Here is a 234334-nt window from a genome sequence, read left to right as displayed (position 1 = left end):
GACAGTAGCCTTGAACGAGAACTCAGAGGTATGAATCTAATGATCAGCTAGTAGGACTGTCTATCTCATGTTTTACCAAAGGAAGCATGGGTCTTTCTGGTTTTCAAGAAATTAAATTACTTGATTGACTTCGGGGAGAGGGAACTGGACTGAGCATGCTGTGACCTAGTCATAACCACAACATAGTCCTTCCTCCATTTAACTCAAAAAGTGCTGTTGCTTTAAAATAAACCCACAGACTACACTGTAAAACAGTTCTGACTGCTCCCTGCAGTTGCAGGAAGGCTCACGTGTTGCACGTAGCACACACAAAAATACCCAACTCCTTTGATCATGGTTCAACAATTTCCAATGACCTTCCTGCCTTGTATGCACAGGCTGCTCCCTTCTGCCCTCTCACCTAGTCTGACTCCATTTCGCATTGAAAATAGTAAAAAGGTCCTAGCCAATTATCAATTTGGGGGATAAATATTGGCCCATACATCTCTGTACAACAATTAATGTATTATTTAGGTTAACTCATGAAAAAGATCAAGAGCCTTCAGGATTTGTTTTTCTCTGGCTAACAGCAAGTATAATGAGCAATTCTTAACAGCTGTTTATGCTATTTTAATGGTTCTCTGAGAATTACCCAAATATGTAACATGACGTAAGCTTGATTCCAGGTTTCATTTTCTGTTACACTCTTAGAGATCCTATACTTTTTATTTTATACATAATGAAACTATGTTTACACTTTTTAAAGAGCTCATCCTTTTCACTTGTTGAATAGGACTCTCTGCAATCCTCCTTAAAAATTCACACTTACTCTTCCAAGCTGTGAGGGTCCGGTGCACACAGTGGCATGTCAACTTTAAAATCAAATAATTTTTTTTTCATAAGCAAATGTTTCTCCCCATACACATTAACTTCTATCTATAAACAGAGCTGCGCCTGGAGTCCACTCCCCCTTTCAATTATATCACAATAAAAATTTTGCAAAGCACATGAGAGCCTCAATAACCTTTTCTGAACTCTGCTGTTATGTTCTGTACCCTGGTTGTTCTGCCTTTGGGGTATCTGTGCTGCTTGGTCTATGTGTGTTTACACAAATACAGACTGCTAATCAAAAACTTTGGTGAAGCATAAAAGTAAACAGGATGGGACTTTGTCTCCACACTGTAGATATTGCAGCAGCACAGGGAATAAAAAGCAATATGAATAATCTCTGTTCCTAATGTGAGCTAGTAAAAGCCTCTGAACACACGGATTACATCCACTGACTAATGTACAGGTTTTATAAAGACACTGCTGAGCAGAACGTTTCGCATTGTAGGATGATGTATATGACTTCATCAATAATAACTTGTCTTTTCTGTAACTCCTGAAAGCATTCCTCTAAGAATTAACCAATGCTGCCATAAGTCTTGGAAGATGCTCATCTGATGACTCCCTCCCATTGCTTTTCTTGTACTTAGGAAATCTCCCAGTACAAGCTTCATTAGTCCGGTCCTTTGCATCCTAGCAATATAAGTGCACTCTTGTTGTATAGCAGACCTATGGTAAGCAGCCCTGCTACCACTTCCCAAAATAAGGCAAAACTGCTTGTTGTCTATTTTGCAGCTCCCAAAAGCTGTAAGGTGGCAGCTTAATGGAAAAGACAATGTCTCAGTTATGTTAAACTTTTGGTTTCAGTGGTCTTTCTCTTTGGGAAAGACTGCATAAGGGATTCCTTCTGTAGTGGATTTTTCAGTTGTTAAAATAAAAATAGCTACTGGTTTATTCTTTCACAGTTAATGGAAACAGGTATTTGTATGTTAAAATTCAGATACCCAAGGATCTTCATTTCAACAGAATTAGGACACAATCATTTGAAACAGCTACAAGCCTGCACACTTTTGTTATTTCCTGCATTGGCAATCAGGATCTTAACCTATCTAAAAATTTCAACAGCAGTCCAGGTACAGAAATAATCCTGAGGAAAGGATGACTGACACAAAAATACTTTGATTAAAACACAGAGAATAAATTGGTTGGCTGCTGCTAACACTACCTGTGTCCAACATCAATCTGTCTGCTAAACAAAAACATCAGTTCAGATAATCACTACTTCAATCTTAAAACATGCATTTATGGTCTCAGATACAGCTTCTGCAGAAGATATATTCAAAATGTAAAATAGTAATCTATCATGAATGCTGTCCATGTGATATTGTCAAACTATCTACACCACTACAATAGGGCACTTTTTCATAATTTTTCCTCTGGTTTTACCATTCTTCTTCTTCAAATAAAAAATTTGTTTCTTCAAGAATGCTAAGGTTTAGCCTACATAAATACCATTGTCATTTTGAATATGGGACGGTTCTTGTTATTTAATTTTTTGCTACAATACAGCAGAAATCTCTGCCTAAGCACCTGTAAGGTAAAAGCAGACAGAGGGGCTGAGGATGGAGGGGCTGTTGGTTGCTGTTTATCCTTCCTCTTGCCAAAACAGAACCCGCTGATCCTTCCCTGCACCTGGGGCAGGGTTTTATCGCTGTGCAGCTCCCTTTCCAAAACCATTCCCTTCCCAAAGACAACTGCTTGGGTTACTTTTTGCATTTACCTGTATGCAAAATTGTTCAAGCTTGTGCAAACACTGTAGACAATAAGGTGCATAACCAATTCCCTTCTGAAAATGTTTTTGTGTTCACGCAAAGATGGGTGTTCAGGCAGTTCTTCATCTCACATGCTACCCAACTTGAAGTAAGCATTCATGGATAAAGGGCTGTGAAAATGAGTCTCTCCTGTCCTTCTCCATTCTAGCAGAGATTTTGGTGACTTCAGTTACTGGTGTGCCCTCATGCGCCCTGTTGAGCAGCAAAGCCCACACAACTGAAGGCTGAACACTCCCAAGCTGTGAGAGCAAAAGGCAGCTGAAGCACTCAGAGTGCTTGTGAGGAAAGCAAGGTAAAGGCTATGGGTGAAAGTCTAGGCTTAAAACCCAACCTCTGTCATAGGTATTTTGATACTGGAACTAGCATACTTCATAAATAACGTCCATTGTGCCGCTTGTCAGAGACTGCAGAGCCCATTAGTACTTTCCGTGCTGCCTGAACACCAGCCCTTGCTGCAGACTGCTCAAACCCTTCCGTTGAGGTTCTTTTTTCTCCTCATTTGAAATAGAAACTTTCACTTCTGCTATTTGGCCAGTAGCTTGGGTTACTTATGAAACTCTGGGACCTTTGTTTGAAAACATACAGATATCTTATTTGTTTCCTCTATAGTCCATTCTCCTCAACTGTGCCTGCAGAACTGCTGTGCCTTCATCCAAACACCTATCAGCTGTGGGGTTGGTGTGTTTGCTCCACATTATTGCTAATTTAAAAACAAAAATCCTGCTGTGTGCTTTAAGAGAATCACCACATGCCAGGACCTTCATTCCTCCCTCTCATATACATGTACTGCTGGCTCCTGTAGCAGGGGTGGAAATAGTAAATCCATTTTTTAGCTGCAAACATTTCTAATATAAATCCAAGTATAAGCATGCATCATAAAATGAGAAACTTTGTGTGTTTGTGTTTGCTTTTAACTAAGCAGGTGGGAATAGGTATGATGCACCTCCAGCCTAGGAATTTCCCTTTGTGCAAGAGAAGCTTTGTGTCCCCTAAATTATCTAAACTTTGCGTTCTAAGCAATCAGAGGCTCACTACATTATGGAAGAGCGTATTAGTCAATTAACAGCAAGAACATCCCCTGCAATCATCACCACGGAATTTTATTTTAAACGTTTGTCTCTAGAGCTTGCTTCTTTATTTTTTTTTTTTAACTAGATTTTATTCCCCCCTCCCATTTTCATACGGGAAATTGTTTATTTTTATGAAAGGCTCTACTTTCCACAGCGGATGACAATTAAGAGCCCCAATGGCGCCGCTGGCCCAGCCCTGCTGAGCCCGGGGACGCGGCTCGCCGGCGGGGCGGGGGGGTGCGGGCCTGCCAGCGCTCACCCAGCGGCAGAAGCTCCTTTCAACAGCACCTTCGCTCCCGCCGCCCGCCGCCCTGGGCCTGCAACCCGCGGCCCCGCGGCAGCCGCCTCGGCCGGCGCGGCCCTGGCAGGTCCCCGGCGGGGCCGCTAGGTGGCGCGCGCGGCCGCCGCGCGCAGCTGGGCCTGCTCGGCCGGGAGGCGCCGTCAGTGCCGCCGCCCCACCGTGGGGTGGCTGCGGCCAGAGGGGGATCGCTGCGGCCGGAGGGGGGTCGCTGCGGCTCCAGCGCTCGCGGGGCAGGAGCTGCGGGCCTGACCCTGCCGGCAGCGTGGCGGTAGGGCTTTGGCTGTGAGCTCAGGGCAAGGCGCGTTGGCCGTTTCGGGAACGCTACACGCTGTGTCGCTGCTGGTACAACAGCGTGTTCGCTCCAGGCCTAGACCGCCTCCTCCTCCGTGCGGTTACACAACTCTGAGGCGAGTAAAATTCCAGTAGTAGCATCAAAATGATGCAACAGAATAACACATCTGACTCCACTCTGTTTCAGTTCAACCGAAAGTGGCATGCTGTTAGGCCTAAACAAAGTCTTTAACAAATAAAGTTTAGCTACAGCTGGAGAAGGCAAGAATTAAAATACTTTTTTATTAAAAATATCAAATGGAAGTAACAGTTGTAAGAAAGCCACTCTGACAGTATCGCAATCTTAATCCCAATATTTACTCAAACATTTAACAGAAGAAATTTCTTTGTGTTGTGAGCCAAAGAAATAGAAACCACCATCAATCTGGCAATCCATATGAGATGAAAATATTGGCCATGAATTTAAATGAAGTGTCAAATTGCTGAACATAATCAGGAAAAGGTATGAGGAAGAAACAATATCAGGGAAGAATTTGTAGATTACAGAGGGAGAAGTATGAAAAAAGTATAGGTACAGTAGCTTTATGCGGAAGAATTCAGGAAGAAGAGGGTAATTAAAAATGCTCCTGTGACAAAGTAACAGAAAGGATTGAATGCTATAGCAGTGGTGAAATGAAGAAGAAATAAATGAACAAAAAACTACTGGATTTCTGCCAAAGGACACAATGCACTGCACAATACATTTGTTGGATAACATTTAAACTGTGGACCTGGGGGTGTTGCTTGACAGCCGGCTGAACATGAGCCAGCAGAGTGCCCACGTGGCCAAGAAGGCCAATGGCATCCTGGCTTGTATCAGAAATAGTGTGGCCAGCAGGGACAGGGAAGTGATCTTACCCCTGTACTCGGCACTGGTGAGGCCACACGTTGATTACTGTGTTCAGTTTTGGGCCCCTCACTACAAAAAGGACATTGAATTACTCGAGTGTGTCCAGAGAAGGGCAACGAAGCTGGTGAAGGGTCTGGAGCACATGTCGTACGAGGAACGGCTGAGGGAACTGGGGTTGTTTAGTCTGGAGAAGAGGAGGCTGAGGGGAGACCTCATTGCTCTCTACAACTACTTGAAAGGAGGTTGCAGAGAGCTGGGGATGAGTATCTTTAACCAAGTAATAAGTGATAAGACAAGAGGGAATGGCCTCAAGTTGCACCAGGGAAGGTTTAGACTGGATATTAGGAAGCATTTCTTTACAGAATGGGTTGTTAGGCGTTGGAATGGGCTGCCCAGGGAGGTGGTGGAGTCCCCATCCCTGGAGGTGTTCAAGAGTCGAGTTGACATAGCACTGAGGGATATGGTGTAGCTGGGAACTGTCAGTGTTAGGTTAATGGTTGGACTAGATGATATTCAAGGTCCTTTCCAACCTTGATGATTCTGTGATACTGTGTTTGTGTAAGTAATAAATAGTGGCTTGAAAAATGGTGGGATATGTTGTGATCACAAATGGAAACTTAGTAAGTGGAGGGAGTTTACAGAGATTTGGGTCATACTCTGAAAATATTTCCAAAGCTTTTCATTTGTGATGCCAAAATTGGTTTTGTGGTTTGTTTGTTTGGGGGCGTTCGTTGATTTGTTTGTTTGGGTTTCTTTACTAATCAGTTGCTTGCTGAATAAGCAACAGGTGAGGCAGATCACAGATCAGAAACAGCTTATTTAATCAGTGCAGCTTGCTTTAACATAGTTTTCCTGAGCAAAGCACTTATTTACTAACTTGTGTACAATATTGATAACTCTTCCATGTTTTTGTTTTGGAGGAATCAGGCTGAATTTGAGTAGTCTTACAGTGACTGAACAGCAAGAGTAGTGAGAACATGTAAGTAACAAGCCACCTATGTCAAAATGAATGGGTTTTCTTAGGTCAAGAAAGCTCTAATTCTCATGTCTTGTTCTTAATAATTTCACCACATACTGTTAGTCATGTGGGTATGTGGAAATGTAAAAAAATATTTTATGTCTCTACATACAGTAGATACAGCTCTAACCATAACATGGGGCAAATGGACAAGACTTGATAATCACTTTCCAGACAAAGCATTCAAAACTGCTATGTTAAAATAGTGATTTCTCTGCATGACTTTTGCATGCTTTTGTTTTTTCCCCAGTCAAGCTGCTTAACTTATTAACTCATCTTTGACTACTTGTATTTGACTTCAGCAAACTTACCTTCTTGCTGAGCCAAGTAACAGGTTGATACCCTAGCACCAATGATGGAATTTATACATTTAGGAGGTCTCTGAAACATCTCCCCTAAAAGCAATTTCAGAAAAAAATCTCATCGTTCTGAAATCATGTGGGGCTCTTCTGAACTTTATCAAATTCAGTGCAATCTAATTTGAACCATTTTCTTTATTTTTTGCTTTAGAGAGGTGAAATTCACCACGCATGATGTTTACTGTGCTTGCTTACAAGAGCAGTCCATTTCAACAGACCTGAACATATATAATCATTGCTGAGTTTTAGTTTGACTTTCTGCAAGTTGACTGTATTGGCTTCATGTGTTTTCTTTTGGCAGATACAATATTTTGAAGACTATAGTTGCTCTTACAGCTCTGTGAGATACCAGTAACACATGGCCTTGTCTCAGCCACAGAACAAAGTGGAAGTGAGTAAAGTAACTTTGCAAAACCAGCTTGAACGTACACATTGTCTTACAAAAGATAATATACCAAAAATGCCAATTAAGTTCTCATAACCAACATAGATAATGACAGGTACTACTGTGAAATTGTAGATGAGCAGATAAATAGCTTTCTTGAGAATGAAGATGTTTTACCAAAGTGTTCCAAGGTAATTGAATGTAAACATCCAGTGCATCCCTCATCATTTCTGCATTAACAAGCTTCAAGCTTATGGGTAACAGCATCTGGCTAGGTATTCTCCTGGCCTCTGGGTTAGATTGCTCTCAGGGACACAGATGCAGGATTTTTTCATGGTGTTTAAGCCTCAAAAGTTTGTGAAATTCTTTCATGGGACTATAAAGTGCTTTTCCTTTGACACCCCCCTCCAGAGAAGAAGTCCAGGAGCCTATTGCCTGTTTACAGATTAATTTTCCTCGGGTTTCCTTTGTTGCTTAACTGCCTCATCAAGCATAGGTATATTGTAAGCTATAGTTTATTTTCCATGTGAGTCAGTGTAAGTGATCAGACACATCTAGACACAGATAAGCATTTCATGTTCTTCCTGAACATCCTACACACAACTGCAAGAGGACATTAGAAACCAACAAACTTTCTGAATCCTGAACTACATTTTTAGATAACCAAAGTTAGACATGCATTTTCAGATGGAGTCAGCAAAGAAAATTTAACAGAGGTTGAGCACTGGTCCCTGCCTTATGCATTATATCATCCATTTACATGTTAAGCAACGAGCAGTATGCGAAGAGTACTTCTTCCTGTAGGCATAACTCCAGTTTCCATATAAAACTTGGCTTGTTGTCAATAACCAAGAAGCATTGAGTAAGTACTTTTCCAGTAATTGAATATAAGGGGATTACCTAAGAAGTGCTAGTCTCTCCACCCATTGTTGTAATTACTGTGTTAGTAAGGTATTTAGATTTTTCCATGCTGTTGAAAACTAGGTGCACAGCTGACTGGAAATCACACTGAGATTATACCTGTAGATTTCCAGACAGATTTCATCCTGAAGCATCTGCCAACGTTCTTGCTCACCCTCTGTATTCTTATTTCTGTCTACTCTTGGAGAAGTCACTTTTTTGTAATATTCTACTGAGAGGTTATTTAGAGAGGTGTTGATGCTACATTTTCAATCAATAGTGATGCTTTGAAGCTCACCTGGCACTTCCTGTTGTAAGGCAGTGTTGTCTTTCAGTTATCACCATACCCTAATAACTTCCATCCTAGCTCTCTGACTCTTTCTAGAAAAAAAAAAAAAAAGTTACTTTTAGTATTTCCAGAAAAAAAAAAAAAATGGAGAAATGTATTTGCTTACAATAAATTCTTCAGGGCTTTTCTTCAGAATACTCCAGCATTCTAGGCTTTGCAACAAGCACTTGCAGTTTACCAGTAAAGTAGCCTTCACATCAAGTACAAAGATATGTTTGTGATCCCCTGAAAATCTGTCCAAATTGGCTCAGTTGTATGTCTTTGAAAAATATGTTTGCATGTGGTTACTGCTAGATCTTAAAAGCTAAATTATCTGAAGCCTGCTCTTATTGAGAGAGTTAAGCCTCTTGCAGCTCCTGTGTGGGGCCAGCCTGTGTATGTGTAATTGTCATAGGTAAATGAGTATGGTGAAAGCCACAGGTCAGCAGGGCAACTCCTGTAATGGTTGCTCCAACTGCTTTTCACTGGTTGAGCTGTTGCCCAGATTAAAAAGCAGGAACTGTCTCTCCTGTACACTTGGTTGACTACTGTGGTGGCACATAAATGAATAGAAACATCTGATTTGAGTGAAAACAGAACGAAAATCAAGGGGCAAAGCAGTTCATGATTATGTAATGGATGGTATGGAAATGTTCAAGAGGCTCAAATTAAGATTTTGGGGACAACTTTCAGTTTTATGTTTATTTAGTAGCTATTGGAAAGCTTGGCTTTGCAACACCAGTAATGGTGTGTTTTCTGTGATCTACAGTTAAGCTGCTAAAGTTGAATTGCCAGGGGTGGAGGATAGCTGTGATCAAGAGCTGATGGACTGTATAAATCTGTTGTCTCAGTAGTTTCTAGACAAAAAACTTGCCTCTCCTGTACATTAGTTATGCTATTATAGCTCTGGTCATTGCTAGTCCAAATGGGTTTTTTTATTAATGCAGAGAGGCTTTTTAATATTTCTATGGGTTTGGTGAAAGTCCGTGAGAATTGGTGTCCATGACTGTCACCCTTAGTTTACAAAGATCTGAAAAGGAAAGTAAACTGTTGTAAACCCAGGGTGCTGGAAAACAAAGAGGCTCCACCCAAAACAAAGGTATGTTCAAGGCCAGAGAAGAACATGTAGCTCAAAGAAAAATTCTACAGAGCTTTGATTAAGTATTGGGAGAAAAAGGAGGAGGTGTCAAACACTAAGAAGATACTGTCCTTTGCTGTTCTGGGAAGCAGGACTTTGTAGAGTCTTTGGGAACATGCAGGAGTATCCTGTATATTCAGTACTGCTTTAGAAAGAATTCTTGACTCCAACGTTAAGTCGTTATTATTGCTAATTATCCAGGTCAAAAGATTCTAACAGTGTTCCTAACAGTTCTCAACCAAGTGGAGAACTGATCCTGTAATCCAGTTTTAGTTACTTGTGGTGCTGTTCTGGTGGTACAGACTGGTTAATAAAGATTTCATGTTTTTTTAATAGGGTATGGGGTCAAACCCTAGTGCTCTTCTCTGTTCATCCCAGAAATGGCTGTATGTCAATGACAGATAGTTGCTAGGTTGCTTATAACATGTTTAAAAAATTAAAATCTTCAAGAGGAAACATGCTACATTAAATTCTAATAAAATAGTGAATATAATTTTCCCTTATTTTTTTCTTAGCCAGCAGCTATAATTCATACAACTTTCTTTAAATAATTAATCTAGCTGGAATTTTTTAAAATTTTTTCTATTTTTAATCTCATCATGTGCCTTTGGTACTACAATTTCATACTTTTGAGTATTTCCATTCCTTGGTGTTCCTGAAAAGAGAAAACAAGACTTAGGTCAAGCACACTTTCTAGGAATATGTACATGCTACAGCTGAGGTGGAAATACAGCCCACTTTCCTGTAACTGCTCATCCCCCGGAAAACCGTGCTGTTGGTTGGTGGATATGAATAGCAATCAATGAGCAGCCTATCCAGTCAAATTTATGCTCTTGTAAAACAACACACTGAAGGATGATCGTATTTTAAATACTTTATTAAATGTTGAATCACTAGTGATCTTTTTAAGAGGAAGAGATAAGTTCAAGAGAAGGGAAGGCATAAATTCTTTCCGAGATTTCTTAGTAGTCTGGTATGCCTTCCTTGCTACTTCCCAGAGCATGTCCTTCTAAGGCATGTCATTTCCTTAGGGAAGAGTGCCAGGCAGAAAGCCAAAAAATCTGAAAGATCCAATTATACTGTATTTCCAAGAACTAATCCAAATCAGTTTCAAAGTGGCTTTTGTCAGGTGCCAAACAGAGAAACTTTCACGTTGAATAAATTAACAAAAGAGTCTACTTTTTTTTTTAGTGTTCACATCAAAAAAAGTCTCACCCTAACATTACGGCAGGCAAGTGTTACCCAACAGGCTGTACCACCCTTCAGCAATAAACGTGCATTTGTTGGCACAGCTTTGGTATAACCCCTCACCGATCTTTCGATTGGGCTGTGTTGGTCCAACGTAGGGACAGGATGTGGACAGGAATGAGAGGCAGAGAGGAGGCAGGCAGGCACTTGCTTCTGCATCAGCATTGCTGCTAAATGTCAGTTGGGGTCTGTATTAAGTATATACATTTTTAATGCAGCAACACAAAAATTAACTCATTAAGCATCAGTAGTTTTAAAATAAAAGCAAACATACAATACCAACAATATAGTACCTTCTAAAAGTTTTCAATGCTCATTTTTATCCCAAGTTTTTATCTATCTGCATGCTTTATGGGGTTTTCTTTACCCTTTCCTGGCCTCTCATGTAATTCCCTTAAGTGATATTTATGTTATTACTACTGATATTGCTCTTCTTAATCTATAGTATCTCACTTGTTTTTGGTGAGGTTCCTGTAAGTATTTTGACAGTAGACCTTATAAACTGAACCAACTATGGCTGAATTTATTAGATCATATCTAAGACAATGCTCTGTAAATTGACAATCTCATATATCTTTTTTGGTTGAGATAGTTCTCCCTTCCCCTCTGTTTTGGTCTCCTCTGGATGTTACACTAAAGGGGAAGAGGAACAGTTCTTTTCTGGCTTGAAGTTCCTAGTTTGGAGGGGTAAACTACGAAGCCTGCAGACTCTGGGTGGCATCACGTCTGCCAGGAAAGCTCACTTACTCCAGTTAGGACAGCTATTGCTCTGTGTCTGCAACTCTTAATAAGATAAGCTGGTTTGGGTCAAATAAACTATGGAAGAAAATATACAATAGAACTTCATGCTTGCTCTCTTTGCAGCAGCAGTATCTGGCTTAGTTCCTAGAAAATGGGCAGTTCAAACAGCTGTCTCCTCAACTGCGCTAAAAACGGGAAGCCACGAGAAAGCTGGATCCTCATTTTCAGCCAGAAAATCTTCGGCTATCACCAGCTTTTAGTTTTTACTGGGGAAATAATTGACTGTCTGTCCAGCCTTGGGGAACCGAGGTCATGCGGAAAACATGGCATTTTGTTTCAGGTTTTCTTTCTAAGCACTCTAACTGCTAAAAAAGTTGACAGGAGTATAGAAAGTTCAGGGATCAGGGCTGCCGCACCGGGCAGGGAGGCTGGAAGCCAGCCCCACTATCGGCCCACACCGAGCTGAGGGTGGCAGCCCTGGCTCGGGCAGATAAATGTCGCTGAGCCCCGCACTGGCCTCTGCTGAAGTCGGGGGCTGTGTTTTGGCCCACACGTGCGAGTAGAGGCTCTGCCCGCAGCCTCCTCACCCCCGCGGAGAGGCAGCGTCTCGCCGCCAGATCGGTGCCTGGGCCCGGCTGAGGGCAGGCGGCGGCAGGGAGCTCGGTCTGCCCCGGGGAGAAGCCGGAGGCGCAGGAGTTTGTTCCGCTCCCGCCAGGAAAGGCGGCTCCCGAGAGCGGGTGAAGCCCTCGGGATAAAGGACGCGGCGGGGGCAGGCCGCACCCGCGCCACCCGCCCGCCCGCCGCCGCCGCCGCCGCCGAGGGCTTCGCCCGGCGGCTGAAGGGCCCGGCCGCGCGCCGCCGCCATCTTGCGGCTGATCCCTCCCCGCCGCCGGCATCCGCCGCGCAGCCCTGCGCCTCTGCCCGCCCGCTGCCCGCCCGCGGGCCCTGCACGGCGTGGCTGGCCGCCGGCCCGGGCCTGGCCTCCGGCGCACGGGGCGAGCGGCGGCGGGGGGCGGTGCTCGGCAGCGACGCTCCCCCCGGGCGGGGGCCCCGGGGCCGGCCCCGCCGGGTGCTGGACCGGCTGCGAGCGCCGGGCTGCCGCTGGCGGGGCGGGCCGGGGCGGGTCAGGCCAGGCCGGGCGAGCCCTCCCCTCCTGGGCCTTGGTACCGGCGGCCTCGGCCTTGGGGAGTTTTTCACCTTGGCAGAGTACAAATCCTCTATAGGTACCCTTGTGCGGAGGCGCCTACCAAAAGCTAAGTAGGTAAGCTGCCCGCTTCTTCCCCCGACTTCTGGCTTTATTTTCTAATGAGACAGCTGTCACACAGGACAGGCTGTTATTTTTGTATCTCTCGGGGGTTTCTTAGTGAAAATGCTGTGTGCTCGTAGCTGGGGTGACCATGGAAAGGAGAGCAGTGATGGGCAAGAAAGGGGCATGTGAGAGGTGTTTGTTTTTGTTGTGGCTTTCTCACTGTAAGTCAAAGGATGTTTCATCCCTATTTGGCAAGTGGGGTAAGCGAGGTGCTGCTGACAGTAAAATGTAATCTGTATTTTGAAAAATGATTTGTTGTTTGCTTCAAAAGCATGTATCTATCTGTTGACAAGCCCTAAGATGAGTCTAATTGAAAATTAAAGGGAGGTAGGTTTTCCATGTGTTTTGCTGGCTTGATATTTTGTTGGCACGTGTTGCTTCATTTGGTCTTGTCTGAACACCCGCCCTGACAAATGCTGATGTAGCTGCAAGTGTTGCCGTTTTGAGCTCTGCCAGTGGCGCACTCAGGGCAGGCCTTGGCTTCATGGGGCTTCCTGTGCACCCGGCTTCCCCTGCTTCTCTGCTGCCCAGGTGCTTTCTTGTAATGACAGTGTAGGGGAAAAAAATGAAAAAAGAAATGCAATCTTGAAAAATAACTGCTCGGAGACGCTAAGGTCTGATATTTCTTGTGGCGTTGTCTGGATTTCAAGCTAGGGGTGGCCCACTTCTTGGGTTAATTGCTGTTACAATGTTGTCCTCTATGTGCTTTCTTAGCCCAGTAAAGAGAAAAGTAAACATTGCGGTTAACTCACAGGAATAGGAACTGCAGTAATCACTTCTTCCCACTTAATCATTGTAACTCTCTAAAGTTGCTTCCTTTTTGCCTTGCTGTACAAACTTCTATATGAAAATGCATATGGTACATTCTTATCTGGGCTGAGGATGAGATGCTAGAGCTGCCATGAATGGTAACTATTCCTGCCCGGATTCCACTTTCAGTCTCCTGAATAAAATAATGTGTCATCCTTGGGATGTTTCTACATTGCATTAAAGTAGGAAATGAGGTCATGTTGTGGGATATAATTTGTGAACAATGTGCACAGCCTTGCCAGTGTCACCAGAGTTATCCTGAGAGTGATTATAAGCTGAAAGCTTGAGAATGAGAGACCAGAGAGAAGACGTACATTGAGGTATCTCTTTTATTCTCTCATACAGTCTTTGACTTTCATTAGAAAATAAGATGAAAGGGATTTTCCTGCTGGAAAGGGAGACAACTCTATTTTGGTACTCAGAGGGGAACCTGATGTTGCTTAACTCACAGCTGCTGGAGAATTGAGTTTCTGGTCTGGTGAATTTTAACACTTTACAAATATTGACAGCCTATGAGAGAAGTAGGCAAATAGCGCTGCTCCAGTTTGTTTCAAGGGAATTGTAAACTACACTTGTTCCTTGCTCTCTGTCTCTTGTTGGTCTTCATACCAGGCTTCGTCTCGTGCTGGCTCTACTGTCTTTCCTTACAAACGCAAGCTGACAGTCTGGCTGCAAGCAGTTATGCTTGATAAAGTCGACAGCAGATAAAGCAGCATTGTTCCTAAAAGCTTTGTTTTTATTGGCCTGCAGTTCCCAACAATGCAGCTGTGTCTGAGTTTTCAAGTATTCAAATCTCAATCCTCAGTCCACAAATCATATGTCCTATGGAGTCAAAGTTAAGTGCTTTCCTTTGGAACTGTGTTATATTTTCTTATTTTAGTGTCATTTGATTAGTTAATTTGTTATGTCTACTGTAAGAACAGATGAGTTTCTGTGTAGAACATTTAAGGTTTTGGTTTTACGTCAGATCGATATCTTTCATTTCCTTAAGAACTATGAATTGATTAATTTCACTCATGTGAGATGCTAGTTTGAGTTAAGCCCCAGGTGTGATAAGGCTGTATGTTAAATCTGCGATTAGTCATTACATAATCTCACAACAGTTATGTAAATGCATGTAAAGGGGCTGAGAGATGTGTTCACTGTGTTAAGCAGTATGCTGTGCAAGAGCTTGCATTTCTGGAAAATACCCACTACTCTGCAGTAGGTACCTGCGTTAAATGTGAATGTTTTGGGTTGTGCGTATCTCTGGAGCTGAAGAGATCATTCACGCTCAAAGCCCTCTGAGGAGTGCCAGTAGCGGCTTTTAGTGTGATGCAGTTTCTCTCTTTGAAACTCATGTTGTTCACCAAAAATTGGGCCTGCCTGACTTTACAGGGTCCGTTGTAATGAAGTTCAAGGTGAAGATAGCCTGAAGGAAGGCTGCAGGACTATTTGTGGCACTTTACAAAAGATGGATGGAGGATGTGTGGGTGTATATCCATGTCGGTTTTGATCTAGTGAGGAAGATACAGGATTTAGCACATACTTCTGACTGATACAACTAGAGAGTCAGTCTTCTGCATATTTAAGTCCTGAATTATAAAACTGGGTACAAGGGCACTTCTATATTTTGTAGCAATTCTATGAGGAGAAATAATAATACAGAGGGAAGAGAGGTGTTTAATTTGGGCACAATTTTGGTTTAAAAGTACGGGCTTGTGTAGCTGTATTGATAGGCTCACTTGTGAAGGCTTAGTCTGTGCAAGCAAAAAGCCTGGATAGCTCAAACCAGTTTTCAGGAGAGAGGGGAAGGAGATGTTATAGTGGCAAAAGTCTTTCCCACTATATAACTGTATGTGGACGGTGGCTTTTGTGAGTAGGAATGTCAGAAAATAAATTTTGTCATTAGTATTGACACGACGGTAAAAGATACAGCCTTGGATAGGAAGGCACGGGGAATGAGAAGGAATGGTAGAATTTAGGGATAGATACAACCAAAATACACTTCCACTACAGATCAAACATTGCATTTGGTTAAAAAAGCTTCATGTTTATCTTATTGCTGAAAAAAATACCTCAACAGAGCAGGGAGTATGTTGAACATATTGCATTGCCAGGACCCTTACCTCTATGCAGTGCTGCAAGCTTGAAGAATTTGAGGTGGGGCCATGCCAAAAACCTACTTTTCACCTGGCAGCTAGTGTAGAATGTAGCTGGCTTCTTTCAAGAATTTGGTGTTGGAAATCTGTCTTTCATCCTTTTGTGGACATTTCGCAAATCCCAACAACTTCCTTAAGTTTTGTTAGTAGAAGAAATGGTTTGTTGTCTGCTTAATTCATTGCAAGTTTTTCCATCGTTCTATAGTAGATAATGCTTTGAGCTCCTGATCTGAATACATCTTGGCAAATGTATCATCTATAATGTAAGAAAAATACAACCTTTAAAATAAGCCCTACTTGAAGTGACACTCATTTTCCTCGGGAGAAGACATAGCCAAGGCTACTGGACAGATTTGGATGATGCAGCTGCTCAGTCCTGATAAATTACAACAGCGTTGTAGGAGTGCTTACTAAAAGCCTCAGGCATAAATAAAAGTCATGAGTCAAAGAGTTCATGCTACATGTGAATATGTGTATGCTGGATGCCAGGGTGTGAAATAGAGCATACAAGATCTCACCTTTGCTCTGACTTGATTTACTTGCTTATTTACCTGGCTGTTATGAGTTCTCAGTTCCCTGCGGATAGGCTACAAAGAGGCTGGGAAGACTCTTAAACCAGTTGTCAGTTTGCACAGATATAGCCATTGTGCTGTACAAAGCACTGGTTTGGGAGCTGGAAATCTCAGTTTTGCCTCTGATATGTTACATAGCTTGTGGCAGACCAGTTCACCTTTGCCTTAGTTTCTATGTCTACAAAGCGGGGTAAATTATCTTGACTTCCTTTACAGAATACTTCAGGATTTAGTTATCTCAAAATTCTATATGTTGAGTTAGCTGATGGACTGCTCATGTTTCAGAGCTGTTTCAGCAAAGCCATATCTGTTTCTGGCAAGACCTTGCTATTGACCAATGAATATTTGTGTTTAATGTCCTCTCTTCATCTGATTTGCAGACTTTACATGTCTACTTGCATATAGAACCTACTGTGTTATAGTCAGCCCTTTCAAAAGGGGTCATGAAGATCAGGAGTCATGAGACGTATCTGTTGTACATAATACTTAATTTAATGCATACTTAAATTTCACTGTTACAGGCCTAAAGAATTGTATGTAGGAATGTGGGTAAGCAATAGCATGATGAATTAAATCTTTGGCCACTGCGTCATATATGTATCCCTTTCTAACTGGAAACTGTATCGTTAGCACGTGTTACTGAAATGTTGGGAGAGGTCGAAGTTGCATAAAGCAAGGTACAAGCTTGAAGGGCGATACGATGATTTGATCTCTAAATCTTTCTTGAAGGTAGAGGGCCTTGCCAAACGTCTTTTGTGCCAGAGCGCAGAAGCTGTGATTCTTGGTCAAATTTATCCTCCTTGCCTGGCAATCAGTTCTTGTAAGGACTATTCCTCTTGTTACTCTATAATAGATTAAGAGGGCATAAGCTTATACTGTAAAAGAATATGAAAGCAAGGGGGTTTTCATGTGCAGAGAACGAGTCTGTAGAAGGATGTACAAAAGAAGAACTGATACTAATAGACTATGAAGATTTTTCTTGCAACAGAGTTATAGATGAATATGAGTTCAGTAGGGTTGCATTTCCTCCAAATTAGTGAATTTTGTAACCTAGTAAAATAGATACACGGCACAGAGTAACTGCTTTTTGGGAGAATAGGAGGAGGACAGTTTCAGGCTCATTGGACTTGATTTGATAGCAGGATGCTCACAGAAGAGATCTTGGAGACAGGCTGAAATGATAGTTTTAACAGAAGAAGATAGGTCTGGATTAGAAAGAAAGATCTAGGAGTCATCTATTTATAATGGAATAGTGCTTATGAAAATACACAGGCAGAGGATGTGGGGAGACAAAAGAGGAACAAGGAAAGAGCCCTATCGGCACCCACAGAAATTTAGAGGGATCCTCCCATGTAAATGTTATAGGACCAAGTAGAGATGGGAGGACAATTAGGAGGCACTGCAATTACAAAAGATATGGGAAAGGTGAAATCTCAAGAAGAGGATGATTATGATAAAGGGTATGATGGTCACAAAGAATGAAGATGGAACCCCAATTCTAAGAGTTTGAGATGATTTTGGCCTCTCAGGGTTTTGGTAAGAGTTGTTTCAGGGGCAGAACCTCGGTTAAATAAGATCTAAAGTTGGAGGTGAAGGAGGACTCCTGACCATGCATAAAGTTGAGCATGTGGAAGCAGAGGTGAACAGCAGTAGTTAGAGAGGTCAAGGGTGGGATTTTAATATTGGGAGTTTAAGGTGTATTTTTATTGTGAAGGAAAAAGAACCAAGTAGGACATGGTTTAGGGAGGACCTGAAGTAAAGTTTTGTGGGACGCACAAAAGGAGTTAGAAAAGATAACTAAAAATTTGACTCTTTCAGAGCAGAATATGTGAGAATGGTAGGGAATTGCCAGTGAGCTCAGGAGATAAGGAAGGTTACAAGCTGCTAACAAGTATGTGAAAAGTGTTATGCTTTTCTGTTAGAGTTAACTAGGTTTGTAATGGTAGTCCAGCAAGCAAGGAATATACACTGAGAATTTAGAAATTACTGTTTTCTGAAACGATGACTGGAAAGTGCTGAAGAGTTGTAATTTATTCTAAATGATGTTTAGATCCTAGAATAATAACAAAAACCATCCTTGTTATATCTCCTTTTCTTGCAATGGATTTTTTTCTTTTTGAATGTCCAGTCCACATTTAGTTTTAATATTTTGGTGTTGCCCTCAAATTTATTTGGGGATTTTTTAGCCTCTGTCAGTTGTCTTCTTGAATTGTGTGGAGTTGTGAGAAGATGATGTGTGTATGGAATGATATTTCAGCATTCTTCTTTCTCAGAGTTGTTTCTCTTTAGCTACTTATTAGTTATCTCATTATTTATTTGTAATGCAGTTGTAAGTGTAAACTTTTCTGTCAGCAAGCCTACTACTATAAATATTCACAGCTTTGGAAGTTAATAAATAAATTTGTTTCTTTTACAGATGAAATCATTTCATGCTCTTTTTTTGGAAGAAGTGGTCAAAGGAAATGGATAACTATTCAGACTTCAATGCAAAGAACCTCTCATCTTCAGCTAATATGTCTATTTCTTTGCCTGGACAAGTTGGACTCAATAGCACTGGTGGTACTCCTTCTATGTCAATAAGCAGGCTTTTCCCAGCCCTGTTAGAATGCTTTGGAATAATTCTTTGTGGCTATGTAGCTGGAAGAGCCAACATTATCACATCAACTCAGGCCAAAGGACTGGGAAATTTTGTGTCCCGTTTTGCACTCCCAGCTCTACTGTTCAAAAACATGGTGGTACTTAACTTTTCTAATGTGAATTGGTCCTTCCTTTACAGTATTTTAGTTGCCAAAGCTGCTGTATTTTTCTTTGTCTGCGTTTTAACATTGTTGGTAGCCAGTCCTGAGAATCGATTTAGCAAAGCAGGTTTGTTTCCTATTTTTGCTACACAAAGCAATGACTTTGCACTGGGATATCCAATAGGTAAGTGTGCTTTCTTCTTTAAAATTATTTTTTCAGTGTTCTAGATGTGTTTGCTTTCATTTTTCCATAATTTGAAATTGACTTCTGAAATGAAGTTATATGCTATTGGAGCCATTTCTCAAGTCACATTTCTTGACCTCAGACCATGTACTTTTTAGTAAGGGAAGAAAACTGCAAGCTGGTATGAATGAGACAGAATTTAAAACAATCCAACTACCGTTGCTGTGTGATCTTGTCTTGTTAAAATAAATCAGATTTAAAAAAAAAAATGTTATCTCAAAATTGGTATAAATTACCTTACACTTACTGCAGGCAATTTTCCTTCTGGGAAATTGATAGAGTTTCACTTGGGACCAAAATTCCTTGCTTTGCAAAGTATGACCTGTGGCCCCTGAAATAGCTGTAGTGGGTTTTTTACTGATTTGGCATTATGTCTTGGTTTAGCTCAAAGAAAACATCTAGCCATAATGTTGGTGCCTACTGGTTGTGGAGTGTGTGTGACAAACTTTAAATCTGTTCAGAAGAAACTTCTAATTTTTGTGCTACTTAACATAATTTATGTAGCCAATCGTGTTTTATCCCATAATCTTTAGTCGTGGAAGAAGTCAGTCTTTTAAAAGCAAGATTGCTGCGTGATTTGTGGTTACTTGCATTTGTGTATCAAATCAGAATTTTATGCGGCTGTGGTGCCATTCTCAGGATGTATAACTAACCACCAGTCCAGCGGAGCTAACAAACAAACAAACAAACCACAAAGAGGCATTCAGAGTATAACTTGTATAGCTGCGTACTCTTGTTCTTGTAAGCCTATATTCTGAATTCCAAGCAACATCAGTTATTAAACTTAATTTATCCCAGTCTGCAAGACTATCATTTTCTTCCCTTTTGATAAGCAAGATTTTTTTTCTTTTTTTATAGGTTTTCTTAATGGTATGTTAATATGCTTCTAGCCATGCGTACTGTGCGCTTAGGAAGTGGTGTGGAGTTGTAGCAGCCTTCTCCCACCTGCTGCTGCCTGAATTGCAGTGCTTTTTACCTGTCTTGGGAGGCTCTTTTGTGCCAACGCAGCTTTCAGTGCTGCCTGCCAGGCTGACCCGTGTGGCTGGTGTGGGAAAGCATGCTGCAGGCATCGGGATCTTCAAAATACACCTCGAGCGGAAGGCATTTGGAGAGGGTGCCTGGACTATGTTTCATTTGTTTACTGCTTCCTGAAGAGAAAATGCTCTGTGCCTCTCAAATTCTCTTGAGATCACTCTTATCATCTAGACAAGGTTAAGAACAAAAAGAGAAAGCAAGTTTGTTCTAGCAAAGCAAGAAGCAAGATATTTGATTACAGAATTGAAAATACAGTTACAAAAGAGAAGCTTAAACATGTAATTCCAGATTATATGTAACAAGTAGCTCTGTATTCTCCCTGTTCCAGAGCAACATGCTCAGGAGAATCTTTAATCTTTTTTACTCTCTTCAAATTTGCTGTATATGTCTAAAATATAGACAAATGCAATTGCAAACTTTTTCTTCCTTAGATGAAAATACCCTGTTTCCCTCAGTTGCATCTCCTAAGTTTTATTCCTCTTGAGATAAACCAGAATTATATCACAAATAGGGGCTGTGAGGATTACATCTTTGTTTCTTGGTACCGGATTAAAATGCCAATTAGTGTTTCTCCTTTTTTTTCTGTTTTGAGGTTGTCTGAACATATTTCTGTTGTATCCTTCTAGTTAAAATGTTCTTTCTACTTTAAATGACTTTCTTTTCAGATTACATTTTTCTTCATGTATTTCATGATTTATAAGATATGATTAATATTTCTTCTATTTACAATCTGGCCAAATTCACAACATTTAGTTCATTAAGAGCTTTACTGGAATACTTAACACAACAGTAACACGGTAGGTACTTAAGGGTTGCTTATTTCTTAGAGCTGTTTATTTCCTTTCCCTTCTCCCGACTTTCACCAGTGTGTGGTTCATGCTGTCACATGTGAAAACTTTTTACTGTTAGTGGCTTCTCTGAAGTGTTTGTGGAACTGGGCAACAAAGAATGCCTTGTTTATTCCTTTTATGTATGGTGATAGGTAGTGTTTTGAGCAAAGCCTGATCTTTTAAAGGAAATATAATTTTAAAGGTTGCTTCAGTTGAAATTTATAAAGGCAAAAAGTCAGTATTGACAAATACTGTGTATCAAAATAAAACTATTTTAAAAGGCAGTTTGAACTCCTAAATAAATAAAGTCCTGAGGTTTCATCCCATGTAATTTCTTTAATGCCCACTATGCCATTTTTTGCTGTTTAACAAAGATTTGCAAATAGGAAAATTAAAACGCAGGTTAAATTTTCAAAGATTGCCACTCTGTTTTTCTCTAAATGGCAGTTCTACACTACAAGTAATGGTGTGAAAAACAACTGATACAGGGGTTTGCTAGCGCCCCCCTGACATACATAGAATTACTACGGTAGAAAGCTTTGGTTTTTATTACTGCGTGAGATGATACAACTCTGACACAACAGCTTCATGTACTCTCTGGTGCTGTATTGTTACATTGTTACATAGCAGGAGTGTTGTGTGGTCAGCGGCTCAGTTACCATGACTTTTAATGGTGCTAACTGTATTGAGCATGAACAGCTAGTGTGTGATTTATATGTAATTTTGAGCAGCTGGGATGTGGAGAATTGATTTTTTTTTTTAAAGTATTAAAATATCTTTGATTTCAATTTTTTGTTATGATCAGCAAGCAGGCACCTTGATTTAAATAAAAAGATTTTTTTTCCATCAGAGATAGTTGCAGATTATTTTCACTGTCTTAAAAAATCACTCTTAAGGAAACATTTTTTTATTTTTTTTTTCCACCCACTGACTCATTAATCTACATTGGTTCCACTTTTTGATACTCAGGAAAATGCGTTGTGACTTCATACACCAGTTAATACAATATATTATGGTCTATAAGTACTTTAAGTATACAGTTTCACTTTGCCAAAAAATAATGATTTATTGCATTTTTCATTCAGGCATTATTTACATGTGACTTGTGTTGAGTTGCATGTGATTGAAATGGGCGTTTTGTATAAAGCAGCATAAAAATATCACTCTAAGGTTTGAGGTTTTAGAAAAAAAATCACTTACATGAAAAGTGTCCAGCATGTTTAAAGTGGTTTCATTTATCAGAATATATTTAGTGTTTAAAACTGGCTTGATAAATGCAGTAACTAACCACAAACTTGGTAGTTCTGTTCAGCAGTTTATTTAGGATTTTGAGACAGGTAGCTCTTGTATATGTACTTTAATCATGGTCTGTAAGAGAAAAAGCACCTTTAGTGCCTTTTTTTATATACTGGAAATCAACTAATTGAGAATGTCAGTTTATTCAATCTAAAGAGGAGACTGTTTATTGTAAATGCTGATTTAGCACTTAGTAGATCCTGTCATTCCAGATGCTTGAATAATATGAAGGTAAAAATCTGGATTTTGAAAACCAAATTTTTTTCTTTTTCAGAAAAAGAACAGGTTTAGTATATGGGGAAATTGAAATACCTGCAACAGTTGGCTGCTTAGTGATCTTAAACATTATTTAGTACTTTGAGTGCTAAGTTATCCCTCAGAAAGGTCTAGTAGATGTATTTATGCAATAGTAATTCCTGTTTTTTTATTGGTCTTTGTAGTACAAGTAGAATTGCACTGTATATTAAGATACTTCTGTCTGGGGAACAATGTGTTTCTCTCTAAGGTAGGAAAAACTGTAATGGAAAGCATCACTTAGCATATTTCTGAAAATTATTGAAAATAATAACATTATAAGGCAGGTAAAAGATAACATCCTACTTTTAAAAACTTTGGGGTTTTTTAATTCACCCTAGAATAGAATCTTGTATATCTTTCCATGGTCTTTTAATGATTTTTGAAGTGCTGTTATCACAAATTAGAAGAAGCAATTCTACCTTGACTCAGAAGTATGTAGTAGCAATGAAGACAAATGCTCATGATTTAAAGTTCCTTGAGGGAGGAGAACTACAGAGATAACTCTTGTCCTGAGTAGTCCCAGAGAATGTACTAGTAATTATGTGATAATGTATTTTGTATTTGGTTGTTGCTTTGCTGTATTGTATTGAATCAGTGTAGAAAGGTCACACCTGATTTGCCCATGGAAGACTGGTTAAATTTCAGAGATGTGAGACTCCCCTAAGATGAGAGGCAACTTGTGTTCTGCAGAGGTACATTTAATTCTCCACAACTCTCATGTTTCAGGGGAGGAAAAGCAATTAAGAACAAAACCAAAAATTTTTCAGCATTTGGGATGAGCACATGGGAGTGTTATATCGTTTTGTTTTGGTTTTTTTTCTGTAAATGTTGAATATTCATAGAATCATTAAATAGTGTTGGGTAGTTAATCTTTGGTCTTTAATGTGTTCATTAGTCAACTGTGGCCTAATGGTGATTGAGTACTTCTCTTACTACATCATCTTATATTGATCGTAAATGCAGTTACTTCTGAAGGATAATGAAATAATTTTTCTCTAGTTTTCAGACAACAAAATTTTATTTCAATATTAATGTATTTTTGTACTGAAATGTCATCACTCATCACTTTTCATTTCCTGTCTTCTAGTTGAAGCTTTATATCAAACCACTTACCCAGAATATCTCCAGTACATTTACCTAGTGGCTCCAATATCTCTTATGATGCTAAACCCTCTGGGGTTTATCTTCTGTGAAATCCAGAAGTGGAGGGATAATCGCACTGTGTCACTCAGCAAAATCAAAATAGTGGGCCTAGCACTCCTTCGAGTTTTGCAGAATCCAATTGTATTCATGGTCTTCATAGGAATTGCCTCAAACTTTATTCTTGGCCAGAAAATTCCCGAATACCTTGAAAACTTCCTTGACGGACTGGGCAGTTCATTTTCTGGCTCCGCACTTTTTTACCTTGGACTAACTATGGTGGGACAAACAAAAAAACTGACAAAGGGTATGTTTGTTGCACTGATCCTTCTCATCACAGCTAAACTGTAAGTTTGATTTATGTACTTTTATAATTTTTGTTCTCTAGATGTTTTAAGCTCTGAATATGCTGGTCAGATGGCTTTTCTCTCAAAATCTTTAAAATGATAGTATGTTTCACTTCCAGTATTTTGGGTGAGTGCTTCCCAAATTCTTTGATAGTGTACAACTGTTAACTTTTAAAGGAAGTGTAGAAGACTACAAACCTGTTGTCAGGCTCTGCAGAGAAAAAAATTCAGGGGTGCTGTGGCTTCATGGTCTGCCCGCAGGCCATCTGTCACGAATTGAGTGTTTGGGGAATTATTAGCTTAAATGAAAATTTAGTAGTTAAATAGTTAGACAAGAGTGAGTTTAAATATTATTTAATTAGTATTTGTATTTTCTTTGGATTACACAGTACTTCTCTAAATTAGTTGATTTTCCTTGCTTTGTCTATAAATCTTTGAAACTGCTATATTGGAAGAGCTTAAAAATGGTCGCTTTACACTCTTAAACTCTCTGACTTTTAAGCATGAATAAATGACAATTTGAATTTAGAACTTATGTCATCATTATCTTCCCTTGAATATATCTGTTACTGGTGAACTAAATATTTTATTTGCTACAGAGCTACAATTACCATAATAGAAGGATTGTTTGGTGGTTACGTTTATACTGTAAAATTTGCAGGTGCATTTGGATATCAGTACAACTAACTAGCAAACTTAAAAGACCTAGCTTGTAAACCAGCTGAATGGCAAATTTTGTAAGAACATGAGAAAAAAAAGTTTTTTAACATTGCCGCTTTGCTTTGCTAGTGTTTATGTAATTAGCCGTGTAAGGCTTGCATAGTGAGTCTGTGTGAGATCTGGGGTATTGCTGAAGGCAAACAAAATAGTGTTGTTGCAGGGATGGCTTTTTTTACTGGCCAAAACTTTCAGAAGGGATACTTAAGCTTGAGCCCATACTGTATTTCAGACAGCTTGCTGAAAAGTGGTCTAAATTGCAAAACTTCTGACTGCTTATAGCTACTATTACTTTAACAGTTGAAAAATTAGGAGTTTTTTTATATTTTACCTTTCTAAATCTGAGGTTTATACAAAGAACATGTCTGCACAATCAGAGAATGTGCTTATATCCTAGAGTTGGTTGTCGTTTTTACTTTTTTTGTGTATGGGTTTTTCTGGTTTAACTTTAAATTTTGCAGCAACTGGAAAATGTCATGGTAACAGTAAAGGCAATCATTCAAAGTGATGTCAGGATTTTGCTTTTCGTAAATAGTATTCAAACAAGCCTTAAATTGCCTTTTGGTTCATTTTCTGGTAAGAGTCTATTGCTATAGCTTGAGTAATTTTTTTTAATTACTTTTTTCCCTCTCTTTTCAGACTTATGATGCCATTTCTCTGTAGAGAAATGGTGGAACTCTTGGACAAGAGTGACAGCGTAGTCAACCACACCAGTTTATCAAACTATGCATTTCTTTATGGAGTTTTTCCAGCAGCACCTGGTGTCGCAATATTTGCAAGTCAATTTAATATGGAAGTAGGAATTGTATGTGGTTAGCTTTTCCCAAACATGTACCATCTTTGAGCTTAACTTTGTTGATGAAATACTTAAATAAGTAGGCTTGATAAATTTGGTTTTTAGTAGTATAGACTCCTTAGATTTACTTGTACTCCCTAGATCTCAAATATAAATTATATTTTAGATTATTAAGCAAAGTACTCTCTCCTGATGTCTCAAGTGTCTTGATAGTACACGTTCATAAATAAGTCCTCATACTTTTCTTATTTATGACTCTATCAGGAAGAACTAGGATACCTTTATATTTAAAGAACTTATATCTTTGTTGTGGGTTTGTTTCTGGTTTTGAGTTGTGGTTGTTTTTTTTTTTCCAAAGACCTCATCTTTGAGCCACTGTTTTTGTAGAAAAAAACAGAAATTATGTTACTGACTTCAGTAAGAACAGTGTTAGCTTAATGCTGAAAATTTATGAAAGAACTTATGCTTTAACTGATTCTGTTGCGTTGCCCTTCAGTTAAATCTTGCAATACAAATGCATTTTTTTATAGTAGGAGGGTATCAGTTATCTTTTCAGCTTAAAATACAAATGTTGTAACTGTTTCTTTTCTTCCACTTGAAGTGACATTAAAACATTCCTGTTGACTTCTATTGTTTTTAATGTTATCTATGTTGAGTTTTTTTTAAAGAAAATTTTTAAAAAAAAGGTACAAAAAGTAAACCATACAGGATAGAATTTTGTGCCCAACAAACTCAGGAAATCTCTTTAAAACAGAGATCTGTAGTATCTGTAGTATGAATAACAATTCACACTTCCATCACTGTGCAAATTCTAGAAAGCAGAAAGACAATGAGAAGTCAAAATAGAAATCACTTAAATGAAATATATATGACTTCTTCACATGAATTGGTGCATATTTGTATTTGCATAACTATGTTTTCTTATTTATGGTGTGAATATTTGCATCCAAAAGTAAATTGTGACATTGTAAATTCACCCGTAGGCTGTAGTCATTAGTATATTTGACACCCATAAAAAGTTCTGTAAAAATTTGCAGTAGGGAATCTCTGTTCCTACTATTTCAGAAGCCTGTTAAAAATTTCAGTTTAAATGTGTGTATAAAATGGATACTTTCTGACTCAAATTCTAAATAATTTGTTGTAGAAACAAGTCAGTGATTTGTTAAAAGTCTATGTACATTTAATTCAAAGGTACAATTTTGCCAGTGGTTGTATTCCTGAAAGCAGATTATTTAGTTTGAGATCTGATTAACTCTGGTTTTGTTTGTTTGACCCTTTTTGCAGATTACCTCAGGCATGGTGATAAGCACTTTTGTATCTGCACCTATTATGTATGTTTCTGCGTGGCTCTTGACCATTCCATCTATGGACCCCAACCCACTGGCATCTGCACTCCAAAATGTTAGCTTTGATATAAGTATTGTCAGCCTCATTTCTCTGGTAGGTATTGATGAAGTGAAATACAAAAGCACACAGTCATGTCAGGGTAACATTAGTACATAAGCAGCAAATGAAGTCATGATGAGACATTTCCTTGTCATATCCTGTTGCAGAAGGATGAGGAAGGAGTTAACAATCTTCTTGATTTAGCAGTGGGTCAGCTGGAAAGCTACACTGTAGAAAAAGATGGTTAAGTGAATTAGAGCACTAGTGCAGGGCTTAAGAGTTTGTCCTTTTTGTGTCTTGTTTGTTTTTTTTAAATAACGGGATGTGAGGGAATAACAGTACTAGCTTACACCACAGGGACTAATTATGTCAAGCCATGTGAGGTGCTTGGATATCACAGTAATGGAGGCTGTGTAAAAAATTCAGCTCCGGAAATGTCAGTGAATATTTATTTAATAAAGTATTAATGAAAATGTTTAATTTGGAAGTTTTAATTTAGCTTTATCAAATTCCTTTTCTATAAATTATTTTCTTAAAAAGTGGGTTGATGATCTGGAAGTCCAATGTGAATTGTGTTTTGGCTTTATAGGCACTACAGACAGTGTGTTTGTTTTTTTAAAATAAAACCATCCACACTGGAGGGAGTTGGAATTCTTTTAAATTGTCTCACTGAAGTCCTCTTGACTTGAAACAGTGCCTCAAGGGAAGCCACAAGTAAACACTTCCTCTTGATATCACAGGTCATTTTGGGAGATTCAGGGGAGTCGGGGGCAATTTTAAATTCTAAATTGCTGGGCTAGTCTGTAGTCGTTTGTGTTCTGAGGAAAAACTAGGCTTCTGCGCACCCGCACCAAAGGCAAGTTCTTGGTGCTTCCTGGAAATATTTCACCATCATGAGAACACAAAGATGCATTGCTTTTTCTGGCTGTAGTTGCTGAGGTATAGGGGCTGGCAGCAGATGGTGTGGAACTGACTACAGTAGTCATGTTGCTAAGAAACTTTTCAAGAAGATTTGTTGTATATTTACTTTCACTATAGTCTGCCAGAATATCCCTCTGGTTCTTTTGGGTTTTATTCTACTCTTAAGTTCAATTTTTCTCTTGTATGTTACAGATCTGGTCTCTTATTGTTGTTCTTCTGAGTAAGAAATACAAACAGCTTCCTCATATGATTACAACAAATCTACTAGTTGCTCAGGTCAGTAGTAAGAAGAATGCTGTTGTGTGAATTTGGGGTTTTTTTAAGACTTTTAACATTTTTAGAAGTTTGGTTTCTACAGTGATATCTTTGTAGCCATCTGTGGAGGGCAGGCGAATCTAATGTGCAGCCTGTCTAAACAATTTCTGTGCCATAAAATACATCCTTGAAGAAAATGATAGTTGATGATGGTGGTATGGTTCTCAAACAGCAGAATGGACAAAGCAGCAATCGGAATGGAGAATGGCTTCTGAAATATATTTTTGGTTACTGCGTAGTACTGTTGGGTGCACTTCTGTATCAATTTATGCCAATCTGAAGTCGGCAATGCCAAGATCAACAGCAATGTGGTGACCTGATTCAAGGTGCTAAATGGAAAACTAATCCCCATGCTGGTTTAGCTCCCTGAAGTGGCTTGCTGAGGGATCAGACAGGTGCCAGTGCTGATGCAAGGAAGGGCTGTGGGAATGCATGGCTGGTGGCTAGGGAAGGGCAAAGCCAAATAGCTCTGGATTAATTTTAATTGTTATTTAAACTGAGAGAAAACTACAGAGTACTGCTGTTCCTTCTTCCCTTGACATCAACTGCACAACTGCTGTTAAATTCAGTGAGAGCAGCCTGTGCTTGTAATATATCTGTGTGGTAGTGCTTTCTGGTGTGTTCTGTAGGTTGTGGGTTTTTTTTAAAATAGATATATATAGTAAACTTTCTGAGTTCTGATCATGATACATTTGAAAAAAGTCACATATGAGAGTTGCAGATGCTTCTTGTCTATAACAGCAAAGTTAGCTTTCATCTGAAAAAAAATTTCAACTATTGCATTACTGTTTCCATAATACTTCAGCCTATCTTTTCAGATTCCTTCAGTACTAAAACTGTCATGTATGCAGTACCACTGGTGAAAACTTGTAAAATTCTTGGTTGAACAAACATCTGTTGACCTCAGCTTCATGTCCAAATCATTTCGGATAAATGGTTTATACTTAATAAAAGCTTTACATTTTATTTATTATATATAAAGATTACATATTTATTTGCCTTACTCCCAGTTTATCTGAGCTATATAATTGCTGTCCAAAAAACCCTTCTGAAAATAGGGTACTGTAGTGAGTGACTTAACTGTAATACTGAATTTACTGCTGCACTGCTTTACTGCTGTGAGAACTATCCAATTCATAAAGTCAGATTCCAGTGAATCTGGGGGTGGAGTTTCAAAGCTTATTGTAGCTATATTACACTGTGTTCAGTTTTTCTTCTCATCCTGCTTTCCCCATTTAAATGATGGCATCTTACCTTTCTTTCCAGTTTATTGCTTGTATTGGAATGGTGGTATGGAATTTCGTTGTTAAAGAGAAAGACATCACCATGCAGATCCTAGTATTTATATTCCTCTACAGCTCACTTTATAGCACCTACCTGTGGACAGGTATGATTTTTCTAGGCAGAACCTAGGTACTGTAATAAAAGATTAATGTACTGAAATAATTTCATTATATTACTCAGAGTAATTGTTCCTTTCACTTGTATGTAGTTCTACAAATATGCATACTTGTGAGCTGTGCCACACTGCAGCACTAGCAACACAGGGCTTGGTGTCAGGCACTGCTGCTGCTAGTGGAAGCTTATACCTAGGGCAGGTCTTGTTTGTCTTTGCTAAATAGAGCAGCCTTACTAGCTTGTAACAACAGACAAGAACCTGCTCTTGAGGCAAAAGCCATTACAAATACAGTGAATGTGGTGGGTTGTCCTTCAGCTAGTCAAAATCTTACCAGTGATTTTTAATTAATGCAGAGTTTAAGATTTTAGTTATTCAGCATTAAGTAGATTTAAAAAAATTGTGCCTCAAAGAAGTAGGAAATACAGAATAAAGGGAAATACCAAAGTAGCTTTAACACTGCTTTCCCTGGCAATTGTAATTTCTAAAAACAATGTGTGTGTTATGCAGGTGTAAATGATTAATGAAGGGATTACTTGAAATAGGCAGAATTGAAAGATGCATCAGGAATCTTGGAGAACCTTAGAAGTATGATTAAAAGAAAAAAAAAAAAGAGAGACTTTGGGTATTCAGGAGACTTTTTATACCGTTCTTGAGTCCAGAAGTCTAAGGGTTTAATTCCTGTGGTATTTGTGTTTAGCTGAAACAGGTAGCTTATGATTAGTATAGCCTAACATGAATACTAGCTTTGCTTCAGCATGGGGAATGCTGCTGAGCTTCTGAGTTGTGAATAGAATAGGCAGTTCCAGAAGCTACTTCCGTATATAGTTCTATATGTAAAAATGTGTAAAACTTTTTTGTTAAATTTATCATTGACTTTATGAGGACCAGTCAGTTTTTAAAGAAATGTTGTATAACAGAATACAACATTATTTGTTGGTTACTTAAGAGTGTCAGTCTAGAGCAACTGCTGTTGATACCTTCAGAAATTAGTTACTTGTGTCTTCAATGTTCTTATGACATATTTTCTACACTTGTGAATCTTTCTAAGCATTTAGAAGTGGATGTTTAATATAAAAGGTCATGGAATTTCTTCCATGTTTCATGATTAAAATGATTTTTTTAAGGTAGTAGATGTTTCTATTTTACTTTCTCAGAATACAACTAGAAAACCAGTTTTGAACTATTTGAAGGGCTGAGAAGAATGTCGTGGTTATTGAGCAGGTCACATCATAGAGTTTCTAGATTGTATTTATCAGTTCCCTATTTAATAATAAACAAGGCTTCTTTTTTTTTTTTTTTTTTTGTAGGTTTTCTATCTTTCTCTTTGTTTCTGTTGAGGAAGAGAGAAACAGTAAAGATTCCCATTGGGTTTATTATCATAGCTGGATGGGGGTAAGTTAATTCAGATATTTCCCTGTAGGATTAGTGGGAGCATGCTAAATATGTTACTTTGTTCCTATTTTGCTCTTTCAGAATCCCAACACTTCTGGTGGGAATCTTACTAATTGTTGGTGAACGTAACAACACTAGTATTGACTCTGCCTTTTTCTATGGAAAATACCAGGTATGAACATATTCTGTCCTCATCACGTCAGACTTCTGCCGTGTCTAATACATTATTGAGAAATAGTGTTCTCTGCTTCTGATGTAAGTAGCTTTCAGTCGAAATATAGGCTACCATAATAACAGTATCATTATAGAATGCTTATAGATTGATACAAAAATGTATTTCTGTAATGAACCATTAGGAAAACTTGTTTGAACAAGGACCTTCACATTTAGGCAACTGTGACTAAGAAGAAGAGGGAGTAGGCTTCCCAGAGAAAAGGCTTAGGAGTGGTAATGAATTGCAGAGCCCTTTTCCTGGTGACTAATTTGTAGTCTCACTTGATAATTATCTAAAATTGTTACTATCCAATAGCTAATTAATGGCTTTTGGTCTGTAATAGATAGGATCTACATTACCTGTGTAGCAGTAACTGCTTGCACTGTGGGAGCCTTCTCTGCACAATCATGGGTTGAAAGTCCCTGAGCCTGAACTACTGTTTTTACCAATAAAGAGTTTCTCTTGTCAGAGGTTGCAAAGTGCACTAGCATAGATAATTGTCATGTTTTCCCTCTGTCTTATGGATAGAGAGGCTATGAGTGTCTCAGGATTATTCATGTGGTGCTTTCACAAGTATTAAATAGCCTCAGAGTGGACTCTAGGTATCGGTGGCAGATGATTAGAAGGAAAGGTTAATTAATAGGATGCTCCCCATTGGCAAAAGCATGGAAATTAGAGCTGTGTCAGAGGGTGACAAGAGCACATTCCTCTTTGGAATTAAAAGGTACCTGAACAGAACTTAAATTGGAGCACTAATGATCCTGGGGGGAGGGATGATGGTGATGAGGGGTTGTTTTTGGATTACTGGAAATATTGCGAAAAAAAAAAAATTTGGAAATAGGGGTCCCCAATTTAAAAAAAAGGAAAAAAAAAAAAGTCTGAGTTACTCGGTCAAGGAAGGTCTCATATACTGATTGTTCTTTCAGTGCCACAAGATGCAAGAGCAGTAAATACAGAAAGCTCTGTCTTACTCAGATGCATTTGTTAGTATATTTAGAAAAGTACAGAAATTAGAAAGACAGATATATGCAAGTATTTTTCTTTATTTTGTATTTAAGTGTATTTCCTTTGCTCTCTTAACAGATAATTACTACAGCAGTGATCCTGTTCATCAGTATATTGATGTCAGGTATCTCACTTATGTGCATGAACAGAAGTAGGCAAGAGTCAAGCTATGAGGTACTGAACCCATATTCACCACGTAGCCAAGTGGAGGATGTTGAAGTGGAAGGTAGTGAGGGCAATCGAGTTTCAGCTGCTGTGCCTCAGCCTTCTCCAGGATCTTCTGCACAGCCATCTGCAGAAAGAGGTAGAGAAAGTAGATTTGTGAAAGAACAAATGTCTCAGGATACAATAAAATAAAATAATGTTCAAAATGTAATTCTGACCTGGGAAGGACAGTTGTTTACACCTTCAAGTGTTACACTAGGACAGGAGAAAATCTAGATATAACTGCCCAAGGATTTAGGTTTATGTTTCTAAGGAAAGTTTGATGTTTATCACTGTAAGGGTGGGGGAAGTGGACAGGAAAAAAAGCATGCCTATGGTTTCTATGTAAGTAGTGGTATCGTGATAAGGATGTGATAAATGCAGTCCACTGGGCGTCTTAGATTGTTTACCCACTAAACTGTGTCTCTGAGAATAGATTATATGCCAGCAGTGTTGCTACTCCATGTGTTTCTAATCCTCCTTGTTTGTATGTAGTCTTTTTGATCACTTCCCATACGTTTTCCCTCTAGCTAGAAGTACTTGCATTGCTTCCATGGTGGAATTGCTATGTTAAATATTTCTACATATTAGTAGTGTAACCCATCTACCCTCTCAGCAAATGGGAAAAATTGTCTGCTTTCTTCTTTTGGGTAATTTTTGAGTATAATAGTTAAAGGTGTATAGAATATATTGTTATACTTGTAAAATAAATTATGGTAGTGAAGGAAGATAACTATCCTGTTACTGTACACGCTTAGGTTGCTGTTCTTGTCAAACAACAAATGGTGAATTATCCTGTGCTAGAGAGAGCAAAGCAGTGTCAAATGCTGTTGAAAGCAAGGTTCCTCCAATTGAGACAGGTAAAGCAGTAGTGTCTCCTTGTTTTAGTACTATAAACTCTTCCACACTTGTGTGTTGTTTTCACAAAGAAGCTGTTTGGGCTGTTGTTCTCTCAACTCTACCCGGATAATTTATATTTCATATTAAAATCAAGTATTAGGCAGTGTTTAGGTGTTTGCTCTCTTCTGCGTGATAGTTGTTAGTAATCTTTCAGTACTCAAGATGAACGGTTGTTTTTGGTTGGTTTTTTTTACCACTAAGCTACTTTAACACATCATTCTGAGCGTTCAGACTTTACCGCTCCATCATTGCCTTGTTTGGATGCTGGGAAGTTGAATGCTTTGCCTCAAGTTTTCAACCTAAACACACTTTTTTACATTCTCATGTTCACATCTTGTGTCTTCTAAAAAAGCCTTTGTTGTAATAATGCACAAGTTTTGAATGAGAAACCTGAATGAGATCTAGAGGAGCAGGCACTTACTGCAGTTTAGATCAAATGTCCATGCTGCTATACTGTTCATGTCTAGGGGAGAGAGATGGAGAAAACTGATTAAGGGGGCCTTAGGAATCACTGAAATAGAAAAAATGGATTGCTGTGTCTGTTCAGCACCTGATGGAAAGCTGCATACTCAGCCCATTCTCATTGTACATTGCTTTCAGTAATCAAAGCTAGCTGCAGTGCAACCTTTCCCTTTTTCCTATTTTCTTTTTCTTGGTTTTTTTGCATCCTTAACAAGGAAATTCATACCTTCGTGCTTTGTTTGGATGCAGCATAACTTTGAAGCAGTCTAAATATTTCATACTGAGACATAGTTATGTCTCCTCTCACAAAATACTAGCTTTCCACCTATTGCCAACTCTTTTATCTATTAAGTAGTTCAGACAAGCATCATAAGAATGTCTTCCAATGACAAAGAAAGGCCAGTTTAATTTTCTTATCCTAAAAGATAAGGTAGAAAATATCTTAACATTGAGTGGAAATTTTTTAGACCTGCTGAGTGAACACTTCAAAACTATACATCAGTAAAAGCGAATTGTAATGGATACACTTGTGTGCCTTTGGCTGCAATAATTACTAATCCTTGTACTATCCCACTGAACTACAATGACAGGTATCTGATGCAAATTCTTAGTTATGTCTTTGGCCAGGAAGTTTTTCACTGCCATCTAGAGGAAGATACTCTGACTTCCTTAGAGCTTTGTGGCTGGAAGACAAGCATCCATTCTCTGTGTGTTTGGCTCTTTTGATTGATAGAATTATGACAGTGTTCTGATATACCATGTTCAAAATACAGTCACAGAACTGAAATTAGATATGGTTGATTGTCTGCTCTAGAGCTCAACAACGCTGAGATACAGAGTAAAAACATTAGATTTGACATTATATTTGAAATATTTATTCCAGAAATTAATTCTAATTTTAAAAACTGTTCTGAGAAATGCCTATTTTTTCGTTATTTCTAGTAGTTTTTCTAAATGTTAACCACAACTTAAGTTTGCATTAAACCTTTGAAAGAAGAGTTCTGTTACAAAAAGTTTCTTCACTTTACGAGCACATGTAAACTACTGTTTCATGTGAGAATAGATGTCTGAACAGGCTGTTGTCAAAGCCAGTATTAAATTTTTTGTGTGTGACTTCGGTACAGATACTTACAAGGTAATTTAACTCAGGAAGTTACATTAAGGAGTTTGCTCATAGAGTTCGTAAGTTAGAAGCCTAATAAAAAATTCTGGTTTGTTTTTCAGCTGATCAGTGTGTGAGTCATTGCAGTACTCAAACCTGTGTATTGGCTCAGGAAGAACAGCTTCTACAGACTGGAGACAAACAGCTGGCCAGACATGTGCTGCTGTGCTTACTTCTTATTGTTGGCCTGTTTGCCGTAAATATTTTTCTCCCCATGTTGTTTAACTCATTGAGGTGGAATGATTTTTAGGAAAGCTATGTAGACAGTCCAGTAAAAATCTTCCAATTACTCATGTAACAATTCATTAAATAAATTAGAGGGTTTATTTTGATCCCTTACTGGAAGAGGGATATAATAAAATTAATTTTTCTGTGCCACATCATAAATTAAAGGCAAGTTAAGATTGATGATGTTAGTGAGCAAGCCACACTGGAGAACTGTAAAAAGAAAAAAAATTGGAATTATATCATTTGGTAATTAATTAATCACTACTGCCCCTCTTCCCATTTTTCTCAAGAGCTAGTCTTCTTCCCTAGACAATAATCAATTGAAAATATAAAGTGAATTCTACTTCTGAAGGAGACTGTACAAAAATTGTTCCATCTGATCATGCTTATATTTGGAGCTTGGAATTTTCTGAGGTGCTTTAGTAATGAAGAATAATGTAAGACTTTATCTGAAATGAGAAAATGCAATTTTGTTAATTTTGTTGCTTTTAGTGGTGGTTTGGAGGCAAGGCAGCTGAGTTGGTGTTGCCAACCATCATTACTGACTAGATCCTAGCTGTGAAGGTGGCTGCTCCTGTGTAAAAGTGTACAATACCAGAACATAATGCATTAGGGATATAATTTGAATTTTTAACTGTGACAAAGATGAGAATCAACTCTCTGTTTGAATGTAATGCTGAAAGTTGAGCTTCTTGTGGATGACAATTAGGGGGGAAGTATTTTTATTTTCAATGGAAAATACTATGGCATAAATATGTAATGCTGCAAAGCAGGACAGTGTGGCACAACTATGTAGTGTAATAGCTACTAGTGTTGCTTTTCAGGTTCTGTTAAATAACAAAATGGAAGTTTTCCCTTTCTCAAATTTCCTGTATCGAATATTCCATGCTGATACATTTTTTTACATCTCATATATTTGAGGTGTCCCAAATGTTAGCCTCTACTTTAGTTGTATCTGAATGATTACATAGATACTATGAAATGAGACCAGTTACATCGAAGAATTAGCCTTTACACCCAAAGGGGTTAACTTTGGAGGTTTTATCCTGCTGTCAGGCATCTAAAATCGCTGAAGTGGTATGTGCTTCAGCTTAACACAATCTTAACTATGCAGAAAATATGTAGAAAGCACTGGTCTCAGCCAAACAGGCCTAAAGACAAATACTGCAGATCTGTCTGGGCTAATATTGTCTGTGTTAGGTTGAATATGTAAGTATGCTTAAGGCAAGTTCCTTACATAAACATCTAAAGGGGTAGGACCTCTACACTGGTATGTTTTGCATTATTTTGTTTAAAAACAAACAAGTTCTTCCCTCCACCCCCAGCTATTAAGCCTAACTAAAATGATGTTTTGAGGTGTTTGTTCCTTCTTATTTGTCTTTATCTGAATCATTTGTTAAATAACAATGGTGAAAATTGTGCAAGAATCTATTAGCATGTGAAGAGTAAGAAAGTGCTTTTGATTTTTAACAGTCAGCTGAGGTTTGTGGTTTTTGTTGTGTTTTTTTGTTTTTTTTTTTTTTCCTTAATAGAATCTTTCCAGTTGTTTGTGGTGGCTGTTCAACCAAGAGCCTGGAAGGCTCTATGTGGAATTGCAGTTCTTCTGTGCTGTGTTTAATTTTGGTCAGGTACTCATCAATGTTTGTTCTGAAAATTACTTTGTTAGTGGGTGTTGCAGCAGATGCTGTTACAAGCACTGTAAGTTGAAGTCCTCAAACAATGCTGAAGTCACCAGCTTCTTACGTTGTTTTGCCTTTTTTTCTCAAGCTTTTTCTTTTGCTTTAATAGCTTTCTTACCATAATGCATGTCTTTTATGTTCATGAACATTATCAAAGGTACAAATGACAACTGAATGCCAAATGCCTGTGGAAATTGAGTAGGATTTTAGCCTTATTTGTACCAGAAAGCTTTACTGGTGTAGCTTCTGTGGAGTTAACACCAGTATAACTAAATAGGTACAAGATGGCTACATGGATACTTTCACTGTAAGGCTTTAAGTTGTTACCTCTTCAGTTTCAGTTACAACACCATCAGCTAATAGCTGACAGTTAGATGTGTAATTGTTCCAGCTGCACATAGCCTATTTCAGTGCAAACTGACACAAGGTAGCTTGGTGATCTATGAAGGGGAAAGCAAGGCAGTATTTACACACATACTAGAGGAATGTTTTACAGATCCATGGACAGGTGTGCCTGCAAGATGCACTGCAGTATCAAATAATGATAGTAGTTTTGATACAAAAATGGCACAGAAAAATGAATTAACTGGAGAGCATTCTAGCATTCCAATGTAAGTCAGTTCTTTTCTTAACATTAACAAAGATAGATTTAAATAACTGGCTATGTAAGGATAGCCAGTTACCCTTAAGTGTCAGGTGGCATGTCACAACATTAGGTTTACCAAACTGTTTCTTGAAGAGTTTCTTTGGCCTGTTACGTTTTAATCTGTCTTTTTAAGGCCCAAATGAAAAAATAAAAGCAGAAACAAAATGCATTTTAAATGATACCTAGAGAAGAGAGATACTTTTCATGGGTGTTTTGGCAATGAGTTTTTAACATTTTGTTTCTGTTCTTTAGAAACCAAAGTTTTTGCTTAATGTTGCTTTTTCTGTATTTTTTTTCCTCCAGGGCTTCATTTGCTTTGGTATTTTTGGCTTAGATAAGCATCTAATCATTCTACCATTCAAGCGAAGGTAAATAGAATCTTTATACATACACCTATAAACTTCATTATTAACAATAATAATTTTTAAAGGGTACTTAATGTTCAGTGCCATTGCATGCCATTTCCTGTTTATTCAATCTTCCAGATTTCTTTCCTCTCCCAGTTGTGGAGAGCTAATTGCAGTTCACTGTGCATAAGGTTTTTTTACACTGTCCTAATGAAATTCCCAAAGACACAAATCTCACAGGCTCCTTAGAGACAAAATCTTTGGCAAATGATGATGAAGTATGTGATTGGATCAGTGAGATGATGTATCTTCAGAAATAATTGAATAATAATTAAAACTTAGATGTGAATGCTGAACCTGTATTCATAACCTCATGCAAGTACTTTGTATGGATGGACATTTCACTGTGGAGGCAGAAGTTGTACAAAGCCATCTTTAACTTAGAGCTAGCTGGCTGCGGTGTGAATCCAGCAGCTAAAGCTGGCTCCCAACTACCCTCTGTCTTTCCTTCTGCCTGAGCCTAGAATAAAACCTCTCAGTGTTCAAAGGCCACACGAGTATGTTGTGAAGATTATATATAAAGTACTGGGCACAAAACCAGTAAAACAGTTGTGATAAACTTCCTAGGAGTTCCATTCTGTTATTTGCAGTTTCCTTAAAAATGCCTCTGGTTGATTTACTGCTTTTTATTTATTTTCTTTTTTCTTTTTAAGACTTGAATTTTTCTGGGGAGGAAGAGAAGCAGCAGGGCATACAGATCCCTCTGTACCTGAGGAAATCAGGATGACCTGTCAACAGTTTGTTCGTTATCATAGAGATCACTGTGTCAAAAGTATTGTCAGAGGCAGAAGGTAAGGTTCCTCCCTGTATGTATAACCCAATACAAAGGTCATAGCTCATCGTTTGAAAATAATGAAATGTGGTTTAATCTGTCTGTGGGCGATTCCTGTCGTGGCATATTTATTCAAACTCGAGGGTTAAGAATTTAGCAGTAACAGAGAAGTGTTTCTGGTCTCACACTGAAACATTGAGGTGTAAGTTACCACATTATCCCATCTGGGTTTTATATAAATTCTAAAAAGTTTTATGTTGTTAAGGCATTGTCCCAGTTTTTTGCATTTAGCTGGAGTTCAGGAGAGAAAATATTTCTGAAAAAATGTATTCGATAATACCCATAATAGAGTGCATGTGTCTGAGTTTTGTCAAACTTGAGACCCTTCATTTGTTTTGTTTTGAGATTAAGGTGTCAGTATTTAAGTGACTGTTTACTAATAAATAGCTTTTACAGGAGGCAAAACTATTGCAACTGATGTCAGTGTGTACTCAGAGGCCACTCAGTATGTGAGATTGTAGTGGTTTTAGGACCTTTAGACCTTTTGAGTTCATACAATTTTTTTTGCTTATTCCTCTTGTGAGGCCTAAACCTCAGTTTGTGAGATCAGCAAAACTTTCAGAAGCAAATTAAGATACCCAAATCAAGGATTATGTATTCAGGTATGTGTAGGTGGATGAGAATAGAAAGGCAGACAGAAGCAGCAGGAACAAGAAAAAGATTCTGTCTTTATATAAATATTCACAGTATGAAACGGAGACATGACGAATTGTTCTAACAGGACACTTATACTTTTTTTGTCATGTGAGCTTTTAAGTAGAACTAGTTTGGTGGGATGGGGTGGTCTTTTAATGGTCGGATTGTCCAAAACCACATTCCAGAACTGTTTTTGACAGCATCATGATTTTGTTCAGTCTCCTCAGAAGTCAGTAATGTTCCATAAGAAATAAAGTAATAAAGTTATCTATTTAGGAAAAATGAACTGTGGCAGTTCAAAGACTTGCTTCTTTCATGCCAGACAGAAAGGATGTATCAGAAAACGTTTGGTTTGAAATAGGACAGGTTTTACAGCTGTGTTTCCTGTGCCTCTGCTGCTACTGTGGTTTCTTGGGCTTAGGGCTGTTCATTTGGCTGGGTTTTGTGGTTATTAATCATATATCCACCTGAGAATACATCAGACTGACATTTGTTGCTTCATTGTTCTAATATTATGTTTGTGTGGAGGGAGTTTCATATCTTATTTCTCCTTGTGAGTTAAAGCATTTATCTTCTCGTTTTAAATATTCATCTAACTTAATCCTATTCTCTTTGGTTTAAACATACTGTAACTGAGACCTTGTAATCATGGATTTTTATTTATTTTAATTTTTGCCTCTCTGCTAATAGATGTTAACACTTGCTCTGTGTTACTGCTGCTTTTAGCTTAAAAAAAAAAAAAAAAGTAGTTTGTTTTTTGCTGTCTTGTGTAATTGTTAATCATCTTCAGAAACCCTGCACTTGGGTTCCACAAAGCAGATTTTAGATAATCAGAAACATTCATTGCTGCAGGTAAATTTCTGAATGGTATTTTTACTGCAGTTAGGTAGATGTTAGTGGCATTGCCTTATAAATATGTAAAAGAAAATTAGTTTAGTCTTGTTGTAAAGGCTTTGTTTATTCTTAGTACTGCCTGTGTGGTAAATATTTAACTGGATATGCAAGTTAAATGGTTTTTGTTTACAATATATGTAAGCAGTTAGTGTCTGTTTAAAGCTGTAGAGAAATGATAAAATTGAATTAAAGTGCAGATTGAGTCCCTGTTGCTGCGGGCATGCCGCACTCAAATCAGATATTTTGTTGCAGAAATGGTCATGCTAATGAGTACATGGGAAGTAAGTATCCAAGAAATAGAATTACATTGTGCGTGTTTTTAGGAAAATTGCTACTTATGTTCACTGAAGTTTATTTGCACAAGCCTAAAATAACTTTGTACCTACATTTTGCTTCTCCTTGAAGTGTCTGTAGGAAAAGGTAGTGAACATTGGCATGTCCCTAATATACAAAATTTGCAAATTCTCTTCTAACATGCTCTTAACTATCATGATGTCTTTCCTTGTTTCCTGCTGTTTTTCCTTGCCTTTCCCCATCGTGCAGTGGTGATACCAGATTTACAGAACATGTGGGTGAATCATTCCTTTGACATACAGGTGTGGTGCAAAGATCTCCACTGGCATCTTCTTTGGCTGTGACCTGGTGAACTGGCTCATACAAGTTGGCCTTGCCTCTGACCGTGGTGAAGCTGTGATGTATGGAGACAGACTGATGAAAGGAGGCGTTGTCCAGCATATTACAAATGAATTTGAATTTCGGGATGAATATTTGTACTACCGCTTTATTCCTAAGAGATCAGTCGCAGTTGAGAGCCATTGACCTGAGCAGGTAGGCAGAGGACAGGCAGTTAGGTCAGAGTGTGACCACCTCCTCTGCCTTCACCACTGAAACTGGAAGTACTTCTTTCTCAGGGCTCTCAGAGAATTTTGTTATTCTCTCTTGTAAAGTTGAGATGTGGTTCTACTTGTGTCTATTCTGAAGGAAATGGTACCAAGTGATATTTAGTGAGTGTTCCAGCCAGAGTGCAACTAGAACAAAACAAGATGCTCTGGATTTAGAGCATTTTTTCAATTCTGAGCAAAACAAATAGTAAAATGATACGTGTCACTGTCATATTATAGAGGCATTATAACAGCAGCCTTAGTGACTGGTGCCACAATGGAAAAAAAAAAAAAAAAAACCAAACCCCAAAACATGAATGAGAGGTATTTTTCATGTTGCTGTATGTTTTCCATATTTTAGTGTGATGAAATATTGATTCATTTATGGTCAGGCTTCCCCCCTGACTTCATAGAAGTAGGATTTCTTCTGTCATACCCCGTTTTTACTACTCTACTCTTGTCTAACACCAGGAACTTTTTCTAGCAGTTTACACCTCAGATCAGGTGGTTTGTTCCTTCCTTAAAGATAAAATCCTCTGTTTGTAAAAGTAGAATTGTTATGAAGATGATTCTGATGTCAGAGGATTAAAGCTGAGGAAATATTGAGTAGAATAAATAATGGTTTTGTACAAATTTACCAAATCTTAAAAACATGTAAAAATACCCACCGCTCCCCCAAATTGGGAAATGATATAATGGAATTTCATTTAAACAATTGGTTCTGAAGTTTTGCCTTACGGTATAGTAACAGCTTTGCCAAGAGTAGATTTTTTTACTTTCTGCAATTAGCCTTTCCAGTTTAATTCAGAAGTGCCAGCCTCAAATAAAGATGTTACAGAAGCCTTGGATACCTGTGCAAGTCAAGATGAAAAATTTTATCAAATCATAAAACCTTTTAAATGAAATACAATGACTTTAAATCCATTATATAAAGGATCCTAACTGAAGATCCAAGTTAGGGTTTAGTGTAGCTGAAATTTTAGTATTGGTTGCCTAACACAGGTTTCTAATAAGCCTCAGGTATCCTCCTGCGATGTTTAAATAATTACTCTAGTGTCATTCAGATTCCAGTGCACTGAAGGCAGAATCTGAGAATCTGTGTGTCTTCTGCAGTATTTTGAAAAGGTTAAAGACAAACTGTAGTATCCAATAGCCATTACGTTGCCCTTTTAAAACTGTAAGAACAGCATTTATATGTCTAAATAAAACTTTTATACAGTGAGGGAAAGGAACCCAGGTATTAAAACAAAAAAGTATTTGCTCAAGCATATTAATAACTCTTCTCATCTTTTTTTAAACAGTATTTCCCTTTTTTCTTTTTTTTTAGTACACAGATTTTTATTATAGCTACTTATGCGTCTATTTTGTACTAAGAATTAAAAGTGATTTTAGCAGCATTAAACTACTGTTCAAGAAACAGTTGTTTTATGGTAGCTATAAATCCATGCAAGACTTATACTGGAAACCCTTTTACTGTCAGTCTTACTGCACTTCTGCAGTGTGCACAACAACATAACTGCATCCTACTGCATATGTATGCTATACAAACTGACATATTTTAACGTTTTCCAGCAACAAAATAATTGCCATTTGTATCAGGCTGTGGCCACAAAGGAGAACAGTAGTGTATTTCCATTACAACTGCTGAAGACAGCTAGATCAAATATTTTGGAAAAATTACATATATGTGACTTAAGAGCAGAAGCCATGAGTATGTCTGGCTTCTAAATACTGTAACTTGTCAATAAATCTGTTACTTGATTTCAGAGTTCTGAGCTTTGATGTTATGTGGGGTGTGGGAGGGTTATGTGTGCATGTCTAGATTTACAACAAATGTGTTTTCCTGAGAGATTTGATAAAGTGGCTCTTGGGTTTCAAATTTGGCATTTCTTAAATCTACCCTTGATGCTTTTTAAGTAGGCAGAGGACTTGTTAATGGATGCTCACACAAAGATACCAGTTTTCATCTAAGCCTAAACAGATCTTTAGGAATGTTTCACGTTACCATCTACTTACCAAATAATTTTTTTTTTTTTTAAATTGAAAATTCTTCAAATGTTCAAGAAGTTGATCTTAGGTCAGTTTTATGGTCCTATGCATAGTCATTCTTCTTGCACTCTTGTCTTTCTCATTGTCATCATAAAGTCCTGCCCTTGCCTCCCTTTTTATAATGGCTCTGCTCTTCCCTAGATTTAACACAATATATCTGTTCTAATTAAGAAATTGCTCAAAATTTCTGCTTAGAGAAGGCTCCCTGTTACAAATCTAATGAAGAGAATACCTTTAATTAACAACTGACACCAAATTCTGTTAAACAAACTGTTACAACATTGTGACTGCTGATATCATACTCATTAATCTGATGAGAGATTATCATGGTTAATAAATAAAGAAACTAGGAATTAAATACAGGATATGATAATCTGTTTATAAATCACTGGGTACTTCTGGAAGCTAAGAATAGACTTCAGATAGCTTTAGAAAGTTAAGTAACTCTTGTATCTGGTAAATACTTGCTTCCACCAAGGAGCACTGGCAAGTTTTAAAATAGTTGACAATTTGATATATGTCAATAGTTGATCTACTGATGTGTGAATTTTTGGTGGTTAGAAATAGCTTTGCTTTAAAGATGTGGTCAGTGGTGCAAGGTAGGTTCGTTTGGGGTAAATCTCAGTTAACTTGGAAGTTACAAATCCATGAAAACATCCACTGAACAAGTCCAAAGGAGTCTCCAGTGAAACACTGGATCTTTTTTCTAGCACTAATCTTAAAATAATTGTGATAATGAACAGGGGTGGATATAAAACTTTTAGTTTTCTAGATAGCAATTTTAGTACTTTTTTTTTTAAAATAATGATCCTTCATAAAGCTCTAGACCTTTTAAAATAAACTGTAAAATGTGTTCCTAGATGAAATACATGGAAAGATTGCCCTCTAGAGGACGTTCTGAATTTTTTTTTTAATGTATGGTTATTTATTCCTCCTGATTTCATGTTCATTTTTTTGTTTTACACTGCATGTGTTCTAGGAGAATGAAATCCCAGTGAAAAAGGTACCAAAATATCCTGTACCCTGTTGGCCATCACTTGATCTATCTCCACACATCACATTTGTTTTTACTTTGTATCCTGTAAACCAGTAAATAAAAAACACAGAAACTAGAGGAGCAGTTAGACTCTATCTACCTATATTACAAGCAGACCAATATGCTTAACCTGGTTAATTGTCACACTATGATTAAGTGGCCAAGAAGTTCACTTAAAGGCCTGCCCCACCACCTTCACTACTTTCATTCCTGTGTAACTTCACTATATTTGCATTGTAGCATAAAACTGTTTCTCTTGTTTTGCTATGCTACCTGTAAACTTGACTCACACCTTGGTTTCCAGCACAGTTTTACCTGGCATTTATTGATGCTTTGAAGTTTTCAAAGAGCTAGTGTGGAACAGCTGATGATCAAAAATAGGACAAAGATACACAATTGTCAGATATAGACATCCATGAGGAAAACAGGTAAATACAGCAAAATTTTATTAAATATCCCTTCCAGTTCATGAACATCCACCGTACTATTGAACTTTTAAGAAATTTTGTTGGCAACACAGGCACATTTTTATCCTGCTTGATCATGTAGTAAAGCCAGAATCTTCTTTCTTTGTTGTTTGCTCAGTTTTTCCCTTGCCACAGATAATAAAAGTAGCATCACATATTGATCATTACTTTTAAACAGGATCAGGGAGGAAGAGGGCAAAATGCTTGATTAAACTAACTCCATAGTCTAGTAATTCTGGCAAGACAAGTCATGGTTAAAAGGCCTTATACGAAGTGAAAAAATTTTAAAAGTCCTTTTAAGTGTCCCACTGAGTATATGTATATACATGTGTACCCCAACCTCTTCCTTTCTAGTTGCCCAATTTAAAAAAGTAACAATTCAAGAAACATTAAAAAAACTCCCACATGATGTTATAAAGTATATTGCAGAATTAATTTGACAATAATTATATTGCATGTAAATAAGTTTGTTTATTTTTGGTATCAGGGTGGGGGATATAGACAGGGAAGTGAAAACTGTATGGCAACTTGCCACATGCTTGCATTGTGGAATTCCATTTAATCAGATTTCACTACAAATCTATGGTAACGTTGTAACTGTGATTTGGTTTTAATATACCTTGAATTCAGCCTCATTTTATGTCAAGAGTAGAAGGTTTGTACATGAAACACGTCTTAGAATGGTTTTGTCAAATAGCTGAATATCAATGTTACTTGACTTGCACATTACTTTCCTTTTTATTCAGTGCAAGTAATAGGTTCTACATTTTAGAACGTCCTTCAGCATGGCCATTTTAATTCAGGCAATGTGAAATTCTGCTATTATTATCTTGACTATAAAAGCTGTGTGTGTGTACACTAGAACTGAGTTCTCCAAATCTGAACTGGTGTTCTTCATCCAGAGACGGGGTTGTTCTGCAATTTAGTCAAGCTATTACATTCTAATTGCATCTGTTTGTTGACAAAATCAATCTCTGCTGACAGCTTTATGCCACAGACAGACAAAGCTACTGTCTAGCTCTTAAGAGCCTTTTCAGTGTTGCTTCATACAACCAAAAGCTGTTTGGCCTGAATATGAATCCGCATCTTTAAAACTGTCCATACTAACTGCTATATTGAAAATAAGATGTAATCTATATAGCCACTTCATTAGAAAAGTTAATCATAAAACTGAATTTTACCACACTCAAATAGTAGCTTTAGCTATATATTTTGAGTTCTTCATCTACACACTGTGAAAAAAGGTTAACCATTTGGTTAATGTCAAGACATCCGTTTTGCAGGATTGATTCCATTTCACTTATCTTCTGTTTCTCCAACTGCTGTATCTCTTTCAGCATCTCTTTACCTTGTCCCTGCAAAAAGAAACATCAGTATTTCACTAAAAACTATACAGAGTATGTACTGTTCACCCTAACAAAATTCTGTTCTACTGTCCTTATTTTAACCTTCTAATAGTTTCTAGGGTGCAAATTTGTGTTGGTAGAAGTTAGTACTACGATAGGTTTTATTAAACATCTTTCCTAATATCTAGCACTCACTTCATTGCCCTGCATCCTTGTCTGAACAAAATGAAAGCTGCTTTAGGTATTTATGCTATCAAAACTTAAGGGAGCATGTCTTATTTTTTAGAACATTTAGGAGAGATGGTTTAGCATCTCTGTAGGAGAGATGCTACTGTTAAAAGTAAGCAACTGCCTCCCTGCTTCACCTTTGTGTCCAGCTGTCTTTGTGATCTTGTTTCCCTTCCTTTCCATTCCAAGCAATGATAAAAGGCATGCACTCCTTACTGCCCGAGACCAGTGTCCTGAAGAGGTTTAAGTACTCTTGTCAGGAGCTGTATATCTGCCTGTGGCTGCTCAAGCATTTCCCCATTATCTGACTGGGGCAGGAGTATGTGCGGCCCACTGCTCTGCAAGACGAGCATACAGATACTTGTCTGGGGCTGCGCCTGCGAGTACAGCCAAGTGCTAGTTGCAGTTTCTAGTGTTTGAAACATATGCCTGCCAGATGCCAAGACGATGGGCTTTGGTGCACTACTATGTTCTTTGCAATCCATCAAAGGGCATTAACTGGTATCGCATTAACAAAATGCAAGCAAGGAGCTTATATAAGCCACCTGCTTGCATTGAAATCTAATTTAATCAACATACCTCGATAGTTTCCATAACTACAGCAGCACTTTCATGTTTTTTATAGAGCTCATGTCTTCGATCTGGCTTATTCTGAAAACGTGGCTGCTTCTTAACTGGATCATCATGTCCAAATGTAGGGGAGCTAGTTTTTAATAACTGAGTAATATTGGGCACAAAAATGAAAGGCTTGAATACAGACCTAGAAAGAGAAAATACAACAGATACTTTACTGATACAGTTTTGTTAAAATTGTTGAGGCAGTGGATTGCTGTATTTTTCCCCGTTCTTCTAATTCCCTCTTTTAATAAAGAAGTCTTAAAAAAAAAAAAAAATCTCCTAACTGATGTTTAAGTCAGTGTCATAGCAGTGTTTCGCTAAGGTTGGTAGACAGCATTAATATACATAATGTACATTATGTTCCTTCTGCTTTTTGATTGTGCTTTTTCAGGGAAAAGAAAAAAAACAAAGCAAAAAAGTATAATTAAACAAATTACAATACTTTTTCATTTAGATATTTGCAACTTTTTATCCTAATTACTTGCTGCTACATCACCTCGCAGGATCTGGAGTTCCAGTAAAGAAGTGAATACACGGCAGATTAGGCTGCTGAGGCAGTACAGACACCATGCTTCCAGTTGTCATAAATCCACCTTCCATATTAATGCCACTCTCTTTGTCACGAAGAATTTCCATCATTATTTCAGAAGTGATAGATCCTATTTAAGATACAATTATTTACACACAGCACTACTTATAATACCAACTAAATGGCATGTTCTCTACAACTGGCTGCTTTTTCCTTTAATAGGCAATGCTAATTCTAGTTTGTCCGTGTTGGCAAAAACAACCCAACATCATCCTAAGAGCATACCTTAATATGTAATACACTTAATATTATTGTTTATTTCAAAGAGTAGGTGATAATGAGCTATAACATTTATGACTTAGAAAAGGTGGAGGACAACAACACACGATGTTTCCCAGAGAGGTAACATACATATGGCTAGCAAATGGTCAATCACACAGTAACTTCTCAGGTGGAAATTAGTAGCTTGGATTACAGGCTGAACTTTCTGAACACTGTGTGGAAGTTAAGATAAATTACTATAATAGTTACTGGTACTTGTACACAGTTAATACCACTATGTTGCTTTGGAAATATAAAAATAATAACAACTATGTGTGGATTTTGTGTGTAACTTTGAAAATGAAACACCAAGACTGTCATGTTTTGGGGTTTGAGGTTTTTTTTAATCATCTGACTTTCCAATGCACTTAAGCTTCAAGTGGACAATTGAAAGGATGCTCTGGAGTAACAGCAGGTTCTATACTCAGAATCAACAGAAACTACAATAGTACACCCATTTGTCAACTACCTCTGTGAGGTATAGTGCCAAATGTCTATGAAAACAATTATTTCTTCTCAAGTTAGGTGAAACAAAACCCTTTCCACGTAGACCTCTGCATCTAGTGTTCAAATGATACTGCTGTTCATGTATAGCATACACTGAAGCTTAAATACTGGCATGGTATCACCAAGCAATCCAATATTCTAACAGGCAGTTGTTTTCTTTTCAGATTTGGTATACCATTTGAGTATATGCTTATGGTAGAAAATCATTTGTTCATTCACTATTTTTTTTACTTGAAGGTATTGTCCACCATTTAATCTTTTAGTGTTTCCCTCAGTGAAGTTCTAGCTGCATAAAGATTTTTTTTTTTTAAACTGCCTTGCTGTTTCCTCTGAAAATAATCACTCTGCTGTTAAGTCAGAAGTCTCCAATATTATTTTTTTTATACACAATTCAAATTGCCTGCAGACAGGCATGCAGCACTACATTTCAGTAAGGAAACACTCTTAAGTATTTCCAAAGGTGCCTGGGAAAGTCAGAGAATTCAAGAAATCAGCAAGCTAGATGAATCAAAGAAATTAAAAGAAGCAACAGTCAGTTTGTCAACTGCAAGCTGGCAGCTTGCCTAGCTGGAAAGAAGGTACTGCATATTTTCCACTAGACTTTTTTATTATTTTGTATTCCTGAAATACATTCCCTATTTTTTGAAATATAAATAATGTATATCCAAAAATGGTCTTCACGTGGTAGGCAGCCTGGAAGAAAACTGTAGTGCCACTGAGTGAAAATGCTGCAAAGGGTGGATTAAGAAACCAGTGATTTTACTGAAGCTGTAAACCAAATAGCTTTTAGTTAGGGCACCTATTTAAAATAAACAAACTGAAGCCATGAGGCTGATAACCTGAACACCTAGTGTGATTTTTAAAATGGCTCAGGTAAATGCCTGAAAATGGGGATTTAGAATGAAAAACACTGATAGAATCTCAGCATTGTTATAATACAAGTAAATACAGGTATTATGAAAATGCTGTCAGTATTCAGAACCTGCAATTCCCAAAATGAATGCAGGATTTACATGATCACTAGAGCAGGATAGCTAAAGGTAATTCTGATGCTAAACCTGGTCTGGCAGAGCTCAGCCAAATAAATAAAAAACACAGGGGTGCAATGTAATTTTGGTTCAGATTAATTACTTCAAATGAGCAAGTGAATACAGATGCAGCAAAAACCTGCCAGGTGGATGCAGTTAGAAGAGAAGTAATAGCTTCTTTCTAGAGAGGTCTGAAAAATAAGTGAATAAGCTTAGAGTACAGAAAATGATTTTGTTCTGCCTCTCTGTGTTTTATTAGACTACACAAGGTTAGAGTAGCAGTTATAGTGAAACTACAAAGATTTAAAAAACAATCTCAAAAAACAAATGCAAGATATGTATCTCAATGCTGGTGTCTTAGGCCTATATGAATGATACCAGACTGAAGTTGTTCATAAGGTTCTGTTTGTGGCTGCAAACCACCAGGAGTCTGTTTTAGCCTTTGTTTTTTTTTCCTTAAAGGTACAGTAATAATATATAGCCTACCAAAATGTTTCAAAGCAGCTCTTACAGAGTAGTTAATGGTGTGGTCATTATGTGGCCTCTCAGTCTTGTTACTGGAGCTGTGTGTGTTTGATATTTGACCCTTGTTTTAATTTTTCCTCATCAACAAATTGGCAAAAATAGAAGACTTCAAGTTCAGTGTTCCTCCTTTAGGCAAAAAGTTATTCTAGTAAGTTCTGGTTCACCAAATCATGTGAATGATGGCCCGCAACAGAGGTCTAATCCTTTATGGTTTAAATTAATGTAGCTCACTAAATGCTTTGCGTATCTTTAAAAAAATATAAAAAATTATACCTTTGTGTTTGTTCAGAAGTTTATAGCCTTCACAATATCGGCCTCTGGATGTGGTCATTCTCGCAGTATTTACATAAGAATATGTGGCAGCAAAATCAAATTCCTTTTCCCCATCCCACCAGCCCTTGCTTTTGGCATATTCCTTCAATTCTGGGTGTTCTCTGTCAATCTTGGTTGTGATAGAGAGCTGGTTGGAAATATTCCGTACACCTCCTGTTTGTAAGGTGAGGAAAGAATCATTTTAATACATTTAATGCTTTTTCTTGGTATTTTGTTTACCATTAGCTTACTAAAGCAAATTATGCCCTGAAGAGTTTCCTACAAGATCTGTGAGTCCTGTGGTTTATTTTTGGCTCTCTCTCCTGTCTATGTGTACCCTTCTGATTGAAACTCCACTTCCACTCAGTTCTGACTCATTTACTTCTATTGCCACCATCATATTTCAGGTTCTGTCCTGATTATTCCCATCTTTACATTCTTCCTCTTAGACCTCCAAAGACATAGCTTGTCCTTCTAAGTCCACTGGACAAATCAGCCACTTCAGGGCCCAATGCACCGATCCTGTCAGTGTTACCCTGTCACCAAATGAAATTGTCATTCATTGCCACCATCCTTAAGAGCATACGTCCTGCTGTCATTCTGATGCTGACCTTCTTGCTGTCCTCTGTTTTCTAAGTGCAGAGGTGGTCATCTCTGACCCTGGAAAGGCCCCCTGTGACTCAGCTCCTCTGTGAAGCTGCTAACCGCTCTACACTGATGCCCTAGGAAGCAACTCCTGTGGTTTGCATGCACGTATGTGGAGGCTAGTTTGATGCCTTCAGGAAATGGTAAATGAAAAGTGGAGAACTGTTAATTGTCGTTGCATTTGAAATGTTTAAAATGAAGAGCATCATCCATACCTTCTACTTTTTCTGCTGCCCAGTATTTTCCTGATGTCTCCAGCACCCATGCTTCCTTTCTGTCGGCTATCAGAAAACTGTTATGGTATGTAAAAACCATGTGGCTCTCCATACAGTTTCCTCCCTGTCCATATTTTTCTAGCAAATCAACTATAACAGTAAGGGCTTTTTCAGCTGTGTCCGCTCTCTCGAGTCCAAGCCTAAAACAAAAGGAAGATGTTACCTTTGGAACTATAAACTTTACATACAACTATTCAGCCTGTGTATTCAAATTGACCTGGAATGCTATTTCTATGTGTACCTGATGCTTGTATGAACTGGTAAGAGAAAGGAGCAAGTCACTTAAAGGGCTTGTTTGACATGGGTCCTCTATGTCCTTGACATGGGGAAGAACAACAAAATGGAAATAGAGAAAGGCAGGAAGAGGGCTCCTAGAAAATGCCTGCAAGTCCTGTGGGGAAACCACCAAGAAGAACTGACTGACTGCTGTAGGTTAATGAGTTACGCTGGCAGCCAGCAAGGCAGGCACAAGAAGTCATCATTATTTACATGGAGATGCCTGGCTAAGGCTGAAACTTAAAAATATATGTGTGAAAGATGGGGGAAGTAGGAAGAGAGTACAGACCCTAGAAGAAGGCACAAACACTACTTCCTGACGTCCAGCTATGCTCTTGTTAAGAGTCTTGTTTCAGTTTAGTATAAAGTTTGTAGAGAGAAAAACGTTTGATGATTTCCTTGACAGATTCTGTCCTACCACCTGATACCTCTCATGGGCTCCCAGCCCAGAAATACTTATTTTTAACCATGGCTAGAACAGCAGAAGAGACAGCCGTGTCTTCTGAAAGTGAAAGAATGTATTTCCCCATATAACTCAAGACAAATGTTTCAAATTTCAAATAAATTCCGAATTCGGTACCATTTACCAAAGGAGCCTGTGCGAACCTTACGAGGTCCATGCCGAGGAGAGCTTCGTCGTCGCAGATCTCCTCTCTGCCCCACACCGCTTCGTTCCCGATGCACACGCCGTGTTCGTTGGCCCCCATCTCTGCCCCCCAGAGCCAGGAGGGGCGGCTCAGCACCACGGCGTGGGTCTTCTCGACTTGCTCAATTTTGATGTAGGTGCACTGCAAGGAGTCAGAGCACGCAACACGTTATCTTTCGCGCTAATCGCCTTAGCGAGCATCTCCCTTTAATTAATCGGCCAAATCGCGGGCTAAAAATGCACAGAAAATAGGACGAAAGGGTTTGGTTTTCCGCCGGCCCCGTCTCCCGCGGGACTGGCCGTGCCCTCACCTCCAGCGCGGCGCCGGGCGGGTGCGCGGCGGCCGGGACGTGGACGATCTCCTGCACCTCGTCCGCCGGCCGGTCCGAGTTCTTCCCGAAGACGACGCGACCCCCCGCCGCGGCGGGCGGCAGCGCCACGAAGGTGTCACAGGAGCGGGGCGACGGCCGGGGGAACATGCTGGCGGCTCCGTGGGGCCCGGTGGCGGCTCCTCAGGCCCGGCGGCCGCGCGGCGGGGCGGGGCTGAGCGGCGGCGTGGCCGCGCCCCGCAGGAAGGCCCGCCCGCCGACCCGGAAGGCCCGGCGGAGGCAGCCGGCTGAGGGCCCGTGTCAGTGAGGGTGCCGCCGGTTCCCTCCCCGCCGCCGCCATGGGGAAGTCATTCGCCAACTTCATGTGCAAGAAAGATTTTCACCCCGCCTCCAAGTCCAACATCAAAAAGGTGAGGGGGGCCGGGCCGGCGGCGGGAGCCGTTGCGGCCCTTACCGGGCGGCTGGTCTGGGGGGAGGTGCCGCGGCCCCTCAGCCCGGCCGGTCGGTCGGACAGGCCACGTCCGCCGCGCTCTGGGCGAGTCCGGGGGGCTGGGACGGGTCCGGGCGGTGCCTTGGGGGGGCGACGGGCTCCCGGTACCGCAGCGGCGTGAGTAAGGCATGTTGGCCTTCCTGGGCTGGGAGCGGGGCTGGGGCGAGGGGCGGGAAGAGGCAGGAGAAAACGTTAAGAAATACTTGAAGCTTCAGGTTTCCTTGCTTGCAGGCGTGTGCAGCTGTCGCCTTTTCCTGGGTCCGGCTTCTCAACATCTGACTCTCGGGATAAACAGGCACTGTGCCCTGTCCAGGAAAACCCCCACCTGTCCCGATGTGCCCGTGTTTTCCCAATATTTTGCACCTGCCCTGCCCTGGTTCCAGGTCTCTCTTCCCCAGCACTATGCCGTTCCAGGAGCTCCTGAGAGCACCTGGGATCTGGGGCCTGGTGAGACAGAGGTGCTTTCTGAGCCTACTTTTCTCTTTAAATTACTAAACTTTCTCATGTCTTTTCAGTTCTTAGATGTTGGAGTCGTAGCTTATCAAAATTAATGCTGTGTGAAGTTCATTTGTTGAAATGCTGTATGAGAGTAATATATTTTATGTGGTTGAAATGGGAGCTTTCCCTTGTTAAGTATTTTCAATAGATTAAGCCAGTTAAGTATGTATATGTGAATATATTTTGTGGTATTTTTGTATTTGCTTAAAATAGAAACTTACTTGTTTTAATTAGGTATGGATGGCAGAACAGAAAATATCATATGATAAGAAGAAACAAGAAGAATTAATGCAACAGTATCTGAAAGAACAGGAATCCTATGATAATAGGTGAGAATTGGCATAAGACCACACACTTCTTCCTACTGTCTCCCATTGACTTTAGTAGTAGGAGAGGACAGTGACTCAGAAATTGGTGTCTGATTAAGTGAAGGTCACAAGAACTTCTTTCAAGTGGCTTGTGTGTGTTCTCTAGTTATTTTCAAAGTATGTTATGCTGCTCAGAACAGCAGGTAACCTTGCATAACAGTGTATTTGGATCACACAGAAATCTGTCTCATAATTCTGTAGCCACAGAGTTATGTTTCAGTTGTGATTGAAATGTGTGATTTTTGGTATACAGTAGAGCATGCAAAAGTATTGACTGGTCTTTCAGGTTTTTTTGATACTCAACTTGTTACTCAAATTAACAAATTAAGAAATTGCCAGTTATTATAACAATTTCCTGCTGCATGTATTTTTTTTTTTAATAAGTAATAGTAATGTGATTGTTTTGTGTGTAACACTCCAAACTCTACCCTTTTTATTTAGGTTGCTTATGGGTGATGAGCGTGTGAAGAATGGTCTTAATTTCATGTATGAGGCCCCACCGGGAGCAAAGAAAGGTACTGCGATTTCCTGAACGTGAGCAGACAGTACTGTAAAGCTAAAAACCTTCTTCAGAGATAAGCATAGCGTCCATTATTTTAAAATAATGTGTTCATAACGAGACAATGCTAGAACATATGATTTTTAGTTCTTCCTGTGGGAATATGCAGACATTCATAGTATGTAATAATTTTGATCTACGATACTTTAATTTCTTTCAAACTAAGAATGGTTGGGGGTTTTTTTAAGCAACAGTTCAATGTGAAGGGAAAAAAACAGGTAAAATACCTTTCCTGGCAACAGCAGAGATTCTGTCCTTGACCAAAGGTGATAGCCAGTGATAAAGCCACGGAGTGAGGAGGACTAGACCTTACCAAGGCCATGACTCAGACAGCGCAAACCTACTCTCCTTTTTAGAAATAGCAGGATTGGTTTTGCCTAAAAGTTCTGCCCATAATTCGGCTTGATGCATGTCAAACATAGGAAATACCAAAGCAAGAAGTTAAATTAGTGGAAGTTTATAAATAATAAATACTGAGATTCTGTAGCCAACAGCGCTGGCTGACCTAACTCTGGTGGGTCTGACTATGACTGTATTTATAGATTCATAAATGGAAGTTACTAGGTACCTGGTGGATACTCATATCAGTCATTTAATTTTAGCAAAATCTGAATGTAAGTGCAGAACTTAAAAAACCTATTCCCTCTAAAAGAAAACATGTTCCCTTTAAAATACATCTTTCCCACTTGCATGAAAACCCTTTGAAATACTTGGATGGGCTCATTCCTGTAGAGCAGATTTTACAGTTATTTAACTTTAAAAGTTCTTAAAGTAATCCCTTAAGTTTAGAGCAAATGCAATTTTAAACTAGTGATTCTTTCTAAAAAAAATGGGGTTTTTAAGATTTTAAAATCAAGTATTGTTGCTACTTTTGGGAAAAAAAAAGTTTTCTGTGTTTGTTTATCAAATCAATGTAGTTTTAAAAGCTGATTCTGGTTTTACAGGGTTTGTAACCATATCCTAGAGACTGATTATTTAAAACTATATTTAAATAAAGTTATTTTTCTGAGTATTTGCACTATTGTATTAGTGTAAACCATAAAATGTTTTGTCTCAAGCTTAGACACCAACTGCATTTTACATGTATAATTAATGTATCATTTCTTTTCTTTCCATGATTTCTGAAAATTCAAAGAGGAGACTAAAGAGGTATTTTGTTACATCATTTCTTTATGTTTTCTTTCTACTTACTGAAAATTTATTTAAAAAAAAGTTTTCAAACTTACCGTCGTTTCTGTTTTATAGCAAGAAGGAGAGACTGAATACAAATTTGAATGGCAAAAAGTCGCCCCTCGAGAAAAGTAAGATGTCTGGATTTTATCTGAATGATTTTTTTTTTCCTTATTTACTTTTCGTATCCTTTTCTTCTTCCTTTTTCTACTTTTTCCCATTTTATTTTTGAGAAGGTCACTTGTGTAATCCTATCATGTCCTGGCGGTTAATTAGTAAAACCTGTAAACCTGGAACTTCTTTCTTGACCAGCTTAGTTTTTGTTTGAATTTTACATCCATATGTGAGAACACATTAAAACTAATGTTTAACAGAAGTATATATAATCTCTGAAATTGATGTGCACTTAACAACAAAAAAGTTGCTTTGTATATGATGGTTTTAAAAACAAATGATCAATTCACTTTTTTTTTCTTTTGTGTTTGTGTAACAGATATGCTAAGGATGATATGAATATCAGAGATCAGCCATTTGGTATCCAGGCAAGTTACATAAATTTCACTCTCTGGATGTCTTGGGTATATTTCAAATATTATCTAACTGCAGAACATTCACATGGACTCTCTTAATTTTATCACCTGTTTCTCAGTGAGTTTAAAAACTTCTCTTATGCCTAATAACATAGACATTTCTGTAAAGGTTACGTTTCTGTATTGTTAACTAAATTATGTAATTATTTTTTTTTCCTTTTAGGTGCGGAATGTGAGATGTATTAAATGCCACAAGTGGGGTCATGTAAACACCGATCGAGAATGTCCCTTATTTGGCCTTTCTGGAATTAACGCGAGTTCAGTCTCCAGTGATGGTTCAGGTAGGCAGTGAGTGTCTTTTAAAAGTGCTGGTTAGAAATTTTGAGGGAACTCATCACATTTAATTTTAGAAGGCTTAAGTTTATCATCTTTCAAAGAGTTGATGAAATGGGGAAAACGCTTTTTTATTCCAAATGTAGGATCCACAATTTTGAGTTAATTATTTCAAATTACAGAGACCTAATTTTGTAATTAGTAACACATTTAAAAAAGATTCTGTAATGACTGTTGCTTTGATTCTAGCTGTAGCAAAAATTGAGATGCTGCAATTAGATTGTTTATATCAGAATGACAATATTTGTGTCACCAAAAAAAAATATTAATGTAATGGATTGCCAAAGACTGTCCCAGTTCAGATTCAGGCAAACTGCTTGGAAAAGCTGGAATATATCAGTATATCTTTGTTAATCACTTGGAAGAAAGGAGAGGTTTGCGTTTTTTAGTATAGGTAATTGGGCTTCTATAAGTGGACAAGCAGTTGAAACCTAGATTTCCAAATGCCTGGTTTCCTTTCAGCTGGCTTCATATTGCTTCCTGAACTACATTTTTTTTTTCCTGTTATCTTTCCTGTTACTTGAAGTCACACAGCATTTAGTGTTAGATGAGGTTTAAAGAAGTGGATGTAAACATTGAAATTGAATAATTTTTTGCCTGCAATACTTTGTTTTCTCTAAGTTGACTCAAGTTTGTAACGCTTTTAAGATTCTTAAAATTGTGTTGTGTTAAAGAAACACCTGATAACATGGGTGAATCTTCAGCTTTGCTGTACTGTGCTTTAAGATCACGTGTCATGTGTATTTGATTTCGCAGGGATACCATTACAATTGCACACTTGATAACATCTGGTTTTCTTCTGTCTTTCCTCAGATTATCTATTTTATGTAGTAGCTCTTAGTTTTATTATGTGTTTAGCCTACTGACAATCTTGCTTTTCAGAATTAGATCACTGAGATATGTCATTTCTTTGAGATGAGGCCTGGAAGACTTAAGGGAAATAATGCCTCTTACACTCCTCTGCTTTTGGGCACTGTCTGATGATTTATACCGTTGTATTAGCCATCCTGTAGTTGACGTTCTCAGCCTCTCTATTCAGTAGGTTATAACATTAAGTCATTTTCTTGCCTCATTCTTACCTTAGAAGAAACTGTGCTTGGAGCATTTGGTGGTGGTAGAATTATATTGTGCAGCTCTTGCATGACAGATACGCTTTTGTGCTGCAGAACTCACTTCCTCTCTTCCCCCCTGCTCCCCAGTTCAAAGGATGTGGGTAAATTTTAGGAATGTTTGACTGGGAAAGCAGAAAGTAATTGTACATGCTTGCACAAACTTGAAAATGGACTCCTCATTATTCATAATACTTTGCAGTGTCAATATAAGACTAACTGCTTGTTTCAAACCTAACTGAAGTAACTATCTAGGTGTGGGTAACGTTTGACTGCTGTGGGTGTTTCCTGTCAGAGAGATATTCTGCGAGTAGCCTTCCAAACCATCTTTCTAAGCTTAGAGAAAGGGATTTAGCACATATGATGAATTTTGCATGAAGGAAAGTGCTGTAAAACTACTTAGATGTTCTCAGACTGCACCAATGCCCTCCCATTTTCAACTCTGGAACTTAGAAGACAGTGTGCTATGCTGAGCATAGACTTTTTTTATAGGCTGAGGAAGGATTTCAGCAAGTAGGGGTGGGCGACAGATCAGGGTTTGTATATATAATTTGTAAGACACTGTTCTTGGTTTTGAATAGTCAGCTGTAATGATACTGCTACTTTCTTTCAGGGAAACTATGTAAAAACACTGTAGGTAAAGCTTAGAATTGTTTTAAATTCTTGATTTAATAGTAGATACAAGGCTTATAGGAAATGGTAATATCGTTAATTAGATCATCAGATGAAAGGTTGTCTGCTTTTTCCAACCTCAGGAATACAATCCTTTCATCAACTTTTCTAAAACTTCATCTGATTTAATAACAAGCTAAATTACGCTCCTTTTGACAACTTCTGGAAATTCCATGTATGTAAATGAAGCGCTACAGTTAAGTGAGAACACAAGTTATTGAATTCACTGATTCTTGTAAGGCTCATAATTCATCCACGTGGCATGTTAAAGCAAACAACACACATTTTAAAAAAACTTTTTTTTTTTTTAGCTAAACCCTGACACCAGTCCTGTGTTGTCTGGGATGGGAGTAAGTTATTACCTTTGCATTGCTCAGAATTCTACCCAGTTGTTAAAGTGCTGCAGATCTGCAGTTAGCTCTGTAAAATTAACCTACACTGAGGGTAAAACAGTGTTTTGTTTCCTAACAGGACACTGCAACATGAAAAAGAAGTTCTATCATATTCTGACAAACACCCCCCAACAGTATAATCTTGTCTTGACCGTTTCCCTTTATTCTCTTTGTTTCTTCTCATTACTTCTACGTAATGCTTTTTTACTAGCCCTAATGCTGAATTGGTATCCACCTCTAAGAACCTTCCGTTCTGTACAACCCATCTCTTCAACCTCTGCTTCTTCCTGCTTCTCTTTATCAGTAATTGCATGCACTCCTAAGGTGCTTTTATGTCTCTAGATTAAATTCCTAATTCTGATTATTTTATAGTACTGCAAAAATGTCTGTTGCCACTGTTCTTATTTAGGTTGTCTAGAACTGCAGAAAACGCTGCTTTGTAAGGGACAGAGACTTTTTGTGATATCATCTCTTTATGAAACCTTTCTGTGTTTCATGAACTGATGATTAGGTTAAAAAAAAAAAAAACAACAAACCCAGAAGCATTTGAATTGCTTCCCACCCACCCACATAACATGTCCTAAATAAGTGTCATGCTTAGAAGACTGGTAAAAACATGTAAATAGTCCAGAGTTTTCATTTATTGTGATTGTCAACACCCGAAGAAAAGTACAAAACCACTTGGCTTTTAAGGTCTGAACTCCAAAGAGCAACTTTCAGAAGCTGTCTGTTCGTTTCTAGAATGGAGAAGAAAATACGCACCTCTGAAGGGAACAATGATTAGGGATTTCAAGGGTAGGGAGTGACTGCTTATAGTATACAGCAAGCCTGGAATGTGTATTTAATTTGTTTGACTGGGGGTTTTAATAGCTAAATGTGTAAAAAATATGTTTGCAACTAGCTCAAGGAAGAGTTGAAAAATGTTGGGCTAAATTATTAGGGCAAATAATACTTTCAAAGGTCAGGCAGTAATTCCATATGTAGAAAGTCATCTCTGAAAGCTTGTTCCTAGCTTGTGTGTCAGGAAATTGAAATATAAATATTGCCTCATAAATGAAAGGGTACGTCTGGGAAATACAGATATAATAAGGAATAAAGGTGAAACGAGAATAAAATTTTAGTACAATAGTCAATATACTGGGACTTCAATTCATTTATGAAATTAATTGTATTAGACCAAATTTAGGCTACAAATCATTGAAACAATTAACCAACCTGTAAAGGATTTAGCCCAGATAGGCAGCTCAGTCCAACACAGCCGATCCCTCACTCCCCCACAGGAGGACTGGGGAGAGAATCAGTGAAAGGGTGAAAGTGAGAAAACTCATGGGCTGAGATAAAGATGGTTTAATAAGTAAAGCAAAAGCTGTGCATACCAGCAAAGCAAAACAAGGAATTAATTCACCACTCCCCATCAGCAGGCAGGTGCTCAGCCATCCCCAGGACAGCAGGGCTCCATCACTCGTGATGGTTACTTGGGAAGACAAATGCCTTCACTCCAAACATCCTCCCTTCCTCCTTTTTCCCCCAGCTTTTATTGCTGAGCACCATGTCATGGTGTGGGATATCCCTCTGGTGAGTTGGGGTCAGCTGTCCCGGCTGTATCCCCTCCCAGCTTCCTGCACACCCCCAGCCCACCCCCTGGTGGGGTGGTGAGAGAAGCAGAAAGGTCTTGATGCTGTGCAAGTGCTGCTCAGCAATAACTAAAACATCTCTGTGTTACCAACACTGTTTGGTCACAAACCCAAAACATAGCCCAGTACAAGCTATTATGAAGAAAATTAACTCTATCCCAGCCAAAACCAGTACAAAGAGTGGTAGCCACAGTATTGCTAACAAATCTGTATGCATGTATAAAGGATTGGCACTTACTTAATTGGAGGGACATTTTCATCTTTCTCCTTAGTCAAAAGCAAAAGCTTTTGACAGAAGAGTAAAAAATTTATTTTATTAGGATAACCAAGTTATTGAGTTAAAAACGGCAAGAGCAGCCTTTCCCCATCCTTCCCTTTCTTCCTTCCCCTTCCCAAAAACTGGGCTTTCAAAGGTCTTAGATGAATGGTGACTTCAATTTAATAAAAGCCCGGGGGTAATGTGTTTTGAGGGTTTTTTTAAATACCCAAATCAGTGTGTTTCAGTAGGATACGGACCTCTTATTTGAATGAAAAAAGTTTAAGTAATGCAGAAGCCAAATTCAAGAGCACTTGATACAAGTTCAGTTTGTGTTTTGTTTAATTTTTTTCCTGCTTCAGGGAGTAAACCAAAATGTCTTATTTGAACTCAGACCATTTTTTCAGCCTCAAAGGAAATGTTTGAGTTCGCATGAATGAAAATGAAACAGCTATGTCTGATTTAGTTGCATTATCTAAAGTTCCTGCTCTGTTTCTCTGTGAGGATTATTGATCACCTTATGTACATTTTTTTTCACATCATAAAATAACCACCAATGCAGGCTTTTTCTTTCCCATAAATTCTATAAGCTGTGATTCTCTTATTTCAGCAGGATACTTGTCTTTGAATCTTATGTGAGGACTGCATTGTAATCTTCCTCTTTGCCCATAAACTGACTGGCAATTGCTGGTTTGGATTCAGTGTTGAATATCTTGTATGCAAAGACCAGTCACGGACTTCAGTTTAGGAACCGCTGCAGGGCAAAAGCACGTCTGTGGCACAGAACTCTGTTCTGTGAGAAGAGACTGCTGTCTTTCAAGATCTGACATACACTGCAGCACTCCAGCAAACAAAAATAATTACAATCAGTACCTTAACTTAGGCATGGTGGCTTGGTTATTTTGCTTCTGGGACCATTTTACTAATGTATCTGGCAATTCATACAAAAAAAAATAATAATCTTACCATTAAAAAAAGTGCCTATTGAATAATATCTCACCAGTGAATAGAGATTATTTTTGCAATAAGGCAATTTCAGTGGATGTGGTTATCATGGGATAATCACACCCCTGGGGTACAGTCTTGTCTGTAATCTCCCAGGAGTGTAATTATTTCATGATAACTGCACCCCCTGGTGTTGCATTATTTCCATTATGAAAATCTTAGTTTTAGATATAAAGTAACTTACTTTGATCACTGGAAACTGCAAAGTAGTGTTAGAATGTTCCAGCTGTGAGGCTTACAGAGACCAACTTATAAGATTTACTTCTCCTTTACAAAGCTAAATTAGGCAATCAAAATCCTTCTTTGGGCTAAACTGATTTACAGGGTTTTTTACTGATAAAATCTGAACTTTCAAAGTTCAGACAAGATGAAGATGTCAGTTGTGGTTCTGACTTTGTGCCACTGTGTATATATGCATGTAATATATACCAGCAAAAGAACCCAGGTCACTAGCATCTAAAGGTTTGCCTGTTTTTACAATCCTTTTTTATCATTAACCAGCAGCATCTGGTGATTTTTGTGAGTCTGAAAAGCCTTTATTAGGACAGAGACTAGTGAGTGGGTCTTCTGTGCAAAATGTTTTGAAGTAATACTGTTATTTCACTTCAAAATTGACTGCAATTTTCTTGGTCAGGTAAAGTTGGGACAAACTAAATACCTCTTCTTTTCTTTTTTTTTTTTTTCTTCCCTGCAAGCAGTCTATCTTGTTCAGTGAGCATTGGGTGGGGATTGCTAAAAAGCTATGAAAACTTAAATGCTTACAATTCTTATCATATATCTTTTAGAACAAATAACCTGCTAGGAATCTATTACTCTCTTATGAAGAAGGGTATTACTATCTTATGAAGTAAGGCTAGTATCTCAAATGAGGATGTAATTTTATGAATGGCATAGTTAGAAGAAGTGGAATGGTGAGATTAAAAAAGGTTCTTATGCTCTTGGCCTATGAAACCTAAGCCTGGAGAGTGCTGGGCATCCTACTCTGCTGTGGACTACTTCGAATGTTTTACAGCTGACTGGCTCCATATGTGATCTGTCCAGTGAAATTACTGAGAAGAAGGAGTACTGTAAAGTGATTAGCATGTTGTGGAAAAATCAGGCAAATAGTGCTAAAAATGTAATGCAGCAAAATGTGTTTGTATCTAGTGTCTTATGATTTACGACGATAAAGAAGCTCTAGATAAGTCTATGCAAATGCAGCCTTCTAAAGACTCATTATCATCTCCTAGAGTTTGTGCCCTCTCTTTTCATCGCCTGAGTGCCCCTATACTAATTGTGGTTGTGGTTTCCATCAGTCTGTCACTTAGTGTGTTCCACTGATCTTTAGCTTTTGGGTGAGAATCCTTTCCATAGTAATCATTGAAATTATCAGTCATATGGAGACAGCAACAAAGGAAATCTATGTCTATGTTATATTATGTCTATATCTCACTGCATTTTTTCAGTGACAAATACGATACTTTTTTGTTTCCCAACAGGTAAAAATCTGCATTGTATCAGGAATGCAGGAATTGACTTAAGTGTTCTCTTGAATCTATAATAACAAAGAAAAGGCATTTGAATATGTTAACTGTGAATATTTGTATAAACGGTCATCTGTAGAAACATAAAGGAAGGTTTCATACACTGTATGATCTACAGCTGAGACCTTTGATTGTGAACAGTAGGAACCTTAACTAAATCTTCACATAGTTTAAGAACCGTCACATTTTAGAATAATCCTCCATTTATGTTTCAGAAGCCTCTGTATTCGGTGTGAATGTATAAAATACAGATTTCTAATAGAAGTCTTGTGCTTGGCATTTAGGCAATAAATACGGATTCCTGTAGCAGTTTGATAACGCAAAATGGGTTTTTACTACTCAAGAAAAGCAAAAAGGAAACTCGGCATTCTCTGAAATACCCTATGACAAAAGCATGGCAAATCATACAGAAATTCTGTGTTAAAGTGTTAAATTCAGTTGAACTACAGACCCTCTGAAGAAGAGCTAATTAAAAGCCAGAGATTTTTTTTTTATTCATTGATTTCTCCCAATGCCAACTACAGTTGTTGCTTTGAAGTGTAAATATGGCCTGAATACAGTCATCTCTGAAATAGATGGAAAAAATATCAGTAAAAAATGATCAATTCTGAATTAGTGGAGGCAGCATAAATTTGCTATGTTCTTCATGACCAGGGTCATGATCACATAATTTTGATAATGGCTCTTTGTCCTTTAGATAAATAAGTGTCTACTCTTATCTCTGTCACAACCACAATAAAAGTTCACAGACGATACAGTGTGATTAGGCTCAGTCTGTAATTTTTTTCCATTTATGTTCAATTTCAGTTTAAGCCATATGAGAGAAAAAAACCCGTATGAAACTGTGAAGAGCACGAAAAAAGTATATTGACAAAACTGTCTATGCTAATTTTAAAGTTAGTTTCCCTTTTAAAGCAAAACCTCAAAAGCCTTGTATCATATGTTTTGCCTTTGCTACCACCCAGAGAGGGCAGCATTCTGAATTCAGAGTATTGATGTGATTGTGGGCTAAACTGAAACCCACCAGCAGAATGGTTTTCTAAAACCTAGTTGATGTGTGTGTTTATTTTTCCACTGCAGAACATGGCTTTAGTATCACTGTTACACAGAAAATCAAATTTCAATTTGGAAGAGTTATATCATCATGTTGTCCAAGATTCATATAATAAAGAATGAAGACAGCATGCTTTAGGCCTACCTTGTTAACACAAATTATATAGTAATAAAGGATAAACCTTGAACATACCTTATCCTTGATTCATAAACTTTTAAATATGGTAGAGTGGAGTATACAGAGTGTGACATATACTGGCAAATTGATAGCAGATATGCAAGTGTGCTTTGTTCACATTTATGTTCATGTAAATTATCTCTCTGTTACTAAGTCAGAAGAAGTCTGATAGTATGATGACGGTGATATTTTTAGATTAAAATGATCACATCCATAAACTAGAAGTGTCCCACACCAGAACCATTTTCAGGAATGGGAAGCTCTAGATGAGTCCTATTCTAAATACTCTGTTTTGATGATACACAAAATGAGCATTAGTTACGCTAAAGGTTAAAAAGTCATAATTAAAATGACACCGTGAAGGATCTACTGCCTTTTTCAGTAACTTTTATATTGAGTAGCCTGTTTAATTTCATAACAACACACAACTGCAGCCACTACCTGAGTACAGCTGGTTACTGTAGTTTCCCCTCCCACAGGTGGGAATAGTGGTTACACTATTGCTGCTGCTTATCTCCTTGCTTTCCATATATATTCCACAATAAAAATCCATTTAAAACTTAATTGATTGCAAAGAATAATTCAGTTTGCTCATCTGCAGTGGTGATAGAAGTGAAAGCTTTTATCAATAAATTGAGCAGATACTGTCAAGACTATGCATCATGAGTAGATAGAAGTAAAACTGCTATTTTTGGTGATACTGGCAATCATAATATTATGGTCTGTCCTTACTGCCACTGAAACTGTTGCAGAAAAAGTGGTATTTAATCACAGTCGTTATGAAAAGAGGTTTTAGCATACTGTTCTCTAATATTGGATAATTTGAAAAATGTGCTTTAGACATTTTAATGGAGGCCTGCTAGATGGTGTGTTACAGTGAGCATTGTTCTCCGAAGAGGAGTCCTGTGCCCATGCCTCTTAGAGGAGACATTCTGGCAACAACAGAGTGTTACATATGCTCTGCATTTGTACCTTCAAGAGAAGTACAGACAGAATTGGAAATTAATTGCAGCTATAGGTTTCTCTTGTTTCTGGGACAGGAGTGGGGGTAGTAATGTGAGGTGGGAGAGCTTGCTATAAGCTAGGCATTTAAGTAATTGAAATCCAGAATTATATCCCCCCCCCCGCCCCAGTTGTTTAATAGAAGCAGAACTGAATTTGTTAAAATTGATCTCAGTTAAGTGTGATAAGAAATCGGAGTGCTCTTTGTTATAAAAAAGCAAATTTACTGTAAGTTGTAGAAATCCTAGTATGATATCCTTCTGCAATCCAGTATAATTGATGCTCATACAGGCTTCAGAAAAATTTGATCTACAGCTCTTCTGTTTATTTAATTGTATGAATATTATAAAGATGCACCAACAGCTATTAAGCTAAGGTTGCATTCAGGTTGTACTTTGTGAAGACTAAAATCCTTCTTTTCATGCTTCATTGAGGGGTTTCAGGTTTTGTGCCCCAACTCTGAATCAACTGATCTATTTGGACTTTTTTTCCTAAATAGTATCTTAAACAGAAGATAGCAGAATTAATGTAGCAAGAACTTCTGTAGGAAATAAGAAGCAGGAAGAAACTGTAGCCTATTTGCTTGACAACACTATTTCTTGAGAATTATAAAGGCCAGTGAAAAGATTTTAAAAATCCTTTGGTGGGTCTTTAAGTATGGAGCCTCTTTTGTGCAAGCCCTTAATATAATTTTAAGTACCTGTAGAAAACTTAACAAGTTGTCAGTTGTCTTAATGCATAAAAATAAGTATGATATCAGCATGCAATTAATTCCACTATGTAGTAAAAAGCTTTTCCAAGACTATGAATTAATTTTAAAGCAGATAAATGTTTTAGTTTTTAAAAAGTGTCATCTGGAAAAGTTTTAAAGTTTTTTTTTTTCTTTTCTTTTTTTCCCTATCAAAATGTAAATTCCAGAAAATAAGCTTGACAGTCATGTTCAAAAATAGCAAGGTACTGTATTTGACTTGTTTCAGAAAGAATAAGAAACAGATGATGAAACATTGTAACTTTGAACTTATTTTTAGTTTGCTGATGGAAGAATGCTGAGAGACTAGTTGTCAGAAGTTGTAGCGATCAGCTATTTTTACAGGATTCCTATATCTTAATGTTCTGTCAACTCATGGCATAGTGTCATCTCTAGATGTTTTCACCTGCATGAGATCACACAGGTAGCTTCTTCACAGACTGTCTCACAAGTCCATAAGGAATGCATGTATGAGGACGTCAGTTTTCATAGTACACAGTGCTTTTCTATGCCTGATGTAGGAGTGGTTTTTTGCAAGTTGATGGTTGCTGTTCAAGAATACTTAGCTAACAGCAGTTCCCAAGGTTTTAGCCAACTGAGAGCCTTTCGGCTCAATCTTACCATCTGTTTTACAGTTTATGACTGAATTGGAACTTAACGAGATAAAGATATATGGCTATCAGGTATACTTAGTACTGTTTTGTCTGAAGATCTTGGAAGGGTGATGACATAAGTGTAGTCATAAGCCAAAGACAGGCTGAAAAGATTTACCTCCTTAAGGGCTTACCAGGCAAACCAAGTTTGATCATGCTGGGCGTAGTTGTGTCTCCCAACAAGCAGGACTCCACAAGTCAATTCACACCAAACAAAGAAAGAGGCCCTTCTTCCCAAAAGGAGGAAGTTGACATTTTTTTGAGAAAGTGCTATTTTACTTTCCATATATTTTTCATAGTAAATATCTCCCTTTCCATACTTTTCTGTGTGGAAAATTTATGAGTTTTGTCCGTCTCCACCGCTAAGAAACTCCTAAAATCACAAAGCAGGATCGGTATGTTTCATAAAACTAGTTAATCTTAGAATTTACAGTTAGTTACTGAAGCAATAGTAATCGTGTGCTCCATGCTCTATTTTACATTCCTTCTAATTTAGATTACCTTCTACAGTAGTGTTAATTCATTGGCAGGAAGGTTAGTGAATGACCTGGTAAGGAAATGTACTGGAAGTGACCTAACAAAAGAGTGTATGTTTAGGGTGAAGAAAAAGTACCTAATCAGACAGTACATGAGGTGTTGCTGATCACAGGTATTCAATTAAAACGAAAGAGTGAGTTACAGGGTTTATAAATTATGCAGTCAAGTCTGAATCATCCAAAATATATCCCATTATTTCGCTCCTTGTTAGATGTTTGCAAAGAAAGACAGTGTGCCTAATCCCAAATACCTACTCTAATGCAATATCTAGTGGCTTTTTTAAGCTGATAAAACAGAAATCTCTGAGGAGATAATAGCCTAGAGACCTGGTGTATACTAGAATAATAAGGACATAGATATTTTTTTTCATTTATTTTCCATATGTATACTGAGTTTCTAATAATGGTTACATTCAACATTTAAGTTCAAAAATTTGTGTCATTATGAAAAATGCCGTATTAGTGACATAGTAGAAGTGCGTTTTCCCATTGTTTTAGGAGAGAAGAGGCACCTAAAAGTCTTGTTTAATGTGCTTTCTTTAGGTTTCCTGTGCTTTTTTACTATAATAAAATTATATTACTAGACTTACCTAAATATATTTTCAACATGACAAAGTTACATAAGAGAATACCCTTGTACTTAAAGAAAAATGCAATTATTTTCTATTCTGAATCTCCAGACCGCTGTTTTAGAAAATCATATCTGATTATTTGCTCAGCAGAAGATTATTGAGTTGATTTAGCTGTGATTTTACTTAACAAAGCTTCAACTGAATTCCTACTGTGGAGTCCAAAAAAGGTAGAGAGATATAAATGATACATTCAAACTGTGATTTTTGTGAACAGGGCCATCAATGCACCCCTCGGAGCTAATAGCGGAGATGAGAAACAGTGGGTTTGCACTGAAACAAAATGTACTGGGGAGAAACTTGACCGCAAATGATCCATCACAGGTAATGATCTTTTTACCAGTAAGCTGAAAATGTCTATAAATCTAAATGTGATTGCTTGTGAATTGCTACTTAATGTTTTCAAATATGCATATCCATAGGAAAGCTGAATAGCTATACCAGTAGAAAAATGTCCACAAACTTACTGTTTTCCAGCTTTGTTTTAGTCAGAATGGTGAATCATAGATTACTTATTTTAAAACCCCATATAATAAATTAAATCCCTCCTCTAGGTGACTAGAAATTGAATTTTTCATAAATGGGATGGTTAGGGGTTTTGCCACATACTTCTGATGCAGTGCTAGCCTTTGGATGCAGTTTGAGGAAATATGCCCAAATATGCACTGCCAGGAAGGCTATATTTGAAGATTTTTTTACTGCATTGACTATTGTTACATTTATTATTTCTGGGAGTGAAAATGTTTAATTGTCAGGGTACATTTCTAATTGAGGTGCTTTAATGTAAAGTGAAAAATTCATGTACACTCCTTGAGTGAGCCACCATGAAATAAGCTTTGTTCATATGGCAGGATAGTCAAACCACTGGTAAAGAGGGGACAGCAGCCCTCAGCTGGTCTTGAAATCTTGAGTAAATCAACAATTCATTGCGTCTCCACAGATGGATATACCTTTGCATTTAAAAAAGCTGTGTGCCCCAGAAAAAATGAGCATATGGGCGCTGTTAAAAGAATCACAGTGATATCAGTATGTTTGGTTTATGTTAGGTGTGGTGGGGGTTTTTTGGAAGAGCTTTTTAATCTTTATTTCTTCTTTCCCCTCCTGAGTGTGGCTAAAATTAAAAACATCACGGTGGGGAACTGTAGTGTACCAGATGCACATAATTTGAAGAATTCAGGGTCTTCAAAGTAGCTATGCTTTGCTGATTGCGTTATTGTATGTAGATTATATGATTACAGTATTTTGCATTGCTAGAACACTTTATGAACATTTAAAGACTAATAACACAACAGTGAGGTAGATGTGTTAATACCCATTTTCCTAATGACTAAACCGAGACAGAAAAGTAATTTGCTTAAATTACTCTGGGTTCGAGCAGGACTAGCATCTTACCTATTCATCCAGGCATGATAACAATGGAGTGACTTATCCTGGGGAATCATGTGGGCTCCAAAATTGGCTCATTTTTATTAACTGTTTCAGAAATGTTTCTTTCCCTAGCAGTGATTTTTTCATATGTTACTAATAACTCCTGTTGTATAACCCCCACATTATAACACCTACTCAGCTTTGAGACAGAATGTGGGGGGTTTTTTTTTGCTTTGTAGCGAGTTTGCTGCTCTTTCCAAAGAGTCTTAAGCTAACTTAGTAATACAAATATATTTGTGCCTGTGCAAAAATAAGGTACATAGAGGCATCACTTTGAATACAGAAATCTGAATGAAGAGATTATTTTTTTATATAAGAGCTTAATGTCTTACCATGTTTTCCTAGGAATTTGTTGCAAGTGAAGGAGATGATGATCCAGAAGTCGAATTTTTAAAATCACTGTCAACCAAACAAAAACAGAAACTTCTAAGGTAAGTGTGGTACCTAGTGGAGGGGATCTGTATTGGCAGTAGTTCTGACTCCATGATTGTCGCTGTAACACTTCTATGCCATTGGAGAATTTAGCACCATCAGTACAGAAGAAAATCAGCTTAGTTTAACATATAGTTGACCACAAATGGCATTACGCAGCATGTTTTTTTAATCCAGTTGTTTTGTTTTAACCTGACTGTTCTAATCTAGTTGTGATACCTTTGCACTGGGGCTCATTTCCAATTCACTGCGATACTGAAATAATAATAATCGACTCACTGAAGATGCTGTAAATTGCTATTTTAAAATAGTATTTTGCACTCCATTGTTTACAGTATCTTCTTCCAGGCTTAAAAATTCTATGTTTTTGTTTACTGGTTTACAACTTGGCAAAGTGTGTTGTGTTCTCCTGTGTGGCTGAACTGAACCTGACGCGGCACCCCAGGGCCAAGGCTGTCCTGAGCTCGGCGCTGCTCTGGGAGCAGGGTCTGCAGCTGGCTGCTCCAGCAGAGGGAGCTCCCCTGCCTTTGTAGTTCTAATCAAAAGTTAATGAGATTTTCATTCTTTGCTTCCGTCCTACTGATTTCGTATGTCAGGTGACTTACTTTTTTTTTCCCCTCTGCTAATTTGCAACATTATCTTGAAATAACCTGAAGATGTTTAAAATGAAAAATATCAACTACTGCCTGGTAGATCCCATACAGGTATCACTAGTTAAAACAGCCTTTTAGGTTAAAAGACGTTCTGTATATGGGGAGCGGGAGGAGGGGAGAAAGGTGAATGGCTAAGCAGGTACCTGAGCAGTTAGGTACATATAGTATTTGCATATATAATAAATAATTCTCTGAAAATAGTTGGCATATTTTAGGTTCTTTAAGGAATGTGTATGTAGTTTGAGTAACTTAAAACGGTATTTTGTTTGAACTTCTTTGTTTGAACACAATGAAATTATGATACTTTATATTTTGAAAGTTGAAGTTCAATAAATATTTGGGTCCTTTGGATTTTACTAGTGTGAAGGGATTTTTTTTTTTAATACACTGAAAGTAGTTTCACTATTCAGTCAGTGATTTTTTGAGAAGACTAAACACAGAAAGCAAACTAAAAACTAGGTAAAAGTCAAATAGCAGCAAATACATGTGCATGACGTAATATCATACTTATGGCTAGAAAATGTAAATTTCTAGTCATGATAGAAGAGGTTATTGAAAATATCTGTATTATTTGCCTGGAGAATTCTGAGTTGTAGGCTTTAGAGACTCAGTTTCCATCATTAATAGAAAGTGAATGCTAATTGCATTTTTTCATTTTTAAAATCAAATAAAAATGCACAAACAAAAGCAGCAATGATTTTCCAAAGTCTCCAGAGCAGGCTGACGAGGAAAAAAATAAAGCACCACTGAATGTATTTATTCCTAGTTACAAGGCCAGAATTGACATATGTGACTTACCTTTTTTTAAAATTAAAGAATTATAAAATCATATTCTTCCTCTTTTGAGGGAGCAGCTGTGAATTACAGGAGGATTCTTGCTATGGTTAACATCGGGTTAGAAGTTTAAAAGTAATACTTTGCTGAAAGAGGAGAGCAATTCAACATGTTTTTATGGAAAATAGTGTATTTACTGTGTAGGTCATCAGAAGTAGTGAAAAGACAATGACTTTGCAGTTTAGAATATCTTAACACGTCTGATTACGCTACTCTTCTATTTTGAAAATAAAAGGAAGTTGGATCGTCTGGAGAAGAAAAAGAAAAAGAAAGACAGAAAGAAGAAGAAGCAGCAAAAGAAAAAAAGCAAAAGCAAACACAAGAAACACAAGACGAGATCCTCTTCCTCATCTTCCAGTGAGACTTCAGTAAGCAGCAGTGATAGCGAGACTGACAGCAGAGATAAAGCAGCACAAAAGAAGATGTATTCTAAGAAAAGAAAAAAAGACAAGTTTTCAGAGGCTAGCAGCAGCAGTGATTCAGAAGGAAAGGCAAAGACTAGGAAGGAAAAACTTTATGAAGATCTCTCCAGTAGTCACGGTAACAAGGACAAAGACAGGGACAAGTACAGACTTTTAAAGCAAAATAGTTCTGTGGAGAACAACAAATGGAGCTCCTGTGAGGTGGCAAGAAAGTCCAAAAGCAGATACCATAGCACCAACAAGAGAGAGACTGAAGGAAAGGAGAGGGATAGTAGAAGCCAAAGCATGGATGAGGGGAGCCGGAGAAGCCCTTGCACAAGTCACAGCAGTTCCAGGCAAAGGCAAATAAGAAGAAGTCCAAGTCAAAGCCCCGGTGGAGAGCAGCACAGGAAAAGTGAAACCAGAAGCCCCAGCACAGATGTGCACAGAGAGAAAAAAAGATGTAGAGAGCGCTATGGGGACAAGTGCAATAAAGTGGAACACAGAGAAAGGAGCAGACAAAGTAGAAGCAGAAGCAGAGAGAGGAAGAAGAACAGATAGTATAGGGGACAGGTGCAAACAGGAATGCCTCTGTTTTTTGACGAATACCTTTAACAAGGGCTCAATTACGTGTCGCTGTTCATTTTCCAACCTCTGTAACTAGCATTGCCTATGTAAAGCCAACAGCATCATTTCTATAACATTGGAATATTTGTAAATTAGGTATAAATGTTACGGTATTTTTCTTACTGTATAAATATACTTGTTGGCAAATACCTCTTGTATACATGCAGTAATTCATAGACCTAATTTTAGGGTTTTAAAATATTTCAGAGCAGCAGTATTGATATTCTTGGTTTTGTCAATGATGTTTTCTGTTTAGATGCAACTGTGAGGGGAAGCAGAAGGTAATTTGGGAAGAGTCCTGGGATATGCTAAATGCTAACAAACATTTGAGATCATTCTGGATAAAATCACTGCTTCAGATACCAAAACATTGTCTTGTAGAGGGTTTTTTTTTTTTAATACTAAAGCATTTTTTCTAAAGTTCCCTGTAAGAGATCAATTTCATGAGTTTAAACAACAGAGAGACATAGTTCACATAAGTGTGTAGCAAACATTTTTTGACCTCCTGCAGTGTACAACTTGGTCAGGGCTATATAAACATCTTGAACCCCCGTTGGTATGTGTCAGTACAATGTCAAGTTATTGTTCAATAATCTCTCAAGACATGAAAAGAATATTTACTGCCTCAACCGTTTCAGGTATTTCAATGTTTGTGGTAGGAAGTTAATGTAAATAGTCATCCTTTTGTTTTCATGAAACAAACTGGTTTTTTTAATGATTGTCAGTAATTTTCTGCACACATTGTTAAGAAGATGAACTTCCATAATAAAATATCTTATTCTTTAAAAACAGTAAGAATTGCCTTCTCCAGAGTTCTGAATCAGTACAAGTGCACAGGGCAACACTTGACAAGGTTTTTATTGCAAAGGAGATGTTTCTCTGCCATTTCAGGGTGGCAGATGGAAGTACATTAGTGGACAGGTGAAAAGGTGTCACTATATTTGGTATTCTGGCAAGCAGCTTTCTTCCCCTGCTCACTCACAGGACAAATGGGACTATCTTTTATTACCAGTCCACTTCTGCTTCTTAAAACGGTTACTCAGAAGTTTTTCAGTATCACACAAAATATAATATATGGTGGAAGTGACCTGGCTTATCTTTCAAGTGCATGTGAATGGGTTTGAAAGGGTGAGCCATTAAGGGATGTGCCGCCTTCTTTTAAATGGCTTTGCCTTAAGTTGCTCCAGGCGTTCTTGCTGAAGTAGCTAGAAGTTAAAGGGCATGCACAATTCAGTGGAGTCAGGCCCTATATTAGTGTGCACGTGGAAGCTCTGACTTAGAAGGAACAGGAGGAGACTGGCAAAATGCCCATACGAACGATCTAAACAAAACCTCTTGTGAAGAATTTATTATCCTTCTGTGTAAGAGGACAGAGTAATGTGATAGGGGAACAGGCTTACTGTGGTAGAACATTTTCATGTTAAGTGCAGCATGAAAGATAGGAGGAATAACTGGAAGGTGCCTGTACTCCAAAGAAAGGTCTCTTGCTTACCGGTCTGTCTGATGGTTGTGTGTGGCACAGGAACCTGCCAGCTGCAATGCAATTGACTCCTACCTGAAGAAGGAAGGACAGCTTGATGCACACAGTTCTAAGTGGTTTTAGGGGCTCTGCATTTCATTCATTTGCATGTGGTTAAACGGTAGGCTGTGTCCATCCTGCCTTTCTGCATAGGAAGAGACTGGCGAAAGGCACGGGTCTGTTGTGACGGATGGCCATTGCGAACGAAAATCAAACCGGGAGAATAATGACCTTTTGGATGTATCTGTCTCAAAGACTGCCAGTTGAAGAGCTCTGACACAAACCACGCATCCTTGCAACACCTTTCCTGCTTTCCGTGCAGCCCTGCCGGCCTCGGGGGAGGTCGGGGCAGCTTTGGAAGAGGCTCGGCTCGCTGCTCTCGGTACTTAGGCCCGTTTGTGCCTCCTTACCGGCCCGGGGAGCGGCCCGTCGCGCCCGGCATGGCGGCTGCGGGGCTGATGGGCCGCCCCCTTCGCTACCCGTGGGCCCGACAGCGTTGCGCCGGGAAAAGACGGTGGGTTCAAAACCCGATTGAAAGAAGAGGGGGAAGGGCCGCGGGGGGGATGTTCCCGCGGGTGGCCCGCGCAGGCGGCGGGACGCCGGTGGGAGCCCTCACGGCGTCGCCCCGGCCCTTGGCTGCCCCGGGCCCGTTAGCGCGGCCGCTCGGCAGAGCGCGCCGGGGCCCTGTAGGAGGTGCTGTCGGTTCACAGATGACGGTAAGAGCAGCTTCCTTTTTTTTTTTCCCTCCTTTAAAAGACGCAGAATAGGGCTCACCCTCTGCCGCGCGGCGGGGCTGGGCGGCCGGGGACCGCGGCGCCGTGAGGGGGGTCCCTCAGCCTGGCGGGGCGGGACGGTGCCCTGCGGCGCGGCCCTGCGCCGGGGACGGGGCTCCCCGGGGCCGGAGCGGGAGGAGTCGGGGCCGCGGAAGGGCCGGTGGCTCTAACGGCCGTTCTCCCGCCGCGCGGCCCCGGCGGGCCGGGCAGGGGCTCGGCCCCGCGCTGAGGGCGGCGGGGCAGGGCGGGCTGCCGCCCCCCCCGGCTCCGTCGAGGGGCCCTCGGGGCGGCCGGGGCTTCGCCCGGGGGTGGGCGGTGGAGAGCCGTCGTCCTGGGGCGAGGGGGCTCCCGGACCGCCCTTTAGCTCTGCCGCCCCGCGGAACAGATCGTTTAAAATTAATGCTGAACCGTAAATTATTGCTGTTCCGAAAGTAAATAAACAGGTGACTTCCAGATCAGGTTCGCGCTTGGATCGTTACAATAAATATCCCTGAAGGAAGCTCTCTATTTATGTTGTCATTGATTAATTCTCGCTACCTCATTTGATTTCGATTTAGAACGATTTGATTCTAATTTAATTAGCATGTAATTTGGATGTACATAATTACTGTAATTATGACATTCAGGTAAGGCAGCTTTAGGCTGAAAGGCAATTTCAAATTTTCTAGCAACCTACTTTGTACTAGGAAACGGACAAGGACTTCGCGCCCTGCCATCCAAGTAGCAATTAGCACATCTCGGAAATAGGCACTGCCGCGGGTTTGTGTTAAAACAGCGGCGCGAAGGCGGCGGCGGGGCCTCGCCCGGTGCCCGCCGGCGGGTGCCCGCCGGGAGCCGCGCCCGGGCGGCCGCAGGTGCGGGGCCGGCCCGCGGAGCCGCGCGGTGGGCGGGGAGCGGTGACCCCCCTCCCCCGGCCCCGCGGCGGGGTGCCGGCGGTGAGTTGTTAAGGGCCCACCCGCCCCGTCGGGCGCCGGCCCCGGAGGAGCTGCAGAGACTCGCCTGGCGCCCCCCGCGCCGTCGTTTCCCCTCAGGTGGGTGCGCGCGCGCTGCCGCCGCGGGCCCGTCCCGTCCCGCCCTCTCCCACAGAAGTTCGCCCCCGCCCGCCGCCGGGGGCCCAGCCCCGCCGCTCCCCCCCCCCTCCTATCGCCGCGGCCTCCCCGCGCTCCCGCCGCCGCCGGCCTCTCGCCGCGGCCCGGCCCGGCCCGGCCCGCTCAGCGCCTTCGCCCCGGCCGCGGCCTCCGGCCGCGCCCACGAGCCGCCGCCTGCCGCGGGAGGGCGGCGCGTGCCTCTAGGTGGCGCCCAGCAGCCGCCGTGCGGCCCCGCGCCGGGGCAGCGCCGGTCCCGGCCCCCCCCGCGCTCCGCTCCTGCTGCCGCCTTTTTTTTTTTTTTTTTTTTTTATAATGTGTTAAGAATGTTATTCCTTGAGGAAATTTGTAGCTAAATTATTCTCACTTAAAATAAACACTTAGTGCAGCAATTACCCAAAGGGGCGGGCTTTCTGTTAGATTCCCTTCATCTGCCTTTTGGAAGGGTGGGAGAGGATCTTGGCGAAGAGATAATGGCTGCAAATAAATTACAGCTCCCGCAGATAAAGTTTCCATTTGAATTGAAAGACGCAATTAAGAAAGTGTCCGGGCACGGGATCGGGTGTTTATATATTATCTCATTAGGACAAACCCATGAACGTTACCTTTTAAGTGTAAAACGAGCCGTTAGGGCTGTAACTCGCCGCGGGGGGCAGGGGACACGCTTCCTGCGGACCGGGGACTCGGCGATCGAACGACATTTACTAAATAATTTCTGCTGGCATTGTACCTTTTCCCGTCGGTTGGTGGTTGCGGTCGCGGGCTGGTCGTGAGCCGCCTTTTAGCGGGCTCGAGGAGCCGGCGTGAGGCTGCTGCCCGCGAGGTGCGGGAGCGGGAAGCGGTTGCTCGGTGTGGGAGCGAGCGGGAAGCGGTTGCTCGGGCGAGCTGTCGAGGGGAGCTGGGCTCAGCCACTGGCCAGCCCGGGGCGAGGGGGGTCAAGGCGGCGGCGAGCCTGCTCTGCCCTCCGCCTCCCTCCCCACCGGAGCCCGGGAGGGCCGCGCGCTCTCTCCCGGTGCTTCCCTGCTCTCGGGTGAGCGTCTTCCCCCTACAGAGGTGCTGCCGGACTACGGATTCAGTGAAATCAGATTTATTTTTCGGTTCTCACACCGTCTGTTCTTTAGTTTTTCTTTGTGTAAAAGTTCCCCAGACCATATAATTATCGCTAACATGTACGAAAGAATGGTGTCGTTTATTTTTGAAAAGGTGACATGCTTTCTATTTTCCTGATTAAACGAACCGGCTCTGCGGCCCAGAGCTGCTCCCTTCTTCGTTTCTGGGGAGCCTGTAAGTGATGGACGTTTTCTGACCCGAAGGGGCAAAGGCAATGCAAAGAGGTCCTTGATCACTGAGCTGAGAATTGTAACCCCGGCCTGGCAGAAACTGGACCTGGATGGTTTCCTTTGATGTGTTTTATTATAAATCGAAAACAAAGCTGACTTCTGCCCAGCACCCCGCGCGGGTGCATTCCTCCGCAGCCCCACGCCACCCGCCAGGGCGGAGAGCCCTGTCCCGCCGCCCGGCGAGCCAGCCCCGCGTTCATTTTGCCCCTTGCCCGAGCACGTCCCCTTGGCCGCCCCCCCCGCCGACCTGCCCTCCCCTGCCCTCCCCTGCCCTGCCCGCCGGGACCCCACCGGGACCCTCCCCGCCGGCACCCGGCCGCCGGCGGGGCGGGGGCAGAGGGAGCTGGCCGGGATGCTTTCGGCCAGAAAAAAATTGCGGGGCGGCCCTCGGGGAGGGTGCTGCGGGCAGCCGGAGCAGAGGTGTGTCTCCTGGGAGGGTTCCTTGTCCCGGGCCGCGGAACGGCCCGCCGGGCTCCCGCCGCCACCCCGGGGCAGAGGCGGTGTCGGCGCTGCCCGGTCGCTTTTGTGCAACGGTGGCGCGGAGGAGGTGGGACGCGGTTATTAGTATTCACGGCAGATGTATTTTCTTTAACGCAACGTCTTTATTCCAGTTGGTGGCCGACAGCAGAATCCGTTTCCCGATGTTATTTGCATTCCCTGTTTTATGGAGGATTAAAATATTTGTGTTCCTCCAATCTGTACCGGGCAGATTAAATTAACTTTTTCTTCCTCCCTCGCCCCCCCCCTTTTTTTTAATAACACAATTATCTCATTTAACAATTTGCCTTTAAAAAAATACTGTGGCTGTTAGGTTGGTGGCCAGGAGACAAAGGGAGTGAAAATAATTTTCATTTCAATAATTGCCTTCTGGTCAATTTAACTGTGCCTTATTTTGAAAGAGCCTGTCTAAATGAGATTCCTGTCCCAAATGTGTTCCCAGGCCTTAGCCCAGCCTTTAATTATTCCTGAGTTTTTTTTCTTCAGAATAAGACGCTGCACTGAGTAATCACAAAGAAGTCAGAGAGCATCCTTGAACCTTTTCAATAGCAGAGCCACTGATATTCAAATAACATGCAAGGACCATTTGACTGCATGGGGACATAAGCATTTCCAATTCACTATTTGCATAGATCAACTGTCTTTGAAAAGGAAAGGAGCAGTTGTCTTCCATAACATTAAAAAGCCTAGTTATCAAATCAAGTGCTTAGTTTGGGGCTTTTAAAACGTTTACATTTTATCTCAGGTTGCCCTTTACCGTTTGACATGCAAATTTGGTGCAGTTAATTTGGACAATTAAAAGGATCTTCAAGGGAGCTTTGTCACCGAGAATATTCGGCGTTTTCCCCGTGGACCAGCTGAGATAAAGTTGGCCAGAACAAATGATGTCTAGGAGATTAATTAGATATTTGATAAGACATGAATCCCTAATAAGGGAATACAAGGCACAGGGGGCTGCTGTGTGCTCTAAGTCAAAATTAATAACATTTAACAAGATTTTCATTTAGGCATGAAATGTCTTTTCCGGAGTATTGACTCTAGCGATTTATTCCCCCGAGATCACCTCCCAACCCAGGCAGCCTTGTGGCGCTAAAGGCTTTTTAAATTAAATAAATAGTTCCTCAGCGCAGTTCGGTTCCACTCGATTTTGGGGCTGGTTTCGCCGAAGGCGCTTGAGGCTCGGCATGGTTCCCGGCCGATGTAGCGGGGCTCGGACTGGGTTTAAAATTTGTTTTTTTAAAAAAATAAACCAAAACTAAGGCGCGCTTTGAGAAGAGCGCCCGGAGCGCTCCAGTGCGCCCGGCTCGGGGGCAGGTCCCTTCCCCTCCCAGCTCCCAGTGCCGGCCGTATTTTTAATCCCAGCCACTCTAAGGAGGACAGGGAGGGGTGCGAGGGCTCCCACTAAAAACCTGACCCCTGCGAGGGCTGGGCGGGGGGGGAAGGAGGGACACGAAGAACAACCGACCCGTGAGTATATTGTTCAGAGTCCTTTAATAATACCAAAATGAAAATATGTCAAGATTTTTTCCATACAGATAAACGCATTTAATTTCTTTAAGAGACCTTAACTTACGTGTGTTTGAGTGAAATGTTAACTCAACATTTTAAATATCTTTTACATATATACTGACTTCCACAAAGTGCATCAGAAATTTAAAATAATTAAAAAAAAGAGAACCAAACCCCCAAAACCTCCCTGAATTTCAGGAATTCGGCAATTAAAAAAAAAAAGAAACCCCCAAACCCCTATCAGATCAACATTTACAAGAAAAATAAACGAACACGATCTGGTTTTCTTTTTTTTTTTTTCTCTTTTTTTGAACCCTATTTATACAGATGTTTATGAGATACAGAGGAACCGTCTCGGACTTGCAGTTTGATTTCTCACCTTAGGATGCTTTCCTTCCAACAGAAAGAGAAAAAGGAAACGGAAGAAAGTGTCACTTGGTACCTACTGGCCGGGCCGGGCTTGGGGCCGGGGGGGGGCCGCGCCTTTCCGGCCCCGCCGGGCACCGCCCGCGGCGAGGCGGCCCCGGGTCCCTCCGGCCGGCGCCGGGCCGAGTCCGGGCGGCCCGGCGGGGGCTCCCGGCGGCGCGGGGCCGGGCGGCGCTGGCCCTAGGAGTCGCCGGGCCCCGCGGTAGGTTCCTTGCCCGGTCCGCGGGCGGCGGCGCCCACCCCCTCGTGCAGGATGAGGTCGGGGGACTCGGAGCGTGGCGTCTCCAGGTTGCTGGCGTCCGTGTCGCTGTCGCTGCCCTTTTTGCCGCCGCCGCCCCCGTTGTGCGTTTTGATGTGTTTGCTCAGGTGGTCGCTGCGCATGAAGCGCTTGTTGCAGACGGGGCAGGCGAAGCGCTTCTCGCCCGTGTGAGTCCGCAGGTGCCGCTGCAGCTCGTCGGAGCGGGTGAAGCGCTTCCCGCAGAAGAGCCAGTTGCAGACGAAGGGCCGCTCGCCCGTGTGCCAGCGCAGGTGCGCCTTCAGGTGCGAGGTCTTGCCGTAGACCTTCCCGCAGCCGGGGATGTGGCAGCTGTGCAGCCCCTTGCGCCGCAGGCTGGCCCCCGCCGGCCCCAGCCGCTCGGCCTCCTGGCAGTTGGGGCAGTCGCAGGTGGCGCGGCCCGAGTAGCGGCGGGCGGAGCGGGCCGAGCCGCCCCCGGCGGCGGCGGCGGCGGCACCCGAGATCATGGCGCTGGCCGCCGCAACCGCCGCGCTGGAGTCCGTGTAGGAGGGCAGCACGGGCTTGAAGCCCTCCTGGGTGAGCAGGTGCTGGCTGGTGGAGAGCAGGTGCGAGGCGGCCGTGGAGCCCAGGCCGGTGGAGCTGAAGGCGGAGTGGGTGAGGGAGCTGAAGTCGGGGTTGTAGGTGCCCAGCTGGGAGTGCAGCGAGGCCTGGGGGGCGCCCGAGTGCAGCGAGCTCTGCAGCCCCCCCGCCGGGTTCTGCACCTCCAGCCAGGAGCCCGGGTTGGTGTGCACGTCCCACCAGGAGGAGGCCGCCCCGTTGGCCACCTCGCCCGCCGAGAGCGTGGAGTGGAAGCCCGACTTGTACCAGGACTCGTAGGGGTGCGCCATGCCCACCCGCGGGTAGAGGCTCTCGGCCGCCGAGCTGTGCACTTTGGAGATGAAGGCCGACTGCCCGCCGGGCTCCTGCGGGGACACGCCCGCCGCCGCCGCCGAGTTGGAGAAGAGGCCGCCGTAGTCGCTGCTGAAGGCCGAGGAGGTGGGCGAGGTGGAGGCCAGGCAGAAGGCGCTGTTGGCCGTGCCCGTGCCGCTGGCCAGTCCGCTGGAGCCCCTGCTCGTGGCCACCGTGAAGCCCGAGAGGCTGGAGCCCAGGTTGCAGCTGGAGGTGGAGCGTTTCCAGGGGTGGAAGCCCCCTTTGGCGAAGGCGCTGGACTCGGGCAGGGTGGTCAGGGGGCTGGTGTTGCCGATCTTGTTGCAGGTGGCGGCCAGCATGGCCAGGGGAGTCGTTCCAAATCTCGGCTCTTCCTGCGGGAGAGACAAAGCCGGCCCGTCAGCCTCACCCCTGCCGCCTCGCCGGGCTCCCGCGGGGACGCAGCGGCGCGGGTGGAACGGCGGCGCGACGAGCGGCACCGCGGAAAAGTTTTCTCCTATTTCGGAGGAAGGCTCCGGCCCTGCCCCGCTCGGCACGACTCGTTTCCCGCCGGGGACCGGCCTCGGCGCCCGAGGGGCTTACATCGGAAGCGGATCCCGGCGGGGACGAGGGACACGCGTGTTCCGAGGGGGCGGCTCAGGACTCCCCGCGCAGCTCGAGCCTACCGCCGTGAAACCGAAAATCCCGTGAGAACGAAAGACGGCGTCTCCTCGAGCCACCGTGCAGGAGCGGCGGAAAAGCGAGATGGCAGAAAAGCGAACGGGGTGCGGAACCTCCGGCCGGCGCCGCGCCGCTCGCCGCGCCGAGCTAGCAAAAATCTTTGGAAATTTACCGTAGCACTTCGAGGGTTTTTAAAAAAAAAAAAAAAAAATTAGAAAACAAAAGGCAGCACAAGCAGCCCGACTTCTCTCCAGCCGAGCGAGTTTTCACACCAAACTCCCTGCGAACGACCCGACGAGAAACCCGCGGCGAAATCCCCCGGGGCGGGTGGGGATGGCCTCTGGCCCGCGGGCCGGCGCGATTTGCGCGAGGGGCGGCCGCTGCGCGGCGGCGGCAGCAGCAACAGTTTTCCCCGAGGGCAGCGGGGCCGCGCGCGGGGCCGACTTACCCCGAGGATAGACGTAGCCATAGCACGTCCCTGGGCTGGGCGGTGGGGCGGAGGGGGACGGCGCTCGGTGTGCGCCCCGCGCTGCCCGGCGGCGCTAAGGACACTCCGGCTCGGCGGGGCTAAACTCTGCCTAAGTGCGGGCAGCGCCCGCTTTGAAGTACCGCTGGCGGCGGCGCTCGCCCAATGAGGGCGCGGGCGGAGCGGGCCGGAGCGGCCCGGCAGCCAATCAGGCTGCGCGGAGGTGCCGGCGCCGGGGCGCGGGGCGCGTGCCAGTCAGCCGGCGCGCGGGGAGGAAACTCCCCGCTCCGGGCCGCGGCGGTTGCGCCGCAATTAACTCCAAACGGCGGCCGCCCGCCGGGCCGTGACCCCCGCCGGCAGGAGCCGGCCGCGGGGACGCTGCCCCGGCACCCGCGGCCTCTGCGGGAGAAGCGGGGAGGGGAGCCGCAGAGGGCGGAGAGCGGGGGGTCGGCGGCGGCGGGCCGGTGTCACGCCTGAGGCCGCTCCGCCGCCGGCCGTGGACTGCGCGGGAGGTGTCGGATCCCCCGCTTGCTTATCCCGGCACCTGCCGTCCTCACCTCCCGTAAACCGTCCCTGCGGTGCTTTTATTCAGCAGGCCCTCCGGCGCCTTCGCAGGCCGCCGGGCAGCTCTCCGTGTGGGGTGCGAGCCGCCTCGCAGCGCCCAGTGACGTTTTGCGAACACACGTTCGTTTTTTGGTTTTGCTTTGCTAAATACTGGAAGCGATTTCGGGCGCGACGTCTTTCTTACTTTCTTTGCAAAGGGGACCGAGGAGGCGTTTTAGCGACATAAAGCGCCAAAAAATCCAAAGGCAGGGAACCGACAGGCATCCCTTCGCTCTGGTAGCGGGGCGGGAGGGGGGACGAGGGGCACTAGGGCATCCTGTCGCTTAAGAGAGAGGATTTTGTTTCACAGAGTCATCCCCGGCAAAAATACTTTGAAACTCAAATTCGCAGCCTGCAGCACGTTTCCCAAGCCTCACCTACCCCCCGTGGAAACAGTGCTGCTGATGGCAGAAGGCTTGCTCCCTCCTGGCAATGCTAGGACGCTGCTGGAATAAGCCTCCCCAGCACTTGCCTGTGGCCTCTGCACTGTGCACACTCCACACGCCCAGTGAGCGACAGAGACTTTACCTGCTCTCTGCATGTGCGAAATGTAAGTCCAAACCTCGGCTCCTCAGTGTCTTGCGAGCTAGTCCCTTTGATTTGTAATTAGTGGAGGCTTCTGAAGCAATTGGCCAGAACTTGCCCGTCCTGTGTCCGCGGCAGCTCGATAGGCGCGCAACTTTTCATCATCGCGACCGGCTCTGCGAGGCTGGGAATCGGAGCTTCTCCCCCTGCTCCCGCCGCCCCCGGTGCAGCCGGGGACAGCTCTCAACCAGAAAGACGAGTGCGTTCAAGCAACGCCGGGTGCCTGCTCTGCATCTGAGGCAGCATTTCCTTCTCCTCGGTGCCGCCTCAGCCATCCAGTGTAAAACCTCCTAGCAGATGCAAAATAGGCATCGCTAAGGAGCAAGATGGAGAAACCGCGAATTTGAGAGGATTTTGCTTTTCTTTACTTGTCCTGATACTTTTTTTTTTTTTTTTTCCGTGCTTAAATAAGGCGGACAGTGCGTTTTGTTGGACATTGTGTTATGCAATCTGCAGGACGCCTGCCACGCTAGGGAAGGATGTCCCCGGCGATGAGCTTTTATTTAAACGTCTAAGGCTATTTTCAAAGGGCGCTCGCCTTTTTGTCGCCGCGTATTAGACAGAGTCGGGGCAGCGGGAGGAAATACTGTTGTGCGCTTAATGCTTTCCACATTGGCTGGCAGCCGGCGCGGGGGTCCGGGGAGAGCCTGGCTCGGAAGGGGCTGCCTGGAGCAGATCAGACGCGGCGGCTTTACCCAGGGGGGCTGTAGCGCTCGGCGGGTGGAGGCGATTGAAAGGCGGTGGCGGGGGGAGCGGCAAAGCCCCCGCGGGCGAGGCGAGGAGTCCGACAGGGGCACCCGGGAGCAATCGCCCAACAGGTGACTCCTTCCCTCCTTCCCTCCCCCCCTCCCTCCTTCCCCTCCTCCCTCCTTCCCTCCCTCCTTCCCTCCTTCCTTCCTCCGGGGGGAACCCGCTCCTTCCCAGGAGCCCGCCGAGGTGGCCGTCAAGTGGCAGCGAGGCGCTTCTGGCCAGCCCTGGTGCGGCGGGGGGAGAGGGTCTTTCCCCTCTCCTTGGGGAAAGTCATAAATAAAATAAGGCTGGAAGGCAGATCGAGAGCGTGACGTTTGAGAATGTTGCCTCTACATCAGCGAGTAAAGGCATCCGCTGCCCGCTTGCGCTCCCCCAGCAGCGCGGGGTCTCTGCTGGGCCGGGAGGCGGGCGATGGCTCTGCCTGCCTCGCATCTATCTCCTCGCCCCCTTTGTAGACGGAAAAGTAACTAAAACCCGCAGGAAGGAGGCAGGCGGTGGGAAGGCTGAGCGAATGGCGGCGAAAGGGGGAACGCCGCTAAAATCTTTAGGGGGTCAAGTATTTTCAGACGTATTTTTTCGTACTCCAAAAATCGAGTTTTTAAACAAAGATCAATGTGTTATGCTAAAGTGTTGAGCTGACTGTTAAAACATTTGGGGGGATAATGACAATGTAACAAAGGCCTGGTTTGGAGTGAATCATCACCCTTTTAAAAGTTAAAGCAATTTTCAGGAGAATAGCTTTCAGCAAATGCTTTACATTATTCAAAACGGCCAAATAATGCTCTATTATAGCGCCTGAATGCTGCCAGTCAGCCCATAAGTGCAATTTGTGCAAAGGCTCGGTGCCTTATCTCCACTTCTTTATAAAGAGGTGAATATAAAACAATTTCTTCCAAACCCAGACAGAGAGCACGAAAATTGCTTCCCTTTCTGCAATCAGGGCAATTTAACTGGAGTGCAATTAGCACTATTAAATGTCGATTCTGCATAAACAAATCTGACTAAGAAGCGAAAGTGGGGTGAGAACCTCATATAAACTGAAACTGATTTTTTAAAATTATGTATCCGGGTCCTTTACAATTGATCCGTGACGTTTTCATCTCGGAATATATTTACATCATAAATACATTACGGTTAAATCAACATAAATCTTAAAAAAAAAAAAATCTCAATATGAATACTAATAAAGAAGAATAGCCTAATTAAATGCAACAGTTCACTTCCTTTGAACAATATTGTTTCCCATCTTCCCTTTACGCGTGTCTTTTGATCTGTGCAACTACTAAAGTTGCTGTCTTCAGGAGGTAAAGCTGGGAAACAATTCGTTCATTAAAGCTGATTGGGAGGCTCCTGGCTTCATATTCAAGAGCGTCAGATGAAATGGCTCTTCTGTTCAAACAGAGCTCTGGGAAAAAGCTGCCAAATACTTTCCAAATAAATCGATTTAACAGCAGTTAAATGGAAGGTTGCTGTACAATTTCCCCTGAATCCTAGGAGGGGCACAGAGTTTTACACATGGATCTTACGGGTGGGAAAGGGGCAAACTCTTCCAAGTTCAAGAGAAGCAGCCTCATTTTCTGCCAAACAGAAGAGACGTGGGCAGGAAACAGGCAAACTGCTCATCGCCGAGATAAATAATTGCGTCCTGCCAGATTTTTTTTTTTTTCCCCAGCAACAGGACTTCCGTGCGACCCCCCTCCCCCCTCTCTCTCAATTACACTTTTCACTTACGTGATCTAGAAACCACCATTGATTATCAGAGCAACGCGGAGGGGGACCTGGTGATAAATTAATAACTTCAGTTAAGAAAAGGCTTCCCCACTATTCTGCCCAAGAGTAGGGGAAGGATTATATAGAGATAGTGTTAAAATACAGACCTTGGTGCCTGTTGAGTCCACTGAATTCTTTCCGCTATAGAGTTTTTCATTTGTGGGTAAAGATGAAGTGCAGCTTTTGATTAGAAGGAAATCTTTTATAGTTAATAAAAAGGGAATGAGCGCTGGGATCAAACAGATCATGGAAATTAAATGAAAATTATGGCACTCTCCAACAATTTCTGCCTGAGCTTTCCTATGATGTTTGTTACATAATGCACTCCCCGCTCCTCCTGCCCCCTGCGCACAGAGCCCCGAGGTGGAGCATCAGACTGGGCTTTCATCTTTTCCCCGATCTTTAAGGTGACACACTATTTAGGAGTAACACGGCGACCCGTATTGCCCTGCGTTTAAAAAAAATCTGCACGATAGTTTTAGAAATCCTCTCGTCTGCCGAGCGCAGTCAGAAACGTGTCTGAGGAACTAATTCTCTTCCGCTAAATTTATTTGGACCATGTATTTTAAACCTTCACTTGTTCTGTTTATCTCAGCCGAGGACACGTTAACAGTTCAAGGGAGGGCTAGTGTCAAAGGAAGGAAGGTGACTGCAGACTGTATGATGATTTTAATTACTACAATTATTGGAAGATTATTCAACAGCATCAGAGGTTTGTTTTCTGCCTTGCTAGGAAAGTCTGAGGAACGCTGTACGAGGAACATTGTACGAGGATTTTATCTCTCGGTTCACGTGCTTTCCAGCGCTGTTTTGATATCTAGGTTAGACACGAGAAGCTCAGACTGCAGCAGGTTTGAAATTCAGCCCGTGCCAGCGTTCATGAAGCTTTCTTAACGCGAAGGTGTTTCTAAATAGAAGGAGTTTAATTAGCAAACGGCTGGACCCACGTTTATAGAGCGTAAAACCACCTTTTCACGCAAGTCTATTAAAGAAGCTCTGATGACTCGGTAATTAGGTCTGTGTTTTAAGCGGCGGAGCGGTGGCCACCAGGGCTCGGCTGGCAGCCCCCCGGCAGCGGGCCCGCCCCGGCGGGTCCTTGCCCGCCCGGCCCCTCGCCCCCCGCCGCTTCTCCCGGGGGCGGGGGGAGCAGCGGCGCCGGGCGGGGGGCAGGAGGGCGGGCGGGAGCCTCACCGGAGCGTCCTCACAGCAGGAGAGCCCTGTCCCCACACCTCTCCTCGTACCCCGCTTCTGAGACCCTCCTAGCGTTTGATACCGCATTTTTAGCCAGGCATGACTCGGAATGTTGGTTGTGATTAAGCAAGCTGTCCCTCTGCAGATAGAGAGATGTGGGAGCGTAATGGACAGGGTGATTGACATGACAAAGTTCTCTTCGGTCCACAATGACCAATAAATCCTCCCGCAGGTTTCGCCCGTTAATGAATTGCTGGTTTGGAAGAGGAAAATATGCTGGACCCCCGTTCATATGCTCCCCTCTCCCCCCTCCTCCTGTCCTGGGCTTAGGGCGAGGAAAGACGGGGAACCGTTCATTGTGCTCCTTCTGTGTTCTGTAATTACTGGAGCTCAGGCTTAAGGTGAATTTCAGCTCAGATCATGAACCATTTCACGTTCAAATGCAAGCTTGCAGTACTTTCCTAGTGGCAATTAGGAGCCTATTACAAGCCATTAGATTGATCAATGTACCTTAAACAATGTGAATGATTTATATGGCAAAGAAAAAAACCTTCTTACATCCATTGTACTGTTCCAGCGACCAACCTGGCCCTGTGTCTCCATTCATCACTGCTTTAAACAACAAAAGCGATTTATTTAGAAAACTTACATGCAAAGAAACAGGCTCGATTCCTTCATCTGAAAGGGTATCCGAGCTTTATCTGTCTTTATTGTCAAGAGATGTAGGCTGGAAGAATTCAGGCATATGGGGGAAGGAGGGGAGGGGTGGATTTGCTGGTTTCCAAACGGATTAATTCACCTTGTACCTGAAAGAAGGAAACAAAGAGATTCCTCACTGCTTCCTAAACAAACCCCTAATCTGCTGTGCATATGCAACGCAAAGAGGAAAGCAGTGGCTTACACATGTGTTTAACAAAGTGTTTGGGCAGCTTTTTGTAGCTTTTTAATGACATCGGGGACTCAGAACCACCAGCCCTGGAAGTTCCAAGGCAGCTGTGGAGTGGAGAGCAGGCTGGGATGTGCTAGGTGTTGGAGGAAGGGGGTACGTGCAGCCTTCTTCACCATGGATAATTATTCTGACCATTGTACAACGAAGAAATGACAAAATATCAGCTGCTATCAAAGCCAGAGCAGCCACCCCGCAGGCCTTGGGTCTGTCTGTATTTGTCTCCTTTCAGAAGACCCAGGGAACCTCTCACGCCTGGGAAATTCCTCCCAGCTCCTGGCAGCCCCAGAGTGAGGGGCTGGGAGAGGCTGGTGGCTTTGTGCTTGCCAACGATTTGTTAGGGGTACAGAGATTCAGATCGGAAGGAACAGGACCATGCTTTGCCATTCATTCAATGGACGGCCTCCGTTTCTCCCATTTTCCTTACCTTTTTGCTAACCTTAATTCACCTTGCTACTTAGCACTGCAAAATTACTGTCTTCTCTATAGCTACAAAGTGACTGAATGAATCTTTGGCTTGGTGTTAAACTGTTCTGACATGTTCCGAATTAAAACTACTGAGAAAAAAGCCCACACATGTGAACTAAGCCATTCTTTAAAATGGGACTTTGATGGGACCAGTGAAACTGGTGACAGTGTTTGTTATAAGAAAACCCAAAACATTTGTAAATCTTAGTTCAGCTGGAAATTTATTTTGAGATTTCACACAAGGGAGAATGTTATTCATTTAAGATCCCAATTATCATTTGTGTTTCAGTAACAATCTGGTCTACTATTTTCTACATTCTGGTCTCTGGAAATCGCCGCAATGCTTGTCAAAAGTCACCATTTTATCATGTCATTTTCTGTGAGGAGGTAAGCACATGCACGCATCAATATCGGTACGAGAAAAGAAGCAAGGGATGGGTGTCAAGCCCTATCAAGGGATATGAGCGTTTTGTTACAAAGTGCAGATACAGCCACTTCAGAATCTGATTTTCCAAGTTGTCCATATGGATTGAGACTATTCACTTACTTCTCTAGTTACTAGCTTCTTGCTTTCTTGATAAAAAGGGATTAGTAAAATGCAATATCTACCATCAAACAATAGATGCAATAGGAATAAGGGCTGTCCTCCCCCTTCCCTATAGGAGATCCCATAACAAGAGGAGGAGTGTTTCTATTGAGTCTGTCACGTACTAAACCCAGTTCTTATAGACCCTTTCTTATAGACCCTATGGCATCAAGAGCTTAACCCATAGAATCAGCAGTGTGTCCTCCTTAGCTTAAACTTGTTCCTTCCCATAGAGGAGCCATGAAAGAAGAATAAAAGATGTGGAGGCCTCTTTCAAAGGTTATGTAGAGAATGTCAGTTTAGTCACATTGTGCTTTAAAGTCATCTTCCTTTTCCTGAGCTTTGTATTTATCACTTTGCCCAGGAGAATTGCTGGGTCAGTCTTCTCAGGACAGGTTCTGGCCTTCCTCTACAAAACTGTCTACTTGAAGGGCTTTCTGCAAGCCTTAACCTACACATGTATAACCTCTTGTACAAAAGCAGCCTATGCTTCCTAACATGCTGCTTCAGGCACTTACATTCCATCTGAGTTGCAATGCCCTTTAATTATCAGTCTTCTTATTGTGATCAAGTGAACTTTTACTAATCTCCACATTTATTGTTAAGGTAAATAGATGCTGCTTTTAATCAATATGGAGGGCCACACCAATGCAGTTCATAGTAACTTAAGTCAACTGTAAAGAGTTCAATGTGTGTATAATTACAGAGGATGTCAACTATTCACTCCAGTCTAATTCATTGTCTCTTTAGAAACAGACCTCTTCCTTTTCCCTGGTCCCACCCTCACCTCCTTTGCTCCCCCTGGCCCCAGCAGAGGCCAAGCAAGCAGCAGCCCTGCTGAACTTCAGTCCGCTTAGCGGATTGAAAGTGCTAGGTGAATATAAGCATACGGGTACAATATAACACCTTCTTCCAACAAAAAAGATTGATTGCATCTTGGCCTTGCTATTAAATATGCTATTATCAGAAGAAGCTGAAATAATGCATACAGTCACTTCAAAAGAAAGCAGGTTTCCTTTGAGAACATACCTATTATTTCAATAGTACTTGAGAACTATTTCAATAGAGGCCAGGTTGTTGCTTACTAAAATACATTTGAATTGAATACGTATATATCAAGGTTTCTTCTTAATTTTAGTTTGAATTATTCCTGAAGTTCTCATTAAATTTACCATTTGTAAAGGACAGATTAAATGAAAATGGCTTTAAGAAAAATAGAGCTGGAAATTATTTTGGCCTTTCTGACCTGGAAGAGGTGATAATTTGCAGCAGCACTAGATACTGGACATGTCTGACATTTTAGGTACTCCCTCACAGTTTCAGACCTTTGTACAGATGAACTCCATCTGGGACAACCCGGCAGTGAACTTTTTGTTACCTTAATGTAAATGAGAAGACTACAGCTGTCTTAAGCAATCTAGGCAGGCACCACCAATGGAAAATGAAACTTGGGCAAGGGCAACGCTAAGAAAAGAATGTCTATTATCCACAATAATGCTCCTAACATTTTCTAAACAGCTATTACCTGTGTCTGTCCATAATTGTCCTTGTTACAGTAACGGTGCAATCTTCCCTTCAGAACACTTACAGAAATCTCTCTCCACTGACTTTTCCAAATGTAAACAACCTATACAGCATTTTCTAATGTAAAACAAATGCGGGAAGTAGGTCCCACATTAAAGAATCACTTTGACTGGAATGTCTGAAATGCTCAAGGGATTTTTGGGTGGATTAGAAAATACCACCGTTTGCATTCAGTTTCCAAATGTGGTCCCACATATACATACGAGTGTCAGTAGGACCTATATAGCGCATTGTTGCTGAATTTGGATGGTTGCAGAGAACTGGTAGCTCACTTTCTCTTTTGCAAAGTGATGGAAAACAAGCTGTTGTGGATTTTTGCTATCTAATATTTCTCATGGCTTTTACTGCACACGAACATGACTAATTTTCAGTGTTGACACCAACAAATATTTGTCTATTTAGAAAACAACATGACTACAAAATTCCCAGTTACAGCAAGACAACTAGAAGCCAATATCTATATCTCCCCACCTCCCCTGTTCGTTGTTGGATAAACCATGTTAGTTACTCTCATTAAAAGGGGACTCTGTAAATGCAGACCATTAAACACCCCAGAGGGATTGAAAGCGGTGAAAGAAAATGCAAGTTTCTCACTTCTAGAATCTCATCTCCGTATTAAGAAATAGGATGTTCAGAATTCCTATGCAGTACTTCTACAGTGTAACTTGATCCGCCATCATGCAGTTTGGAGGAAATTTAGCAAAGTTCCTAGGTTTGTTCAGCCTGAGACAAAAATGTGTTCTGTTTGCCTGGTTTTTTGTAAATATGATGGCTGAAAGCAGAGGTCTAAGAGGAAGGGCTGGCAATGTCCTCCAGGTCTTTCATAGTATCACTGTACATAGATCAGTATGTAAAATCAGCTAGTCAGACCTTTCAGTCATTACCCAAGTCGTTATGCACTAACTTCAACGGAGCTTTATCTGAATGAGGACTATGTGCTCCTATTCAAAGTACGATGTTGAAGTCGGTGCATGTAGGAACTTGTGCCCGTTCAGAGAAAATTTTCTGAAAAATTGTAAAGTGCAAAATACAGGTTTTGGAACAGTATGTTGCTGCATTCTTCTTTGACTCCTGAGACTGTTTTGGAACCCTGTTTTCCCAGCAGCTGGGAAGGTGCCAATTCCCAGACTGCAGATGCGATACTGCACTTTTCCAGGGACTAGCTGTAGTACCCTCAAAGAGACTAGCCTTATCCTGCAAAGCAACAGGAGTGCAGGAACACCTCTTTGTGCCAAAAGTGCAGACTGGAAATGCTACAAAATGTGGTTTTATTGCCATGTGAGGTAGGGACTCAGCCCATCTAACACTGGATGTTCTAGTGATGTGTAAAAATCTGCAGTATCTGGAGTTTTGCATCTCCAAGACGGAAATTCTACAAACACAAACTATTTGCAGATTGTGTCTTACCTGAGCGTGCACACTCACACTTGTGGCTGCATAAGGAAGAGGGAGGGGATCTCTGTAAATAAACTGCTTGAAAAGAAAACCAAGTAGTCAAACTAGCAGCTTGGTAGTTTGATATTCGATTGCCTTTTGTTACAGTATTTTTCAAATAGCTGTTACCATAACAACATAACATATTTTTCTTTTAATTTTTTTTAGCTGTTTGGAGAAAAAAATATTCTTGCCAGAATTCTTCCATAATAGCTTCCATTAACTGCAGTGACTTCTATTGGGGAGGCCAGTGCTGATGTCTCCTGCTGTCACAAGTCACTCACAAATCTAGCAGATGTTTTGTTTGATAAGGCCAATTTGAGCTTTATAAAACGTGTTGTGGTTTTTTTCCCATCGCTGAAGAGCAAATATCAGTTAGGATGGGATTCAGAACTGATCATTTGCCAGGAGACAAGGTGCTTGATACCTGTCAACAGAATATGTCCCACACTTGAAAAAGTAGATCAGACCGAACCATAATGATTTTCCTTTAACATAGCGATAGTGTACCAAATACCAAGAGATAGACCTTAGAGACATATATATAACAACAACAACCACCATCAGAAAAAAAAAAAAAAAACAACCAAAAAAAAGGATAATGAGAAGGAGGAAGAAAGGAGGTACAAATCCTTTAGGAGGCCAGTATTTTTTTCCCTATTCTATAGTACATATTTAGCTAAACTCTTAAGGTAAATGCTGTAGATGGGAGTCGTTTATCACAATTAAACAAAACTTACTATAAAAACAATTGGAAAAAGCAAAAGAAAAGGAATCCCCTTTAAACATTGATGCTGCCCCAGAAACACTGGCAATTGTATTTTGGATTCATGTAGTTTACATGACTAAGAAATAATAATTTTTGCGGGCCCTCCACACACTTGACAGTGGCAAACATGTCCGGATTTAATATTTAATAGTTTGTCTGCTAATACCATCTTGTTTCTGGAAACAGGGACAAAACTATTTATTTTTGCAAGGTTTATTTTATAATCATCTTTTTATAATTTTATAATCAGCTAGAACCATGTTTTAGTGCAAGTTGTTTGATTTTTTTAAGCAGTTAACACAGAATAAGAAAAGGTTCCATGAATTACTTCAATGTTGTTATCTAAAATTTCTCAGAGGAGAAGAAAATTTAACTATATGTTATTTCTGTGTTGATTACCTGGATCAAAATGACTAGCAGCGAGCCAGCCAATACTGGCATGTTACTTTTCTAGGGGAGGTGTGCAAGTGTGGACATCCCTATGTGTGCATGTGTGCCCATGTTTTCCTTGTACTAGCTAAAAAGAATATTTTAAAATCTTTTAAAGTAAAAAGTGTTGCTAAACAATGTGCTTTAATTTTCATACTCCTTTCCATAAATCTGCATTCACAAGAGTAGTTTAAATTCATTCCAGAGAGGATATTCCAGATTTGCACAAGTGTAAATGACTTTGTAAAATGAATGGTCGTAAGGTTTCGGTGAGATTACTGCCATAAGATCGAATCTTCTATTTAGTTTGTGAAAGTATCAAACATTTCAGTGAACCTGAAAACAGCAGTGTTGAAAACAGCATCACTAATCCTGTTGCTCTATTTGAAATTCAGAATAGATAGCATTTTTTTCCTGTGTAGTTCAGATTTTTTTCCTAATGTGTAGCTGAAAATATTTCTGTAAGTAAATTAATTTTTTCCCACATTTCAGTCATTTATTTTAAACAAAGCAAACATGCATTGATAGATTTCCACTTTTAAGAATGCTAATTCCACTTTTAAGAATGCAGCGGGTCCAGCATTAGACTGTCTGCTAGAGTATCTCTTTCTGATTTAGCAACAGAGCTATGTCGGGGTTGATGAAACACTCCTTGATCACACATCACTCAATATAAAAAGGTGAGAGTGGTACTGCAGATGCCTGTAATTTGATTGATAATGTTAAGAATGTTCATCCACACAACTCTCCGCTAGATTTTATTTGTTGCAGTGAGATTACTCAGTCTGAGATAATTTCATGTAGGCAACAAATCTGCAGTTTTGAAATCAAGTGACAAGTACTACCTGCTCCTTTTTTACACTCCATGTTGTTTGTACGTGCATGTAAAAAGTGTTAATGAGATGTATTAAATTTATTAACGACTAAAATCTCTTGCATTCACACCAGTCTGCTGTAACTAGGATTGAGAAGACAGGCTTTAAACAACAAGAGCTTTCATACCCTGCCGTAGTGTGACCAGTCATTGTAGGTTGCTCTAGGACTCGTAACTACTGAGGGGATTTTTGAAACAGGCCCTATTTGAACTTCTGAGCATGGTCTATAATCTTGCTTGATAATTACATCAACTGTGACAGTTTAATTCAGTGTAGGTATCCAAAACTATTTCTGAAATTAATAATAGGCATGCTTTATAGCTTATGCATGTCAAAAGTTATAAGACAAGTCTCATCATAGAATTTAACTATTTTAACATGAGTTTTTAAATAGTCCAACAATTTAAAACAATTACATAACATTTTTTCTTTCTAACTTTTAAAACAAAAAATGTTTCATTGCATTTATAGGGTTGAATATAGTTAAGTGACCTCTACAAAAGGCTTCCTCTTTGAAGTATTCTCTGAAGAGAGCTTCAAGGCAGCTGAGTGTCTCAGATTGTGATTTTGTAAGGTTTTGATGCTAGAAAATTGTTTAACAAACAACTCCAAAATATTTAGATTTTGATTAATAACACACAGTGCCATGGTATTTAAATAATATAAAGTATGATATCTAACATGTGGCAGAAGAGTATGTGTTCCACATGGTTAGGAGAATAGAAATGGGGGCATACCAATATCTGAGCAGGAGGGAAATAGTTACACAAAGCCAATCAAACTAGAAATACATTAAACTCTTGTCTCTACTTGCGCCAAAACTTTTCCTCTAACTTTGTGCTTGGAGAGGATGCTCCTTCAGCAGTGTAGGGAGTTCTGGTTACCATTGCTTTGTTCTTCAAATGTCCACATTGTGTATGAGTCCGCAGAACCCTGGATTTGGTTAACATTGACTTCCCAGCAGGGAACAGGGGATATTAGCCAAATTTCTTAATACAGTAATATATAAATAATACTAAGTAAATGCAGGAAATATATAGTTGTGTATAACCGTATTGAAGAGCAATGCTCACACTGGAATCAGTCACAGGGCCTCAGAACTGTTGACTGTAATTAAATTCCTATATAGTTTCACAATCTTCTCAAATGTTGAAACTTTACTGATAAAAGAAGCTTTTCTCTGCCAAAAGAAGTTCTACTCTGTCTAAGGAAGTAAAATACTACTGGATTTGGAGTCTTTTCCATGAGAGCACCTGAACTGATGTTAAGAGGTACTGAACTGGCCTATGTTGAAGGGTTCATTTAAAAATCCCACCTCATTTATACCCTAATTATTACGAGATTAGGATCACATCTAATCTCATAGTAATTATATATTATCTGTATGTATCTGATGTTTGCATACAAGTACTTATTTTATCAAATGAAAAGGAGAAAAGATCTACCCAACTCTGGCATCATATGTCTATAGCTCATTTGCCTTTAAAAAAGCTCATAACCTTTTAAATTCCAAAACAGAAAAAACCTGTAACTTTAATTTCTATTTTGGGACAAGCCAAAGGGGAAAAATAAAAGCCAAAAGCATTGATTTTTTAAAAATCAATTTTTCTATGACTGAAGCAAAATGCAAACTAATTATCTATTTGCTGTGAATACATTAACACTGTGAATACGCAAGTTGCCATTTAACATGCCAATGCAATGCTGCGACTGCCCAGACGTAGCACTGTCAGAAGACGAGGTGTACCTGTAATTCTTATTGATTTTAACTTTTTTTTTTTTTTTATAATGGCTAGAAGTAATATGTAGCCACAGAGATATGTTCAACGGAAAAGACTCATAACCTGCATTTGTGAGCAGTTTCAGTTTCACATTTGATCTATCAGTTGAAAAAAATCCTTCCAACCGCAGTTCTCTATTAGTGATGGGTAGTGGTTACAATATGACTGTGCTTTCAGCAGTGCACTACTATCTAAAATGGACATTGACACAAAAGTGATTCTGTCTTCAGATGGATCAACATAGCCATGACTGTTAAAAATGTGAAGAAAAGAGGTCATTCAACAAGCCATACTAATTGTACCTAGCCCACATGTGCAAATTGTTTTAATTGTAAGCATTCCTGGATTGGTATTACTAAATCTCAAGGATTATTTTGCAGTTGTTGAAAATAGTCTCTATTTGATCTCTCTCAGAGGAATTGAAGCTAGATGTGAAAAAAAAAGTAAATAATAAATAAAAGCTTTGTAATCAAATGTCTTGATACCTAACCAAATTATTATCTGATGACTGGAATCTAACTTCAGAATCAATTAGAGAACTTCTTTTTTAGTGTTCATTCACCCTATCACAGAGATAATATAATAGAGATTTTAAGAGGACATTTTTATAAGTGGGAATGTGACAAATTTTTGTGATTCAGGGTTTTGAGAGTTTAGATTACCATCTTTAATCTCAGCTAAACAAAAGAGAGTTTCTCAAGCTTCTTAAGCACAAATACATTTTAGTGAGTATCCACAAGAAATGGTATTTAGGGCTTTTTAAATCAGGAGATTATTTTTTTTTCCCAGGTGCTTTCCCTGGGTGAATTCCCAGTCTGAAGATGCACAATCTATTGCATAATCTATTGCAATTTCCCATTTCAAAATTAAGTAGGTTGGTATTTCTCCAGTCAATAATGCTGAAGGGTACATACTGAAAAAGGGAGAAAGACCTTAAAGCCTTAAGATATCAAGTATTTTGAAAATATTTAATTCTTGCAGTCCCCAGGAATTACAGCAGTATAAAACTGGAGTACTGAAGTTGCTGACATAATGCTTTTTACTAGTGGGGTCTTTTCAGGTACAGGAAGACTAATCAAAGCCTGAGGTGGCCTTGTTGTTATAATTTCTTCTTTCCAAGAAGGCTGGTCTCTGAGATACTGGAGCATCAGTTTTTCACCTGATGGATTGTTGACTTACTGATGAGGCTTCACAACCAAATCCTTCTTATGATGTGTGATTTACAGAGCTGGCTCTAGGCAAATTCAAGTTAAGCTATTTGTATCCATGTCACTTTGGACGTGTCTTGTTTTGTGAGCAATTAAAAAAATAGGTCATGTTTTGTACTCTGGAGATATTGTTGTTTGTGGTTCTCCCAAAATTTAAACATTTTGCATGCCTCAGACCACTTCAGGAAACTTGCAGGGTAAATGGAGTCCCCCACTGAGCAGCTAATAGGGGAACTCACACTTTCAGAAAAAGTGTGTCTAATAGCAGGGGGTTACTACAAATCTGGTTTGAAGTACGTCCTCGCTTAAATGTTATGGGAGTGGCTGCAGTATCCTGCAGCTTCTGCATCCCACTTGTAGCTGCAGCCAGGCATATTTATAAATGCTGAAGGCTGAAATTTTTAAAGAGGAGTTATCAGCTCTCCTCAGAGATGCAAAAATAAAAAAGTCATTGGTTTAACCTTCTTCCCTCCTTCAAAATGCTACACATTCTTATTATTTTCAAGTCAAAGTCACAACTTTGGGAGACTTTTGATTTCCGTGATGGTTGTACATTGAGCGCATACGTATTTATTTGAGCTTAAACAGAGAAAATGAAAGAAGTAAAACTACTTTTGAAACTACTTTATAAACGATCCCAGTGCTAATACTATGTTGTGTACTAGATAATATTGATATGAAATTGACCTCTGAATAAGAAAAAAACCCAAACCAGGAAATATTTATTTTGTAAATGTAATGATTACATTTGTTCATAGCAGACTCTTAGACATAGTATCTCCCAGACAATGTTTGTGATTCACAGACTGCTGGGACATTCGGATTATTTCTAAAGAAATCTGTGAAAAATGGCTGAAAACCTAAGTTCATTCACACAACATCACCTGTAATTGTGCAATTAATGGATTTAACTCATCTTGCAGTTTCCTGAAAGACTGGAGAAGCTTTCTAGATTTTCTTTTCTAAACCTTGAGGGTGCTAAAGAATCCTTGAGCTTTGGCTGTTTCCCAAAAGCCCTTGCTTGGGTGTTTCTAAAACAGCTTGATGTTTCTCAGCTGTGCAGAAGGCATTCAAGCAAGTTCTAAGTGTAACAAGGGTAGATAAGAGGCCAGTTCAAGCTTTTAATTGCTTTCTCTCCTAGTTTTGTGGATAATGCGTCATGGCTGCTCTGTCACTCGTACTTCCAGGTACAGACTGGGGAGGTGGCTGGGATTTGTATATGATCTATATGAACAATTTTTATTTTTTTTTTTTACCAAGTGCTTTACCAAATCTGGCTGTTAGATATTTCTGTGGCTAGCACAGCTGATGATCTGACAGCAGATATAACTTCAGCTTCAATGCTGTGGAGGTCATCTAGCCCTTCATATTACCACAGCATCAAGATGAATATTGGCACTAGTGACCATCATCTCTTTCCTGACTGAATGCTGTTCTTGGGCGTTTTGTGCTTGATAGTATACCTCTCCAGAGAAGTGGAAATCTTAAGCTCAAAAGAATCCTGAGGCAAATGGTATTTCAGTCTCATCTAATTCCAGTGATACAGCAAGTGCGGAACAAAAAAACCTCAGAAATGACAGAAGAAATAACAGGAGAAGCTCAAGATCACCTTTGGCCTGAATCAAGAGGAGTTCTTACTCTGCCTTGCAGATAGATGAGTTTGCAGATGTTGCTGTTGCTAATTCCCTTGAATATATGACCCATGAGATTGAAAGTAAGCTGATAGGAGATCTCCTGTGTTGCCACATGCTAACTGCTCAAAAATATGCAGAAGATATAGGCAGAATATCATCACTGGTTTCCTACAAGAAAAAGTTGTGAGTTGGTAAGTGCATTGAGGTTTGCACTGGGGGGGACTTTCAGTGACTCAGTCTTTCCTGATTGTTGAATGACTTTAAAAGTAGCCTGTGTTTCTGTGGGGATCATGGCGAAAGCATTAGCCAACATGAAAAGTATCATGGATAATTGCTGTGAAAATGGTTAACTTTATCTAAGATGCACCTGTGAAGTCATCTGGATTTCCAGTTTTATCCACTGAAATAAGTGATGAACGTGTGAGCTCATGTTTTTGTTCTGAAGTATAGTGGCTATTGAGGCAAAACTCTTAATCATTTATTTTCATTTTTAACTGCAGGTTTTTTATACTTTGAGCCTTTTTCTCTTCTGGGTGTTTTAATTATCATTTTGTTTTGAAAACAAGACATGGCTTTGCTTGGCTCTTTGCATAACAAAATCAAGACCTTCATCATGAAGTTTCATCCTTGAGTCTGCTGAGTTAGAGGAAAAAACTTAAATACGTATGAAACCTTTTATAAATTTTTGGCTGAAATATGTGTTGAGATTGATAGGGATAGTGGTCAAATACTAGTGGTCAAATACTTCTCTGAAACAAAGCATGATTAGGCTTGAAACTTGCAGATTCAGACTGTGCAAGTATGTTTCCAATCTAAGGGTTAAGAAAAGAGGGGCAATCATTCAAGCTATTATTCAATGATGGACTGAAACTTGCATTTGAGAACTGACTTCATAACTTATCCCAGCTAAAATGGAAAAAGAAATAACCTTACTTGGAAGATAAAAAATCATAATATTGTTCTCAACCATCTACTTAGGAAAATTGGGTACAAATTGATATAAATTGGGTATTGAAGTAGAGGTATCACTAAAACTGTGACTGATTTTATTAAGTCTTCTCCCACTTCGTGCTGCAAAACAATCTCTGTCTTCTCGTTAGAATGGTTGGACGCAGCTCTGTAAGTGACTGTGTGGATTTCTTTTCCAGAGGCTGTAAATGTTTCAGATGTGTCTGTCAGGTCATACACCAGTTACACTTTAGTGTTAGCCAAAAATAATGACACTTCATCGTTACTGAACTAACATAACACAGCTATTCAGATCTGGCCACCTACCTAAGCATTCCAACCTATGCAATGCTGCGAGGGAAGAAAATTGGAGTGGGATCATCACTTGGCAGATACATATCATAAATTAGCGATCTTCTCGAGGCTTTTTGCTGAACCAGCAGCTCAACTAAATAGCTGTCATTGAGGCACTGAGCTTGCATTGTAAGGGAAGGTAGTAAGAAGAAATCACTAATACAAACGTTTTTAAACAGTCACTGATTCTTTGGAAGATAAACTGAATGGGATATGTAAACATTTTCAGCTGTATGTTTCAGGCTAAATCAAGGCACCAAGGTAAGGATCATCAATTATTGAAAGCTGCTTGTGACAGGGCCCCAAGTGAAGTGTAAAGGCACTGCAGCCTCTTCCTGCCCGTCCAGGGGCTTGGCTGCCTGCGCTCAGGGCACCTCTGATGCGGTGCAGGAGTGTGACCTGGCATCGGGGTGCTGTGAGTAGAGTAGAGAGAGATTCTCACTGGGGGCTTGTTGTCTGCGCTCTGGAGCTATGTTTACACTCAGGTGTGAGGTTGTGTGAGGCCTGCCCCTAGTTCTGTGACCTTTTGTGAAGGTCTTGTGATCCAGTCTCCAACGTATTTTCACTTGGCTACCTGGCTCAACCACAGACCTACTTTGTCACTGTGTTTTTTTCTGGCAATTACTGGACTTTTGGCTGATCCTGGTTACCGTTACCAAACCTGCTTTGCTCTTCTTGCTCAGGTGTTGGGTGGGTGCCGCTGCTGCGCTGCGTGCCTGGCTGGAGTTCTGCGGGTGGCTCGCCTGTTCCAGGCCACCAGCTGCCCTGGTGGGAAGGGGACAGTCTCCAGCCCCTGGGCTGTGAGCTACAGCCACCAACTGGCACATTTCACTTCCTTAGAGAACTTCAAGGAATGTGGAGACTTGTAATTCAAATGGAAGAGAAAAGGGCACATAGGAACCAGGTTTTCTCTAATTAAAACCAAAAGACACATTTATTTTGGTAGGAAAGACTGTAACCAATTGTAAATACCATTACAAATGTTTTTGGAAACAATGGTTTACTTCTGCATGCCACTCCAGATCTTTGGGACCTTTGAGCTTTCCATCTGTCATCCAAAATGAAACTCTAATGGGTATAATTAACAGAGGAGGTTAAAAAAAAAAAAAAAAAGTAATGCTAAATGCTAATGTCATTGACTTACTTGGTTTGTGTTTCATAATTAAATTGTTTCCCCCTTTACAATTGCTAAAGGACTTTGTGGACTAAGTTACTGTGCCACTACTATCAAATAAGGTAGGAAACATTTTATCAAATTTTGATCCTTATTTTTACCCCAATTTACATTATGGCATATTAAAGATTTCCATTGTTCAAATCAGTGAACTGACATTATTCATTGAGATTTTAACTCAAAATGTTTTCACTCTTTCGGTTTCCATCATGTATTTGACATAACTCAAATGTAACTAATTAGTACTGAAGTACAAATTTAATTTATCATGTTCTTGCAGATATAATTTTTTTAAAGCATTTATTCCGATTACTTGTTTATTATGATACACTGCTTCAAATTAGAACCTTGACTTATTTTAATAAGGATTCTGAAATCTATTAATACATCCTGCATGTAAAAAGGCCTAACAAGAATCCTGTTATTTCCATAACATAGTGGTATTGCTGTAAACATCACGAACTGATTATGTTTTCACCATTTTATTCAAAGATGCATAGTGTTAATACTTACTCCTCAACTTCAATATCATTTTGGAACCACTATCCTGAGAAGTAGATAATGTTAGAAGGCGAATTATTAACGCAGACTGGCATAGTCATCAATAGGCTACAAAATACACTTTTAAAATCATGCTTTTACAAACATGGAACAGACTCTGCTGTAGCACTGTATGCTCTAAAAGCTGCAGATACATTTTAGAAAACACTGATGAAGCCATTACTGCTCCATCCATTTGTTCATAGTATATATCATTATTCAAGAAATTTAAGAACTGTAATGATGGAAAATCACACAGAAAGAAAAGAAACGAAACATGGACTTTGTCAGAAACAAGGGCTACATTTTTATTCAAGAGGCCCATAATGATGGAAAATCACAGTGAAAGGCAGAGACGAAACAGGGATCCCATAAAGGACTGACACACCACAGCGGCACAAGTAGTAGAACAGTCATAGCAAGTGGATAAAAATAAAGAAAACAAAATTAACTAGAGAAGAGCTGGACTCAGGCATGAAGCGCAAAACAGAAACAAATCATAGCAAATGCTGAAGATTAATTTCAAAGAATCTGCTGAGAATGAGTGGAGAGACAAGTTGCATCAATATTAATGAAGCTGAAATAGAACTTCAAACGACCATGAGTACAAAATGGCACACAAAGCATTTTCTTTTAAATAGGTTGGAGATTGGATCACGAGACCTTCACAAAAATGAACAGAATTCACAGAAGATGTTATTATGGGAAATGTGATAAACAATCACAGCATAAATCTTAAAGAACTATAGAAATATTAATTACCAGAGCATGCATTTATTTTAAACCAATAGTTTATAAACAAGATATTCAGGAAAGTAAGAGGACGAGAGTATTTTCTGATATCCAGTGACCTATAACTGTCTTAAAAGGATCTTCAGGTACCAGTCTTTGATATTTTTTTTTTTTCCAAGCCGTCCAAGCTAGCCACCTCAAATTCTTAGTAATATACTCCACTTTAAGTTCATATAATGTGCAAGGAAATATTATTGCTCACCTCGAAATCAAAAAAGAATAAATATATGGGTTTTTTTAATAAGTTGGCAGTCAGAGCTCCGTGCGGGCAGGAAATAAACTTTTCTTCTCAAATTACTTAAGTTACCCACTCATATTAGACAGCCATGACTACAGGCTATGGAGCTTTCAGAGTTTCTTGGATTCTTGACATTAAAAATTTCTGCCCACCAGCTGACAACTGTATTCACTTCTCATCAGATTGCCTATGGTTAGAAACAAGGGTTTACACTTTAAGAACCTGATTTCTAAAAAAGACCAACACAAATGTGTAATTTCTCAGATGATGTTGTCAGGAGTCCTGTAAATTGTAACTGGCATGTCAAACATTGTAAGATCTCCCTTGGGGAAAAAGCAGAGCGAGCAAGTACCTTTCCTGATAAACATCACTCTTTCCTATGAAAATTCCTTGTGACAGGCAAAATTTCAGTGTCACGGAGATACAATCAATTCATCTGTTTCATTTATGTAACAAATTAAACTATTAAAGGTTTTGCATCTGACACAAGAGAGGCCACATGTTTTTCCTTCCTCTTGTAGCAGGTCACTGATGTTATTTCAGTGCCTTCCCACAGCTTAGCAGCAGTAGTTTTCTCCGCTTCAGGGGTCTCATTGCGCTGGCTGTAAGTGCGCTAACCTTTCTTTTACATTGTAGTAAAGACATAATGATCTAAGTAAAGCTATTGAGAGGAATAAAAATACTTTGTAAGCCAAAGTTTTGGTTTAAAGGAGAGACTGGGATATAAAATGTTGGCATAAACGTACATACAGATGTAGATTAGATTTGACAGAAGAATAGTTATTTGCAGTAGGCCATGTTCTTGTGTTTCTTCAGGGGGGCAGGACTTACATAGTGGCAGTCCGTAGTTAAACTCTGGCTGAAAATCCCTGTGTAGAATTTATCTGGGCTCTGAAATCCACATTAGTGAAATCTGTATGCAAGAATCCATGCTGTGAAGTCACACTTTGATTGTACCCACAAAAATATTAGGATTGTGAGGCAACAGGATTTCTGTGATCGTGTTTAATTTCTTATCATGGTGATAGTAAACTTTACCACTTGATAAGTAATTTCCCAGTGTTTGGTAATAGGATTTTATTGTCTTTCTAGAACTCCTCTGCAGAGGTGTTCTCAGGCTGTCACTGAGCACTTCTGGGGTGCCCCGTTCTGTGCTGCTGTGCGCATCCTCCATCCCAGCAACTAGCTGGGCAGGACAGTGATGTCTTCCTATTACTGACGTGAATGTAGTTCTCATTTTGGGAAAACGTGGCATGGGATACAATGGGAAGGTGACTGCTAAACACAGGTTTGTACTCGGCTCCATTGGCACCTTAACAGTTGTTGCTGGATGATGGTGCTTGCAAGGCAACTGTGACTGTTACTGACCTGTAGTGTTAGGACCTCTGCAATTGCTGTGGACTCTTGGTTTATGCTGGCAGCACCAAGAGTGTGCATGCATACACAAGTTGTTTCTTAAGTGGGGGGTCAAATGCACCATCACACTTACAACATGGCAAATCCCATGTTTACAGATCAGAGTACTGCATGGTTTGGAATAGAAAGTTAGGAACAACTTTGTAAGTAAATTATGGGGAAAACATTGGTGTTGTGTGAAGCTTTGCTGAGCTGCTAAGCTTTTCCAAGTAGAGAATTACAAAATTACAGAGTAGCTAAGAGGTCCTTTCCTGAATGCTTAAATGAGGCATAATTGTATTGTGACTTTTTCTTATAAATAAGAACACTACCCTGAAATTAAAGAAAAACAATATATATATATATATGAGCCGAGGTTTAAATTGCTTTTTTATTGGATTTTTATAATACAGTAGCTGAATTACTAGGAAGTAATAATTGGATTCTTATCATAACCACAATATTACAATACCAGCAGTTTGCCATTAGTATTTACATGTAAACTGAAGCATTCTACAAAACAAATCTCCATTGTAGTTACAGAGGTCACTGTAATCCTAACGAAGAACAGAAACTGTCATCCCACCTTCTCTAGGCGTACAGCGTTACCACAGTATTTCTGAATTGCACTGAGGTATACACCCATCTGATCATCCTAACAATGTACCTTCATAAGGCAAAACTCCTAGATGATTGCTGTTGTGAACTTTTGAAATTTTATGCATTTTCATAAGCAGTCTCATCTTCCTGTATGTGTAAGTATGATGCACTTTGGTGCTTTATTGAATAAGCCCAGAGGAACATGTCACAGCCCCTTTCAGTGTACTATGCTGGGCTCAACATCCAGCCAGTTACTCTCCATCGTTACTGTAGCAAGAGCTGCAGCTGTTGTAATTTTTGTGAGAGCTCTGGCTGACCTGGTAAAGGTTGCAGATTTTCCGGAGCTTAAAGAATTCTTTGCTATTTTGCAACTATTGCCCATGAGTAACTCTTTTTTCCAGCCTCTAGAAATGTAGATGAATAGTACTAATCATTTTAATCTGAACTCTTCAGGTTATAAAATACTTTATAACGTGCTCTTCCATCAAAATAGACTGTATCTTATCAGGCTAGAACATAACTATCTTAATGTGCATTAGGCTAGGCCCAGAAAGAGGTTTGTGGTTTTTTTTTCTCTGAGAACATGTTTTTGAGTTCAATTATCCAGATCTCTCAATACTTTTTTGCACCATGTTCAATATATGAAACAAAATGAAATCATTGAATCTATCATAAAAATATTACATGGCAAACATTTTTGTGCCCTAGAAGAGAAACAAAATATTTTTTGAAAGCTAGCAAGAGTCTACTATACTTGCATGGACATTTAAGTGCACACAGTTAAAAAATCTAGACTAAATGCCAAATATTATATTATTTTAGTTTTCTATGTTGTAACTTCAAACTCACACCTCACACAAAATCTACAGGTTAGAGACAAGTTATAGAAAAAAATACAGTTTTCACTAAGGTTTTTTCCTTGCAGGTATCTCCCAGGCTGCTGAACCTGCCCAAAGATTTGTAGAAAACAGATTCTAGAATAACTGCTTCTGCGGGTTTATTCCTAGTCAGCATTCTTGCAGTTTTTTGGGATTTTTTTTAATAGTTATACGGGTATACCCAAATTCAGAGACAGAAGTCTCCTTACTTGTAGATTAGAGCATCTCCTTCCATGCTCAATAATACTCTTCAAGCCACAAGAAGTATTTTACACTCACGTTCCTTTCTCATGCTTCGTTGTTCAACTATCAAGCATCTTGATTAATCCACTCTTCAGTGCTACTATCCCCAACACTAAATAAAATGAAATCTAAACCTTTTTCTTAGACCACTTATTTTCTTCTAACAGTCCTTTCATGTCTTAGGGTTTCATTTGTAGAAAAAAAATAAATGAGGTTATGCTAGAATAGTCCTAGCACCTTTGAAGCCTAGAAAAAGCCTAGTATTGCCCACTAGGGCAATAAACTGATGATCAATCCCAATTTAATTTTTTTTTCTGTTTTTATTAGTAGTAATCATAGAAGTATTTTTATTTTAGGTTGGTACTTGCTTTTACACTGTAATTTTGCTAGGCTAGTGAAAAGTTCAAAGTAGACCTGTCATTTTTAAACTAAAATTTCATTAATTCCCAGGTAATTTCTCCTACTATAGTATTTCTCTCTTCTTGGGTTTCTCTCTCTTTCTGTGACTGAATCTGTCTTTCACTATTCTCACTATGAAAATCTCAGTACACATTATGCCTGTTAGTGACATTGTCCATCTTCAAGTTATGAAATTCAGCTAAAATTTCCAGACTCATGATCTAGAAATATTATTAATATGTTGCAGATCAGATTGTTCTGCGTTATATGCTTCTAGACTGCCGAAGTCTGGGATATTGCAGAAAGGGGTGAGAGACGCTTTATGCCACCACAGCAATCCTGACTGACTTCAGAGCAGCACTAATGCCATTAACAACTTGTTACCATTCCTAAAACAAGGATAGTTAGCACAAAACAGGAGTAAATGAGTAAATATAAAATGCAAAGCCTAGTATGATTTTAAGCATATAAAGAATGGTATAAGGGTAGATTCTCTCTGAAACTGGATGAATCCACAGTTAAAAGAACAAACCCTATTGAACCCTACCAAACAAAACGCTTAAAAATATTGTATTAAAGCACAGTTCAGCTGGGTGATGACTACCTTTAAACTTCATAGAACTCAGTGAACACCGTTTAGTTTAGACCGTGCCCTTGAGTAGTGTTTCTTTTAGCACTGAGTGTATTACTGGGAGTCATCCAAGTGGCACAGACCCAGGCAATTCGGGAGCGGTGGTATCCAAAAGCAACTGTGTTCTCCTCACCCCCTGGGTTGCACTTAACATTGCCTGGTCACAGCAAGGATCAAGGACTCTGTCTTTATTCTTTCAGTTGTATAAAACCACTTATTTTTGCAGTTAACAGTGACTTTGCAGTAAATATATGTTCTGAGCAGCAAAAAGCAAAGAGTATGTTGGTGGTACAAACCACAAGGTGTTTGTTTTATTACTCTCCCTTAAACATTGTTTTTAATCAGGTAGAGTTGCTCCATGGCTGTTTGACTTTTGCACGTGTTCCAGCTGTACAATAAGCTGCATTTGTGCAGTACTTCTGTGTCGGAGAGCTGACATTGAAATGACTGCTCTCTAGATGTTTTTTTCCTTTAAACTTATAAACCGCATTTTGAATGTAACAGAGTTAAGATTATTATGGTATAATCTATGTATGCCAGTTTAAAATGAAGTTTTTACCATTATGACAGATTTGCATAGAAACATTCAACCAAGTAAGGCAAACCATGAATCTAAAAGCAACTTGAGATCAAAAGCATGTAAAATGAAGTGTTACATTGTCAAGAGACAATTTCTAGCTGAAGGAATCAAATGCTTTAATGTCCTGTATCTGTATTTAGTGAAGTGGCCATGCTAACAGTAAATTAGATATAGAGATTAATGGGGGGGAGGCATTATTACAGTATGTTGTATGAAAAGCATAAGTTAAAAAAATTATAATCAAACTGGCAAATTTTTGCACAGCACTGACTTTTGTACCATATGTAGACGCACTGAAGTACAGCAACAAAAGTAGTCAGGATCTTGACAATTTCTTTTTCTCTTCCAAAGTTCAGCTGTTTTGCCAGGTGTCTAAAATAAGAATTATACCTATTGTAGGCTCTTATTATTTTTATATAAATACGGTATTGGAACCAGTGCTTTTAACATCTTTGTTGGCAACATGGATGGTGGGACTAAGTGCACCCTCAGCAAGTTTCCCAGCAACACCAAGTTGTGTGGTGAGGTTGACATGCTGGAGGGAAGGGAGATGCCATCCAGAGGGACTTGGACAGGCTTGAGAGGTGGAACTGTGCAAACCTCATGAAGTTCAACAAGGCCAAGTGCAAGGTCCGGCACATGGGTCGAAGCAATCCCAAGCACAAATACAGGCTGGGTGATGAGTGGGTTGAGAGCAGCCCTGCGGAGAAGGACTTGGGGGTATTAGTGGATGGAAAACTGACTATGAGCCAGCAATGTGCACTCGCAGCCCAGAAAGCCAACCGTGTCCTGGGCTGCATCAAGTGTGGCCAGCAGGTCGAGGGAGGGAATTCTCCCCCTCTACTCCGCTCTCATGAGACCCCACCTGCAGTGCTGTGTCCAGCTGTGGGGCCCCAGCATCAGAAGGACATGGACCTGCTCGAGCGGGTCCAGAGGAGGCCATGAAAGGTGATCAGGGGGCTGGAGCACCTCCCTTGTGAGGACAGGCTGAGAGAGTTGGGGGTGTTCAGCCTGAAGAAGAGAAGTGTCTGGGGAGACCTTATAGTGGCCTTCCAGCACTTAAAGGGGGCTACAGGAAAGATGGGGAGGGACTCTTCATCAGGGAGTGCAAGGATAGGATGAGGGTAATGGTTTTAAACTGAAAGAGGGCAGATTTAGATTAGATATAGGGAAGAAATTCTTTCCTGTGAGTGTGGTGAGACACTGGAACAGGTTTCCCAGAGAAGCTGTGGCTGCCCCCTCCCTGGCAGTGTTCCAGGCCAGGTTGGACGGGTCTTTGAGCAACCTGGTCTAGTGCCCCCATGGCAGAGGGGTTGGAACTAGATGATCTTTAAGGTCCCTTCCAACCCAAACCATTCCATGGTTCTATGATATATACACACTCCTTCACATCATGTAGCAAACTGCTTAGGCCTGTATTGCGCTTATGAACTGGTGAGAAAAAAAAAGTCAAAGTTAACTGGCTGCTAGATAAATACCAACTTTCTGGTCACAGACAAATATTCAGCAGAGTTAAATAATTTTATTTTAAGATGACAGTCAAAAAAAGTTTATATTCTGAGAGCTATAATGTCTGCACTAAAAAGATGGACATCAAAATTGACCGACAAAATGTAAGGATAGTGAGAAAATTAAATAAACGGAGAAGCTCCCCAAAAGTAGCCTTTCAGAAAGTTTGTGGTCTTATTAATAGAGCTAGGCAAATCCATTCCTTATTGTTGCTGTGAAATAGTCTTGCATAACCCTACAACTATAGATAAAAGTCTTGAACTTTAGAAGGGTGGAAAACTAAGATGTGTTTATTCCATTCCTGAAAAGGAAACCAATGTTGGTTACTGAAGTTTGTAATTTAGGAATGTGAAAGATACAGGGGCTGCTCTGCTGTTATTTATAAATATTTTATATTTATAAATATTTTTGGTTAATTTCAATATTTCAGAATATTTCTGAATGTAGTAATCCATTAGCTTAATTCAACAGCTAAGTAACTATATTTTAATCTGAATTAGTTGATTGATTTTTTTTTTCCATTTAAATGTACAGTGTTAGATATTAAGACAGTAGAAAGACCTTATAAGCATGTTACCAGCAAGAACCGTCTATTATTATCACTATACTAATAGAAAAGTTCTGAAGAGATAGGGCATTCTTTTCCTCAACCATATTGTTGCAAAAATCTCACGTCACTGAAAAAAAAAAAAAGTTGCAACAATGATTTGTTTATGTGTAATTCCAAATTAGGTTTAGTAAAAGTCTCCTTTCTTAGAAAAAGAAAAAAAAAGATTTTTTTTTTTTAATGTTCAAGATTATATTCCTTTTACTGTGGCAGAGATGATATATAATCTGATGATACTCTCACCTTGACTCCTTCACTCTGGTGTTTTTCAAGTTTTGAGAATTTTATCTTATGGACTTAAAATAGGACATGCTATAAGAACAGTTTTTACTGCCTTCTCTCCTTCAATTTTCTTAGCAGGCAAACACTTGATGGTGCCTGTCTTTAATGGTTCAGAGAAGCAGAGACTGAGTTAAAGAAAATGTCTTTAATTTTTTTGAAGAGTTCTGGGCTGACTTCTATAACATTCCACATTTTATTTTTCATAGAGTCTAAATGTTTCATCTTTTCTTCTTGAAATCTCTATTTTATTCCCAGATCATTCTCTCCATAGGAGCATTGTTTATTAGTTATTTACTTATTAAATTGCCACGTGATTTTTTTATAAATAAATCCTAATGTGTTTACAATCGGCTCCTCTTGACCATACATCATCTTTATAAATATCTAGATAAGCATGAACAAAAATCTAGTAGTGTGCCCAACCACCAGCGCTCCTTTGAATCCAAAAAGCATACGGATGCTCAGGGCACTGCTCAGGGAACCCCTCTGGGCACTGGGTATTCCACCTTTCCAGTGCTTCCTGCTCTGGTGCGGGATTGTTGGGTCGCGAAACAGAAGACCAGGAAATTTGAGCCCACATCTCTACTTGCAGTGAACAGCATTACTCTTTGTGCCTTGATGTTTCCCTTTCATTTATGTTATTATTTCCACAAGGGTCCAGGTTCTTGTTCACAGTTTTCTTGCAAGCCATAATCATCTCAGAAAGCTTTTGGAGCTCACGTTCACTAAAAAAGCCTATAGAGAAGGACATCCTAAATAATAGCATCACATATTTTGACAGGGCCAATTTAGGTTGAGAGAATTGTTGTTTTCTTGCTGAAGACTTATTTATTTATTTTTGACAAATTCTTTTAACAGAACTTTGACAAAGTTAGATGAAAAAGGAATTCTTTTTCAGTTAAGATATTTTAAAAGACTCGCAAAAGGAAATTGCACATACAACTAATTTACATTCTCAGTAGTTTCTGAAGATAACATTAGCACAGACTTATGACAGATGAAAAAATTGATCCAGACACAGAATGCAGACAAGGTGTGATCATTATTGAGTCATATTAATTGAAAATCTTTCTTTCTGTACAAATTATCTAATCAAAATAATGCTATGCAGGGATTGATGATCTTAATGACTCTTACAGCTGGTTAACTATCTTCATTCTGTTTACAGATTAAAACTATATAGTTGTTTGTTTGAAACAGCAAATGGAAAAAAATCTTTATTCTGAGAACTGTCAGTGCAGCCCTAAATTTACATGCTGTGTTACCTAACACCTGCTAGAAACATTGACTTCTGAAACAGGTCACTTCTTCACAGAACTGACCCACAGGTCAAATCTAGCCTTGCATCTGAAGACTGAATAAACAGGCTTTGCATTCCTGTGTTGTTCTTCTTAGGGACAGCAAAATTGATTTTCTAGAGCCATTGCTGAAACAGCAAAAATGCGGATTATTATAATAATGATCGCTCATTACGCTAAATTCCTATTTACAGGTTAAATGGAACCACTGTGTGGAGATAATTTTTCTAGCACAATTGTAAACTCTGGCAGACCCCTTTTACTTCCTCCTGCCTATTTTGGCAGATTCTGATGGACAGAAGAACCACAGCAGGGTTTAGTGCTCCTCTTCTGGAGGTGGAGATTGGACTCACCTGCAGCAACTGTGCCTGGGGCTCTGCTCTTGCCTCCAGCTCTGAGACACCAGGCCTGGGAAATGAAAAGACTTTTCCTCACATTCCATTTTTCTGTATAGGAAGGATGCAAATACTCACTTTTGTAAAGTAGCTGGGAGTCCTGACAGCAGGTAACAAGGTAACTCTTATAAGCTGTGATGGGAAAAAACCCTGACAGCCCATTGCACTGCACGCTCAGGGCTGCAGAGTTCTCCTGCCTGTCCCGTTTGTGGCTTCTTGCCACACTGTGTGCCTGCCAGGGAACCCCACCTCGAGAAAGGGTTACATGCAACGGCCACAAGAGTAAACCTAAGTGAGTTTCGTTACCCGAAGGCCTTGTTCTACTCCTGGGGCATGAGAGAGTGAGGAACCCTGGGAGGGTGCTTCTTTTCTGCGTGGATTCCTCAGACTGGTTTTGTACCTCAGGCAGCCCCAGTTTGGTGGGGTTTTTTTGCACCTTCGCCTTTCTTTGATCAATTTCACCACTTGGCACTGCTTCCCAGAGGCATGGCTCTGTGCCTCACTGATTTTTTGGAGGGGGGATGGAGATGGGGGACACCTGCTGCTTCCAGGAATGAAGGCTCTGGGTGGCCAGTGTTCTCCTCAGGGCTCGCTGCTGTGGCCACCAGCCCTCCCACCAACCGCAGGTGTTGGGAGCCCAACAAGTCACCAGTGCTGGCCTTGCCCCGAGCCCCAGAGCTGCACGGCATGGAACTGGGAGCATGGGGAGGAACCGGCACAGCTGAGGCCTTGGATTTCTGCAATTACAGCAGACAAACATCAACATCAGTTCCTACCACTCCTGTTTTGTATGTTTGTATTGAGGCTTTTGGGTTTTAGCCAAGAAGGTTAAATAGTAATTTATTATTAATGAAGGAAACATGTTTAGATTATATTAAATTATAAGATTTGTGAGTATCTTGTGGAACATAGTCGTCTTTCCTCCGTGTATGCTGTTTTTAAAACTCGTATATGTGCTTCTGCAGGTCGCTTTATAGTAAACGAGCTGCTGTTTATACGCATTGTACTTGATTAGGTAAACGCCATTCCGTTTGACTGTGCCGTATCTGAGTAATGCTCAGCCACTTTTTCTAACGACGACCTTCGCTGCCGCCGCCACCAAACCTCGCGTCAGGGCTTTGGCGGGCGGCGCTGGCGAGGCGCGGAGGCGCGGCGCGGCGCGGCCCCGCCCTCCCCGGGGCGACCTTTCCCCTCGCGGCGCTCCCCGCCAATGGGCGGCCGCGGCCCCGCCTCTTCCGCCGGCGCGTCCGCGTGCGAGGGGCCGCTCGCGCCTCTTCCTCTCAGGCGGGGGCCGCTCCGCCAGCTGAGCCCAGCCCAGCCGAGGTGAGCCCAGCCCGCCCGCTTCCCCCCACCCCTCCCCGGCCTCTCGTCGCCCCGGCGGAGCGACGGGAGCGCGGCGGGGGAGCAGCCGCTGTGCCAGGGCGGGTGTTTCTCCTCGGCCTTTTCGAGGCGGAGGCCCCAGCTCGGCCGCCGCGCTCTGCCGGGAGCGTCCCTCTCCGGGAGGAGTCGAGGTTGGAGGGTGTGCGGCGGGAGCCGGGGCTGTCGCGGAGGCCTTCAGCGTGCCCTGCTCTGTGCTTTCAGATGCCTCCGAAAAAGGGAGGCGACGGGGTTAAATCGCACCCGATCATCGGAAGGTTTGGGACGTCCCTGAAGATCGGGATCGTCGGGCTGCCGAACGTGGGGTAGGTGGTCAGGGGAGCGCGGGGTTGGGGCCGGCGGCGGGGTGGAGGAGCAGGTCGGGGCCGGCCGGCAGGCTGGGGCCCCCCGCTCCCCCCGAGTTTGCCTCTGCTCCAGGTAGAGTGAGTGACCTGACACGCTTTCTGGGTGCAGAGAGGCGCCTAGAGACCCGTCTGCGAGCTGAAGGATACGATCTAAGTGTTTTTGCTCAGGGGTAGACTTAACATCTTTAGCTTGAACTACTTCTAGGTGGAGCGATGTGAACTGCTCGGGTAGCGTGAGGCTGGTATGTACAAGTCTGGACAAGATAATAGTGAAGAATTAAAAGTCTTAATCGCTGCGGTTTGTAAAATACTACGGTTTTTGATTTACTTTTGCTGTTGTATATGTGTAATACACGTTTTTATGCAAATACACGTGCACACGTGCACATGCATAAAAATTCATTTTATATTTAATGTTTTTGGAGATGAAGATGTGCCCAGGAAGGAATCAATGATACCCTAAGTGTCATTAGTACTGAAGGACTTCCATTCTTGAAACTTCTTCAGAGTTTGTAATGAAAAAAGTTGTGTAAGTTATAGTTAGGGAGAGATGATGGAAGATAATCGTTCTCTGGCACGCTTCTCGTCTGTAGTTATGGCTCCTCAAAGGAGCCGTACTTAAGGCACTTAAAAAGGATGATGAATTATCTGGAGAATATCTGTGTGAAACTATTGGTATAATATCTGTGTGAAACTATTGATACTAATTTGTGTATCCTATTTGCTAAAAGAAGTTCTCAGCATTCTGAAAATCTTTACAAAAATTAAAGGAGGTTTTTGAGCATGTTTCAGAGCCATAAGTACTGCTTTTTTGTCTCTTCATTATAATTTACTTTATTTTTCAGGGTGTAGGTAAGTTGTACGCCAGAAAGGAAGTAATTAGCAGTAACAGTGCATAGCATGTCAATGGGGAAAAATAGCATTTCCAGTTAAGTTATGATGTAACTTGCAAAGAAAATTGTAACTGTCTTTTGAGTGTGTTGGCAGTATGCAGGGCAGCTTTCAGAATCTTTTTTTTCCCAGTGGCTGAGAAATTATGTGGAACTAAAAAAACCCCAAACCTCGTAATATTTATAGTATGAGATCCAGCAGTTGATTAAGAACTTTTCTTAGCAATAACTCAAGAATTGCTCTCTTCTGATTTAAGAAATGCCAACTAACAAAATCATCTGCTACTTGGTTTAAGTGAAAATGTTCTTTTTTCCTTGATACCACTTGTAAGTTTTTTTCCATTGGTATTTAACAAGGATGACAAATGTTTGATAAAGTAGAACTATATCTTCATATGCACAAAAGATTACTTGTAATTGATTAACTGACGTGGTTTGCTTTTCATGCCCCTTTTTTTCCTCTCCTGATTGTTGACTTTCATTGCTTAGATACTGAAATTGTGTTAATACATAAATAAATCTGAAGAAGCAATACAGTTGTGGAAAAAGATGGTGAGTCTTGGCAAAAACTAGTCCACTCAGAATTAAGTTTCAAGCATCCTTATCGGTTTCTCACTTTGTGCTTGAGGAAAATGAGTAGTGGCTGGTAGAGCTGTGCTTTGCTTTTGAATTAATTTCTTTAACTGATACATGCCATATAGACACTTAGGGGAATTTTCAAGGGCAGGGAAGAGGTGTGAACATCATTAGGTTTCAATGGGACCCTCCGTATGCGTATTTGAAAGTGTCTTGTACTAGAATCAGGGCAGTGGTCGTTGTTCTTGAAGTAAAGTTCAGTATTGCTTTTGAGTTGGAATAAGGTGTATTTCTGTCCAGCACTTTTAAATGCTTTTAACTTGAACTTCTTTACGAATGTGTGTATTTCATTTATAGGAAATCAACGTTTTTCAATGTTTTAACAAAGAGTCAAGCGGCAGCAGAAAATTTTCCTTTCTGTACTATTGATCCAAATGAGAGTCGAGTACCTGTGCCAGATGATAGATTCGACTTCCTATGCCAGTATCACAAACCTCCAAGGTAACTCAAATTCTTAATATTCTTCTTCAGTGAAGCAGCTGAAATAGTATTACTGTACCCAAAGTTTTCATAGAAGTTTAATGCAGCTATAATATCTGTAATTAAGTTTTTACTGACATCTGTTTTAGAATGTGAGATTATATAAGTACCTGGATTATACCTTCCCCCCATATGACCGCTGTGGTTTGAGAATGAGAAATCTAGGAGCTGCTAGTCATTGCTCAGTACCGTTTGGTGCTTGGTCTTCCCGTCTTTGAAGGTAGTGGCTTCCAGGTGTCTTGGAGGATCTTCTGAAGAGATTTGGAAAATGAACAGTAGTGGACATACCTAACATGCCATGAGATTGCTCATTTGTAAAATTTCTGCTCTCTATTTTGTATCGTTCGGAATATTGTACATGCTGTAGGTAGCCAAACAAATATCTGTCAACATACCTGTGCCCTCAGTCTTTTGACAGTAAGCTTTATGGGCAGCCTTTTTTTCCCTGACTCTTTCTCTCCTTTTTATAGACTCTGCTGCTTGTTACCTGGTATATTCAGGGGTGTTCCTACAATATGTCTCTTCTAATTGTTTCTGTATTCTAGGAATGTATTTTGTCACATCAATGGTTTTTGCTATTGACTGTTTCAGTAATCTGCTCTATATGTTCAGTGTGGGATCTGGGTTTTTGCTTGAACAGCAAAATTTAAGGTGCTTTCAGAAAACAGAAACTTAAATAGCCACTTGTGACTTGTTAATTTCAGTTTGCAGTTACTTGCAGAGGTATCTTGAATTAAGTGAGTGTACATGAATCATGGTGCAAATTAGCATGCAGGTCTGTGCTTCTGTTCAACACTTGGGCCTCAGTTTTAGTCAGATCACACCCACAGTTAAAACAGATTGATTAGTCACTGATTAAAAATCCATTTGTTAACTTAATTTTCAGGTCCAAACAAGTTGACTCTGTCTGTAATTCCTGTGCACTTTTTAAATACTGAAAAATGCATTAATATGGAGCTGTTTAGGTGGATTGTTGTAACATGTTATCTTGTTTTTCCTGCTCAAGTGAGTATTAAGGATACTTGTTACTGTATGGATTGTAAAACAAAACTGCTGAATTTGAGACAAAACTTTCTGGCTGTTGATTGTGCAGGGATAATGGTGTGGCTTTTAAGTTTTGTTGACAAATTTGTTTTAAATTGTAGTGTTACTGCTGCTTTGGCCCCATCAATAATCTCTTTTTCTTCTCACTTAGCTACAACTGCCTAATAGTTGAAGTGACAGATTATTACCTCTCCCCTCATCCGGCTTTTGGCCATCTATCCTTACAAGGAGTGCTAAGATTGTAAATACCTGTGTGCGTGTTCTCCCACTTGCAACTCTCTCTCTTTCTGGAAAAAAAATCACTCTTAAATATTAATGAAAATACACTGAATTGGATAATAAGCTGGATATAAATAGTAAATCAGCTTTCATTTGAATGTTCTTTTGACTTCTGTAAGAGACATTTTTAAGAGTATTTGTTACTTAAAATAAACAGATGTGGAGATTAGTGGGTAGTTATAACTCCTGAATTTGCTTATGCTGCTTATATGTTTTTAATATTTCACTATAAGAGTAATAAAGCAGTGACAATTAGTGGTAATTCAGTACCACAGTGGACTGAGGTAACTCTTCTTGGGCTGTTTGTGTTTATCTGTCTGAGACTAACTCAGAAAAAGAAGGCTTATGGTCATGAAGATACACAACTGAATTGTAATTTAAATTCCTTAATTTCTCTTGTGTAGTCTTGATTTTGTTCTTCATCTTTATGTAGTATGTTCTGTGTTAATTTTCTACTTGTTTGAATTAGTAGACGTAATCAATCTGTGCACGCAGAATGTTTTATAAACAGCGAATTCTCTTTAAATTAGACTCTTGTCTAGCCTCAAGATTTTGTCTTTTAAAATCCAAAGCATTCAGGTTTTTATTTCCCATATGTTACACTTAGTCATCACAGAACTGCAGTCGTTGTTGGGAAATGGGGGGGGGGGGGAAAGGTGACTTTGTCTTAACTAAAATAGTGTATGACAGGCCAAAGTGATCTTGCCTTGATGCCTGCTGTGAGTGAGAGAAGGGAAGAGTGGGGCTGGGCCAGGCTGGCTGTTGCTGTCTGTCACACTGAGCTGAGGTTGCTGCTGCTACAGAGAGATGGACTCTATTGCTGAGAATGTTGCTAGTATGTGTTTGAGGCCATTCTGCCATCAGAGATAGAGTTAGGCTCCTCAGGTACCATTTGTTGCTTGAAGATCCCTTCCAATCTCCAAAACAAGAAAGCAGCAGCTTGGACGGGACTGGTGTGCAGTTACTTGCTAGCCCATGCTGAAAGCTGACTGGTATTACTTAATTGGAAATGTAAATGTTTGTAAATGAAATCATGTAGGCAACAATTTAGAGACTATTATGTAAAAAATCTGTACTTAATAGATTAAGGTACGCTGCCAGAACTTACAACCTGTGCTTTTTTTCTTTCTGCAGCAGTAGATGATGTATATGACTGTTTACAATAAGTAAGTTCAGTGATACAGGCTGTACACAGAAGGTGGATTCCAGTAAAAAACTGCTATGTTGCTGCCAAATGAAATAGATGAGCAAATTTCCTTGAGCTTTCACGTCACCTGTTGCTCACTTCTGGTGTGAATGAAAATGTGGATCTTAAAAAGAGACTTAATATATTAAAAATAATTCTGAATGCTTGTTATTTTAAGTTCTTAGTATATATTTTGTTACTAACTTAATTTATATATTTAAACTACTTGTTTGTTTTAAATTTTATATAATAATCAGTGAGAACTCATATTTGTTACATTGTGCCAACATGTAGCTTTTTCAGAAAGGAAAGACTGTTGGCTGTTTGTTTTGTTGTTCTACCCCAATATGGGTACTTTCAGATTAATGATTTAATTAGTTCCAGTTTAGTAATTGGAAAGAGAATATTTTCTTTGAACTGAATCACTTCAGCAGGAACTAGAAAGGTGTTTCCCCCCCCCCCCCCCCCCCCCCCCCCCAAATATATGACTCTTAAGCAGGTAGTAGAGGAGGAGATCTGCTAGTTGTAAAATGAAAGAGGTGTTCTTCATCTCAGCAGCTAGTTCCTGCCTTGAAAATAGGGAATTGGAAGCTAGAAACAGCTGATCTGTGTACTGCAGTTAATCTTTTAAAGGGACATTTTGTGTTTAGAAGTGATGGGTTTCTTATGCAAAAAAGGAACTGTGTGTAGCACATCTAAAGAAATTTTAGTAACTTAATAAAGCTTTAATAAAGCTGTTTTCATGCATTTTTTTTTTGTTCTAAATTTCATTAAGATGCTGCTTAATCACCCCAAGCCTAAAAATATTTTTTTAGTGTAAGTATGTCAAACTGATGTCATTTGGACAAGTGATTTGTGTCATAACTCACAAATATCTTGAGAGCCTCTGAGTATATATACCCACAAGGCTTAGCCCGTACAGTCCTGCATACTACCACGGCTGTAGTGTACAGTGCCTGACAGGAGATGCATCTTGGTGGTGACATTTGATTCAAGCCTCAAAATGAGGTTTGAATCGAATTGAACCTAATAGCACGTGATCCAGAAGCAAAAAATCTGCTAATTAAATTTCACTTATTTCCTTTATTTCCTCTCCTCTTTTCTTATTTTTTTTTTAATTTTGTGCCCCAAATAATCTCACTGCAATTATTTGCATTCTTTCTTCTTTAAACTATATGATTAACTAAAAGAAATACTTAGATAGAAGCAATGTAAGCTTAAACTATGTTTTAACAGCAAATAGTTAAAACTGAAGGACTGTATTGGCTGATAGTAATCAATCCATGTGAAAACATTAATAAAAAAAGTGATTTTAAAGTCTATGTTTCTGCTTCCTCCTCTGGTTAAAGTCAAATGAGATTATAAACAGTAATGAGTAAAATGTAAGTAGTTTGGTTCATCCTTTCTCAGGTTACCAGTATTCATTTAATTCCTTGTTTGTACCTGTAAGCGGGTATATTGCCTTGCACTGTGTTCTCAAAACACAGTGTTTATTACAACCACAAACATTTCTATTTAACTTGGACTGTTTTAATCTATCTTGGATATCTTTTCCAAACTTAAATTTTAAAGCAGTCCTGGTTGTCTCACAGGAGGATAATATGTAAAGTGCAACTACTCTTTATCAGCTCTAGCACTGTCCAGTGTACTTCAGGATCTCTGTCTTTTTTTGTCAGGAAATTGCTTTGGTTTGTTCTGTTGCATTGTAGATTGTTAAAATTCATGCATAAAGATCTTTGGTGCTCAAGAAATGGTTACTGAACTAAATCTGGTTAAGTTCCCTTTTGTAGGTTGTGGAAGTCCTATCTAAACTAAATACAAGTTCTCTGGAACTTACTGTAGGATAGCATACTCAAATACTTGATACTCAAGTTTTGAAGTGAAAATTATGTAATTGGTGGAAAGTACTACTTAGAAACCAGATCAGCAGTGGGACTTCTTGAATGACATCATGTGGGACTTACTCTAGGTTTAAAAAGAGCATTTATGTAAATGAAAACCACCTGTAATTCGAGAATATAACACAAATAACTTATCTGGATGTAACTCTGGCATATCAGCATCTGTAAGAGAATGCCATTTTTTACAGAAAACAATGGAAAATCAGCAAGTATATTCTTTTGTTAATGTGCTTCTTTCTTTGGTGTTACTGAGTTTGCCTGCTCCTTGGTTAGTTCTGAGCCTGTGTGAATCAACTTGGCTGTGATGCTTGTTCTAGCATTGCAAATGAATAATTTGCCAGCAGTGAACGGAAGACCTTAAGTATTGGTGACTTCAGCCATCTTTTCTGCCTGGTAGGAGAAGGCAAAGTTTAGTAAGCTGTATTTTGTTGGTGTAATAACTTACTGCCTAGTTTGAGAATGCAGGCATTTGGTATATACATGGGACACAGAGTATGTGTCTTAATCCACATTGAATCTTCCACCTTTTTATAATTCACATAAGTGAAATTTAATGAGCAGATTTTTTGCTTCTGGATCACGTGCTATTAGGTTCAAGTCTTGTTTGTCAGTACCGTGGATAAAATGCTATTAATGAAGATGTTCTTGCACAGAAGTGACCAGGGTTCATCTGCAATACCTAGTTCTTCAGAAGCAGATTCCTTTAATTACCCTGTGAGGTGTTTTGCTTACATTGGTCAAAACTGCTTGCAAGATTGACTGCAGAAGCTGTGATACGAAGTACAGTCTCCTGGAAGAGGGAGGGACTGTGAACTGTTCTGTTTGGAAAGAAAGGCAATGAAGCTGGTGAAGGCTCTGGAGCACATGTCGTACGAGGAGCGGCTAAGGGACCTGGGGTTGTTTAGTCTGGAGAAGAGGAGGCTGAGGGGAGACCTCATTGCCCTCTACAACTACCTGAAAGGAGGTTGCAGAGAGCTGGGGATGAGTCTCTTTAACCAAGTAATAAACAACAGAACAAGAGGGAATGGCCTCAAGTTGTGCCAGGGAAGGTTTAGACTGGATATTAGGAAGCATTTCTTTACAGAACGGGTTGTTAGGTGTTGGAATGGGCTGCCCAGGGAGGTGGTGGAGTCCCCATCCCTGGAGGTGTTTAAGAGTTGGGTTGACATAGCGCTGAGGGATATGGTGTAGTTGGGAGCTGTCAGTGTTAGGTTAATGGTTGGACTGGATGATCTACAAGGTCTTTTCCAACCTTGACGATTCTGTGAAATGAGCCCAAAATAGCGTTGAGGGCAGTCTGAGAGTTGAATGGCTTTCTAAGAAGTTGTCACCGTATACATGTTCTCCTTCTGTGTTGCTACTTTTACTTTAGGTCATTTGTGAACTCTAAATGGATGACTCCTATTTAAGTTATATGAATTTTCAGGAAGGAAGAAGTTTCCCTTTTCTAGCAGATATCAAGTAACAGTTTTTAAAGGCAGAAGAGCCTTGCTGGAGACAGGAGATGAGTAGCATGTTTGGCTTTACTGAAGAGAAAAGGAGAGCTGGACATTTTACCTTAATACTGAAGAATCTGGCCTTTTTGGTATGCGGGACCTAGGATCAAATAGAGTTTGAGTTGAGAGAAATTTCTTGAACTATTTAGGAAATGAATGAAAAGTGAGTGTGTTATGAGAATTATCAACTGGGCTTACTGGAAAATTGTTACATTTTGAACTTAGTTGAAGCCATCATGTGAGGTTTCAGTACACTGTAGTAAACGCTGCAGAGAAATTATTGGGGTATTGTTTTAATTGAAGAGAGATTGTGGAAACCTAGAAGAATAAAAACCCAAGGAGAGAAACAGCATTTTGGTTATCATGTTTCAATCTAAGTCAAAGCTTCAGGTGTATGCTGCCTGCAAAGTTTCTCAACTAAACTATTACTCGTGGAGACTCAAGAAATAAATGTATGCCTCTTCCCCTCAAATTCTGGAGAGAAAAAAAAAACGCACAACAAATTGCAGATACTGTGTGTGTGTGTGTGTTTTTTAAAAGGAAAAAAAGGTAACTGGTTGCACTGTACTGTTCCGTATGACTGTACTGAACAAGCAGGTCAGGTAAAGAAACTCCTTATGCCTGTTTAAATAACTGTTTTGGACAGAAGTTGGAAACAACGTTGGTGAGAAATAGTCGTCCTCCTCTGCAAAATGTGGAACCCTATGGATTCATAAGTCTCCTGTTTCTGAATAAATACCGTAACCACTGGACTACAAAACTGTACTTTCTTTGGCCCAGTGAGTCTTGTGCTCTTTGTTGCACAGTAGCTCATACAGTGAAGGTAGTATGCTAACACCAAACCACTGTTGCTGCATGTCTAAGTGAGGTGAAGAATCCTTGCCGAAGGATTATGCCTACGCTTAAAATATAGAGATACTTCTGGATTTGGTAATCTGTTTCATATTGTAAATTCCTGTGACATGCTTTATGGTAGATTGGTGTTGCGCTGATTTGTACAAATGATCGGTTGATGCCACCTGTTCCTGATGATCATTTGAGGCTCAGTGACATTATGCTAATGCTGACTAACGAATCTTAAGAAATGGAAATTAATCTGTTCAGAGGAGAGGGAAAGAAAAAGAACAATCCAGTTAAGTCTTCTACGTTTAGAAGAGCTAGAATACACTCGAGATATGAGGTACTCTTCCCCCATTCTTTGCAGTGTTTTCTGTTTATTTTGTTTCATAATGCTTACTCTGTTCTTCAGAGCATAGGCTAGTGTGACTAGTTTGTGCCTCTTTCTGCATATTCATCTTTCTACGATGAAATAGAGATTTAGGCTTAGGAAAGGGACTGCCAAGAATGGGGATGGTTTTATTTTGGTTGGAATGTTAGCTTTGTGGTACCCAAGGTGAAGGTGAGAAAACATCCTGGAAACCCGGATACTTGCCTTCAAAGTTCTCTTGCTTATATTAGTCAATTGTGAAATAAATGTGCTGGGGTTTTCTTTCCATTGTCTAGCAAATGAGGCTGATTCTGGTGATAGTGGTCCATCTGCATATGAAGGTATCTGTCTTGCTCTAATGTGGCATCTTTGTAGTGAAAGTGTGAATTCTTCTGATGGCTGGCCAGGAAGTTAATCCTACCAGAATGATGAGGGGAGCATAGAAGGAGAACATTTCTAACACGACCTTTGTTTTTCTTAAAACACAGTTTAAAATGACAATGGAGAAGTGCTTTAAAGAGTGTCATTTTTCTGTCTTGCTGTTGATTTAGTTATGTGTCAAAAAGTAAGGAATTATAACAGTTCTGATTGAGCAGTTACTGCTGTTTCTTCTGAGGTATGTATTAGCTGTGTGGTTCTGTCAGGCAAAAGGAGTTTCTGGGTTAATGCATTAATAGTTACTGGCTTCTGTCTTCTGAATGAGCATTACTCTTCATAGTGTGTTAAACTTAAGGATTTGCTGTTTCCAGTTGAGTTTGTGTACTGTTTAAAAAAAAAAAACTTTTGCTAAGAACACCATAGCGGGACAAAAATGTGACATTTTCAAAGTTTGTTTAGTTCAGAATGTACTTCTGTTCCTTCTACTGCGTTCAACAGCATTAACTTGCAGTGTACAACATCTGTCTTCCCCAAGGATGGGTCCTTCTTTTCATGGGCCTAGGGAAGTTTAAAGCTAAAAGGCAACAAACATACTGTGTACCTGAATTTAAGTAACTCATGCTATGTTGTAAATACTTTCACTCACCCTTCTGGCTATTGTGTTCTATTCATGCTTGTTTCTAAGTGCATCACAAAGGTATTGATGATGTGAAATGTGTCATTAAGTTCCTAATTTATTGCACCTGACAGGTTTAGTGATACTTTGAACTTTATCTTTGTAAAGAAAAAGATTTTGTCTAGATCTTGTATTGTGAAATCAGTTTACTTGAAGGAAATAACTTTTTTTTGGGAAGTGTTAGAGGAAGGTCAAAAACAAAACCAGGATGAGATCTTTTGCTTTTAGGTCACCACACTTCCAGAAATACTGGTGTTGCATGCTAAGGCAGACTCTAATGGATCATCTCTTCCCAAATTAGGGAGTTCAATTCAAGTGAGGCAGCGCATCTGCTAATATTAAAACTGTGTTGTGTTATTTGTAGTCAAATGGAAGTGGGATAGCACTAAAAGGAAAAAAAAAAAGGAAACTTGGTTTGTTCTACTTAAACCTGTTGCTCTGAGCCTGCAATGATCCATAGACTTCCATAACTACAGCTTTTTCTGTCTGGGCCATAGCTGTCATACCAGGCATCAGGATAAGAAGAGAAGGGTGGTTTTCTGATGCTAGTGGAGTTTGCTGCTGTTACAGATTTGACAGCAGTCATGCTGTCAAACATTTTAATATTTGAAAAATCAAATATATTTATCAGCATGCTGTCACACTAATAAAAGTAAAGCTCAGTTTGGGCTGTGGACAATAAAGACTTCAGAAGTGTAACTAACGCTCTTCAGAGAAAGTTTCTGTATAGGGCTGGCTAGGAGGTCACTGGCTAGGTCATCCCTAGCACTTATTCACACCTATGTGGTTGCTTCTGTCTGTGAGCAGCACTGCAATGGTAGGTCTTTGGAAAAGGCCTCTTAACGTAGACCACAGAATTCATATCTTTAGATTTGAATCTCATGTTGAAGGACACTTGCCATAAAAGAAGGCTTTTTACTGCTTTATAAAGTGGCACTGCATGCTCATGCAGACTTTGTGGTGTAAATCTCACCCTTCTCATCGTTGTTATTAAAGGTGTGGATTTGGGTGTTTTCCATTATACTTACTGTCAGTAAAATGGTGAACTCCTGTATTAATGTTAGCACAGTGCTAGTGAAATACAATGGTGATAATTTAAAATGCTTGATGGAAATTAAGTAATGTTCTCATTATTTATTTTGAAGCCATCAAGTTGGAGATCTTCATGACTATGGTGTGTGGTTTCTGTTTTTTTGCAAATGAGGAATTTGCAGCATTTCAGCATGGTTCTGTCTCTGCCACTGTTTATGATGGTGTTGTAATTTGCATAGACCGTATGAAGGTGCTTTTAGTCAACACCTTATCACAAAGTTTTAGGATTTTTTTTTTCCTGACTCAGCTGGATTTTGAGAAGTAATTTGGTTTAGACTATACCTGAAAAGATTAATGCCCATTAAGTTATTTGCTCATTTTAAAACAGCTTGAGAATCTGCAGAGGATAAAAGGCTTGCAGTTTGTAAATTGCCATATGCATTTCCCATAGCTCTAAAAGCTTTTTCCCCATTTTTTGTAAGCTAATCTGAACTTCATGACTATTCTGTTGTTGCTATATAAAATGTTGTGTAGACACGTGGGCTAACCTGTTGCTGTTAACTATGGTAGAAAATATCAGAGCTGTTTATGCTATAATGCCATCATCTTAACTTGTTTTCTGCTTTCTTTCAAATTGTTTGCATAACCCTAATGACTGCTAGTTTTAATCATCCCTGTATTAAGAAAATGCTCTTGTCTTCTGAGAAAGTTGCTTAACTTACTGAACTAAATGCTAATCTAGGAGGTGTGCAATAGCAGAGTGCAATGGCCATTTATGTGTCTTATCCCTTTGGTACTATGAAAACTTCTTGTTACAGATGACTGACTTCATGCCTCAGTGTTCTAGGCCTGGTTGATTATTTGTGTAGTTGTCAGTATGATTCCACGCTTAGAAACTAGTTTACTAACTTCATTTTACATGAATAGTGACAGAGAAATTAAAGAATTCTTTGTTTTACATGGCAGGGGGGAATCTTGTCTTTTATACATTGCATGTTAGATAAGGAAGAAAGCTACTGTCATGTATAACTTATTCTAGAAAAAAGAAATGTTGGTTTTCAATGTTCTGAATTTATCTTTGTGCCAAAGGTTTTGACTAATATGCTTCAGTAATTAAACTTTTATATTTCAGCAAAATTCCAGCCTTTCTGAATGTGGTGGATATTGCTGGACTTGTGAAAGGAGCCCACACTGGCCAAGGCTTAGGAAATTCCTTCTTGTCTCATATTAACGCCTGTGATGGGATCTTTCATCTGATGCGTATGTAAACTTATTTATATGTTCTCTCTGTAGCTTAAGGACAGAATTGTTGTACTCTAATTAAGAACTGTGGAACAAATATCCATTACAATTTTAACTTCTACCATTCAATTAAAAATCATCAGGTTTTGGATTTTTCCAACCAAGAAAATCCCCATCCTCTGCTATATACAGGGTATGTCTTTCTCATTGACATTGTGCTGAAGACTTAAAAAGGAACTGGGTTTTTGGAAGTCTGCGGTGATGGTTTGTTGTTTTCTTTTGCCAGGAATGCATGGCAGTTGATTTGTTTAGTTTTATAAAGGAGGAGGAATGGAATGTGATGCTGAAAGGCTGAAATGCAAGTAGAAAATGAAGACCTGGAGTTATTAGCGGACTCTGGGATTCTGTTCCTCACCAGGGCAAGACTCACTTTTTCCCTTTTCCTGATTTCTGTGTGACTTATATTGAGTCTTGGACAGTCCCCCCTGCGCTCCATCTGTGGATTTGAACATTTCTCAGTTAGACCAAGGGCTTTGATTCTCTCTTTCATCACCTATTACCGCAGTACAGAACTGGCCTATTAACAGCACTTACAAACTTGGCACTTAAAAGCTTGTTGAAGGCGTATGAGGTATGGGGAGGGAAGAAAGAAGGTGTAGAGACTGTGTGCACAGGTATAGGTCCAGTTCTCAACGCAGGCAGTCATTCACTGTGCTCCAAAAGTCACACATCAGAGCTTTCCTCTGATCTAGGAAGAGAGTAGTGATTCCCCATGCCCAGACAGCATTTGGGAGAGGGAGAGGCAAGTCACTTTCTTCTGCCTCTGTCACAAACATTCCTTTCCTTAAGGAAAGGCAGACACACATATCTGTAATGCTCCTGTGCCTTCAAAATTTGCAATTCTGTTTCTGGCAACTGGAGCGTGCTTGAGGTACTCAGCAGCCAAGTCAGTGACATGAGACCCTGGGTTGTGAGTAACACACAGTGTTCAGCAATCAAAGGGGACATATAAGGCCGCCAAGAGAGGAAACTGATCCCTGGTCTTGCAAATGCGGCTTACACATTTGTATTCACATTGTATACACATTGGAGTGGGCTGCCCAGGGAGGTGATTGGGTCCCCATCCCTGGAGGTGTTTGGGAGTGGGGTCGACATAGCGCTTGGGGATGTGGTGTGGTTGGGAGCTGTCAGTGTTGGGTTGATGGTTGGACTGGATGATCTTCAAGGTCTTCTCCAACCTAGATGATTCTGTGATTCTGTATGTTGGTTTGCAACACACTTCGAGTGTTGAAAAAGGCTTCTGGTCTGAAAAGATTGAGCTTAATAATGTCTGTGCAGATTTGAGGAAACTGGATACCTTTGTTGCTGTCTTTTGGCTGGCCATTATTATACAGTGAGTGATGAAACAATAGAATAAAATAAACAACAAAACCAACTTGTTAATTGATGATTGGAGCAAAAATTTTTTTGTGGGCACAGTGTTTCTAAAACAAAAGCCAAAGGCATGGTCTACTACTATCTTATAGTACTGATTTAGATGCTTAGAACCCTTGTTCCCATGAGCTTGTGTTTTGAAACATATTTATACAGAGCAGTGAACTGATGTGCCTCTACAGTCTGCATGCTTGCTGAATGGGTAAGTATGAGACCTCAGTCAAATGCAATTTTTATGCATCAAGAATACCTGGACACTGATTTGGGGCAGAGTGCTGCTTTGTGTTTTCAACCAAGTGAGACAAACTTTGTGAGGAAAGGTATGTTCTTAGGCTTATACTGTTGAGAAACAGGACATGCTTTTGGGAACACTGGCCTTTTTTAAGGTCTTCCTGGAAGCCATCTATAGCTGTTTGTGTGTGTGGAGCATTACTTCTCCTTTGAAAAGTTATATTTTGTATCTGGTACTACTATTTTCTGTTAAAGCATAGTTTCAGTAGAATAGAAAACTATGGGCTCTTGATTGTAGCTCAGCAGATGACAGCATTTAAAACTAAGACATTTGGAAAAGGTGAGGCCAGATCTTTACTGGCTAGAGTGAAGTAAGTCTTTTGAACTTGTCCATCGTTTTAGCAACTAGTTCCATATGTGAAGGCTGTACTAATATATTGTTATCCTTTAAATACTTGTAACTACCCGAGAACCATTGCTAGAGTATTCCTAGGAAAAAGGGGGGATCAGTTTCCCCAAATCCGTTGCTATCCTGGGATTGTAATTACTGTTTTGCCTGGTGACAATTGAGAACAAGTGATAAACTTTATACTTGCTCTGTTTTGATACTTGTATCATAAATGCTTGTTAAGGAATTGATTGATAACAGCCAGTGGAGAAGATGCTTTTTAATCTATATGTTGAATAATCCTAAGCATTTGTTTCAGGTAGCTATTATAAGGGTTAACAGCATTTGTATTTTTCTTTGGACATTGAAAGAGGAATGAGACTATTGTTGTGGGCTTTTAAACCATTTGGATACTTACTTTGTATTAACATCTGTTTTTTCTAATCTAGTCTTGCATTTGTTACCTGTTCACGGTTTCAAGGATTCTGAAATGTAATGGTTGTAAACTGGTTGTTGCTGTTTTTCTTTGGGAGCAAAAAAGATAATGGAATCACTTTTTAAACAGCACTTCTTCCTTTTTAAAATTTTAACCCTGCTTCTTATGCTGCTCTTGCCAGATGTTTTAGCTAGAACACCAGGTAGTGATGAACTGAAGTAGAAATTCTGTGTGGTGATTGCCCAATAAATACAAAGATCTTTCAAAATATTACTTAGGGATAATAATAATAAAAATCTAATGCAAAATTTTGTGGTTAAGAGACATGAAACTACTTTTTTTTTTTTTCCCCTGAAGAGTGCATATTAGTTCTACTTTCCTTTCCCCACAGTACTATAAAAATGAAGATTTGGCACTAAAAGCTAGTAATAGCCCTCTAGTAAATTAAAAAAAAAAAAAAGAATCTATTGGTTACACAGCACAAACTCCAGTTAAAACCTATAACCAAAGTTTTCAACGTACCATGCCAACTTATAATACAAAAATATATAAAGCTTTTTTTATATGCTGTAATGTTTTTACACCCCCCAACTTGTCAAAATTATTTCCAATCTAAAAATCCCTTTGTATGAGTCTGTGGCATAACTGGAGTTTGCATGGCTTCTATCAGGTTATAGAAACTACCTAAACTGTTTTTGTAAATCCTTAAACTTTCCAAATCCTGAGAGTATGAAGCTTCTCTGTTGCCCTTTACTGGGGTTTGGTCTAAGTCCTTAACGGACTGTGTGTCTTTAAGAGCCAGTGCCCTGAGAGGCTGTCAGTTTACAGCCTGGTGGGTCGGCACTGAATCCTGCAGTCATGTAGAAGCTGACTTAAAAGGAACCCAGACAGGTTGCTCCTATTAAAGGGGAATAGGCAGTGGACTGGAAGGTGAGGCTTTGTATGCCAGCAAGCTGGAAAGGAGGTGTTGCTGAAGATGAAGAGAAGATGAGAATGATAAAATGTTCTTAAGAGATGCACTAGGAAGTGATCTGGGCACCAAGCATGAAAAATGTAGCATTTGTTTTCACTAAGGTTTTGAGTTGATCTGGAACAAATTTTCACCTTTGAGCACTGAAACTGTTGCTCCCTGTCTATGCTGTTGTAGTATGCACTACTGCTGCCTGTGTTAAAGGCTAGCATGTGAAGCAGAGCCCTTTGGAGAATTGGTCTCTTCTCATTTCTGGATGCCAGGCAGAAGGTCAGAAGCAGGTCATTGTGGGGTTTGTGCTGTAGACTTCAAGGTCTGCAAGCCTGAGTATGTTGAAGAAAGGTTTGTTAGGCTTTGGCTTAGCTTGGTTCAGCTGGTATTTTTGTAAAAAGCAGTTTGAGAATTAACTCACTCAAATTGTATTAATTAAGGTAATGATAGGCAAGGAAGTGGCTAGCTTAGGAATGGAGAGCTTTTTTGAGTATGATGAGCCAAACTTTGGGAATGTCACTTGAAGGTATCTTATAGTCCTAGGCTAAAGGTTTTGATCCTGTTTTCTTTATTCATTGAGAATGTGTTGAACTGTGTTTTCTTTAGGACAAAAGGTTTGTTTGTGTGTTTTCGTGGTTTGGTTTTCTTAGCTGCTGTAACAGAATTCATTGTTGTTACCTCTTCGTGTTATGAGATGGTTTTTGAAGAAGGTTGTTGCCTGTCAGTTATCCATCACAGGGCACATAGGTGAGCTGCAGCTGTAGTACTCTCAAAGTAATTATAATTACATTTCCATTGGAACTGTGGAAGTTCTGTGTGGTGTTTACCTAGACTGTTTATTTCATGGCATAAAGCTGAGGAGAAACGAGATTCATTTCTGTCTGGCTAATTCTTTTCCTTTTTCAAATGAAGTAAGGAAAGTACCCCCACCTTGAAATAGTTGTGGATTTTCAGCCTTCAAAGTTTCATATCCTAGATGTACTGTTACTTTCCCTAGGAGACACAGTGTTCGTTAAATCAATGAAACATTGGTTTTATGTCCAAGGCATATTTTAATACATCTAAAGAAATAGCAACAGGTGTGAAACAGCATGTGGTAGGGTAATAGGACAAGTAAAAGGAGAGGTAAGTTTGTGTTGAGCACCACTGTATTTTTTTGTACATGATTAGTAACAGTATGAAGTAGATTCTCTTAGCTCAGCAGACAAGGGGAGTAAGTTTTCCTATACAGAATAGAGCAATACATACTTGGGTTTTGATACTTCATATATGTTTTTTTTCTATTACAGTGCACAAACTGAAAATTACTGATATTTAAAAGAAACCATTTGATTTCAATACACTTTCTAAAAAAGAAGATATTTCAGTGGTTATCCCAGTTTCTTAGGGATATATTTTATTTTTGGCTGAATCCAATCACGAAAACCTCAGATATACTTGCTTGCTTATTGGCTTAGTGAATCAGGAATTTAATTTTAAAATGGTTTTCTGTCCTGGATAGTGGCATCTACTGAATTAGTACCTTAGTAATCTGATATATGCTTTAAAGTAGTTACAGCTTTGTTCGTCTTCCAAGTTTCTCTGTTTAATTTGAAACATTTCTGACAGTTCTATTTTCAAAGTTTCAGGTGTATTAGGGTTTTAACTGAGGCAGCAATGTTTTCCTGTGGGCAGAAGGCAGGCTGTTTGAAGATGGTAATAGTGTTTGTTCCCAAGTTGCATGGCTTTAAACACCTTTCAACTTTTATGGCATATCAGTCACAAGTACTTGTAGAAAATTACTTTCTTTGTATGGTAGACTAAAAATGGCAACCTTGTTACAAGTGTAAATTTACAGATTACAAATAATGCTTTGGTGAAGAAAATGGTAGATGTCAGTATTTAGTGTCTGCTGCAATTCTGAGTTTTTGAATGTACTGAATATTAAACAGCCAGAGCTCTTCATGTTTTTGAGTTTCTCTTCCTGATGATGTCCCACAGTTCTAGTTTTCTGGAAAATATGTTCCACATTTTTCTCTTAGTTTCTTTAATGAAATCCAGACTTTCTCTTCAAAGTTACAGAAATTGGAAGGAAATTTGTCTGTAAAAGTACTTTGCTATCAAATGCTCCTTTTTAATAAAAAAACTTAGGGTTTGATGCCCCATGTTTGCAGTAGGGCAGGCAACATTGGCTTTTGTGGAAGAATGAGAGCTCACCTGCATTCCGTCACCTGGTCTTCCAGTCCTGCAGAGGAACATGCGAGCTGCTGATGGGGACATGGTGCTGGGGGACTTCAGGCAGGTAGGGATGGGGGGGGGCTCCTGCTTTGCTCCTCTTCCTGGAAGTGCTCTGACTTCACGGCAGAGGAGCTGTAGCTGCCTTTTAGGGGCAGGATGGTGAGTTTTATAACTGATAGCCTGTGAAATCTTGTTCTTTGTGACAAGAGTAAAAGAACCATGAAGCTAGGTAAACATCCCCCATGGTCTTATAGAAGTGATGGGTGTGACCAATGTGAATTGGTTCCTAAAAAGCTTTAATTGCTTTTACTCCAGTTTTATGTTTGTTATAACTGGAAATGTTTAGTATACCCTCTGGTTCTGCCTCCTTCAGGGTTTTATGTAACTTCTAAACCAATTTACTATCACTTAAAGCTTGGATAGATGTGAATTGTGTGAGCTGAGTGTAGTTTTATTCTTGTTTAAGATAAACACTAATCAAAACTGAATTTGACAATGTTTGTACTGATTTTTGCTCAGCATTTAAAATCAAGTTGTGTTAGCTTTATTTTTTATCATCATGAGGGTTATTGGGAACTTGCAGTAATACTGCCAGTGCTTTGATTTGCCTGTAAAAATCAAAGTGGTGATAACAAAGTTATTTAACTGAATAAGATGCATCCTCTGTTCTGGCTTTATTTTTTGACTTTCCGTAAAAATGTGTGTATTTTCTGTATAAAGATGCTAATCATTCTGTAGCTTTTATCGACTTGAGGCACAATGCATTTTTTTCCCATGTTCTCTAAGAAGAAATCATACCTGCTGATTGCTGTTCCTGGAAGCTGACTGCTACAGAGAGGAGGCATATGATGATATCACTTAGCCACACTCCACTGCACTAGCACTTCAGTGAACAAAGTATGAGTTGCATCTCATCCCTTCAGCATGTGTATTCTGTGCATTGGGAATCACAGCGACTCTGTTTATGCAGCTGTAGCTCGGCTGGGTCACTTCTGCTATCCAAAGGCAGTTTTTCATCTTTATATGTCAAAATTCACCTTGAAAAGGTGAAAACATAGCTGTCTTGCAAAATTTTACTGTTGTCAACATATTGTGGTTCAATTTTTTAAAGATGTTTTCTTTTTTTTGTATTACTAAACATAATTGCCACTTGTTAAAAAAGAAAAAAGTTAGGGTTCCTCATTTACAAAGACAAACGTTTCACTGCTACACTTCAAAGTTTACAGATAGCTTGCACGCATTAGACTTGTTAACGTGATACAATCAGGATGTATTTCTGTATGCTATTGAGTAGATAATAGTTCTTATTGAGTTTTTTTTCTTCCTTCTTATTTGTTGGAGTAAATTAATGTTTAATAAAATATTTGGAGTAGCTAACAGTTCAGCTAAACTTTCAGTTAGCTTTTGGTGACTTTTCCATAGTAAAACCAGAAATTGTGAAAGCTTTCAAATTAAAGTGGCTGTGTGAAGCATTTTATTGTATTAACCTAATGCTTGGTTGGGTTTTTTTTTGTAAAATATTGTAAAGTGTTTTGATTCTGGGTAAGACTTTGCATGGGATACTTCATCCAAAGTTGTAAAAATGGCATTCCTCTACCCCTTTTAGCAAAATCATCACCAAAACTGAACTAATTTTTATTAGCAAGACTGTTTTTGCATTGTGTGTTGCAATTTCAGAATCTCAGGTCACAAAAAATCCCAAACCCTAGGGGTAATTTGTCTTAGGCCATGTGTTATCTTTGAATTTTACCTCTTAGTGTTCACATACTAAGGCCACCACCTTGAAGGGGAAGGGAAGCTGATAAAGATGTTCCCAGAGATGCATACAAATTTGCATATCATTAGTTTTTCCTCATATAAAAAGAAAATGCTTTTTTTTGCAGTAGAGGAGGTTATTTCAGAGGCTGCTTACCTTTTATTTTACCTTTTGTTTGTGTAGATGATACGAGCAGAAGCAGTGGAGTGCTAGGTTTCTCCTCTCTTTATGGCAGTGTTGCACCTGCTAGGAGAAGCAGAATGCACATATAACAACCACTAGCTGAATCTAATCAGGCCTTTGCAACCCTCTTGATACCGTACCATGTTCTGTGTGATAATGAACAAGACTGGGGAAGGTGCCTTCTGAAAACAGATGAAGTTGAGTTCTGAAGCAAACAACAATGTTGTATAAAGGAATTCTATGTGCATACAAGTCTTCCTTCCCCTTTTAAATAACATGAAGCAGCCCAAAGGAAGCACATCTGAATAAAGCTTTTTTTTTTTCTTTTGGACACAGAAGTCAGGCAAAAAAAGCAACCCACAAAATCCCCAATAAAAAAAGGATTGGAGTAGGCAATGGGTCATGGAAGACTGATTTTCAAGAAGTGCTGCCTTGACAAAAGATTTGTTGCAGGGAAACACACGCAGTGTTTGTTAGTGTCATGTACTAGCCTTAAGCCATCTTGGAGAGTTAGTGCTGTCTAGTACTGCTGGTTTTTTCTCTCTGGATCCAGGGATGGAAGCACAGCAGTCTTTTTGCTCGTTGGTAGAGAGAAGAAATGTTCATATAGACATCTGCTCAAAGAAGCTTCTTGAGAAATAACAACACAGGATTGGAGTAAGCATTTGTGCAGCATCCAGCGGTGAAGACAGTGGATGCAAGTGCAATTGGGAGTAGATTAGGGGTAAGACCAGGCATCCTATTGTGTGGTACAATGGCTATTGTGTTTCTCATGTACCTAGTCTGCAATATGATATGAGAAGAGGCCGTAGGATGAAGGCTGATGCTGCAAAGCAGTTGTCTGTTGATGTTGTCTACTTTACAGAGGTGAAGTATCTGAAGAGCAGAAAAGAACTATATGTGTGTTTTGGATAGAAGTATGCTATTGACCAAAATGTTGGTAGTGGAATTAAAGGACCATGATGGCGTTCTTGTGAATCTTCTGATGTGCAGCTTCAGCTAGTGCTACCACTAAACCTAAACCTGCAGGAGGGAGACATTTTGTGCACCCATATCCTGTTTCAATGTGCCAGTGCAGGATCAGCTAGCTTAATTTGGCCAGTTGTGGAAAACTTCTAACTAATCAGATTTTTCACTTAGGTGTGAAAAAAGATGAATACAGGAAGGACAATAACTTCCTAAGCTAAACTACTGCAGAAGAATTTTGCAAGACCTGTCATTGTTCTTGAGCATATTAGTGTCTCTGGGACATTGTAAAATCACCCTCATTTCCTGTTTTATGCTGGTGTTCCTTTCCTTGTGGTGTGTATATATGAACAAAACTTAAGGGTTTGTAGCTCAAAACTGTTTGCAGTATGCTATTTGTAGCTTTGTTTCGCACAGAGGAGTGAATTTATTTTTCTGGGCACGTGGGTGCAGATTGTGGAAAAGGTGCTGGAAAATTGTCAGCACTCTAGTGAGTTAGCCTTTGTCTTTATTAAACAGAAAATTATATTGCCAGGCTGAGTGAAACTGGTAACTGAGCTTTAATCCATATTCTTCTAAGGCCAGGTAACTACTGTTTAAAGCACAAATAAACCCAGATAAGGGTTTAAATAGCCTTTATTCTTAAATTTGTCACAAGTAATTGTTATTCTGAGAGATGAATAAGCCTCCCCACGTATATGGGTATGAGGAGCAAAAATATACATTGCAGAGTGGTATCGTTTTAATCCCTGATAGTTAAATAAATGTCTCTCGAGGATATACTTCTTCAGAAAGAGTAAGATGAGAGCTGTGAATGTTCAAACGTTTTGTTACCAATCAAAAATTACAAAGTTTGTTTTACATTGAGAGTGCCTTTGATATCACAAGTCAAATTTTGATTGTACTGTACCTGGGAGGTTTCAGTCTCAAATATTAAGTCTGTAATTTTAGTTAATTACTTATGCTCATTGAGAAGGAAGATTTTTTTCTTGCATTCTTCTCTAGCCTTTAGTGTAGTTTGATAGTGCTAGAATTGTAAGTCTTATGCTAATTGAAGTTACAATGGATTTTGGAGCCCACTTCGTCATTCATCTTTAGCCTAATATCCTGTGCTTCTCTATGTCCAATTTTTCTTATCGGAACAGATGAAAACATAAAAATTTCTTGTCTAAAGGCCACCACCCTTACTAGAGTAGCAGCATCTAATGCCATTCTATTTATAGATGGAACTTGTTAAGTTTCCTCAGCAGGGACTTAAAGCTATGACCTCGTAGGCCAGAAACAGGAGAGCTACCTACTGAGCTACAAGGGCAATCTCTCAATTCTAAAGAATACATAGAAAATTTCTAATATACTGTACTGTGAGTCATAAAGTACTTGACCAGTAAACCCCCCCATCCCCTGAGAATAAAGGCCAGGCAGGTTATCTTTACTGAGTCATTGCGATTATTTGACCTACAACTACTTTTATTATAGTTCTGTGTGTCATATGGCAGTGTATAATTGCTATTTAGGCAACACAGATGAGACTTAAGTTTTTCTCTGTAATACTTTAAAGAAATTATCAATACATGATAGTGGTAGAGGGTGTTCAGTTAACTATTTTTGAAACGTGTTTACGTGTTTGAGTGGGTGTCTTTAATGATGTTGTAGGGTATCCTGCCTTTAAGACAGTGATAGTTTAATACTTTATGAGTAATTTCTTCTTCACTGTGCCATGGACTTTCTTGAAAGCTGGAAGGGAAAAATGCTTTTTTTTTAATCTGGTTGTAATATGAAATGTGAAAGCCTGTTTTCCTTTGGTTGGAGGAAGGCCACCTCAGAAAAGGTAGAATCAACAATTCTGTGTAAGAATTTGGGAACAGAAAAAGGTAAGTGGCTGACTGTCAGCATCACTTTAATTAGCTGCAGTGATTGTATCAGGAAGGTGAGTGGTCTGTAGACTGATAATATTATAGTTTCCCTTTCAGAAAGTTGCTTTCTCAAAAGTGCATTCCTCAAAAGAGACAGGAAGTTAGGGTATTTTTTTGTTGGTTGTTTGCCTTTTTTTTTAATGCAGAATTTTAATGAAAACTTTGAAATAGGCTCATAGAAGCACTTCTCTGTTTCCCAATTTATACATAGATAGCCATCCCCCCTAACACAGCTGAAGGCATAGACCTGTGTTGGGTTTGGAAACAGCGGTAGCAGTTAACTGTTGGTGCTCAGGGGCTCTTCAGCACTGTCCCTCATTGCTCCAGTTGACTGTGGCAAGGGAGTATGTGAGTCTGTCAGTATCAAATGAGCTGAGTTAATTATTGATGAGGCTGATGTGATATTAGGTGACTTCATATTAAAATAGACAAGGAGCACTCGCGGAAGTGATTGTGGTGCATCATCTGTGGGAGTGGTGGCCTCCAGGTGAGGGGAGCCGATGCTTCAGCTCCTGCTATAGGTACAACTCGTATAGCTTTTAGTACCTTGAGGCAAGAGACCTTCTTCTCTTTAAATAGGAACTAAAGTCTAAGAATTTTAAGTAAAATATCTGAAATGACAGTAATCTAGTTGAAGAAGGGATAAAATATATTTGAAGTGCTTGTGAAGAAGAGCAGTGGTGAGCACTGTGAGTGCTCTTTCTTCCTAGCTTATTTTATATCATTGAAAAGAACTTTGTCATGTCATGGGCTTGTGTTCAATTCATATTCCTAAAAGTGTGCACATCATTGGACATATCTTCATTGTATTTACATTTGTAGTGAGCTTTATGCTTGCAAGTTATTTTGAATACACTTTATGCTCTGACTGGTCTCCTGGCCCTCAAAATGTATGAGTTAAATTCTCCCTAATTGTCTGGATTTCTTGTATTGGTATTTCCATGATGTACGTATGTGATACGGCTGTGTACTGAACAGTGGAGTAAATACTGCAAATGAAGACCAGGAGGAAGCTGGCTCTGGGTTTCTTATTCTGGTTATAAGTTACTTATCCTAGACAAACTAAACAAGGTTCCTAGCTTACTTAAGATATGTAATTATAAGACTTAATTAAAATATAATTCCTTTTTTGTGTGTCAAGCAAACCTGTCTGAGATCCTTGGGGTGTCAATTTAGAGTGCTTCCTTTTTCTTTACCTGTAATCCCACAAGTGATTAAAAGTTGCTGGTGGCAGTTACTGCATGTTAAAAACTGCACAGTATCTATGTGTACCAAAGGAATTGCTTTAGGAGTCACACCCAAGCAAAAGCTCTGTTCAGTAATGCAATTCAGATGCAACCTTTTTCAGTTTATGAGACTTTAATAAACTGACAGAAAAACCTTTGCTTCAGTTTTCTTTCAAAATTGCTGTTTATTGGCGCAATCTTGGTATCCACAATGGTGGAAAATAGGTGTCTGCCGCTTCCAGAATCATACTTTGTGACTAGCTTGTACACTGCATAAATATGTCTTTTGGTAGCTGAAGAGCTCCGTAATCCAACACCTGTTTTCATCTATATGTTGCCACTTTCTCTTGTGCTGTTGAAACTGATTGTAGAACCATGTAGTAAAAGGGCTTTTGGTTTTTAAAAATAACCATATTCTTCTTGCTGGGTTAATTTAAAAAATAGGTCATTTCTCTAATCAGATTTAACATGTAATCCAGCAATCACTCATGCTGTTCTAGCTGAGGGAGCATTAAACTGATACGGTAAGTTGAAAAATGTTTGCAAAAAGGCAGCCATAGGAAGTATGTGATGCAAATTGCATATTTTAAATTTTTTATTTTCTTACAAGTCTGCAAGGCTTAGAGATGTTTTCTTTCAAACCTTGCATGTTGTCCACTGGAGTCTGAGGAGAACTGACTTTTTGATCGTTGTTGTATGTGCTGGAGATGTTAGTGAGATGCAGGATTTGGTTGCAGATGTGCCTTTATGCTGTTGTTGTAACGATAAAGTACTGATGTGAAAATCTGCTGACTTCTTCTGGTGAGCCTTCAGCAAAGATGGTATTTTTCCAGTATGCTTTCCAAAACTTCTCTTCCATCCTGGTGAAGCCCAGCTTCACATTGGCTAAGGCTGAAGTTTTACTTCTCTGCTTGGTGTACAGGTGATCATTTATTAACCAGTTATCAATGACATCTCAGCAGAAATTCTGATGGTATCTTTTTTTTTTCTCTTTGTCACTCTTGCATTTGCTACTCTCAGGTTTCTCCCAGCTATTTTTTAGTGTATTTCAGGGTGTATTTTTGTCCTGAAATCTTATGTGGAAGAACGAAATTATCATTGGGCTGGATTTAAGTGCTGGATGTTTATGTCAGCAGTAGTTGCTGGAGGTGCTTTGAGAGCTGTAGTTTTAATATTGATGCCAAGGAGTCTCTAGCCTCAAATGACATCCTGAAGCCTCAGTGCCTGGAGGCAATTAACAAAATGCATTAGTTATCAACCCAACTATTTGTTCTTGTGGAATACCTCAGAAATGCTACTTTCAGTTCTTATTTTGAGTTTTGCAGTTAAGGTGGGGCTTCATCTGTTGTTGGTTACAACAGCAACAAGATTCATCAGAACCTCGGTGTTTATCCTTAGGTATGGAATTAATTTTCGGAGTATTCAAGCATTACATAGTTAATTTCTGTTACAGTTAGTTTAAAAGGCTTTCTTTTTAAAATCAGACAACACCCCATCTTCCCTCCTTCTGTCTACCTTCCTCCTTCTCTCTCCCGCCTCCACCTCGTCAGAGAGGTTTTTCTTCCAATAACGATGATGGCAGATAAGCTTCCATACCTCAAGCTCACTTTACTAGTTAAACTTTTAAAATATGTTTGAGCACAGGTTTGCATTTCAGTACTTACTGAGATAGCTGTTACTGAGATAACAGTTCCTTGAGGTTTATTGAATATTTTTATGCACCAAGCTTTGGTAATTTGATGTGAAAATTGATGTCTCAAAACTAAATAACAGTAGGAATGGGAAGTCAAGTGTGTGAAAGAGTTGGAAAAGGGGGGAAATGTATAGCTGCAAGAATGTAGGCTACCTGAGAGGGATTGCTTGCTTTCAGAGAAAATATGGAAAGAAGCAGAGGGAATCTGAAAGATAGGCAGCCTGAGACTCTGGGTTCAGCTGCTTTGCACTGCTCTGAGGTGTCATAAAGCAGAAAGATTAATCCAGTGAATATCACCATAGAAATTGTGTGTGTATATATATGTAGTGTAAAAGACAAAAATATTGATGTATCATATTTTTTAATTGTTAGGGATGTTATGGTAACATTGCCATGCAGAGGAAAAAGTCTAATATCTTGGTATGTGCATTTAATCCATCCAAAACAGCAAACACTAAAATGTTTTAATCATAAGCAGATGGTTATTTCATAGTTTAATTACAAGGCAGAATATAAAGATTGTTTTGGTATGCTTATTGCATTGCCTTCTCAACTTCCAGTTTTTTTAATGTAACTAAATCAGTAATGAACTCTTAAGTTCCCTTTTTCCTTTTTAAATTTTAATCTGAATTATCTGTATGTTTATGGTGTCTTTTGTTTTGCCTTGAAGCCTTTTGCACTTAAATGCAAGTGTGAAGTATTATTCTGCATTCTGTGTAGTGTAGATGTTTTAATTATTTTTTTTGTAACTGTGTGCTTGAAGAAAACAAAACTGTTCATTGGACTGTGCAGTATTTAAAAAGAAAACAACGGATTTCTGTAATGCCACTCTCAGCCCAAAACTACATCAAGCAACAACTGAAACACGTCACTCTTCCAGTTGGTTTAAAGGCCTGAAAGGAAAAATTTTCTTCCAACTGTGCTACAATAGTCAGCCATTGTTTGAGATGAATATAGAAAAGACAACCAGCAAGAAAATTTAAAATTTCTTGTCTTAAATTGATTTAATTTCTATATCACAAAGTACTGTTTAAATATTGTGTGCTTCGTGCAATTATAAAACTTTGAGTGCAGGCAGAGCTCAAGTCAGTGTGATCCAGAACCTTACCTTGGTTTCTGCTTTTATCAAAATAATGGATAATTTTCTCTGAGCCGTAGTTCATCTTCATAGTTAGTATGTTGAGCTTTTATTTGTAGAGATTGTTTAGTCATTATGATAAAACATAGAAAAATTTTGATAATGAAGAGTTAAAAAGCTTTCAGTGTTTTCTTTTTATAAGCCACCTGTTGCCTTAGATGCGTAAGTATATAAATTCGAACAAAGTGCTCATCACTTGTCAGCCATCAGTGGCAGCATAAAAATTACTTGTGGTGCTTGCTTTGCAAGAAGTTCTTTTGTGTTTGTGACATCAGCTTTGTTTTATACAATTAAAGTATTACACGCTAGAATAATCTAAATTGCAACCACTAAATGGTGATGTAGTTCTTTTTTCATAGAGCTGAATTTGTTTACTGGTTGTATACAGCTATTGACTACTGTTTAACATGACATGTCCCTTTTGCCTTGAACAATCTTTGGAAAAGGTGGTTTTTTTGTGTCCTGTTCTTGTCTCCCACCCCCTCCATTCCTCCTCCCTTCTCTATTATGGAAGGCTTTTCTTGTACTTTTTTTAACAAGTAGATATAAATACATGTTAGGCTTCAGTATTTTTTTTTTTCAACTAGCAAATTAATGGCACATGATGATATTGCAACAGAGAAAAAAGCCTTGCAGTAAAGTGATCTGGACTGCAGGAGATGTTTTGTTCCATATGAACACATTTTGACATGAACGGAATAGTTTTAGTTTGCACAGTTTAAAATAAAACCCAAAAGCAAACCCTGGTTTTGATAACACATACAGGGTTTTCAGGTTCTGACCCTACTGTACTAATGACTGTACAGATACTTACTGAATGGCTTTCTCTGTTGGAAATACCTAAACTGTGATGTTCTATTCCTCTTTTATTGCTGTATTTTTCTTTTATTTTTGTGTCTTTCCACTTCAAAGTGAATGGGAAGAATTTGCATGTAACTGGGTTATGATTTCTTAATATTAAGTTGTTTTCCTTGTGTTAAAACAGATATTCAGTGCTACAGAAGTTCATGTCCTCCTCAAATTCTGTAGTCTTGAGTAAACGATGATTTTTGTGGAAAGCTCAATAAGGAAGGTAAAATTAGTATAGTTTTTTTGTATGTTGGTTGTGTTAAGTATACAGTAGGCCTGTCTTGTTCCACATAACCGTAGTAAAGGAATAATATCTCTTCAGAATTTCCATATATTTAAAATTATGTGAGGCATAGTTCCCATTGGAAGAAATTAGGCTATAACAAAGCTATATTATTACTAATTTTTATATTAAATTGCTTTATTTTTGTAGGGAGAACATGACAACTGTGTAATTCTATGGTAATGTGCATGCAGGAGTTACTGGCTCCATACAACCTGTGATAAAATCTCTGTGGCTGCTTATTAGTCCTGGAGCATTAAAGACTGCCTTTAGTGGTCACCCCTCCTCCTTAGGCCAGAAGAGCTGAGACAGGAGCGTGTAAGCTCGATTTTCCTATTCTTTCACGTGGCGTTGATCTAGTAAACTTATTCTTCTGAGGAATACTGCAAATTAGTGACCACTTGCCCTAGCAACTCCATTTTTTCCTCAGACTTCCTCCCCCTTCTGCTGATGGTGAAGTGAAATAGCTCCAACTCCGTTTGCTCATGTGTTCCAGCCACTTTGTATGGCCCTCCTGGAGCAAGGAGTCTGTTTGTACTGGTTACAAGTGGGACAGAAATACTGAAGCTTGATATTGAGTTTCTTAAAACCAGATATCACGATGTTGGCAAGTTTCTTGTTTTACTAGTTAAAGCTTTTACAAGAGAAGGGGAAAAAAATATGCAATGGCATTTCAAGGTAATCCCCCACTCCACACATAAAAATGAAGTTAAAAGTAGCTTACAGTCAAATAATAATTACAGCACTGTTCCAACAATAATCCTGTAGTGATGGGATATGAAAAGGATATAAATGTAAGCTAAAGACCATGCAGAACAGTATTTAGAAATGCAGCTGTACTCATATAGCCTCTTTTCCAATGCAGTGGCTTTGGTAAGAATATGATTATTTTAATGCTTGCATTTCACAGTTATGTTTAAACTGATAAGCCATTAACAACAACCACTTTACCAAGATGTTATTTATTTTATTATTCCAACATCATTCTAAGCTACTAACTGGTAAATTGCTGACTCTTGCTCTCATCCTTTCATGTTTTCCTGTTGTCATTTTTCTTAGAATGTGTATGTAAGCAAGTAAGAAGAGAGAATGAAAGTGACTTTTTAAAGTACTTCTATATCCTTTCCAAAGGCACAATTCTTTTATTTAGTTATACTGTATTTGTGATTTAAATTCCATGAATTGCAGTCAAGTTATACTCAGTGTGAATAAAGACGGCTTGGTCTAACCTAAACTAATCAGTATATATTTATATAAAACAAAAATAAACACCTTCCCCTCTCCTGTATTGATTACATTTGCAGACTGACATTAATGTGCCACACAGAATGAATAATTTAGTGTAGGTGTTAATTGATCATTTACAAATACACATTCTTCTTGTGGAAGGAGAGAGAATGTTTCCTTTTAGTCGATTCGTCCCTGAAATAAAATAACATTGGTATGCTTATTTAAATTTTTTTCCCTTTCAGTATGTTTTCCCTGTGAGTGGTTTTGAGTATTAATAGATGCAGTTGTACTCTTTGAGTAAATAATTGGGGAATTTTGTTAGGTGCACACATTTTTCTTTTATGCAGAAGTGTTACATTGTCACTGTTGGACTTGCCCTAGTGTTGTTACAACTGGAGAGTGCAGCATGAGTATGCCCAACAGAGCAAAGGTACCTCCCAGCACCATTGGCTACTCAACTTTTCAGGTGTCTTGCTCACTAAACCTCAGCAGGGTTTCAGTTATTAATAGAAGAAAAAAACATTCAGAATTATTTAATAATTTGTTTTTAATGAAGCCCTCTATTTCTTTAAAGTGTTAGATATTAAGTTTTCATTTTCTTCGTGTGCAGTTAGTGTAATGGTGTCATGCTAAGATATTTTGACTACCTCATTTGGCCATTGTTGTTGAATAAGATGACGGACCAGACGCTTCAAAAGGTAAATACATCCTAATTCTGATCTTCCTAATTGGCTGCTATTTCAGGCAAACGTTTCACAGCTTTTCATAGTCTTACTGTAACTGTATGAGTTTCAATAAGGCCAAATGCTGGGTTCTGCACTTTGGCTACAACAACCCCCAGCAATGCTACAGGCTTGGGGAGAAGTGGCTGGGGAGCTGCCAGTCAGAGAGGGACCTGGGGGTGTTGATTGACAGCCGGCTGAACATGAGCCAGCAGTGTGCCCAGGTGGCCAAGAAGGCCAATGACATCCTGGCTTGTATCAGAAATAGCGTGGCCAGCAGGGACAGGGAAGTGATCTTACCCCTGTACTCGGCACTGGTGAGGCCGCACCTCAATGACTGTGTTCAGTTTTGGGCCCCTCACTACAAAAAGGACATTGAATTACTCGAGCGTGTCAAGAGAAGGGCAACGAAGCTGGTGAAGGGTCCGGAGCACAGGTCTTACAAGGAGTGGCTGAGGGAACTGGGGTTGTTTAGTCTGGAGAAGAGGAGGCTGAGGGGAGACCTCATTGCCCTCTACAACTACCTGTAATAAACCAAGTAATAAACGATAGAACAAGAGGGAATGGCCTCAAGTTGTGCCAGGGAAGGTTTAGACTGGATATTAGGAAGCATTTCTTTACAGAATGGGTTGTTAGGTGTTGGAATGGGCTGCCCAGGGAGGTGGTGGAGTCCCCATCCCTGGAGGTGTTTAAGAGTTGGGTTGACATAGCACTTAGGGATATGGTGTAGTTGAGAACTGTCAGTGTTAGGTTAATGGTTGGACTAGATGATCTTCAAGGTCTTTTCCAACCTTGATGATTCTCTGATACTGTAGATGGTAATGTACAGCTTGCTGTGTAATGAACTAAGGGAACCAATTAAGTCCAGGAGCACAGTGTATACTAGCAGGATCTGGATATATGTGGTTCTTGTACTCGTGCCATGCAGGTGTCTCTATCCCCTGTAGTAAGGGTGATTAGTGTATGTTGTTTGCCCTGCACTTGGTCCTTGCTATTGCAGGCTGGACAGCTTGATTTCTGCTCTGTTGTCATGTGTCAGGAGCATGTCAGGCCACATTCAGGAGAGGAAATGTGGGATTTCTAAGAAGGGTGATGCTGGGAGCCCGCAGGGGTGACAGGCGCTACCTGCCTGGAAAGTGCCTTTAGGCTGTCCCAGATGCTTGTGAGCTGCCAGGTTGTTGCAGACCACCATCGTTTCCAGTGTGTCGCAGTCACACCAAGGAGTCCATACTTCTTCATGTCCCTTCATCTGGTTCTCATAAGGAACATCCAAATTCCCTCACTGCTGGAGAGAAATGTTGCCTTTGTCGGCTAAAAACCTCAAGTTATGCTTTTCTCTCATCTATTTCTGTTTATGGAATTTTTTTTTTTGCGGAATTCCTATGCACGTGGTAGTAGTTGCTGGTTTTGGGGTTTTTGCCTTCCTGCTTTCTGTTTTCTTGCTATGTAACCACAGGGTGACGTTGGTTAACAGGATTTTGTACGTCAGTGGTGCTATTTACTAGAATGTTGCTAATTTATTGTACTAGAGCGGGGACAATATGAGAAACAATAATTTGTTTGCAGTCTTGGAGAGCTAAAAGCTTTTTGACTAGAAAGATATCTTCAGTACTGCTGCAGCTATAGGAAAATTGTTTTAAATTGAAATGTTAAATTTGGTGGAATTTGATAGGTTAAGCCCCAGTTTAACACAGAGAAATTTCAAATCTCACCTATAAAACTAGTGTGAAGTTACATTTTTTTTTCTTTTGTGTTTTAAATTTTGCCTTGGAGAACAAATAGCTGTTCTTTGTTTCAGAACAAGCATAATTATGCAGAAGTGCGTTATTTTTGTATTATAGAAGCACTGCATAGAAATATTTCCACATAACTAGAATGAAATATTCAGCACGTTTAAGAAGAAAGAGCTTTTTGGAAATGTTTGATAAGGGAAAAGATTACTCGTATGATGCAGTTAGAATGCATAAATCAGTCTCATATGTATGGTATGCCACCAGTTTTAATATCTTGATGGAGTGACTAGACAGGTAAGCTGGGCTTGAGCATGGCAGTGTGGGGGAGGAAGGCAGATGGAGCCGCATCCGAGAGTAAGGCAGCTCTTCCTGTGGAATGCAAACAGACTCAAACGGCCTCACTTAGGAGGAGGGGATATGGTAATATTATCAGCAATGTTGTGTTGAAAATTGAAAGCCAGTAACTGAAAGCACATTGTAAAGGAACAGATGATTTTAATGACTTGGAGAACGTTTTTAAGGTTAGTAATCAGCAAACCACAAAGAAAATCAAATTGTGATCAGAGTTCTGATTTTTCATCGAAATCAAGAGCCTAGTCAAAGGTAATCCATCTTCTGTTCACTTAACATGTCTTTTCTTAGTTATACCGCCTAACTGTTTAAAGAAGATGATTTTTATGTATGTATGCCCTATTAAATAAGTGACAGAACAGAAACTTAACAGCTTTATAGCTTTTTGGAAGTTCCTTCTCTTCTGCAATAACATCTCATAAAACTTCAGAAAATTATTTCATAGAAACAAATTGTTTGAAAAATCAGCATTGAATAAACACTGGCTTGCTGGTCATAAAATGCGGCCTGTTTTCATACCACTGCAGCAGCTATGCTTTTTTCACTTTTTTTTTTGTAGCAGAAAAGTCTCTTATTGATCTGTGGTGCGTTTATAACCTTTTTGAAGTTTCTGCATGATATTTTCATAAACTCTGAACATCAGGGTTTTCCTGCCAAATGAAAGGGAAAGAATCTTAGATGGGTAACATTTTTTTTCTGTTACGTGATATGTAATTTTTTTTTATTCCTGATCCAATTTAGGTTAGAACATTTCATTATGTAGAAATAGTATTCTTTGTCAGGGTTGTTACAAAAAGGAAAAAATTTAACAGTGAACTGTGTCTTCATAACAAAGCTAAACTGGTTTGAAATCTTAAAGTTACTGAAAAATAGGATGTAACTCTTAAGAGATCTTTTCTGTCAGATTCTCCTCTTTCAACTAGCAGGTAATGTGAAGTCTGCTAGGACAGTTCTGGCCTCTGGCTTGCTCCTGTCAGCCCTCTTTCCCACAGGCAAATGGCGAGCAGGCTGCAAGTTGAGTGAAACTTCATGAAGCGATGGTGGTGCTTGACTTGCAGTTCTGGGGAGCCATCTCTAGCAGCAGTGTTAGGGGTGTCTATGTAAATGCTTAAATAGTGTATATGCCTTTTTCATGTCCTTTGAAATTTTGGGGTTGTTTTTTGTCATCTATCTTTCATCTAATGTGAAAAAGTATAAATACTTTTATAATTCAGCATCTGCTGAGAATCTACTAGTTGTAGAAACCCTAAAATAATTCTGTATGTTTTTATAAAAATGACAGCCTCTTTGGAATAGACAAGCTCCAAGACAAATGCTACATGATAGCTTTTGGGGAAAATATTGCAAGGAACCTTGCTACAATAATTGGATGAAGATTTTTTTTTTTTAAAATATATTTAAGTGCTGATGAACAAGGACTTTCTTCAGGGACTTCAGAAATTGCCAGAAGTGTGATGGCTGGTGTGGTCCTTTTCTTCTGGAGAGTTTCTTTGAAAACCGGAGTGTTTTGGGATGGAGAGGATCTTCATTCTGTCTAAACATTGACTTTTAGGCTTATTTTTTCAGGAAAATAAGACCAATGTCAAACCAAACCTTGAACAAAAGATGCTGTGTGCTGGAATTAGCAACCGACATAATCTTCTTCAGAGGTCTCTCTGACTGCCTGTGAGTCTGACAGTTTATATCACAACCTATTAAAAAAGTTGTGGTAGCAGCAATATTTAAACAGGCACTGGTCAAGTGGAGGTTGATAACATTAGTATTGATTACTTTTCATTCTGAAATGTTTGGATTTCAAATACATATTTTTTTTTTTAAATCAAGAACTGTTTTAAGATACACGTTTCCTCATGCAAAAAGGCAGTTTCTGGTGGCCTGATTGACTTTTTTGCTGCATGATACAAATGTTCATATGGGCATTCATATGTAGAGAACTGTGGTTATTTACTTTGAGAATTTGAGCATACCTTTATATAAGCACTTGTTTGGTTTTGGATTTCAAAATTTAAAACCCCCTGCAGAGGTGTACATACTATTGCCAGCTTTTAGTGACTAGGAAACTAAGACAATACTGCTGAGACAGTCTGTCCATTTGGTGATGGCCACGTGTTTTTGCTTGTGCACTGTCCTGTGCCTATATGTGAGCACAAAATTAATTATGGTTGTGTGGCAAACTTTATGGAAAGCCTGATCTTGTTTATTACTAACCAAGTAATTTGCAGCTGTAATCCTTGTGTTTGCCTATCTAGTAATCATGAAACTGGGGGGAAAGCTAATACACCTTCATACGCACTGTGTGTGGAAAGCTTAGCAAAGAACGTGAGCGACAGAAAATAATTCCTGATGTTGAAAAATTATGTTAAATAAAGAATATAATAAGAGATGAGAATTTATGGAAGCTGATGAGTAACAGTGGGATACAAATAGTGGGGAAAAATATCAGAAGATATTTTCATCTGAAAGTGTTGGTCTCCAAAGAGACTACTTGCTAGGGCTGTGTGCGCACACACAGTTTTACCTAGCAAACATTTTTAGGTGTTACTGTTAATACAGACAGATATGAAATATAAAATATGATGTAATAAATAGAAGGTGGGTTTAACAATAGCATATAAAGGTAGAATATTGCCACTGTTTTAAAGGGGTAATTTAATTGCAAAACATAAAACAAAGTACGTTGCTGAATTGATGTTGCAAACCAGTGCATTTAGAAGAACACAGCGGCTGTCTTGGCAGCTGTCCCTTAACTCCATCCCAGGGTGCCATCATCACAGCTCTAGTTGTTCTTTGCTGCTTGTCCCTAGCTGCAGTTCAGGTGCTGTGGTGATGGCAAAATACACCATCCTGAGAGGTGCAACAATTTGTATTAATGGTGTTTGCCCTATGTGAACCACGTGGTGAAAGGATAGTCTCTAAACAGTTTATCTAACCGTGCATAACATGCATTGACATTTTTAATTCATAAGGGACTCTAATTTCAAATTCCTGTGCTGAAGTTTTTAGTGTTTTAAACAAAAAGGTTTATAACAAACTGTACCTCAAGGTACAGTACTTTGTAACATCTTTGTCTTTTTCTATCATTAAGAAAAGTGTTTCTGTAATGTTAATTAGCTAGTAACTGCTGTTTTCAGTGTGCTTTAATTACCGTATGTTGCTTGATTATATGTTATGAAATAAACTTAAGGTTATTCTAGATTGTTAAACGATGAGCTAATATATAACTACTGTGCTTAAGATGAGGTTTTTCAGATACGGTGGTGGCGATATTGGCAGGAGGAAAAGCTAAAAATGCAGTCTCAGTATATGAAGACACTTTTAAGAATTGCCTCCTAGATTTTAAAATTACTATTTACAAGAAATATCTGGTAAAATACCATGAAAATACTTTGAATCATAACTGTGCATAATCATAGAATAGATTGTAAAGATGTAACTCAGATGATTTGCGTATGTGTTACTAATAGGCATCCTTTGCTGACAGTCTAATTGTACAATGCAAGATACTTATCATTTAGTATTGCTTAAGAATTTTAAAAAAATGCTCCTGTTCAAATTACATTTAGTAATAGCTACATTACTAGTAGATAAATTACATGTATGTAGTTCTGCCTGCGCATGTGAGTATTGCTGCAGTGACAGTTGTACTTTTTAATTAGCAAGATGTTTAACTTGGTACTCATGGGCAGTTTTATAATCAATTTCAGATAGAACCGTGCTAAATAAGAGGTTGTACTTAATGGTTATGTTTGGTCAATGGACAAAAAAAAGTAAGCTAAGCTTTATAGATGAGTTAAAACTTCTGATAACAAATACATTTGATTACCTTCCATATTAAAAATTCTGCTCAAAAAAAATTTTCAACTTTTGAGTGTTGTAAAATGTATCCTGTAACCTTTTTGTCTCCTGTAGGAAGATATTTGCACTAGTTTTTGTATTGGCTATTGACATAACTGATCTAACACTGGCAGCGACTAAGAATCTAATATTGTTCATGTTCATTGCCTTAATCTCTGGTCTTTGCAGAAAATGGTGCTTTAAATACTCAAGAGGTTTTTTTTCATGGTGTTTCTTTCTCAGGTTGCTAGAATAAAATCTGTATTTGTTTCAGTTGATTGTACATAGAAATAAACAGTTTACATTTTCAGTTGATGCATGACTTTTTCATTTGCTTTACTATATCTTAAATTATAGCTTCATCCCTAGTTAAGTTTTGTAGTTATGTTCACATACTTCCCCTCAGATCTTCAAGTTCAGTGTAAGCAGCTGTATAGCTCTGATCATGAGCTATCTTTGCAAGTTATGCCAAATATATTAAGATAAATCCTGTAGTATGCCAGCTTATTCCCCCAAACATTTTTGTCATAATTTCTTTTACAGAAACTTTTTCAAAATGACTTTGCCAAAAATATTAACTCTCAATAAACCACCAGTCATTGTATTCAATGTATTGTATTTTAGTTTTGTGGGTTTTTAAAAATAAGTTTCTCTTTTTAAAGAGTTTTCCTTTGAAGTAGAGTAAGAGTATGGCTCAACAGTGTCGATCCCTAGGAGGATAAGGTCAGCTGGTGGGGGTTGGTTCGTTGTTTTTTCCCTGTGACCTAATAAAATGTGGCATTTTAAGTGCTGTAGAGAGGGTCTCAATTGTGGCCGTTCTCACAGTTTAGTAACTGTTTAGGGGCACTGAAGATGCATTTTTTTCATTCAAAGAAAATAAAACAACTAAGTGTTCCTGCCTCTACAAATGTTATAAAATGTAACATACCTGTTGAGTTCCCTTGTGTCATTATTCATAGTGGACACTGGTGGTTTGGTACAGGTGGGTCCTTCTGTTGTTTCTTTTAAGTTTGATACATTTTACAGCAGTTGTTTTAAGTATCAAAGTCCCACTATCAATGGGGGTTTTTTGTTTGTGGTGTGTTTTTTTTTTTTTTACACTAATTACTGCTGATCCTGTTAAATACCACTGGTGGCATTTTTGTATGGAAAGTTACAAGTCTTCTGGATTCCTTAGTCACCAGATAACTTGTCTTTATATAATTAGTGATTATTCACTACTGCATTTTGATACTTTGTACTTTGATGAAAATGTAGTAACAAAAATAAAGTATTTCTGGAGTTAACCTTAAAGAAGAGTTTGGGGTGGGGAAGACTTTTTTTTTTTGAGGAGTGGAAATTTGATGAACCACTGTTATATAGTAGGCAGTGTATAACTGAGATTTTAAAACATTTGACTTTAACCTGTGTTTAAAGTTGATAAAAAATATAAATGAATCAACCTGGGCTTTAGGTAAAAGACTTTCAAATTTAAAGCTTTTGTGCCCCTGATGGGATTATTTCAGTGGCTGACTGAAACATTTAAGAGAAGGAAAATGTTTCTTTAACTCTAAACAGAGGGAATTGAGCTGGGAATTGGGAACAGAGGGGGGGGAAAAAAACTTTAAACCCCCCTCTGATTATGATTGTCATGAAACTGAGCTTTGCTTAGAGATTTTAACCAATGCTATGTTTTCATAATTTAATTGGCATTTATTTTCTCAGACATAACTGATTTGGCTTTCTTAGAAGATGCCTATAAAACTGGATCCATCAATAAGTAACTCATTTACAGCATTATTGTACTCAATCATGAGAAGTTTAATTGCAGTTTGCTTCCATCATTTTTCTTGACAGCTGTTGAAAATAATGTGGTAGAACTGGATTTATACTGACTTTTAGGAAGCAGATATTTGTTCAAAAGCAGTCGGGGAGTGCAAAGATCCATGCCAATATTCAGAATTCATATTTCCCTTGAATGGAAGGTTGTGATAAAATGGTACATGGTGTGTTTTCATTGCCTGTTGAAAGACTTTCATGCAGTTAAAATAAGCATTTTGATGGTGGTTGAATTAAGAGTTTTTGTCAGTCTCTTCTCATCATGGATGATTAGACTAAAACGTCTGCTTGTCTTGACTTGAGATCACCACAGCTTCAGATAACATGCTTTGTGATTGAAGGTCGAAATATTTTGAATTCTAATAGGCTGCCAGATGAATTGCTTGAAATAGACTGTAAAATTTCAAGGCTTCCTTTTCCATCTGCTGTGAAAAGAACCATTGGGAATGGTTGAGCTTGATGATCATAGAATTACGGGATGGTGATTCTAAAACCCTCAAAGGGAAGTTGCTATGGAGATCTAGTTCCAAACTGTGAAATGATTCACCTCTGAAAGGCTTCAGGGTCTGAGAAGCTGAACACATCATTGTTCAGGTGGTCATTGGTTAGGAAATTGCTGGTGCCTGTGTAATCAGCACTCCTGTGGTAGTTAACGATCTAAAAAGGTTTGTTCTGAATGATGTGGGACAACAGCAATGTGCATAAGATGGCTTCTCTCAATCATAGTTTGCTCAGCCTGGTGCTTGTAAAAATACAGTGAGCTAAATGGCAGAGAAATGAACTGCTTCATTGAGGAAGTCTTTTAAAAACAAAATTCTTTTCTGTGATGGATTTGACATCTAAAGTAAAAGGAGAAGAACTGTTTCAGCCTAAAAAGCTGTGGTTAGATGTTGCAAAAGTATCACATTTATATATTTATTTTGCAAGCAGAAGAGTGGTGGGGCTATGTATTTGTGTTTGCTCACAGGCTAAAGGAGTAGTACTGTTGGAAATGAAGATTTCTACCCAGTCATACCTCAGGAACGAAATAAAGTAGCCTCAATATGTTCATACTGCTTCCCCCTTCCCCCCCCACCCCGCCCCCCCATTTTTAGAGAGCCACCAGTCACTGTGATTTGACAATCATGGAAAAAATCCAGCCTGTATATCCAGGATTCAAGTTAATAAAAGCATGTGTTTTCTTTCTTAGTTTCTAACTTGCGTGTTTTCAGGATAGGGAAAGGGTATAAATGAAAAATGTCTGCATACATGCATAAAGCAATGCATTTTGTCAACCATTGCTAAGATTTGCCAGCAGATTCTTAAACTACTTGGAAACTTCAACATACACACAAGTATTTAATGTACTTTTTCAAGGAAGGCAGAAGGCATTTGCTCTGTGTACAACTAGTTATTGGCTATAGCTGTATGTACCTAATTCAACATAAAACATTTTCTTGACCATGTGAGATTCATATAAAGAAACTTGTGTTATTATTTCTTGCCTATCTGTTCAGTATCACGCTCGTCACAATTGCTTAACACAATCTGTTAATGGGATTTAGTAAAGACAACGCCAATGGCTACTAGATGGTGCCAGATAGTTACAGAACACAACTGACATGTTCCACAATGTAGTTGCCATTGAAGTAAAATGTTACTAGAAAGAAAAGCAAATCTCTGAGTGTTACTGAAATAATGTACAAAATAATGAGTTCTTTACTTCCTGTGTAACTGGTCAGCCAATCTATAGCAAGTAATATGTTTAGTTTTCTGTTGGGATGTTGTTCTGAGTTCTATAAGGAAGAGGAAGGGACTAACATCCAAAGTAAAATATTAGTACTGAGTTTTATCTGGTTAACTGTTACATTAAGATTTGAACGTTGAACAGGAAATACTACAGACCGTCTTTATCAGGTCTAACATCTTAAATAAGATGCAAATTATGTATTACCTTTTGTTTCCGGTATTTCAGGTGCTGTTCTAAAAAGATCATTTGATATTTCTTGTGATTTCGAGCCTGTACTGTTATGTGAGGTCCTAAGAACTGACATCACCTTTTAATTTGTTGAAAAGTAATCACTGCATATGAAAAATCGTGTATGAAGAACAAACTGTCTCTTAACCAGATAATGATTTAATTTTTTAAATTATTAATAGCATTTCTATTAACAGAAATCAATAGGCAGCACTCTTACAAAATTTTATGTGTTATGTTATGAATGTGGTTCAGAATGTCCAGAGGGAAGGTTGTACGATGCACATTTTTATAATGTAAATTTACCGAGAGGATTTTTGGTTTTGTTTTTAGAGATATTTTATTCACTTAGCAACACAGCACTTCATTGCAAATTTATGCAGGGCATGTGCGTACGTAACGGCACTGATCAAACAATTTTTGCTTATTTAAGTCTTTGTCAACTCTCATTTCTGTTATATGTTGGCTGGTCTTTCCTCAGGTATGTTTGCATCTCCTCACTTCCATTGTGCAATGAAATAGATCCTCAAAGGAGAAACTTTCAGATATGGAGAATAAGGTTCTTTGTTGTTAACATGTGATGAGCTGAGTTTACAACTCCTTATAAATACCCTTCTTCTAAAAACTTGGTTACTCTTTGTAAACAATGACTGATCTGTAAACCTAGCTTATTTTTTTTCTACTCTGCCAAATTCCATAATCCCATTTTTTATAGCATTTTTTTAAGGTACTCCCAAGAAGTTTGACAGTTTTGTAGCACTTTTGTTTTATCATAACAACAATGTAGTTTTAAGTTTCAGAATATTTGGGAACTGTTTAGATAACTAATCTCTTGTAGCTGAAAACTTGTCACTGCTGAGTTTTGTCTAGATATTTATATAGCTTAAGACATTGCTTTAAATGTTTTTGAAGAGGAGTTGCCTTATTGAAACAATTTTACACCCTTCATTGTGGGTTCTGGTAGGGTTGTGGTTTTGCATTCTGTGCTGAACTGAACTGTTCATTCTCTGTTCATTATTTTATAAAGACTAATAACTCTCCAAGGTGTTGAAGAATGCAGAACAGAGAGTTGAGCTGGCTCTGCACAGGAGCCAAGGTGGGCTCAGCAAAGTTTAATGGCTTGGACTTTGTGGCAGCATTAGGTATCCAAAGTGATTCAGTAGGAATACAGTCATGGTAACAGCTATGCAGTGCTATGCCAGACCAAATAAAAACTTCAGGGCTCAAGTGAGTTTTTTGATGTTTCTGCAGCTTTGGTGTAGTCAATCCTTGACCCAGATAAACTGTCCATGAATAATTAAAATGCTTCCTGTGTATCTGGTCATTCAAGGCCAGATAGAACTGCCCTTTAGGTTTCTGCTGGTGACAGCTAGTTGTTGTTCATGATCTGTGTAAATATATTGTCTTAAAAATGCAGTTACTGTTAACAATTATATTTTGTTATGGTGGCTCTCAGATTCCAGTTAAGACTAGAGCTTGACACTGAGTATTCATAAAGAGAAGACCTTGATGGTTGACTTTTGGAAAGAAGGGATGAAATGCGCCACAGAGATGGTGATGGTGAAAGTAATATGAATACACAGTTATAAGTATAGACATATTTGTACTTTCCAAATGCTTTCTGCTTAGTAACTGTGTTTTTGTGCAGTGTGGACACCATCAGATTGCAAATACATGAGTTCCAGTCCTCTTTTGAGTAGGAACATTGTCTTCTGTGAACAGTCTGGACATGTGGTACACAGGGGCATGTCAGAAGTTATCCACTGATGTTTGTGGCCAGACCTTCCTGCATGCACTATCCTTTATGCAGGCGGTGCTGCCATGGGAGTGCTCTCCAGGGCGAACGATACTGTGGAGACTCTCCCTTGTTCCTGTTTGCTTCCCTTTTCACGACAACTCACAAAGGAACGTTTTCAGTTATTAGAACAGAAAGTAACATAAAGCAGAGTGTGTCTGAGCTCAGATTGACAAGAGCAGTTGTCTCTGAAGCAAATGTTCACATTCTTCAGCCTTTTTGGCTTTTGGCTGTTTTGCAGTGGTCCAGGCTAGGTTCCAAATGCCCCTCCTTCTTCCAGTTAACACAATTATATTTTTTGAAAAATCTGAACAAAGAGGCTAGTTTTTCTTAAACAATTTATGTGGTATGCCAGCCACCTCAAAGTTTTACATTGAGTGCTGCCCTTCCTAGTGTCTCCCAATAGTGAGTCCATGCAAATTACCATGTGCTGTGATCCTGGGTAAATTGTGTTGCAAGAAGAATAACCATGGAGTTTGTCCCAAGCGCTATTTGGTGGGCAGTACAGTGACAGTATTTCAAATATATGGTCAAGGGCAGTCAGAGTGAGCCCTCTGCAAACAGAGGCGTGAAGGGCTCAAAGATTTATTCCTTCAGCTGTCAAATAATGTCCTTTACCCAGTGTGACCAACTTGATAGCAAATCTCAGCAGGTAGAAGGTTTTGCCTGCGGAGTGTTGACTACATCGCAGTGGTGCTAGGATGAAAGAGCAATGGCAAGTAAATACATTTTACATCTGAAATAAATCACTAATATTTGTCAGACAAACTCAAGGGTAAGGGCTCTGGAATTTTACAGATAAGCTCATTGGAGCAACTGTCTTGGTAACAACTTTTTTTCTGTTAAAACTGCTTCTACCAGGAACAGAATCGTGGCTTCTTCTGCCGACTTACGTGTCCTGAAGTGAATTGCTTTGCTTCGGTGTTTCCCAGGGAGGTTATAATTCTCATCTCTGACCTTGTGCAGTACTTGCTTGATGAGTACTTTTATGCAAATGTAAATTCTTTGTATGCTCAAGAAGTTGATACTACAGTCATTTAAAATCCTGTATTGCTGCTACATGCTCTCTTTGTGTGTCTGCCGGTGCAGAAACAGACTTGCCCTTTTTTCTTAAATACTCCCAATAGATTTGATATTGAAAGGACTGCCATTCAGCTGCTATTTCAGACTTTTGGGGAGGGGTGCTTGATTTACGCTCTCTTGACTGCTGCGGTATTAGGGCTCAGCAGGGTAAGTGTAGCTGCTTATCTTTTATATAGGTAAGTAATGAATTTGAGTCCTAATACCGCACCAGTCAACAGAGCCCAAAGCAGCTGCTTTTCCATCCTGTGTCTGTGTAGCCATATGGTACGCATAAACGGTAACGTGTTTAAAGTAATTAAATGCTGCAACTAATATTCTAAACTGTTTTTCAGTTGCTAAAAATCAGCTAAACTTGAGAATAAAAACAAGTGTTTTTAATGGGAATTAAAACCTTTTCTTATATTTCTGCAGTGCAGGTAAAACAAAATAATTATTGCCACAGTGACTGCTTGCATTTTAAATAAATTTATACATATTATTTTTAAAAAAACTAGTTAACTTTAAAATATGTAAGTTTTCTTGTCATTTAGGGTTCTGTGAAGCTGATCATCAAGAGGGTTGCAAATCATTGGCGGTTTCTATTTTCAGAGTTCCACATCCCAGAGTAATTTGCTTTAATTTCACCCAATTTAACCTATACTTCACACCATCACCATTCAGCTTTAATAGCTATGTTCTATGCATAAGAAAAGCAGATAAATGTCCACAATTAGACTGTGAGTGATTACAACTAGTTAGGGCTTTATGAAGACAAAACTTAAAGGGCTGTAGCACAAAACAAAGCCACAAAAGATGTCTGAAAAAATTCTTTCTTCAGAAGTCAAGGTTTGCTACAGCATTTTATTTAATGTTTTTTGTACTTGATTTTGCTTATGTTGAAGATGTAGGCAGGTGCACCTTCTTCAACTGAAAATTACTCTGCTTAAAGAATATTAGGTTTGTGTTACAGGTGATTAATTTCACTTGAAATTAGCTTGGAAGGGAAAACATGCTAAACCTACTTTATTTGTTGGTTCTTTGTTAACACGTGCTGTGTTTAAGAAGCTGTAAAATGTTGACTCTGACAGTATTCTTTTGCCTTTCTAATCATGAGTATGCGTAGTAAAACGTACCATCTTCAAAGTTTAATACATTCTATAATGTTACATGTACTTGTACCTAGTCAGAAATAGCAGTATCTTTTACTGTTAAAATCTTTATAATACTGATGATAGCATGTCAAGCCAGTCTAAGTAGAGATATTATTTATAATTTAATGTTTTTGACACTTGTAATCTTGTTTCTTTTGATAGCTCAAAGAAATACCCTGCTTCTAGCCCCCCACCCAAGTTACTCTATTCTATTTCTTTTTGTTCTCACCCCCATTCCCACCCTAGTAAGTGGCCAGATAGATACTATTGCTCGTTTATTTATGGGCTTGTAACAAGGTATGTATGTGTATTGTGGTGTGCCATATCTGTCTGTGATGAGCATCTCTTTTTGATAATAGTCATTGAATGTATGCTGGAGAGGAAGTGCAAGTATCAATTATTCTCTAAGTCAGGTTTTTGGTGGTGTTATTAAACATTCTCTTATAGCTTACTGACAAAAAAGGCTGGTCATTACCCTCAATACCAGTGGGACTTTCGGCTTGTGATGCAGTTCAGATTCTGATCAAATTGTAAATACCCCTCTTAGTTACAGCATAACATATACCAACACAGTTGCTTACCTTTTGTAAATGATGAATACAAGACTCCTAAATGCTGTTATATGGAGCCTAATATTAGCCAAATATTTTGTTCCGTTTTACTTTAAGGGTAAGGATAATTAAAGAAATGAAATGGCTGATATATCAAATATTAATCTTGAAGATATTAATTAATTTCCATAATTGCAATTAGGACCAAAATCAAGATAAGTATAGTAGTATTTTTAATTGTTTTTTAGCATCTTGGTGGCAGCTTGGAGCAGCTAGAAACAATAAAGTTCAGGCTATAGGCAGCTTCGTTTTTGTGTCAAACTAGTTTTATATGCTATATCATAAAACTTTCAGTCCAATCAGCAACTACATTTAAATACTGCAAATTGTGGCAGCAAAACAATAATTCTGCTGATTAGCCCCTTTCCATTTCTTGTAAGTGAACTGTTTATGCTGTTGAGTACCTTTTGAAAAAAGAAAAAGCCAAAACAGCCTTGATTAGTCAAGGAGTAATTGGATGACTTGATTTTAGCAAGAGAATGAATTGGTTGATGATAGCCTGTAACTAAGTGTAGTGGTTCTGTTCAGATGAATACATAACATACAGTCATCAGATCTTGACAGGTATAACATAAGCAATGCAAAAATCTCTGGAGGCTGAGGTAAATTTTGTCAAAGAATTTTGAAGCTGATTCTTGAAAGAAATGGGAAGAAACATGCATGCCATTAGATGATATCGTTTAAAATGTGGCATTTGTTACTGCTGTGATGTATACATATTTATCTGCTATTATTTTTGTATATGTGAAGAAAAGATGTACTCTGTGTGTCCTGGCTGCCATCAAGACCTGACAAACAGACAGTTCCTGCTCTTCCTCAGGGAAAAAAATGGAGTCATGTTTCACATCATCTCCAGCCAGTCATTCTGTTTTCTGGATCTTTTTTTATCTAGTATCACTTGAAAGCAAAGAACCAGCTATCACTGTGTTACTTCTTTAATGCTGCATTTAAAATACTTTTGGGCCCCCCACACTTGGGCCCAAACAGCCCATATAAAGTGCTCAGCCAAAGATAAATCCTTCCCTGAAACTGAAGAATTGTTTAGGTTTGGGCCCACTGGCAACAGAGGAGGGAGCTGGATGTGGCAGCGATCATTTCCAAGCTCCTAATTTCTAGTAACTTCAGGTTAAGTCATTACGTTTGGTGCTGTTAGATGGCAAAATGAATTCTGTTGATGCGTTATGCTTTACTATTTTCCTGTTTAAATATTTGCCTTGTTCTGGTTGCAATATCTGCAGGCCACTAAAACATTACGGGAATTTACTGCAGCAGATTTGTTTACTTACAGCAAGCTTGATGTTTATAACTGTAGTCATTGTTCTTTTACACTGAAGGAAGTGGCAGGGGTGTATCTTTCAAGCTAGAGTGCAAATCCATCAGCATTTTCTGGGAGATTATTTGAAAAAAAGCTTATAGCTAGGATACTTTAAAATATAAAGGAAAGAGGTGGATTCCGTTCAACATCCTTTTGACTAACTTATGATAAAAATATACTTTACCTCTGGTGGGATATGTGAGACACCAGAGAAGTCAATCAGTTTTTTAAATAATGAAATTACTGATTAGGGTTTCCCAGTTGGCCTTCTGGTATTGCTGTATGCTTAGCTTTGTTGTTAACAAACAGATGCTTCTTTGTGGAGATTCTTGAGTAAGTCTATTTTGTGTACATATTTTTTTCCTCCCCATATGATGAACTGCTTCCTCTTTTCTCTTATAGTTTCTTGTAGTAAGAGGGCAGCAGTTTTGGAGCATAGACAGTATAACTTCAGGAAGTAGGCAAAAGGAAGGTGCTGTGGCTTGGGGTAATGTTTGAGAAATACAGAGTCCTTCTGTTCTAAAAGCAAATGCAGTTGATGAAGACACGGGAAGAAAATAGATTTTCATTATATTCATTGGAGAAGGTCATTGTCCATAGGCTATACTGTCTTGAGAATGCTGTGGTATGGCTAGTTTTGGAGAAGTTCATATTAAATATATTTTAAAATTAGTATTATTTCATCTTTCTGGAAATAGTAAGTGGCGTAGTTAGATCAGTTTATTGTTTGATGAAATTCCAGAATATCACATTTTTTTTTAAAGACAACTTTTTTAGCAGAAGTTTGAAAATATTGATTTTTTTTTTTTTTTTTTTAAATGAAAACTTTGGAAGCTAGGCCACAGATCTCAGCAACCAGTAGCCTGGCAGGTGTGAGTATGCTGCAGAGGATAGTGTGTAGACAAGTTTCTAACTATGGAAAGGTCCATCATATTTACAGAAGTTGAACCCTCATTATGTGAATAAGAAGACAAGACACATTGTGTTTGAGGTTCACCATATTTAAACACAGCTCATAATTGGAATGGGTTTTACCTCTGAGAGGTGTTTGCGCTCTCTGTTCTTCTGCATCTATCCCATTCTATTCCTCTTCCTCCTCACTTGGATGCCCTGTTAATATGATTTTTCAGGGAACCTCTCCTCCTCGTTTTTCTACCAAGCTCGCTCGAGCTAGTAATCAGCTTGAGATCAAAACAAGACTACCAGATCGTTTTCTCCCTCTCACCATTATTTTTACTTGCTGATGCTGTTCTAATCAGTGATCAGTATCAGCCAAGCCAATACCAACATTTCTTTGTCAATGTTTATTTTTCATTTGCCGTCTTCAGAGTGCTACATGTCCATCAACTAACTGGCATTTTTTTTTCTTTGTGGTACCCAAGATAATCTTACCTGTTCCTTCAGAAAACTGAAATTCTCATCTGTTTGTTGTCATCTTGCATCTCAAGACCTACCTCCCATCCTCCCTGCTTCTTCCAGTTCAGCATATTTTAGTGGGTCCTTTTCATTTTCAATGGACTGCTTTTTTACATAGTGCTCTATGTTAACTACTTATACTACTGCTTACTCAAGGTTCATGGCCTGTGTCTACCTTGTACATCTTGTTCACTGTACAGGTGTTGCACTATCTTTAACATGCAACTAGTGTTCATTTCTTCCACAAGAAGAGTCAAGCAACCTGGTGAGGAGGAGAGGCAGCTAAATTGTTGCCTTGAATCATCAGCTCAGTAGAGGGGCTCCTTACCTGACCAAGCAACTTGTTGCCACACATGGGTCTTTTGTCATTGATGTTGCCTAAATGAGCTGCAGGATGGCTGCTGACATGGGCGTGAGGATGGCTGATGGGAGGAGGAGACTTGAAGAAAATTCTGGCAGGATGTTGAAGTGTTCATGGGTTAAAGCGTTTAGTGGACTGAGAGGAGAGCGAAGGTGAAATGTATAGATTCAGTTTTATGGAGGTGGAATTACACAGAATTAATTGGTTTTCAGTGAATAGAGAACAGGATTTTTTAGTGAAAAGGTATGGGAAGATGTGAAGAAATTAAGATAATTGCTGGAGAAGTATTTTACTATTGTTTAAGACAGTGGAAAAATATGAGTAATATATAAGCTGTGTTTTGTTATTACTGACTAATTTACCTTACACTTACTTTTTCAGAAAAATTTCATTCTTCCTTAAGACCAAAACAGGCTGTTTGCTTTACTTTTTATGTTCTAAATGCAAGATCTTTATAGTTATGGAGCTTTTCTTTTTTTGTTGTTTCTTAAACCCACGGACACCAAATCTAGAAGAAAGATGTAAACAAATTGCAAATATATTATGTAGATGGACACTTCTTTTCTTGATAGAAGGAAGAAAGATAACCTACTTTTTTAGCTGCATAAACACTACTCATCTGTTGAGAAGGTTGGGCAGGTAGACTTTTCTTTGATCTTGTGCTGGGTTTGTGTGTGTGGCAGCGTTTTTGGTAGCGGAGGAGGGGACTACAGTGATGGCCCCCTGTGAGAGGCTTCTCAAAGCTCCCACAGCTCCAAGTCGAACCCGTCTCTGCACCAAGGCCGAGCAGAAACCCCCCCTGTATCCTATGGTGAGACATCAGGACCACCCCCCATGGAGTTTATGGAGGTCCATGGTGGAGTAGGTGCCCACCTGCAGCCTGTGGAGGACCCCACACTGGAGCAGGTGACTGTGCCTGAAGAAGGCTGGGACTCTGTGGGAAGAAGCCCCCACTGTTGTAGTTTGACACTGGGAGCATTGCAATGTGCGGGAGGGATCCATGCCAGAGCAGCTCTGAAAGAGCTGCGGCCCATGGGACGACTCACATTGGAGAAAGTTCGTGGAGGACTGTCTCCTGTGAGAGGGACTCTGTGCTGGAGCAGGGGAAGAGTGTGAGGAATCTTCCCCCTGAGGAGGAAGAAGCAGAGGACTGACCATAATCCCGTCCGCTGCCCCCCTGCGCTGCTGTAGGGGAGGAGGTAGAGAAATTGGGAACAAAGCTGAGCCTGGGAAGAAGGGAGGGGTGGGGGGTGAGGGTTAGTGGAAGGTGTTTTTAAGATGTGGTAATGCTTCTCACTGTCCTACTCTGTTAAGTGATGGTGGTGTTAGTGTTTGAATTAAATTGATGTTCTTTTCCTTCTCCTAATGAGTTTGTCTTTTGCCCCTGACTGTAATGGGTGAGTCAACCCTCCCTGCCTTTTTGCTTTATTTTCTCCTTCCCATTCCTGAAAGGGAAGGAGTGAGGGAGCGGCTGTGTGGTGCTCAGTTGCCATCTGGGTTCAAATGGCAGATCGGTATGGTAATATCTTCCTAGTTCTTTTTCCCCCTTTTTATTCAATATTTTCCTTGTAAATCAGAACAGAACTGTTAAATTTTGTTTTCTAGTATTTGTTCATCTGAACAGCCCCTGTCCCATCGACTCAGGTGTGCAGATAGGGATTTATGGAAGGCAAAGACTACAGTATCTCTTCCTGAATTGCCTGGCATTGGCATGGGTTAGTGTAGTGAGTTTCCATTTGACAGAGCAGCCTGTTCTCCCGTTACAGCCACTGTCAGAGTTGGATCTATTGCTGAGGTGATTTTCCTTGTACCAAGGAAGCTCATTAATGATCTTTGGAGAGAGACATCTGATGTGAGAGGAGGAAACTTCTGCTAACCACTGTTTTAAAGACTTTTCATAAGTTTATGTGAAAATGATTTTGACATTTGACTGTCAACATTTTTAAACCTGTGTACCATGTGTTTTGATATAAAGTCTTTATTGCTAAAGCCACTGTTTTCAGTACGTTGAAAGAAAGATGAAGTTTAAGATGTACATGACAATAAAGAACCCCAATTTTCTCTATATCAGTTAAGGGATTGTTTGTAGTTTATCCTGTTTTATATTCAGTACAAGAAATGCCTTGTTTTTTTTTCTCATATGAAAAATCTGTTGATTTTCATTCTGGTGATATTAATATAAAATAATTTTTGTGGTTGATTTCTCAGGCATATCTTTAATGTTACAGGATATGCATGCAAATACTCTGAAAATTGATGCAGGAATAAGTAATAAACTGTTTTTAATTGTTCATATTTTTATTTTTAAAATACGTATTGATTTTTGGGGCCTTGGGGTTTTTTTTGGTGATGGTGCTTATCTGATAATTTAAATCCTAGTTGAATTATGTTGCCAGATTGTCTTCAGAAGGGCATGAAGTCAGCACACATGCTTCAGTAATATCTGGTTGTTTTACCCTTATGTTTCCAGTTGGCAATTTGAAATTATGGCTTCAACTGCACTTTAAATATGTGATAATAGCATGTGTTTCTAATAAGGGCCAGCACCATTTTGTTCAGATAGTGTGAATGGTTGTCACTCATATATGACAAATGCACCTTCATCTGCTTCTTTGATGGCCCCCTAAAAACCATACCCTCAAATCAGACCGATGAAATTAGCTGCTGTGTAAATTGTGTGTCTGAGTGGTTCATTATCTAATCACCGTCAGAACCGCAGTGATAAAGTAGATTGAAACAGGGACAAGGTCTGCCAGATGATTTCAGGCCTTTTTTTTCAAAGCTCTGTTTCCCTTGGAAACACTAAGAGTCGTTCAGAACTTCAGAATTCTTTGTCTAGAACTTCTTTTTTCTTAATGCATAAAATTGGTCAGCCAGTGAGGGCTGCCAGGGTGATTTGTAAGGTTTTCTTTCCATGAGTCTTATAGTCATTACTGCATGTATTAAAATGTTCTGCCATGTTTAATTTAGCTACTATGTTTTCTACTGCTAGGTTAGATACTGTTAAATACAGTGGTACCTATTTTCAGGAAAGTGCTGTAGCCTGTTCCTATGTAGAAGAAACTCTTAAAGATGTGTTAAGCGTGCTACTGAAATGACAGAGTGCTATGCTTTTACATATCTGTATAAAACTTTGGAGCCTGGAGACGGTATGTAAATTAACAGACTAAACCAGTATGATATAAAATATTGCAGGTGACACTTTTGTATGGGCAGTATGACAGGCCTACTGACTACTTTTTGCATCTCAAACTCTTGCGACCCTTAATAGTATGTTGTAAATATATATTTCTTGTCTTTTTAGCTTAATATGTAATTTAAGTGTTCTTTTGTTTTAGGAGCATTTGAAGATGATGATATCACTCATGTTGAAGGAAGTGTAGATCCTGTTCGTGACATTGAAATAATACATGAAGAACTTAGACTTAAAGATGAGGAGCTGATCATGCAGAGTATAGACAAGCTTGAAAAAGTAGCTGTAAGAGGAGGAGACAAGAAATTAAAACCTGAATATGTAAGTATATGTATATGAGCTATAAAAGTAGGTCATTAAGTACTCTATTGAATTGAAATTTTTGTGTTGTTGGGTTTCGTTATTGGTCTCCCACATGTATAATACAAAACACTACTACTATTTTTGTGTGCTTTAAAGTAATTTTTATTATGAGTTGAAAAATTATTAGAATGACTTATTTGCTTTGTTGACAGTGATAAAGCTAGTTATAATTTTTAAAATGTAACTGTTATTTTCTTGCTGACATAGCTTTATATGAGAATTGCCAATGCTTTGTCAAGCTTATATCAGTGTTTAGTTGTAACAAAGTCCAGCAGTCACTTCTGAATTATTCTTGCTGTTAAGTTCTAGTCTGATGTTGATACTAGTATTCCTGTAGCCATCAAGTGAATGTGTTTTCTTGGTGTGGTTGCACTTTGTTTCTTTTAGTGCATGTTAAATAAAGACTGCTGGTTGAAATTAATTTTAGAATGTTGTGGAAAGCTGTTTAAATGAGCTCAATTATCTCAGGGTAGTAGTGGTGTTTCTTTGTAAATTAGAAATGTATAATAATTACCAACTTCAGAGTATATTTTTGTAAATGATTATTTTACTGCCACTTGACTTTTGAGTCTGCTACACTTTGCCAGTAGTCTAGTTATTAATTTTTCTTTATTTCATTAATCTTCTATAAATATTTCAGGTGGTATATAAAGTGCATTCTCTAATTACTACAGCAGCGTATCAGTGTGGAAATAGACTATTTATGCTTAACAATTAAGTAGTAAAAAAATACTGTTTTCTCCCATGGCCTTTTAGATACTAAGTCGTAAGAAAAACATTGTCATATCAGTGCTGGTGTTTTAGTTTATTAGCACTGAAGTGCAAGGAAATTTGTTGGCCCTACCTAGTGTTTGAAAGTGAATAGGAATTGAAGGTGAACATTCCTCTCCAAAATGTTCATCTTCCTGATGCAGTGTTAAAAAGCACTCTTTGGTAGCTTCTGTTGGTGAAGAACTAGTCGTCTTCTGTCTTGAAAAGTATTTTATTCCCTGATTGGTCTAAGCCAGAAAAAATAGCTATTGTTAGATGATTTGAAGGCTTTCCTGCAACCCCAGAGAGAGAAGCAGGTATGCTTCATTTAAGGTCTTATCTGACATGTGTCAATCCAACCTTGAGTACATGTGGACAGTGATTTTTATCTTTTACAAAAAGTTGCACCTGCTTAGAGGAATAGCGCAGCTTATGCCTACAGTTTCAAATAGCATCGACACAGTCTTTCACCTTTTAATTCATGTTAAAGAAAGGGGCAAGCAAAAATCCTGTCCATAGCAAATTCAAAGTTCAGCCTAAGGCTAAATTTTACACTGGTATGAGATGATGAAAATGACGAGTGTTGTGATGCTGTTCTGCCCCAGTCTTGAGCTCTTATTGCTTACTTTCTTGTGTGGCTGTCTTTGGAAACAGCTTTGCTTGGCTTCTCATGTTGAAGGTGTCCTTGTCAAGTTTTTGAATGTACATCTCTGGATGCTTTGAGGGTTTCATATCATAGTCTTCCTGCACTAAGGAAGAAGTCAGCATTTTTGTGACTGCAGAGACACATAACTGAAGTGTGTTTTAAATAAAATTCTTAATAGTCATCATGTAACTGTAGTGGGTGGTAGGTACAGTTACTGTTGTATGACAGAGCTGTTCTTACTCATGTTTTAACTACAGGAAGTTGGTGTGTGTTTGAAAACAGAAAATGTCAGATTATTCTCAAATCAAGGGAGGCAGTAAATAAAAACCTCAAATCTAGAAATGCAGTTTAAATCAACTAAAAATTTTTAAATCTGCATTATTAATCTGTCTTTACCCGGTTACAGTTTCTCTTCTTTCTCTTTGCTTCTTCTGTCAGTCTCCAAACTATTATTTCATCTGTAGTTCACCTGTCAAAATGACTTTATCTTGTGTTTGTAAGTTACATTTCCTGTCATTCCTTGATTTCTTTATCCTTTCTTTATGAACACATGCGCAGAAAACACAAGGTTCTTGAAGTCATGCACCCTCAGTAAGTTTGCAGACGACACCAAGCTGGGTGGGAGTGTTGATCTGCTTGAGGGTAGGGAGGCTCTGCAGAGAGATCTGGACAGGCTGGAGCGATGGGCCCAGGCCAACTGTATGAAGTTCAATAAGGCCAAATGCCGGGTGCTGCACTTGGGTCACAACAACCCCCAGCAGCGCTACAGGCTTGGGGAGGAGTGGCTGGAGAGCTGCCAGTCAGAGAGGGACCTGGGGGTGTTGATTGACAGCCGGCTGAACATGAGCCAGCAGTGTGCCCAGGTGGCCAAGAAGGCCAATGGCATCCTGGCTTGTATCAGAAATAGCGTGGCCAGCAGAGACAGGGAAGTGATCTTACCCCTGTACTCGGCACTGGTGAGGCCGCACCTCGATTCCTGTGTTCAGTTTTGGGCCCCTCACTACAAAAAGGACATTGAATTACTCGAACGTGTCCAGAGAAGGGCAACGAAGCTGGTGAAGGGTCTGGAGCACAGGTCATACGAGGAGTGGCTGAGGGAACTGGGGTTGTTTAGTCTGGAGAAGAGGAGGCTGAGGGGAGACCTCATCGCCCTCTACAACTACCTGAAAGGAGGTTGCAGAGAGCTGGGGATGAGTCTCTTTAACCAAGTAACAAGTGATAGGACAAGAGGGCATGGCCTCAAGTTGCGCCAGGGAAGGTTTAGACTAGATGTCAGGAAGTATTTCTTTACAGAACGGGTTATTAGGCAGTGGAATGGATTGCCCAGGGAGGTGGTGGAATCCCCATCCCTGGAGGTGTTTAAGAGTAGGGTCGATATAGCGCTGGGTGATATGGTGTAGATGGGAACTGGCAGTGCTAGGTTAATGGTTGGACTGGATGATCTTCAAGGTCCTTTCCAACCTAGTTGATTCTGTGATTCTGTGATGTTGCTCCTCTGCCAGTTCTGTTCTCAGTAACAGCTGTTAGACTTGACCAGTCTCAGCTGAGTTTGTCGACAACAGTAGAGGTTTCAAAGGCATTAAATGGCTTTGTTTCATGGAAAGGGGTGGCTGAACAGAACAGAGAGGCACAAATTAATGCTCCCCTTTAGACAAAGGCTGCACCTACTACAGTCACTAGGGAGTCCCTTCAGGGAAGTGCTGTGGGGCATCATGTCTGTGAATCCTGCTGATCTTAGACCTTCTTGCTTGTCTTCCTTTGACTTACATGCTTGAATTGTAAGGTAGACAGTAGACTTAGTAATACGGACTCTTTTTAATGCTAAAGGCGTGTGAAAGCTCTTCCTGGTTACTTCACTTTTCCTGGTAAATCAATCCTTATACCTAGTTACATGGCTTCTACAAATAGATCTGTGTGGTTGTAAGATTGTAACAGCAATTTTTGGGTTTTTCCAGCCACTAGATGGGTTTATTTAGATGTTCAGCCACTGGGTTGTGAGGCACTCTTGTACAGCTTGCTTTGCCTCTTTAATGTTTTGTGTTGCAGAGAAGGCCTATGGTTGCATTTTTATAGTATACTGTGTGATTAACTGTGCGGTAAATGACTTACGGGTCTAGGAGAGAAGCCATATGGTATTGGTGAACAAAACAGTTAAAGATTTTGCCTCCCTAAAACAGTAGCCAAATGTTAGGAGTGTCTTTTGGCTGATCACTCTGCATTTCTCGGATCTGTTGCATTTTGCAGTTAGCTCGTTGGGCACAGAGAGAGTTCCCTGTCCAGCACAATTTGTAACGTTGTTTCTGTGCAGCTTGCGCCTACTGTTCAAGGCTTCCTCTTTCCAGGGCAGAAAAGTAATTAAGAGACAGCATAGACTAGAATTAATACTTTTTTCCAAACAGGTTGTTGTCAAAAAAAGAGGGTGGGGGAAGGGAGGGGCTGGAAGAGAACTTTTCAGGATTTCACTTTTTAAGTTATTTACCACTATAATATTCTAATATTGCTAATATTCTGTTTTTTCCATAGCAGAGGTGCGCAACAAATGGCTCTTGTTTGTGTTCTGAGTGTTCCTGGTCATTTTACCTTTTAGGAAAACTAGGAGGTTACAAGGGAAAAAACAGTATTTATAGGTTGTTTTGGTTTTTGTTTTATTTTTAAGGCACAATGTTAAAATATTAGTCTCTTTTTCATTGTTTTCCTTTTCACATCCTTTTGGGGGTAATTTAAGGTAAAGACACTTGAGAATTTCTTAAGAGTTTTAACTGGTTGAGAGTTGTGAAAGTTCTGTGGTTCATTCAGATAAATATATGGCAAGCTTTCTTACCTGTATCACTTTCAGACCTTTCACTGGCTTGCTGAACACAACTATCTAGCACTTGAATTGCATTTTTTGTTTCTTTCCACTTTTTTTGAGAGCACTTTGAGATCTGTTGAGGAAGAACACTATATAAGGTTAGAGAAAGAAGGTGAGGAAAGAAAAAGAGCTAATATTGATCTTAGTCATGTATGTTTTTCCTTTGGTAGTTTCCTGAATATAGCAAATAACCTTAATATGAAAGCTAAGGAAAAATTACTGATTTCAGAGAAGCTATAATCAACAATAAACTTATTGTTGGCATCAAAGGGGATTTCACTGTGTGTTTCATGAAACCTAATTGAAAGTAGAAGTCATTCTTATTTCATAAATATGAATTGTCTGTGTTAGAGGATTCTCTTTATCAGTAAGCCTCCACAACTGTAACTTAATAGTCTGAAATCTCTAAAAGGTTTAGGAGGAAAAAAAAGAAAATTGTCAGTCTGTATCAGTCAACAGTTCTTAAATCTGAGATTTGTATTTGATTGCCTGCCTTCTCACACCTGTATTCTAACTTGTTAATTAGCATTTTTCCTTCGTGTAAGCCCACATTGCATACAGTTGGTAAGTTCACCTTTGTGCAGTGACCTGGCTTGCAGTTGAATACAGTGTTAACTGTTAGTCCTGTCTCTCAGAGAATTGATTTCTCAGTCCCCTGTCAGCAGAAATAAAATAGCCAACTGCTGTTAAGGAGCCATCAATGAAATAATTTTCAAGTTCTACTTAAATCAATGACACAATATGGTCCGAGAACAGCAACATGTAATGTCGCCATAGGCTTTGAATAGCTTCCTTTACACGTACATTTTTGTCTGTTTTGCAAGTGTTCTCACTGCCTTCTTAGAAATGACTGTCTGCCTTTACTAAGGGTACTACTCACTTAGACTCAGTATACCTTTAGATATTATTTTGGCTATAACTTTCTGAAGAGATATTATAGAATAAAAATACCCCTGTTATTTGCATGTATTAAAACAGTGCGAATATACTTTCAGAAAGCAATCAGAGTAATTTTGATTTCGTATTTTAAATTTGTCTGGTGCCGGTATCTGCAGAGACATGAGAAAGATAGTGAGTTAAACTTTATTATTAGCTTATTATTCATCTATCATTTTGCATAGCAGGAGATTTCAGAGTAAAATCAAATACGTATGAATTTATAGATCAGAATGTACAAATTATAAAATTGTTTTAAAACTATATATTTTTTAATGTATGGGATTTTCAGGCCTGAAGACAGAAGTCTTGAAGTTAATACAATCTAATATAGTTAAGTGAACATTATTGCAGGATTCTCTTCCATTACCGTTCCCGTGTGATTCAGTTCTAGTCCTTAGAGCCTGACCCTCTGCAGTAGACAACTGTTCCTTCAGCCCTTTGTTAGTGCATCAAATCTTGAATTTCAGCGCAGAATAATTCGTAGTGGTAATGGTATTATGATTTATAGATCTGACTGCAAGAATGTTATTTATAGTTGAGTTCATGCTGATTTTTGATGTTAGTGATATGAAGACAAAATCTTTAGGGTCAGTATCAATGTCCGCAGTGTTTAAGCTTCCAATTTTGAAAGGTGGCTTTTACAGTAGGTCAGGATCAATGTTCACTGCATTTGAACTTCCAGTTTTCAGTTGAATGAGGGGTGCTTCTACAAGTCCCGTGAGATATCTAAATTCCATTGTTAAAGTCCGTCAATTTTAAAATAAGATTAGTTTTTCAAATCACATTTTGTAAGAGCAACAGTAATTGCAATTAGGAAAAGAACAGCTAGAGATTCATTTTTAATGTAATGGTACCAGAACCATCTAGTGCATATTTAACTTACTAGAAGGCATTAAGCTTTGTTTTGTTGCTGTGATGGGTGATGAACCTAATAATTGATACAATGACATAGAGTGTAAGTATCTGTCAGTATATATGTACTATGAGGAGTAAAGCAAAATCTTCTTAATGATGTTAAGTAGCTTTAATCCCTTTCTTCCTCCTCCCTTCCATTTAATGTCTTGGTCCTGTCCTGATAATACAGTAACTGTTTGAAAGATTTTTTTTGTTGTTGTTCACTTAAAATTACCAGTACGGTATGGGAGATACTTCACAAACAGCAGAGAGTTGGTAGATTCAGTTTCTTCTCATTACCAATACATACTAGGTGAAAACAGAGTGAAAATCTTTCCTTACTGCGATATTCTGATGAATGGGATGGCGCCGAGCAGAATTTGCTGACCTCGTGCTGCAAGCACTCGCCAGAGTTCTCACGGATGGGTGAACTCTTATTTCCTCTAACTGATGATGTCAGTTGGGAATTTTCACCTTTCTTTCATTCCAAGTTGAAGATAAATACAGTGATGAATTGTAATTTTCTTTCCCCCCCCAGTTTCTTTGGTCTCCCTTTGTGAGGAGAGTTTGAGAGTCCAGTTTGTTCCACTGGAGATGGAGGGAAAGGAGCAGCGTACATGTACACTGTTGACATACTTTCTGCTGATGGCTGTTAAAATTAGTAACTTAAATGTTAAACCATAGGGAATTGAGAAAATATTTATATTCTTAATGCATATAATTATGCCTAAAATCTTTAGTGGACCATTTACTGTGCTTAATGTGGTATTTAGAGGAAATTAAAGTTTATTCTGGAGAACATTTGAATGTAACAGGAAAATTTTCATGGCAGATGTTTGTGAATTAATCTGTAGTAAAGCCTGACTTAAAGGTACATAATGTGTAAATACACATTTGTATTTCTTCTGGTATTACCAGTAAACAAAGAGAGTCAATGCTTAAATACTTTCTGTTGAGGCTGATCTTTCCTGTGTAGATTTGAACAGTGGCTTATAATAATTACTTTTGTAAATAATGTCTGTTTGGGTATGTCTAGATCCAAGCTATGGTGTAATTTTTAAATAGTATATACATATGCCAAAGTAACTCCATATATGAATAGTTGTTCTGAAAAAGACACCTTTTTCATTTGGCTTAATATCTAGAACAAATGCATTCACACATGGATTTATTTGGAAATAAGTGTGTGTAGATTAATGCAGTAAGAAAAGTTGAGTGGAACTCTGTGGAGCTCATTTTACTTTTCAGTGTGATTTCCCTGTTCTACATTTGTGAACTGCTAGAAATAATCAGTTGTCAATAGAGTGCTTTCTGTATTCTTGCCTGCTTTTTCCTTTGAGAAGCTACAAGTGGCTATATCATTTTATGTATAATGCCTTAGAACTCACAAGCATGATCCACACAGGAGAATTTGGGGATTATTGACATGAATTACATTGCCTGGAATACTTGTAGGATGTTTTGGGTGAAAGTACTTGCTGTGGTTCATAAACATTATTGGCATCTAGCTCTGAGTAAATCTTATATCATGTACAGCTTGTACTGGCTCTGTTAGGAGGTATTGAATAGAAGGAAGGATAATACACTTGTCCTAAATCCATTACTTCTCCCATTGTATTTTTATTAAAGTCAGTAAGCAAGGGAATTTTAAGAGATTAGATATTGTTTTGTACCACATAGGAGCTCATTGTCACTCTAGTTGATGTAGTACCTGACTTGTTCTCTTTCTTGCACCCAGCTGCTACAGCTTATTTAAGCAGTTTACACAATTGAAAAACATGATCTAGCCTTTTTTTAAACTGCAAAATTTGTCTTAATTATAATTTAAAAATACCACTAGTTTTAAACATTGTTTTTACAATAAATTCTTACTTTGTCACTTCAGCCTCACTCTTTTAAATTGCCAGAAAACCTCCAGGAAAAGCAGATTGCTGAGGCTATGCGAAATTGAACTGAAAAAGCTTTCCAAGGAAAGCCATGAACAGGACGACAGTGGGCATGGTGCACACTGTACACCTTGCATTAACAATGAAATTGGTGTGCACACAATAAATTGGGTTTGGTGGAGCACAATTTAGTTATGAGTACTCTTTACCTCAAATAGCATATTTATCTGTATCTGAAAAACCATCATAGCTATTTTGAAGGCCAGATGGAATGCTAATTATTATGTAGTTTGATCTCTTGTATATCCCAGTTTAATTCTCACAATTCTGGTTAAAATAGAATATATTTCTTAGGGGAAAAAAATTAACCTTTATTTAAATATTTTCTAGCTAGATATAAATTATTGTAACTTGCATAAGCTGTGCTAGTGATTATCTTTACTGTTTAGACAAAGCTTTAGTCTGTATTTGTCAAGCTTCAACATCCAGTCATTTAATTTCTGTATGCTAGTGTGAAAAACCCTGTACTATGTGAATTTTTTGTTAACTATATATATGGAATGCAGTAAGAATAAAAGCATAAGTTTTAAGCACATTGAGTCTTCATGTATAAGCACTTCTTGAAAACCTCTCATTTTTCTCCAGTTTTTCAGTATTTCAGATATAAATGTAGAATTATTCGTATTGACATTAGTCTATTTATATACTCAAGGACTGTATTAGTCTTTTAGTTACAGTGCAGTTCATTTGTTTGCTACCCTCAAGTCTTCTCAGGCACTCTCACGAGGGGGAAGTCCTCTACCTGGTAAATGCTGTATCCACCTTCCCTTGTCACCCACCCGTCAAGTGTATGAACTTGAACTTATTGTATTGAAAAAAATTGTTTGCTTTCACTAAATCTGTCTAGCAGTTCTGGTCACTACACACATGATTCATGTTGTTAGTAATTTACTGTTCTCAAAATCTGTGTCATTAACGTGGTCTATTTTTGGCTGTTGATGAAAGATGATAACTAGCAAAATGCAAATAACTTGTTTGGAGTGCCACCAGAAACATGCTTATTGGATTTTCTGTTTACAGTTATATTCTGAGACCTACTGGTTAGGTGGTGTTGACTCTGTTTAGTGTAAGCAGTATTTTTTGAATTAAATACTTTATGTCACTGAGCCAGATTCTTTAGGGGAGTTGAATATATTAATTATATGCTGCTACCTTCATTATTGGTATGCTGTACTGATTGGACTTCTGTATGAAATGAGAGGAGCTAACTAAGAGCTACAGATAATGTTTCAGGTATTCCTTAGAGCTTTTGTGAGGAGCAGAGCAGTGAAAATGGTAGAATTTTGGACAATTGAAACATTTTAATAAGAACTATTTAACTGCTTTTGAAGTGTTTATTGGGATCTGGACAGGTACTACATCTTGGAAGTTTTAAAGGGAACGAATAAGGTGTTGAGAAACACTCCACGCTTCCCCAAAACATCTCCCTTGATGAGGGGAAAAAAAGCCTACTGTACTCCCAGTTACTCTCTGTAGTAGCGGAGACTTTTGCACTGCCTGCAGGATCACAGAGAATTCACTTGCACTTTGAAGTGTGAAGTGATAATCCTCACAACTGCTTACTTCTTTATTAAATTTGCGGAAGTTAATTACATGCCCTGATAATTTACAACAAAAAACTCACAATTCTCTGATGCCAAGTAGGCAAGTGAGTTTTCCAAGCTTCAGTTTAGTCCCTCATGCTGTAAGAAGAATTTGGCATTGGCACACATCATTACTATCATCCATCCAGAGAGTTTATTAATGTATGCACATTTTTCTACAGTATCTCATGAGCATGTCTTGACAAATCTCCTAAATGCAATTTAAATGTATCTCTTTATAGTAAGTCCCAACAGTATAAAAATACTGTAAAAGTCCTGCTTAGCATTTGTGGGTTGACTACTTGCCACCTTTGGAAAATGACAGCAGGACACAAATTAAAATCACTGTATTGCATATAGCTAAATATACTATAGTATTTATATGTACTAAATATATTGCCACAGATATAGTCAGAAATTAACTGGTGTTTAAAACAGTGGTATTTGATATTCATGAAGTTTGCTGTATTTCAAATGCCTTGACAACTGTAAGTAAATTGGATTTTGGAGGGGGTTTTGATGGCTTTTTAAATGGTGCTTGCTCTAATGTTGCTAGCTGAAAAACAGAACAAGAATATGCCTCTCATCAAACAAGAAGTGGATCATTCTGCTGGTGACAGATTGACCTCAAAGTGTGCAACTGGGGAGGCCAGGTCTAATGAAACAAAGTGGATCATTGCTCTGTATTCTGTTATTAAGCATCTCGGAGTTAACTAGAGTAGTGATTAAATGTGTTTTAAATGACTGTTACAGTGATAGTGAATATAAAAAGGTCAGTTCATACTCTTTCACCAGGCCTAAACACAAGCAATTAATAAAACTAAAAATGGTGCTACATGAGATATAACCTGAAAATGTGCTTTTTGCTTTTTGTGTTTGAGTATTGGGGCAACTGAGTGAAAAACTAGTGTGTGGAAATAGCTGCCTTTCTTCATATTGTCATTAGTATTTAACAATTTCTTGTTAAGAGATCATATCAAATCTCATTTAAATGGAACACCACCATTGATGCAGGGGCTTCAGAGTTCATCTGTCGTCCCCCCCCCCCCCCCCCCCCTTTTTTTTTTTTCATTTCTGGACTGTCTACCTTATATTCTGCATGGTGCAACTGCCCGGATAGTCCATCAGAGAAAATTGACTTTGGCTGAATTTCTAGATTTTTACCTTGTGTCTTATTGCCTCACCAGCTTCAGACATAGATGCTGTTATGTGCTTATAAGTTTCCATCCTTTTAGCTAAAGAAAGTTTTCCAATACTTTGTCACTTTCTCTCTAAAACCAAAATAAAATTGCAAATATACAGCTGTTGGTTCTCACCGGCATATTCAGTTGTCGGTCAGCCTTCTCTGCAGAAGTTAGCCATGTGATTACTCCTTTACAACAACAGTTGCAAACAGCATCAAATCAGGTACCCAAATGAGAACTCTGAAAAATTAGGTCTGTGCCAAAATGGGTTTAGATGTGTCACTGTAGGTAGCAGGTGAATGTTGAAGAGAAGTTCTGATTGTCAACTGTGTGCTTAGATAGGCTTTAGAAAGAGCAAACTTTATTTGCTGCATTGATGCTTGAAATTTTCTGGAGGTTTCGTATTTTGTAGCTACCCTTACAGTGTGATTAAAAACCATTTCCTTGCTGCTTAAGCCTAAATGATTGGCTTTGATAACTTGTGCTATAATGTGTTTTTTCTGTCAATTTTTTATTGATTCCAATTTATATGGAGTAATGCATTGCTATTGTGGGGGAACTGTAATGCTGAAAGCCATGTGGTAGGTGCCTACAGCAGTAGTTTAAAACCCGAAACAGTGTGTAATTGGAATTCCTTCACTGCTGAACAGGAATCTTGGAGATTGTGTTGATTTTTATATATCTATTTAAACAAAAGCTGAGGATAAAGGTCTTAAATGAAAAGTACCTATTGGTAGAATTGCTTCCTTTATCTTGTTTATACTGATTAATTAATAAATAAAAAGCACATAGGGTTAAAGATAAGATGGTACCACTGTTTTCTTCTTCATGTGTAATCTTGTTGCATGTCTCTACATAAGCTGTTCTGGCCACTCATCATAGTAACCAGCTGGGCCATTTCACCTGCTGGAGCCATTAAAGAGGACTCTCTCCCCCTAGATTAATCCCCTCCGACATTAGTTTTTTGCTCTGACAACTGGAGCAGGCATTCAGAATTTGCAGGTGGCCAGTGTGACGCACATAATTGCCTACAATTTTAGGCAATGAATAAAAATGGTCTACATTACTTGTCAAAGGTTGTATATGCAGTGCCAAGTGAGATCTATGGGAAGCCTTTTAGGGTTTAAAGAACAGTTAATAGCAAAGCTGCACAGTGCTTTTTTAATCATAATGCATTTGTAATATAGCACTTTGATCTTCTCCTTGTAGGAAATGGTGTTATATTAGCCACTTTTAAACATTTATGAGTGAAATTCAGTTATAGGAGAGTAAAAGTGATTATTCTTAGGCAGAACATGTTAGATTTCATTAAAAGTTTTAGCTTGCCCCTTCCTTGTTAAAATCTGTGGGGAGTCCTGTTCCTGGAGGGTTTCAAATCAGGATCTGAAGATTTAGAGGAGCTTTTTCTTTTTTTTTTTTTTTTTTTCAGTAAAGCAACTGCAAGACTAGAAAAGACTGTAGTAAATACTGATGTTGTTTGTGGTTGTTTATAAATGTACTTCAACCACATAGCATTAAGCACAAAAAATGTTGTGTGCTCAATGGTTTAGGGAATGTTTCCTTGTATTTTAAAGATTCTAATTCTCAGTTGCGTCAATTATAACCTAAAAATGCATTATTTAAAGCATGATCATAAATTATCTACAACAAAAAATAGGCAACTCTAAAATGTACTACTCCTAGAAGAGCCAAGTTTGACCTTTCAGACCCAAGAGCCTTTTATTAACACCTGCCTGTAAGGAGAACCGTGCCACACGCAGCTTTCGGATTCACGACCACAAAACTGATGAGGAAAGGCTTGAAGGGTTCAGTTTGTGTCACTTGCTGTTTGCCGTTTCCATTTCACAGATGATTAATCTTTCTGTGAAGAAAGGCCAGAGAAACAAAGCACATTGGGCTCTTCCTGCAGTTACTCCTTCTGAATGCACACTAGCTTGCTAACTAAAAGGCCTTTAGATTTCCTGCCGAGAGAGATGTTCTGAAAGTGAATGCAGCTGGTTGGAGGTCACCAGTGCAAGGCTCTTGCCATTGTGTAATGGAGGCTTTGGCAGGTTTCATTTGGGGGGGGGAGGGAGAAGGTGTTGGCGAAAAATTAATGTGGAATAAAAAGGGCTTTGGCCATTTGAATTAATTTCTTGAAGGGTGGATCATCAATAATAGGCTCAATTTCTTTTGCTCACAATTTAAAAAAAAAAGATATTTGCTGTGTTTTTTCCCACCCATTCCCTTTTCTTAATGGCATGTTTATATTGTACGTGGTCTCTCCTGGATGCTGAAATGTCGCGTCTTACTGAGTTTGAAAAGCAATCTAAAATGTACTGATTTTTACATATCTTTTATGAACTCTGCTAATTTTCGTGGTGGCGAGAGATGATACTTGGGTATTGTGTATTTAACTTCTTAATTGTGGGATTTGTATTGCTTTAATAATCAATATTGCTCTGTAGTGACTTTTAAAGCAGCAATTTCTATTTTTCTGGGAGAGTAAAAATTTGTTTTTAAGAGGTATTATCAAATTTTTAATTTGTGTGTATGTTTTGAATCTTAACACACACATGCCTTGTTTATGGAGGAGAATGGTCTGATATCCAGCTGAGTTTTTGACTTTGTTTTTTCTTGATCTTGCATAGGATGTAATGTGCAAAATCAAGACATGGGTAATAGATGAAAAGAAAGCTGTCCGCTTCTATCATGATTGGAATGACAAAGAGGTAGGCTATAAATATTATCCCATGAATTGACTTTTAATTTTGCTACCTGTTACTGTCTTTTTTTAAAGGTTTTTTTTTTAGATTTCATATTCATAGTGTATTGAATGCTAAATTTATCAGCCCATTCTGTGTTTGTCAGTGATCTATGTATTACACTTTAATTCTGTTGCCTTCTCAGACATGCCATGAGAAGAATGGTCATAAAATTAACTCAAGTTGGTATACCTTGTTTTTAAAATTCTCCTCCTGTATTTTCACTTCTAGATTGATGTTTTGAACAAACATTTGTTTTTTACTTCAAAACCGATGATCTACTTGGTTAACCTCTCTGAAAAAGACTACATTAGAAAGAAAAACAAGTGGTGAGTGTGTTCAGGTTAAATATCTAAATCTATGTTTCTATTTCACATTTTTCAATGGTGAATAATTCCTTGCACGTTGAAGATCACCAAAGATATTAATTAAGAGGAAAAAAAACTAATGTTGCACTTTTGTTACTTGTACTCAAGCAGCATGTCAATGAGAGCATAATGCATATGGCGAAGTCCTGAATGAAAGTGCAGAATAGAAAAGAATATGCTTTCCTTTTTTTACATTTTTACATGAATCCATTACCTGTGAAGAAAATAGATTTGATTTAGAAGTACTTATTTAAATAAACGTATGGTTTTATCATGTTATATAATGCTGATTGAGCAACATCTTTTTCATTGCAAAGGAATGAATTGAATGACAGAGGACTAAAGCTATGTGAATTGCAGAGAACTCTTTAAAACGTGGCAAAATTTCTCATTTTAACAGTACTCTTTTGTTTGTAGTTGGGTGCCTGGCTTCCTTGCCACTGCTTGTGTTTGCTTAAGGTTTACAGGCCTCTCTTCATGGGCTTTAATGCCATGAACAGTGCAGGTTTTAGTCAAGTATTCCTGGCATCAATATTATGACTTAAGTACATGATGGTTGCAAAATCAGTCTATCAGACATTCAATGAACTGGATGAAGATCCAGTCCTAACATGGTAGACATGTGGTGGGAATTTGCTGTTGAGAGGTACAGCATTTAGCATGTCATTGGAAGCTCTAGATGGGATAAATAGAATCACAGAATCAACTAGGTTGGAAAGGACCTTGAAGATCATCTAGTCCAACCAAATAGATAAAGGTTTGTGGAGGAGGGAACAGATTAAGTAGTATACAATGAAGAAAAATCTATGGCAGTATATTTAGTTTAAAAAAACCAAGAAACAAACCTTTTCTTAGTATTCAGATCCTTAAACGCTGTACTCGTGAGATACTTTGAAGACGTATAAACGTATGTTTGTGAACAGATATATGCATGTAACTCATCCAAACAAATCAAAAGTATCTAAAGCGGAATATCTGAATTCTCCTGAAGTACACCCTCTGTTTCTCCCTGTACTTCATTAAGTACTTAGATGCACATGGTTTCAATTTTCCATTAAAAATTCTCATTTCCATATGATATCAAAGAGTGAGAAGGCTTTAAACTGAAAAATAAACATTCATAGACTGGAAGCCAAAACAATAATTAATGTCAGATGGTTAACTCCAATAAATCATTAGAATAAATTCTGTGAAATTACTGCAACTAAAACTGTCCTTCTGATACTCCGAGACATTTTGTGTTAGTATTAAAGAACAAAATTTAACCTATTTAATAACAAAGCCTTTCAGCTCAAAACGCAGACCTTGGAATAAACTTGATAACCAATGTAATAATATAAGCTTTTCATATTTGGCCAAACTTTATAATTTTAAATTAATTTGTTCCTCCTTTGAATGTTTTTGATGATTTAAACATTAAAAGTGATTCTATGCAAGGAAGTCTTTAAAATCAGGATAGTAGTATTTGCTCTGTTACTGTCAGGTGATATTTTTTTTTGAAGTACAAATGTTGAGGTTTCCTAAGGTTTGCTATAACAGTATACACGTGGAAGTTTATGTGAAAATGGATGAGTCGGCTTCCCTGTCCAAAAAAGGATCCGCGCACCTGTATTTGGATGATTACAGGTAGAGCTCACTGGCTCTAATTGTACAGTAAATACCATTTCCCAGACCCTAATGGTAGACAGACTACTTAGGAGACGCCAGTCTGTGATTTAGCTGTCGCCAGTCACCCCATGTTTTTTGTGAGACTAGTTGTGATGATGACATAGTTAAACTCAATTGAAAGCAAATCTTTGTATAAATTGCGATTTTTAATTTGTAAAAGATCAGATGTTTGAGTTGAGGAGTCATATAATGAAATGGTTTAACTGTTTCTATTGCAATTAATGATTTAGTTTTTAAAAAGTATACCCACATCTCATGGATGTGAGTGTAATTGTAGCTGAAAGATCAAAGCCTGGGTAGCTGAGTGATGTTCCAGAAGAGAATTTACCACATAGCCATTTTCAGTACAGTTTCTGCCTCCTGCTGTTCCTATTTTCCCTCAAGCTAGCCATTGACTACCCCCTGTGCATCCCTGCTCGTAAAAAATGATTGAGGAAGTATTTGTCATGTATTTATGAGTGGGAAACATTGTGTGATAGGGAAAGGCATCTACTAGAACCAGAAAGATTGCCATTTTCTTTCATTCAGCCACTCTGCCACAGCTTTAAATCCTCTGTTTATGCAACATAGCTTTTATATTTAAGAGCAGAATAAATGTTTTCTATGAAGGATGCTAACGGTAGGCTTTTGTCATTTGTGTGGTGCAAGCAGATGTAAATGATTAGGATATATTTTACTGTTAGATGGCACTTAATTTGTGATTTTTATTATTTTGAGGGGTAGAGGTTCATATTTGAAATGCAAGCCACATTTAGACTAGTTGTTCAACTTGAAAAGTTTATTTCTGAACTTAATTCATAATATTACTATAACAAAAGTAAGGTTAATGCAGGAAACTCAGCAATAAGATGTTTTCATAAGACTTTTACAACTATAAGAGTGTTTAAAATGGCAAAGGAGAGGCTTTTTGATTGTGGGTAGAGAGGAAAACTAAAATTGTTTTACTGGGCCACTCTTTCAGAATTAATGAACATTTTAATTGTTAGTTAAAACACAAGTGCTAACATGTTATTTTTCAATCCAAGAAGAGAAGAAAACACTGTGAAAGATAGGACTATTGTGTGTTTGAGTAGGTGTGTTGACCTTTTGAAAGATGTAAAAACTGGAATGGCTCCAAGCAGTTACTTGCTGGTTTTAACAATGTTGAATTAGTCATTCAGTTGATTTATGATTAAGACCTAGCCCCTGAAGAGAAGCTGTCATGGCAGCTGTGTTAGTCGCACTTGTGTTATGATCAGATGACAGTAATCATGATGTTGTATGGGGGAATCCACTGAAACCATTCTTACTACATATTGCTGTGCTCTAAATGAATATTTAAGCCCTCCTTTTAATAATTCCTAATGGTTTTTATATGGATCTAGTACCTTAACATGGTATACATAAGTTTTACCATGAAAGAATTCTGAATAAGCCTCTTAATTTTCAGTTAAAACTGCTTTCTGAGTCACAGGATGTCACATAAATCCAGGACATGAGATTTATCAGTCCTTCACCTAGTTAAAGGTTTACATTTTAGTCTTGCTAAAGAGGGTGCTTTTAATGGGTCATAATATGGATTCCAATTATGAAATATATTGAGCTAATTAATGAGCGGATGTGGTGGCCTGTGCTATTGGATTTTGGACTTACTCTTTGCAGTGAGCACGAGGAATACTGTATGTGTCAAAGCTGCATAGACTGATCTTTTGACTCAACTTCTCAGGACTAAAAAGTAAATGTTTTCATCCTATGCATAGGCTGTAATTTATAGAGCTGATTATGCTGCTAAAGATTTTCTAATATCTATAGCATCATAACTAAGTCATCTGAGACTTGATATGGATTTTTGAACATTGTTTTCTCTAATGTAATTCAGACTTGTTGAATATCCAAATGTGTGTTAACATTATTTTCAAGGGCTTGTTTCTTAAAATGTTATGGTAGACATTCTGTTAACAAAAATAAGTTGGGTGTTGATGGAATAGGGTACCTTTCTTGAAGTATCTCCTGTGTATTTAGAAAGGTGCTATAGATGTCATAATAAACAACCTTTTTCCTGTTAATTTTTATAGCATTTTTAATGTTCTTAATCTAGAAGAGGTATAATTAGGTCAGATGAAGGGTCTGTGTTGTTTGGTATCATGTTTCTGACAGGCCGCTAACAGATGTCCAGGGAAGATTATAGGAACAAAGTAAGCAAACGGAGTGTATGTGTCCAGCTTTTTGCAATCTGTTGTTGTAGAACTGACTAAGCCAGATATGATATACTTGTGGTTAATAATTTTTGACTGATTTTTATTCTATGAATTTAGCCACTGACCTTTTGAACCCAAGTATACTTTTGGCATCCTAATATCCTGAAGCAAGGACTTCCACAGTTTAACTATGTGCTATATGGAGAAGTACTTCCTTATGCTTGTTTTGGATCTGTCACATCATAATTTCATTTGATGCTCCTTAGATCTTGTAGTATGAGAGTGAATAATCCTTTTCTATTCATCTTTTCCATATTGCTTCAGATGTTCTAAATATTAAAAAAAAGGGGGGGGGGGAATCTGACATCAGGGAAGAAATATCAAGGGTAACGTACAAGGAAGACTCAATAGATTTGAGTATGAATTAATATGCTTCACTCAGTTTTTCACTTTTAAGCTAACTAGGAATGAAAGTTGTTACCTGGTAGCAAATGGAGACTTGGTGTTCTTGGTTGTATTTCTGTGGGTATGTGCCCAATCATAGAATAGATCTAATAGTTGTGTGTTCACCATCTTATCGAAAGAGCAAGGCCATGTCATGTCCTGGTAGAGCAAGGGGATGGTGACAGGAGAAGAAATGCTATTCAAAAGGTTTTCATGGCTTCAGTACCATGTCAAAAGTAAGAAAAGAAAAGAAAGAAGCTCAACAACAAAAAACCCCTATGGTCCTAAACCTCCGCTTCCACCCTTAAATAATGTCTAATTTTTGAGAAGCCCTGGAGATACTGTTTTTGTACAGACTCTTCTTAAATTGGTTATCAATAAATATTTGATCTCCATGTAAAAAGAAAAATTAGAGTGAAAGTTCTTCCTTATCATTTTACCTGCATTTTGGTTTGAGAGCTTTCAAAAAGACACTTTAAAAACCAAAAGAAACAAAGATTAATGGAAATGGTAATATTAACATGACATCATGACATACCTTGAAGCAAAACACTATTTAACAAGCAGTATAAGGATATGTACATTTAAGAACCTTAGTAAATAAATTCACAGGAAATAAAGTTAGGGAAAGAACAGCTACAGACCAACTCCATCACTTCTACAACTAGAAATATGGTGACTCCATAGAAGTGTGAAACATTGCCGTCTTAGTCCCACAGAAGCACAATCTCCTTTCACTGTCCAATTTCAGTCCTTTTCAAATGCTGTCTGAAATTGATGAACTTTGCAAATTTTGCTAAGAACAAAACAATTCCCATTTGGACCAAATACCTAAAAGTCGTTCCTCTTCTAAAATGAGGGATGCTGCTGTTAATAAACCTCTGCAGTGCAGAGACAAACAGAATTACGTCACTTAGAGCAAACAGTTATTTGCAAACGCCGGTATATTAGTCATGTAGCAAGATACCTGAGCGAGGACAGAATGCAGTTTTCACTACCTTCAGCTTCTGAATCACATCTATTTTCTGAATTATGGTAAGTGTATATTTAAATACCCTATAGGTGATAGTCATGAATGTTTGGGCAAATAAATTTTATTTTTATAAATAAATTTGAGAATGTATTCAATGTAGAATTCTTTAAATCAGAAGTTGTAATGCCATCGTGGTATTGAGATGTTTTCTTGACATAGCTGCTTAATGATTTTAAGGCTGTTTTCTATGCTGACAGATTTGGAAAATGACTACTTTTTAAATATGTTGCATTTCTTGTCCCTGCCTTACAACTGAAATGTTTTTTTAAAATATTAAAAGGTGATTTATATTATCTGTGTATAAATGGAGTTTTGCATACACAAGTTGTGAAGTCAGATACTCAAAAGTTAACAAGATCCAGAATTTAGGCTTCCTGTTGCACCTTTACTGCCTGGTTGAGAGTACACCTTATGGCTCAGGTTGTTTTAACTAAAGGATGGCATGTTTTCATAGAGCACTTACCTACTGTAGTAGGGGATAGTGCTTGCTATTTGCTTAATACTGTTATTCTTTATTATGTCTTATACAAATTAATTAATGAATACGAATTAATTTATCCATCAACCTAATGGCGACCTCTTCTTTCCAGCACCTTTGCGTGACATTGCCAGTTGACTTCTTGTAGTCTTCTGTTGTACCAATTCCAGTGACTTTTCATTCAGTTGTTCTGTCTATCCCAAACATTTTTCGCCACCCTTTTCCCAGCTGACATGTTCTCCATGGGTCTTTGCCAGATTGTCTCTCCCTCTTCTCTGATTTCATCCTATTCTTGCTGGCTTAGTTCCACTCCAGATCCTTTGGTCTGGATGATTTCTGTCACCAGACTTCCTGCTTTGCTTTGCTTTCCTTTGCCTCCCCCTCTGGAGTCCCCTGTCTGTTTGAATGTGAATACATATTGTTTGGGTAACAGCAGGTGTTGGGGACGTGTCTTTAAGCATGGGGAAGATGGGTCCCTGCTCTCAGCTCCGGTGTGTAGCCTTGTCCCAGACACAAAAACACCTTCTAGGAAAAGTCTAGCCTCACTCCAGTGATCCAATTGTACGCAGGTGCTGTGGGTTATGGAAAGAGATTAAATCACTGAGACTCTTCTTAAGTTTGAGCAGTTTTGCTACTGAGGACACGAATTTCTGATTTGGATGGAGTTTTGCACAAGTGCCATGGTTTACTTCTGATACCAAGTTTGCTCTGAGCCAAACATAAAGTCTCGGCTCCTAAGCATTAGGACAGTAAATTTTTTCAAGTAAAATGTTTCTGGGATGTTTTAAACATGGGGAATGCTGTCTGATGAAGCTTTTTTCAGAAATTTCAATCCACCTGGTTACAACATGGCACTTATAAATAGCTAAACTATAGGTTGCGAAGTCAGGAAATAAATTACTGAAGTTTTATTTAGGGTATATTGAGTCTTGAAACTGGTAAGAAGGGGGTGGTGGTGCAGGGGAACCTCCTGGTTTTTGGGAAGGCCTGTCCTGGGCAGATAAAGGTAGCTTCAAGCTATTCTTACAACTCCTCAAAGGCCACAGACTCTAGAGAGCAAGATGACCAGAGTAATGAAAACAATTTCTGCAATTTTGTGAGTGATACATGACAGCCCAGCATACCACAACACCAAACACCAACCCGACATAGTTGTACCCCAGCGAGCCTCTTGTATTCTCTGAGACCATCCATGTGCATCAAGCTGATTATACTATCAGAGTAATGTAAAAGAACTATGTCCTGACACTTCCTATCAGTCAGGCTGTGCTGAGTGAAAGCAGCTAGAAGTAACTTTTCAACTTCGTTGCTGTGTGTATGATTCCTGTCTTGCCAGCTGCAGGTCATACCAAACCTCCTTTTGAACAGTTCAGCTTTGCTTCCCATCTTCTGTTTCTTTTCTTCTTCTCTCTCCAGATGCTCTTCTCAGTGTTTTTATTTTTTTTTTTTGGCTGTCATCATCATAATTTCTGAGCTGTTTGCACACAATTCTGTGGGTGCAGTTGTAACATTGAACAACCACAGCTTTGAGTTTGGATGCTCCACCAGTTTTATAGTTTGGTTGTGTATTCTTATGAATAGCTACCTGCTAACAATACTTATTTTAATCTGCCATGGCAGTTTGGAGAATCAAGTAATTTGTGTGATATTTTATTTAAACACTTGGATTTTCATAGGCAAAATCTAAAGCAGCAGATGATAGCTTTCAACAAGCAAAAACTACTTATTAAAGTGATCCAAGCCTGTGCAGGGCAAGAAGGGGCATCTTTATTTGTATATACTGTCTGAACACTTTAGAACTTTGTTTCCTCCTGATTTTTGTTGTAATTGGGACTTTTCAATAAATATTTTTGTCATCTTTATAAACTTTACATCCTACTCAAGATATATAGTACTAGAGGAGAGAATAATCAATTAATTACACAACTTTGCATCATTCAGTGTGTAGATCATGAGCAGTGAAGAGAGGGATTTCCACAGAAAAATGTTATGTGATGACATTGTGAAAGACGATGTAAACTTTGTTGCAAAACCATTGCAATGCAACATGTTCCTGACTGGATGGATCATGAGGTACATCATCCTTTTCAAACTTCAGTCTGTTTAAAACTGAAGAATGCTTAAATTGCTCAGAAAGAAACCTGAGATGCTGAGATATGTCCGAGTATCGATTTCGTTATTGCGTAGTGGATTTGGATAAAGCAGAGCCTCATAAGTAAGTGCTCTTCTTTCTTCCCATTATGGTGTGTAAAGGGCTTACTTCAATTTTCTACTACTTACTTTCCACTGTTTGGAAAGCTTGTGCTTTATGTCTCAGTTTTCCTTACTATTTCCCTGAAAGTGTTGGTACTGGTGAAATCATAGACAAAATATTTTTGGGAAATGTTTTCTACTTTAAAATCAAGTTACCCAATAAAAATACTGATACTGTCTAGTAATTGCGGATTTTTTTATGGAATTCTGTTAGTAATTTATCTCCTGAATGGTGTCTGCCAAGAAACTATGTGTTCTGTCAGACTTCTTTTTTCAAAGGCTTTCCAAATGTGCTTGGAGTGATTTAAGTGTATGTTGTGTGCAGTTGTGGTCCTTCGCTGAATGCTGCTCTCACAGACTTAGCTGGCTAAGCAATGTGCTGCTTGCTTGCCTGAATGCAGATTTCTAGTTCTTTGAATCAATTCTTTAGAATGCTTCCCTCTTGTTTATTGTAGGTTAGAGCATAGCATTTGGCAGTGTATTGTTTTATACAGTTTTACTATACTAGTTTTACTGGCGACTGAGTTTGGGAATTTTCAGTAGCTTGGTATCTTTTCTGATACTCTGAAGTGAGATTTTTAGCTTCAGAGTGTCTCATCTTTCTTTTTATGGCTTATGTTTTTAGATTCAGACTAACTTCTGTTTAGGAGAATAGGCATCTCTCTCTCATAGTACTCCAAGCCAGTGAAGTCTTAAACACTGAAATGGAAAAAGTGAAGGGGAAACAATGTTTTTCTCACTTTCTTTGTTACAGAATGGAAGAAAGGGGAAGGGTAAGCAACTTAAGAAGGCAGCTTTCATATTGAGGACCAGATTCTGTGACTTACAGTATGTTCCAGTCCAGGGTTGTTAGTCCTGAACATCATCAATGCAACCCCATCAGCAGGTCCTCAGGGATTTTGGAGACTAGGGTACTAACCACCATATCAGTGCTATCATATCTCTACAATATCATTACCTCAGATGCAGATTTCAAATCCTACTTCCAATGGTAAATAGTTCAGTAGTGATCTCACTCATTTTAGAGTAAAGCGTTTTGACTGTGCTTGTAAGCCTGTAGATGTTTGTGTGTCAAAATTCCTTTCACATTTCAAGTTCCTGATGAGAAACATCGTTACTAATAAAGAAGTAGAACACTTTTTGTTTCCTTACTCTTTGTCATGTGTATTACAAGCACAGCCACCTTCACTGCAGTGATTTTTGGAAGTAATAATATTGATGAGAGAAAGAGAAGGAAATAAGGTGAAATAGTTTACTCAATTAAATTTTCCAGGGATAAAGATTATTCTTTAATTGAAAATGAGAGTCTAAATCTACTTGGAGAAGATGAGCTCTGTTCCGCTGCATTTTTCTGTTTATTGTCTTATAAAAATATTTTATATCTTCTTTGTGATGCAAGTTACAAAGGTCCAGTTACACTTCTTTCTTTACAGTTAAAATGCTATCTGCTAATGTGCTGTAGCCGAATCAAGGTACCTTTTTCTGCATATTTGAACCTCAGGTGAATTTTGACAGGGAAAGAGGGGTAGAGACTGATCTAAATATGCTATGGTTTGGCTTACGAGCTGAAAGAATAACTTGAATTGGTCCCATTAATGAACAGGTCTTATCCTAGACAGTTGGGTATTTTAATTTTTTTTTAATAAAGGGTGATTTTGCCCTTTTTTGCTTTGCAAATCAGCTAATAGAGAATTTTACAAGAGACGATGATAGTTGTTTATTCTTAAGTTATTGTGTATTAAGTTATTTATTATTATTAATTTATTGAGCCCAGTGCCTTTCAGAATGAATGAGCATTGTTAGCCTGTCTTTGTCAACTAGACAACATAGAAACAGAAGTTGTGCATGGTCCATAAAGCAACTAAGCTACTCTTACAAATCAAGGGAGAATAGATACTATGGATATGTGTCCCCAGCTTTTAACATCTGTTGGGTCATTGTCATTATATCTGACATGGCATTTAAAACCACCAATTACTTTTTGTATTTTACTATTGAGAATTTGGAAGACAGAGAGGAGGGCTGTTGAATGTCTGTAGAGAGGTGAGTGGCTGTGGTCTCGCTTGGTGTGATGGGACCAATGTGAGTAGCTCCTTCTCTGTATTAGGATCTGATACCTCCTTGCAACCAGTGATTTTTGAGAGGAAAGACAGTCTTTCATTCTCATGGTAGACACATCAACAGTTGTAATAACTGGCAGATGAACTTTCATTTTAGATTTCTTTTAAGGCAAAAACTCTCTGATAATATTGTCTCATATTCTGAAATAACAAGAATTACTTCTGTTGGTTATGCAGAAACATCTGTATGGGAAAATTTTGATTGGGCATTGCAATCAGTGTCACTATTATAGTGTCTCTTAAACAATGTCCAAATTAGTAAGTAACTTTCCTGTCATAATCTGTTACTCAGTATTGGTATATCTGATTTGCAAACAAGTACATGTATGTGCCTCTAAAATTCTGTGTATTGAATTTGTCTGTCTGGATTATGTCTTGAAATCTTGCTATCACATGCTATAGAGTTCTGTTAATCTCTTTAAGTGCTCATAGTTGAAGTTAATTTTATTTCACCTACCATTCTTTATCTCACTGCAGTTGATATTTGAGATATTTATGGGGTCTGGGAACAATACTCATCTTGAAATCGTTCTTCATGAATGGTCTGCAGCATCTCCATTCTCTGTGGGAATATTTTATGGATTGTTGTTCTGTTTTCTACAAGTAGGGACTAAATGGGAACATCAGCCAATCAAAAATAATTTATTATAAATAGAAAAATAATGTTTAAGGACAAATATTCTTTTATACAATTGGAAATACAGGCTGCTGTGGCTTTGCACATTTTTCAAGTTTATTTTACCCTGAGGTAATTTTTTTGTTTCACAATTGATAGACACATTTTTCATTGATGATTATTTTAAATCTGATGCATTTTATTTGTGGTTTTAAAAATAGTTTTTCTTCTGATTTTATGGTTATTTACAGCTCAATATTATGTATTAAGTATATGGAATTATGTTTTCATTTAACGGCTTGGTTTTCCCAGGAAAGATTACTTACCTTCTAAAATTTTGGCAGAGTATTTTATTTTCAGAACTTGAGTTTCTTCTAATGTCTAATAATAATGACTAATGTTCAAATGTTGATAGTTACTAGTTTTACAATTAATAGAACTATGTATTCTTGTTTTGAAACTAGGAATAAATGCTTCTTATCTAAATTGAAGAGTAAAGTTTATAGGTTATATATGTTTAATGGAAGAACTCACATGAGACATTTGGTATGGATATCTTATTATTCTTTATAACCAATGCTTGACCTCAGTTATTTTTAATTTGGAGAGAAGTTAAATAAAATAATGTTTGGGATTTACTGTGCTCTGGCAATAGTTTCTAAAACCTGAAGAGATGTTTAGAAGATAAATATTTGAAAGACAGTAAGTGCATGTACTGGTTTTGTGCTTCATTGAGTTGAACAATGAAAACGCATTAATCAGATTCACTGTATATCAAGTCTCACTCCTGTTCTCATGCACTGGCACAGTGTTAACTTCTGAAGTGAAAATGTATTTATATCCAAACAAATGGTTTTTATTTAAAAAAAAAAATCTTACACCTAATACATTGAAAACCTGCACAATGTTGTCGATCTAAAACATGTGATGGTTCTTCCAGCTTATGTTTTATTTAAGAGGCTCATTAAATCCATACCTGTTTTTATTTAATAAAATATTTATGTCCCAGGATACTCGGATTAATGAAGTGTGCGTGCATGTGCACGCATGTTCAGTTTCCCATAGGATTTTTAAAATTATTATTATTATTACTATTTAAAAATAACTTTATGAAGGGTAAATGTTTGTCTTTGGCTCCCTCTATCTGTCTATGTCTACTTGTCTTTGTGAATTAATGCTTTTTCATAACTCAATCCATCAGATAGTTTGGAATCAGCAGATAAGATGCCTGCAAGTGTTCCATATAGGTGTTAGGTAAAATAGTAAATAAAAATATGGTAGAGGCACATGGAGGACTAGTAAGGAATTTAGTTGTTCAGGCTTAAAAAACAAGGTCAATGTCCTTGTGCCTAGACAGTATATTTCTGAAATATTTTTCCATTCTGGTCAAAGTCTAATTTCTGTATTAGGTTTTTCATAAAGACACGGCTATATGCTCAAAGTATCTTAAACAGAAACATGGTTTTAGTTGCCTGTCTTGCAGTAGTGTGTGGTTGTGTGATAGCCTTTTGTTTCTGGTTTCTGGTTATGTTAGTTCTCTATTGACACAGAAGGGTAACTAGATTGTTCTATTACTGATTTCTGACAAACAGAAATGATTTGATGTGCTAAAGCTATTTCTGACAGAAGATATAAAGTTTTGACAAACATGCATGGCACAGCAAGTGTCCAATTCTAAAGAGCAAAATAAATGCAAACCACCATTATGGGGAACACAAACAGCCTGAAAGCAAGTTATCAGTAAGCAAATAATTGTTGAACTGTTATGAATGGAATAGGATGTTGAAATAGGGCATGATTGGCTGATGTTACATATGTCCTTGATTACCTTCCTTGTGCTTTTATCCTAATAAGTGACATTCTTTGTATTCCCTTGGATGGCTAGACAGTCTGACACTGAAGAAGAATAAATATTGCATGTGGTACACATTAAGCTGTCATCTAGGACAGCATTTATAAAAAGTAACTAGAAAAATTCATAAGAAATTCTGCAGTGCTACAGTTTCCTGGCTCCAGTCATAATTGTCAAAGTTCTTGACACATTCAGGTCTTCTGAAATGATTTGGGTTTACAGTTACTTGGTGTATGAATAATTATTAAGGATTCATTTTCTCTGATGATGCAGACTGTTAATGTTAGTTCTCAAAGTGTTGCATTTTCATTAAAGACCGTGTAGTAACAAAAAAAACCCCCACAAGTGTGGTGTATGTAGCTAGTCCTCTTGCAGAAGTCAGAACCAGGAGATGTGTAAATGTGTAAAATAAAAGTAACTGATAAAATTAAAAAGCTGGTTTTCAAATGCTGTCTTTGAATCCTGGTGGAAAATTCATTCTGAGCGTGCATTGTTACTATTATTCTACTTTGGCAGTAGACCTAATTTTTTTGTGTAAAATATCAATCTTTTTCTTCACTGACTTAAAATTAAGCCTCAAAAGCAACATAGCAGGATATCATCATCTCTGCAAGGGCAATGGAGAAAACCCCTTTTGAACTAAGTTGATGAGTTAGTGTGTGAATGGTAATTATTTTAATCTTTAATTTTGAGAAGAGGTAAGTGAAGTAGTTACATTCTTCATACTCTTTAAGTCTCTGACTTTCTTGTGACAACTTGTAGATTGACCAAGAAAATACACAATGGCTCCTTTGTCTTTTCATGTATTTGTCTATTGCCTAACATAATACCATGATACTCTCTGGAGTTTGACACAAAATTTTACCATAAATATTTTTTTAAAGGATTCTTACAGCTCTATCACTGACCATGTCAGTGGAACATTCTTACTGTATGCTGTATTCATGGTATAATCTGGTTTTGCTGCATATGAAAATGTAGCCTTCTTCCATTTGTGGGTACATGTCTCTCCATTTGTGGCAGTATTGTCTAACTCATGTGATTGGGTTTTCTATTGTTTTACTGAATTAAGAAAACCCTATAAGGTAAAATAGCTTGTTACCACCTCATCAAGTTACTTGAGGACTAACAGAATTTTATAGGTGACATTGTGCTTATTCTCATCCCTCTTCCAAGTAGCCTATAACTTACAGGCCTCACTGTGGGTAGCTTGGAATGGGAAAATAATGTCATTGGCCCCTTCATAAGTTTGCATTTAATGTCCATTGAAAAGCCTTAAAATAGTTCTTAGAACAGGGTTGGGAAAAACATGTATTTATGGGAACAGATAAAGCCGAAACACCTGTTTAGGTTGAAGAAAGTTTTCTCCAAGTATAACACTACTCAAATGTTACAAGTAACTGTTAACTCTGTAGACCACTACAGAGCACAAAATATTTGCCCAACTGGTAAATTGAACTGTAAGTCCCACTGTGGGAAATTGCTTTGCTGTGCTCCAAACAGCAGTTATCTTAGTAATTGTACCTGAATTCTTTTGTGGCTAATAGACAGTTGATGTCCTTCTTACCATGGCAGAATTATTTTATTGCAATATTATTAATTGTAAAAATTTCAGGTAAGATGTGTTTGTGTAGTTTAAGATGGGCTGAATATAATTTTTAATTGGTGCTCTGAGAGCACTGGTTTTTGAATTGAGAATGTGCATAACCCTGCATTTCACATTCTAAACCGGCGCTCACAACAAGGAGCTTATCAGAGCAAATTGTCTAGTCCATCCCCTTCCTCACTCAAAACCTAATGACCCTTTATCATCATGGTTTAGATTGCTGGACACAGATGTGAGAAAATACAAGTAATCTACAGGTAACTACAGTAGCTGCACTGATGTTCTCAGAGAACTGACTGCTGGGAAGATAAAAAGCTTCCCACAGAGCCTGTGACTTTCCAGCAGCAAAGCACATCATGAGCTCATACATGAAGTTTTATTTGCTGAAGATTCACAATAAGATGCATTAGGACATTCAGCAGGGTCTCTTCTTAGATGAGCACAAGAATTCAGTGAGGTTGTTAGTTGATGCACTAGTGCATGGCTTCACACTAAAACTGGAAAGTCCAACAATACCAATAATGGGTTTTTTGAGAACATCACAAACTATAGCTGTAATATGATGTTGATGTTAACATAGTTTGTTCCTTGATAGTAAATGATCTAATGTTGTTGGACGCTTTTTTTCTTGTTATGGAAAGTATTCAGGCAGGAAGCAAATGTTCTTTAGGAAAAAAAAGCTGCTGGCTGTTGAAATACAGAGTTAGCAGTACATGCTAGATATGAAGGTAGCAGTAAAGTCTTATATGAAAAGACTTGCAAATGGTTAATTACTGTCTTTTTTCTCAGCATTTTTTGTTGTAATCGTGAAGTAGATCTAAAAATCTTTGTGTGTGATTGGATTCTTTGAAAGGGAATGGGAAGGAAATAAAATATTTTTCAGATAAATTTCTCATACCTTAAGGTCTTGTTTACTATTTTTTAAAATATTTTTTGTAATTCGAGAAGCTACTGCAATACAGTTTTTATTTTTAGTGATTCAGTAAGGTTGAAATGTATCTATTAAACCAGATGGGAATGATCAATGTGAATCAGTCTGCCTACACTTTCATTCTTTTCTAAAGTAACTTAAGTATAAACACAGTTACTTATGTAGAAAAATGAATTTGAATGCCGAAATGCTTTCCCCCCCCCCCCCCCCCCCCCCCCCCCCCCCCCCCCCCCCCCCCCCCCCCCCCCCCCATTTTCTTAATCATCTGTATGTTTTGGGTTTGTGAGGAGAGAGGTAGAATGGCATGAGAGGTACAGGTCCTCCCAAAATGATGATCCACAGAGGGTGGTATTAATTATTAAGCAGGCAATAAACATTACAGTGGTGGTCTTTACAGGAAATGCTAATCCTGCAAAAAACCTAAAACCCAAGTCAAACAAAAACTCTGAACAGCCTCCTTCCACACAGAAAGAAACAAAAAATAAATCCCACAAACAACATCCCCCCTCCTCTGGTACTGTGAATGAGACAAACTTATGTCTGTTTAATTTAAGTCCTTCCACCCTCTTCGATCACCCTCAAGGCTTCTGTGTTCTGTTACTGATCCTGGGGAGCTGCTCCATCAGGATTCAGTGCTGTTGTCAGTGGTGGACCTTTGAGCAAGAGCAGGCAGGGCTGGTTATAAGGCTTTGGCTCTCAAGCTGAGCCAGTGACCATAGCAGCAGTCTCCTTAATTTTCTGTTCTGTTGTTGATCCTCCATGAGAAGAAAACTACAAGACACTGTGAAAACTGTTTGCTCTTCATCATTGTCACTTGCCTCTGTTCCACTTTTTTTATGCCCATTTTCCAGCTTATGCTGACCTAAATGGTAACAAGCAGAACTCCGTATTGCAGAGCCCAACAGACACTTTCTAAGAAATTATTTTCAGTGATCACACGTACCTTTTGGTTCATAGTAAAGACATGCAGAAATATTTTCTTTTTCACTAGTAAATAGGAGCTACAGGAAAAGAGATATATATTCTCTTGTTCTATTTTATCTTTTGAGGAAGACAAAAGGAGGGGTATGTGTATATTAAGATTAATCCCCCCCTACTTTTTTAAATCTGGAGATTAATTATAATTAAATCCATGTACAAATTGCAGAAAACACTTGATATATCCTTTTTATGATATATACTGTGTTTCATATTCTGTAGTGGCTTTAATTCTCAACTACAGTAGACATACAGAGAAAGAGAAAAACATTGGCTGTTACAAAGTTTTGTTTGAGCTTTTTAAACTGAGTGATTAGCAGAAATAATGACCCTGTCAGCCTTAATCACATTAAAATGTGGTTAACATCATTTAATTTTTTCCACTTAATATGCGAAAATTTCCAGTAGATTTGCAGTGAAGGCCATTGAAATTCCATTAGAACAAGAATAAAAATTTCAGGCATCATTTATTCAGAGAGGGAATAAAGGTCTCAGCTGAAAACTGCTGAATCTTTCTGTTAGGGAAACTATGAATCATTGCATTGAGCAGTACCTTCAGCTTCTGTAGTACTGAATCTGGGTTGCTTTTGAATGAATGGAATGCATTTGTAGTGTGGTGCTTTTCTGAAAAGTGCAGCATATAAGTTTTGCACAAATTCAGTAAGTGCTTTCTCCGTAAAGGATTATTATATAGTATTTTATAATTGCTGTAGAGCTGGGGAAATAAATAATTCTGTTTTAGGCACCTCATCACTGTGAAGTTTCATACTGCGCATTGTTTTCACTAAAACATTAAAAAATGCAGCCTCTTTCTGATTGATATGTAATGTATAGTTGTGGTTTCTGTGTGGTAAATAGCAAAATGAGGACATGTGCAGCTATGACTAGAATATTAAGTCCTATCAAGTCTCCTGCACTCTTGGCATTTCTGGTTGCATGCTCCACAGCATGTATTGAAAGTACAGCATACAATAACTATATGAACGTGCTAGAGAAACTATCAACTGCATCTTTTTCTGAGAGAAATTTCTCTTTATAGGAAAGATACAATGTTAGCTTTACCATGTTTGTCTGCTCTAATTAGGTTCCCATTTTTTGTCCTCTGCCTGTGTAAAAGGAAGACTTCATCTGATAAGTGGAGGCACTAGATGTACAACTGTATGTTCTCTAGACTCTACCAAAGGACTTGTATTGAATACTTCTTTCAAACAAATACTACTGTATGTATCTGATAAGACATAATTCCTTTATTGAATTGTTTTTCTGGTACTTAAGTAACTATACAGTGAATTGGGGGGACCTCTGTTTTTTAAATTGATATTTTGTTCCTGAGTCTAGTTCATTTCAGCCTATTACATAATTACTTTGTCCTCTTTCTAGTGGGAAAAATCATTAAAATGCATTGGATTTGTGCAGAACACAAATTTTAAAATTTCAGTATTTGTATGATTTATTTTTTAAACAAAATGTAAGAAAGTGTGGTGATAAATACTTAAGTAGTGCTAAATACTGTGAGATATACAGCGGCTAAGGAATTTTTCTTTGAAATAGTTGTTACTAAACTTAAGAATTGAGCAGACCTAACAGAAATTTGGAAATACCTCTGATTCAAATCTACCTCTGTAAATTGAGGAACTAAGGAAACTGAGTAGGAGGTGGGTCCCTGGCCAGGACCAGAACTGTTAACCCGGCAAATGAAATGAAAGGAAGTAGGAATGTGGGAGTGACCAAAAGCTGGGGTAGGAGGGGAGTGCAAATTGGATGAAGAGTCTAAGTTTTGGGGGTCACATTTGGTAGCATCCTGCTAAAGAGCTGTTGGACCAGGGTGGAAAGCTTTGAAGACTGGAGAATGACACTGGGAAAAGAAAACAGTGTGAGCAACAGAATGTGAAGAACTGTCGGATGAACGGGAAAGTGGCCGTATTTTAGGAAGAAGGGTCAGAAGAGACTGTACTCACTCGATTTTTTTTTTTTTTTTTTTTCCTTACAAAACACATCATGAAATTCAGAGTTACTGTGTCTTTTTGTTTCTCTGCTCTTAGCAAGTATCTGTGACATCTTGTAGCAGAATGCCTTACCTCTTCCCAGCTTCTAGTCTGTTGAGGGGCTAATACTCACTGTAGCTCCATTAGTTCAAAGATAGGTTTGTGTAATGGGTGTGTAATAAGTACATTCTTTAGAATTTAACATGTTTATTGGTTGCCTTTTGAGAAATTGTAAATCATGTACAACCATATTAAGTATCTTAATGGGAAACACTTCAAAGTCAGAAAATGTCAGAGTGAAGGTTGCCAATTCATTTCAGAATCCATGCCCTGCCCTAAAGAGTGTTCTGCTTGTGTGCGTACCAAAGGACTCCCTTTTCTTTACAGCCAACCTTGTCTTGCTCCGTGCAAAGGACAAGCTTCCTCTTGAGAATGCAGTAGGGCTGGGTAAGATAGGAGACTTCTGATGATGGCATTCCCTTCCTCTGGAGCAAAACTTGATACTGATGTAGAACTGGAGGAGGACAAGGAATGGCTTTATGTTAAAGGCATATTACATGCCTGGAGATTTGGTGATGAACAACTGGATTTTAGTTCTCTTTCTTTTACATTTCTGTTTGTGATGCCAAGCAATGAAAACTCCATTAAAATTTTCACACATTTCTAAATAATCATGTTCTTAACTTTCGTCGTTTGACCAGTTAGGATAATGAAGTCCAGTGTTCTCATTAGTGCTATTTTAAAAATGTGTACCTTGCCTAAATTTTGAAATGACTTACTGTCACGCTGTGATACAAGTACTGCAGTCACCTCTTCTGCCTTGCCTATGCTCTCCTCATGAGTGGTATTGGTAATTATACATGATATTATGGGCTGCTTTTGACTTTTACTACTTTCTATTTTGGAAGCGCAGAACTCATGAAGTCTAGTTTTCCAAGAGGTTGGGTTCTGAAGTCTAGTTTTCCAAGAGTTTGAATCTTGTTTCCTTACAACAGTGATTCCTAATTTATACTCATTATTTAAAAAGCAGTGACATGCTGCACTGAACAGCAAATAGCATCATATTCTGTGGCTTGGGAGGATTGCCACAGAATATGATGCTTTTTGCATGATGATCAGTCTGCCAGGCTACTGCTGCTGGTCAGGTGGCTAGCTCCAGCCAAGTCGAATATGTGGTGGTTGAGTTCTTCGTGCCTTTTCCCCAGTGGAGGCATTGGTTTTTACAAAATGTGTAGGAACTTAATTTGTATGAGATTGAGACCTCTTTGTCCCCCTTTTGCATTTCTGCATAGCCTTTATGTACTTCTGAATTCACAAAGTGTAGTGCTTCCTTGTAACTATATGGTAATCCCTAAATTACTGTAATCCCTCCTCTGCATTCAGTACAGAACCAGTTATTGTTGGTAGCTACACAGCATAATGACTTTCGTAAATTAATTAAGTTTTTTCTTTTAACAGTAGCTGATTGTTTTGCACTTAATATTGGGAGGCTGTTCACAGAACCTTGCTGCTGCCCTGGGTTGAAAATGTTCTGCTAATTTCCAGCCTACATTTTCCCATGGCTGGCTTATTTCATTGGTGGTTCTGGCAGCTTTGTCCTGTAGATTAAATAGTATCTTATCTAATTGGTGTTTACCTCCAGTACTTATTTAAAGCAGGCATTATCAATTTTCTCTCTGTCTCTGTCATTTACATGAGGTTTCCATTCCTCTGATAATTTTAGACCTGTTCTGAATTTAGCTGACCACAGCTGCGCACAGTACTCCACATGCTTTCATGAATACCTTATATGCATCCTGTTAAACAAAGAAGCATTTCCAGTAGGATCTGTAGATTACATTTGCCTTTTCCCTGTTGCATTGTCTTGGTGGCTTAGAGTTCCTCTGAAGAAGAGTAACCCATCATGATCACCCTTCTATGTCACTTCCAATTGATGATGATGATGATGACTTTCCTTGAGGAAAATGTCTCCTGCTCTTGTATCGAACGTAAACTTTGCATGTAACTAATGTTTATGTCAAGGTCATTAATGTATTTAAACAAAATGAGTCCTAAATTTGATCCTTGTGAAACTTGATTAATGATGTCCTTAAACATCAATTTGTTCTCCTGTTAACAGATCCAGTGCATTACTCAGTATGCGGTCTGTACAAATCCACTTCCCCCTCTTCTCCAGCTGAATGAGTAGTTTCACAGATAGCACACTATCAGATACTTTATAGATGGATTTCTCCTGCATAGAAAATCATATGTCATATCAATGAGAAAAAATTTATCAGGACATGCTTTATTTTTTCCTTTAAAGCAAATTACTTGTGTTTACCCAAGGTTATTTTCTGTGATCATTTCTTCTTTGATGGTGTCATTGCTCAACCAAACTAAGTCTAAAATAGGATTGTATCTGTTGATTAAGTGATTCTTTGGTGGAGAAATGGATAGACTATCATGTCCCAGAATAACTGCCCACTATGATTTTTTTTTTTTTTAGTAATTTTCCTTTTTCTAGGTCTGCTTTTAACCATCTATTACTTACTAGGGCTCTTGCCTGTTGAGCAGGCCTTTTCCAAATTTAAATTCTATGGCACTTCTAAAATAGAAGAAGAATCCGTTTGAGCATTAAAATAGGAATGTTGCTTTTCATTGGTTACTAAAAACTTTTCTTACAACTCGTGCTAAAAGAGTGTGATTGCTTTAAGCAAATAAACAGTGTTTCTAATGGTCAAAACATCTGGTTGCAAGTTGAATAATTCAAACTTCACTATTGCTTTGGATGTATGTATTATTTTAGTCTTCAGTTGCATGGGATGAAGTGTTTTCAACTGCTGTTTTGGATAGAAAGGATGAATATACAGAAAGTAGAAATCATTTTATAGAGGCTGTTAGAAGTCTAGATTTTTTTTTTTTTTTACTCAGGAGCTGACTAATGATCTACGTTAATTTTTAATGACAATGCACATTTATGTCATAGGCTTTTTCTTTTTCAGTGTAACTGTATATTGGACCACATTACTTACAGTATATCCCATGCATATTTGAACTACTTTAAAAAAGTGAAATGATGTGATGTTTAGCTACAGAGAAATGTCAAAAACAATGCATTTATATGATATGAAAGATTTGCAAGCGCAAGCTAGCAATTGATAGTAATATTATAATTAGCTCTTTATACAGCCTGTTTTTTATTCATGAACATTTTCATTTATGTTGACAACTATCATGTATGCCACCACACATGGAGCCTTTTCTTTACTCAGAAGAGACTGAACATGAATGAGTATGTTTTTGGGCTTATGTTCTGACTTTCTATTGAAAAATGGTTTCTGGGCCAAGTCATAAAAATTAAAGTAGCTTGCATTTTGGGTTTGGTTTTTTTGATCCTATTGTTGCTAGTGCTATTGTTTGTAAGGCTAAAACATATCACAGAGCGCTGTAACTTCAAGGTGAAACTTCTCATCAAATAATTTTTTGTTGTTAAAATTGCTGTGGGTGTTGAATTCATCCTAGTTCCATAATCAATAAGAAAATGAAGATAGGTAAACTAGTAGTTTTATAATAAATCAAATTTTAGTTTTGTGTTTGCAACTAAAAATGTTTTGTACACACCCACCCACAGACTAAGAGTATTTATTTCTGACAAATTTACTTCATCATTCCATTTTCAGCCATAAAAATCTGTGTCTAACAGATCCTTTACAGTCCCTCAGATAAATGGAGTGTAATTTCAGACACCGATCCAGATACTTATTCCTGCTTCTAAAAAAAAAATCAAAGTTAGGGTTCCCCTAGGACAAGTATGTTTTAGTAGATGATTCAGATATTGTTAATTTTTTTCATTTCACCATGGTTTAGACAGGTAAACAGACTGTGTCTGTAGAATTCAGCGCTTTTGTGACAGCTTTTCAAATTAGAGAATTGCATTTCATACAAGGCATCTCTGCACACTGAAAATCCCTAACTCATTTAGTGTTTTACTTGGACATGGACATGTTCATATGACAGTACAGTATATGTTGTTGTATTTATTAGACAGCATTTTGGGGAAACGTATCAGCAGGAGGTAAGACTGAGGCATACCACATGATTTTATATAAGCAACTTAGGCACTTAAGGTCAGGGTTAGTTTCTAAAGCAGCCTATGAAAAGGGGAGAGGGAAGATGCTTTAAGAAGAAAGTGAGAACAGGAGCCCTAATTTAAGTGCTCTGAATTGCCCTCAGAAGAGCTTCCTGCTTCATTAACTATATAGGGAGCAGAGTGAGATTAGGTATCTAAATCAGGTGTCTGGAATTAAGCCTTGTATTCTTTGAGTTGCTGTAGTTTGAATATTGACCATTCAACTAAATAACTCCTTCATTGTTGTACTGAGAACTTAAATTGTGTTATTTCTGTAGATAAATATCAGTTTCTGATTTATTGAGTAGCATATTTCAGCCTAATAACAAGCTTGATCTTTTCTTCATCAACTCAGTCCGGTATCACCAGCTTCTATGATTCTTACTACTAGTTTCATTAAAACGTTGCTCCTAGTATCACGTGATCACAGAATGTTTGTACTTGGTAATGGTCCAAGGGGATGGAGGGAAGAAGTGGGATTTATTATTTTAAATCTAATGCTCTTATTGTGGTAATATTTGACTCTTGCAATCTTAATACGTACATAGTTTTTAATAAGTGATGGAGAGAAGAGGAGAGCATTTATGTGAATTCTGTGGTCTGAAGTGGCTCCGCAATTAAGATTTCACAGACTAATTCTGGAGAAGTGAAGAATGTGTCTCCTTCTGCCATGTGTGAGCAGGAGAGGATATTAAGAGAACTGGGGGGTAATATTCTGATCCAGTTTGTTTAGGTTTCATTAAATTGTTGTGTGACATTAGCAAAAGCCAACAATAACACATGTTGTAGTCTGTGTTTGTTACTCATTGCAGGATTTTTAATTAGCACTAGTGGAATATATTTCCAATTACTCTTTATAGTGTCTTACTTCAAGTGTTGTTAGTATATATTTATTTCATTACATAGGAGTTTTATGTGGGTCATATTTTTTGATTTGCGAGTATGGCCTTGTATTTGCTTGTGTGCACACAGTACAAAGAAGAATTGTAGAATATAAATTTTAAATGCTGTTGTCTATCGTGCATTTCATGTAAAGTTTCTCTTGTTAAGGCATCACATATTTTTTTGATCAAATATTCTATTTATGCATGGTTTATAATTTATCGGATTATGTGTCTGAGACTTTGCTATAATAGTGTTGATATGAATTTTCCTCCTTTTTTTGTACAGGACCCTTAAGAATACAGTTTTCCATGTGACATAACTTTTGTCTCTTGACAAGACTTTTTAAAATTATCATGCCATAATGTAAACCTGGTTATGGAATAGGGATTCTTTCTACTGATCTTTAGTAGTATCTCAGTCGTCATAATTTTGCACATAAGTCTTGTGACTGAGATTTGCTCCTTCTGCTATAATTTATGAACGAGCATTTGTTAAATTATTTTGTAATAGTTTTTGAGATAACCTTTCAAAACTCTACATTTTGTAAATGATAGCAGAAAGAATGACAAGATGTGACTTTTCAAAGTCACTTTCTGTGCTGGAGCCTGTTACGCCTGCAACTATGAAACATAATGTGCAGATTTGTTGTAGTCTGCATTGTTATGCAGTTTCATCAGTAGTTCAGTCTTGACTGTGCTTGATCCTTGCTGACAGTAACAGCCATGGTTTTTTTGGTGGGTTTTTTTGTTGTTCATGGGGTGTTTTTTGTGAGTTAAGACAGAATTAATTTTCGGAATTGGCAGACCAAGGAGAACTAGAGACTGTAGGCCTTTTACAGAATCACAGAATCGTCTAGGTTGGAAAAGACCTTGAAGATCATCTAGTCCAACCATTAACCTAACATTGACAGTTCCCAACGACACCATATCCCTAAGTGCTATGTCGACCCTACTCTTAAACACCTCCAGGGATGGGGACTCCACCACCTCCCTGGGCAGCCCATTCCAACGCCTAACAACCCGTCCTGTAAAGAAATGCTTCCTAATATCCAGTCTAAACCTTCCCTGGCACAACTTGAGGCCATTCCCTCTTGTTCTGTTGTTTATTACTTGGTTAAAGAGACTCATCCCCAGCTCTCTGCAACCTCCTTTCAGGTAGTTGTAGAGGGCAATGAGGTCTCCCCTCAGCCTCCTCTTCTCCAGACTAAACCACCCCAGTTCCCTCAGCCACTCCTTGTAAGACCTGTGCTCCAGACCCTTCACCAGCTTCGTTGCCCTTCTCTTGACACACTTGAGTAATTCAATGTCCTTTTTGTAGTGAGGGGCCCAAAACTGAACACAGTAATCGAGGTGCGGCCTCACCAGTGCCGAGTACAGGGGTAAGATCACTTCCCTGTCCCTGCTGGCCACGCTATTTCTGATACAAGCCAGGATGTCATTGGCCTTCTTGGCCACCTGGGCACACTGCTGGCTCATGTTCAGCCACCTATCAATCAACACCCCCAGGTCCCTCTCTGACTGGCAGCTCTCCAGCCACTCCTCCCCAAACCTGTAGCGCTGCTGGGGGTTGTTGTAGCCGAAGTGCAGCACCTGGCATTTGGCCTTATTGAAGCTCATACAGTTGGCCTTAGCCCATGGCTCCAGCCTGTCCAGGTCTCTCTGCAGAGCCTCCCTACCCTCGAGCAGATCAACACTCCCACCCAACTTGGTGTTGTCTGCAAATTTACAGAGGGTGCACTTGATCCCCTCGTCTAGGTCATCAATAAAGATGTTAAACAGGAGTGTCCCCAAAACTGAGCCCTGGGGGCACCACTCGTGACCGGCCGCCAACTGGATATAAATCTGTTCACCACAACTCTTTGGGCCTGGCCATCCAGCCAGTTTTTTACCCAGCAAAGCATGTGCCCATCCAAGCCGCGAGCAGCCAGTTTTGCCAGGAGAATGCTGTGGGAAACAGTGTCAAAGGCCTTACTAAAGTCAAGGTAGACAACATCTACAGCCTTTCCCTCATCCAGTAAGTGGGTTGCCCTGTTGTAGGAGGAGATCAGGTTTGTCAAGCAGGACCTGCCTTTCATAAACCCATGCGAACTGGGCCTGATCATCTGGTTGTCCCACATGTGTTGTGTGATGGTACTCAGGATGAGCTGCTCCATCAGCTTCCTGGGCACCGAAGTCAAGCTGACAGGCCTGTGATTTCCCAGATCATCCTTCCGATCCTTCTTATAGATGGGCGTCACATTGGCCAATTTCCAATCTGTCGGGACCTCCCTGGTCAGCCAGGACTGCTGGTAAATGATGGAAAGCAGCTTGGCGAGCACCCCAGCCAGCAGCTTCAGCACCCTCGGGTGTATCCCATCCGGTCCCATAGACTTGTGTATGTCTGTGTGATGCAGTAGGTCACTGACTATCTCCTCCTGGATTGCAGGGGGATCGTTCTCCCAGTCTCTGTCTTCTGGCTGAGGAGGCTGGATTCCCTCAATACAACTAGTCTTGCTATTAAAGACTGAGGCAAAGAAGGCATTAAGCACCTCAGCCTTTTCCTCATCACTTGTTATGTACCAGCAGGTATTACAGCAGCAGTGTAGTACCGTTTTCATTATTGTTTGTCATAATTGGTTTTGACCACTTCAATGGGAACCATAATTTGGATAAAGAGATATTACTGAAGTTTTGAAAGTTAGATCATAAACGAATGTTTTAAAAATGGATTTCAAGATACTTATTCTTCATGAATGATGCTTCTTACAAACATTTAAAATATGATTACCTTGACTGATGTCCTGTTAGATGGAATTTGCTGTATAAGGTACTGAAAAATCTTTTCTTACTGGGAGCTCTATACAGATTAGCAGAAAAGTAATTCTGGATTATTTTACCTCTTCTCTCTGTCTTTCTACCATCTTGATATTTTTTAATTCAAACTTGGTTGTAGATCATCAACTTGATTTTTCTACTACGCATGCTTTATTTCTCCTAGTTATAAAAGTATTTTGTCCATTAACTACTGTCTGTACTCCATTTACAGGTAATATGTTCTCTGGTATTATTTCTATCAGAGTTCCACATTTTGTAAACCCAAAACAGCTAAACAAGTTTCATGTCAGTTAAGCCAAATCTTTATATGAAATATGTTCCAAAAAGTAGTCAGTAGTATAAAGTTGTAAGTGAAGTGTTATGTCGTTATGTGTTTTTTAACATACCATTAAACAGCAAATATCTCCAGATAGCTTTCTAGACTAGATAAACTGAGAACTGTATACTACTACCATATTATATTAGACAATTTGTTAACAGAATTATATCTTGAGGGCATGAAATGCTTTCATATGAATTTCCAGAATATTGCCTTGATGTTTTTTCCCTCCTGTCAACTAATATTGTTTTCTGCCTTGAAGAATCTGTTTCAAGTGATCTTATATGGGATAATTTTTACTTAGAAGTCATGCCATATACAAGCATTCTCCAATAATAAACACCAAAATTCCTGACTGAACTTGACTTCATGGCATTACTCTTTTTTTTTGAGTGGTAGGCTAACTTAAGGCACTCCCACCCTTAACAGTCTTCACTTGTTCATGCACCACTCTTCACTTACATTGGCACAACCAGTTGTAAGGATACATGGGACGGTGAACTGGTCCAGCTTAAAAGAAAAGGAATGTGGAGAGGGCATATGAAAGAAATAAATTCTCCTTCTCTCCCAAACCTGCTTTTTGCCAGATTGTTTTTGTTGATGAATAGCTTAAGTATGCCTGCAAGGAGTGCTGGTAGGGTCCCTGCTCCATGTGCAGCTGGTAGCAGAAAAGCAAGTATAACATCTGGATGGATAAGGAATGGGATGAGAAACTCATGTCCAGTTGATGAAAATGTTTCTTTAGAATCTGGGGTGCAACATGAACTAAAATAGTAGGTGCAATACTGGTCATCCCATCTAACAGAATTATAGGGGATTTAAGATAATGGCCATGATGGAGATCAAGGCCCTGGAAAAAACTTGCTTTGACATAGATGAGGCAGAGCACCTGGGATTACTTACATTTCAAAGGAGAATGTTAAGGAAAGTTATAAGCCCACCTATAATAAATGGTAAATGACAGTGTCGATCAGGAACTTCTATTCTTCTTTTTTTGATACCGTATGAGTTGAAATTAAAATGAAGTTAAAAAGTGTGAAATCCAGATCTGGTAGAAGGAGATACTTTATATACCTATTCTGTCATAAGATTCCTGAGATGATGGGATGTGTTGCGAGTCCCCAAAAATGTTGTGGTAAAGAATTTTAAGGACTGTTTCACTATGTGTTTTGAGGCTCAAGTCAATCTGTGTTGGAGATGTGAGTGACGTCTAACATGTGAGATAGGTTCTCCATGCTGGTCTCTTGTAAGGTTCATCTGCATGCAGTGACTAGATACTGGAGGGGCATTGGACTCTAGGAAAGTATCGAGGAACTTAAAGCATTCAGGGTGCGTAGGATAAATGAAGGTCTCTGTTCCTGAAGGGCTGAGAGGAGGTTTCTGGCCAGGGAGCAGCCCAGAGTGTGGTGGCAGTGCATTTGTTCTGAAGTGTTACTAGAAGGTGGGGGGTGGGAAATGGCCTTTTGAAATCTAAGGATTGCTGTGTTCCTCCTGACCATCTGGGAACAGGGAATAAAGAAATAAATTCGTACATGACACTGATGATTTGAAATGGGATTTCCTAGGTCGTAAGAGGTACTCCCAAACCTTCTGTAGATTTCTTGTCTTCATAAAAAACAAACTGTCATGGTGGGGAAGAAAGCACCTTTTTATTCTTTAATGTTTTCCTGTTTAGTCTTCCTTTCTCTTTCTGTAGTGCAAGAAGAAAGGGGTACCCTAAAAAAGGCAGGTAGCAGTAAGAGTTACGGCATGTTAATCTGTTACCTCAGAGTACCACCTGTGCTTTCTGCTTCCTGTTCTTAACTTCCACCACCGACCTATTTTGTAATACAAAATTATTATATACACTGGTTTAATCATTTTCACCGTTCCATTCCTTGATTATATAAATTTGGAATGAAAGCTTACTGAGGCTGTGAATGTTTCTTATTTATATAAGAGTACATATACATATTCATCTGTATGTACAGCACTGAGAACAGTGGGACCTGATCTGTGTGGAATCTGTGCATGCTAACAGAACGGAAGGGGAGGACGTCACAGATGAACTGTGTCATGCAGTGCTGATAGTTAGGTAAATTAGATCTTTCTCATCCCACCAAATCAACTAAACCTAGTGGTACTCATGGTAGAACTTTTTGGGACCTGGCAAAAAAAGGAATCGTTGCCTAATTTATCATCACTTTAGATAATTTGTGGATGATGGGTGAGTCTTCAAAAGTCAAAAGAAAGGCACAAAGAGGAAAAAAGAAAGAAGACATTTTTAAGTCAATGAATTTCCTTTAATTTCAAGAACAATTCAACTGTTTTAATTGCCTAGAAGCAACCCAGTTATCTTCACAAGTTCATGTTGGCTATTTATTACTTGTCTAAATTGTCAGATGACTAATATTTTGTTTGTGATAAACTGAATGGTCTTGCATATAGTGAAAAATACGCTTTAGTACATATTGGGATTTTTATTAAGTCTTTAAAGGTTTCAGTGCCTCACAGCATTCTCATAAACAAGATAGCAAATACTGGCTAGATGGAAACTACTGGAAGTTGAATGTGCAAAGCTGGTTGGAAGTTAATACACAGAGCATAGTTATCAGTGGTTCACTTTCCAAATGGAAGAATATCTCATTATGAGATCTGCAGAAGCGGCTGCTGGTTGAATACTGTTACGTATTTCCATTAATGAGCTGGATGATGAGCATTCTTATTAAATCTGTAGATGACCCCAAACTAGGAGATGTCTGGGTAGGTATAGAACAAAATTAGAATTTAGGAGCATCTCAAGAAATAGAAGAAATTATTAGGGAAAAAAGAGCTAGAGTACAACTTATGAGAAAGATTTTATGCAGGAATAATCAACTATGCAAATATAGAATTAAGAATAGCTAGTCAAGCAGGGTCATACAATAAGTTCTAAACTGAGCATGAGATAATGTTGCAGTGCTGTCACAAAAAAAAAAAAAATGCTATACTGTGTTTATGAACAGGAGAATCACCTGAAAAATGTGTGAGTTAATCCTCTAGCTATTTTTAATGCTTATAAGATGTTATTATTGAAACCTGTGAGGAGTGCATTAGGTACACAATGTGCGTGCTTCCAGGAACTTTCAGACTAATTGGAGACAGTCCAGAAAAAGGTTCAAAATTAGAAGTAATACATGGCTTAGAAGGAAAGCTCAAAATAAAAAAGACCTGAGTTTTTAAGTGTGTAAAATGCCGCTGTAAAGAAATAGGGTGTATGTATTCCCAGTCCATAGTGTATAGGCTCAGTTAAACTAATGCATTTAAATTGATATAAAGGTGACTTAGGCTACACATATGGAAAACTTTTCAACACTGGGGAACAAAGCACTGAACAGATCGAGTTTGGAAGGTTTTAAAAATCTGGGGTTGGTCGGAACTGCCAACAGGCAGAGCCTGTTGGAACTGCTGGGTCCTCTTGTTCTCACTCCTATCTGTAGGTCTTTTTTTCAGTCTTTTGTATATTTTGATCACTTAGTTTGATCTTATCTCATTATCTGCATTTGTTTCTTTCGTTCTTGTGGTTCTTCCTGGTATTTTCTTCCCTGCCATGTTGTTTTGTTTCTGCTGAGATTTCCACTTGTAGTTCAGGTGTAGAACAGAAAAACAATTGTTTCTCTTCCATGAGTAAGATGGGGTTTTTTTTGGTCTTGCTTGTACAAAAGCATACTTCACCTTTCTTCTCAGGGGTCAGTTTTTCAGATCATCTTGTCTTGCAGGTGTCCACTGAGCTTAAGTTCTCTCTGCAGGTTCTTTCTTCCATCACTACTTCTGATTTCCATCTGAACTCTGTCTCTGCTCCCAGCTGGATCTCTCATGTGAAACTGTCAAATATCGATTTGTGGTTAAGGTACATTTAGCAACTTTTTTACTACTTTATTTGGTTGTCTGCAGGTTTTGGTTTCTTCTGCCTGAAGAACCATCACCATTTTAAAATGAAGCCACTCCCTTCTGCACAACTGCCCTTTCTGATGCTCTTTGCTTATTGGCCTTCTCAGTGAGTGCCCTCATTTTTAAACCTTTCTCCAAGGTCTGTTCTGCATCCTGATTTAGTATCAGGAGTTAACTCTGGTAGTTGTCCTGATCCTTCTGGACTTGAAGTCACTGGCTTCTTTTGTTTACTTTTTCCTTGTCAGGATGATGCAGAGTTAAAAACTGGAATGCTCTTAAATAATGCCTTCATCAAATTTTGGAATTTAGTAGTGGCAAGAAAACATCTTGGTCTTTTTTGAGTTGTTCGTAGATATGCTGACATGCTTTGGTCCTTCCTTATCTCCTTATCAGCCAACAGTAACAGTGTTAGGTGGAAGTGAGCATTTTAATTCATCTTGGCCAGAATTTTGAGTGCTGCCTTCATTTGCAGGTTGTTCAGATCTAGTTTTGTTCCTTTGTCAGGTTTTTACACAGTTGTCTTTTTAATTAAGTTTTCGATTCAACTTTTATTTAAGATTTTCTTTTTGCCATCACAGAATGAATGGTTGTCTTACTGTCTCTTGGGCCTGTATTTTTTTCCAAAAAGGATATTTTGTCCATTTGTGTCAAATAGAATCCAATTTCAATTCAGGAACTCTGTAGCTGCTGTTGGCACACTCCTCTCCACAGAGCCACCTGGAGGGAAGAACCAAGCTGCCCCAATAGGGGAAAGCTGTTGGGTGTCCAGTAGTGCTGAGAGATTCCTCAGTTATTACTGAGTAGTACTAGAATAAGCATTTCTTCTTTCCGCTTTACATTTTATAATCAAAATTTAGTTTTAACTCTACTAATAACAGCATTTTTAGAAACCGAATTAGGAAAGAGGATATTTTTAATTGCTTTTAGTGTGTACGCTGTTTTCACATAGTTTACAATTTACTTTGTCAAGTGTTTTCATCTTGAGCACTTGTTTCTTGAAGTAGTCTCAAGCTGTTAGTCATGGTCATTGGTTCTGTCAGTTCTACTGTTTGGTGTGGCTTTTTTTTTTTTTACTTTTCATTTTGTGACATTTTAGTGGTTTTTTATTTAAGATTTTCTTAAGTGTTAATAGTCTTTTCTCCTAGCCTAAAATCCAATACCCTTCATCATTCATTATCAAGCATAGCATGAAATAATGGAGAGATACTCCAGGATTTGCTTAACAAAGGCCCAAATGGGTGTACTAATGCTGTCCTTTTACAGACATACAGCATTTCCATGGAAAAATTGTGCTCAATTAAAACAGACTTTAACATTAATTGTTACCATTCCTTAAGAGAATTTTGTTCTGTTTAGCACACTTGGTTATGTCTAACAGGAAAGCAAACTTGCAGTATTACTTTATTGATTATTAGTCAAGCGTTTTTGCGTTGGGGAAAATTTCATTTAGAAATATATCAATATTTATATTTGAGTATTTACTTTTTTTGTTTTCTTATTTTTGATCACAATTAGGGGAATTCCTTGGTACTTTTTAGTAATTCCCGTGACATTGAAAGTCACAGAAGTGAAAGACTCAGGCAGAGAACCCGACTGTCTGTACAGAGTGGGATGCAGTACCTTATTCTTTTAGTGAGGCTGTAGCAGGTCTGATGTCAGTCACTTCAGAGACCTTTAGACCTCAGTGCTCATTTATTGCTAAAATGTACCAGCTCTGCTCCTGCATTATGAAGATCATCTGTCAACACTTTGAGATATTCTCCTTTGTTATTAAGCTTGTGATGCTCTACACTGTCAGGTTTTTTGCCAATTATAGTTAAGGTACAATGGTGTATTCACTGGATCAAAGTCTCACACTGGCGGTAGAGGAATGATTTGTAAGTCTTTATTCATCTGAATTGTACAATAGAATACCTGAGGAATGCAAATAATCCCTCTAAGGACTCAATAGAAAAGCTGTTAAAATGACAGTCTAAGACTATTATTATTCTGAATTGGTGTTTTAGCCAAAGTGATTATTTCTTATCTTGTTGTTCCACAATAGTTCTTAGTTTATTAGTTACAATGACCATATTTACCAAACAGAAGTTGAATCCAATTTTTGACATTACTTTCATGCTTATTTCATTTTTCCAAGTTTGCGTGTTTCATTCTGTCTTTCGCTTGGTACATTATTTAATTAGTCTAGAGACCAGTGTTAGATACTTTCTTAAAAAAAAAAAGTATGCACAGATGTTGAAGTACACTTATGAATAGCACCATTTCTAGATACATTTTCTGTAAAAGGCTGGCATTTGTAAGCTCTGAACTTTGATATCCAGTTTGTTAGCCAAAATAAATTAGTTAACTACGAATGTCAGTTTTAGGTGCTGTTAAATGTCACATGTCACATTCAGAAATGCACCTTAATTGTGATTTTCAGTTCAGACGTTTCTGAAGGCAACAGTGTTTCAGTATCGGTCCTGGATACCAGACTATATTTTCATTGGATAACTGGAGGAAAAAAAGATTAGTATAATGAGGATTGAAAACCACTGACGGGGTATTTACATAAGTAAATGATAGAAGACCAGCCTCATATAACAAACGTGTGAAAACTGTTGAGTGAACTTTTATATTCTTTGTCCCATCTAAAACCCTACTCAGTGGGCCATGCACTTAATCTCATAATAGCTCTGATCCCCTGCTATTTTCTTTGACAAATGTGTGTTGATGAACTTGTGGTTCAGTTCATTTTTTTCTGAAGTGACATTTGCATTGATTATTTAAAGGTTTGCAGGCCACAGTTTCAAAGCACTTTAGTATAATAGCAGTTAAAACCTTAGTCTAAATCTTGGAGATTAGCAGGACTAAGAAAAAGAACTCAGCAAGCATAAAACCCTGTGCTGTATGGTGGGTGCTTCAGGTCTGAAACATCTACAGCACCCAAAGTACTGTATTTTGTACTTTGATTCTTAGCGTACAGGAAGTATTCCCATGCCTCTTGTGTTTTCCTGCTGAGCACTCAGAATTGTCATTCTTACCATTCACACCTGTTCGGAAATAGTGCCCTGTAAATAACACTGAACTCCTTATAGGTAATTCATGAATATCTCCCTTAAATTTAAAATAAATAGTACTTGCAGTCATGAAGTGATGCCTGTGTTTAAAGATTGTTTAAACAGCAGCTATTGCTGCAAAGATTTTCTTAATTTTAATAGGATATTGAATATTCAAAAACTAACACCATACATCTCTAAATTTGTACTTTTATTCAACTAAAAAAAAATATGTATTAGATGTACAGAAAACTACTACTGATGCTCCAGTTATTGATGATCAAGAGAAATAAGAAATTTGATTCTTTATTTAAAAATAATAGTAGTATAATATCTAGAAGCTTTGTCCTGGGGCAATAGTAGAAAGGTGGGAGAAATTAGTAGAAGCATGGCCCTGTATTCATTAGTTCTGGCGTACTCCAAAATCAATAGCCAGAAAAAGCAGGATGCTGCTTGCTGTCTAGGAGTTTCTAGAGTGTAGTGTTCTTTCCTGTCTGCCCTAGCCACTGAGATGCGCTTTTTTTTTTTTGGGGGGGGTGGGGGGGGCGGGTGGCAGTGGTGAAGGAGAAACTGAAGACTCCTAGTTTTACCACATTTGATAAATATCACTCTTGGAAGTCTCAGAAAAATGTACATCCACAGATCTACAAAGTTTTATTCAGTTAATATTTTAGATTGCAAGTATTTAACCTCTACCAAAAACCTAGTTGTTGTCTCAAATTATGCCTATTTCTGATAGATTAAATGCCAAACAGAAACCAAGAAACAGTGAAATGTTAATGGAGTACACCTGAAGCAATTGCTGCCTGTTAATGCCTTGACCTTGGAAAGCAATACACAAAAAGATGGCATCATAAAACCGTGCAATTCTTATGAATATGTATGTGCTACTTGATAATAATGAATGTGGTACAGCCATGCATGCACTACAAGATAATGTTGTGCCCTTTGTTGTCTACAGGTTGATAAAAATTAAAGAGTGGGTGGACAAGCACGACCCGGGTGCTTTGGTCATTCCTTTTAGTGGGGCCTTGGAACTCAAGTTGCAAGATATGAGTGCTGAGGAGAAACAGAAGTATCTGGAAGAGAACATGACACAAAGGTTAATTAGCATTCATTTTCCCTACACTTTATTATCAACTATTTCCTTGCAGTAATTTAATTGCTTGCGCTGATAGAATAATAAATGACAGAGTAATTACCATTATAAAGAGAGAATCTTCTCCTTTCTTTACCATGAGACAGAGTGAAAAGATTTATTTTAAATTAAGTTTTTAACTGTCATCTGTCATCTCTGTACAGTGTTTTAATTATAACATAGGTATTAGTTATGTATATTTTTGAGAAGGAATGATCACCAAAACTGTTTCGTCATCCATGGGGAATAGGGACAGTGGAGAAAATTTTGCCATAATTTTTCTGAAGAACTATAATAAATTGTTTCAATATTGAATTTCAGTCAAACAGTTATGCTTTCATGACCTGGAGTCCTGAAAATTGCATGAGACCAAAAGTGCTGTCTGATACGGTGATTTAAATTTATCCTATATTTCTGTAGCCTGCCGAATAAACAAATCAAAGTACTGTCTTTATGATTCTGCAGTAAAAAAAGTAGTTCTTCTGAAGAGAGTTCAAAGAGAAAGGCTACTATGATTATTGCTGTGTTTAAAAGTAGAGTCAGCGTCTTCAAAATATGTGGTGTCTTCCCATGTAAATTGATTACTTGGGGCATTTAGCTGTTTTATGTGTATATGTTGAATGAATTGGATTCATTTTTTTTTTTTTCAGTGCTTTAGCAAAGATCATTAAGGCTGGATATGCAGCACTCCAACTAGAATACTTTTTCACTGCAGGCCCAGATGAAGTGCGTGCATGGACCATCAGGGTAAGATTCATACTTATTCATCAGCTATATCCAGTTCCACACTATTGAATTCAGATTGATATCACTGACTTTGAAGTTTGTCATGGTGGCGGTTAGCTAGTCATTACAGATGAGGTTTTTGTCCAGGATAACTTTAATTATTTGTGAGCTGCTGAACAGTGAAAGTGGAGCTGCATTGATTGAGGCAGGTAACAATTGATTCTGCCTATTACATAGTCTGAATTTCTTCATCCTGTAGAATCTGTCTACCCTCCTCCTGTGGTCAGAGATAAGACGTACCAGTATTGTGCTTGCTTAATCTGTGTGACTGGGTTTGTCTGCAGTGAAATTGATGTTGCTTTTCATTTTGTATTCACTAAGTTTGTTTGGGTTGCGGATGGTTCATTCCTCCTTTGCTTTGCTCGGATTACATTTTCAGCAATAAAAGCAATATAACATCATTATATTCCTCATGGATACACAGTTGGGCTCAAAAAACTAAAATCAGTGTGCAGTAATTCAGGTCTTTTACTGACTTAAATATTTAGACCTAGTTTATTTTGGTAGTTTTTTATGTTTATCCAGGAACTTATGTAATGCCTAAAATTATATTTTGTATTTTAAATATTGATGTAGAATGATTATAGCCATACAGATAGACTAATTTATTCCCAGAGGACAGTAAGAGCTGAGCTGTAGTGGTTTGCCTTTGAATGTAAATATAATATAAAGATTAGTATTGAAAAATATTTTGAAATGCATGTAGTTACAAACTCTTATCTTAAAAATTACAGAAATGTCAACTTTTGGAGGTGCAAATCTGTCATTGAGCTTTTGTTTTTTGCATGAGTGTATTTAGTGCTGTGCAGTGAATTTCAGTGTGTATTTAATTTCATTCAATGGAATTAATTTGTTTTCATTAATCAACATAATTTCCAGTAAATCTATATTTTTATTAATACTGCTACAGATGTTGTGTATATATTTTAGCACATTAAACTTATTTTCCTAAAAGCATATTTATTTTTTTAGCCTTTTCATCTCATCTCCTTTTACAAGATAACTGCTAGCTAAAGTCCCTGAAATAGCTACCAAAATAATATAAAAGCAGAAGTTTTGTTGTTCTGATTCTTGCCATGGTTTCTAAGAGCACATTCTGAAACTCCACTGTTTTCAGTAGGAGAAATGCTTGCTCTTTATTAGAAAATTTGAAAGCTGGTTTATCTTAAGACTGATTGTAAGTATCTTTGATTTAATGTGCAAAGATATTTAGTCAGGTAAGCATCAGTGAGTAGCCATATTAACCCAATACATCTTTTATTGTAAAAACTGTGCTTTACAGTGTCAGACTCCTTAGCACTTTAACATGCTTTATTAAGCAGCCTTTAGGTCACCATTATTTCTCAAATTTCTCTCCATGGTTGTATGTGCACAGAATGTATGTCCTTGTAATTTAAAGCATGCAGTTATAATGCATTCTTCTCTATTGCATAAACTGAAATTATCTTATAATAGTTGCCTGTGCTTTTTTTTTTAATTTTTTAGTGATTCAGTTGTTGACACTTTGGTAAAAATACTCATTTTGATCTATATTAGACTTACTAAAATTATTCTGAAATAAAAATAAGCTAATATGTAGGGCTTGAGATCCATAAATAGTTTTTGATTACAAATGTTCGCCAGTGAATGTTACCATTTAATTGAAATTATTTGGACGTAAGTAAAAGTCTTGAGTAATTCAGATTTTAAAGTTATTTAAAAATCTTTATTTTTCTCACTTTCTGTGTGCAGAGCTAGGGATCGAAGTGAATCTCACAAGAAAACATAATCATAGCTTCTAAAATCAATACTGCTGTTGATACCTATTAGGAAAAACAAAGCTGCCCTTCTTTAATATCAGTTGGTTTATCTGTGGCGAAGGTATCTATCTGTATGTCCCAATACTGAGAATTACCCAGCTGTACGTGTGACATTTTAACTGATCTGAAACAAAGTTTCAGCAGATCCTGAAAGCATATCAAAAAGGAGAAACCTCTTTCCTGCAATCAATCTTCTTAAATGCAATTAATTTTCCTCTGGTCTTTCCTTTGACAGAAAGGGACGAAGGCTCCTCAGGCAGCAGGGAAGATTCACACAGATTTTGAAAAGGGATTCATTATGGCTGAAGTAATGAAATATGAAGATTTTAAAGAAGGAGGTTCAGAAGCTGCTGTCAAGGTGAGCTCCCCATCTTTTTCTTCTCCCTTCCTCCGTATGTGCCATTTTTCCATTTCAAGTCTATTTTTCACTTAACAGTCACCTCTAGCAATAAACCAGAATCTATTTTCATCTTTTACTTAAGAAAGAGTTCAGATGCACCAACTTACTGAACAGGAATGCAACTATTTCACTACCCAAGATATGACAGTTTATGGACTAGATGTCAGCCCTAAGACCAAATGCTATGCTAAATTTTTTTTCACATGTTAGTGTTCAGAATTTAATAAGCTTTTAAATGAATTTGTTTTTGAAGAATCAAATTTTTAAGATGAGGTAGTAGATTTTTGAATCACTTTTAGAAGAAATGCAAGAAACACAGAAAATCTTTTTCTTCTAACAATGTGTCGTCTTGTTTTGAGTTTGCAGGAAAGGTATTACAAATATCAGATGCAAATGGTTAAGAAAATGTTATATTATAAAAAAGTGCCTTTTTTTTTTTCAGGATTAGTGGATTCCACTCCTAGGCTTTGATAGGCGTAATTAGAATCTTAAAATTTGCCATTTCCATATTTAATTCAATTGCCCTTTGATGTCTTATTCAAAAATGCCAGGTCTTGCTTTGATTGTTCAGGGTGCCATTAATAGTTGTACATAGTCCATGAAAATATATTACAAATGGTGAAGTTTCCTCGCTACTATCTACTGAATAGACAGTGAAGATCTTTAATGAAAAACTTTTCTTGAGCTCACGCTTCTTTGTAGTGACACTTCTCTTAAGAAGAGTTTTATCTGCTTTCTCAACACTAGAGGGCAGAGACTGATTGGGTGCCCAAAGTTGTGCCCTTCTTATAGCTGACAAATTATATCTGATTTGAAGTTATTAAATATGAAATGAACTTGTACATATCAAATAAATGTCATAAGAAAAGCTGTTCTTCTCTGTGTTGCTATTGCATTATTTCCACCTTTTTTTAGCAGAGAAACTTCCCTTTATTTCATACACGTTTGATTTCTTATTTGGCATTTTTGATGTTTTATTAAGATTTGTATTTTATAAAATTGCAATTACAAAGCACACTAGTTTGATTTAATCAATCTCAGTATTTGAAAGCTCCTACACACTGTAATGTGTTAAAGAATTTAAAAGGTTCAGCTTTATTGTTTGCTATTTGATAGCTTGAAAGGTATGCAAAACTATGATTTCAAATTCAGCTTATTCTCAGTGGTATCACTAAGGAAGATCATACTGAGCAGCGGGACTTTAATAGGTTTGTTTGAACCCCAGGAAGTGAGGGGAAAAAATCCCAGTATAATTGGTTCGTTGCGGCATGTGAACTGCTTTATGAAAAGGGAAGTAGAGTTGTAGTTGTAAAGTGAAACCACAGCTATAAATAAATCTGATATTCTGCAGTCAGAAACCACTTTATGTAACCAAGATTCAGATTTTGCCAGCAGCAGTTTTTGATGCTCAAATCTGAGTGTTTTCCCTGAGAAGCTACATCAGTTAATACCTATTAATCTATAAGTATTTTGCTTGTATATTTTTATTTACTTTTCACAGTGTGAGATTCTAAACAACAGGCTTACGTGTTCAAATTATATTTAACGATTAAGTTTGTATTGTTTTGAAGTATCTGCAAAGCAAGCATATTTGCATTTGTTACTCAGTTTTTAAATCAAGGTTAGAAAAAACCCTTGCTCTTAGAAAAATGTGTTATTACTCTAGTCTTTTCTAATTTGCATTTAATACAATGTTTCATGCCATACACAATACTAATTACTTTTATATTGCTGGTAAATTTCAAAATTAAATTTGGGAGCTTTTAGGAGTCAACTGAAATAACAGTGGTAATGGGAGTTGCTTGCTTTGTATGTTATCAAGTTGATCGATTTTTAAGTTTGATTTTGTGTGTGTCTAACACCAGTACAGCATAACTAATTTAATGCCAGTGCTGTGAACTATACACTGAATAGCTCTGTGTGGGCTTTGTAGTCTACAGGGATATCACATTATTAGCAATCATATCTGCTTAGGCAAAGCTGGCTTCTACAGATGGCTGCTTTCAAGTGCAAATGAACTGGTTAGACGTGTCTTGTTTAATACATACTCAAGATTCACAAATGGGTATTGATTTTTTCAACCAGTGTTTCTGATAGCAATGGAAATGGATTAAATGGTCTCTAGAGAATTTAAAGGAACACTGTCACTTTTAATTAACTGTAAACTGGTAACAAAAATACATAAACTTGCATTAGTGTGTCAAAATGTATTTAATTAAAGAAGTCTATGACACTTTGACAGCATGCAATAGTGTGCTAAAAAAATCTGCGTTGTTACTTCGTGGAGGTCAGTTTTTTCTACAAATATTTGTGAGTAATAAATGTATTCAACTGTAAAATGTTTCTGTACCTGTGCCTGCAGCTCATGCTTGCTGATTATTTTTACAGCACTGTTTTATTAGTGTTTATGCCATCAATTAGTCTAATTACTCTTGACTTTGAGCATTATTAGGATCTTCAAAGGGAAAAACTACTAAGTCTACTTGAAAGTAAACCTTTTATAGTCTAAACAGATTTCCGGGGGGAAAAGGGGGGAATATAAAAACATTTGCAAAGTACTTTTTCTTATTTATTGATGGTGTCATATGGGACAAGGTCAATTACTATTGCACTATATATTTATTGTCGAGGCTATTTTATCTGCAATTTTCTGTAGGCTAGCATCACTGGTGACAACATTTAAATAAGGAATGATGGCAACAAGGTTATCGAGCCTCTAAATTTCTAGACAGCAATATGGGGAAATACGTTGCTGTACAGAGCAGGTTTTGTGAAAGAAAGGTGTCTAAGTTAACTATGTACCATTAATCTGATCTGTTCTACTGCAACTAAGGTCATTAGTTAACAGCTTTCCTGTAATGGGATCTTAGCATGCCACCACTGTGATAGTGTCATTGAGAATAATGGCACAGTGAGGTCTTGCATGGAAGCACTTTCTCCTGCAAGAGAAAACTTCAAAACAGGAATGGTTATTGAACTAAAGCAGAAGCTCTCAACTTTTCCATATTGTGGATCACTTTTCAAGATAAATGCTTCTGCAGACCACCTCCCGCCCAGTCTGTCAATCCTAATGCCACAGCTTCTCTGTAGCCTCTATAATACTAGGTTTAATTACAACAAGATAAAGATAGAAAAATATAATAATAAATTTTAATGTGGAGAGTACTGATATTTAATAGATTCCTTGCCTATTTTCTGCTCTCAAGTACAGCATTTTCGTAATGGATTTCCTTTTCATGTCTTTGGTCTACATGCCTTCTCCCTGTATCCTGGTTTCACAGCCTATCTGCTCTTATATATGTCCTTCTGAAGCAAATTTCTTCTAAAGGAGATTTCTGACAGGAAAACTGAGCCTGTGTTTTGTGCTCCTGAGTCCTTCATTATCTGGGCACAAGCAGACAAGAGAGCCCCGCTCGAAGCATGAGGCATGTACGGTTGTGACTTTTGCATCGTGTTCCCATCTTTAGTTTTGACAGTACTTGCTTGTCCAGCTGCTCAGAAGTAGTTCCTATACCAGTTTAATAGCCATGCAGCCATGATGCAAACTGTTGCCAATCGCCCTTTCCAGCAATATTGTTTTAGATTCCTGCCGCCAGTGTTTGCCATCTGCAGGTTTTTTAGATGAAGAAAAAGAAAGCCTGGAAGCTGGAAAAAAAATAGAGTTGTTTGTGTCCTTTATCTTAAGACATGCCAGGGTCTACACATTTACCGCTCTATAATGCAGATGGCATTTAGGCACCACCAATTCAGTGGAGGTTAAATTATTTTTCTATATATTTTATATGTATGTAAAACTAAATTATGTCAAACTGAGGAGTGTTGTGGCTGTCAGACTCTGACGCTGAAGCAGTACCATTTCTTTACCAAAATGTATTTAAGTAATTACCATTTGAAAATACTATAAAATGTCTAATGAAATAACCCATTTTCCTTTTGTCTGTTCTATTTACAGGCTGCTGGAAAATACAGACAACAAGGCAGAAATTACATAGTGGAGGATGGAGATATTATCTTCTTTAAATTTAATACACCTCAACAACCCAAGAAGAAATGAGTATCAGATGTTGTTCATTGCTCAGAAATAAACTGTGCTGCTTCAAAAAGCATATGAATTTTTATTTAGGATGGAATATCTGGAAACAAAAAGCATACAGTTTCTACCTAGGGAACTTCCCCTCCCCCCAGTGAAATTATTCTTGTTTGTTTTGAATTAAAATATGGCACCTCCAGCGAACATGCAAGTTCACTAAATGTGAACAGCTTTGCATTTCAAACGATTAAGACCCTACTCCAAATTGTAGAAGCTTTTCAGGAACCATATTACTCTCATGATACTTCATTAATCTCCATCATGTATGCCAAGCCTGACACGTTTGACAGTGAGGACAATGTGGCTTGCTCCTTTTTGAATCTACAGATAATGCATGTTTTACAGTACTCCAGATGTCTACACTCAATAAAACATTTGACAAAACCAGCCTTGGTGTGTTTGGGGATGTCTGTATTGACTGACTGTGGTGTGCTGAATGCGATACGGCACCTGGTGGATGCTGATTACAGAATTTTAAGACGTGTATGATACAGTAACTGGCAGTGTGGGGCAGCTGCAATTGTATCTCAAAAGTGAGTCTTTCATGGGAATCAGAAGATTAGGATGCCAATGATTTGTCTCAAAAAAGTTAATGAATTTGTAGATGGACGTTCACTGAAAGATGATAGTAAGGATAATAAGAACGATGCAGCGTAAATGATTTTTACTGGAGAGAGGAAATATATGTAGAAAAATCATGTTATCTTTGAGACTGAAGCGTTGTTCAAATCATTTTGAAAAAGTATTTCATTCTTGCCTTGAAATTATTAAATTGTGAAGGCTGGAGCAGCAGTGCCTGATGTGTGTTGTCCTCTCAGGTCTGGTTTTCAGGCCAGTGGAGGGTGACACAGATAGTGTTGTGAAGGAAGAGGTCATGCTGTGCTGGATAGGTAAGTCGTTCTGCTGAAATAAGGTTGCAGCTGTGAGCACATTTTTACCCCCTTCACCATGAGGGAGAGCTAGCCTTTTTGGGTAACAGAAGAACAAGTTGTTGGCAAAAATAAAGCCAAGTTTGTACTTTTAATGCAAGCTGTAGAATTGCACTTACTTGCAGTCTGTTTGATATATTTAAAACACCCTGGCTCTTTCTGAAGTGACTGTGTGCCTGTGGCTTCAGCTACAGATTCAGCAGGGTCAGGACTAGGAGAGATGCTGATGTTACCTGTGGCTGTTGGTGTGCCAGACCTCTCACATTGCTGTGATAAATTTTCTTCCTATAAACTTTGAAAAGGCAACTTATCACTGACTAACCTCCCCTCTGTGTTCAAGAAATTGGGAGCCCTGGTCATGTCCTGCTCCAGTGCTTCCCTTGAGATGCTGCCTTTGAGCTTCATTGCTCATTTCTGAAACAGTAAGACATGGGTCAGCCAGAGCCACAAGGCTCATTGTTGAAAAGTTGGCATCATGCCTTTAATTGCACTGAGGAGAAAGAGGGAGGGCAGATGACTTCAATACGTAGTTGTTGATTTTGTTTTAAAGAGCATCTCCTTTTTTTTGTGGTGGCAGGAAGGGGGCAAGTATTATAAAGCAGGGAAATTAGGACTTCAGATGTTTTGGAACCCTTGAAATTCTCTTTTGTATCATTTCCTTGGTGCAGCTTGTATTTGTTCTTGGCATTATTTTGATGTTACATAATTGAGAAAAGATTAGGATCACCAAACCTTGTGTTAAAAGTCAAATCCAAAAGAAAATGGAGCCTACCTGTTTCTCTTGGAAGTCAGCAAGGTGCTAGTAACAGAGAAGGGCTCATGCTGGGTTTTAGATGCAATGAAAGTGAGAAGTGGATATGTGTTGGCAAAAGAGAAGTAACCTCTTCACTGCACTAATACCCGCTGAAATGTCTTCTCTTGTCCTGTCTGAAATTCGTTCTGGTTTCCAAAATATTCCTGTGCTCCCTCATTGTTACATGTCAGTGAAGAAGTTGTTAGAAAGAACAGCACAATTAATGGATTGCTTTGTATTTTTGCCTCTCTTCGTTACATTTAATAGCCATATTTGTTTAGATTTGAATGTGTATACTTCACGATACCTTCCTGTTCTAAAAATAATTACAGATTGAATAAGTTGTTTCTGATAGACAGGTTTTTTTAAGCTATTACAATATTCTGAAGATAGAAAACGAACTTAAAATATTTGCCACATCTTTAAAAATATACTATCGTGCTTTGTTTCAGTTTATTAACTTGACTGAATAGTTTATCTCTTCAGCTGTTTTAACTAATGTTCTTTTAACTACTGAAGCTAATCAATTATTCCAGAATAAAACCAGGTTTTATTAAAAGAAAGAATAATCTGATAAGCTCTTCTAGTCCTATCACTGGTGACTTGTGGCAGCCTGTGTTTCTCCTCTGTGGTTCTGAGTGTACATCTAAGATATACAAATCCTAAAAACTTGTAGATATATGTAGCAAGTTTCAAGCGCTCTGTTTTAAATAGAATTGTGATTTAACTTAAGCCAAGCACACATTTATGCATTTCAGCCTGCATGGGGGATTCGGGTGCAATGTATCCATCGGACTCACATTCACTCTTCGAGGAAAAAAAGTGAAATCTGCCTGCATGCTCTTCACTCAGTGACCTGTACTCACTGGGGGTGATGATGGTGAGTAGAAGGAGATATTTTGTTTCTCCAGCTGGAGAAGGGTGAGAAATTATTGTAGGCACCGCTCTTCCAAAATACAGAAAGTAGGGGATTTTGCAAAGGAGGAGAAGTACTTACCCTTCCTCGTAACTTGCATTCCTCAGTGCCTAAAAGCCATGGCATTGATGGCGTGTTCCTGGAATTAAACAAATGCTAGTGGAACAGGGAAATCACTGCTACCTGCCTCTGAACAGACCAAAAGAGAGAGTGCCAGAGAGTGATGTGGAGAGGTCAGTGAAAGCAGCTGTGTCTGCACTGGCATGTGGGATGACTCTGCAGGAGTACACCTGGAGAGCAAAGCGGTTGGCATGGAGGACCTGATGTTCCCATGGCGTGTATTTGGGGGACTACCTTGGACTAGTTGCAGGCTGGTCCCATGAGGAGTTAGAGGGCAGTTTTCACTTCAGTCTCAAGAGAGAACCAGTTTGCTGTAAGATACCCGAGGTATAACCAGTTTGCCTGCTGTGCGACTCCTGTGCAATGCAGAACAATGCAGGGAGAGTGTGTGTGTGTGTGTCTGTGTGTGTGAAGAGGCATGATCAGGAGATTCACTTTTAAAAGTATGTTTCTAGTCAAATAAAAACATTGCTGTAGGCAAGTAAGGGCTTACTGCTGTCTTTTATTGGCAGAATCAATGGCAATATCTAGGTGATGTGCTTGGGCACCCCAGTACGTGACATTTCAGACCATTAAGAAGCACAAAGAAGAACAGAAATTTAACTTTTGAAAGTGATTTGTACCCACGGATACCTCTTGTGTAGGATAGAGGTATCCTGCACAAGGGGAGCAGGCTTGGGCTTTCTGTGTGGATTAATATATTGGATAAAACATAATATTGTTTCCATAGTATGTTGTTACCTAAAGTAAAGCAGATAGTGGGTATGCTCAGTGGTCAGTGATGAACTAGAAATAGCCACCTAACTGTCTGAAACTCAGGTGTGTGTCCAGCTATTTGGAAATTGAAGTACACATTTTGGTAGGATAAGAGCCACCAAGATGTAGCTGGCCATCTCTCGGCTGCCATTTGAGCATCTTTGGGGTCAAAATATTCCATAAAGGAACTGAAGGATTTCCGTGTCTTTCTAAATTCAGTGCGGGTGACAGGCTAAAACAAATACTTATTTTGCCTGGTTTCAGCTGTGCACTTCTTGCCACAAGATGATGTGGATGCTGAAGGTTGGCAACAGTTCAAAAATGCTTGGACAAAGCCATGGAGGAAGAAGGAGGGGGTTGACTGGGGAAAAAAACCCCTGTTAAAACCAAAGATATCACCTCTGCACTTGGAATGTCCATGAGTCATAAATTGCTGGATGCTGGGGGAAAAACTGGTATGTATACCTTGTCTCTGTTAAGCATCTGTTGGCCACTGTAAAAAACTGGACTGGATGGGCCTCTGATCAGACACAATACCACCATTCTTGCCTCCTCTCCAAAGCAACTTTTCTTCAAAGGCTATCCCCAAACACCAGTAAAGAACACGATCTCTTTAATGTCCTTCCCAGTTCTGCATTTTGATTAAAATCTTTATTTAAAAAACAAAACCAGCATTGTCTTAATTTCATGTTCTTTGCCCTTTCATTGACTATGTCCAGCCCTGTAGAGGTGGCAGCATTACTGTAATTGCTTTAAATGATTTACCTTTCCTGAAGAATCCTTTCTGACCTGCTGCAGGTTTCCATCTACCTTCTCCCCTTCATCACCAAAGTTTACCCTGATCTCTTCCCAGACCACAGGGCCTGGTTGGTCAAGGAGTCTGTATGCTTCAAAAATGCCATGCTGTAAGCTGTATTTTCCTTCCTCCTCTCCCACAGAACAAGCTTCCAGCTGGAGCGGCTGCCCTGTAGCTGGGGTAGCCTAGCTGAACACGTCCCGGTGCTTAACTGACACTGCTCATGGTTGCCCGGCGGTGCGTGCTGTGGGCAGGGGCGGCCTTGCCAAGCGCGGTGTGCCCCGGCACAGGGCTCTGGGCCAGGCGGCAGCAGTCTCAGCCCCGAGGGCAGTGTGCTCCGCTCCTCCCGCCTCTGCGCCAGCAAGCTGGCAAATAACCCTCATAGCTTCAAAAGTATCGGGAACATGCTTTCTTGGTGCAGCATTTTATGTTCTTGTGGCTGCCAGGCTTGTTCAAACTGTCCTTGCAGAGCTCTGTTGGGTCCATACCGTGGCGGTCAGCAGTGATGTTGCATGTCCCATTCCATCGGGTGGTTTAAACACTGAGTGTTTCTTCTACCAGGTGCAGGGTAGGACTGTAAAATTGCATTTTGAAAGAGCAATGTGTGTGGCAAGGTTTTCAGTTTAAAAAAAATTTAGCTAAACTTTAATGTTTCTCTCCACTCATGAACTCAGCTCACAGAGGATGAAGGGAGTGAAATCATTAGAAGTTAGTAGTTGTTTAAAACTAATAATCACTTGTTTTAATTTTTACTCCCCCCATACTAATTCCATATGTCTGATTATGCTAACCTACCATTTCACTTCAATTAAACCAGGAAAACCACTGGAGGCTTTGAAAAAATAATAATCAAAGTAGTGGTATTCATCACAGTATCCCACCAGATTAAAATAGTTGTGTGCTGACCGGGCTTTGAAAGTTTTCAAGTAAATTCTGCATTTCAAGGCTGTCTTTGAAGCAGTTACTTCTTGGCTTCTATCTACAGGTAGTGCCCATTTCTGATCCATAGGAATAGACACATATGGCAGCGTGTTGCATATTGTGAAATAAGTTACATGTGTGTGCTTGCTGTCATGAACCAATGATTTGGTAGGTGCCTGCTCATCAGAGCTCATTACAGCTCTGCAGAGTTACAGAATGCCTGTAGCGTTTTATTTTCTACATGCAGAGTGTATGTGCTCAGCACAGAAAACTATAAGCCGTACAGAAAATAAAATCTGTGGCTGTTGCAAGAGCACGTGATGTGTAAGTTAACAAAATACATTCACCGGAGTATCGGAAAGTGAGCGGGACAGCAGAGCCAGGCTGGCTGAACACGGGAATTTTCCTGCCCATCGCAGCTCTGCTGCTGCTGCAGGAGGGGAAGGTCTTTGGCTTCGGCACTGCTGGGCCCTGTGGGGCAGGAACACAACAGGGGGAATTGAAAAGGCTACAGTTATATATGGGGGGATATCCAAACATATAAATAACACACCAATGGTTATTTTGGTGAGGGTAGGGAGGGAAGAAGTATTGCTCTGTGTTGACAATGTTTTTATCCCCAGTGAGCCAGGCCCTTCAGCTCAAGCAGAGCTGTGGGTGTGGGGTGCACTGCCTGCGGACCCCCCGCCGCCACAGCCGCGGCAGTGATCCCCCACCTTGCCAACGGCAGCACCTCCAGGTCTGAAGTTACAGCTAATTTAAGCCTGGACTTGAAAGTGAAGAGTTAAATCCCTGCACTGCTTGTACCCCTTATACTGAGTTCACTTGCTGTATTTCTGTGAGCCTAATGATCTTAGCAGCATGCAAGAAGGAGGAAAGGTTTGTGAGGGAGGTTTGGGAAACCCCAAAGGACCTTCACCACCTCACAGCCATGGATGCACAGAGGAGCTGCCTGCACCTGAAGTACAGCCTGAGGTAAGCACGTGTGGCCCCAGGTTTGGTACCTACTCCTGACAACAAAGAGAGGAACCTTGCGCAAAGGGGGTTCATTAAGTTTGATTTATGGTAAACATGTAATAATTTAAGTCCTTGCTCAGTAATGAGGAAGGCTGCTGCCCACATAAAAAGGTTGCCAGGAGTGAGCTGGTGCAGCAGGACAGGCTCCGAGGGAGGACACCGCAGCTCGGTGTGTGAACACCGCCGGCGTGAGGGTTTCACCACAGCCAGCCGCTGCCGCCTGCCTGAAGTGCCGATGGGACGGAGGTGATGCAGGTGTCCTGGCCCAGGACGGGGACCCCCTCCCCTCTCTTGTTCTCTGCTAAGAAAACTCACCTGTGCCATGCAAGGACAGAACTAGCTTTTACTGGAGCCTCTAATGCTGCTGAAGGGCCACCTTGCCAAATTTGTCGGCAAAAGATGCAACATTTTGTTCTGCTTTGAAAACTGCACGCAAAACCTTTTAGCTGACAAAGAGTTAAACTTCCCTGAAATCTGAATCGCGTGCGAAGTATCCAAATTTGGTTATAAATCCTGTTTAAATTTCAAAGCACAGCATTATTGGAGGTAGCAATAGTAACATCAAACAGCCTTGATAAGATCAACAAATTACTAAGTATAATTGTTTGTGCTGGGGTGTGTGCAAGGAGATAAATAGCTCATAAATTAAACACCAGTGCCTGAGGGTGAGTCATTCATGGATTCAGAGCTGTCCTGACAGTCTCAAGCAAAAAGTAATTTTCTCTTAGTTCAGTAATTATGCAATTCAAGATCTAAGATCAGCAATCAATGCTAGGTGCACTTGCAAAGGTGGAAGAGTACCTCGGCTATTGGAGTTTCCCATACATTGATTAACAAAAGTCTGTTGCTTGTCCCTGTAGTGGGGAATACTCTGACTGAGGTACAATTCAATAATGAAGAATGAAGGGATTAAAAGTAGACTAAGGGTCAGTTTTTGCTGATATAAATTGGCAGAACACTCTTGGCTTCAATAGAGCAGTACTAGTTTATACTAGCAGAAAATCTGGCCCAAATTATTAAAGAAAATCAACAACTCCCCTGTGATAACTGCTGTTAGTCATCCAGGCTAGTGCCTGAGAGGCACCTGGCACCTCGCTGGCTGTGCTGCAGCTCGTACGGTCTCATGCGGGGTCATTAGAGCCCCTTCCTGACTTATTCATAAGACCCCATGAGGATCTTGGTCTAATCAGGGTTTTCCTAAGGACAGACAATAGTAATGTAATCTGTTATTGTAACAACATCATCTTGATCTGCTTTTATTTACTAATGTTTTGCCAGCCATTAAATATTTTTCTGCCAAATTTAGACAGAGATCATACTGAGAAATCATGTTTTTTGGAAATGCGGCATAAATCTCGCAACTGCTCAATAGTCGCTGCTGGTGTAAACTCCCAGCCTTCAGGAGACTACTTCATGTGTGACCTAAAAGCCTCCTGACCACTTGGATCTTAAATAGCTTTCACCTTGTCTGTGGAGTGTCATGATGGGGGAAAAGCGGTGGGAATCCTCCTGGAGAAGTATGTCTGTGACAGTCTTTAGGCTTTCCCACACAGACAGTTTGCATCCGTTGACTCTGGGCTCCACCCTGATGAACCAAATGGTTGCTGTTGTCTGGATATGCAAACAAGTACACCATGAAGTAAGCAAGGATAAAGACTAATCAAAATGAAAAATTATTTTTGAGGTCCCTCTTCACATGTCGTGTTAAGGTGAAAAGGTTTATACAAAGATGTTTTTACTTCCTAACTGGCAGCCAAACCCTGATGTCTCCTTTGCTCAACGGGCTTCAGTCAAATCCCCAGAGTGGCGGTGTCCACCTCATGGTCCCCCAGCAGGTTACAGGGCAGGTGTGTTCAGGACTGCCTGAAGCCTGCGCTCTGCCGAGCAGCACGTCGCTGCACAGGGATGTCCCGCAGGAATGACTTTCCCCTCGAGGAGGAGTGTCTGTACCTCCATTCCTGCCAACCCCATCTCCTACCCCTCCTCCCACAGACTGGGAGCACATAGGGGGCGAGACAAAGCTGTGAGGACACGTCTTATACGGAAAGGTGCTGGAAGTCTGTGCAAGGCATAAATAGGGTTTTCAAGTTCCTACCAAGGGATGGCTGCTATTTGTGTCCAGCTGTTGACATTTATATCTTTCATAAATAACAGTGGGATCCTGCCTTTAGTGTTTGTGTAACGTTTCAGAGAGCAAAAACTTTGACAGTCAGCTCTTCCCCAGGATGGGTTCCCTCAGTTGTCAAGAGGACTAATGGTGCATCAGTTTTCAGCCGAAGATATATAGGAGAGATGGAAGCATAACTGGTGTAAAATTACATGTATGCTGTATGATGTATGTCTTCTCCACTAAGCAAGGCTGTCTTCTTGTGACATCTCCATCCCTTCACACACAGCCTGGCTTTTGAAGCCTTGCTCAAGTTTTCTGCAATTCCTGCCAACCCAGTGGTACGGTCACTTGGTGCTCAGGAACTTGTCACCAGGTAAGGACACTTCTCCTATTGCAGGCTGCCTTTTACGTGTTGTGTTGCAGGAAACCCTTTGCCTTGGGGAGGTTTGTATCTAAACCCAGTGTGTTGGTTTGAGACACACTTGTGGAAAGTGTTTGAGGTCAGCCCTGGCTTCACTGGCAGATGCCATTCTGGGAATGGAAAAGAAATGTTTAATTTATATTTACTATTTAGGAAAAAAGCTGTAAGTGTGCTCTTTTATTCCAAAATAAAAATGCGTTAATGACTGGAGTGTTTAGCCCATTGGGGATGTCATTGTTTTCAATTATGTGCCATTCTGATGGGAGAGCACAGATTCTTAGGCTGAATGGAGATTTGTGCTGCAGCTATTTGTGCCTTTTAAAACATTTTCTTTACTACTTTAAGAGAAAACTGTAAAATGGCAATAATGACATATTATTACAAGTAAATTACACTGTAAAATAGCATTAATATTGCAGTTGAAACCTAGAATTTGAAATAAGATGGAAATATTCATTTGCACACAGCTTTTGTTCTTATCAAAAGCGATTTGGATTAGGAATGAGATTTACTTAGCGCCTGCACTTGCAGGCGAGCTAATGCTCAGTCACCTGGTTGTGGTGCAGGCTGTCAAGCTCATCTGTCACGAGCCACCACAGGAGCCTTGGGCAAAGCCCAGCACACCCCGGGGTGGCACAAAGCACCACGTGTCCCTGAGCAAGTGGAGATGCTGAAAATGAAGCACCGAAAGACCTCGTGTGTGCAGCTATGCCTTGGGCTTGGTGCCTGGGGAGTGGGCTGGGCAGCCAGGGCTCCCGGGGATGGCTTCTGTTCTCCACAGCAAAGGTGGATCTGTACCACAGCACGTGAAACCCACTCTTCTCCCATCTAATGAAGAAAGACTAACAGGAATTAGAAATTAATTAAACCAAAGTGGGTGCAGGATAGTAATTGCACTTAGGGAGAGCGCTGAACAGTTTAATACTCCTTTTCATGGAAAATTGTCCTTTGAATTTGACAAGCTTGTTCTTTAAAGGTCAAGGGTTTTTGGTCTTAGTTTTCCCCTCCTCCACTCATACATGGAAAATTGTCAAACCCTTGAAGGGTCACTTCTGTACAGAGAAATTTTGCACTGGTAAGGTCCACAGGAGAGCTCCTTTGGAGGGGTACGTAGAAGGGCTGGGGTGTCAAACTGCATTTAAGACGTATTCTTTTCTGGGCTGTGTTGGCATTAAAGAGTAAGGAAGAAGAGAACCCATTTTGTCTTGATTTCAATGTAACCCCTTCAAGTAGATTGCTTTGATAGTAGACCTGCATTTCCAAAGGCCTTTTTTTGCCTCTTGCATATCCTGCAGCAATGTCTGCTCACATCCACACCTACCTTTCAAGTAGTATGTGTTACTGTATATTTAATCAGGACCACCAGCAAGGCCCCATGAGCTCCCTGTGGCAATGGGCCTGAAATCCTCCTCTGTTTCGTCCCCGAACAGAACAGACCTCCCCTTCTCTGCACCTCAGGCAAGGGCAGCCAGCTTGCTGGGTGATCTGCCACCATTTGATGGCCACAGGATTAAAGGGGAAATCCCAGGAATCCAATTTTTGGATTCCAACTTTTGTCACAACTTTTATTAATTTGTATTCCCATCAGCACAAAAAAGAGAGTAATAACTGTAGAACTGATTCTTCAGGCAACTTCTGTTCAATGTTACCCTTCTAGCACTTCTTATTTCTGCCAAACTGAATAATACAAGTGACACACAAAATCTTCATATGTGGAATAAGGTGCAGAGTCGCCAATACTTCTATAGTGCTTCTTTGCAGTAATTTTGCTGTGACACAGACAAAATGAACTGCCAGTCACTGAATCCTGTCTTGTGCCCCTTGTGACCCCACACAGGGCGTTTGGGCCACCAATGGTGTCTGTGAGAAACAGGGGAGGCCAGAAAGCACTGCTGGGATGCTGCTGCTGTCCTGGCTCTGAAAGGTAAGCCCCAGGCAAACTTCCCTCTCTGCTGGGTAGATGGGGCTGCAGGGAGGTCGAGGCTGCTGGCACCAGACTGCTCCTGGTCCTGCAAACAGCCTGTTTACTCCTGCCCTACTGACACACAGGGTGAGCTGGGAATAAGCCAGTGTATCCTTGTCAGAAACACTCTTATTCAGTAATTCCCAGTGAGAATTTACTGAATTTCTGTGAGAAAGTGCATTTGGCAAAGGACGAAGAAGCATCTTGACCAGCAACCTCTTGTAGCTGCATCCCAGTCCCCAGCCCCATGTCTGGGAGAGGAGCTGTGAGCGCGGCATGTCTGCGCTCCTTCCCACCTCCCCCTTGTATTTCTGCAGGGAGGAAGGGCTCCCGTGACCAGCCAGGCAGTGTTAACATTTAACATGAGTTTTAGGAGACAGAAGCACCTTGAAATTATGGCTGAGCCATGAAAAAAAATAAAAATAAAAGAAATGAGGATGGTGATGGGAATGGGAGGAAGCAATCCAAAGGGCTTCCTATGGCTGCTTGAGGCAGCCCTCACCAGGGCTCGGGGAGCTTGCAGGGTGCTGCTGCTGCAGTAGTTCTGTCTCCCTCCCCTGCTTCTGGCATCAACTATTCTAAACCTGGTCCTAAATATCCTTTGTGCTCCTGGAGGCATGGCCCTAGTGGCAACAAATTAGCAAAGCCAAGTGACGCTCAGCCTTGCCTGCACTCTGCTGCTGGGCCGTTGTTGCTGCAGGATCAGGTGTGTTTCTGGTGGGCAAGTGACTTATTTTGCCAGCAGTTTTGAAACGTTTTTCAGTTCTTCCATGAGGAATAACATGAGGTGTCGTATAAGACAGCCTCATAAAATGTATGTTTATTTCCTAAGTGAGCTCCTGGAGTGGTTTGGAAGGGCATTGGCATTGCGGCCACTCTGAGATGGGTACGTTCACTCTGAAATTAGTAGTTCTGTTTTCAAAGGCAATGGAGGTCTATTTGCATGACTCCTGTATTTTAACCTCATGGCAAACTGCATCTTAGAAGTATTCATGTGTTATTTTAACAACCGGCAAAAATACATATGTTATTTGTATTCCTTTTGATGCCTTTACTTGGGGGGAAATATCTTTAAACGCATTAGAAATAAAGATGTTCTGTATTCCTGACAGTCAATATGGACACCTTCAAAATAAGAGAGCTGATTTCTTTTTGGGGCCCAAAGACCAGCCCATGAGCCCAAAGGCATTTGGTGCCAGAGCCTTGCTGGGGGCCTGGCTGAGGAGCCCAGCACCTGGCAAGTGTGTTGGTTCATGTAGGTGTCCCCACCTAGGGGATCCATCTCCTTTCTTGTTTCAATATGTGATCTACTGAGCAGAAATACCTGTCTGTCATACTACTGGTTCCACGTGTCCCCTTTGGATGTAGGCAGTGACAACTAGGAATCAGTTTGGGAACATGGGGTGTAAGAATAAGTGTCCTTCATTTGATGCTATTGGAAAAAAAAAATCCAAACCTCAACTGGTTAATCAGGTTTTGAAAATGTCTCTAATAAGAAAGTCATTTAAAAGCACTTTGACAAAGTTATGTCATGATAACAATGAACAAATAAGCAAAAATAAGCTCTAGAGGTCCTGAGATAGGAGAGAAAAAATGTTGTCGGTCTTCCATTCTAACAGAAATTTTTATGCTTCATATCTGAAATAACCAAAAAGGAAGGCAATGTTTTAGGCCGGTTCTGTTATGGTTTGCAGGCAAATGCAACTTTAAACATAATAATCCCACTGTATTCAGTGAAGCTATGCTGTGCCTAGAGTTACAGATGCACCTAAGTCTTTGCCTAAAGATGAATACATTTTTATAAACAAATTAAGGGTATTCATGCTCTAAATCTTGGTTATCCTAGTTAGTTAAATTGGGGACTAAGGAAGCTTTTACTGGGTCGGAATCAGAATAGATTAATGTATCTTAATTATCTAAATTTTTAAAACAAATTTGATATTTACCAGTGCTCAAATGATGAGTGGGTGTGCGAAAATGCAGTGAAATATTAAAATGTTTGTGACATATTCTTGCATGTTTCAAGATTTATGGATTTTGTTCACTGGCTGGGTTTATGAGCCTGCAATACCGACTGTGCATTTGTGCTTTCACTTCTTCATAAATCCGTGGAAACTTTTCAGAAAAGTTTTAACTACAACGTGTCAATGAACTATAAAGGGAAGGTTTATTTTGTATATACCCTCTCTACCTGAGGTCCATGGTTAGACTCTGCATTAGAGCTTCTAGCTCTCATGTGCTCAGTTTGTGCTTTTGATCATGCTACTCTTTGCACAAAGCTGAGAGAATTTCTGCTTCATAAAGAGGAAAATACAGACACGTTTTGATGTCTATAGAAATGCATGTTTGCTCTTATTTTTGAGGCAGGGGAACTTAGGGTTTAACATCTCTACAGTTCTTCCTAGGTCTCTGTGCAATCAAAGTTTTCGAGGAGGACTTAATGGGGAATAGAAATCATTTGGTTGTGGTGGTGATGGTGTACTTGATACATTTTTCTTTAAAGGTTGTACACTGATAAAAATAGTAAGTAACCTAGTCTACTCATAACCGCTTCATCTTTAAGTTCATGCAAGTTTAGGGAGCTGTAAGTGACTAAAAGGATGAGTGGCTTAAGATTCAGTGAGTGATACTGCAAATACAAGGACTGAAATACCAAAGGAGTAAAGGATATATAGACCTTTGCCCATTACATCAAGAAAATGAAAAAGTTAGGAAGGGGGAGGGGGGATTCCTGTGCTACATTTTTCAAGTCCTACTCCAAAAGGGGTAACCAGCCCATTAGTATAGGTGCCAGGAAGCTCGCTTTTGTGACATCTCGCCAAACACACCTACTTTCACTGGACCATAGAAAGATCAATCCTGTCTGAAAACCACCCATTACCTAAGACACCTAATTTATATTAGAAGCTCACTAAAAGGCACTGTCTGGCCCCCAACCTTCACTTCCAATGATAAAGAGGATGTTTTACACCGTATGTGACACTTAATCAAAACCGATATTCTTTAACAAACCCTTAACCTCTAGCACACAGGAGTCATATGAGGCCAAGGGACAAGACACAGATCCAGCTCAGGGTGGCATATCCTTTGATTAAGATGATACAGATTTCCCATTTTTATCAGGGTTACGGATTCTGGATATATCCCTTTTTGATTTGTCAGCATTAAATTTCAGTAGAGGTTCAAGCCAAAGAGAGACCAAGACTAGTTCTGTCTTCAACTGCGTATTAGGAGATAATTTCTCTGAATCCTCTGCAGTAATGATCCTCAGATCTTCTGATCTTTCTGTAAGCAAGTTTTCCTGGGAACCTGGATTTAAACTATGGCACAAACCCTGCTTGCATCTGGGTCCTTTCTTAAGGAGGAGTATCTAAATACACTTATTCTGTGAGCCCTGAAATGGACCTTTTTTCCTTTCCTCAGGTCTTTTTCAAAGAGGCAAACCTTCAAGTGAGTTCTTTCACCCTCCCTTGGATTTCTGGGGCAGGAGGTTTTACTTATGGAGTATACAGTACTTTAGACAAGGATTGCAAACTTCAGGGGGTTAGACAATTTTCACTGCCTGCAGTACATTGGAATCTCAGTATAGTCGACTTTAGTCCTGGGTGATTTCTCCCCACATACACAGTTTTTTAGGCAACCCCCTGTTCTAGAATTTCTGTGTGGCTGATTTGGGCACAGGGAAGTCTCTCAAATTCCCTGACATGGGAAAATTTGGCTGTTTTCCCTCTTTTTAGTCAAATTTTTAAGTTGGATGTTTAGATTTTGTTAGGAACATGGTTCTGCAGAAATTATTTCTAGTCATTATTCTTTGAAAATAACGTGCTGCTTGATTATTAGCATGTAAAGAAGATCTTGGAAAGGGTTTTGGTTTTCAGTTGTATGTTTTAAAACACTGAAACAGCACATCTGTTCTGTGAGATTCTGTGGCTGGCTGGAAGAACGGCTGATATGGGTTCACTTTTGCCGAGTGCGTGATATCCTCGTTCAGCACCCAGAAATGTTTCTTATTTAGACTGTTTTCATTTTTATGATCATTACTAGTACATTTATATGAAAAGCTCTTTTTATGAGGAACTGCCTTTTTCCTACTTTTCCCCAGAGGCAAGGAAGCCCCTCTCCCCTCATGGAGAAGCCCAGACCATCTACAGATTTCTCTAGCAAAAAAAGAAAGGACAAGATTTTGCATGACTTTGGGATGCCGAGAAAAAAAGACAAGCAGGAAGCATTGTCTTTCAAACCCTTCAGGCCTCTTTTTTAAATATTGTAAATGAAGAAGGGGCAACATATATAGGCTACTTTTAAGAGAGAACTTCAGTTGTAGAGAGAGACCTGTAATCATGTTAAATTATCTTTAAAGGCAACTTCTGTTTAGTAAATGCAAAGCTGACAAGCAAAAATCTGGAGGACTGGTTCTAGTTTATGCTGTATCACATACATCAAAGGTCAGCCTTTTATTCTCCTGTACCTTGGTTTTTAAAACTTAATTAATAAACAGAAGCATAATCAAGGAGAAAGACTTGCATCTCAGCTGCTGC

General features: G+C 39.1%; 5 protein-coding genes across 11 annotated transcripts; 3 read left to right on the top strand and 2 right to left on the bottom strand.

Moving 5' to 3' along the window:
• The first annotated feature begins 12309 nt into the window (after positions 1 to 12309).
• Positions 12310 to 42903, top strand: GPR155 (G protein-coupled receptor 155). 6 transcript variants are annotated; one of them, XM_074829147.1, is made up of 17 exons: positions 12310 to 12568; positions 18556 to 19061; positions 23667 to 24066; positions 25423 to 25588; positions 26864 to 27019; positions 28079 to 28162; positions 29468 to 29588; positions 30908 to 30992; positions 31074 to 31164; positions 32290 to 32515; positions 33174 to 33275; positions 35002 to 35135; positions 36700 to 36795; positions 37796 to 37860; positions 38553 to 38690; positions 40514 to 40542; positions 40858 to 41041. In XM_074829147.1, exons 2-17 carry the CDS (start codon positions 18569 to 18571, stop codon positions 40905 to 40907), a joined length of 2436 nt encoding a protein of 811 aa, XP_074685248.1. In that variant the 5' UTR covers positions 12310 to 12568; positions 18556 to 18568; the 3' UTR covers positions 40908 to 41041. The 6 variants fall into 6 exon arrangements, with proteins under 6 accessions (XP_074685248.1, XP_074685249.1, XP_074685245.1 ...); XM_074829144.1 differs by lacking the exon at positions 40514 to 40542 and adding an exon at positions 16869 to 16959 and having other exon boundaries at positions 12312 to 12568; positions 40858 to 42903; XM_074829148.1 differs by lacking the exon at positions 40514 to 40542 and having other exon boundaries at positions 12311 to 12568; positions 40805 to 41039.
• Positions 42904 to 44643: 1740 nt separating this feature from the next.
• On the bottom strand, positions 44644 to 52502 carry SCRN3 (secernin 3). Its single transcript, XM_074829152.1, has 7 exons — positions 52262 to 52502; positions 51911 to 52092; positions 50969 to 51168; positions 50070 to 50282; positions 47383 to 47545; positions 46848 to 47028; positions 44644 to 46049 (listed from the first exon to the last, which is right to left on the bottom strand). The coding sequence occupies exons 1-7, from the start codon at positions 52427 to 52429 to the stop codon at positions 45894 to 45896; spliced, it is 1263 nt and encodes a 420-aa protein (XP_074685253.1). The 5' UTR covers positions 52430 to 52502; the 3' UTR covers positions 44644 to 45893.
• A 20-nt stretch (positions 52503 to 52522) lies between these two features.
• CIRSR (corepressor of RBPJ and splicing regulator) lies at positions 52523 to 72850 on the top strand. Of its 2 annotated transcripts, XM_074829150.1 has the most exons (11): positions 52616 to 52689; positions 53001 to 53216; positions 53502 to 53596; positions 54077 to 54150; positions 55330 to 55343; positions 55440 to 55495; positions 55858 to 55906; positions 56118 to 56235; positions 67895 to 68001; positions 69451 to 69536; positions 71260 to 72850. In XM_074829150.1, exons 2-11 carry the CDS (start codon positions 53103 to 53105, stop codon positions 71984 to 71986), a joined length of 1440 nt encoding a protein of 479 aa, XP_074685251.1. In that variant the 5' UTR covers positions 52616 to 52689; positions 53001 to 53102; the 3' UTR covers positions 71987 to 72850. The 2 variants fall into 2 exon arrangements, with proteins under 2 accessions (XP_074685252.1, XP_074685251.1); XM_074829151.1 differs by lacking the exon at positions 53001 to 53216 and having other exon boundaries at positions 52523 to 52689.
• Positions 72851 to 79382: 6532 nt separating this feature from the next.
• Positions 79383 to 81530, bottom strand: SP9 (Sp9 transcription factor). The gene is made up of 2 exons (XM_074828284.1): positions 81473 to 81530; positions 79383 to 80738 (listed from the first exon to the last, which is right to left on the bottom strand). Exons 1-2 carry the CDS (start codon positions 81491 to 81493, stop codon positions 79383 to 79385), a joined length of 1377 nt encoding a protein of 458 aa, XP_074684385.1. The 5' UTR covers positions 81494 to 81530.
• Positions 81531 to 112191: 30661 nt separating this feature from the next.
• Positions 112192 to 219441, top strand: OLA1 (Obg like ATPase 1). Its single transcript, XM_074829142.1, has 11 exons — positions 112192 to 112289; positions 112548 to 112648; positions 114511 to 114654; positions 125025 to 125152; positions 163503 to 163678; positions 177144 to 177224; positions 177489 to 177586; positions 211803 to 211943; positions 212630 to 212726; positions 214800 to 214922; positions 218917 to 219441. The coding sequence occupies exons 2-11, from the start codon at positions 112548 to 112550 to the stop codon at positions 219016 to 219018; spliced, it is 1191 nt and encodes a 396-aa protein (XP_074685243.1). The 5' UTR covers positions 112192 to 112289; the 3' UTR covers positions 219019 to 219441.
• Positions 219442 to 234334: the final 14893 nt, after the last annotated feature.

Source organism: Strix aluco, chromosome 6 (genome assembly GCF_031877795.1).
Source record: "Strix aluco isolate bStrAlu1 chromosome 6, bStrAlu1.hap1, whole genome shotgun sequence".
NCBI classification, from domain to species: Eukaryota; Metazoa; Chordata; class Aves; order Strigiformes; family Strigidae; genus Strix; species Strix aluco.
This window is presented reverse-complemented; position numbering and strand designations above follow the sequence as displayed.

Coding starts and splice junctions, on each gene's coding strand:
- GPR155 (XM_074829144.1), top strand. CDS start 18,569: ATGCTCTTTTTTTGGAAGAAGTGGTCAAAGGAAATGGATAACTATTCA. Junction 25,589..26,863: donor TTAATATGGAAGTAGGAATT/GTATGTGGTTAG, acceptor CCCTTTTTGCAG/ATTACCTCAGGCATGGTGAT. Junction 32,516..33,173: donor ACAGCCATCTGCAGAAAGAG/GTAGAGAAAGTA, acceptor GTACACGCTTAG/GTTGCTGTTCTTGTCAAACA.
- SCRN3 (XM_074829152.1), bottom strand. CDS start 52,429: ATGTTCCCCCGGCCGTCGCCCCGCTCCTGTGACACCTTCGTGGCGCTG. Junction 47,546..50,069: donor ACTTCTGAACAAACACAAAG/GTATAATTTTTT, acceptor TATCTTAAATAG/GATCTATCACTTCTGAAATA. Junction 46,050..46,847: donor TAGTTATGGAAACTATCGAG/GTATGTTGATTA, acceptor TTCTTTTTGCAG/GGACAAGGTAAAGAGATGCT.
- CIRSR (XM_074829150.1), top strand. CDS start 53,103: ATGTGCCCGTGTTTTCCCAATATTTTGCACCTGCCCTGCCCTGGTTCC. Junction 53,217..53,501: donor CACCTGGGATCTGGGGCCTG/GTGAGACAGAGG, acceptor TGTTTTAATTAG/GTATGGATGGCAGAACAGAA. Junction 68,002..69,450: donor CCGCAAATGATCCATCACAG/GTAATGATCTTT, acceptor ATGTTTTCCTAG/GAATTTGTTGCAAGTGAAGG.
- SP9 (XM_074828284.1), bottom strand. CDS start 81,493: ATGGCTACGTCTATCCTCGGG. Junction 80,739..81,472: donor TGGCTACGTCTATCCTCGGG/GTAAGTCGGCCC, acceptor TCTCTCCCGCAG/GAAGAGCCGAGATTTGGAAC.
- OLA1 (XM_074829142.1), top strand. CDS start 112,548: ATGCCTCCGAAAAAGGGAGGCGACGGGGTTAAATCGCACCCGATCATC. Junction 114,655..125,024: donor CAGTATCACAAACCTCCAAG/GTAACTCAAATT, acceptor TTTATATTTCAG/CAAAATTCCAGCCTTTCTGA. Junction 163,679..177,143: donor AGAAATTAAAACCTGAATAT/GTAAGTATATGT, acceptor GATCTTGCATAG/GATGTAATGTGCAAAATCAA.